Source organism: Watersipora subatra, chromosome 2, assembly GCF_963576615.1.
Source record: "Watersipora subatra chromosome 2, tzWatSuba1.1, whole genome shotgun sequence".
Lineage (NCBI taxonomy): Eukaryota > Metazoa > Bryozoa > Gymnolaemata > Cheilostomatida > Watersiporidae > Watersipora > Watersipora subatra.
Window position 1 is genome coordinate 76,674,991 of NC_088709.1, and position 225,277 is coordinate 76,900,267.

The following is a 225,277-nucleotide window of genomic DNA, read 5'->3' on the forward strand; positions in this document are numbered from 1 at the left end:
AGAACAACGCCCTATAAGTGCAGCTGATGCATCAGGTGCAGTACGTCTTGCGACAAGCTGTTGTGTTGCTCGCTCGCCGGGGAACAACTCCGCAAAAACAACAGTTTGTCAAGACAGGCTAGGTACAAGGTGATCTACCGTAAGACCTCTATTTGAACGCCCACTTTATTTGAACGTCACCTCTAATAGAGCGCCATTATAGCAGAAAGGTTGAAACATACATTACAACACCCTTTAATTAGCGCCACCCTTTAACTGAACACTGCCTTTATTTGACTGCCACTTTCAAATTCTTTGATCTTTACGAACCTACGGTAAAAAGTATTCAGTAAAAAATTGTCCACAAAATAGTGCTAACAATGGCTCTGTTACAGCAATAATAACTAATTCTTTCATTGTTGCTGTAGTGGTTGCCATTGTTTGGTGATGGTGTACCTGAGACGATTGTCACAATCATCAGAACTACACTCTGATTCAAAGTCACTAAGATCTAAATCCGATCTAATGTATTCAGATCAATCCATAATGTGGTTTACAATTTGACCTGGAAATGTTAAAGCATTTTGATGAACGATAATAATATTCTGCACGAACACCGTATGATGTAATACCAGGTATTGTTATGGTGTATCAAAATCCGTTTTTCAACTCCAAAGCTTTACAGTTTTTTATTTAAAATGAAATAATAACTAATAAATAAATCGAAATAATTAATAATTGTATCCGGTAATAGTAATTCTTTGTATAACTCGATCATATACTTCAATGTATATGAAAAACAGTTTAGCAAAAATAATGAGGCCAACGGCATTAATGTTGCTCCAGCCGAAGAAGAGTGCAAAACATAGGCGACATTAGCATTACTTTGCTTTGGAATTCATCTTCCCATCTTGGAAATATTTATCTTCCCAAAAATCTGAAGAACTAGTCGAAAAATACAGCACTGCAATCTATTTAAATGTCATCTCTAATAAAATACCGTTATAAAAAAGTTGAAAAATACAGCGCCATGGTATTTGAAAAGTGTTTTTCTGGTAAGTGCTTTGAGTGGTCGAGTACAAGGTTTTCTAAAATACATAGAAGAATCATCCTTTTGGTGGCCAGTGTAGAAACAAGCTCCAAACATATGTCATGTCAGTCAAAAACATTTGCTGAATATTCTATATTAAAAATAACTATAATAATATCTGCATGCTTTCAAATTATACTGATACTTTTACAAGGCCTCCGCTACCTCTTGTGTTCATACTAATAATTGTTAGTAATTGCCAATAATGCTAGACCCGTTTCACTGTAAATGGCCTTCTTCCTGTCCTGGTTTTTAAGCATATATTGTAGATTTCATTCTGGTCTTAAAAAGTATGTTTAACTAGAGTACTAGACCATGTTTGCATTTAAACAGCTAAAAAACTAAACAGCCATCGCACATGTTCCTCTCTCATATAGCAAAAGAAATTATCTCATGATATCAGCATCTAACATCTAAGGTAAAATTGGTTGGATGCTTTTGAATCACACTAAAAGAATTCTTTGCAATACTCGATGACAAAGTAGATTACTTGATCAGTGTGGCTAGCAAGGAGAAACGATGTGCGGTCAAACCTCTACTTGTCATCATTTTTAACTACAAAGTTTTTAAGATGAGATGTCGAATTTAAGCAAACAGTTGTCTTAATATACAGTTATTTCCAAAAACAACCGAAATTGGTTGAAAATAGTTTCGTAAAGATGTAAAAAAGCTAATAAAAATTATAAGCAGAACAAAAATAATGAAACATATCAATTAAATCAAACTTTATCAGGTGCAAGCAAGGGAATGTTCCGCAGCGGATTTTTATCGCCAACACTACCACTGAATACACCAAGGCTACACCTCCATTTATCCATCGCTAAGGTGAAGTAACCATAAAAACCTTTTTTTACTGAATATTACTTGATAAAATTAATTTTATATATACTTTGGGTTTTTACGAAAGGCCATTCATATACTTTTATACCATGGATTCGTTTTAAAGGTATACATAGTTAATAGAAATATTTGTCATTGCTCTTTGGGCTCAAAATGTTTTTAATAAATTACAGAAACAAAAATGTATTCAGTATATGCTGGTTTTAACGTAGAAAGCAAATATGAAAGCAGATTAACTTTCTGACCTAAGTTTAACCTTTGTTTGACTGTGCTGCTGCTATGATGTATGAGAGGGCCTGCATACCATTTAATTTAGATGATCAATTCAACCAAGACATACTTTAAAAGTATGCCTAACCTAATTATCTACATTCTTAGAATAATGAAGGGACTCATTATTAATCTATAAGAAGCTTACAGTGTAGGCCGCAATCTCAACAAAGGTATGTTCAGAATTACTTGTTTATGTAATTTACTGTTCAAACTACAACTAGCTGGAAGTTGAACACTTGCGGGAAATTACAAAACATTATTATAGTGTTACTGACTGAATTATTTTAGCATTACTGACTATATTATTAAAACTGCATTGCTGACAGAAATATTGTACCTTTTCTAACTGAATTATTGTAACATTGCTGAATACATTATTAGTGTTGCTGGCAAGGATATCAAACCTTTTTAACAGAATTATTATAATATTGCTGATTATTAAATACTGATATTACTTATATTATCAGTTTTAATGTAAGTACCATTGGACACGAAAACCTTGCAACATTTTGCAAAAATAAATTTGTATGGCACAGCTTTTGTGTTCTAAATATCACAAAGCCTTTTCGCTCGCAGTTTAATGATCGATGATAACAGTTACGAGACTTGCATTTAGTAGTTTTGTTGTGGTTTGCCAAGCAGTTTGAGCATCGGCTAAATATATTTTGAACAAATATCTACACTTTGTCGTCTGATGCTGGTCTGTTAGGTACGATTTGGTACTGGATCTTGGATATGGTATTTACGATCATATACATAAAAGTTATTGAAGTTTGAAACTAACCCTATTATAATTAATGCTATTTGTTGCATGTTGCATGCCTTTCATCTGCTATGTAAGTTATGCTTTGGTACTCAATTGTTGATACGAGCAAATTTGTGTTAAATTCTATTTGCAATAAGCTTAATGATATTTACGTACATTATTTGCAAGCTAAAATGTGAACTGATTCATGTGTTGCTGTGTTTATCAATATAGCATGAGCTGAAATAATCGCATTGCAAATACCCACTGGGAAGTATCACACAATCTATGTATCACACAATCTATGTACCGCAAACGGTGACAATAAGCATATCTAGCGATTACTGCTGAATATTCATATTTAGTCGATGGAAGATAATATGTCTATGAGCAACTTTAAATTAAACTTGCAAATCGCTAATTATAGCGGTTTATGGGTCCATCAGAATCTTATCTGGACACATATTAATTATCGCTTTCATTTTTATCTAATAGAGCCGTATTAAAGCATGCTATCTATTAGCGCATGTTACAAATATTCCCTATCTACTGTACATGCACTACTTGTTATTGTACATTATTTATTAAAATAGAAGCGAATCGATGCTGTTTTGTGTCATTGATATGTTGACTTTAGCTAGGCCGAGAACTCTACCAGAATATTTTGTGTTGGTCTATGTAGTATCCATGGCTCTCGCAGGCTCTTGTTCACAGATTTCTTCTTGTAAGATAGTGATGAGTCAATGGCCAACTATGTTGTTTACATCTAGTAGTATCAATACTTAGTTCAAGGACCAAATAGTCTTAAAATTTTTCCTGAATCTCACAAGTAGTTGCAAACAATTTGTCTCCAATGCGCTACATTATTGCATTATGGGCTTTTAATATTTAGTAGCTATTTTGTAATGAGTCTATTGTCAATTTTCCACGATACTAAAAGAGCTTATAAGATATTGATCATTTTTACTGCTGCTAGACTTTACTTCTATTGGTCTCAACGGAACATCTTGAATATGCTTCAAGTCAAACAACTTCAAACAGAAACTCATGCTTATTATATCATTTAGGTGTAACACTAAATCACGAGGTTTTACCAGCGTGTGTCCGGATCCATTGAGATTTAAAAACTTGATTACCAAGTATTTGAAACATTTCAATTGTATTGATTTTAACCAACTTCCATTTGATTTATTTGAATACCCGAGACAAATTTAGGACTCAACTTGAAGAAATAGTTATTTAGGATTTGATGAACAAAAACAATTTCGAAGAGAAAATAGTTTAATATATTTGTGCAAATGGATAACCTATCAGTTATAACAAGGAAATAAAAATGGTGGCAGTTCAATACAGGTGGCGTTCAAATAGAGGCTAGCATTGTATTTTTCAAATGGCTTGTCAGACCGTTGGGAAAATAAACATAGCTCTTTTACGGGCAAAGCGAATGTCGCCTATATTTTGCCTTCTTTTTCTGGTAGAGTGATATTAACCCTTTTGGATACAGTAAATCTACAAACTTACCTCAAACTTGTCAAATATTTCTAAATAAATATGCATTGAGAAGCCAAGTAATATCTTTACCCGGCTATATCTATTGCTTGCAATTAACCTGAAGTGATATTATAGCCTGTGTCCTGCTTTGCAATTTGTTGAAGCTTTCAACTTTTATTTCATTCTAAATCCGAAGACAATTTCATTTTGTATTTAACAATCTATATACATAAATCTCAATGGACACCCATCCGTCGTCATCTGTTTGGATATGTCTGTCCGGTTATAGCTATTAAAATTTCGGAATTAAAAATTCACATTCTGCTGGATTTGAACTCCATTTGCAATCCAATGGTCTGTACCACCAGACCAGGAAGGCTCTTACAGTTCAAAGTCCTTAATATATACTTTATAAACCTTTTTCCCGATTTTACACGCTAAATGACGTAATATTTGAAATTCTATTACCTCTATGAAACACGATATTTTCATAATTATTTCGATCTCGCCGTAGTAAGGCTAATTTGTTTATTGCAAAACGATTTCAACAACAACTCCTCTCGAAATTAAAATTTGGCAATTGTATCTCAGTTCAGCGTCATCCGTTATAGTAAAAAAGGTTCGCAAACAGAAAAGTTATAAAATTCTTGTTGAAAGTTTACTATAATACGGAAAAGCTTCATTCAAGTATGTTTTTAGTAAGCTATATTCATTTAAGTTAGATTCAGCATTTATGTTACACGTCTGTCTCAAAGGTAAGAGCTGCACATAGTACATTGTTACATGTTACATTTGTTTGCAGATCATAACCACAAAATGTACCAAAGTTATTGTAGGTAACTATACTTAGTAAGGTTAACATACTGTTTTATTACTATTTTTTAATGATGATGATTTTTACCAGGTAGATTCAATAAGATAATTGGAGTTTTCATACTACTCTATACGTCTATACGATATTTTCGCCTTATGATGCCAACGGTGAAACGAACTAAAATCACATAATCACTTACCAAATGATTTTTCAATGTAAACATAGCAAAACAGACTACGCATATTTAGCCATTACTTGCTAATGATTTCATATTTACGTTTAAACACTTTTACAGTTTCATTTTCCTCCTAATTTATTTCACCAAAACACTTATTTCATAATATGAAATTTAAAAGTTAGTTGTTTGAGAAACTTTGCAGTTATTTTATTTTTTTGAATTCATTAGAAATGCACCAAAAAAACTTTTCTCATGATGTGAAGTTTAAAAGCTAGAGTGATGGATGTTGTATAATTATGTTAAATAAAAATAAATTTTTTGTCCAAAGACTTTTTTATTACCCAGGCAATGCCGGGCATTCACCTAGTTTTGCATAAAAACTCATTGCATTTATTATTATGTTTGCTAGTTTGCAACCAAAAAGCTAGCTTTTTATGTGCAATAGAAGAGGAGTTACGAGCGTCGATCCATTGTAATATCAGATTACCGCAATGATGCTATCAAATAATATACTATAAATCTGCAAATTTATAAGTTATTTCATGATAACCTATCGAATGCTACATATATGTATTCAAGAACAAGTGACATAATCAAACTATACATACATGTATAACACATGCAAAAAAAAAAAATAACGTGCTTAAAACAAAAAAGATTTGCATCATCTGCTTGGCCAGCTCCGTTCTGATTGCTGCTTTCGAAGGAACGAACATTTTCTGGTCGTTCAATACATTCTACAATGTCTTCTGGTTTCAACTCTTCTTCTGCACTGCAGAACTAGTCGATACTAGCGTCAAAACAATTTTTTTGGCTGAATGAAACTTTTGCGCGCCTCATTTGACACAAAAGCAAGGCGTAAAAGTTTTGCTCGTTAAATGTAACCTTTGGTCCAAAACTGTAAACCGCTTTTCATATGCATGTTCTAAACAAGCGTTAAACAAGGAACTACTATTAGCCTGAGACAGTTACTAATTATTTCTAAGGCGATGCTTTAAATTAAAAAACAATCAAGAAACTTTAGAGTTGGACCACAAGAAAATTAATTGTTGTTGGTGTAAACTATTTACTATTAATACTATTTTGGGGACACTCTTCTACTGATCACTTGCTGCTTTGGGTTCGTAAAGATTAAAGAGTGTCAGAGTGTCAGTCCAATGGAGGTGGTGCCGAGTTCAATTAGAGAGTAGCGCTCTATTTTTCGACCCTTCTTCCACAGTGGCGGTCAATTACAGGTTTTACAGTAACTATCAAGCGCAGTTTGAGTGAGAGTTTTGTTATTAAACAGTAAGTTGTCGGGCTTATATATTTTTTCAGCTTTTTTCCTGTTGCAAGACACATGTCTGAAAAACCTAACTAATAAAATGGTAGTAAGCAACTACAAAAAAGTTAAATATCTGAATTTACCTGGTTGTGGTCCTTAATTTTGACAGTTTGGTAATGATTATATGTTAACTCTAATATATAGCGCAATAATTGAATTATATAATATATATATAATATATAATAAATATATATAATATATAATAAATATATATATAATATAAATATACCAGTAAATAATCTAATAATATACAAACTATTCTTTACATTATATAGACGGTAGTATAAACAATAGTTGAACTAGGTATTCTTTATACTATATATGCATTATAAAAATAGTTTGTACCTAGCTGTTAGCTACAGTCAGTTCTTCTCATTAGGCTGATAAGAGGCAAAGAGGAAAGATAACATCATTGAAACTGGCATCAGCTGAAAACTAAGTACAGACGACTCTTTTAACAATAAATATTTATATATATAAATCTCAATGTTTTTCCGTCTGTCCATCTGTGCATCCGTCTGTCCAGCTATAGCAATAGTTTTAAAAGTGAAAAACCTGTGGCGAACTGGATTTGTAGTCACAACCTTCAGTTTTGCGGAAAACCATTTATCCAATATTCTACACTATCCAACTGGCTATACCATGTAATAAATTGGGTGCATACTTTGAACACATGCCAATCTTTCATGATTTCACGTTAAACGCTGCAGCTAGCGTTATGCATACACGAGAAGGAAAATGCTATACGAGAAGAAAAATATTCATGAAGCCATACTAGAAGAAAAATCCATGCGCATATGTGAAGAAAAATGCTTCAATAAATGTGGCATTCAAATAAAGGTGGTGTTCAATTAGAGGTTTTACGGTAACTAACAATCAGCTTATATACAGTAATACTTCAACTTACGAGTGCTCCAACGTATGAGAAACTTGAGATACGAGCTAGCTTTTAAGCAAGTTTTAGCACTAACATACGAGCCATGTTTGAGATAAGAGCACGTGAATCAGTTGCCAAGTATGCCGGAGGTGTTTTATGAGAACAGCATCACTCTGTATTTTTCAACTGCTCAGATTATACTTTAGTACCGTGTTTTTTGTGCGCGATTTTCTGTGCAGAATGATGTGAATTAAAAGTACTGTGCGTAGACCAAAAGTTTGCCAGTAAAATGAAAGATAATACAAAGAAAAAGCAAATGATAACAATTGATATTAAACGGAAAAATATGGAAAAATATGCGAAATGTGTATGCGTGATTGAGCTAGCTCGGCAATATGACAGAAATCCATTCATAATTATCAAACAGAAGGATTATATTCAGGGCATTTAGTTCGCAAAAGGACTAACCATAGTTTTAAAACGGTGCAGCGATCTTCACGACCGCTGATGGCATTGGACAAACAATTGGCCGGTGACAGCGTAACTGAAACGATGCTATGTGAAAAGGCCGGTGCTATCTATCCAAACTGTTTAATAGACATTCAGACAAGCTGGCTAGTGGTCGTGCATTAACCATTTGTGACGACACTTGTGTTCGTCCTAATCGCAACATGTTGCAAGGGCGACAAAGGCAAACGTCCTTAGATAGGTTTATCTTAAAACGGCCGGCTAGTCGTGAAAGCAAAAAAAAGGAAGAATTTCTCGCTAACCAGCGAGAAACTTCCAGCTTGAACGCCGAAGAAATTTTAATTACGTTTAGTTGAAAATGAAAGTTTGCTTTTAGGTTTGCTTCTAAGTTTGTCTTTTAACACTTTGATAAGATCCAAATTTATCAAAGTCAAATGTTGTAACGAAGGATAACTTATATCTCCCTCCCTGGCAAATGCGAGTGTTAACTGCTATTGTATGTATTTAATTTTACATTTTAATTAATCACATTTCCTTGCATTATTTTTTATTTGTTGCTTTTTGAAAGCATGTAGTACGTAAGGACAATAACCAACATGTTTTTTTCTGTTACAATATCTTATTTTGAGTGTTTAATTTGCTTTTTTAGAGTATGGAAACCAATCAATATATATTTAATTGTTCTATATATAAATAAATTGCACCAACATGCGAGTAAATTGACATACGAGCTCAGTCTCCGAACGCATTAAGCTCGTAAGTTGAAGTATGACTGTATATGCAAACAAGACTATTGTAAACGATTGTAAACAGTAAAGATGTGCAGAAAGTACTGCAGCCGGTACAAGATGAATTACACAGAAATAAACAAACCCTTTCATTTAAAAGTTAGAATGGTAAATGTTGTATATCAAAAGTAAATTTGTTGATCAAAAGTAAATTTTCTGTACAAAAACTTTTTTATTACCAGTACAACGCCGGGCATTAACCTAGTGAGGCCAGCTTTCAATCGGTGATGCAACATCGTTATGCATATTTTATTCGATGTAATAGGTATCTTCAGTATCATCTTATTCAAAGTATCCGTGGATAGCTTCTGGTGGAACAGTTACCTTTTTTATACACACACGCTTCTATGCAAGAATTGTTATTATTAATTCCGCATATTCAGAATTTTTATTTTGTTTTCTCAGTCCGTACTAATTGTATTATTACCAAATCATCTTTTATTGTAATTGTAGCAAAACGGACTTAATTTAGCTATTACTTACTGATTATTTCACATTTAAACTCTTTTATAGTTGTATTTGTTTTATTTCATTTTGTATTTATTTGACCTGCACAGAACATTTTCCTTATGATATGAAGTTTGAAAGTTACAGTTGTTCGACAAAGCTTGAAAACTTTACAGTTGTTTTTATTTCCTCTCTTAATTTATTTCAACTACACAAAACACTTTTCTCATGATATGTGGTTTGAAAGTTAGAATGACAAATGTTAAGTACAAATCGATTTTCTGTTCAAGGATTTTTTTATTACCCGAGCAACGCCGGGTAGTACAGCTAGTATATATATTAGTGCTGGATACGAGTAGTTCTTGGTCAACGGGTTTAGACCGCCCCCTTCCGTTTGGGTTTTTTGAGTATCGGGTAGCTACTAGTGCTAGGCTTGGGTATTTCTTTGCCTACGGGCTTTTCGGGTATCGGGTTTGTTGATATGGATTTTATGTTTAAATTTTCTAAACAGATATATCTTCAAATTTACAAAGCAATTATATTTCTTTTCAATTTATTTATCATTTTTCAGTTTTTATCGACTGACATTCGTACTCGCAGCGTTAATAGGCGGATTGTTAAACAGTCAAGATAGTCTGGGGCCACAGGGTATTTTCGTGTCAACAGGTGGCAGAAGATAAGGTCTATGGTAGCTTAATACTTAAACATGTTCTATGTACCTCTCTGACTTTTTGTAGATGGTGCTCCAAATCTCATAAAAAACTTTACATTATCGGCTTTTTCCGTTAGAAAGGCTTGTTGGCTTAGTAAAACTTGGTTATCATGAATTATGTAATCCATAATAGCTAGCTGTGGTAATCAACTTAAACATAGTTATTAAATTTTCACTGCTACTACCAACGCTGATGGCAGTTTCTAACAAGGCGATAGCGGAAACAGATTAAGGACCTATGTGTTATCGGTGAAAGAAAACACGCGCCGTATTAAAAAAGGCATAGATTTGTTTACGAAGCCGATTTGGCTAATTGCGCAAATAAAATTTGATTCAAGTATTTCTACTCACCTTTTAATGACAAGTAATCATTGCTTGACTACAATTTCTTCGGTAGGTATGGTAAATAAGGTATGAGATGCTTTATTCTATCTATTAAATTAAAGACTCGTTATACCCCATTGTCGTGCCTCCTTAGCAAAAATGACACAGAAATGCCCTGTGGCCCCAGACTAAGAGCGCAGGGTGCAATAGACCGAGTTTTTGTTCACACTACCTGACGAATCCGTGTACCAAAACCCGAACTCAAAAGTCAAAACCCGAACCCGAAGTTCCCGCGAGTTCAACGAGTATTACTACCGGTACCCAGCACTAATATATATATCTATGTATACAAATGTATCTGCCAAATTTTATATATTGTTATTTGAATCTTTGTGTATATATATATATCTTTTTTTATTTTTTGTATATATTTTTCTCGAGTTTGTCAAATGTAGGTTTGTAGGATTGATTGCCCGGACATTGATAATAGATCTTAAAATCTTGGAATAAATATTCTGTACCGAAGAAGATTTGATCTCGGACCCCGTCGTTCACCAGTCTGACGCTTTACCCACTAAACTACAGAAATCGAATTGCTAGTTTGCCAATATAAGTCATTATATGAGAGCAAATACCTAACTGCTTTGCGTATGAGGCGGGTCATAGCATAACGTCACGAGAAACTGTTCGCTCATATTATTAAACTGGCTAATAGCGAGCAACTCTCACTTCTTCTCATTGTTTATAAGACAAAACACTTTTCTCATGATATGTAGTTTGAAAGTTAGAATGGCAAATGTTGTTATAGGTACAGACGGTTCCCTACTTACGAACATTCGAGTTACGAACAACCCGTACATACGAACAGGTCTGCGCGTATGTCCGCCGCTAATACCGACGGTATTACCGACGTATTAGCGGCGGAAATAGGCACTACTCAGAAGCCCAACCCAGCATCCACCTTTCGTTGCAGCGCATAAGTGTGTGAACGTATCTCCAGTGCGCAAAGAACTTTTTTATTTTTACTGTACATATTGTAAAGGAATTTGCCGGCCTTTACTTGGCACGATCTAGAATAATAAATAAAGAGAAGAGGGTGCGTGCAGTTTCATTCAACTTTTTATTAGCGAAGGAAATTTCGCTAGGCGAGGAGGCGAAACTAGGCGAGGAGCATACGGCTACTGCTCTGATCAACTAAGTGAGCGTGATCCTTTATATACAATAATATCAACTGTTCCGGCTGACGGCAAACGGTAAGAACACCGGCTAACAAGGTGAATAAATAGGACCGCTAGTGCGTTGGTATGACAACAATATAAGTGACGATAAGTGATGGCCAGTGATAGTGTTATGACGGGATATCAGATATAACAATAGCATAACGAGTGAAACAACGATATAATAAAAGGACAACACATATAAAAAAAATAAGACAACAACGATAAGTGATAGCATAATGATTAAAACGACAATATAACAAAAAAGGACAAGACATACAATAAATAAGAAATGCAGTGTCATGGCCCGGAGTCCACCAAAGTATTATCTCCATATTATTAAATATTTTTTTCAGTACAAACCAATGCAGGTTACTTATACAAGCCTTAAATATACTTATATAAACCTTCAATATACTTATATAGGCCTTAAACATAAATTATAATACAAAATATAGCACTGAAGCAACTTACGAACAAATTCACCTTACGAACAATCGTTCGGAACTTAACTCGTTCGTAGGTTGGGAACCGTCTGTATATGTTAAATACAAATCAATTTTCCGTCCAAAAACTTTTCTATTACCCGAGCAACGCCGGGTGGCACAGCTAGTATATATATATATCAACATACACATATAAATAATGATGTATATGTAATGATGTATATATTTATACATCATTAGGTATATACATCATTCAACTGAATAATGAAAAAAAGAGAAATTGATGACCCAATGTGTAAGGCCTCTAGTAGAAGCTATTTTTGCTATTTGATTGAAGGCATAAAAAAGTAGCTCCTGTTGACAGACAAAATATGATTATTAGAAGTACTTATCCAAAAAAGAATTAAAGTAAAATCTGTTTGCATGCTTAAATAATACTACATTTCTTCGGATTTGATTAGTATTAGTAATTGGTTGATTAGTATTAGTAAATACATGAGACAAAATATTCAGAATACATGTGTTAGTTAGTACTCATATTGATTAGCATCATGCAAAAAATATAGTACGTGAATAATGCATGAGTCATAGTGTGCTTCGTTCTAGTTTACTAAAGTCTATTAGTGAATTGACAATGCTTTTGCAGAATCTCCAGACTGAAAAAGTTCTATGTTTAATCCAGAGCCTTTATAAGATTGGCCTCTTTGGGGACATGGTAAGACACTTTGCTTTTTAGATGCTTCTATAGTCAGTAATTTTTAGTGTTATTTAGCAATTTAATTTGTAAAATCTTATTTAGTACACATAGGTTACTTCATTGTAGTCATAAGTTAATAACTAACTAGATTTCGAATGATCAAAAAGGGATTTTGGTACAGCCCTGAGATTCACTCCACACACTGTAGGTTCTGTAGTATTAAAGCTTAGTGTTGGATTTAAAGCAGTAGACGTTCTGTATGGTCTTAGTTTCAAATATTTTGCATAACAGTTACAAATTCAGGTATATGTCGGAGGAAAAAATGGAAATCGCGAACGCACTTCCGGTTATTACGCGCATGCGCAATTATAAACATCTGTTTTTGTTTATTGTTCTTTTAATATAATAAAACAGTAAACATGCAGTGAAAAAGCTGCAAACGACAAGCTTCTTCATGATAAATCAGATAAATAATATTGCTGCCACTTAATGATCCCTCTTCAAAACAACTATCGATTATACTGAAATATATGATTGGTCTTGATTCTACTCAACTAGATGAGACACACCGCAAGCTTTATCGTGATACCAATATTGACATATTTTCAAACAGCAACAATATATCATTGACAACGATTAGAAAAGCTATTCAATATGGAATTTATCTTATATGAAGCACTAAACTTGGACGCCTAAGTATAGGTAGTGTGTAATCAACGGGTGTCGCGATGTGCCGCTATCACAACGTACGCGGTACCCGCGCGTATTGTCTATCTATGTCTATTGTCTATTATCCTCGGCTTTAATTACGGTATATAAATACACTCCTATTTATTGTCTTCAATTTGTAATTCGCAGTCACAGTTTTACGCTTTTGGCGCTAAAGTTTAGACCAATAAGTTTGTTTACTTGTCACGTGATAAACTTTGCCTGCCTGAGTTCCTTCGATTTTTCTAGATAAGTCTAGCATTGTCGGCACGTCAATTATGCAAGGTTATGTTTATTGTTGATTGGATGTGGAAAGTTCTAGTAAAAGCTAGCCCCTTCTAGAGCGGAGCATAAGTATAAATACGGTGACAATTCGAAACTCGCCAACAGTTGACGAACTTGCAAAAACGCTTTATCTGTTTACAAAGATTAAAACTGCCATATATAAAATTCGACGGTTAGTAGACTACATCTTACACGACAACAAAAACTAGGTAAGTGCGCTGGCGACATAACTTTAAATGAAACCTGTTGCTCCACATTGGGATTGGATCATGTTCAGCGGTTAATAGGTTGTCTATTCATTTATTCTTTTAAAGCTGAAAAAGGGTCAGAAGCTTCAGTGTCTAAGGCAGCTTGAAATGTCAAAAAATTTTGGTATTTGGTTGAAGAAAAGTATACTATGTTTCTAAAAACAGCTAATGTTTTAGTAATCATTGTATTCATCATAATTGTAGAGCAAACTTCCCGATATCTAATTCCAGCAACTAAGTGAAGGTACAAAAATGGGTAAAGATTATTACAAGATATTGGGAGTTGAAAGGAATGCCACTGAAAGTGATTTAAAAAAAGCGTATCGTAGGATGGCACTCAAGTATCACCCAGACAAGAATAAGTCTCCTGGCGCAGAAGAGAAGTTCAAAGACGTAGCAGAAGCATTGGAGGTATTATCAGACAAGGACAAGCGAGCTGTGTATGACAAATTTGGAGAAGAGGGCTTAAAGGCTGGTGGAGGCAGAGGCGGTAACAGTGGTAGCACTGGTAACAGTGGAGGACCACCTTCTGGTGGCCCTGGAGTATATCACTTTAGCTCAACTGCTGGAGGTCCTGGTGTAGATCCTTTTGAAACATTTCGTCACATGTTCGATGGAGAAGATCCATTTGCATCGTTCTTCGGTGGCAGCGCAGGTCGAGGTAGTGTCGGAGGAAGCCCCAGTGGCAGAACCATGTTTTACACAAACATTAATGGTCAGGACCATATGGATGTTGATGACGCAGGGTACGGCTTGGGAGGCGGTATGTCAGGTGGAATTCCAAGAGGTCAAAAGCAACAGGATCCTCCGGTAACCCGGGATTTACCTGTCACATTAGAGGAAGTCTATACTGGAGTAGTAAAAAAAATGAAGATAAAAAAGCAAGTGCTCTCTAGCAAACGATCTGCTGAAAAAGTCTTATCTATTGATGTGAAACCAGGATGGAAGTCCGGCACAAAAATAACATTTCCAAAGGAGGGTGATGAAAAACCAAATACTATACCAGCCGATGTTATATTTGTGCTAAAGGATAAGCCACACCCAAAGTTCAAGAGAGATGGTAGTGACATAATATATACAGCCAACATTTCACTGCGCGATGCTCTCTGTGGAACCACTATTACAATACCACTATTGGAAGGAGGACAAATGTCCTATTCACTAACTGATATCGTAAATCCTAACACTACTAAAAGAATAGTTGGCAAAGGTCTGCCACTGCCTAAAGAACCGAAAGCCCGAGGAGACTTGTTAATAGACTTCAACATAAAGTTTCCCGATTCCTTACAAGACGGTGCAAAACGCAGACTAAGGGAGGTACTTACCTCGTAGCTTTTTAGAATTATGATGGTACATCAATTTTGTGTTAGTAACTTTAACTACAGCTCTCCTCATTACAGTGGCATGTTAGCATGAGGGGCATATTATAATAATTTTTTTCACATACTATCATAACTCGTAATCGCTAGTGTGAATTTTTGAATTATTCATGGAATAAATTTATTTTCATTAATTATATTTTTCTAGAAATTTGCAGACTTGAGCTGCCTTTCTGAGATCTCCAGCTGCTTGCGCATTATGCTCTATTTATTGCTTAAATGAATGCAATGCATTGGAAATGTTCTTGTGTATTATTATGCTCAGCTCTCTAGCAATTCACCTGCATGTACATGTACATTAGTAGCAAGTAGTCAGGTCTTGCATCATCCCGGTAATATAATAAGCATTTTATTCTGCTTCATTACGCTTGCGCAGCAATCACTCTTACCTGCTGACAGATGCATTTTGTAATCAAGGTCTAATAAAGACGCATGAAGAATATGATAAAGCAGACCTATTCTTTCTAGCGCTCTAGCACTTTGTTTAATGTTGTAAGTCAGGATTCTCCTATTTAGATATGGCTTAATACGGCTAGCCCTGGCACCAGGCAATCAACATAGTAGTACGTGTTACATTGAAGCATAGCTTGTGCACATTTTGCTGCACACATGTCGACTAGACTGCATTCTTATGTACTGCAGCCCATTAATAGCAATAATGCTCTATAGATGTCAGAAAGGTTGTGCCCACACAAATCCCCATCATAATATTTAGCTGAAAGATATCTACATGTTGCTCTGATACTTACGCTGGCTTTTCCAGAAACTAAGACCTACTTGTAAGGCAGTTATTTTCTCAGGCCAGCTCGTAAATACACCACTAGCAAAAATCATATCAGCGCATTCTGGCAAGTTGTATCACTCCCTTATTAAAACTTAAAACGAGTGCTGGTTACCATGACACAAAGATGTGAGAAATGACACTAACATTGTTGAACTGCCACTAGTATTTCTGAGTATGTCATCACTTAAAGAAATGACTTCTGATCATCATCTTGATCGGAAGCAATGACTCACTCGCAAGTGAAATTTAATCGATAGCGTTTGCCCATGTTATACTGATGGAGAAGGGTGTAATGGTTCTATGTTATGTTTGGTGAAGACAATGGTGAGTAATTCTCACTGTCTACAAAGGTGCGCATCAATGGATCGTGGCATCAAGGATGCCATGGTTAACTAATGCCTAACTATTATGCTCCCTGTTATCTTTATTTAAAGCTGTCACCTTTATCTCAACAAAAATTCTATCACTTTTCAAAATAAAAGTATTCATGCTGCAAGTGCTACGGATGAAGGTATAGGCATTCATCAGATGTGAGAATATCAGATACTGCAAGGAAGATACTATCTATGACTCAAAGTTACAAATCAGTCTGTGCTCTGCAGTGTCAGGCTAGGTTTCTCGCTAATTGTCTGCCATGATGTGCATCCGAAGAACAATATTGTTGGTTTCATCAATTCTAGACGAAGAGTTTATAGCTAACGGAGAAGATATCATTGATGAGCACAGAGTAGAGGCGATTTGATCTACTGCATAAACTATAAGCAAGATATTCAGAGTATAGGTTACCCTTGTATTTCAAATAAGATATTCACTGCAACAAAGCAATTAGCCATTCTATTAGCTCGTATATGCAAGAACGGTAATTATGGAAATACATGGACGAAATATGTTTGAGCAGTCATCTTAGAGCGCATAAGGACGGATAAGCTAGGAGCGCAAGCTATGGAGCACTAGTTAGTGAGAGCTCCGAAACAGTTTTAATCATAAATATCAATATGCATATCAATAAAATAAATATACAGATTAACATACTGTAAGCACAGTAGAAATCAAGTACTAAAAAACTGACAGTAAAAACATATGCGGGGAAAAACGTCCTAGCAAAGGAACCTAAACAGCATATGTATGTTCGCATGGCTGCATTAACCGAGCGTGTCAGGTAAACGCAACTAACATTGTAGAGCTATGGCTATGTTTGAATGCTTGTAGAAATGTACACCTTCCTCTCAAGTAGAAGCTGTGAATGTGAAAGTGATTCAACAGGCAGGTTCAGATGCATAATAGCATCTTGGGGAGCATCCTCCATGACATCTGAACTGAGTACTGGGCATCTGTATCTAGGAGTCAAATCTGCTTCGAGAGGTGCTTTCACTTTTGGGAGCAGATGTAGTATGGGCATTTGGTTAGAGGAAGCAACGTCATTGACTGCGATTGTTTGAACGAGCCCTGAACTAGTATCCCACAATGCGTTGTGTACTTTGAGTCCAGTGATATAACATCCAATGGCAGGAGGGGTGCTTGGCTTGAAGCCCATAGGCAGGAACTACAGAGAGAAATAAAAGCGTGACAAATAGGTTCCTTTATAGATCGATACAACGCTTTAAGTCTGAAAAAGGTTAGTCAAATCCGATTCGACTCAGTCAACACGACTCAGCGATGAATTTATTCTAGCTTTCAAATGTTATAAAAACTAAGTTTTTATTTCCTATAAAAACTGGAGTTTCTCCGCCTAGACTGGGAGTGACTAAAATATACCCATATCTGAAGCAAAGTTCGAATTAAGCAAACCTTGAGCAAAAATATTTACTCTCTGCTCACATAACTTAAGATGACTTGAAGTGTATCAAGGTTGACCTTGACCGCAAGTGTAAAAGCGTAAATATGAAATTAGCGTGTCAGCTCCTGACGGACTCTCTGACCGTAATTGTGACTGAGTGTTTCCTAAAGAAAAGGATAATATCTGACGGCTTTATAATACTTATAAAATCGTTAGATTTCATAAGTATTATAAATATTACAATATTGTCACTTGCGTCTGACTGTCAATATCGATATTGATTAGCTAGTCTGCCAGGTAATGCGATGCACAACTTTGCCAAAACAATAGTAACCTTATTATCTCAACCTCTTCCATTTAAATCAGCTAAAAAGCAAATGGAGAACATAAAGAAGAAGCTGAACCGCTCTATACGCACCTCTGTTGTGAGTTCAAGGTCGTTCACATCGAGGTACTGACTCCTGGCATGCTGAATAAGCAGGCACTCTAAGAACAAGGATGGATGAGTGAAGGCAGAAAGATTGTAGAGGACCGGACTCGAATCCTTCTCAGTGTATTTGATGAGCTGAGCACAGGCCAGCTCCATATCTAATTTCCACTGCATCAGTGTCTCCGCAGATCCGCGGATGATTTTTCTCCATTCAGATGGTACCTGTGCATAGATATCGATGTACAACCATTAAATTTCAGTTCACTGTCAAACCTTGACTGCGAAGTAAATCCATTTCAATGTTTGTTTCATATTTTAAAGTAGTCATATCTTGGAGCAAAAATTCTTATAACGGTACATTGTATCTTGGAGCAAAGATTCTTATAACGGTACATTGTATCTTGGAGCAAAAATTCTTATAACGGTACATTGTATCTTGGAGCAAAGATTCTTACATGTATAACGGTACATTGTATCTTGGAGCAAAGATTCTTATAACGGTACATTGTATCTTGGAGCAAAGATTCTTATAACGGTACATTGTATTTTGGAGCAAAGATTCTTATAACGGTACATTGTATTTAATTTAGTTCATCCTAAAGCCACAAAACAAAAGACACACATTCTAAGAAATTACTTGTGGAGCTAAAACAATTACATTATATGTAAATAAATAGAAACTAAATTTAAAAACCTACATTAATACAGTGATAACCTGTAAAAAGGTTTTCAATTATGTCAGAGACTCATGGACAGAGGCGAATGTTTGATGACGCGTAAGTTAGTTTGCTAGTAGAAAGAGTTACTAATAAGTAGCATGACCTTCCTTAACTTATGCTAAAATTGACTGAATTAATTTATATATTTTTGTCCTTTTCATGTTATAATTTTATCACATTCTTACTTCTTACCTTTATTTGCAAAACTTTAATGTTTCTACAAACTTCAGATGTCATTATGTCATAAATTACTTCCGAGACCAAAACAAATATTTGCTTAAAGTGTGTGAAATATTTGAATAGAAATGAGATCATAGTTTGAGGCAGTAACTGTCAAAGTGATTTCTTAGACATCTGAAGAAAGCTAAGAATGTAGAATGCTGTACAAGTAAGTGGCTGTCAACACGTGTAAGTAAGTGGCTGTCAACACGTGTAAGTAAGTGGCTTTTCACCCCAAACTTTGTGCAATTCGTCATTCCTACACTCTTGCCGTTCCAGAGGATTGCGAAAGAAATGAAAATGACTGAAGAATGCTATGTTTGTACTGACACATAGCATGAGAAACCCACCTTTCCTAGGTAAAGTTGATATATCATATCAAGGGTGTCAGTTGTACAAGAGAACTCAGTCCTTGTGATTCCATGTAGAAGCTCGGAATCTCTGAGAAGAGTCTGTATCATTGCCCTATGAGCCTCTACCTGCAGAAGTACAGTACAGTTGGTTATATGAACCAATCTTTGTAGATCATTCAACACAGCTTAATCATCTCAACTACATAGTGAAATTGAATGCTGTGAATATTTTTGTATTTACATCAAGGGCACATTCACAGAACTATTGCTGAGAACAAACCATGTCTATGTTGGTGTGTTGTAAATAGTTCGTTGAGAAATAATGCTTGTAATACGCTGCATAAATATGAAGAGATGTTATGCAGATAACTGTTATAAGTACTTCAGAATTGTTTGATTAACCTCAACTACAAAGCTTCAGGTTAGAACTGAGGTTTTAGCGATGTATATTATCATGCCCTTGAGCAAGCTCAGCTACTTGCTATTAGAACAAAACCAGAAAAAGTACAAACACAATTTGAATACAGACACAGAGGTAGTTTTATTAAGTTTTCTAACTATGCTAGCACCAGAGTTCAGAAACCTATTAGGATTCAGATAGTAGTAGCTGTCTAAAACTATAATACTAGCGATCTGCTAGTGATATACGTCTGCTAAAACTTGGTGTTATTATTGTACCACATGTCATTCAAATATACAGTATGTTGGTAACTCCAGATGGAAGGAGAAGGCGGAAAACAGAGCTGCATGGAAGTCAGTAAAAAAACCTAAACCATAAGACAATCACTGTCAGAACGGCTGACTGTGAGAGAGAGAGAGAGTAACTACAAAAGGAGCACTATTAAGCTCATCACAACAGAAGGACATGAATCACATGACACAATTAAAAATACCTGCTTATCGAAGAACTGCCGCACTATGTTCAGCTGACTATCAGGGCTGTTAGTAAGAGGCAAAACAGGAAGCGGAAGAGAATGTAGGACCGACTCCCAGCCACTCAGCAGCACGTCCACCTTCTCAAAGACATCTTGGTGTTGGTAGGGGTCACTGTGGACAGCCGGGTGCCCGCTCGCTTTGGCGAGTGACTTTAACAGTTTCCTATATTTAAAAGAAAAGATGGAGTATGCATGATGTCTTACTAAGTGTAGAGAGAAAACAGCCTCATGATAAAGAGAGCATATACTAACCTGCTTCTGATAGAACACAGATGTGTCTCAGCACTATCAGCGAGAGATAAAGTTGAGGATTTGTCACTTATCAATGTTTGAATTCTTTCAAAGACTTCATCTTTTGAGGCATGTGAAGAGTCCACGAGTGTGGCCAGCAAAGCCTGGCTTCCTCGTTCATTAACTTCCACCTGCCAATAGAAACAAAGAAACAATAAAACTTTTTTACTAACTTTTAAGATGACTCCAATTAACAATTGTACCAGTTAATTCGCTGCAAAAACAGCAATATGGTGTGCAAAGACTGGCAAGATCAGTAGCAGCCATGTATGCAGCAGCAAGAATTACCACAGAAAATTTTTTTTCTCTCATCCCTTAAGCCATCGCTATGTTGTTTGTTTATGGGTTGATGGGTTGGCATGTTGATCACAAGACTGAAGGACTTCTAAATTGAAAATGGTTAACTTTTTAATCAAAACTCAGAGATCCACATTTTCTCATACTCTGGTGTTCAGCCTACTGGGGTAAACATACTATATCTCACTACATCTTTTGGAAAACTCATCAGATTTTTCTATATTTTTTAAAAATTTACTTTGGAATGATGTAATAGTAGTAGCAGTGGTAGTAGTAGTCGTAGTAGTATTATTGGTAGTAGTGGTAGTAGTAGTAGAAGTGGTGATAGTGGTAGTAGTAGTGGTGATGGTAGTGGTAGTAGTAATAGTGGTGGCAGTCGTAGTGGTGATAGTAATAGGGGTAGTAGTAGTGGTGATAGTAGTAGTAGTAGTAGTGATGGTGATGATAGTAGTGGTGGTAATAATGGTGATTAGCTATATAGTGGCAGGATTAGTAACATTAGCAGCAGCAATGAAGCTGACCTCATGGGGCTTCAGCTCGGCACGAGTCTTTAAAACATTACGAATAACAGCCTCTACCACAGCAGCATCCTCTTCCCTCGTGCAACTTGGCTTGTACACGGACACAACAAACTCTGTATAATAAAGAGCACTTGTTTGGACATTTTGTTTCAACAAAGATTGTACAAATACAAGCATTTAAGGATAGAACATATAGAAGGCTATCTGACACATAATAAACATATTGCTAAATCTTTCCGAGATTAATTGATATAACAAACAACTGCTAACAGAGATGAGAATGAAGTAAACTCACCAGTGAATCTGCTGGAACCATCACATTTGCTCAAGATAGTTCTCAAGTGGGAGAGTATTAGTCTAAGATCTTTGTTGTACCAGAAGGGCGGAGCGCTGTAAGCTGCCAGAGAGTAACGCCTTCTCTGTAACAGCTGACTGTGGAGGATAGCTAGCGGCAGCTGGAGCTCAGATGCTAGGAGTCTTACCTGTTAAGTTAAATAAGGTTCGTCATCCAAAATGTAGAATGGTTACAACTAAGATAAAAGCTATGGATGTAAACAAGAGCTACCAGCCAGATCTAAGATCAACAATTGGCTGACCCAGTAATAGTAGTAGCAGTCGATAATTGATTACTAATTCCCAGCCTTTTATTGTTGCATTATGATAATGGTAAGAGTTTATCAAGCTGAAATAAAATGGATAGAAGTGATTACTAGCTGTGAGTAGCTCTCCTCTGACAACTCACCGTCAGAGCAGAATCTTCAAGGCAGGGACCTTTTTCCAAACATTGCTCATAGGTACTTTGAAGCAACTGTCGGTAAGATCGCTGCTGTTCCAAGACATACTTAGTAGAGTTCCAGATGACAGTGAGAGGAAGGAGACGGGCACCTATGAATACAAAGGGATCTAACTTGAAGTGAAAAGGTTTAGTGGTTACTAGCTGAGCTACAATCTAGTGGAGTGTTCCCGGTAAATAGATGATGTCTATAGGTAGTTTAATTGATGTTGGATTTTACTTCTCAGTCTACTAGTTTACTCCTCAGACTACTAGTTTACTCCTCAGACTACTAGTTTACTCTTCAGATTACTAGTTTACTCTTCAGACTACTAGTTTATTCCTCAGACTACTAGTTTATTCCTCAGACTACAAGTTTATTTCTCAGGCTACTAGTTTACTTCTCAGGCTACTAGTTTACTCCTCAGACTACTAGTTTAGTTCTCAGGCTACTAGTTTACTTCTCAGGCTACTATTTTACTCCTCAGATTACTAGTTTACTCCTCAGACTACTAGTTTACTTTTCAGACTACTAGTTTACTCCTCAGACTACTAGTTTACTCCTCAGACTACTAGTTTACTTCTCAGACTACTAGTTTATTCCTCAGACTACAAGTTTATTTCTCAGGCTACTAGTTTACTTCTCAGGCTACTAGTTTATTCCTCAGACTACAAGTTTATTTCTCAGGCTACTAGTTTACTTCTCAGGCTACTAGTTTACTTCTCAGACTACTAGTTTATTCCTCAGACTACAAGTTTATTTCTCAGGCTACTAGTTTACTTCTCAGGCTACTAGTTTATTTCTCAGACTACTATTTTACTCCTCAGATTACTAGTTTACTCCTCAGACTACTAGTTTACTTTTCAGACTACTAGTTTAATCTTCAGGCTACTAGTTTACTTTTCAGACTACTAGTTTACTTATCAGACTACTAGTTTACTTCTCAGACTACTAGTTTATTTCTCAGACTACTATTTTACTCCTCAGATTACTAGTTTACTCCTCAGACTGCTAGTTTACTTTTCAGACTACTAGTTTAATCTTCAGGCTACTAGTTTACTTTTCAGACTACTAGTTTACTTATCAGACTACTAGTTTACTTCTCAGACTACTAGTTTATTCCTCAGACTACAAGTTTATTTCTCAGGCTACTAGTTTACTTCTCAGGCTAATAGTTTATTCCTCAGACTACAAGTTTATTTCTCAGGCTACTAGTTTACTTTTCAGACAACTAGTTTACTTTTCAGACTACTAGTTTACTTATCAGACTACTAGTTTACTTCTCAGACTACTAGTTTATTCCTCAGACTACAAGTTTATTTCTCAGGCTACTAGTTTACTTCTCAGGCTACTAGTTTATTCCTCAGACTACAAGTTTATTTCTCAGGCTACTAGTTTACTTCTCAGACTACTAGTTTATTTCTCAGACTACTATTTTACTCCTCAGATTACTAGTTTACTCCTCAGACTACTAGTTTACTTTTCAGACTACTAGTTTAATCTTCAGGCTACTAGTTTGCTTTTCAGACTACTAGTTTACTTATCAGACTACTAGTTTACTTCTCAGACTACTAGTTTATTCCTCAGACTACAAGTTTATTTCTCAGGCTACTAGTTTACTTCTCAGGCTACTAGTTTATTCCTCAGACTACAAGTTTATTTCTCAGGCTACTAGTTTACTTCTCAGGCTACTAGTTTACTTCTCAGACTACTAGTTTATTCCTCAGACTACAAGTTTATTTCTCAGGCTACTAGTTTACTTCTCAGGCTACTAGTTTATTTCTCAGACTACTATTTTACTCCTCAGATTACTAGTTTACTCCTCAGATTACTAGTTTACTTCTCAGACTACTAGTTTATTCCTCAGACTACAAGTTTATTTCTCAGGCTACTAGTTTACTTCTCAGGCTACTAGTTTACTTCTCAGACTACTAGTTTATTCCTCAGACTACAAGTTTATTTCTCAGGCTACTAGTTTACTTCTCAGGCTACTAGTTTATTTCTCAGACTACTATTTTACTCCTCAGATTACTAGTTTACTCCTCAGATTACTAGTTTACTTCTCAGACTACTAGTTTATTCCTCAGACTACAAGTTTATTCCTCAGACTACAAGTTTATTTCTCAGGCTACTAGTTTACTTCTCAGGCTACTAGTTTACTTCTCAGACTACTAGTTTATTCCTCAGACTACAAGTTTATTTCTCAGACTACTAGTTTACTCTTCAGACTACTAGTTTAATCTTCAGACTACTAGTTTACTCTTCAGACTACTAGTTTACTTCTCAGGCTACTAGTTTACTTCTCAGACTACTAGTTTATTCCTCAGACTACAAGTTTATTTCTCAGGCTACTAGTTTACTTCTCAGGCTACTAGTTTATTCCTCAGGCTACTAGTTTATTTCTCAGGCTACTAGTTTACTTCTCAGGCTACTAGTTTACTTCTCAGGCTACTAGTTTACTTCTCAGACTACTAGTTTATTCCTCAGACTACAAGTTTATTTCTCAGACTACTAGTTTACTCTTCAGACTACTAGTTTAATCTTCAGACTACTAGTTTACTTCTCAGACTACTAGTTTACTTCTCAGACTACTAGTTTACTCCTCGAACTACTAGTTTAATCCTCAGACTACTAGTTTACTTCTCAGGCTACTAGTTTACTCTTCAGACTACTATTTTACTTCTCAGACTACTAGTTTACTTCTCAGACTACTAGTTTACTTCTCAGACTACTAGTTTATTCCTCAGACTACAAGTTTATTTCTCAGGCTACTAGTTTACTTCTCAGGCTACTAGTTTATTTCTCAGACTACTATTTTACTCCTCAGATTACTAGTTTACTCCTCAGATTACTAGTTTACTTCTCAGACTACTAGTTTATTCCTCAGACTACAAGTTTATTTCTCAGGCTACTAGTTTACTTCTCAGGCTACTAGTTTATTCCTCAGACTACAAGTTTATTTCTCAGGCTACTAGTTTACTTCTCAGGCTACTAGTTTACTTCTCAGACTACTAGTTTATTCCTCAGACTACAAGTTTATTTCTCAGACTACTAGTTTACTCTTCAGACTACTAGTTTAATTTTCAGACTACTAGTTTACTCTTCAGACTACTAGTTTACTTCTCAGGCTACTAGTTTACTTCTCAGACTACTAGTTTATTCCTCAGACTACAAGTTTATTTCTCAGGCTACTAGTTTACTTTTCAGACAACTAGTTTACTTTTCAGACTACTAGTTTACTTATCAGACTACTAGTTTACTTCTCAGACTACTAGTTTATTCCTCAGACTACAAGTTTATTTCTCAGGCTACTAGTTTACTTCTCAGGCTACTAGTTTATTCCTCAGACTACAAGTTTATTTCTCAGGCTACTAGTTTACTTCTCAGACTACTAGTTTATTTCTCAGACTACTATTTTACTCCTCAGATTACTAGTTTACTCCTCAGACTACTAGTTTACTTTTCAGACTACTAGTTTAATCTTCAGGCTACTAGTTTGCTTTTCAGACTACTAGTTTACTTATCAGACTACTAGTTTACTTCTCAGACTACAAGTTTATTCCTCAGACTACAAGTTTATTTCTCAGGCTACTAGTTTACTTCTCAGGCTACTAGTTTATTCCTCAGACTACAAGTTTATTTCTCAGGCTACTAGTTTACTTCTCAGGCTACTAGTTTACTTCTCAGACTACTAGTTTATTCCTCAGACTACAAGTTTATTTCTCAGGCTACTAGTTTACTTCTCAGGCTACTAGTTTATTTCTCAGACTACTATTTTACTCCTCAGATTACTAGTTTACTCCTCAGATTACTAGTTTACTTCTCAGACTACTAGTTTATTCCTCAGACTACAAGTTTATTTCTCAGGCTACTAGTTTACTTCTCAGGCTACTAGTTTACTTCTCAGACTACTAGTTTATTCCTCAGACTACAAGTTTATTTCTCAGGCTACTAGTTTACTTCTCAGGCTACTAGTTTATTTCTCAGACTACTATTTTACTCCTCAGATTACTAGTTTACTCCTCAGATTACTAGTTTACTTCTCAGACTACTAGTTTATTCCTCAGACTACAAGTTTATTCCTCAGACTACAAGTTTATTTCTCAGGCTACTAGTTTACTTCTCAGGCTACTAGTTTACTTCTCAGACTACTAGTTTATTCCTCAGACTACAAGTTTATTTCTCAGACTACTAGTTTACTCTTCAGACTACTAGTTTAATCTTCAGACTACTAGTTTACTCTTCAGACTACTAGTTTACTTCTCAGGCTACTAGTTTACTTCTCAGACTACTAGTTTATTCCTCAGACTACAAGTTTATTTCTCAGGCTACTAGTTTACTTCTCAGGCTACTAGTTTATTCCTCAGGCTACTAGTTTATTTCTCAGGCTACTAGTTTACTTCTCAGGCTACTAGTTTACTTCTCAGGCTACTAGTTTACTTCTCAGACTACTAGTTTATTCCTCAGACTACAAGTTTATTTCTCAGACTACTAGTTTACTCTTCAGACTACTAGTTTAATCTTCAGACTACTAGTTTACTTCTCAGACTACTAGTTTACTTCTCAGACTACTAGTTTACTCCTCGAACTACTAGTTTAATCCTCAGACTACTAGTTTACTTCTCAGGCTACTAGTTTACTCTTCAGACTACTATTTTACTTCTCAGACTACTAGTTTACTTCTCAGACTACTAGTTTACTTCTCAGACTACTAGTTTATTCCTCAGACTACAAGTTTATTTCTCAGGCTACTAGTTTACTTCTCAGGCTACTAGTTTATTTCTCAGACTACTATTTTACTCCTCAGATTACTAGTTTACTCCTCAGATTACTAGTTTACTTCTCAGACTACTAGTTTATTCCTCAGACTACAAGTTTATTTCTCAGGCTACTAGTTTACTTCTCAGGCTACTAGTTTATTCCTCAGACTACAAGTTTATTTCTCAGGCTACTAGTTTACTTCTCAGGCTACTAGTTTACTTCTCAGACTACTAGTTTATTCCTCAGACTACAAGTTTATTTCTCAGACTACTAGTTTACTCTTCAGACTACTAGTTTAATCTTCAGACTACTAGTTTACTCTTCAGACTACTAGTTTACTTCTCAGGCTACTAGTTTACTTCTCAGACTACTAGTTTATTCCTCAGACTACAAGTTTATTTCTCAGGCTACTAGTTTACTTCTCAGGCTACTAGTTTATTCCTCAGGCTACTAGTTTATTTCTCAGGCTACTAGTTTACTTCTCAGGCTACTAGTTTACTTCTCAGACTACTAGTTTATTCCTCAGACTACAAGTTTATTTCTCAGACTACTAGTTTACTCTTCAGACTACTAGTTTAATCTTCAGACTACTAGTTTACTTCTCAGACTACTAGTTTACTTCTCAGACTACTAGTTTACTCCTCGAACTACTAGTTTAATCCTCAGACTACTAGTTTACTTCTCAGACTACTAGTTTACTCTTCAAACTACTATTTTACTTCTCAGACTACTAGTTTACTTCTCAGACTACTAGTTTACTTCTCAGACTACTAGTTTACTTCTCAGGCTACTAGTTTACTTCTCAGACTACTAGTTTATTCCTCAGACTACAAGTTTATTTCTCAGGCTACTAGTTTACTTCTCAGGCTACTAGTTTATTCCTCAGGCTACTAGTTTATTTCTCAGGTTACTAGTTTACTTCTCAGGCTACTAGTTTACTTCTCAGACTACTAGTTTATTCCTCAGACTACAAGTTTATTTCTCAGACTACTAGTTTACTCTTCAGACTACTAGTTTAATCTTCAGACTACAAGTTTACTTCTCAGACTACTAGTTTACTCCTCGAACTACTAGTTTAATCTTCAGACTACTAGTTTACTTCTCAGACTACTAGTTTACTTCTCAGACTACTAGTTTACTTCTCAGACTACTAGTTTACTTTTCAGACTACTAGTTTACTTCTCAGACTACTAGTTTACTTCTCAGACTACTAGTTTACTCCTCGAACTACTAGTTTAATCCTCAGACTACTAGTTTACTTATCAGACTACTAGTTTACTTCTCAGACTACTAGTTTACTTTTCAGACTACTAGTTTACTTCTCAGACTACTAGTTTACTTCTCAGACTACTAGTTTACTCCTCAAACACTTAGTATGCAAAGTCATAAGCGATAGTTGTAATCCAGTGAACTGGCAGCAAACATTTTAAGCTGACACAAATGATGTTGGGAATGTCAGATTCACACATGAACAACAATAGTAATTACTGTTGGTTGCCACTAGTCATCCAAAAGACAGACCATAGCACAGTTTCTACTAGACAAGTACTACATAGTAGACGATGGCTGTTTAGTTTTAGGCGTAAGAAATTGTACTTTTTACATTCCTGTTTTTTCTGAATAAGACTAATAGCACAGTTCTTCATGCGCATACTTTGCAGAGTTTATCTCTAGTCATATACTTGTTCAAGCAGATGTACTAACTGTAAATATGCTGCCAACTGGCTTCCACCAATAGATCAAGTATGAACAATACTTGATGTTTAGGTTTAGGAAAAAAATGATTTGAAAGCCGTCATTATAGTTGTCTGCTGATTGATGGCTTAAACAGTGTTACAACTAGAGTGTGATTGTGCTTGCTTGTCATCGAATAAATCGTTAGCAAGTTTATACAAATGTTGACAGTCAATACTGCAGCACTTTGAGTGTAACGGCAATTGTGTCATACCTGTACTATGTTGTGTGCTAAACCAAAGCCTGAAGTTAGGGTTGATGCGAGGATTCAGGTCTTTATACAAGTTCTCTTCAGGTTTAGGTTTTTCACTTGAACCCAAAGGAAGATCTTTAATGGAGGAGATACGCTGTGAAATAACAACATGCAAAGTTAGAGCAAATACCCAACAACACACTAAGTTCAAGTAAACCAGAGCAGTATGAATACGGACAGTGAAATTATACCGTAAATAACTGAAGGACTGGATTCGACCACTCAGGGGCTAGGTGACAGTTATGGAGCAGTAACCATATTCCATTCTTCATACAGTGTCTCAATGAACTCTCAACCTCTGACATTGTAACCCCAGTGCCAAAGGATATAAGAGTAAGGCGATGGGAGAGGTCTTTAGGCAGAAGAGACTCAACCAGCTCACCCGGGTCATGAGATGAATAAACTACCAAATCATACAATAGTTGTATCAATATAGAACACTGCAATTGATCAAATTTCAGGGTGACTATAAAACTCCAGCAGCGAGCAAGCAAACAGAGTACCACACTTAACTAACAAAACAGTCACTACGGCCTCCTAAATACCGTTAGCATTGTTATGTGCATGACTTGACTAACCAGGTTCCGTCTCCTCTTTATCTTTCTCAATCGTAGGCTCTATCATCACAACGGGTCTACTCTGACTTTTTTTAGCTAAGAGCTGTCGGGCTGTAAGTGGCTGGCAGTTTAGTATAGATGGCCCGAGTTCAGTGAGCAGCAGGTTATTGCAGACCTCAGAAAACTGTATGTATTCAGATTAATTTTATGAGCAAGTCTCATGTTCAACAATAAGTACTTATAGTTTACCTATGCACTTCAAACGATTCTCTTATAGTCGACACAAAAAATGTGATTGCTTCCGAGACCAGCTCTCACCAGACTGAGATAAACAAAGTACTTCCAGTCTGCATAACCTTTATTGATTTATCATCTCCTGATCTACACAAACAAGTACGAAATACAACAAGTTCCAAATAATCGCTCTTAATAATAGGGGTAAAGAAGTCACCTACCCTCTGTGACAAAACTGTCCTCCAGAGAATACACTTCTGCAAAATGGTGAGAGAGAAGGTATTGCCAGGCATAGCACTGACTACAGACATGTTTCTGCTAAAGTACTCCTCCCACTCCGCTGACCTTTTTTGCAGACTCTCCGTCAAACCGGAGAAGCACGGCAGAGTTTCTTCTAGTTTATAACAAGACATCCAACTCTGTGAAACAATAGTATTGGTCATTTTCGGACACCCAACACTATTTTCACCGCATTCATACATACAAAGTCACTTCTGATCTACTGAACAAACAAGAATACTACTCTCATCCCCATTTTGTGAGTTTAATAACTCAGATACAAACAGGCTAACAAGAAAATGAGGATCTCCAAGAAATTATGGCAGACTTCTGATGTTGGCCAGAAATCTTGATTAAACACCGTGAAAAATAAACTAATGAGAGGCCCATCATCCAAAACATGCTAAGGAGAAACTAATATTGTCCAATAATAATCTATGGAGTTGCTCATTAACCAATCCAAAATGTCGTATGCCCACAGCTTAGTTGGCATTTTTATAGGTTTGCAGTGATAATACATATGAAGGAGGGGGGAAGAGAATTGCTAAGGAGAAACTAATATTGTCCAATAATAATCTATGGAGTTGCTCATTAACCAATCCAAAATGTCGGATGCCCACAGCTTAGTTGGCAGTTTTATAGGTTTGCAGTGATAATACATATGATGGAGAGGGAGAAGAGAATTGTTAAGGAAAAATTGCTAAGAGAATTGCAAACCAATATTACAAGAAATTTTGAAAGAATCCAAAGCTAGATTCTCTTTTCAGGTTACAAAAGCTTGGCATGAATTGCTGAAAAGGCCTTTGACAACATTTAATGGACAATTAACATCAGAGACTACACTTGTGGCGTCAGCAAACATGCCGTAAAACTCCCTTGCAGTGTCAGCAGGCATGCTGTTAGCCGTAAAATTTTACCATCCCACATTTAGTCAGGGTCAGTTTCCCACCTCGTGCTCAATCCAAGAAGGCTTTTCCTTGCTATTCACCGGTGACCTCAGTTTAATATGCTGTACATCATTCACAAAGACATGAAGCTCTTCCGCGTTTAACAGACAGTCCGAGTTCATTCGCTGAATTGTGACAAGCAAAGCTAGTAATATCCAATCATCTTCAAACATCATGCATTTGGTCAGTTTGAATACCTCCTTGGTGATGGCATCAATCAGCTCCTACAGACATTACTAAGGATGAACACGTGGTAACAATGACAGTGCAAAACAGTGAAATTTAGGCCTTTCTCTTGAATAAATTAATAATAGCCAAAGAATTGCTAGCCAAAGAAATATTTAGTTAGAAACCATTAAGGTCTAAACCCTCGCCAAAACTTTGTTTATTACAAAGCTATCTAGCTCAATTTGAAGTGGGCCCACTTGATCTTCAAGCAAAAGAATTGTGCCTATTTAAACATTGAAACACCATCACTCTAGCATGCTGTTTTATAAACTCCCAAAATAGCACTACCATCAATGATTAACTACCCCAAACCCCTAGATTTTATTGTCTCTATCAAGCTATGTGACAGTCCTGTTAACCAGGGATTTTGTGCATAATTTTACAATTTTCAATCATCCACTAGCAACAGCTTTGATCCCCTACCACTAACAACTTAAAAGAATTTTCTAGGAACACCTCCAAGTATCTACTAGTGACACTTTCAAACACCTGCTAGCAGCATCGTGGAGCACCTACTGGTAACACCTCAGAGTACCTACTAATAACACCTCAGAGCACCTGCTAGTAACACCTTTGAGCACCTGCTGGTAACACCTCCAAGTACCTACTAATAACACTTTCAAACACCTGCTAGCAGCATCTTGGAGCACCTGCTAGTAGCACCTGCTAGTAACACCTGCTAGTAGCACCTGCTCGGAGCACCTGCTAGTAGCACCTGCTCGGAGCACCTGCTGGTAGCATCCAAAAAGAAAAGGAATAAGCTGCAAGTCCCCCCACATAGCCTGTTGTTGGATCAACGAAGTGCTCTTATTCAATAGGCCAATCATTAGCAACTTCAACTGTAGCAATGTGGCATCGTGTAGCAACTTCAATTGCGTTTCAGCGGCTACACGATAACAAATTATTATTTTCAACAATTTGTTTCCTATTTAAGCTCTGTAGAAATAAAATGTAAAAGAAGATAAATATGCTGAACTAGATGTTTTGTAATAGATTCTAGCCTCAACTACAATACAAATCACCATACAAATCATGAAAGTAAATAGCTACACCGAGGACCAGCTCACATTGAATGTCTCTAAATAATGGAATGCGGGCAGAAAGATCATTTAAATCTTTTAGGGATCATTAGCCACTGCCCATTCATACTCAATATTGCTAATGAGATTTTATAGATATAAAATTTAATGCAACATTCCCATGACTACACAGCTGGTTTATTATAATCTCTAGTATTATACCTATACTTACGATATCATGAGAGCTACGATTATATATTCAATAATCCCTTACTATTGAATGTTATATATTCAATGATAACCTTGGCTATTGCACTTCGTGAGTATCAACACATATCCTACGCTTGAAGATGTGTTACACTATATGTATCTGTCATCTTCACATATCCTACACTTGAAGATGTGTTACACTATATATATCTGCCATCTTCACATATCCTACACTTGAAGATGTGTTACACTATATATATCTGCCATCTTCATATATCCTACACTTGAAAATGTGTTACACTATATGTATCTGCCATCTTCATATATCCTACACTTGAAGATGTGTTACACTATATATATCTGCCATCTTCACATATCCTACACTTGAAAATGTGTTACACTATATGTATCTGCCATCTTCACATATCCTACACTTGAAAATGTGTCACACTATACGTATCTGCCATCTTCATATATCCTACACTTAAAAACATTTTACACTATATATATCTGCCATCTTCACATATGCAATAAAATATGCCTACCCATAAGATCATGGTAGACAACAAAAAGCCTTAAATAAAATATTCAAAAATACAATGCGGTATTTAAAATTTTGAGTTTTTAACTAACTAAAATCACAAGACTGGTTTCTTACAAAACAAGTTGTGCCCTTCAATTAAATATACAGTGAGGAGAGAAGGTGTAATATGCTGTCTTATTTTATAAATTATTTAAATTGTAAGAACCAACCTGACACCTAGCCTTGGGCTCTCCAGCGACACCTTTTCCCCTGTGTCTGCTCAACACAGTGGCCTTGCACAATGCCTGGTATCTATTGAATGGAAGACAATAGTAGGGAGAGATGACCGCCATATATCTGATTACTTCATATAACATGGCGGCGTATTCACCAACAGACAGATAGCTCTCTCTTTTCTGTAATAGTGAGACATTGGTATAACGTGGTGCCTCTTGTCAATGACATCTAGCGCAATACAGGTAGCAAAACACAGCGTGTATGATATAACATGTGACATTGCCCATTGTACAGCGCTAATAGAACACGCAGAGTTACTATTACACAATATACTATGAACTAACTGCATACCTTTTGAGATAATTACTAAATAAAGATCAACTTGTTACCACTTGTTATTTAAAGAAGAAAACCTGTTGTAACTACTTACTGAGAGAGAACAACCTGAAGAATATCGAATCTGTTTCTGTTCTACCAATTAGTTGCTAAGAGAAATACCAATTGAAGCTGCTTATTGAAAAAGGGTCGCTAAGAAAGACTGCCCTATTTCAGCTGGTCAAGAAAAGAGACTTTACCAGTTATAATGGGACGTTAAGAGACTATCAGTTGTGAATGGTCATGACGGTAAACTCACCTGTTGCAACTGGTTGCTAAGGTAAAGAGTTTCTTCCAGAATCTGTGAATTTCTTGAGATATTCTGATGAGATTGTTTGAGTGTGCTGAGCATAGACGTATCCTCCAAGATGGCTTTCGCCCCTGATAATATCTTTTTCTGGATAAGCTCCTACAGAGTATTAGAGAATATGACATAAGATGAACTAGGATGCTACACGAATATTATTCATGGCAACAGCTCAATCCATAAATATGCAACATACATGGGTAGTTACTAGATCATATACGAAGTTATGGGTAGTTAATAGATCATATATGAAATCGTGAGTAGTTACTAGATCATATATGGGATCATGGGTAGTTACTAGATCATATATGGAATCGTGGGTAGTTACTAGATCATATATGACATGGGTAGTTACTAGATCATATATGGGATCGTGGGTAGTTACTAGATCATATATGACATCATGGGTAGTTACTAGATCATATATGGGATCGTGGGTAATTACTAGATCATATATGGGATTATGGGTAGTTACTAGATCATATATGAAGTCATGGTTAGTTACTAGATCATATATGACATCATGGGTAGTTAATAGATCATACATGTATATGGGATTATGGGTAGTTACTAGATCATATATGGGATTATGGGTAGTTACTAGATCATATATGGGATTATGGGTAGGTGCTAGATAATATTTGAAGTTCTATAAGCAGAATCGGCATGACTGACAGACCACATTTACAACTTTACTCAGGCGGATTTTTTGGGTTACAGATTTTTAGGCATCTGCTTTAAAAGACAAGGAAAGGCTTTAAAAGGAAAGGCAAGCAGTAATACTTATAAGAGAAGGAGAAAAGTATAGACAACAGCAGTTTTCCATTTAAAACAAAGGGTGCGCCTACACGATTTGTATGCATTTCTTATCTCACTCAGCTGAGGTATCTCACTATATGTATCTGCAAATCACTTGCGATATTCCCAAGTAACCTGTTACGATATGCAATGCCCTGTATTAACCTTTTTTCCTAGTGTGTTGAGCCGAAAAACAATCGGTTAGGATCTACATGAACTAAAGGTCCCTTTCGCATAGGGATAATTCAGCAGAGAGGATACCCTTTCTGCTCATCCCATAGAGATAGGCAGCTGGGGTACACATTAGGCATTCAAATTCCAATCAAGTATGAATCATAAATTTAGGAAAATATGATAATTTCAACTGTGACTAGGATACACAATGGTAGACCATAACCAGGCCATGTAGGATTAATTGACAACAGATAAGAACGTGTTTAATTGAGTATAAAGCAATAATGCTTGCTTAATGGTCTCACACTGTTATAACCAAATGAACCTTATGACTTTTGTTCTGTTCAGGCTAAAATTATTTTATTGAATTCAAACGTTGGTTTAAAAAAAGTATATATCGTGTTAGACATGTAGCAGAAAATGGCATTTAGAAGACAACTCCAAGTTTATGCATGTAGATGTACCAAGACTAATGAATCCTTATCACGTACCACATTCCACTATAGAGTGTATCTTGCTAGAGTGTATAAAGAATCAGTAAGAGCCCTTATACAAGCTATGCATTATGTTTATGACGAAGAGCTCAAGTGATGAATTTCAACTCCATATATAAAACAGACGAATTTGAATTGATAGCATCTGGAGCAATGATTATGCAGCCACGAGACTCAACCAATTCCATTCATTAATTATATCTACATTACAGAATGTAATATATCAATTATCTTTTATTATTGCTTATTCCAGTACACTATTGATATGTACTCTTCTTAGCTCTATTAACCATCAGCGCTGACGAAAACAAGCTGCTGGCCAATCAGCATGCTGATTACCGCTAGCGAGGGTTGAGCGATAGCTAGCTTCATAAACACGCTACGAGGAACATAAACACTGATCACTGCATACATGTTACATCTGAAAATCTAAACATTTCCAGTGCAAAGAAACCAACCTCTACCTTTGCATATTAAGGCTCTAAGAGGTCGTCAACGGGACAACCAACAATTTTATAAAGCTGTATGCTTAGACATTCTGCCATTTAAATAACGCCGGTATATTTTGTTTACTCTATAGTACTTTGCGCAAGAAATCAAATTTTTTTTCCCGATTGGAATGCAATGACCAACGTATCAAGAATGACCAACAATACCCAGCAACTGCTATGTAGAGACCTAAAGGATCATGCAATGGGCGGGGTTTAATGATCGAGCTCTGTTCGGATTGTGCTAGCCTGAGTTTTGGGGCTAATGCAGTTCTCGCGGGGCGGTCGCATTACCTTATTAGGTTTTAGAAAACACGACTCGCTGTTATCATGTCATTAGCTCATTCATTCAGTAGACTCGCGGTTCACAATAGCAAACCTTGAATTTCTACAGAGCAGGGGTAACACCTAACCAAAAAAATGAATCCATGGCAAATAAAACATTTCAAATTACTTACTTTTACTAATTTCGAAATTGGTAGAGGTCGTAGTATAGGGTATGCTTAAAGTTAAATATAATTTACAAAAAATCACCCGAACAATGGCATGTTTTCCTTAGTTTTTGATTAATATTTTGCCACCCATAATATAAAATGAAAAAGTGTTTTATTGTGGTCACATTGTTTTACCTGGCTAATAAGATGGGACAGCAGGCAAAGCTCTGCAGTGTAGTTATTGTACTCAAAATCGAAATCTTAAACCGAATTTGGAGAATTTTATGATTGCGACTATTAATATTACAAACGCTTGTGAGTGGCAACTGACTGATCATAACGATGACAATATTGGGATACTATATTTATTTGAAAACAAAATGACACCAAAAGATCAGTAAATATCCACTATTGTTCATAATATTTGTAAATTGAAAAGGGGCTTTATTCAGCATATTTGTTTGTTCGGGTGCCCTGTTCGGGTTTATCCCAACAGAGCTCGATCCTTAGGCCCCGCCCACAAGAGCCCGTGACCTATCCTGTGAGGGGTGTATATCATTGATGCAAGGCAGAACATTGTACACCTAGAACCAGCTCTGTAGGAAACTGAATGCTCATATAGTATGCACTATGTTATATCATTACCTATTCCCTAGCAACGTTAAAGGTTGACTTGCAACAAAATTCACATTACCGTTATTTGATATGAAAAAATTCACCATGTCTTACTCTGTTGTGTTGTAGGTGCAAAATATGTGGAAATGTGATTACAAGCTCTTAAAAGCTCAAAAGCGAACAGAAAATCGCAGCCACACGAGACCGCCGTAGTTTGGATTCCCTTTGCAAAACGGCTCAAATGTGATGTAGTTGTGAGAGTTGGAGTCTGTTTACACTTTCCTGCAACCTTATTCGTCGAAACATTTTCACAAATATACTTCACGCATTCAATAAAACTATGTCTATTGTTCTTACGCATCTGTTTTATCGTCATTGTAATGCTGTCACTTTTAGCACTGATATCTTATAACTTACCGTAAAAAATCGTTAAACTTTTTAACCTTAGCTCGAAGGAGTACATATCATTGTCTGATAATCATGACGAGCCTGTTGGTCACCTGTGATAATTGAAAAGTGCTGCAAAAATTATTTGCGAAGTATTGGTTCACATGATCAGATTACGACTTGACGATTGAATAATGCCGTAACAAAACTGTAAAGTATCGAGCATTTATATTTGATACGGGGTCTTCGGTAAAACCTGAAGTGTTTGTCATAAACTAATACTACTATAAGTTTTATATTGAGCTTTGTATTGGCCTTTCAATTCACGTGAGAACATACGTGACAAGACGATAACCAAATTTTGTGGTTACGTCATCGAAATAAAGATATTCCAATCTACGGCGGCTTTTCGTTTTTGAGCTTTTAAGAGCTTGTAATCACATTTCCACATATTTGGCACTTACAACACAACAGAATAAGACATGGTGAATCTTTTGATACCAAATAACTGTAATGTGAATTTTGTTGCAAGTCAACCTTTAAAGGCTTGTATAAAGCAGACTATGTCCAGAAACTTAAAAGGTCATATCTGGGTAAACCATACTAGAAATTCTCCTGTCATACAGCCCACGACCAAAGTGATAATGGAAAAAAGAAAAGGGCACTGCTGGCTGTTGAAAAAGTAGTTGTCAGCAGGAATTGACAATGTATAGTGTAAATGAGAGTTGTTCGAGATGATATAAAATAAATTTGAGGGAGCACGACTCCAAAAAAGTGCAACTAACAATTTATTTTGGAGGTAAAGTTGGGTTGAAACCAGGCATATGAGTAATTGGTTAATTTTTGATATTACAGTTGTATTTGGTAGTGTAATATAAATAGATATATAAAGGTGAAAAAGTTCTATTTTAGAAGTGTAAGTATAGAAAAATGTTAGGAATGTTGTGAATGGAAAGTAGGCCTATATGGGGAATGTAAGGTTGTATATAAAGTAATAGAAATGGAATAATGGTATATGATATAGAATAATGTTGTAAATAGATTTATATGTAGGTCCTATATAAGTATATGTAAAGTATTTTGTATACGAACTAATAACAGAGGAAATATATAATAATAGAAATATAGAAAAGGAGACATACAAAGTTTCGAATAAGTTTATATAGAAAATAATATAAATAGTTTTGTTAGATAAGTTAGTATTAGACAGAGTAAAGAGTAAACAGTACTCTTAGATACATGTGCATGCGTTTTGACTGTGGCTGTAGAAACGGATGGCTTTCACAATGTTGAATTTCTGTTTATTGTTATACTGTTCTCAGAATCTGTTTTTTAATTCTTGTTTTTTTTCAATTGTAAGTAAAAGGGATGTTGATAAGATGCATGTGAGTACATCTTAAGTCTCATTTCTTAGTTAACACTTCTGTATACTTTCTGTTTGTAATACTTTCTTTTTGTTTCTATTGTAGTTCCTATGAGCGGACCTTTAATAGAATAGAACATTAAAACGCTAACAGCTACTAAACTGTCACAATCTAATTTTCATCCAAACCAAACCTTAACCAGAAATCATATCACAAACAATATTATCATCATTACCACCAGTATAGAAGCTCACCGTTTTGCATTATTTTGTTTTATTATTTTAGGTGTGTTAGGTGTGAAACTTCATCCTCGTACAGTCTGAATAGCATCTTACTAAGTATTTCCAAATAAGGTTTTTATATATTAAAACTTATTGAAAGAATACAGTGAACATTCTGGATATAAGTGTTTTCAAACTTTCAAACTTCATCTCACATTTCATCCCCCAATCCGCCGCATCATAAAGTGGACATGATTCCTGGATAAGGCACAAACGTGAGTCTTTTTAATGGTTAACACCAGACATTGTTAGTCAAACTCTACTAATTTATGCTGTAGCAATAGTGAGGATTACGACGCTTTTGGGATTTGTAAAAAGATATAAAAACACAGCCTGGCCAATTGTCCTACTTATATTTATTGATACAGCTTGATGATAAAACTGAGCCTTTTGATGGTTTGATGCCTGCATTTGTACCAAGAACTGTCTATAATTTATAGGTCACAGCTGACTTGATTTGATCAAGCATTGTTGGTTTGATATTGTTACTATTACAACTGATGTGTTTCAAAAGTCACATGATGAAATGCGGGCGGCGTAAATGAGTTGTGGCATGTAAAATTCTGCACCAGTTGTATAGCAGCAGTGCTATTCATCATTGTAAATAAATCCTTATTAGATCAGCCAAACCAAAGGAGTTTTTATAGCTTACCACCCAAAGTGAGAGTATAAGTTCACTCCATTCAATGGTACACACACAAAAACTGAGTAAATTTTTGTTCTTGGTGTTGAGAAAAAAGAGGATCAGTTTCCAAAATTTACATAATCTGCAGCGACATTGCAATTTTCTATAAACAACTCCTCAATTCTGAACTGAAGCATGGAAGACAGAGTACTAAATATCAACAAACCTACTTCCTTGTTTTGATCAGAGCCGTATAGTTTCACAGAGTTCCGCGACCAATGGAAGCATATATGGGAGCTCGCTCGTTTTCAAACAAACAGGCCGTGTTAACTATTTTTATATACCGTAAGTTATAATGGAGAGGCTGCAACATTAACCAACAAAAATTACTCTCATTGACAGTTGCTTTAAAGTTTATTGTTGTATCATACACCATTTGAAAAAGGACAAAATTTCCTACAATTAACTACAAATTTTGTTTTTTAAATAAAGTAAATGCAAAAAAGTGAGATGTTGAGAGCGAGGTAAGAATATTCCATTAGAGATCAGTATGTCGATCGGATTTGGTTGGAATCAAGCGTTTTTGTTTCCAGTTTTTGATGCGGGACTCTGAAGCTATACGGCTCTGGTTTTGATAATGTCATATAACGCGGCACAATCGTTTTTTTGACTTCTCTCACAAGAGTTTTTGGGGTGCTGATTTCCTCTCGCGCATGGCTTTATGGGCGTTTTGTTGGCCGGTCTTAATTTTGATTAAAAAAGCTGGTCAGGTTTTAATGGCAATTTTAGGCCAAATTAATCTTTCTAATTATGTATCATCCGATCAGATGGGTAAGTTTTAGGATATTGTCGACAATTTTCAAACTTGGTAACATATTTAAATAGGTGTATAGGTGTTTTGTATCATTATTATACATAAACGACTCGAAAGAAAAATGGTTAAATTTTTTGATGGGATTTCGGTACAAAGGTTTGGGTATGGCTGTCGGTGCACTTTTGTAATCCAACTACTTGGAAGCTAGGTTTGGTGGACATCCTGTCGGTAGATACTTTTCGAGAGTTGTGTGCACATATGCGTTTATCATAAAGCTCCCAAACACGCGCGAAGCGAGTGTTTGGTCGTGGGATTATATTAGGTGCTTCCTTGGTGAGAACTTAAAAGGTCATATCTGGGTCAACTATATTATACTAGGTACTTGCTTGGTGGGAACTTACAAGGTCATATTTGGGTCAACTATATTATACTGGGTACTTGCTTGGTGGGAACTTAGAAGGTCATATGGGGTCAACCGTGTTATGTTAGGCGCTTGCTTGGTGGAAACTTAAAAGGTCCAATGAGTTTAACCATATTATATTAGGTTATATTATATACTTGGTAGAAATTTAGAGAGTCATACAGGGTCAACCAAAATATATCTGGTGCCTGGTCTGTACAAAAGTAGAGGCTGGTAGATGACAGACAATAGTACACTTAGTACCAGTTCAGCAGGACTTTGCGGACTGATATAGGCGTGATTATAGTATTCAAAGTACCTGCTCAGCATTAAGTTCCTGTTTGTGCTGCAGCATTCCACCTTCTAAAGACCTCGTCTGCGCTTCGTGGTCAGGTTTCTCCACTCTCATGATGTCATTGAGAAGCGCATCAACACGACCTTGCTGGCTGTGTGAGAGGTCAATCAAATTGCAATGTCCATAGGCAATACCGCGGCTGTCATCTCCTAACCAGAAAATGAGTAATAATTGAAACAATGCATTGGTTTGAAGATGCCGTTGTGCCATTTACTAGTGAAACAACCTCTTAACATCATCCTGTTAAACAGAGTCTTCCATGTAGAACCACCATCGTTTGAAGCTTCAGTTTTCTGATAACTGGCTAAAATGTACTTGCACATTGGACTACGGGTCAAAAAACAATGACAGTCTTGTCCAGTTATCGGTGACGTATATGAAGCATTGCATATTGGGGCAGCTGGCCAATGTATCGGCAGCACTTGCCCTTACATGTCAAACGAATGAGCAAAAACTGATAGTAGAATTTCTTAGGTATCTTATTGAATAAAGCTAAACCATTGCCAAAACTTGTACCTCCTCTGAGAATTTCTGGAAGCTCTTTCAAAAAGTTTGTAGAATTGTAAAAAGAATTTTTTTTTAGTAATATGTGGGTGAAGTTTGTTGCTCAAGGTCAAATCTCCCCACAATAGTCCCACAAACATTATAGGTGCTTAAGAAAATGTACCACTGAAATGTTTTCTCGTACTGGTAGCAAAAATCTTTACTCTGGAAATAGATTGTGATTGGTTAAAGTATTTAGGAACTTGAGCTAACATTTTATAAACAACAACCCACAATTCTTCATACATGTCATTAAATGGCTGGTTAGATTGGTAGTTGTATTTTGAGTAATGACCAAATACACATGAACATTCTAGTCTATTAGAAAAGAAACAAGTGGCTTAAAATTTGGTGATTCTACAGAAAAAGACAACAAGGTGTTAACAAATTTAAAGGACTTTTAAATATTTATAAAACCATTTTATAAAACTTTGTAAAATGGTTTTATAAACTGGTATTCTATGACTAGGAAGTTCTAAGAGGTATGCCATACAATCGTAAAGTTATTCTCTATAGTCATAGAGGTACGCTATAAGTTTGTAATGGTTTTCTCAGAAAATGTAATGGTTTAGCAGAAGATTTATAGAGAAATGTTAGGCTGTCACAAGGTTATTCTACAAATTCTTGAAGGAGGGTTACAGGTTCAACGCAGAAGGCTGTAAAACCTAGAGATATACAAATGCTTGTAGGTTTATACGGGTTCAAAGAGGTGTGCTGTAAGCTGTGCTGTAGACCGGCAGAATCTTGCTATAAGTTCATTAACAGATGTAAGTATTAATGGAACTATTTCAATCAGTGCTCAAGGTCAAAGCATGAGACTGTGATCAGACAATGACACCTTTTTAACGACTTGTCAAATGTTAGTAAAGATATGCATGAGTTCTTGCAGTGGCTCACCAATAAATGAGACAGACTTAGTCTAAATTAGTGATAGCAATATCTATAAATGTCAATTTATTTCACACATAAAAAGCGAATCAAAGACTGCACCCCGATAGCACCCGCACCTGCACAATGACGATATTAGCTTAGTCCAAGTTTATCAATGTTAGTGCATGGCAATTGCAGCTCAAGTATATTTTATTAAAACAACGGCTGAGCCTTATTTCCTTATTACTGAACTTCAGATAAACAAGTCATGCCTTGCAGATACATAGTTTGTCTAGTTTAGTTAGATGAATCACAGTCTAATTATTATATTGATTTGACTTTATTTAACTTTCCTAATTTAGGACCTCCTTTAGACACCTACTGACCTACTGACCTACTGACCTTTGACACCAGGAAATGTGCTGACACTCATATACAGCCTGAAGTCTGGATGCACAATGTACATAAAGTCTTTGACGTTCACGACATGTCTGGAGTTGCCTCCCTCCTCATTTTTAAAGTTCTTATAAACAATGTCAACAAGAAAGTCAGGGAGTGACTTTTTGTCTGTATGGGTGACGAGAAGCACAACCCCTAAAAAAATCCAGAATACATGATTTTACATGTTTCATCAACGATATAAAACCCCCCAACAGGATAGGCTACGGCTATCATATGGGCGGGGTTTAATGATCGAGCTCTGTTGGGATTGTGCTAGCCTAGGTTTTGGGGCTAACACAGTTCTCACGGAGCAGTCGAATTGCCTTGTTAGGTTTTTGGGTATAGGTTTTTATTGCAAATATGCGTCGATCGCGGATAACAAACCATGAATCAGCAGACCTTAAATTTCTAGAGTGTAGGAGTAATACCTAACCAAAAGAATAGATCCATGGAAAGTAAAACATTTTAAATTACCTATTTTTACCAATTTTGAAATTGGTAGGCGTCGTAATATATGCTTAAAGTTAAATATAATTTACCCGAAATCACCCCAACAACATCCTTTTTTCCTTAGTTTTTGATTAATATTTTGTCACCCCCAATATAAAATGACAAAGTCTTTCATTGTTGTCACATGGTTTGACCTGGCCAATAAGATGGGACATCAGGCAAAGCTGTGCAGGGTAGTTATTGTACTCAAAATCTAAATACAAAACCTAATGTGGCCCATTTCACAATGGCGACTATTAATATCACAAACGCTTGTGAATGGCAACTGACTGATCATAATAGTGACAATATTGGGTAACTAAATTTATTTGACAACAAAATGAAACCAAAAGATCAGTAAAATAACCACTATTGTTCATTATAGTTGTAAATTTACAAGGGGCTTTATTCAGCATATTTTTTGTTCTGGTGCCGTGTTCGGGTTCATCCCAACAGAGCTCGATCATTAAACCCCATCCATATGATAGCCGTCGCCTATCATGTGGAGGTTTTATATCATTGGTTTCGTAGAGTAGAGAAGAGAATATAAACACACTAAAAACACACCTACTATCCAAGGTTAAAAATAGCTTTTTAGGAAAAGAAATGGCTCACCATGTACAAGAGCATTGATAACACGTTTCACGAGCTTCGGATCCGTAGCCATGACAACCCACAAATTATCGGGTGGTCTTTGTATGCTCCTTTCTGCTCGCAGCTGGCTGTCAAGCATATCTTGGCTATGCTGTTTAACAAGTTGGACTGGTGCCAAGTCATCACCACTGGAAGTCCTTCTTATAGACCTAAAAAGTTGTAGTAATATCTACAGAGAGCGGAAAAACAGCAAAAGTCAGGCAAAGGCTAGCGACTGGCCGTGCAAGCATCAGATCTGAGTAATGAACACTTACAGAGACTGGGTCTTATTTGTCTGACTAAGGATCGATTGGCTGGCCACTGATTCATTTTCTGTCTCACTAGTAAGAGTTGTGTCACCTCCGCCAGCCACTGGCGGCAGCACGACATTTGCTGAAAGTGACAGTCCTCGTGAAGTGTCAGTTAGTTCACTGCTTTCAAGTGGAACTCGAGCTATATGGAAGAAAATAGTTGGACCTTAAACTGTCTCTAAACATGAGCCATTGGGCAAATTCATGAACATTCATGCTACTATAATGTATGTCTATGGACAAAGTTGCAAGCCTACATACTATTATAATGATAGGCATGTCTGGTAAAAGCCAACTAGATTGATAAAGAAGACTGATTTTGACCTTTTTTGCAAAACCTTTGACCATTAGTTTTTAAATCTTTGAATTTATTCAATTACTAATAGAAATGAGAAACATTATAAAGGAAGCTACTAGATGTATACTATTACAGGTTGGTGAGAGTAATCAGGGATCAGTTTATATTATTTAATCCAATGAATCTGACTCAGTCTTTACAGAGATATGTCAGTCTACTAAACAGTGTCAAGTCTGTATGTTGATTTAACATAAACTAAATATGTTGTGTTGATGGTATACTAACTTCCTTACCTTCACTACAATATGTCTTTCATCGATTAAACCAAATACTTAAAAAGATGGTTAGCTATTACAGTATGTTTTGGTGAAGAAGTGCGGTGTTCACCAGTATTTTTATAGTGTGGCCACCCAGACATCAGCAGAATCAGTACTATACTATCACTATAGACTAGCTATAAATCTAGTAAAGACAAGCGTGTGACTGAGGCGTAGAGAGTGTGGGCTGCATACAGAAGGACCAGACGCTAGCTGGTTGATTGCTACTATATGACTAATATAAGCAAATCAATAAGACAAAATACACAATACAAAATTCAAAAAATAAAAAAAACAGAAAAATGACAGAGAAAATGAGAAATAAAAGAAGTCATAAGATATAGAATGCCAATGAGACTTTACCAGTGTGTCTGTTAGTTACACGTAGCATAGCCTCAGCTCTGCCTTCCGGATCGATAAGAAGGGGCCAGTAGTTTTTGTGGTTACTGGCACATGTGGTCAGCATTAAAGCGCTGTGAAGGCTGTGCATGTCATGCCCAATTCCTTCTCGCACCCAGCCACTCACTTCTGTGAAGTCACTCAGAACCGACTCTGTAAATTATAGAGGTAGATAAGTAGACACAATAAATTGTGAGATTACTAACTCTAGGAGACGGTCAAACGTTAAAAATTAAAAGCTCTTAGGGTATCCTGAGACATCAAGAACCTGACTTCGGAAGACCGCAAGATACATGTAGGTGATGTGTAACCGATGCTGGCAACAGACGAGCAACCCAACCCTCCATCATCCTTCAACCCTCCATCATCCTTCAACCCTCCATCATCCTTCAACCCTCCATCATCCTTCAACCCTCCATCATCATTCAACCCTCCATCGTCCTTCAACCCTCCATCATCATTCAACCCTCCATCATCCTTCAACCCTCCATCATCTTTCAACCCTCCATCATCCTTCAACCCTCCATCATCCTTCAACCCTCCATCATCCTTCAACCCTCCATCGTCCTTCAACCCTCCATCGTCCTTCAACCCTCCATCATCCTTCAACCCTCCATCATCCTTCAACACTCCATCATCCTTCAACCCTCCATCATCCTTCAACCCTCCATCATCCTTCAACCCTCCATCATCCTTCAACCCTCCATCATCCTTCAACCCTCCATCCTTCAACCCTCCATCACCATTCAACCCTCCATCATCCTTCAACCCTCCATCATCCTTCAACCCTCCATCATATTTCAACCCTCCGTCATCCTTCAACCTTCCATCATCCTTCAACCCTCCATCATCGTTCAACCCTCCATCATCCTTCAACCCTCCATCATCCTTCAACCCTCCATCATCCTTCAACCCTCCATCATCCTTCAACCCTCCATCCTTCAACCCTCCATCACCATTCAACCCTCCATCATCCTTCAACCCTCCATCATCCTTCAACCCTCCATCAAATTTCAACCCTCCATCATCCTTCGACCCTCCATCATCCTTCAACCCTCCATCATCCTTCTTCACTCATCGACTATTTACTATAACTTACTTACATATTAAATGTTATAACTGTGCTTGTAGTAAATGACTGAGTACAGATAACACCAGAAGTGTCATGGTGTAAGTGTCTGGTTTATTTACATTACATCACTCTATGGATGCAGAGTTTACAATTTATAATGAAATAATTGGATGTAGCTAATATTTTCCTCATAAACTAACTAGAATAATTTATCACAGGCCATTGCTATCAATCCAACTACCTGTTAATAGTGAAACTAGAGTGAAGTCTGGAGAGACTCTAAGATATGACAAAATGAGAAAGTACTAAAGGAGCACTTGCTATATCTTGTCAATCTCTTTGGCAAGCAGGTCCAAACTGCGAATAACTGAAAAGAAAATACTCAACGAGTACCATAGAAGATAGTAGTACCATACTTACCCAGTGAGAAGTTCTCTGAGATTATTATTGGCTGCTTAGCCACTTTCTGAGCTTTCGTCGGTCCTTGAATGGTCTGAAGTGAGTTCAGGCCTACTCTCATCTTGTCATTAGCAGAAGGAGGGTCGACTATGTGTCCCGTGGTAATGATTTTAGTGAGCTCAGGCTCTACACTGTAGGTGGCCAAAAAAGTAGCAGTAAGAAAATGATGACACAAAAATAAAACCCACCGTCATGAGTGCCTACTGAGCTTTTTTCTGTGAGTGAAAAACAGTTAATATCACAGGAAAGTTTGGTGAATTGAGTCTGAACACAAAATGTCATAATAATATCTAAATACAGACAGTTTTATGTGTAGTGACTGAGAGGTTTATAGTGCTATCTGTCAAAAATTACTTACTGGCTGTTACGTAAAAATTGGTTTTGGTGACAGCGCTCTCTCCAGTCATTTGTCAGCCTCTCTCTGGTGTGTGCATCTAAAGGTCCTTGATAACAGCAGATGGCTGCAACCTATATAAAATAAACCAATTAAAGCTATCAAAAATTTTGTTCGATAAGAAATCTCAAGCTGCAGGAGTTATCCTCTCTATGCCACATATGCGTGTAGGATATTGAATCAGCAAGTCAGTATAACCAATGATATACAGCCTGGGGGGCTGTATATCATTGGTATAACCTAGAGTTACAGTAAAAAAAACTTGGCTTATACTTAGCATAAAGGTGGACACCTAAACTTACCAACATGGCATCCCCTGGAGCACAGTCTATTTGATTTTCAGCCTCCATCAGCTCCGACCTCCAAATTTTAATATGCAAGTCCATGTCGTTCATCACCTCTTTTGCTTCAGTGATTTTCCTTCTCATCGTCTGTAAGTTTAATCATAAAGATTTACTTGTGAACATTATTATGGCCACCTGACATTGTGGTTGAAAGAAAGCTGAACACAACGGATGCACATAATTTACATGCCTTTAACAAAACTAGTAGGGGTGTGTACTAATAGCCAAGTAACTAAATCAAAAGATTCATAGTTATTCTCTACAATGTATGACAGTGCTAATAATTTACTTCTGTTAACGACATTTAGGACAAATTTGAAAAGGAAAGGAGAAACTGAAAACTTTATTTAACGCCCTGTTTTGCTTATTCATAGAGCTATGAACTTTGTGGAACAATAGAGTTACATGGTGTGTTATTAATAGTAATAATGCTACGAGGGGTATACTGAGGGTGTAAAAGGACCTGCTTTCACAGAAAATAACATCAACAACATATGTAAAAAGAATATCACATCAACAGAACATAATGTCAACAAATATCATGCCAATGAAATACCGTATCAACCCAATACAAAATATAATACTACATGATATCACATCAACAGAATACAACGTCAACGGAATATCCCACCAATAGAATAACACACCAACAAAATATCACGCCAACAGAATATCACATCAATGGAATATCAAACCAACACCGTGCAGTGTAACTAATAATTATTCGATTTCAAACCTCCTGTTTCCTAGCATTGATCTAAGGAGACAGTGCAGAGATGGTTGCACACAAAGACGGTTGCACGCGAAGACGATGCCGCACAGAGATTGTAGCATAAAAACAGAGGAACACAAAAATGGTTGCGCACAAGGTTACAATATGTAGAAAACAAGCGCCCATCAAAACATACTTTGAACTAGTAAAAATTATCCTCACCTGATACTGTTGCTCTATAGCCTTGGCTCTTTGGGACGCTTCCTTGTGCTCAGCTATCAGATCCTCCAACTCCTTTTTAGTTTTTGTGGCATACAGTCTTGTTTGACCAAGCTCTGCTTGCGTCTGCAACACGTAATTGCAATGCACTTGGTCGAACGTAGGCGTAATCTTCTCAATTATAATAGAAATGAACGACTACACAGAACATGAGCTATACCAAATCTTGGTGTGGTAGCTGTTCATGACTAAATATTAACAACCTTCAAACACATGCACAACATTGCTGGCTACATGAGAGAGTACTTCTAAGTTACCTTAGTCACTTCTGCCTCTGCCTCCATCAGTTTCGCGAGTTTTGGAGCAATTTTCTTGTAGATTTCAGCGTACTTGTACACGGAGTGTATCCACTGGCAAATTGCTGCTGCAGCTCTGCTGCCCTTTTCTATTGTTTCTGCAAAACCAAAATGTGAATAGAACTAGGCCTCTCCTAGACTAAGAGTTCATGCTAACGTGAGAGGGCAGAACAAGGGCTCTCGCAGAGTTGTAGCTCATGCTATAGTAGCAAGGTAGAACTAGGCCTCTCCTAGATTAATAGCCCATACTCTAGTATGGGAGTAGAACTAGGACTCTCCACTACTAAGGACCCGTGCTAAAGTGGAAGGGTTAAGATAATTAAAGTTCAGTAGAATGTGAGATATTAAATCAGTGTTATTAACATATCGTTTCTCCTAGTAGGTAGTTTATCCAGTACTTTATATTTGTGAGATGATATACCTGGCTGAAACTGAGGACTGCTGCAGAGCTTGCCAAGGGCCTTGTAGATCTTAGGAGAAAGATGGCTCTTATCATAGAACTCCATATCCTGGAAGAAGTTCTTGCTGAACATCAACTGCTGAGCAGTCTCCCAGCTGGAAGCAAAGTAGGCTGGAGTTTACATGCAGACATTCAAGTTTAACTCAAGGATATATTTCATGAAAATTAAGTAAAAGACGATCATTGAGTTGCAGGAATATAGGGTGAAGTTTATAATCTTAGCCGTAGAAAAATTAGAAACGTTGTCGACTGCATGTAAAATAGCCAAACAGCAGAGCTAAATCTCCAGACAAGGGAATACCTAGTAAACCAAACTTATTTGACAATCCAGCAAAACTTATCGGCGTACAGATAGATGAAAGGAGGTAAGACTTGTCGAGATGATCAAACATATTAGATAATAGTCAACCAAACCTAATGACCTTTAAACCTAACATATTCACTATGTTTCCATGATGCGCAGTACTTCGGAGTTGCACCCTCTCCGAATCATGGAAACGGCGTCTTCGCACTGAAATCACTGAGCACTGATCAGTGCGAAGCCAGTGCAAATTCGCAGCAAGGAAACGGCATTGCGCAGTGGCTGTACATAGCTCTCTTGCTGTGGAGGCCGGTTCATCGAGGGCCATGAACTAGTACAAAAGTTATCCCGCTAATCTTGTTTTTTCAATTCTTCCTATCTTCTTTCACTTAAATTTAATTATGGTCTGCACCCACGAGGATGATGAGGTGATAACTTTCCTAGACTTTGTTATCGATGCCAACACTTTTCGAAAAATAGTTGGAAAATCCTAAAGTAACGTTTAAATAATATATTACTTAAAAATACTTATTAAAAATATATTACTTTGTAAAAATTGTGTTAAGGTTTGTAAAACCTTGTGAATCTGTATTGTAAGTGAAAGTATAATGACCACAGAAGCATAAAAAGACTGTTTCTGATGTTCGGTATCCATGATCGATTCTATTTCTCCATCAGGCGATTCGATTTATACAATTTTTCTTTTCTGGCTAATGTGCTGAAAACCACTGCGCAGCATGTAAACGTACAATCCCCTCGACTTCAGAGGGGGCTGCATCGAAGCACTGCGCATCATGGAAACATAGTGATTGTTAACTTCGTTATTGCGAGGAGAGGTTTCCAACAGCCACGAGTTATTTACTTTCAGGACTAAGAAAATTTCTTAACAAGCGAATTCTTTGCAATGCAAACGGATAACTTACAACACAAGTGGATAACTTACAACACGAGAGGATAACTTACAACACGAGTGGATAACTTACAACACAATTGGATAACTTACAACACGAGTGGATAACTTACAACACAAGTGGATACCTTACAACACGAGTGGATAACTTACAACACGAGTGGATAACTTACAACACAATTGGATAACTTACAACATGAGTGGATAACTTACAACACAAATGGATACATTACAACAAGAGCATTTAAAGAATTTGGCTGTAGATTGTTCAGCTATAAATTGTCTAGCTATAAATTGTCTAACTTACAACACAATTGGATAACTTACAACACGAGTGGATAACTTACAACACAAGTGGATACCTTACAACACGAGTGGATAACTTACAACACGAGTGGATAACTTACAACACAATTGGATAACTTACAACATGAGTGGATAACTTACAACACAAGTGGATACATTACAACAAGAGCATTTAAAGAATTTGGCTGTAGATTGTTCAGCTATAAATTGTCTAGCTATAAATTGTCCTGCTATAAATTGTCCTGCTATGGAATATCCTACAGTAGCAAGTCTTGCTACAGAATGCCAGCAAGACTCACTCGGTGTAAGGCTGCTCAAACATGATACAGAGAGCTTCTCCAACAATATGAATCATTTCTGGTGGTTTCCTGAATGATTTAAGCTCTTCAAGGGCTCCCTGACCGAGGGAGTTGATGGCGGCCATAGCGGCGTAGTAAGTGACGTTTACCTGCAAGACAAGAGCAATCGATCATAAATGGTAATAGATTAAAAAGTCAGCATCTCTACTAGGGGAAGACTATCAAAGCTACAAAATAATATAGGAAGGAAAAGATGAGAGGCAGAACATTAAAAAATGATGACAGCGTCCCACCAGATGTCTGCAAATTATAGAATAAAGCCAAACAGAAGAGGTCACAGCAGGCCTGTTATAGCACCTTCGTTAGTCTTCTGATCTCCTCAGCATTGAGAGTAGTGCTGAAGGCCTTCAATTGGACATATCGCTGGGTAGAGGCTAAGCTACCAGAGAAAGATCTGATACCATCATGGCTAAAAATTGAGTTATCAACTACACTGCGACTAGCCGTGTATGCGCAGTTAGTTGTACTGAGGCTGCCAGCCAGCTTAATGTTGGCTCTGCTTTCAGTAGCTGAACAACTCGCTTCTGCGTCAGTAATTGATAGAGTACGGGTGGGCTGGTGAGTTGGTAAGAGTGTATGAGGACCACCAGAGTAGTTAAGCACGCGGGTAGTTGACAAGAATAATTCTTCTTTACTGCAGACAAAAGTTGTAGAGTAGAAAGTACGATGTAAGAAAAACTATGCAAATATTCATGATTTAAATTTTGTTCAAAATTATGAAAAGATACTGCGCCAGTCATTAAAGTATAACCTATTCACTTTTGTTGCTAGTTTAGTGTTTGGAGTACCATAAATACTTATTATACACTTTAAATTAACATAATAAAATTGTTACGAATATTGAGGAATCTTCCCTATTTCAATATCTAACTCATGTCCAGAAGTGCAGAGCTTCAAGTATGGGTGATGGAAGACTGCGTAGAAATGCCATAAAAAGTTCTATAAAATGAATCTTGAGAGAACTACTCTAATCAAGAGATGAACTGACTGATAACCAGCAGCCATCTAATGAAGAATAAGTAGCAGTGTATCCCAGACTCAACCTAACATTGGTTACTGGACTGAGTGGAATATAATGCGAGAAACTGTCTGGAACAATTGCCATCTTATGCTATAGAGAGACCATGACTAGTCAAAGCAGGTGCTTTAGCTAAGAGCGGAAGCAGCGTGAGAGGGAAGATTGGCAGAGGCAAGCGACAGCAGACATGCCTGACAGGAGAGTCATCTTTTGGAGCAATTACATTGACAAGAGGCATTGGAGAAGAAGTGGACAAGGTAGGAGTGAGAACTGGAGTGAGTGTGACCTCACTTATCTGTAAAGTAAACTTGCATAATGGTAGGTGGAATGTAGTATAGTAGAGATATCTGTACTGTCACATAATATGCAAGATATATGAGCATATGTCAAGGACAAAATTAAAATTAACAAGATAATTACTTTATCAAACTCTGCCTCTGCTTCGCCACGCAGGTCTGCAAGTGGTTTCTTTTTTTCTTCTAGTTTCTCTTCGCATTTCTTGTTCATATCCAATGCCTATGAGGAGACACATTACATAGTAGAGAATGTTGATAACACATTATGGCAACAAGGTCTACTTGTTAGAATAGTAATCTAATAGCAATAGGGGCATCATGAGAAACAAATAGGCAAGTATATGAATAACGGCCAATAGTCCACTTCGTCACAAAATGGTTAGCCAATCGAAACTTGATATGCAACCTTCCTTTTTGATACCGTGTTGATCTGCCAAAACAGGTTGATCGCCAACTTGATCATGAACAAGCAAAAGCAGATCACACACCAACTTGAACGTTGACAAACAAGAGCAGGCTGAATACAAACCTCGATGTACTTTTCTCTCCAGGCTTCCACTTGGCCTTTTAGTTCTGCTACGCGAGTGCTTGAATTGTCTAGCCTTGGTTCTAAGTTATTAGCTTCAGTTTCTTGCTGACGAATAGATGTGAATGCTTCATCTAACTTACCTTGCACCTGCTTGAGAACTCTGACTCGACTCTGCCAATGACAAGAGAGCTCACAATAAGTAAGTAAACAGGTATTTTGTAATTTTGGAAGCAGAAATCGTGTAGCTGGTGCCTACCTCGGCTCTCTTCTGTATCATGGAGGCAGTATGAGTGAAGAGCGAGAAGAACTCAAGAAATGTTAGAGGACCAAAGGTTTTGTGGGCAGGGATATTCTTGTTATGGCAGTGCTGTTCTACTATGGCTTCCTCAGATGTCTTCTGTACGTAGGCCATAGCTTTAGACATGCAATTCAACTGTTCAGAATACAACTGCCTGTCCCACTTTACCTGCTGTATAAACACATACACTAATGATGAAGTTACAAGCGAGCAAATGCACAGTATTTCCAAACTAACTTAATTTTACATGTATGTTAAAAATTAAATGACATCTTGAGACAAATATCTGCTCAGGTTTATGTCTTCTGTTAAAAAACTCATATGTAGAGCTGATTATAAGCCAAGGTTTGATTGTATCTTATAAGCTAAGGTTTGACTGTATCTTATAAGCCAAGGTTTGACTGTATCTTATAAGCCAAGGTTTGACTGTATCTTATAAGCCAAGGTTTAATTGTATCTTATAAGTGAAGGTTTGACTGTATCTTATAAGCCAAGGATTGACTGTATCTTATAAGCTAAGGTTTGACTGTATCTTATAAGCCAAGGTTTGACTGTATCTTATAAGCCAAGGTTTGACTGTATCTTATAAGCTAAGGTTTTACTGTATCTTATAAACTAAGGTTTGACTGTATCTTATAAGCCAAGGTTTGACTGTATCTTATAAGCCAAGGTTTAATTGTATCTTATAAGTGAAGGTTTGACTGTATCTTATAAGCCAAGGTTTGACTGTATCTTATAAGCTAAGGTTTGACTGTATCTTATAAGCCAAGGTTTGACTGTATCTTATAAGCTAAGGTTTGACTGCATCTTATAAGCCAAGGTTTGGCTGTATCTTATAAGCCAAGGTTTGACTGCACCTTATAAGCCAAGGTTTGACTGTATCTTATAAGCCAAGGTTTGACTGTATCTTAAAAGTGAAGGTTTGACTGTATCTTATAAGATAAGGTTTTACTGTTTGACAGGTTCAATGAAGTCAGCTCACCTTCTCTGGGCCCTGCGGAGAGCTAAGCCAACACCTAGCAACATACTGGTAGGTCTCATTGCTCCAAGGTTTGTAGCAGTCGACTTGCATAGACTTTGTGATGAGCTGGGGGTACTTTTGCAGCATCTGGTATGTTTCCATGCTGCGTGATGCTGTAGACAAGAGGCACCATATAAACTTAGCTAATCATTAAGAACTACATAACACCTCTCCAATCTTACAACTATGACGCCTTTAACAACCTCGAGTAATCTAATGCTATATAGTTAGTTTGACACGAGTGACTTACATACTGTACCACATAAAAAACAAGCTGATATCTAACTGCAAATCTTAGTGATTCCACCCATTAGTGAGTCACTCCATGTGAGACAAAAAAAGTGCTGCATCAAATTTTTAAGGCAAGCGTCTGTACTATGCTGGATGAAGATTACAACCAAAGGCAAGCATGTGTAAGGCAAGCGTGTGTACTATGCTGGATGAAGATTACAACCAAAGGCAAGCATGTGTAAGGCAAGCGTGTGTACTATGCTGGATGAAGATTACAACCAAAGGCAAGCATGTGTAAGGCAAGCGTGTGTACTATGCTGGATGAAGATTACAACCAAAGGCAAGCATGTGTAAGGCAAGCGTGTGTACTATGCTGGATGAAGATTACAACCAAAAAATTAAATTTTCATTTTCTGAAAAAAATGGCATCGCAACATTATTACAACAAAAACAAGCTGTAACCGCTGACGATGCCAGATGACAGATTTGCAACCAAAACAGCTACCAAGCTTTCCACATGGCTTTTAAAATTGTATCAGTGTAGCCATAACTCTACTAAATCGTGTGTACTGAGTGTATTATGTAACAATAAGGTATACGCAAAATTGATATTACATCAAAATAGTAACAGCAAGCAATCAGTTTATGAGTCTGATCAAACGCAGTTCACCATTTCGCTTGATTAGCGCAATACAATGGCTCAAGACATAATGCTACATTTATGGATCATAAAGTTCTTTTATTTCAAAAAGCATGTACAGATAACTCTTGCATATTTATCACATTACCATATTTGTAAAATGTTCTTCATCAAATGTCAAATCAAGTCTAATTCGTCAAATGACATTCAGCTTTATGACTTGTATACAAGAGCTCTTCAGCCTCAATACATTATTCAGCATCAAGAAGCTGAAATTGGTATATACACATGCTCTATATACATTAATACCATAGCCATGACTGCCCCTGTATGCCACACAGGCAATTAAACAGATGATTCAAGCTTTCTCACCAGCCAATGTACAACCTTGACACATGATACTTCAGTAACTAAGTCCTACAAGAGCATTAGTGGTAGAGATCAAACACTTGACAAGCCAGGAATTCTCAGGCTGCATAAACATTTAAAAGTATCGGAGTTGCTAATATGGTGTTGCCCACCTGAGATATCTATGGCAGTAATGATGTGAACATTCTGTTTGACCTTCTTCAAGTATCTCTCAAACGACAACTCAATCTTGTCGAGCTTCTTAGTCTGCACCTGGCCTGGAGTCATGGCTGTCGCTACATTTTGCATATCCGTGTCCGAGTAAAGCCCTGGGTACCTACCGTCCACCATAAGACTGCACACATGGCCCAGCAACTCCTCAGGAACTCCGCTACAAAGAAACAGCGGACAGCAATATGCTAGCATACAACGGTGTCAGCAGTGGGATCAGAGATATTGAACAGAGTGAGCAGTGCAGTAGTACCTGTGAACATAAAGGATGACAGTTCTTCCATTTACTCCAGCCATTTGACAACACTGTGTCACCTTGTTTTTAAAGTCCTTGAGAGTTTTCTCCTCGGTTTCCAATGGCTTAATTTCGAATAGCTACGATGCAAAGACCAACATGTGAAACAATTACGCAGCCAGGAGAGCTACTGAACCTAGATGAAACATAAACAGTATCAAAAATTTCTATTTATAGAACTGTGCCTAATAAACTGATGTCATTTTAGCGACTCAAAAAACAATTTTAGGGAGTTGCTTTGCCCTTGTTATTTAAAAGCATACAACTTTCAACACCATACAAATTTTGTGGATTTTGGCTGTCATTGCACAATAAATAGTTGAGCGGTCTCCACCATTTAAAAGAATTTGCTTATTGATGCAATAACAACTTCATCAGGTTAGTACTTAACGGCTAGTGTTTTAGCTCAATTGCACCAACAAAGTAAACGCATTACGCAGTATTTCTTTAATCTACTGATTAAAGTCAATAGGCCAGAATAAACTGACTGAAAATTTTGTAAATCACAACTGAAAGTCATGAACTCCAGTTCTAACTAGTGAAGGTCATGAACTCCCGTTCTAACAACTAAAGGTCATAAACTCCAGTTCTAACAACTAAAGGTCATAAACTCCTGTTCTAACAACTGAAGGTCATGAACTCCAGTTTTCACAACTGAAGGTCATGAACTCCAGTTCTCACAACTGAAGGTCATGAACTCCAGTTCTCACAACTGAAGGTCATGAACTCCAGTTCTCACAACTGAAGGTCACGAACTCCAGTTCTCACAACTGAAGGTCATGAACTCCAGTTCTCACAACTGAAGGTCATGAATTCCAGTTCTCACAACTATTCCTTATACTGCTGCTCACAATATTTTACAGTGTCTTCTCTGATTATTCTTCTATTTCAATTCTTCAGCTGTTAAAAAGGGGTAAGATCAGAGAAGCAATTGTAAAACTACTAAATTTGGAGTTGCCCATCCAACCATACTGATAAAGACAAGGTTTTGGTGAAATGCCTGCAACTATTCCGTAACATTTGGTCGTTTTCTGTTGAATCACATTCAGATAAAAACACGTTTTAACAGTTTTGCAGATTTGTAAAAAATATAGAACCTCTATATTTATATACAATATATACATTTAGAATCTCTTGAAAGTCTAACCTTGCAGTGGCTGATGTAGGTGGCTAATCTCACAAGGGTAGTCCTACCAGCACTGTGAGGTAGGCCTAAGAGTAAGGCATGTGCTCCAGCGAATGACTAAAAAAGAATGAGTCATCAAAATTCAAGGTGTTTAGTGGTGCTCAGAGCCAGCTGACACGGTTCTTAGGTTTGAAACTAAGGATATAAACAGAGGATATTTTCCTAGCACGCCACAGAAAAAACAACCCTGCAGTTTGCTAGAGAACGTTTCAAGGCTGGGAAACATGAACAAGATTTAAATCGCAAAAATAAAAATAAAATCTTACAGCATTTTAGGAGTTGTATTTAAAATATAACGCAGGTAGAAATCTAAAAGTATTAGTAATTCATTAATGCATAATAAAAGTTTATAATTCACCAATTAGTCTACCAGAACATTGCTGTCTAATTCATATATTTTAGCGTGCTCAGATTTAACAAACATCTATATTTTATGTTACACGCAAATAAAAATGTTTGCTACAGTAAGCAATACTCCTACCTATGGGGGGGGGCTAGAGTCCTACCAATGGGGGGGCTAGAGTCCTACCAATGGGGGGGGGCTAGAGTCCTACCAATGGGGGGGGCTAGAGTCCTACCAATGGGGGGGGGGCTAGAGTCCTACCAATGGGGGGGTAGAGTCCTACCAATGGGGGGGGGCTAGAGTCCTACCAATGGGGGGGGCTAGAGTCCTACCAATGGGGGGGGGGGGCTAGAGTCCTACCAATGGGGGGGGGCTAGAGTCCTACCAATGGGGGGGGGGCTAGAGTCCTACCAATGGGGGGGGGGGGCTAGAGTCCTACCAATGGGGGGCTAGAGTCCTACCAATGGGGGGGGCTAGAGTCCTACCAATGGGGGGGCTAGAGTCCTACCAATGGGGGGGGCTACAATCCTACCAATGGGGGCGGGCTAGAGTCCTACCAATGGGGGGGGGCTAGAGTCCTACCAATGGGGGGGGGCTAGAGTCCTACCAATGGGGGGGGGCTAGAGTCCTACCAATGGGGGGGGGGCTAGAGTCCTACCAATGGGGGGGGCTAGAGTCCTACCAATGGGGGGGTAGAGTCCTACCAATGGGGGGGGGCTAGAGTCCTACCAATGGGGGGGGGGGCTAGAGTCCTACCAATGGGGGGGCTAGAGTCCTACCAATGGGGGGGGGCTAGAGTCCTACCAGTGGGGGGGGGGGCTAGAGTGCACAGCCACAGATGATCATATTGATTGTCATCCACTTACAAAGACTATTTAATACTACAGCATCTACCTAACAATACTGCAAAATATATATAATACTTTAAATATAAATATCAATACTGTAAAATAAATATCAGAAGTTATTCTGTGACATAAATAATAAGAAACATATATATACATCATTAATAGTGTGAAATATCCATTTGATAAGATAATTTGCTATTGCTAGACCATGAATAAGCTCTTCTATAAGCCATAACTTGTTGAACCAGGAAAGTCAACAGGAGAGACAAGGTCCTCTCTTTTAGGTTTGTGTACTCTGGGTATTTCATGTCACTAATAAGCTATGAGCATAATATTATTTTTATTGTTGCCATTAGTGTCATGGCTATTATTGCTGAGCAATTGTGGCAGTACATTTTGAAACAGTGAGCAATCATACACCAAAAAAGGACATTCCAATCAAACTGTAAACCTGTTAAAAGTGTTTTAAAGCTCTCTGGGTATTTACAGGTCACGAGTTATTATAATAATTATACTAATGAGGTTGTAGCAACTAGACACATGAAAAACTTGATTGACTATTTCAGAGCTTACATTTAAAGAAAACAAATCCATTTACTCTCTGCAATACACAATGGTAAGGCAGCACACGATGGTAAGGCAGCACACGATGGTAAAGCAGCACACAATGGTAAGGCAGCACACAATGGTAAGGCAGCACAGGACGGTAAGGCAGCACATGATGGTAAGGCAGCACACGATGGTAAGGTAGCATACTTTCAGATAATATTATTCACATTTATAACGTATCCTTAATTTCTCAATCAAGGTCGCATAGAAAGTCTGAAATTACCCCCTCCCTAGCCTAGTGCCCTGGCAAACAATAGAGATGCATGCTGTTGAGTAAGCGGCAAGCACGCAACTAGCTGAGTGACTAACCAAGATGCGAGAGAGTCTGGTGGCGTGTCTGACGGCATCTCTGAAGAAAACTAGCCTTAGGTTTTGCTCTGTGCCCTGATTGTAAATATGAAGACAAGCTTGAAGTGCCTCCGCAATCTGAGCTTCTGTGTACTGAGCGTAACCTCTTTCAGCGTTCATACCAACGAAGTCAGCATAGGCCCCGATGTAGTGCTTTGAGAAGATGATCTCACTCAGGTCATCCGAAGCAACGCTCCGTATCTAAAATTTACTTTTCATTTTTTGAAACTTATTACAACGAGCATGCACAGAGAAGTGTTCCTATAGCTCTCTAACTCATATCAACAGGGGTTTGGGACGGTAAGGCAGGTAAGGTAACTCTCTAACTCATATCAACAGGGGCTTGGGATGGTAAGGCAGGTAAGGTAGCTCTCTAACTCATATCAACAGGGGTTTGGGACGGTAAGGCAGGTAAGGTAACTCTCTAACTCATATCAACAGGGGTTTGGGACGGTAAGGCAGGTAAGGTAACTCTCTAACTCATATCAACAGGGGCTTGGGATGGTAAGGCAGGTAAGGTAGCTCTCTAACTCATATCAACAGGGGTTTGGGACGGTAAGGCAGGTAAGGTAACTCTCTAACTCATATCAACAGGGGTTTGGGATGGTAAGGCAGGTAAGGTAAGGTAGCTCTCTAACTCATATCAACAGGGGTTTGGGACGGTGAGGCAGGTAAGGTAAGGTAACTCTCTAGCTCTTATTAACAGGGGTTTGGGACGGTAAGGCAGGTAAGGTAACTCTCTAACTCTTATCAACAGGGGTTTGGGACGGTAAGGCAGGTAAGGTAACTCTCTAACTCATATCAACAGGGGCTTGGGATGGTAAGGCAGGTAAGGTAGCTCTCTAACTCATATCAACAGGGGTTTGGGACGGTAAGGCAGGTACGGTAAGGTAACTCTCTAACTCATATCAACAGGGGTTTGGGACGGTGAGGCAGGTAAGATAACTCTCTAACTCTTATTAACAGGGGTTTGGGACGGTAAGGCAGGTAAGGTAACTCTCTAACTCTTATCAACAGGGGTTTGGGACGGTAAGGCAGGTAAGGTAACTCTCTAACTCATATCAACAGGGGCTTGGGATGGTAAGGCAGGTAAGGTAGCTCTCTAACTCATATCAACAGGGGTTTGGGACGGTGAGGCAGGTAAGGTAAGGTAACTCTCTAACTCTTATTAACAGGGGTTTGGGACGGTAAGGCAGGTAAGGTAACTCTCTAACTCTTATCAACATGGGTTTGGAACGGTAAGGCAGGTAAGGTAACTCTGTAACTCTTATCAACAGGGGTTTGGGACGGTAAGGCAGGTACGGTAACTCTCTAACTCTTATCAACAGGGGTTTGGGACGGTAAGGCAGGTAAGGTAACTCTCTAACTCTTATCAACAGGGGTTTGGGATGGTAAGGCAGGTAAGGTAACTCTCTAACTCTTATCAACAGGGGTTTGGGACGGTAAGGCAGGTAAGGTAACTCTCTAACTCTTATCAACAGGGGTTTGGGACGGTAAGGCAGGTAAGGTAACTCTCTAACTCTTATCAACATGGGTTTGGGACGGTAAGGCAGGTAAGGTAACTCTGTAACTCTTATCAACAGGGGTTTGGGACGGTAAGGCAGGTACGGTAACTCTCTAACTCTTATCAACAGGGGTTTGGGATGGTAAGGCAGGTAAGGTAACTCTCTAACTCTTATCAACAGGGGTTTGGGACGGTAAGGCAGGTAAGGTAACTCTCTAACTCTTATCAACAGGGGTTTGGGACGGTAAGGCAGGTAAGGTAACTCTCTAACTCTTATCAACAGGGGTTTGGGATGGTAAGGCAAGTAAGGTAACTCTCTAACTCTTATTAACAGGGGTTTGGGACGGTGAGGCAGGTAAGGTAACTCTCTAACTCTTATTAACAGGGGTTTGGGACGGTGAGGCAGGTAAGGTAACTCTCTAACTCTTATCAACAGGGGTTTGGGACGGTAAGGCAGGTAAGGTAACTCTCGAACTCTTATTAACAGGGGTTTGGGACGGTAAGGCAGGTAAGGTAACTCTCTAACTCTTATTAACAGGGGTTTGGGACGGTGAGGCAGGTAAGGTAACTCTCTAACTCTTATCAACAGGGGTTTGGGACGGTAAGGCAGGTAAGGTAACTCTCTAACTCTTATTAACAGGGGTTTGGGACGGTGAGGCAGGTAAGGTAACTCTCTAACTCTTATCAACAGGGGTTTGGGACGGTAAGGCAGGTAAGGTAACTCTCTAACTCTTATTAACAGGGGTTTGGGACGGTAAGACAGGTAAGGTAACTCTCTAACTCTTATTAACAGGGGTTTGGGACGGTAAGGCAGGTAAGGTAATTCTCTAACTCATATTAACATGGTTATTAATGAGTGAAGAGTCTCTATTTAACAAAATTACAAAAAATGCAGAGAATCTATAAGTTATCGCAGTCATTGAAGAACCCCTGAGCTGCTATTGTAAGTTTGTTAAAAAATTTCTTTTTTAGGAAAATTAGAAAGAGCAAATGGAACCTATTCATTAAGCTTCCGTCAATATGTTTCAATTGATTGATCAGTCAATCAATTCATCAATGCAAAGGTGTGGAAACTCTTGATTTGCAAGTGGTAATTGATGTGGTTGAGGTACTTAGTTATAATAGGAACAATTTAATCCCCTTAGTGTCAGAAATAGAAGGAAACATCAAATATTAGCATAGATAGAGAGGCTGAGCTCGTGACAAGCTCCAGCTTTGACATAACTCCATTGATTAGTCAAAGCTGAAAACCAAAATCTCTCAACCCTGTAAGCCAATCAGAATGGGCTTAGAACAGAGATCCTAGACGCTGAATAGTTGAGAACATCAGACAGAAGAACTAACTAATAAGTTATGAGCGACATGTGAGCTTGGAGTTACCCCAAGCTGAGACAGTCTTTATCAATAAACAACTTAAGATATGCAGGCAGAAACAGAAAGAGGCCATCGTACCCGAAGCCAGTAATACCTATATTTTTATGCGGCCTGGGGCCATGTCGATACTAATGAACAGACAAGTCAGTATTCTGTGGCCGTGCACCGAGTCCCTGAGGCTAATAAGAGGGTATATTAAGTGAATCAGGGGCGCATATTCTAGCTTAAGGCTAATTTTGCGCACTGAATAATCTGAGAGTGATTGTTACAGGCAATAATCAAGCGGTTGTGCATGCAGCTATCCATAGAATGCCTGATTTTAATAATATAATTTAATAATTATTAATAACCACCAGCAGAATCCCACACACTCTACACTCCATTGTTTTTATAAAAACGGCTCCTTACTCAGGAGTGGATAAGAATAAAGTCCAAGGGGTGAATAAACCATCATATAATAGAACAAATGATTTGCAAATGTCTGCGCGAGTAGTAGACCTTCCCATGGCTGGCTGAAAAATTACTGATGAGAAGAGAAATCATATTGGTAATGAGCACTTTAGTGTTGGAGACCAGCGGAGGACGTAGCCATCCGCCCATCCAGCCGCATAGATAGCGGGCTAATAAACTGGCTTTATAATAGCTGACAGAATAAATTAATAGTAATAGAAATGAGAGGTGATCGAGGAATCCTGGCTCCAAAGTTTAACTGTGTGAAAGTATTCACTCAAACCGATGCTAGCAGCTCCGGCCTCTGCCCTTTAGGTCCATAGTCCCCTTTAAACCTCCAGCGTCTTCATATTTTATTCTCTTCTGTGGTTCAATTAATTGCATATCAATTCATACCATACCGAGCTGAGTGACATGTCTGTTGTCTGCTGACGTTATGAACGTGCTGCCCTGAGTCACTTCAGCAACAACAAGCGAGAACAATGCAGATTTGTACCAACAGTGACGGTAGACTTTTGCAGAGTTATTCATGTCCAGCAAGCTTATAGAAACAAACCTCCAGGAGATGAATTCTCAGGATCATTGATATTGCCAGGTGGCAGACTCGGTCATGCGGAGACATGCGCCAGACAATGGCAGCATATGAATACTAGAACTTGAGATGAGGTGTAAAACAATCTGGCCCGTCTTTTGCCCGTAGAAGTTCTCAGAGTATCCGATTATACCTATGCATAAATACTACAAAGCCTCTGCTGGTAGCAGGTGCTTGCAAAGCTTGTAGCTGTCGTGTAAAACAAGTGAGCGACATGACACAATGCGGGTTGCAGTGATGAGATGTGACAGGTGCTTAAATGGAATAGAATATACCATCTCAAAATGCTCTAAACATGGTTGCCTCCAGTTGCTTTCAAGTGGCTTTGTATAGCTGAGTATTACTAAAGACAAAATAAAATGTCAAATTCGAAGAAGATATTTATTATAAAATTGCGCAATGTAATGAAGGAGGCATAGGCGAGGGCAGATGGCTGACCACAAGAGCCAATATGGTCGAGTTGATAGCCTTTGTTAGCGTTGGATAATGTTATTTATTCAAGACTGATCAGGGGTGAGCTGGTGCAGTTTTCGTCAAGCGTGTGGTTTCCAGCCCTGGTACTGTCATCTCATCATCTCTTCCTGCGTTCGCCTCAGCCTGCACTGGACATTTTTCCAAGGAAATACGTTAAAACAAACCATTTTTGACAGAAGTGAATTTGACTGGTTATACAAAGAATATGCTAAAATTGTGGGTATTAGAGGAGTCTGAGAGTCTATTAGCCTCAGTACAAAGCTGGTTAAATCATGCCTAAGAGATGCCTAAGAGGAAAATCTATGCGCACCTCATCAAAAGTCATAAGAGCCCCTTTGTATTCCTCCAGCACCTCTTTGTCAGCGATAAGACCCATTTTGAATGTCACCCCTCTCTTGCTGTCTGTCCGCCTTTGAAGTGACTTGCGTTTCCTTATTACTCCACCGGCAGCTGTCGGCTGTAAACCCACCTGATGAGATGGGAGGCTAGAGGTAGGCATGTGACCACGCCCTAGTTTTCTGAGATCAGGGGCTGAGGTGCTTTCTGTAAAAAGCAAGATCAAGATAGAGAAAGAAAAAACTTCAAGGAAAGCCATTACCAAATTTATCAAGCTACCAAAATGTCAAATTAGGGAAATCCTTGAGCACATCGTGACTAGTAATAACAGGTATTACGCTGAAAGTAAAGGCAGAGTGAAGCTAATGTTAGGACAGCTGTTCTAGCAAGCAAGCGTATAGCAGACTAATGAATTCTGGGGAAGAACTAGACAATTACTTTAAACTGATGCATAGCATTCTTAGATGAGCTGAGTGGGGTAAGGCTTGAATACTGAAATTATCTACATAGAACATGCTTGCCTTTCCTCTATACAGGTCAACATTGACTTACGACTGCTTTGCATCTCGACCGACCAGTCCTAAGCCGGTCTTGGCATTATATAAATAATATTATTTATTCCACAATATAAAATCATGGAGAATATAACACGAAATTCGAGTTCAATTTATTTGCAAAGCAGTCTTGTTTTGGCTATTGCAGTGAGAAGACTTACTGACAATAGACTACAGCAAAAACTAAACAAGGTTTACTCTTACTGTACTTTGGATTCAGTAAAATAATTGTAAAATTACTTCATTTGATTTGTAGTAAAAACATCTCAACAAAATATGAAAATCATCTTAAAAAAGCAAACTTGAAGGTTGCAAAGTGGGTCAGACGGTAGCATAGGTAGCAAGTCGTCGATGACGACCCATACATACCATCAACAAATGTTTTTGGGTAAATTGTATGGAAGTCTCAACTCAATTTTACTCAATGAGAAGAATGATAACAGTATTTTTAAAGCAAAAAGACTAATAGAAGCGACTGTGTTAGCAGTATTAGTCAGCATAGCCAGGCCTTGTAGTGTCACTTTTCTGATCTCACAATGCTTTGCTATGACTATGCCTCTATCTGTACCTATAAGTGTATATATACACTACGCATTGCCTCTCTATGTATCTATATATACACTACATAATGCCTCTATTTGTACATATATATAAAGTACATAATGCCTTTATCTGTACCTACACTATATGTACACTGAGGATGGTTCATACTCACTACTTTTAAACAACTATTAATAAAAGTGTGTACTTGCAGACACTTGCAGACACTTGCGAGGTCTTGCCTAATTGAGCTATGTGGGTTCTGTACATAGCAGCAATATAGTTATCATGAAACAACAACTGTAAAGCTTTATCCAACATAACCCACTGCAGGCAAACCAGCTTCGCCAGTGGTATTCAGTCAAAATGAATATGAACAAAGGTTTGCCAAAACAAGAAAATGTCTTACAAGACCAAAATACCCTTTCTTAAAGGTTGACTTGCAACAAAATTAACATTACAGTTATTTGGTATCAAAAGATTCGCCATGTTTTACTCTGCTGTGTTGTAGGTGCAAAATATGTAGAAATGTGATTACAAGCTCTTAAAAGCTCAAAAACGAACAGTTAATCGCAGCCATCACAAAACCGCCATAGATTAGAATCTCTTTCCAAAACGGCTCAAATGGGACGTAGTTGTACAATATGGCTTCTGTTTACACTTTCACGCAACCTCATTCGTCGAAATATGTCTATTGTTCCTACACGTCTATTTTATCGTCATTGTAATGCTGTCACTTTCAGCACTGATATCTCAAAACCTACCGTAAAAATTCGTTTAATTTTTTAACCTTAGCTCGAAGGAGGACATATCATTATCTGATAAACATGACGAGCCTGTTGGTCACCTGCGATATTCGAAAAATGCTGCAGAAATTATTTGCCAAGCATGGGTCACATGATCAGATTACGACTAGACGATTAGACCAAGCCGAAACAAAACTGTAAAGAAGCGAGCATCTATATTTGATACGTGGTCTTCGGTAAAACCCGAAGTATTTGTCATAAACTAGTACTACGAGAAGTTTTATATCGAGCTTTGTATTGGCCTTTCAATTCACGTGAGAACATACGTGACAAAACAATAACCAAATTTCATGACTACGTCAGAGAAATAAACTGATTCCTATCTACGGCGGTTTTGTGATGGCTGCGATCAACTGTTTGTTTTTGAGCTTCTAAGAGCATGTAAGCACATTCCCACATATTTTGCACCTACAACACAACAGAGTAAGACATGGTGAATCTTTTGATAACAAATAACTTTAATGTGAAATTTGTTGCAAGTCAACCTTTAAGTTAAAATGCACAAAAAACATACGGTAACAAATGAATCGGTGAGCAAATTCGCTGGCATTGATGCGTGTGCAGACTAGTGTTGGGCCGGTATTGGGTTATCCGCTCTTACTGATACCGAGGGATTCTCGGTATCCGAGGAAACCAACCATTTTCGGTGTCAGCTAGGTATCCGCGGCCGGTTTGATATGATCGGTATTTATCCGTAAAAGCCTATCGGTATATGGTTATACGGATATCCGGAGAGATTTTTAAAACGCTTCATGACGAACATGCCAATCTCAGCATGAACTGGCGAACAAATTCAACAAAAATTTCCACGCTTACTGTATCTACTATTATATTACGTTACATTGATAATGCCACCAGCCTCAAAGGTTTGGGAGTTCTACACAGATGAGAGGACGTATAAAGACTCTAACGGGACTGGACTCTAATTGGACTGCATATAATTATGTGATTACATTACCTGATGACAATATGTGATAGTACGATTTTTTTAAACTGTTTCAGTATATTTAACAAAGAGAGCCCATTGCCATTATCTATCTGTTCTTTATTATACATAACGTTTGTATCAATAACGATATTTTTTAATAGAATAAACAATGAAAACATCTATCATGAAAATGATATTTCCATCTTTCTTTGTTGGCTTTCTAAAACAAGGAGTCTCTTTGCCGTAACAATATACTGCTGACTAAAGAATGTTTTTTTGCGCAGGCTACTTTTTGCACAATGATAAAAATTGTTCGAGACAGTTATGATTTAAAGTTTAAACCATTTAAAGACACACAATGATAACCACATACCGAACAATAGTACCGACAATACCGAACTTTCTTAGTTGGCAAAGGATACCGAAGATGGTAAATACCGAGGATACCGATACCGGGAAAACCGATAAAAAAGTGCAAGGATATCCGATCCGGCACTAAATTAGATACCGGCCCAACACTAGTGCAGACCCTATAATCGAAAGCTAGCAAATTGCCATGTATAACGAGTTCATGGCACATGATAGGTAAGTTCATGGCACATGTTAGGTAAGTTCATGGCACATGTTAGGTGAGTTCATGGCACATGTTAGGTAAGTTCATGGCACATGTTAGGTAAGTTCATGGCACATGTTAGGTGAGTTCATGGCACATGTTAGGTAAGTTCATGGCACATGTCAGGTAAGTTCATGGCACATGTTAGGTAAGTTCATGGCACATGTCAGGTAAGTTCATGGCACATGTTAGGTAAGTTCATGGCACATGTTAGGTAAGTTTATGGCACATGTTAGGTAAGTTCATGGCACATGTTAGGTAAGTTCATGGCACATGTTAGGTAAGTTTATGGCACATGTCAGGTGAGTTCATGGCACATGTCAGGTAAGTTCATGGCACATGTCAGGTAAGTTTATGGCACATGTTAGGTAAGTTCATGGCACATGTCAGGTAAGTTCATGGCACATGTTAGGTAAGTTCATGGCACATGTCAGGTAAGTTCATGGCACATGTCAGGTAAGTTCATGGCACATGTCAGGTAAGTTCATGGCACATGTTAGGTAAGTTCATGGCACATGTCAGGTAAGTTCATGGCACATGTTAGGTAAGTTCATGGCACATGTTAGGTAAGTTTATGGCACATGTTAGGTAAGTTCATGGCACATGTCAGGTAAGTTCATGGCACATGTCAGGTAAGTTCATGGCACATGTTAGGTAAGTTCATGGCACATGTTAGGTAAGTTCATGGCACATGTTAGGTAAGTAGGTAAGTGAAAAAAAGTTTTAAAATGAAACCTGGAATGAACAAAAAGGAAGTAGTTCAACTTTTAATAACATTTCAGTTACTCTAAAATAATCTAAAGCCATTTTGAATATTAGTTGTTATATAATACATATTATATACATATTATATAATATGTTATATAATAATAGTTCTTTGTCAGATAAAATTATTGAAAACACACCGCTAAAAAAATATACAAGTTAGGCTATATTAAAAGTATCATATTTAAATCGATTTCTATAAAGGTCAGGGACAAAAGATTTAAGTTCGACAAAAGATCGTTGAAAGGCTTGTACTAGTGTGTGGTAATATGTCATATTTCCCCTCCAGTGCCCTTCAACCTTTACACACCACAGCTGCACCAGACTTGCACAATGTCTCTGGCACTTTTTTATGAGTGGACTGGGTGGTATAAGGGCATGCTAATGACACGTGAAATTTAAAAGCAAATACAAATGTCATATGAATGTTAATCCAGTTAGAGATGGCATTGCGTAACAAGTGTCTTAGCAAACAAATGTCTGCTATCAGTATCTATGTTCATTCAGTTGCCAAGCCAACTCGGTAGACCTCGACTCCAGGGAATGAGAGTGGTAACTAGTACTTATGACTAATTCCTGCCTAACATATATATAAATCTGTGCAACACTTCTTTCCCTATGTGACGTACTAGGGTATCGGTTTTAAAGCCTGCAGGCTTGACACCACCAGTAATTGCGGGTCTGACCAAAGAGCACCTGTGCCAAGTGTCGCCTAAGTATTAGGATGGCCATAATTAATATGCAGCTAAATGTACCAACATTATCATATAATCCGCATAAAAATTATCTGAGTATGATGCATGTCTATGCTCTGACAAGTCACCTCAGTGAACTACTGATGGGGAGAGTGAAACCTGTATTCTGTGCAGCTCCTCAGCCATTGCATGCAAATTATGAAAACAAACACACCGCTAATTGTGACTCATCATGCATCCACATTTATTTTAGTAAATTAAATATCAGAGGGGGTGTGCCTGGAGGTGTGGGCGTAACCATTTTTTACTTTCAATCAAGAAGCGTTAATCTGAGTTACACATACAGCTTGGGTGGCCAACGATTATTATTGAAAAGATAACACACAAAATAATGAACAGGTGCTGAAGAGGACATGGGGTAGGGCAGGTGTAGGGGGAGATGTGGAAAGAGCTGGTAGTGGAAGAAAAGAGCCAATGTGAGGGGGGCTGTTGTAGGGAGATAAGTGCACATGGTAGGGGCTGGTACAGGGAGATAAGTGCACATGGTAGGTTCTGGTACAAGGAGAGATGAAGACAGGGGGGTACAGGAAGAATTGAAGACAGGGGAGGGGACAGTTATAGGGAGATAAGATCATATGGAAAGGGCTGGTACAAAGAGATAAGTGCACATGGTAGGGGCTGGTACAAGGAGAGATGAAGACAGGGGGTACAAAGAGAAATGAAGACAGGGGAGGGGACAGTTATAGGGAGATAAGATCATATGGAAAGGGCTGGTACAGGGAGATAAGTGCACATGGTAGGGGCTAGTACAAGGAGAGATGAAGACAGGGGGTACAGAGAGAAATGAAGACAGGGGAGGGGACAGTTATAGGGAGATAAGAGCATATGGGAGACAAGTACCAAGAAGTGGATCAGTCAGTTATCGTGACATAAGTCACTCTAAACCAGCCAGTTGTCACAATAAGCCTGCTAATTACACAACAGAGATAAATCATATCATACACGAATGGCTGGAATATTAAACTTCATTAGACGGGCTCGTTTCTCACATACCGGCATTAAGCCAATGAGAAAAGAGAAATGGGACACGCAGCCAATGAGAAAAACTGCAGTGGTATGAGAACTGATACGACTACTCCGAATAACATTATAGACAAAGCTGTAAGACGAGGAGAGAGTGTATTGTTCTGCTCTCTTTTATAAGATTTCCACTGTCATTCTTCATATCTCATTATCTCTCCCCGACAGACGGCTCAAACGAGGACGACAAGCGCCTCTGCAAATCGCAACAGGTGAGTGGAGAGGGAACGTGAGTTATGACTAGGAGCTCACATTTTTATTCGTATATTAAACATCGACTTCTCTATTATTCTGGATGTGGCTCAGACAACGCATGGTCAAGATTCTACTGCCTATATAACTGCGAGCCTCGGCGGCTACCTCATACATCGCGTTTTCACTCAGCTAAACATCAAGGATTGTATTTTACTTTCATTGGCGGCATGCATGACTGTAACCCTCCTTGGGTAGACCAACCTACCCTCTCTTCCGCTAAGCATGTTTGTTCACCAGAACCATAAGCCGCGACTTTTCTGGCACAATAGTATTTAAATCAACAGGTTTTCTAAGTGTATCAGCCAGCGCTAGAAGGACTGAATTATTTACCTGTTTTGGAAAGACCAACCACTAGAATAAACAGAGTTTAAAGTCTCTATTACTACTACAGGCCAAGGTCAAATATTTAATAACTTTATCATATTTCTATTATTAGCTTGAGAGCTTCACATAAAACGCTATAAAATTGTTCAAGTCAAATAAAATTTGAAAGTTTAAGCTGATTACTATATTGAACTTGTGTTTGTGCTGATATGAGTTTCCTACACAAATGCTGGCCAATTAGAATACTGCAGGGAAGAGCAAATGAAGCTGCAATATTTTACCAAAACTGACAGCCAAAGTAAGAGTTGATTGCTAAAAACTAGTAAATACCAATGTCATGTTAGGGTTGCCAGTCATGGCAACTCCAGAGAATGTCATCTCGGTTGAATTGCGACCCTAGATAGACAGACGTATTTATAAGTAAAGACGCTGGCATATAATAGAAGACAACTTCCAAGAGGCAGAACCAAAGATACCCATGCATCACGGCAGCATCAGCAATAATAATGAAATAATTTGCCTATAAGCAGTTGTTACAAGAGTTATCCATAAGGCAGCGAGTCTCTCACAAACTACTGCCGAGCCAGACAGGGTCTGTAGACAGCGTAATAACTTGTAGCAGACTTGCTCTAACCCCATTATTTGTAACTCTCCTCCTTCATCTGTTTGGAGGCCTGATAGGTCATACCGAATAACACAACATTAATCTTATGTAGCTTAGGCTAGGGTAAGCAGAACAGCTGCAAAATAGTACATGCAAACATTAGTTTTATAAATGCTATTGAGTAATATTAATAGGGGCTGGCTCCAGACTCATCCAGCCCGGCCTGTTCATCAGCCATGCCCCGGCAGCACTCACTTAAGGCATCATCTGCATATCGCTACATCACTAGGATTGTGGTTGCCAGCAGGGACTCGGCATGCCCTAGCTTTGGCCAGCATGAACCAAGGCAATCATTGCCTGAACATTACATCCTAATTAATATTAAAAGTATTATTAATATCTTTAAGCAATTTTACTAATTATGCTTTGTTATAAGGGCTACATTTCTGTAGTCTTTGTTGTACATAGCCATACCTCTGCACAGTCTTTGTTGTACATAGCCATACCTCTGCACAGTCTTTGTTGTACATAGCTATACCTCTGCACAGTCTTTGTTGTACATAGCCATACCTCTGCACAGTCTTTGTTGTACATAGCTATACCTCTGCACAGTCTTTGTTGTACATAGCTATACCTCTGCACAGTCTTTGTTGTACATAGCTATACCTCTGCACAGTCTTTGTTGTACATAGCTATACCTCTGCACAGTCTTTGTTGTACATAGCTATACCTCTGCACAGTCTTTGTTGTACATAGCTATACCTCTGCACAGTCTTTGTTGTACATAGCTATACCTCTGCACAGTCTTTGTTGTACATAGCTATACCTCTGCACAGTCTTTGTTGTACATAGCTATACCTCTGCACAGTCTTTGTTGTACATAGTTATACCTCTGCACAGTCTTTGTTGTACATAGCTATACCTCTGCACAGTCTTTGTTGTACATAGCTATACCTCTGCAGTCGTTGTTGTACATAGCTATACCTCTGCACAGTCTTTGTTGTACATAGCTATACCTCTGCACAGTCTTTGTTGTACATAGCTATACCTCTGCACAGTCTTTGTTGTACATAGCTATACCTCTGCACAGTCTTTGTTGTACATAGCTATACCTCTGCACAGTCTTTGTTGTACATAGCTATACCTCTGCACAGTCTTTGTTGTACATAGCTATACCTCTGCAGTCGTTGTTGTACATAGCTATACCTCTGCACAGTCTTTGTTGTACATAGCTATACCTCTGCACAGTCTTTGTTGTACATAGCTATACCTCTGCACAGTCGTTGTTGTACATCTTTGACCATGACTACAACCATCAAGGTCATGGCCCAGTTTATACCTAATTTATATACCCAACCTACTGTCACCACCCGCTACTGTTTGTATTCTTGGGCTAACAGTTGTGACTAGTCGATGTTGATTCCCTGTACCAGCGCAAGTTGCTGTCTTCAACTTTCACCCCTATGCCTACCTAAACTGCTGTCAACACCCTATTGGTCAGTGGACCGTTTTTTTATTGGGACTAGAGCAGAAAATAGCTTTGTATCAATTGGCAGGCACTTGTTGCTTGGCTCAAAAACTATGAAAGTATTTAAATCGAAGCTGGGGGTAGCAACTATTAACCTACTGAGAGTACGACGGTAGGAGGGGTGGCCACCAAGCTTCTCTAAACTGACCACAGCCGTGCAAGTGCTCACTATAATTGCTACTTCCTCTTGATAGTTGATTTCGAAAGTCATCGGAGGTCACATCTTTCATTTCACTTAATTTTTAAAAGATGAAAAGGAGAGAGATGTGATGAGGTGGAAACCATAGTAGCAATTATCAGAGTTGTAATCTGGAAAAAATTAATGAGTGAAGCCGGAGGGGTCATGGTGACTGGGCAGAGGGTTGCAGCAAGAAGCCTTTAGGCCTACTCCTTGGTTGGCTCGAGGTTGGCCTGCTGCCAGTTAGACATGGGCTACTCCTTGGTTGGCTCGAGGTTGGCCTGCTGCCAGTTAGACATGGGCTACACCCATAAACATAATTTATTTGGCAATGTGAAAGAAAAGTATCAAACACTCTTGCCTATTTACTTTTTCAGTTTGAGAGCAGATGATCTAGAATGAGCTATCCACAGAGGGTTCCAGTCCACCACCCCCAACAGCATGGGGTAAGCAGAATCAGTCATTAGGCTTTTACTCAACTGTGTTATAACAGCAGTGGTTTGTATGAATAAGACACCCACTAACGTATTTTCTAAAACTAGAATGGCTATCTTGCTGTCAGAACTAGCAGATAGGTGTCACCAGTCTATGGCATGTTGTAAAAAGTGCTTGCACAGAAGATAAATGTTACTTGTCAAGGCACGTTATAAAAAGTTCTAGCAAAGTTCTAGCGCAACAAATAGGTGCCATCAGTCATGACATGTTGTAGAAAGTGCTTGCACATCAGAGAGGTGTCACAAGACAAAGCATTTTGCAGAAAGTGATTGAACAGCAGATAGGTGTTACCGGTCATGGCATGTTGTGGAATGGAAAGTGCTTGCATAGCGGGATCGGTTTGCGCCAGTCAAGGCGTTTTGTAGCAAGTGATTACGAAGCCCATAGGTGCCACCGGTCATGGTATTTTGTAGGAAATATTAGCACTTTAAATATCTCTCACAAATTGTTTACTTACAAAAGCATCCAATTAAATACAAGGTTTTTTTTTACAGATGACAGACTCACCCGCCTCGACACATACTAATCCACGTTTTCAGCACCAATACAGCGAGCTGCTGCAGTTAGGTGCGACAGACAGTGATGGTAGTGCTACCTACACCATGCCTGCGTACGGAGGTAGCGACGGTAGTCATACGACCTATTCGACCACGGCTCCTCTTTATCACAATCCTAACTGTCAGTGCCATCTCCAACCGAGCCAGCCTGCGCAATGTCTCTCTCCAGCTAACCAAAGCGCTCGATCTGCGGAGAGCACCGACAGCAACATAACGACAGCTAGCGATGCAAAGAATGATTGGAACACTCGAGGAAAGGAAAAATTGACAGTGAATAGGCTTAAGCAGCCGGTAGCGTGGATATGGATGAGTCTTTCCCTATTCTTATTCGCTCTCAGCACACTGACCTTGACCCAGACGGGTTGGCTGGTCAATTCAAGAACGAGCGAGTCGCTTGGCCTCATCAAGCAGTGCAAAAGGAATGAAATAACGAATGATCTTAACTGCCAGCAATACGCGAGACTAGCCTCGATCTCTTGGAGGTTGACTCTCATCTTCTCCTGCCTCGCCGACACCTTGCTTGGACTCAGTTGGATATTAGCCTTAAGCACTATAACTTTAATCCAGAAAAAAACGAGGCGGCGCATCTCCTTCTTAGCAGGATACATGCAGCTATTTGCAGGTGAGTGTCACAGAACTGCCTGTGAGTCAGTTGTTTAGCGATCGTCTGCTGGCAGATACGAGTGATTGATTGAAGATTAATATCATAACCAGCCTGGCCGCAGTCAGGCCACTAAGTACAAGCAATTGATAGCGCAGAGCAGCGGAGATGAAACTGGTTCACAACTCTGTCCTTTTCAATACAACAATGACAAGTAGAGAGCGTAGAGAGCTGAGTAGAGGCTTAGGGAGACGTGAACTCCTTTACCATGAGAAATCAGTATGAATTAGTGAAGCAGTGAGGAAAAAGAAAGCTGTTATGTGTAATAGATTAACTTGGCTGATCAAAGTCAGCATCATATCAACACCTGAATACCATAAAGTTTTATCACATTGCCAATGCGCTGCCGATAATGTGAGACGAATAATCCTTTATTTGCACCGCCAGCAGGAAGGCAACATAAAGCAAACACTCGCAGGCTTTCTCTTAAGTGCCAATAAACACAGATATGCTCAGGAATCGATAGGCTTTCTTGAGTGCTCCGCACAAACTATGGCAGAAACTAAAAACAAAACCCTGTGCTGACTTTCTGGCGACCTTTGCCGACACCAACCAATCAGTATATTCCTTTACCTTCTTACCAATATTTCTTGGTAGATCAAATACTGTAAACTCAAAAAACATTCAGATACATAACATGGTTTCATTCGGTCTCCGCTACTCTGCTCCCTCGGTAACCTCAGGTCAAGTTCCTGAAGGCTTTTCAAATAAATTTATACAATAACCTCAGAAGTAATACAAACATTAGAGCTGTAGATAGCATTCTATGCCGCAAGAAAAAGTTTTAACGTTTTAAAAATATTGTGATGTAACTACGTATTTGTCAGTCTTTAAGTTTATTACATTTCATAGAGATGTTAGCATTAGTTAATACATCTATGGGGCAAATGAAACACAAGCTAAACGACATCTTAAAGCTATATAAACTATTAAAGCTTTTCATAATTTGACATATATTGGGCTGACATATATTGGGCTGACATATATTGGGCTGACATATATTGGGCTGACATATATTGGGCTGACATATATTGGGCTGACATATATTGGGCTGACATATATTGGGCTGACATATATTGGGCTGACATATATTGGGCTGACATATATTGGGCTGACATATATTGGGCTGACATATATTGGGCTGACATATATTGGGCTGACATAAGCTGGTTACAGATTTAATTGCCAAATGTTCAAGATAATATTATTTTCATTCTCATAATTTAATATAGATATACCTTTTAGGATTTACAGGCTATTCAGTGACATGAGGCTTATAAGAAGCATACAACCAGTAAATGTATCAAAAATTTACCAAGTAACCCTCGCCCCTCCATCCGTTCACAAAAGTTTTAAAAATTGACGGTCAGGTGGATGTGAAAGTATAGGGTTGCGGCGGACAGCCCTCAACGGCTACACATGTAAAATTGACAGCACCCTCTATTCATAATCAATTAGCCTCTCCTTGCAACACATCAGCTACCAACCCCTCCCTCTTTCGTAGCAGATACATAAAAATTGGAACTTGTATCCCTGACAGCTCGCTGCCCATCAGTTTTCATTACCAGTCGCAGAAGATAAAGCGATGATAATAATAATGAAATAAATATTTCTGAGTATTGATGCTGATGATAAGCATGTGGGCTTATTGTCAGAGAGTGATGCTTACATGACAACATTACAAACATAGTCATGAGCAGTGTTGAGTCCACATGAGTTCAAATTGCTTTGATGTGCCTACGCATAGCTATCCCGACTAAGCTGTACCCTTATCACATCCAATCCTAGCGTAGTACCAAAAATATTAATAGCAATGAATTCTAATCAGTGCATGTAGAGCTACGACAAAGTCTCTCGGATACAAATAGCAAATGTACAGCTATGAATGTACACCTGTGTGTTATCAAATGATTTTGTTAACTCAAAGCCAGCTAGCTACATATATTCAGTGGGTGACCAAAACAGTCTCTTTTATGGCTGCCGCTATCCCTTTGCAATGCTTCCGACTGACTCTGGGGAGAAAAAGCTTTCTTTGAGAAAGGAAGAACTGATTGTAGCAGTGACTTCCTAGGCTGGGTTAAACTAACTAATATTACAAAAATATTTAGCTTTAACTAAAACAAAGAGAGTTTGACTTTGCGAGGCTGCTATTTATTCCTGGTAAACATTAAAGTAAATCAATCTAAGTCAAACATGTTTGTCTTTCAAACGAGGACACATGAGTTACAGTATCCTCAAGCCAAGCTTTCACACCACAAAAATCGCAGTAAGACTAACAGATACTTCCTTCACAGATGTATTTGCTTTCTGAAAACTGTTTCTGATATCCTTCAAAGACATCAAACTAATAAAACATCTTGTTTTCAATAATAGTACAGAGACCGAAAACCATTTTTGATAGTTGAGATCTTCAGCCAAACTATAAGGCATATCCTTGCAGCCTCTTCATGCTGACCAACAGCCATCTTTGTTTGTTAAAAGAAAGACTTATCACTCAATCTCTTGGTTCATTGTTGAAAAAAGTTTATTAATTTATTTTAATTTGAGTAGCTTAAATTAAAATTTAGATAACATAACTTGAATTTAAATAATGAATTTTTTTAAGTAGACTCAAGTTGTAAGTAGGCTGTATTATTTTACTAATTTAGTAACTTTATAGGAGCTAAACTTTCTGAATTGACGTCATTTCTCTAGTTTTATCAGGTCCATTAGCAACCTTTTTCTAGTTTTATCAGGTCTATTAGCAACCTTTCTCTAGTTGTATCAGGTCTATTAGCAACATTTCTCTAGTTGTATCAGGTCTATTAGCAACATTTCTCTAGTTTTATCAGGTCTATTAGCAACCTTTCTCTAGTTTTATCAGGTCCATTAGCAACATTTCTCTAGTTTTATCAGGTCTATTAGCAACATTTCTCTAGTTTTATCAGGTCTATTAGCAACCTTTCTCTAGTTTTATCAGGTCTATTAGCAACATTTCTCTAGTTTTATCAGGTCTATTAGCAACCTTTCTCTAGTTTTATCAGGTCTATTAGCAACCTTTCTCTAGTTTTATCAGGTCTATTAGCAACATTTCTCTAGTTTTATCAGGTATATTAGCAACCTTTCTCTAGTTTTATCAGGTCTATTAGCAACCTTTCTCCAGTTTTATCAGGTCTATTAGCAACATTTGTCAAAGCATAGCAGGTTGAATACTATTTGAAGTAGGTTTATCAGGAGATGCAATATAACACCGAGTATGATTGCGATTGTTCATAGACATCTCAGTGTGGAATTAAGTAACATGTAACTCGTACTAGAGTTAACTCGTATATTCAAAGTTGTTTTTCTTCTATACTTATAGCTTAAACTATATCTGCTATTTGCAGCCGTCCTATTCACAACAGCCATCATGTTCTACATGGTTGGATTAGATTCAAAGGTGGTCAGGGAGATTTGCGGGACCAACAGCTCTATATTTCGGACAGGCGATTGTGATGTGGGATGGAGTTATCTGCTTTTAACAATCACTTCCTCCCTCTGCTTTCTGCTACCAGTCTTGTCACACTATATAGACTATACTTTGTGCAACAAACCAGAGAGAAGGCGTGATTCGGAATACATAACTACATAACTTAAAGACTTGATGCTATGCACAGCCCATCCCTCGCGATCATAAGGACTGGAGCACAGTCTACTTAGCTCAAGATTATATTTTGTACTAGTTTCCTCGGTGCATTCTGTATTTTTATAGAACTTCAATGTAAATACAAGAGAGTATTCTATGACAGCAACATTTTCTTCTTTCACGTTATCCCCCTTACATTGAACAGTCCTATCTCATATCTTAGTTTTAAAATAGAGCACAGCATGCCCTCTTCACTAGAGATAGTTTCTCCTTCCGCAATCCATTCAAGGAACTCGCTTGCTGAAGGTCAGATCTTTGACCACTTCACAAGAAAAAGGAAGCAACATCTCACCCAGATGCAAATTTATTTTGACAAGCTCGACCAGGATGCTCATTGGCTGAAGAATGCGAGTGTTGTTGAAGCCGAATGCAGCATTGCATTAAATAAACAAAGGAAAGGTTCAGCAATGACGAAGAAAAATGATGCTTGAATTATGGATGAGTTAGTTATGTAATATGGACTGCGGGGTAGCTGTTTAGCTGGCATGTCTAGCACCTGCACTGCTGCCGTTTGCTTAACACCTGCGAAGTGCTGCCATAGCGTGGCTAGCTCCTCTATAATGGACTAGAACAAACTAGTAGAGGGGTACTAGGTAAAGGGATGGATAGTTATACAAGCCATTTTGAGATATTAAACAAAGATATATATATTCAGTCTCACGGAGAAAAAAAACTTCCCATGAAGGCGCAAATGAGAGCGGTTCAAGCTATCTCCACCAAATACATTGTAGTGATGGTATCTACCAAATACATTGTAGTGATGGTATCTACCAAATACATTGTAGTGATGGTAGCTACCAAATACATTGTAGTGATGGTATCTACCAAATACATTGTAGTGATGGTACCTACCAAATACATTGTAGTGATGGTACCTACCAAATACATTGTAGTGATGGTATCTACCAAATACATTGTAGTGATGGTACCTACCAAATACATTGTAGTGATGGTACCTACCAAATACATTGTAGTGATGGTATCTACCAAATACATTGTAGTGATGGTATCTACCAAATACATTGTAGTGATGGTATCTACCAAATACATTGTAGTGATGGTACCTACCAAATACATTGTAGTGATGGTACCTACCAAATACATTGTAGTGATGGTATCTACCAAATACATTGTAGTGATGGTATCTACCAAATACATTGTAGTGATGGTACCTACCAAATACATTGTAGTGATGGTACCTACCAAATACATTGTAGTGATGGTACCTACCAAATACATTGTAGTGATGGTATCTACCAAATATATTGTAGTGATGGTATCTACCAAATACATTGTAGTGATGGTATCTACCAAATACATTGTAGTGATGGTACCTACCAAATACATTGTAGTGATGGTATCTACCAAATACATTGTAGTGATGGTACCTACCAAATACATTGTAGTGATGGTACCTACCAAATACATTGTAGTGATGGTATCTACCAAATATATTGTAGTGATGGTATCTACCAAATACATTGTAGTGATGGTACCTACCAAATACATTGTAGTGATGGTACCTACCAAATACATTGTAGTGATGGTACCTACCAAATACATTGTAGTGATGGTATCTACCAAATATATTGTAGTGATGGTATCTACCAAATACATTGTAGTGATGGTATCTACCAAATACATTGTAGTGATGGTACCTACCAAATACATTGTAGTGATGGTATCTACCAAATACATTGTAGTGATGGTATCTACCAAATACATTGTAGTGATGGTATCTACCAAATACATTGCAGTGATGGTAGCTACCAAATACATTGGTAGCTACCATCACTGCATATAGTTTTATCTTCTAATGCCAAATTCATATGGCCTGAGCTCAATTATAAAACTATAACTTAGTTTAAATTGAGCAGCCTCAAAATCTAACAAAAAACGTTTCATAGAAACAACAACCCCTTCAGCTCGGCGCTCCCTGGCAATTGAATCGAAGCTTATTTAGCCCTCATTATACACCTGGTTATACATATATAATGGTATTCTATGGTATCCTCAAGTCAGTTTTCTTTTTAACAGAACACATTTTCAGTTAGAAAACGTAATAAAAAACCGATAACAATTGAAACAACTTGCCTTGCATACTAGAGGAATTGAAAATAAGGCAAGAAAGCGCCTAGTAAGAGAGGATTACTCCAGAACAGAAATAAGGGTTTGCGAAGAGTTTAGGAACAGGGCCTACTTGATGAAAAACATAGCTGAAAGAAGGCCTATAAAGACAGCTAAAATGTTTGCCTACCGGATGGAACATCACTAACAGCTCTAGAAGTTGAGGTTCGTCTGCTCTCGGTAGTAAATACACTCCTTGTCTCCCAGGTGACGGGTGTTAGAGATGTAAAGTTAGTCATGTCGTCTAAACATCAAGCGAGTGTGACAACAAAAAGCAGGTGCAAAGCAACATAATCTACCAGAAACACAAAGTGAAGCTGTGCGTACACCATGCAGGGATGATAAAAGACTGACATTCTGTGCAGGTAGTTCCAGACAGAACAAAACATTAGATGCCTAAATATGAATATGGGTGATCCATGTTGTCACAAAATAAACGAAAAGCATAATCCTAGATTTAGCAAGCGTATGCACAGTTTCCTGGTGTTAAAAACAAAAGCGTGTTGTAGCTGCATGCTCTTTTCATGTAGAGGAGACAACTTCAGCACAAGCTACATACTATACTACAATTAAACCAACTAGAGCCAATGGATGCTGGGTGAGTAACTCGCATGATTAACCAACATGATTGGATGACACCAATTACCTACTTCTAGATTCTATCACCTTGTTTACATATTTCACTTATTTTTAGCATTATGCTGTAACATCAGTGAATGTTATAACACCAACAGAAAAGAATAAATTTTGTGAGTTGTACAATGAGGAATTGCCTGCTCATAATTGCCGATGCCTTATCTAGTTGCTCACCCATAGAGTGCTAATATGTTTGCCTAAAACACAAATATTTGCATTTCATATCTGGTTAGATTTCATAGTTTGCCTGCTTTTTGATGTAAATTAAGTAAAAAATGAATTAGCCAACAGCGTGAGTATAGCAAGCCTTAAAACAGTTAATGTGACTATTGCTGACAACACTAATTGATACACACTGCAGCATGAAGCACAAGCTATGATTTATGAGCGATTCCCAGAGCTTCACTAACCAGATACAGACACGCCTATAGTGCTAGCTTCTTCTCCCGCCTGAAGAGGATGTGGAGCTGGCATTGACTCAGATACACGGATAGCCTGAGATCCAATTTCTGCATGATCTGATTCATCGCTGCTGGAGTTGTCTCTGCCTTGCAGTTCAGATTTCTCATAGAGACTGCGGTACTGGCTGCAGAAGATAGCAATGGGCTAATAAAGCAAAGCTAAAAAGACCACATTTACACAGTTTTTGTATTAATATAAAGTACATTACCATGTTTTAAGAAATAAGATAAAGATTTCTAGTAGAATGCAAGTCTTCTGACAGACTTTGAAAATTCCAAATGACAGTACAAATAACTGCTCAACTTAGAGATATTCTGAACTTTAAATTGTTATTAAAAATGGCAAAACAGCAGTTTCAGGCAACCACACATCTTCTACTGTTGCTGTTTGGAAATACACAATAGATTTATACGCAATAGAGTGGTTATACGCAATAGAGTGGTTATACACAATAGAGTGGTTATATGAAATAGAGTGGTTATATGCAATAGAGTGGTTATACGCAATAGAGTGGTTATACGCAATAGAGTGGTTATACGCAATAGAGTGGTTATATGAAATAGAGTGGTTATATGCAATAGAGTGGTTATACGCAATAAAGTGGTTATACGCAATAGAGTGGTTATACGCAATAGAGTGGTTATACACAATAGAGTGGTTATATGAAATAGAGTGGTTATATGCAATAGAGTGGTTATACGCAATAGAGTGGTTATACGCAATAGAGTGGTTATACGCAATAGAGTGGTTATATGAAATAGAGTGGTTATATGCAATAGAGTGGTTATATGCAATAGAGTGGTTATACGCAATAGAGTGGTTATATGAAATAGAGTGGTTATACACAATAGAGTGGTTATACGCAATAGAGTGGTTATACACAATAGAGTGGTTATATGAAATAGAGTGGTTATATGCAATAGAGTGGTTATATGCAATAGAGTGGTTATACGCAATAGAGTGGTTATACGCAATAGAGTGGTTATACACAAATACCTCTACAAGCACCACCAAAAATTGATGAAAAGTGAATCATTACCGCTCTGCTCGATAATCATCAAATGTTGGTTTCACATCGTCTTGTTCTGGGCTCATCAGACCATCGGCAAGGTTTATAGTTGTTTCTGTGAATGGAGTTATCGCACCTTGGTACGCATCCTCACTATCATTGTCTTCCAATGCCCGGCTTGATTTATCACCTGCAATGATTTCAAAAAAACCTATATGCAAGGGTAATATAGAGCAGTATGATTCAAGAGAGAGAATATAAATGTATAGACCTTTGTAAACATACAGCCTTACCTCCATGAGTATGCAGAAAGCTATCTGGGTCCATGTCCCTTTCACTGAAAGGAGTCACAACATCTGTAGTCACCTCTGTCATACTACCATCACTCAGGTCACTGTCATCAGAGTCAGTATCATCGCCGAGGGTATGACCGAATGGTAATGGAGTACCCTTCATGGCATCTTTGTTGCTTTTCTACAGAGAGTAGATAACTCTAGTAGCGGTAATTATTCACCTAACTTGTAAATATTAATCTAAGTCACTAATACTACAGTCAGACATGTAAATATTAATCCAAGTCACTAATACTACAGTCAGACATGTAAGTATTAATCCAAGTCACTAATACTACAGTCAGACATGTAAATATTAATCCAAGTCACTAATACTACAGTCAGACATGTAAATATTAATCCAAGTCACTAATACTACAGTCAGACACGTAAATATTAATCCAAGTCACTAATACTACGGTCAGACATGTAAATATTAATCCAAGTCACTAATACTACAGTCAGACATGTAAATATTAATCCAAGTCACTAATACTACAGTCAGACATGTAAATATTAATCCAAGTCACTAATACTACGGTCAGACATGTAAATATTAATCCAAGTCACTAATACTACAGTCAGACATGTAAATATTAATCCAAGTCACTAATACTACAGTCAGACATGTAAATATTAATCCAAGTCACTAATACTACAGTCAGACATGTAAATATTAATCCAAGTCACTAATACTACAGTCAGACATGTAAATATTAATCCAAGTCACTAATACTACAGTCAGACACGTAAATATTAATCCAAGTCACTAATACTACAGTCAGACATGTAAATATTAATCCAAGTCACTAATACTACAGTCAGACATGTAAATATTAATCCAAGTCACTAATGCTACGGTCAGACATGTAGCAGCGAATAAACTTCCTACCTCATACAGCTTTTTGTCTTCCATCACCGCCCGCATGTGCCGAGAAGCAGCATGGGAATCTATCCAATCAGGACTTGCGGTACAAAAATGTTTTTCTACTAGATCTCTTAGTGTCCGCCTAAACCAAAGATCATCTACAAGAAAATTCCAAAGTTGACAAAGTGATCTGTTGTATCCGCAACAGTCTTGGTTTTAAATGGTTGAAACTAAGATAGCAGTTGCTTTCTCATGAATAATTAAAGTATTGTAGCTTTCCAGGGACAATTGCTCTATGTCCCTAAATCAGAATTGCTCCGTTTGAACTCCTTTTAAAATCTGTTAATTTGCTTCAATAAACCAAACATTCAGACTACGGTGATTTTAGTGAGCTTACACAAAGGGAGAAGTGGGTGTTAAACAAAGGGGGGGGGGAAGAGTTACACAAGGGGGGGGTGAAGAGTCAGCTGGAGACTTGGCCTAGCTAATCATGTCCTTTGATAAAATTGCCATGAAGTTTAAATGATATTCTTCTGTTTAGTTAAGTGATTCGTAATTTCAGATTAGTTTACTTTTATCTTAGATAACAGAATTCAACGAAGAAGGGCCAATGACAACACCCAAAATAAGCAAAAGTTCATTAAAATTGAACTACAAGAAACAGTCATAAAATGAAAGCTAAAATAATCGGAAGTACAGTCCTGCCTCGATTTACGATCATCTCAATTTGCAACTAATTTTACGTATGATGTAAAACTTGAGCAAATATCTGTTCAATAATCGGACATAAATGTAAATTCAGACATATGTCTGAACTTTCTAGAGGTACTGCAGTTGTAGATAAGTGCGTAATGCTTTTCCTTGAATTGAAACAAAAAATAACTAAAAAACGCGAGCAAACATCTTTTAACATATTTTGTAAAACTATCGATAGGGAGACAATGAAAGCCATGCAAAAAATAAGCAAAAGTGAACAGACTATAAAATGGCCATTAAAAGGTAGAAAATATCAGATGTAAAAACTAAAACTATAAATAGGTTATATTAATTTTATGTTTATGTAACCTAACTTAGACTAGTTCCACATGACTAGTTCCTAGACTAGTTCCATCAACTGCTCTACTCATGTCCATATTCCCTGTTCACAGGTCTCTAATGTCTCAATACAAAAGTACAATAGCAAAGTGACAATACAAATATTTTTGTTTATAATTATTTTACTTACCTAGTGTATAACTTAATGTTTTACCCGTAGTTTCATACAAAACTCTATTTACCATATTTGTTCTGAGGCCAACATACCAACCACCATATTTGTTCTGAGGCCAACATACCAACCACCATATTTGTTCTGAGGCCAACATACCAATTGTTAAGGTATTGATATTTTAACTTAATTAAACAAAATACATTGTGTGTTTTTGAGAACTAAACATGAAAACAGAATAAGTTTGTATGTCAAGGTTTGACTGTAAATGTTTAGTTTGTATGTCAAGGTATGACAGTAAATGTTTAGTTTGTATGTCAAGGTTTGACTGTAAATGTTTAATTTGTATGTCAAGGTATGACTGTAAATGTTTAGTTTGTATGTCAAGGTATGACAGTAAATGTTTAGTTTGTATGTCAAGGTTTGACTGTAAATGTTTAATTTGTATGTCAAGGTATGACTGTAAATGTTTAGTTTGTATGTCAAGGTATGACTGTAAATGTTTAGTTTGTATGTCAAGTTATGACTGTAAATGTTTTAGAACAATTAATGTTTGAGAGTTTGGAATCCTGCGTTATTTGTTGCTAGAAATTTGACTGAAGCTAATTCTTACGACCTCGCACAGATGAAATGATGATTTTATCTCAAGATTTGTGGTTCACCCATTGAAGCAGATATTATCCATGCACTTACCTATTGTAAAACTCACTTAAATATTTGCTTAGTTGATGAATATGATTAGTGCGGTCAGATTTCTATGATTATGTTAGCACGAAAATGGAAGACGAAAATGTATAATGCGAGTATTATAAATCGTATGTATATAAGTCGCAACACGAGATATGACTACAAATATACAAAGTAGCAATAACACCTTGATTATTTCACCTGGTTTAATCATCACCACCAAGAGGACTTTGCGATTGGCTTGCTGAAACCTTTGAATTTTCCAAGCTCTCTAAACACTTAAAGTTAAGTTTCCACCTGTAGCAGGTGTCACACGCCTGCACCTGTAACAGGTGTCACATGCCTGCACCAATAGTAGGTGTCACATGCCTGCACCAATAGTAGGTGTCACACGCCTGCACCAGTAGTAGGTGTCACGTGCCTGCACCTGTAGCAGGTGTCACACGCCTGCACCAGTAGCAGATGTCACATGCCTGCACCTGTAGCAAGTGTCACAGGCCTACACTAATAGTAGGTGTCACATGCCTGCACCAGTAGTAGGTGACACACGCCTACACCAGTAGTAGGCGTCACATGCCTGCACCTGTAGCAGGTGTCACATGCCTGCACCAGTAGTAGGTGTCACATGCCTGCACTTGTAGCAGGTGTCACATGCCTGCAACTGTAGTAGGTGTCAAATGCCTGCACCAGTAGCAGATGTCATGCCTCAAATGGAGCAAGAAAACAAACAGCTAACTCACCATCATCGCTGAGCAGACGATCGGCAAATGTCCTTGAGACCTCATGACACCACAGTCTCACAAGCACAGGCATCATTGGCAATGCAGCGTCCGCTGACTGATTCCTTGTGTCCTTACTGTCCTTGACACTTAGTGATTTGAACTTCTCCTTGCTGACTTTGCCACCAGGTAGCATTCCTCCAAAGAGCGATTGTACATTGCTCACTGCGCCTGCTGACAAACCATGCACAAATGTTATGTATGCAGCAAATTCTCAGTGTAACAGAAGGCAGTATCATAGGCTAATCTAAATCAGCCAATCAATGCTCATGTAACAAAGGTTCAGCCAACCAATGCTCATGTAACAGTGCCAAGATAGCAGAGACTCAGCCTATCAGTACTAATGTTTATATAGTTGCTACACTCACCATTTTCCTTTTTGGCACGAGCTCTACGGGGTTTTGACTTTGTTTTTCTAGGTGACAGAAGCAGCATGCCTTCAACGATGCGTCCGATATCATGTAGGGTGAACACATAGTGGCTCTGAGCCGGAGTGGCTCTAAACTTTGATCTCATGAGCTTGTAGAGGTCAAGCATACCTTGCATCATTGCCTGATCAACAAGAAAAGGATGTATTGCACGACAGAAATGTTATTTTAAGGAAACCAATTAAAGTTTTGATAATTCATAGAACTATACATAGCAATCTAAACTAATCCATTTAATCTAATCCAAATTTAAAAGTACAAAGTTTACTTATCCATAGTTACGCATAACGCATAGAGCTGAGTTAATCTATAGAGCTATGTATAAGCGTACACTAAGTTAATCATAGAACTATGTATAAGGTAGAGCTGAGTTAATCGATAGAGCTATGCAGAAAAGCGTTGAGTTGCAGCACCTTGGCTAGTTCATAGTGATGCTCAACAGCGTAACTTGGGAACTCCTCTAGCCATGTCTGCAGAGACTTCCCATACAGAGTGTGCATTCCATCATCGGTTGGTGAAAAGAAGTTGATAACTGCCATCTGCCTAATGAGCCTATCAGACAGACTGTGGGCATTCACTCCGAACCCGCTCCCTGGCAACAAATATTAGTACGAGGCATCACGAGATGATACGTAAGAAAGTTGTTTATAGTTATCACTGCATTACATCCTGTCTTTTACAGTACTAGATCTATCTAGGAACTTCATTGAATGAGCATGTCTGCCTGATCCAGCCTGATCCATTCCAGATAGAGCTATCTCTATTCACTTGATAATCACAGAATGAGAGTGATAGTTCTAGACAACTCAAACCTGTGCAGACAACTCAAACGTTGCTCAAGATAAGTTTTAGTACCTGCATGCCCAGGAGAAGCACATGCCATAATGAATGTGGCTGGTTTTGTATCCTCGAACACAAATCTCTTCCTGTCGTAAGTTATCTTGTGGGCAGTCACCTCTCTGAGCGCCTCGAGACATGGCTGCATGGCTGGTGGAAAGAGCATAGATAAGAGCATTATGTTACTTCTATGCTTTCACATTTGTACTCTCACCCACCATGTATATACTTATCGAATTTACTTATTAGTTATTACGTACATACACCCCTTACATAAAGGATCTGCAGGCTCTTCTGCATACATTCTCCACATAAAATCCTTCCCGCTTAAGGCTGGTTCACACTACGTCGCCGTATCTCAGCGTTCATGCCACAATACTTCGGTGATTGTCGATGATGGCAATGTTCACACTAGCACAAAGCCATCCGCGTTTGTATCAGGGAACAGTCGTCGACATTACGTTCTCATATATAACGCGGTCACTGGAGCGTCAGCGATAGGCGTGGCCTAATTAATAACAGACCATTGAGACGCACGTAACCATTCGCGTTTCGGTTTAGTAGCAAAAGCTAGTACCGCGCGCATCGAGTGATCGCTTTTGTTGAAGATGGATAGAAAATTAAAACTAAGAAAAGTACTTGTCTTAGCATTGCTCAGACGAAGAAACCGACTTGACAACAGCAGCAAGCAGCAGAGCTTTACACCTGAAAGAAGATGGTGGGTGCCGGATGCGTCCAGCCTGGAAGAGAAGAAATCAAGGACAATTTAACGCACTCTATTATACATCGCGCAATGAAGACTGTGAAATGTTTTTTTCGGTAAATAGAAAATATTAAAGTAAAGAGTAAATATGCATAGGCCTTACAAAAATATTTTCATAAACTTATCATAAACAAAACGAGTCAGTATAAAAAATGTTGTCGCGTATTTCTGATTCATGCTAGTCCAACGAGTGGAATATAGTCCTGCAGCAACTATCATAAACAGAAACCACGCTATCCGCGATCACGAATTGTCTTCACCGAAATAGTTCACATTACACGTGCTGTCGTCGATGCTCCGCGAACTATCGGGAAAGTTTGACAGCTGCAAACTTTCCCGACGTGTCCGCGATGCTTCGTCGATGCCATCAATTCACGGTTCACATAATCGACGATGAACGCCGAAAGGGAAACGCCGAGATACGGCGATATAGTGTGAACCGGCCTTTGGTCACATCTATCTCTTTACATTCTCACACACCTTCAAACCTCTCCCTACTTACATTCTAACACGCCTCCAAACTCCTCCCCTCCTTACATTTTAACATGCCTCCAAACTCCTCCCCTCCTTACATTTTAACATGCCTCCAAACTCCTCCCTCATCTATTTTTACACACCTCCAAACTCCTCCCTCTTACATTCTAACACGCCTCCAAATTCCTCCCTCATCTATTCTTACACACCTTCAAACTCCTCCCTTTTACATTCTAACACACTGCCAAACTCCTCCCCTTCTAAACTCCTCCCCTCTTTATATTCTTACGCACCTCTAAGTGCCTTATAATTTACACACTTTAAAACTGCTCTTCCCTTTGGAACCAGGTACCACTTTTTATAGATGATACTAAATGCCGCAACATAAATATTTGTTATTAAATCAGAAACAAGGTATCTCTTCAGACCAGGACATTTGGCTGTTAACAGTCACAACGGTGCCTACTTATAACATAACTTGGATATTCATTAATCACCCCTTCCCCCCTCACTATACATTAATTTCACTCACCACTGTCAGCGGGCCCTCGAGCAGCAGTGGACAAATCGTCTATAAAAAACATGTGCCTTTGTGGTGGCCTTACACCACCTCCTTGCGGTCCCAAGGCAAACACCGTTTTCTGCCGCAGGTCTTGGAGGCGAGTAATTATGATATGTTGAAACTGTGCCGAGGTCAGCCCTGCATGAAAAAACAGAGCAGTCAATGTCAGATAATAGTACTGAAAATGATAATGATACAGTTTTGCAGTTTGTAGAAAGACTAACTGAACGCCCAGCATTGCACAGGTAATAAAGATTTTTTGCACAATAAGTTTATTTTTAATCAACATGTACAACATTTTCCATTCTATTTCTATATTGCAATGTAGTTGCCTGCCCCTGCAGTTGCCTGCCACTGCAGTTGCCTGCCACTGCAGTTGCCTGCCACTGCAGTTGTCTGCCACTGCAGTTGCCTGCCTCTGCAGTTGTCTGCCACTGCAGTTGTCTGCCACTGCAGTTACCTGCAGTGGCAGACAACTACATTACCTGCCAATGTTTGTAAGTTGTGTTTTAATGCCTGTGCAATGCCGGACTTTCAGCTATTATACATATATTTATAGCACTTTAGGAAGTCTGGGCACGCATTTTTCTTCTAGTGCTTCAAGCATGCTACCTGAAGTGTAAAGCGTGCATATTGTAACCAATTGCCATTACAGATTGGCAGATGTAGTATGACAACAATTATACCATAGTATGGCAAGGCATAGCGGTTAGCCCCTGCCTGCAAAACCGTATGTCTGAGGTAAATTCTATTGCAAAGCGGAAGCTATAACAGAATATATGACAAACAAACCAATCTTCCACTCATACCTGGACACATAGCTATTTTGGTGTAATGCTGCCTCGTCATGAGCATATTGGTGACAAGTGCTGTTTTCCCTACTCCAGGCACACCAGTTATGAGAACATGGTTGTGTGCAGCAATCAACATCTCTGTGACATGGAAGATTCTTTCTATCTGTAAGTATACAGGTTACACAGCTAACGAGTGTGACCCTGTAAATTTACTATAAATGGGGCTACTATTAAATGGCATACAGATATTTTACAGACATGTTTAAAGCTTACATAATCTACAGTCAAATCTCATGCGATAATGATATGAAAAAATCTAATATATATAATATAATATATATAGTATAATCAAATCTAATGGAATTTAGCATTTATGCTGAATTCCATTAGATATGTTTTTATCTAAATTTTTATAAAGAATAGCTTTACTTGAGGTTTATATGAACCTATGGCTACCTACATGTCTGACTTGGCAATATATCAACGTGTTGACATGTGCCTTGCATGGCATATCAACTTTGTAATAGCTATACAAATTTTGGCATAATTTTGTCATAAAGTACATAAATGTATGGGCTACCAAACCTATCTTTGGTTTTTTCGTGACGTCATTCCATGAGTGCGGGACTGTGAATTTTAGTGGTCCGCAATCTTTGTAGACAACTTTTACCATTGAAAACACTTACCATTGAAGCTTGTGAAATTTATTTTTGTGAACGACGCTGTTGTTCGCAATTTTGTTGAACACTTTTTCGAAGGAATCCTGATATGAACTCAAAATAACACCAAAAATACTATTCAATAACGCAGAAAGAATGACGTTTGTTTGTCAACAAATATGGCGACGTTTCTGCAAACGAGTGCATGTGCAGCCAAATTGATGCATAAATAAAAATGAAGGATATGTTACCTACAAACAAATAAAACATATCAATAACCTTGACCCAAAAATGTATTTAGGTACTAATAAAACATATTAGTCAATGTGAAACACTTTCATGAGAATACCACCACACTTCAGCTTTTTCATGTGCGCAGCATGTGGGACTAGACAATGTATACTTTACTATGAGCTAAACCCTGCTAGAAGAGCACATTGCTGTGTGTCACCATAGCATTGTGTAGCCATAACTCACGTCTGATGTAATCACATAGTTGGCGGGAATGTTTCTCAGTCTCTCAGCAGGCTTGTCTTGCCATTTAGCAAGAACCTTCTCTTTGACATCCACAAATAAATCATAGACTGAGCCAGTCCTCGGCAGAGTCATAGAGACGGAACAGCGGTATAGAGCCTCCTTAGTATACTGGTCAAACTTGACCCTTGAGCTAGATTTATAATTAAAATAACATAATACACCTAACTAAAATACATGTGTGTTTCTATATATGTCAGCATCAACGAAACAAGATCAAAGAGTGTGAAAGAGACATAACACTTGGCTAGAAAAACTAGGTGTTTGAGCATCAGTCAACCACATGTGATGCATAGATTCGCATTGAGCACCTGTCAGAGAGATGGCCACCGAACCCCCAAACAAAACTGTAGACGAAGATGCATTTGACAAGGCTCTCGTGTGCAATGTAGTCTTCATCTTGGAGAGATTTAGATGCCGAAGAAGACTGGCTTCTTTGGTCTCCAGAGGTAGATGTGAGAGACTCAGAAATGCCACTTTCACCAAATGACATCCCTGGAGGGAGAGAAAACATGCGAGTTGAAACTGAAGAATTGAATAAGAACAATGTCTTCAAGTAAAAATCACGTTTTGTAAGGTGAGCTAGAAAGGAATTAAACATCTAGAAACATATAAAAAAACTATTCACATACAAATGGGTTACTGGTTACAAGTAATTGCATGGAACGCGTGTTATAGTGTGACAATCAATTTTTTATATATAAAAGATTGGTTAACAAATAAAATGGAAAAAGAGCATGTGTGCAAATGAACAAGGATAAAAAAGACATGACAAGATAAATTGATAGGTGACAGAGCGATAGTAGCGAGATATATGATAGAATAAGAGGAGACAGAGTAATGATAGAGAGATATATGATAGAATAAGAGGAGACAGAGTAATGATAGAGAGATATATGATAGAATAAGAGGAGACAGAGTAATGGTAGAGAGATATATGATAGAATAAGAGGAGACAGAGTAGTAGTAGAGAGATATATGATAGAATAAGAGGAGACAGAGTAGTGATAGAGAGATATATGATAGAATAAGAGGAGACAGAGTAATGGTAGAGAGATATATGATAGAATAAGAAGAGACAGAGTAACGATAGAGAGATATATGATAGAATAAGAGGAGACAGAGTAGTAGTAGAGAGATATATGATAGAATAAGAGGAGACAGAGTAACGATAGAGAGATATATGATAGAATAAGAAGAGACAGAGTAATGATAGAGAGATATATGATAGAATAAAAAGAGACAGAGTAACGATAGAGAGATATATGATAGAATAAGAAGAGACAGAGTAATGATAGAGAGATATATGATAGAATAAGAAGAGACAGAGTAATGATAGAGAGATATATGATAGAATAAGAAGAGATAGAGTAATGATAGAGAGATATATGATAGAATAAGAGGAGACAGAGTAGTGATAGAGAGATATATGATAGAATAAGAAGAGACAGAGTAATGATAGAGAGATATATGATAGAATAAGAAGAGACAGAGTAATGATAGAGAGATATATGATAGAATAAGAAGAGACAGAGTAACGATAGAGAGATATATGATAGAATAAGAGGAGACAGAGTAGTAGTAGAGAGATATATGATAGAATAAGAAGAGACAGAGTAATGATAGAGAAATATATGATAGAATAAGAGGAGACAGAGTAGTGGTAGAGAGATATATAATAGAATAAGAGGAGACAGAGTAATGGTAGAGAGATATATGATAGAATAAGAAGAGACAGAGTAATGATAGAGAGATATATGATAGAATAAGAAGAGACAGAGTAACGATAGAGAGATATATGATAGAATAAGAGGAGACAGAGTAGTAGTAGAGAGATATATGATAGAATAAGAAGAGACAGAGTAATGATAGAGAGATATATGATAGAATAAGAAGAGACAGAGTAACGATAGAGAGATATATGATAGAATAAGAGGAGACAGAGTAGTGATAGAGAGATATATGATAGAATAAGAAGAGATAGAGTAATGATAGAGAGATATATGATAGAATAAGAGGAGACAGAGTAGTGATAGAGAGATATATGATAGAATAAGAAGAGACAGAGTAATGGTAGAGAGATATATGACAGAATAAGAGGAGACAGAGTAATGATAAAGAGATATATGATAGAATAAGAAGAGACAGAGTAGTGGTAGAGAGATATATGATAGAATAAGAGGAGACAGAGTAATGATAGAGAGATATATGATAGAATAAGAAGAGACAGAGTAATGATAGAGAGATATATGATAGAATAAGAGGAGACAGAGTAGTGGTAGAGAGATATATGATAGAATAAGAAGAGACAGAGTAGTGATAGAGAGATATATGATAGAATAAAAAGAGACAGAGTAGTGATAGAGAGATATATGATAGAATAAGAGGAGACAGAGTAATGATAGAGAGATATATGATAGAATAAGAGGAGAGAGAGTAATGAGAAAGAGATATATGATAGAATAAGAGGAGACAGAGTAATGAGAAAGAGATATATGATAGAATAAAAGGAGACAGAGTAATGGTAGAGAGATATATGATAGAATAAGAAGAAACAGAGTAATGATAGAGAGATATATGATAGAATAAGTAGAGATAGAGTAATGATAGAGAGATATATGATAGAATAAGAGGAGACAGAGTAACGATAGAGAGATATACGATAGAATAAGAAGAAACAGAGTAATGATAGAGAGATATATGATAGAATAAGTAGAGATAGAGCAATAGTAGAGAGTGGATAGGGGATATCCTAAGCAGAGTAAAATGAGAGAAAAACAAAAAAACATTATAAAGAAACAAGTCAAAACGGATACATGTAAAAGTTATAATGGAATACAACAAGGAAGCTACTAGACATAATTATAAGTAACAAGAATAGAGTTAACAAGGGAGCTAGTGCACTCGGTTAGTATATCAACTGATATCTATAAACTTACTTGAGAACCTAAGGCCTGGTGCAAGAGAAAATACAGTACATGAGCTATGTTCATGCACTGATCAGCTAAAGGCTAAACATAATTGCATGAATCAATTAAAAAAAGGTGAATCATTCTTCAAAATGCTTGATGTAGGTAGTCAGACATTCGAAATCCAAAGTAAATTTCCATAGCTAACGTTAAGCACAACAATTGCATTAATCCTTTTGGATGGAGTTGTCAAACCATGAAACATAACTATTTAGTTTCTCCAGATCTTTGAACGGCTGCGTTGACTTGCAACCTTTTGCAAGCACAGACCTTGTATGTCTCTTTAGCAGCTGGTGCACACCACTTATATGCACCTGAGCATCTGCCATGATCTACCACTTTGTTGTAACATGATCTGCTAAGAAAGCTGAAGTAAAATAGTCTCTATACAACCAGTACTAGAGGTTTGGTAGAAGGCTTGTAAATATATGCAAGGCCTCTCAGCCTCCCTCAAAAAATACAATGCCACTTGCCAGGCTGAACTAGATCACTGACCTGCATTCAGTGAAGCCTCTGATGTATTGCTGGCATCCCTCAACATGTACTTGTTTAGAAGTGCTGTAATAATCTTGAGAAATGTTTGTACCTGAAGCACACAGAAAGTGAGAATATAATAAAGATCATTTTTACCCTGAGTCTGTATGCTTTACATAAAATTCATATGCTTACTTCATGCATGCCACGGACTGAGTTCCTGTAGCTGCCATGCCTGTTGGTAAGGTTTGCGTCTAGAGCTTTCTCCAAATCACTTTCAATGAACTTGAGAGTAGGCTCAAACATTTCTGTGATCATTGTGTTCAAGACCTTCAGACTACAAAGAGTAACAACATGAATCTGAGAGCTGAGGTTAAGTTAGATAATCTAGAAACTTGACTTGAATAAATTGGACTAAACTTGATTCGAAAACTTTTTGCGAATAAACTATTATTTGTAAAAATGTAGAGATTGATTCAATTATGCAATACAATTTTAATGAATACACATGACAAAATATTTTAAAAGTACCTTTTTATGAAAACTAATAACCATTAGAACACGCGCCTATGCTCTACTTGTTGACCCTTCAGTCTGTTTAACCAAGAGGACTGTCTTCATCTCTTTCACAGCAATAATATTTTATATAATAACAATAACTAAATAATAATATCTAGTCAGAAGTAAAGTGATGTTGATTTTAAGACCTTTTTTAAATAATCAAAACTCAAATAAAATTGTTTCCAATAAAATATGACTTTTTAAGATTATGCTACGGGTAATAAAGAGCTGTTGTTGTAAAGCTACGACACAAAGAATGTACATGGCAGTCAGCTATTATATGGACAGGTTGAAAGTGCTGCTGATCTATTTATCAATTCAATTGGACAGATATTCTTGTTAGAGATTTAACAAGTAATTATACTTGTAATACCAAACAAATCAAAATAAATTTGAAGGCTTGAGAGTCTCAAGCCTTTCTCAAGCCAAGTCTCAAGTTGAGACTTGACTGATGCTGATTTAACACTTGGTGAGTTGACTTATATTCTAAGTACTTGATTCTAGTGAGTGACTAACAGAACTCGCTATCAGTCGCTAGTCTGACGAGGTAGGAGAAGATTTACCACTCATCATTCTTCACCAGCACAAGAAAGACTAACAGAACATGAGAAAACAAAGAAGAGCCATAACATTCATGTGTGTACCAAGTTTACCAGGTAAAACATGAGATGAGAAGGACTCGAGTAACATGAGTGAAAAATCTGACTGAAATGGTTCAAGAGGATGACAAGTTTGAAATGGTTAAGATGTTAGCTTGACAACAGCGGTTTCGGTTCTAAGTGGAGACAATTCCAGTCAACTATTTCATCTGAGTTGGTTTGTATTTGTACCTGTTTCTTTATCAACATCTCTCATTTTTAACAAAACAGAAAATACTTATCAAAGAAAACTTACAGCTTCAACCAGCAAGCAACAGAAACTCCTCTGAAATTGAAGAGCAATTACATGATGTTACAAGACATTGATACACTAATTGCTACAAAGAGTTGTCACCTCTTTAAACTACATCAACCTGAATACATACACTCCAGGGCTATGGTGTATGAATCAGCGCTTAAGATCTTTCACTGACTATACGTAATAAAACAGCTAAACTGGTTATAGGTTAAACACGATGTAATACAGTTTTACATGTTGATGTAACTCTCCCGCATACATCTATTGTTCATATCGGTTTACATGTAATTCTCCATGCATACATCTATCCTTCATATAGATATAACTCTCTACATAGAAATTCATCAATTATATAGACAAAACTATCTACATAGACCTCTATAACTTATGTAAACATAAATTTCAACATATGCATTTACTAGTCCTAAAGCACATTTGATTCTTGCAATTGTGCAAAAAGCAAGATTGGTGTCTAGCCATTTTCTTTTCATCACAAGAATATGCATATTTATACTAACATACAAACAAATGCCTCTATAGATTGTCTATCAATTATACGCAGCATAAAGTACCCCTAGAAACTTCACCTTGCTGTGTTGAACACCCACTTGTGCCTCGCTTGAAGCATCCAATTAGACACAAGGTACTTCCAGTGATTGAGGGTGTTTGGACAATGCACAACCGAGCTTCGAGCTACACTTGATGGAGATGCGTTACACAGTGTTCCCGTCTCAAATATCAGTGAAGTGAAACCTGGTTAGAATCAAAACAGAAGCTAATAGAGAAGGAAGAGTGCTTGTCAAAAGACCAGAATATCTTAGAAATCACAGTTTGTCACCAGTTAAATACAATCATAGGCCACACTCACTTGTGCTCTCAATGGACTCACTATTAGCGAGAGTCAACTTTCTGTTGGAGTCCATCATGGAGCTGAGACCATCAACCCAATGAGTTGACATCTCGCCGTCGAGCACCAGCCAATTATCTATCACTGACGGCTCCTCCACCCCAGTCTTCGCTTTCTTTTCACTAGAAATTCATTAAAATAATGCTCATATGTAAGTCAATATTGATAAAGGGCAGACAACTGCTCGACGCTTGCCTTTTATGTGCATGAGAATTGTGCAGGCAGTAATCAAGGGTTGATAAAGCAGTTATGTTATGAGTGTCGTGTCATCTTACATGAAGTTATCTACCCTCTGCTACAGTTCATGTCACCTTGAATGTATGACAGAGAATCAAGACCACCACATACATGTAGGTATCAATTGTTTCATTTGCATTGATACGCAATGGTACAATTCCAAACTACTTGATGATTGTCTTCTCTCTCATTCTTAATGCTTATTGAACATCTAGAAACCACACGCATCTCGGCCAGGATTAGATAAGTCACAACACCGATACAATACTCACAGACATGCTCAGAAATGCACAGACTGTATAGATTCACTCAAGTTGATGTTGCAATGAGAAAAGCAAACAAAAGAATTGAAAGATGTTACCGTGGTAACAAAAGAAAGCACAGAGAAAAGAACAAGTTAACAAGACAGACATACGTACTGCGAGAGCAGCATAGACTCTGCTTTGCCCGTCCTATCAAATGTGTCATGATACAATGTAATGAAAGGGTTAAAATATAAAAACTTTGTAAACTGTTAAACCTTGGCCTTGACCCTCAGATTGAGTAGAACTATTAACTGAAGATCGAGGGAAAGTAAATAGTTTAACTGTGGGCTAGCATAATGATATTATACTAATATTCAAATGTTGACGCTAATCTAGTTTGAGTTAGGAACTGCGAGCAGACAGTAGGTACTCATCAAGGGATGACTGCAGAGGACTAATTCAGGAGACAAAACTGTGCTTTATTAAGTGTTGTTCATTAATTAGATGTCAGATAACTAACATGATCTCTTATATTATCTACATTTATCACCTTTGGGTGATGTCATTCAGCATGGCTCACAACTAGTAAAGAATGATGGAAGAATGTTCTGAAATGTATCACCATCAAAGTATCCAAATATATAATATATATACCGTATATACACTACATAAATAATATAACATAATATATAGTGCATGTATAATTGACACGCTTCATTAAGTGTTCTCTTTAAAAAAAGAACAGGTCACCAGATTCTAATTCCAGTGAGAAATTTTAAACTTAAAGGTTGACTTGCAACAAAATTCACATTACAGTTATTTGGTATCAAAATATTCACCATGTCTTACTCTGCTGTGTTGTAGATGCAAAATATGTGATAATGTGATTACAAGCTTTGAAAAGCTCAAAAACGAAAAGCCGCCGTAGATTAAAATCAGTTTATTTCTCTGATGTAGTCATTACATTTGGTTATTGTTTTGTCACGTGATGTTCTCACGTGAATTGAAAGGCGAATAAAAGGGTGGATATAAAACCTCTCGTAGCACTAGTTTATGACCAACACTTCGGGTTTTACCGAAAACCCCGTATCGAATATAGATGCTCGCTACTTTACAGTTTTGTTTCGGCTTGGTCTAATCATCTAGTCGTAATCTGATCATGTGACCCATACTTCACGAATAATTTCTGCAGCATTTTCCGATTATCACAGGTGACCAACAGGCTCGTCAAGTTTATCAGACAATAATATGTACTCCTTCGAGCTAAGGTTAAAAATTTAAACGAATTTTTACGGTAGGTTATAGGATATCAGTGCTGAAAGTGACAGCATTACAATGACGATAAAATAGACACGTAAAAACAATAGACATGGTTTTATTGGATGCGTGAAGTATATTTGCACAAATATTTTGACGAATGAGGTTGCGTAAAAATGTAAAAAGAAACCATCTTGTACAACTGCGTCCCATTTGAACCATTTTGGAAAGAGATTCCAAACTACGGCGGTCTCGTGTGGCTGCGATTAACTGCTCGTTTTTTAGATTTTAAAAGCTTAAAATCACATATCCACATAATTTGCACCTACAACACAGCAAAGCAAGACATAGTGAATCTTTTGATACCAAATAACTGTAATGTGAAATCTTTTGCGAGTCAACCGTTAAACACGGCAGTCTTAAGCAGAACGTTAAAGTCATCTACCTGTAGAGTTGTGTAAATGTCTGAGCAGAGGTCACGTGTCTGTGGATGCTCCTGAGAAGATGAGTGAGTGCACCATCTCTCCACACTCCTTCCTCGGAATGTCCAAACAACTGCAAGAAATGATATAAATTTGTATTGAACGTGTCTGTAAGACTCATCACAACCCAGAATGACTTATGCTGCTGCAAATAGAAGAAATTTTATTATTTTACTCAGCTTCAAAGGTCAGAAAACCGAAAAAAGTGGCAAACCTTTTGTGCAGCTGATTAGGCATACGCGTATTGCATACAATTATATGTACGTATGACATATTATGTACTTACTTCTTCTTCGCTCATGGCTGATGGACAGAGTGTCATTATATGCACCTTCGGGTAGACTACCTCAGCTTCTGGATCTTTCACCAGCGCATGCAAGCTACCGAGTCTGGCAAATGACCTTGACACATTGCCCCATTTTTTGATAAGCTGAGATTTTTCCCGGGCTTCGAGTGATTTGAGAAACTAAAAAATGGGCCAGCATTGGTGATGACGGTGAAGAGGAAAATACAATGAATAAGCAAATGATCGAACTACATACGTGTATCTCTCTGCTCAATCCTAAATTTGTTTTACCATCTCACATGAATAAGAGTGATTTTTTGTATACCGGGTGCTTATAATAAGAAAATACATTGCTGGTTTTATAAAATAACATATAATACAAACTCCCCTAGGTTTACAGCTTAAAAGGTCTGTTAACGGATGGCTGAGGTGAGGAGCAGCGTGTGAGAGCTGAGAAAAGGTTGGCAGCAATGAATCTAACCTTAATTATATCAGCTGTTCTTGGAAAAACCTCGGCATGAACCTCTGAGGCAGAAGTGCTGAGAAGTGTGGAGGAATTAGAGCTTCTAGCCGACACCGGCCATAATGAGTGCATGTTAGAGGCAAGAGGGGTTATGGGATGAGAGGTTGGATAACTCCGAAATGGAGAATGATGATCGATAGGAAGAGTTGGTGAGGTAAAATTGTATGCCTAAGCAAAGCAGCGAAGAAAGTTACTTATTAGCTGACACTGCATATGCATCTTAAACAGCAGTGTTACTAGTTGCAACAGATTCATGCAGAATAATAGAGTATTCATGCCATAATCATAGGGTAGTCATAAGCCAACCATATGTCGCACACGCTTAGTGTAAACATGTAAATCATGGAGCAATCACGTAGCACAGTAGTAGTGGCTTTGTAAAACTAAAATAGCATATATCTAACATTAGTCAAACAAATATTTCTACTACAAGCACAGCATGAGTAAATAGCAGTTATATAGCAGTTACATGGGAATTATATGGTAGTTATATGGCAGTTATATTGCAGTTATATAGCAGTTACATGGTAGTTATATGGCAGTTATATTGCAATTATATTGCAGTTATATAGCAGTTACATGGTAGTGATATGGTAGTTATATGGCAGTTATATTGCAGGTCATATATCAGTTATATGAAAGTTATATGGCAGTAATATGGCAGCCACATAGCAGTCATACAGCAGTTGTATAGCAACTTTAAAGCTCATATATGATAATTGTGCAAATTAATTGCCGCAATTTATAGCAAGGAGTTGTTCTCCATAATTAGTATACAGATCTCATCAAACAAGATAAGCAAGCAAGCTGTCGGATTACAATGGACGACCTCCAGTGGCACAAGCGAAGCAGATGCGCTGCGAACATATATAAATATTTTACCTCAACCGAGTAAGGGTCACTTTCCTGTTGAAATTTCAATGAGACAAAATATATGCAATCCAAGAGAGAGTACAACTCTTAAAGGTTGACTTGCAACAAAATTCACATTACCGTTATTTGATATGAAAAAATTCACCATGTCTTACTCTGTTGTGTTGTAGGTGCAAAATATGTGGAAAGGTGATTACAAGCTCTTAAAAGCTCAAAAACGAACAGAAAATCGCAGCCACACAAGACCGCCGTAGTTTGGATTCCCTTTCCAAAACGGCTCAAATGTGATGTAGTTGTGAGAGATGGTTTCTGTTTACACTTTCTTGCAACCTTATTCGTCGAAATATTTTCACAAATATACTTCACGCATTCGATAAAACTATGTCTATTGTTCTTACGCGTCTGTTTTATCGTCAATGTATTGCTGTCACCTTTAGCACTGATATCTTACAACTTACCATAAAAAATCGTTAAACTTTTTAACCTTAGCTCGAAAGAGTACATATCATTGTCTGATAATCATGACGAGCCTGTTGGTTACCTGTGATAATCGAAAAGTGCTGGAAAAATTATTTGCGAAGTAGTGGGTCACATGATCAGAGAACGACTTGACAATTGAATAATGCCAAAATAAAACTGTAGCGAGCATCTATATTCGATACGGGGTCTTCGGTAAAACCCAAAGTGTTTGTCATAAACTAGTACTACGATAAGTTTTATATTGAGCTTTTTATTGGCCTTTCAATTCATGTGAGAACATACGTGACAAGACGATGACCAAATTTCGTGGTTACGCCACCGAAATAAAGAGATTCTAATCTATGGCGGCTTTTGGTTTTTGAGCTTTTAAGAGCTTGTAATCACATTTCCACATATTTGGCACTTACAACACAACAGAGTAAGACATGGTGAATCGTTTGATACCAAATAACTGTAATGTGAATTTTGCTGCAAGTCAACCTTTAAGTAAATCTACATGCTGCCATTCTGTATAGAAAGTTTCAAATGTTTCAAAGTTCCTAAATCCAAGAACAAAAGTTGTACTAAAACTGAGAGTCATACAAGTTTGCTTCCGAGTGAAACAATGCGTAATGAAACACAACTAACCTTGGGCAGATTCTGTCGAAAGGTTGTCAGAGGCTTGCTTGGCTGTATCTCCTCGGATAGCTGAGACACGCGTGCCTCATTCTTCCTAGCATGAATTCTGTTAAGCGCTAAACAGAGTGTTTTGTAGATCACAGTCTTGCCACTTCCTGCTGGACCACAGACTATGACATTCAGGTTCTGTTGCAGCGCGCTGTACAGCTGTAAAATCTTCTCCATTATCTCGTGAGACTCGTGCAGCCCTGATAAAATTTTGAAATCTTCATAATCTTGCACATCTACGCAAGAATTTCTACGAGTCCGCTGTTACGCATAGACAGCTGCCAAAAACGTTCCAGACTTTTTAGTCTAACCACCGCAGGTCAGGTGACTCTGTACTCAGAGTTGAACAGGAATGTATTGAATACTACTGAAAGTTGAAACATGATTGACAGAGTCGTGATTGGTGTTACATTTTCTTTAATTGTATCAATAAAATTACCTTAACAAAAAGATGAGTGACAATTTGATTTCAGCGCTCCAACCATGTACTAAGAATTTTTGGGACCAAAAACTAAGACACCAAGAAAGACTTTTTGAACATTTCATTGTAATGTTTTACATTTTTAGTTTTTTGTCAATAATTCAACAAGGGTGATTAGGGGTAATTTTAGCCGCAATAAGAATATGAGCTTGTATTATAGTAAACAAACAATGACAGCCTTTGTCATAGAAAACTGCAATGACATCATCATTTTGGTTTTTTAATTGCACTGACTTCTGGTTGGAAATAGAACAAGAAAAACTAACATCTTAGGAGTTATCGCCTCTTAGACACTGATTAGCCAACTTCTCAACCTGAACTATTTAGTGCTAAATTATTTCTGATTAAATGTTTAGTAAAGTTTTAGCCTCTGGTACTACAAGTGAGAAGTATTCATACTAGGATTCCTACTAGGACAAAATATCTAACTCACCAATAAATGATTCTATTTTATGGTGCCACAGTATTTAGGTCAGGAAGGTCAGGTAGGTCAGGAAGAGTGTCGCAGGAGAAATAAACAAATCTGCCATACTTACCGTCAGTTCTAAGCTGGTCTTTGATTGCTTGCACCAACTCGGAGTGGTGCACAGAGGGGAGAATTTCAGCTGAGAGAGGAAAAATGTCTCGCAAAATATTCCTAAATGTGATTAAGTCCGACTCTTTTTCAAAGAGAGGAAGCAATATGGCGGAGAAACCATATACCAATGACACTTCATATTTGTCTGGTTTGGGGAGAAGAAATTCATCTGAATAATGAGAGAAAACATACCAAGCTGCGTCTAATATGTAATCTTACGCTGGAGTACAGAATCAGAAGGGTTGATATGCTACACAAACCTTCTGATGAGTCGATATGTAATATGTAATCTTATGCTGGAGTACAGAATCAGAAGGGTTGATATGCTACACAAACCTTCTGATGAGTCGATATGTAATATGTAAACTTATGCCGGAGTACAGAATCAGAAGGGTTGATATGCTACACAAACCTTCTGATGAGTCGATATGTAATATGTAATCTTATGCTGGAGTACAGAATCAGAAGGGTTGATATGCTACACAAACCTTCTGATGAGTCGATATGTAATATGTAATCTTATGCTGGAGTACAGAATCAGAAGGCTTGATATGCTACACAAACCTTCTGATGAGTCGATATGTAATATGTAATCTTACGCTGGAGTACAAAATCAGAAGGGTTGATATGCTACACAAGCCTTCTGATGAGTTGATATGTAATATGTAATCTTACGCTGGAGTACAAAATCAGAAGGGTTGATATGCTACACAAACCTTCTGATGAGTCGATGAACTGACGACGATCAAAAGCTGGACTGTAGAGCCTCTCAACAGAAAGCTGGAGAGCTTGAAGGAGAGACTTGAGGGAAAGTCTGCAAAAGACAATGTGAATGAATAGAGGAGAAGATAAGGCAGAAATGAGAGTACTGTAAAATATGAGTAATAGTATGGACAGAAATGAAGATGAGAGAAAATGGGAAGAGAAGTCATGAGTAAAAGAGAGACACTCAAGATAGAATGTGATCAACTAAAAGGTCAACAAGGATGTGAAATGAAAGGAGAGACTCTGAGAGAGGAAAAAAAAAATACAGACTGTTGAGAAAGATGAGAAAATGGCTGCTCACCTGAATGAACCGATTTGGTTCTGACAGAACTCGCTGAAAAGCAGAAGTTTGTCGGTGAGTGCCCGAGGGTTCTCATAGCCCCAACTGTAGAGGAGCGTTTCTATTAGAACTCGTCGGTCTGGTGCAACCATGGCACACGGCCTCATCAACAGCTGCAGTTTAAAAATAAAACTCATAACTAATCTGGCATTACGCTAACAGCACTAATCTCTCCAACAGCCTGGGAGCCTGTGATCACAGAGCCATAAAAAAAGATTGTCGACCCATACCTCTACTACAAACTAGGAATGCCACAAGCAAACTTTAATTGAAATAAGAATGTGACCCGATGTGTCATGAGGATCCACTGATTATTTCTAAAGCTAACTTATTCTAACTGTAAATATTTTTCCAGATAGTAATTCAAAGTCATGGCAAACTTAGCACTAAAAAGTGGAGATCAAGGTTGACATATACATGTTCAAATCCTAAAGAGCTTTTGTTTTAAAACTATGCCTAGGTGTCCCTAGGTAGCCTTCTCATTGAGTGCTAGTACTATGATAAGTAGAAGTGTCAGCCGATAGAATTGAGCGGGTCCATTTAAACTCACCAGCGGTTTACGACATTGACTGAAGCGCTATAGACTGCGCTGGTCAACATACGCCTATAATTTATATTTTTTACTGACGATAAGCACAGTATATTAGATCGGAAGAGAAATATAAAAATAATTTGAACAGATTATAAAACTATGTTAACCCTCGTTTTTCATATATGTAGGACAATAGGCAATCTATAACGCATCCTTAAAATACCAATGTTAAATTCTGATCATAAGAGGATATGAGATTTACACTTCGGTACAGTATAAGCCATCATGCTATTACTTACTGAAAACACATTCATAGATGTTCTTATCCCTAAACTTACCAAAAAATTTTTCATAAACAAATACAGAGATGGTACAACACAAACACAGAAATAGATATATCTATTTCTAGACCTCCCTGATTTACTTACCCGGAGTGATTCTGGAACTTCCTGGTATCTCGAGGCATCGCTATTGAAGACCATAAAGAAGGCGCTATTGTCACGGGCTGGTATGAGACGGCCTCCATACATAATGTCACCAAGATATCGAGGTTGGTAGGGTATGGGCTGACTAACTAGATGTCTGTTGTCACCTTCTTTCTGTGCTTCAAAGGAAGCCTTCTGACTCGGGACATTATCTACAGGTAGGGAGAACAGGCGAGGTATTAACCCCCTTTAATTTTACATTATACATCTTTTACTCGCTCTTTTATAGCATAACTTGGAAGCATGAAACGCTTGTGTGGTAATGTTTAAAGACTAACATAAAAAGCAAGAACAAGCAAAAGAAAGAAGTCAAGAACAGCTCAAAGGATAACATCTATAAAAGCGTGTATGTAAAACACATTCCAAGTCCTGAGAGTCCTTAGCAATGTGCTATATCAAAGCATCCTAACTCAAAGCTTAGAATCTACCATAGAAAAGGCTGGGAAGTGGACTTTCTTTGTAAATCTCAGACTCTTTCAAAGAGCTCCCTTCTCCAATTGAGTGTCTCCGTTTTCTTTCTGATCCAGATACACTGTCAGTTGTCTTCTCCTGAAACAGAACAGAAGTCTAGTGCCTTTTTGAATAGCCATATTAGGTGACTATAAAAGAGCAAAAGCTTGCTTTTTCAAAAATAATATCAGACAAAATTTTCTGTTTGAACCCATCAAAAGCTCACAATTGAAAGATTGGCAAAATCTAATTAACCAGAAGAACAACATTAAAAGGTAAATGAGCAATAAGGAGGCTGATGGACAATGATGAAAGTGTTTATAAGAATAAGTAATGAATTCATAAATTCTCTCACTATGTTAAGGCTAATGAGTCAAGCATCCAATGCCTATCTCCAATAAAAGCTTACACAAATATCTATTTTATTATTGGTTGAATAAAACTAGCACGCTAGGAAACAGGCAAATATGGGGTAGCTCTATAGGAAGCAGGTGCATATGGGTAGCTCTATTGAAAACAGTTTAATCAGCCAATGCTTTATTTGGAATAGTTGTGTTCAGTGATTCTGCCAATTTAATTGCAAGCAGTTTGTGTTACCTGCAATTTTTAGTGTTCAAACTTTAGCACAAGGTTGGCAATACCTTGTGCTAAAAAAGGCAGTGCCTACCTGTTCTGGAATGAATGTGTTAACTTGAGAGAGGAGACGAGGAGTTTTGGTTGGTCTAATGGTTCCTTCATCCTGAGGGAGAGTGTGCAAAGTAGTCAGCGAGTTCCTCCGAGGAAGTTTCAGAGGCTGCAATAATAGAAGGATAGTTCAATACAAACCAATAAGACAAAAACAAAGATCTTGTGTCAAGTGAAGGTCAAGGTTTGATGTGATTATTGGCTAATAATGTTGGTGGGGGGAAGATAAGGAATGAATAATTATAAAGGATGCAGGGAGAGACAAGCATAAAGAGTTTAGCACATAATGTAAGGAGTGGAGAGTTAGCTACCTGTTCTGTTACTGGCATCCCTCTAGTAGTGTACTCAAATGCCTGAGAATAGCGGAGGGAGCGAAGTGCCATTGATATGCTGCGCAGCTGTTGTGCTGCGACTGACATGAGCTCTACAGTCAATCGATCAGAGTTATCGAAGAGAGCCCAGCAGCCAGACTGCACGACTCCTGAGAGGATGCGCTGCAGATTGAAGAGGTCAAACTGACTGCTACAGGTCAAAGGAAAGATGGCGGTGCCCAGGATCTATAGAAGAGAAACGATACGATGCATAGCTGATACACCAACTGCATTGTGTATCATACATGTATAATATAATAGATCATATCACTTTCCTCTCATTAGAAACATCGAGATATATGGATACATTTACCACCAGACAGAATGAGCTTGCAGTGTAGCGATAAGAGGTGAACACAAACGCTACAGTTTTCATGTTACAAGTCAGAAATGGTATGAGAATTGTGCCCCTCGATTCTCTATGAAAGACCTGGCTGTCAAGTAGCTGTTTTGCCTTCTCGTCTCATCAAAAACAAAAAGCTTTTTGTCATTCCATCAAAGAAAATGATTGGTGGTTTTAAACTCGTTCTGCTAGTCGTGACCGTGTGACCATTTCTATTAGCATTTGATAAACTCTCTCAATGAACTGACATAAAAATTGAAAGAAATTCTAAACACAGAAGAAAAACTGAATATTATAATAGAGATAACTCGCTCATCGCACATTAGAATACTCAAACTACGAAGACTCAAACTACGGAGACTCAAACTACGGAGACTCAAACTACGGAGACTCAAACTACGGAGACTCAAACTACGGAGACTCAAACTACGGAGACTCAAACTACGGAGACTCAAACTACGGAGACTCAAACTACGGAGACTCAAACTACGAAGACTCAAACTACGGAGACTCAAACTACGGAGACTCAAACTACGGAGTGTTTATGTGTAGAAAGTAAAGTTTACTTGTTGCATTGTTAAAAAGAGCTTAGGATGTCCTCAGTTTTATATTATTGGTGAAAAAATTAACACCGAGTTCTGCTTGTACAGATAGTAACTTTTACAGATGTAATGAAGCACAATGATTAAAAAAAAAGTTACTTAAGTACCAATTACTTGTTGATCAACACGCCCATGTAGATGTGCAATAGCCTGTGGCCCTTACAAGAGTTTTATCACAGCTAATCGCAGGGTGATGCTCGTTAATGGCTGCTTACCTACAATATCTGAGATGTAATGTTGCAACATTGGTAGGCTATAAAGTTTGGATCAGATGTACTCACAAAATAGAGGTTATTCACAAAACAAGCTTTTGTGTCGGCGGTAAGATCACTATAGAGACAAACAACAAGCTCCAGTCGAAACTGGAGTCAACACAACGAGTCGCTTACCTTTGATAAAGAGAGAACTGTTTCTGTTTTACCGACACCACTTGGACCCATTACTGTACCAAGCCTGTAATCCTTCATAGCCATGAGAAGAGAATATTGGACTCTTTCAGTGAGCCCGGTGGTTATGAATGATGTCTTAGGTCCTTGGTACTCATAGCCATATTCATAACTAGAACCAGACAAGAGTGAATCAAGCGGTTTCATTTGAGACCTGTTGAGCGTTAAAGTAGGTCGCGCAAGCAGAGACCTGGAACATGAGGCGCTAACAGAAGCCGTTAAAAGGTAACAAAAGAGAACACTTGAAGAAGAAAAGATATGACAAAGACAAATATGTTAAGAAGCGAGATCATGACAAAAAAGAAGACATGACAGAAAGAGAAGACATGACAGGAAGAGAGGACATGACAGGAAGAGAAGACATGACAGGAAAAGAGGACATGACAGGAAGAGAAGACATGACAGTAAGAAAAGACATGACAGGAAGAGAAGACATGACAGGAAGAGAAGACATGACAGGAAGAGAGGACATGACAGGTAGAGAAGACATGACAGTAAAAGAAGACATGACAGAAAGAGAGGACATGACAGGTAGAGAAGACATGACAGGAAAAGAAGACATGACAGGAAGAGAAGACATGACAGGAAGAGAAGACATGACAGGAAGAGAAGACATGACAGGAAGAGAGGACATGACAGGAAGAGAAGACATGACAGGAAAAGAGGACATGACAGTAAAAAGAGAATGTGAATAATAAAATATGGAAAGAGAAGAGAATTGAAAGAGAGATGAGAGAAAGTACCAAATTAAAAAGAAATATTAAAAGAATATTTTATATTCTGAATTACCTCGCATCAAGTTGTTGAACTTGCAGGGGTCCAAAAGCATATGTAGAAACCATTTCTATAGAAGTTGTCTGCTTTTCTAACAGTTCTTCTACAAAATTAGTACAGCAATACCGTGTGCGTAATGCCAAATCTTTTCCGTATTTCTCTATCATGCATGACGCCTCAGAATAGACAAGCGCAACACTGTAAGTTTAAGCTCTTGCTGCATTCTGCAAAGATTTCTTATCTGAAGCCGATCACAGCCAATACGAATTTGCACAGCAAAAAATATAACAGAAGCTAACACTGGGTAAAGAGCTGTATCACATCTGTGATGCGCAAACTAGCAACTCCGTTTGGAAAAGGATTCGTGTGAGTCAATACAGTCTGAGCAATGAGAAAATACTGATGAGTGATAGCAACATGGGAAGACAACTGTCATATATGGTTTCCAGGAGAGTAAAATTCAAAGTTGCTCATTATTAAGGTCCACTCTGAAAGGTTAGCATGCCGGTTAAGGTGAAATACATGAGTGTAAGGGAAGACAACCTAAAATAATTATAAAAAAACATCAGCTGAAGATTGTCTGACTAAGGTCTACCACAAGTCTCTATGACTTTGTTATTACCAGCTACAGCGACTATGAGACGTACTAACTAGTAACTAGTAACTAACAACTAGACTATAACTGCGGCTAGCTATTGGACAATCTTTCAGATTAACTGACCAATCATTTAATTACTTAGGATGTTTATTGGCAAATAAAATCACAGCTCAACCATTTAAATATGGATAATGAAGCGGAAGCAGCCAACACATCGTTCCTTACCTCCGAGTGCATTGATGACTACTCGGAACTTGCTTCCTGATAAACAATGCAGGTGGCACATGAAGACGGTTTGTTCATCAAACGCACAGACAGTCAAAAGTAATAATGTCATTGCTGCGGTTTTAGTAGCATCAAAATAATGAGATTGATCTAAGTTGGTTGAAAAATTGCTACTGATGGTGTAGTCCTGCTTGAGTAAGATCACGGTATGAATGTCCAATACCACTGATGTGCTCAATCGTATAGGAAAACTTTGTTAGCATCATAACATGAATAAGGAATGCTGATGATGTAATAAAGAAGAGAGCATAAAACTGCATACCTCCACTCAAATAGCTCGTCTGACGCCTAGAAGCTGGTGTGGCAGAAGCTCTGGGAGACAAAGCACCGACGTTGCTTGAGGTGACCCTGAGTGAGCGTTCTCGAGAAAATGCTGGATCGAGCTTCTCCTCAGTCACCTGCACAAAGGTCTTCGCTCTGAGAAGTGATGAAATCTCCATAGAATATTTTAGGCTGCTTGACCAATCATAGCAGTTGCTGCATGAGACATCGGCAGACAGCAACCCTAAAAAAAGGGCCCAGATTTTTACAAGATATTCTAACAATGAAATGACCAGGCTTCCACTAGCTGACAATGTACTCAAACGAAGAGATACACCGGCTTTTTTAAGATGACATTCAGTACTCCATAAAACCGTAAAAAACCTAGGTTCAAGCCAGAACGCTGGCTAAAAGCTTTTAATAGAGGATTTCCCACCGACAATCTAACTCAGGCTAATAGTTCGTTACTACTCTTATGTGCTAGGCTAGTAAAGATATATGACCAAAATAAGATATAACCGATATGGCTAGAAAAAGAATGAAGAGAGACTAACTGTCAGTCAAGCTGATGAGTTGGGTATAGCAATTTACTAGTCCTCTCAGCACAAGACTCAGCCTCATTCTGGAATATTCCACTCTTGTGTGTAAGAGACTGGAATTCTCTCGAATCACTAAAACTACTCTTTCCATTTTTTGCTGCAATGAGTTCCTGCAACAGACACTTAGGATGAGCATACAACAAGAAATAAGATCTTCAGATAACCAGTGCATATTATTTGCTTTTAAAAGGTAACACTTTCCTTAAAAATCGTCGCATAAATATTTTGAATGGCTTTGAAATGTTTTCAAAATTACACAAACCAAAAAAACTAATTCTCGAAAGTATTTGTGTTTGACAAGTAGAGACAAGTGCCAGGCAACAGGTGCTGAGCATAATAAAGATGAGCATACCTAAGAGCAGCAATCTCTCGTCGAACATCAGTGGAAGACTTCAAGGCCTGAGTCATCTTGTGTGACCAGAGGATCTGTTGCGTTGTTATGAGACACTGCGATGGGTACTTCAAGAGTCTGAAATATTACAGGCACATGAATGCACTAATAAAAACAACAGTGCACTTGAATACACTACAATATCAACTCTCTCCTACAATGAACAGCATACAATATCAACTCTCTCCTACAATGAATAACATACAATATCAACTCTCTCCTACAATGAACAGCATACAATATCAATTCTTTCCTACAATGAACAACATACAATATCAACTCTCTCCTACAATGAACAGCATACAATATCAATTCTTTCCTACAATGAACAACATACAATATCAACTCTTTTATAGAATGAATAACATACAATATCAACTCTCTCCTACAATGAACAACATACAATATCAACTATTTCCTACAATGAAAAGCATACAATATCAACTCTCTCCTACAATGAACAGCATACAATATCAACTCTCTCCTACAATGAACAGCATACAATACCAATTCTTTTTTAGAATGAACAGCATACAATATCAACTTTCTCCTACAATGAATAACATACAATATCAACTCTCTCCTACAATGAATAACATACAATATCAACTCTCTCCTACAATGAACAGCATACAATATCAATTCTTTCCTACAATGAACAACATACAATATCAACTCTCTCCTACAATGAACAGCATACAATATCAATTCTTTCCTACAATGAACAACATACAATATCAACTCTTTTATAGAATGAATAACATACAATATCAACTCTCTCCTACAATGAACAACATACAATATCAACTATTTCCTACAATGAAAAGCATACAATATCAACTCTCTCCTACAATGAACAGCATACAATATCAACTCTCTCCTACAATGAACAGCATACAATACCAATTCTTTTCTAGAATGAACAGCATACAATATCAACTTTCTCCTACAATGAATAACATACAATATCAACTCTCTCCTACAATGAACAGCATACAATACCAATTCTTTTCTAGAATGAACAGCATACAATATCAACTTTCTCCTACAATGAATAACATACAATATCAACTCTCTCCTACAATGAACAACATACAATATCAACTCTTTTATACAATGAATAACACACAATATCAACTTTCTCCTACAATGAACAGCATACAATATCAACTCTCTCCTTCAACAAACAGCATACAATATCAACTCTCTCCTACAATGAACAGCATACAACATTTCCAAATTTCAAGTTGTTGTAACTACTGCAGTCATGCAACATATAAGTTTACATAGCACAGCTTTAGTTTGACCTTGACATGGTTTCTGATGGTTCAAGCTGTAAAGTTTTAAAACTTCACCAAGTCTTACCTGTGAGTCCAAAGCTTCATCTCTCTGGTCAAGTGAATAGGAAGTCTCACAGAATGCCTAGTGTTATCTTCCACTTCCTTAGCTTTTCTCTCTTCTTCCATGCTTGCTACCTCAGCCAGTACAGACACAAGATCTGGATTGTCTACAAAAATATACAACAATCATGATAATATAAACATATGAACAAAAACAGGAAAAGCTATTCACATATTTGACAGGCAATGAGCAAAATGATAAAATTAAAGGTACCTATACCAAAAATGAGCACAACAGTTCTATCTGTAAACTCCTCTATGCTGATTGCAACTATTAGCACATGATCACATTACTTACACACTTGTAATCTTTTTTCTACATTTTACACACAGAGCATGAACTGTATGTACATAAGACACTCAAACAGCGAGCAACTTTTCTGATAGGTACATTCCGCAGTGAAGCCTGTACAGAGAGTTAGTCTTACTTGTCCCGCTTTCCTTACAAGTAGGTACTTACTTACCTAGTGGGTACATGCAGAAATAGCGCATTGTTTGTAACACAGTAAGACAATCGCCAACTAGCCTGAGAAAATAATATGGAAGGAAGCTTCACTCAAACAATAGTAAATATTCTTATGTACATAGCTCAACTTGGCATAGATTAATCACTTAAAGCTAGCAGTGAAGTAGTAACTACGTAATTGAACTACGTCTACTAGTCCATAGACATCTACTAGTCCATAGTCATCTACTAGTCCATAGAACTGACCAATAAATACTTCTGATAATGTCGCATAGACCACTTTTAAAATACCCTCATCTGCTGTAACCTTTTAATATAACTTTACATGTACACACTTTGTACCAATCTGGGTGCTCACCATTATATAGGTGCTCTAACAGGCAGTTCTGTAGCTGGCTTTGTAGGGTTTGCCTAAGTTGTTTGTCAAGTTGTGAGAGCCAAGAAGGGCCATGGTGGAGAGCTCCTACTCTCTCTAGCAATGGCACACACTCGTCATGCTCTCCGAATATGCAAACTGCCTCTAGTTTGTCTCCTGAAAGTATTATAACAAGTCGAGTTATTCAGTCGGAAGATGAAAAGAAAGATCTAAGATTTTGTATATACTTACGATTGACTGAAAAATAAAATAGCGGTCGACTTACAATACAAAAACAGCATTCGACCTAATGTACTAGTTTTGGTATAACTCATAAGACAGAATCAGCTGATACCCTTAAAATTTACCATTAAGTTGGTAGTCTAAGGCTACATTAGCTGAGTTCTGGAAGTCATCAGGAAGCTTGAATCGTAGTGAGTCCAGTGCTGGAAAGCATTTCCTGGCAATAGGAATAAACTGCTGTGGAGATCTGATTACTGACATCATATGTATGACATCATCGTCTGTGACAAAGTAAAGTCGGGGAAAGGACTGACGCAATTGTTCTATCTGTGAGCTGAAGTCCTTCAAGATGGCTTCCTACAAGTGACAGTGTAGAGTTTGTGCAAGTTCTTTATGACGTCAGACAATGTATAACACACTTTACATATATTTATGTATGGACTATTCTTAAGACAGTATGCATACCTCAGCGATTACCATCTGAGTGAACATTCTACGTAAGTTCTCTCCTTGAATGGTCTTGTATCCTTTCTCTCCTCTAACACGTGAAGTGATGGACATAACTCCTGTGAAGAGAATATACTATCGCCTTAATTGTGTCACAAAAACAAGCTTTAGTAAGACACTACTTGATACATGACAGTTTGCTAAACATCTAGGAGTGATTGCGGGAAGCAATACCTGGATCAGCGAGGATTGACCTCTGAATGTCCTTCATTTGTGAGTGAACCTCTTCAAAAGAGAAAGCTTGAGTAGACATTCCGGTGTACAACTTGGGGTCTTCAAACAGCTTCATTAGATAGAGCCACTAAAATACAAAAGAAACACATTTACCTGAATTCTGTCAGTATAAAAAAAATCAGGTAATCACAATCTGCATAATATCCCCTGTTGTAAGCTTCAGCACTTACCTTGATCTACTAGAAAAAATAAACATTAGAAACCTGCTGTTTAGCAACTTTAAATGTTATAGTAGCCATTTGATTCTGACAGGAGTAATTATGGATTGCCAGGTTTGTCATTGTATCACCATAGATTGACAGATCTGAAATGACTTGTCATACATTGACAGGTCTGACATGACTCACCTTAAACTGGCAAGTCTGACATGACCCACCTTGGACTGGCAGGTCTGACATGACTCACCTTAGACTGGCAAGTCTGACATGACCCACCTTGGACTGGCAGGTCTGACATGACTCACCGTAGACTGGCAGGTCTGACATGACTCACTTTAGACTGGCAGGTCTGACATGACTCACCTTAGACCGGCAGGTCTGACATGACTCACCTTAGACTGGCAGGTCTGACATGACTCACCTTAGACCGGCGGGTCTGACACGACTCACCTTAGACCGGCAGGTCTGACATGACTCACCTTAGACCGGCAGGTCTGACATGACTCACCGTAGACTGGCAGGTCTGACATGACTCACCTTAGACCGGCGGGTCTGACACGACTCACCTTAGACCGGCAGGTCTGACATGACTCACCTTAGACTAGCAGGTCTGACATGACTCACCGTAGACTGGCAGGTCTGACATGACTCACCTTAGACTGGCAGTTGAGCCAGAGAAGGAGCAGCTCCTCAATCTCCCTGAGTTTGTAGTGGAGAGACTCAGTACTTGCTCGGAAACCTGCTATATAGGGAGAGGAAAGCATTTGCCGCAGACTCACTTGGCTATCCTGAAAGAAAAAAGAAACAAGGAATTAGTCTATAGGAATTTATTTTTCAACTTCCTTTTTTATGAAAAGAGGCTTGCTACCAACCTCTAGCAAATACTGAAGCTCCTCGGTCTCTATGAGTATGTAAAGGTCATCTGTAGTTGTATCGAGTCCCTTGGGGGCAGGTGCTAGTGGTGTCTGTCTGCTGGATGATCTCTTATCAGCTCCCAGTCTCCTCTGCTCTGTACGAGACTTGTCTGTCAACAGTGAGACTCAACAAGTAGTTGACTACTAGTTGAGTACTTCATCCAGCGACTAAATCTACTTTCAATTACTTACAATTTTATAACTTATAAATTAGAGTTTTAAAAAACTGATACCATATGTTGGATTGATTCACTATGAAAAGTGTTTAAAAATAGACACTATAGTATATTTTTAATTATATATTAATAACTCTACTAAAGTAATAAGAATGTTTGGTAAGTTGTTATCAGCAAAACCAGAGAAAAAGTTTTTCAAGAGCGCCAAACAAATCAACAAAGCCTGCTGCAAGGCGAAGCGTATAGAAAGCAAAAATGCATCATTTGCTGTTTTTAAACTAATAAATATCTTTCCCATGAAATATAACCAGAGCAATATGAAAGAAAGTAGCAAGCACAGAACTTGAACCTGGAAGATTTTGTCACAACCCCTATGGGATTGACTAAAGAGAAGTGAGATTTCATAGAGAAGTTACATCAACAGAGCAAAAGCAGCAGCGATTAATGCCCAAAAACATCACAGGCACGCTAGTTTAATACTTTCAAATAAAGAAAAAGGACAGAAGACATGTTGCCATGAAAGAAAACTCGTGCCTTACCCCAAGATCTCTCCAACCCTCCAATAACACCTGATATTATTAAAATAAGTATTAATCCTTGGTGAATTCTGATGCCCAGACTGAAAAAGGCATCTAGGAGCTATCACGAAAGCAATGTGAAACAGTTCTTACTAATAGATGTCTTTAATGGACACTTTTATGACAGACAGAAAATGAATTGTAGGTGATTGCAACTCAAATAAGTGAACGGCAACTGAAGAAACATATGGTTGAGCCCTTGATTCTTCCATTCACTCGGTCAACAGAAATAAGACAAACATAATGGCCAACAAATAACATCTAACAGATTACAACCATGTGCAGTAACTAGTAACTAGTGGTGACCATATGTGTGGTCTTTCAATAACGATGTGTGTGGTCTCTAAAATAACTCACCAGCAATAGTGATTACCATCAACTAGCAGCTAATTATAGCAGGCAGCTTCCAATAATGCCCTACTGGCTCATAATGATTGACCTAAGCTACTGGCTATACACCAATAATTGAACTAACATCAACTAGCAGTCACCTATCATAGCTACATAGCTAGCGGGTAGCTAGCCCATGTAGAGCAGCACTTACTTGTAGGATTGGCTGAAACAATCAATGCAAATTAATATCATGCATTATTCAGAAACTTATTTTTCATTTATATATGTTGCAGATTAAGTATTTCATAAAATAAGGCGTTTCATAGATGCAAACACGTTTAATGCTGGTGATAAATATATGAAATGTGTAATTATCTTACAGATGTACAGCTTGATGTACTGCGTTTTAAAGTTCAAGTCAAACAAGCCAAAAGAGAAGTCTTTTCAAGGCAGTCTCACCGGTGTGTAATCTAAATACGAATATTTCACTCTACTTTAGTACTCTGTAGTCCACTATTATTCACTAGTGTATAATATAAACATGAATATTTTAATCCACTTTAGTACTCTGTAGTCAACTATTATTCACTAGTGTATAATATAAACATGAATATTTTAATCTACTTTAGTACTCTGTAGTCCACTATTATTCACTAATGTATAATATAAACATGAATATTTTAATCTACTTTAGTACTCTGTAGTCAACTATTATTCACTAGTGTATAATATAAACATGAATATTTTAATCTACTCTAGTACTCTGTAGTCAACTATTATTCACTAATGTATGATATAAACATGAATATTTTAATCCACTTTAGTACTCTGTAGTCAACTATTATTTACTAGTGTACGATATAAACATGAATATTTTAATCTACTTTAGTACTCTGTAGTCAACTATTATTCACTAGTGTATGATATAAACATGAATATTTTAATCCACTTTAGTACTCTGTAGTCAACTATTATTCACTAGTGTATAATATAAACATGAATATTTTAATCTACTTTAGTACTCTGTAGTCAACTATTATTCACTAGTGTATGATATAAACATGAATATTTTAATCTACTTTAGTACTCTGTAGTCAACTATTATTCACTAGTGTATAATATAAACATGAATATTTTAATCTACTTTAGTACTCTGTAGTCAACTATTATTCACTAGTGTATAATATAAACATGAATATTTTAATCTACTTTAGTACTCTGTAGTCAACTATTATTCACTAGTGTATAATATAAACATGAATATTTTAATCTACTTTAGTACTCAGTAGTCAACTATTATTCACTAGTGTATTATATAAACATGAATATTTTAATCTACTTTAGTACTCTGTAGTCCACTATTATTCACTAGTGTATAATATAAACATGAATATTTTAATCTACTTTAGTACTCTGTAGTCCACTATTATTCACTAGTGTATAATATAAACATGAATATTTTAATCTACTTTAGTACTCTGTAGTCAACTATTATTCACTAGTGTATGATATAAACATGAATATTTTAATCTACTTTAGTACTCTGTAGTCCACTATTATTCACTAGTGTATAATATAATCATGAATATTTTAATCCACTTTAGTACTCTGTAGTCCACTATTATTCACTAGTGTATAATATAAACATGAATATTTTAATCTACTTTAGTACTCTGTAGTCCACTATTATTCACTAGTGTATAATATAAACATGAATATTTTAATCTACTTTAGTACTCTGTAGTCAACTATTATTCACTAGTGTATGATATAAACATGAATATTTTAATCTACTTTAGTACTCTGTAGTCCACTATTATTCACTAGTGTATAATATAATCATGAATATTTTAATCCACTTTAGTACTCTGTAGTCCACTATTATTCACTAGTGTATGATATAATCATGAATATTTTAATCTACTTTAGTACTCTGTAGTCAACTATTATTCACTAGTGTATAATATAAACATGAATATTTTAATCTACTTTAGTACTCTGTAGTCAACTATTATTCACTAATGTATGATATAATCATGAATATTTTAATCTACTTTAGTACTCTGTAGTCAACTATTATTCACTAGTGTATAATATAAACATGAATATTTTAATCTACTCTAGTACTCTGTAATCCACTATTATTCACTAATGTATGATATAATCATGAATATTTTAATCTACTCTAGTACTCTGTAGTCCACTATTATTCACCAGTGTATAATATAAACATGAATATTTTAATCTACTTTAGTACTCTGTAGTCAACTATTATTCACTAATGTATGATATAATCATGAATATTTTAATCTACTCTAGTACTCTGTAGTCAACTATTATTCACTAGTGTATGATATAAACATGAATATTTTAATCCACTTTAGTACTCTGTAGTCAACTATTATTCACTAGTGTATAATATAAACATGAATATTTTAATCTACTTTAGTACTCTGTAGTCAACTATTATTCACTAGTGTATAATATAAACATGAATATTTTAATCTACTTTAGTACTCTGTAGTCAACTATTATTCACTAGTGTATGATATAAACATGAATATTTTAATCTACTTTAGTACTCAGTAGTCAACTATTATTCACTAGTGTATTATATAAACATGAATATTTTAATCTACTTTAGTACTCTGTAGTCCACTATTATTCACTAGTGTATAATATAAACATGAATATTTTAATCTACTTTAGTACTCTGTAGTCCACTATTATTCACTAGTGTATAATATAAACATGAATATTTTAATCTACTTTAGTACTCTGTAGTCAACTATTATTCACTAGTGTATGATATAAACATGAATATTTTAATCTACTTTAGTACTCTGTAGTCCACTATTATTCACTAGTGTATAATATAATCATGAATATTTTAATCCACTTTAGTACTCTGTAGTCCACTATTATTCACTAGTGTATAATATAAACATGAATATTTTAATCTACTTTAGTACTCTGTAGTCCACTATTATTCACTAGTGTATAATATAAACATGAATATTTTAATCTACTTTAGTACTCTGTAGTCAACTATTATTCACTAGTGTATGATATAAACATGAATATTTTAATCTACTTTAGTACTCTGTAGTCCACTATTATTCACTAGTGTATAATATAATCATGAATATTTTAATCCACTTTAGTACTCTGTAGTCCACTATTATTCACTAGTGTATGATATAATCATGAATATTTTAATCTACTTTAGTACTCTGTAGTCAACTATTATTCACTAGTGTATAATATAAACATGAATATTTTAATCTACTTTAGTACTCTGTAGTCAACTATTATTCACTAATGTATGATATAATCATGAATATTTTAATCTACTTTAGTACTCTGTAGTCAACTATTATTCACTAGTGTATAATATAAACATGAATATTTTAATCTACTCTAGTACTCTGTAATCCACTATTATTCACTAATGTATGATATAATCATGAATATTTTAATCTACTCTAGTACTCTGTAGTCCACTATTATTCACCAGTGTATAATATAAACATGAATATTTTAATCTACTTTAGTACTCTGTAGTCAACTATTATTCACTAATGTATGATATAATCATGAATATTTTAATCTACTCTAGTACTCTGTAGTCAACTATTATTCACTAGTGTATGATATAAACATGAATATTTTAATCCACTTTAGTACTCTGTAGTCAACTATTATTCACTAGTGTATAATATAAACATGAATATTTTAATCTACTTTAGTACTCTGTAGTCAACTATTATTCACTAGTGTATAATATAAACATGAATATTTTAATCTACTTTAGTACTCTGTAGTCAACTATTATTCACTAGTGTATAATATAAACATGAATATTTTAATCTACTTTAGTACTCTGTAGTCAACTATTATTCACTAGTGTATGATATAAACATGAATATTTTAATCTACTTTAGTACTCTGTAGTCAACTATTATTCACTAGTGTATAATATAAACATGAATATTTTAATCTACTTTAGTACTCTGTAGTCAACTATTATTCACTAGTGTATAATATAAACATGAATATTTTAATCTATTCTAGTACTCTGTAGTCCACTATTATTCACTAGTGTATAATATAAACATGAATATTTTAATCTACTCTAGTACTCTGTAGTCCACTATTATTCACTAGTGTATAATATAAACATGAATATTTTAATCTACTTTAGTACTCTGTAGTCCACTATTATTCACTAGTGTACGATATAAACATGAATATTTTAATCTACTTTAGTACTCTGTAGTCAACTATTATTCACTAGTGTATGATATAAACATGAATATTTTAATCTACTTTAGTACTCTGTAGTTAACTATCTCTTACCAGTGTATAATCTAAAGACTAAACTCTGAATAAGACACACATGTGACACATGTACAGTCCCATCAACTTTAATTGGCATGTGGTTACCTGCTGTATAGATTGTGTCAGGGATATGTTACCTGCTATATAGATTATGTCAGGGATATGCTATCCTGCTGTATAGATTATGTCAGGGATATGTTATCTGCTATATAGACTATGTCAGGGATATGTTACCTGCTATATAGACTATGTCAGAAATATGTTACCTGCTATATAGACTATGTCAAAGATATGTTACCTGCTATATAGACGCTGTCAGGTATATGTTTGGCCAATTTAAAGTAGATATCATTAGAAGTCCACAACTTTTCTATCTTGTTAAGTTTTTGCTCAAGTCTGTACTCGGCTCTAGCTCGGGAGAAAATGGCATCTATTAGCCCCTGATGAGAGGCGAGATTGTAGGCGAGCAACTCCTCAACAGTAAACTCCCAGTCATCCTCATATGTCTCACCCATTCCAACAAATATGGCATGCCAGTGTGCTGACTACAATAAACAGAGGCTTCCAATGAGCTTTATAAATCTAGTAGAGGCATAAGTAGCCAACATGTATGAGAACTTAGAAAAATGACGGCTTGTTCATCATAGAACAGTTGGTAAAAACTTTATATTAGGATTTTGTTTTTAAGATGGCAGATCTACACTCCGGTCTTGTGTTCTTAAAGAACAGAACTGGCAGAGTACCAGACATTTGCTAACACGCAGGAAAGTCAATTTGGTGCATCTTCATAATACGGACGTAGTATGAGTACCTTGAGAGCATCACTAGCCATCCTGTGAAGAAGAGGAAGGTCCTTTTTGAAGTCGTCCAAAGTCTTGAACCAGTGAGCAAGGACACTGTCCCCTGCAGGAAGGTAGCTCTGCATTTGTGTTGCTATAGAGAGCCACTCCGTGATCTTATCCAGTGCCTTTTGCGTGCTCATCTGCCCATAGAAAAAGATCTATCACTTGACACTCAACTACAGTCAGTAATAGAGTTTAGTAAAGATTGTAAGCCATGGTAACAAGTGGGCGTGTGGAAACCTCTTTTACCAAAGAGATAGAGAGAGAGTGAGAGAGAGCAACACTTTGCAAATATGTTTATAAATCATCAACTGGAATATGATAAAAAAGGTCTAGAGGCTTAAAAGGAGAACAAGCATTATTAAGCATTCTTAGCTTGCTAGCTCCCTTCACTCGCTTTTCAACTGTTCCAATATTTAAAAAAAAATTTCAACTTCCATCTTCAAAAGTCTGGCAGCAATGAAATTATGTAAAACTATTTATAGCCAAACCTTCTTGAATAGCTGAGCCTTCCAGTCTTTAATGGCGTGACTAGAGACCTCAACATATTTCCAGAGCTCCTGTCTGACTTGCATAGCATCAGCAATCTCCTGCAAAAAGCCAAGCTGATAGCCCTCACCAGCTATGGCCTCCCTCCACTTGGATGCCTGCTCCAACTTCTTTCTCACCCTGTAGAACCTGTCCCTCAACTGTAAGAGATCTTGACTGGTTATGCAGGTGTGTGGAACTGTCAAGCAGGCTATTACCAGCTGTTATGGCAAATAATTTTTTCTAGCTGTTGAAAGGGTGTGACAATTTCAAGTCCTTAATCTGAACACCTTATATTTAGGCTTGAAATAATATCCTCTGCAACAAACTTTATCTGTTCTCTTCTTCTTTTTTCACAACTCATCACATTATTCTGCTATTCACCTCTCCAATCCTAAGGCTTTTTTTAGATTGTATTTTGTTTAGTTACAGAATATAAGTCGACTAATCTCGCATAGAAAATCAATTAACCGCATGTCGTAGATATTTAACCAACCAAATGGCATGACTTACATTGTTAACAAATAAAACGACATGTCTCAGATTGTTAACCAATAAACTCACGTGTCTCATGTCGATTAACATTTTGGTAGGATTCTCATTTGGATTCAGAAATTTTCCAGAAGTTGCGGTTTCTCCAAGTTTTTCAGCTTCAGCCATGAGAGCCTGCATAAATCCATACAAAACCATTGAGCTGTGATATATTCTCACTAAGTAAAATACAAAACAACTTACCGTTGTCTGATTGCGGTAAAATACAGTTGAGGTTGAATAGGTTTGATACCTGTGACTGTGGTAAGAAGTTAAGTCAACACTGCAGCACCTTGGCTAATTTAGACAAGTATAGACCTCATGGTACCAGATTAGACATGTACAGACCTCATGGTATTAGATTAAAAAAGTACAGACCTCATGGTATTAGATTAAAAAAGTACAGACCTCATGGTATTAGATTAAAAAAAGTACAGACCTCATGGTATCAGATTAAAAAAGTACAGACCTCATGGTCCTCTTCCAAGCTCTTCATAGTGATCGGAGTCTGCGTATTGATAAACTCAGAAGCATCCTGAATGCGCGTGAGGAACAACTCCCACTGCTGCATCACCTGCCCTTCTAGCCTCTCTTCATCAGCAGTAAGCTGTCGGTAACTCATTCGCACAACCTCAAACAGCGACTTGATGTACTCGACTTTCTGCTGATAGGCGCCTGTGTCTTTTTTGTACTCATACACTTGCTTTGCATAGACAGCGAAGGCTGCTACATCTGTTTCTTTCATCTTCATGTTCTGCGCAAAAATAAAACTTACACACGTTTATGCAAAGTTTGTGGTGAAACCTATACTCTTACATATATATCCTCTCAGTAACGTATTGTCATGATATTCTATTGTCAAGTTTTCGATGTTCAAAGTCCTATAACAAAAGACCAAATTTCTTCTCTCATGTATTGAATCAAACATTATATGAGAATAACGTTCATCCAATTAATTATTATCAGATTGACAAAGATTCAGAAGCATGCAATACCTGGACGATGTTTGTCATGTCAGCAATGAACTCTCTAGCAAGCTTGAATGACTCATCAGCCACAAACTCAATGATGTCTCGGTAGATATCATTGAGCTTTGGTATAAGAGAGTTGTGAATGTGAGAACAGTCAATGAGCAGCACCTGCAAAAACAGTAGAATGTCTCAGGCTTCTCACACTAGTAGTTCAGTATGACAGGACACAAGCAGTGACCTAGTGGGCTTCTCACACTAGTAGTACAGTGCAACAGGTTAACAGTAAATTGACATGACACAGGCAGTGATATAGGGGGCTTCTCACACTAGTAGTACAGTACAACAGGTTAACAGTAAATTGACAGGACACAGGCAGTGACCTAGTGGCATACCAATAATAACCTAGACGCATACATTACGTTTTATTAAATATCTCACTTGGTTTGTTGAAAGAAACGACTTCTCAAAGTTCTTGATCCTTTCAATCCAAGTTCTGATAACTCCAAGTTGTTGCTAAAACAATTAATGATGAGCATGTTTGCATGAGGCGTAGTAGAAACTAAGAAAATGGTGATGAAATAATAGCAAATATTTGTATTTTGCAATAGAAAAATATATTTATAAATGCAGGAGTTGAACAGTTTATGAAAAGGTCAATGAACAAAAGAGTCTGTGAATACTTAACACTAGATTTCAACAACTAAGCCTGCTATAAGCGATTGGAAAACGTTATACAGCCAAAGTATAAACTAGGAAAAAGGATAAAGTGCTAGAGCACACAACTCCACACAAGCTAAGTTTCCCGCCTTAAAATCTCCAACAACGGTTCTGGAGCATGACAAGCTTGCTAGTCATCATGGTTAGGCAATAACAAGCTGTTAGTCTTCGTCATAGTTGTGGGCAGCTGATAGTTGTGGGCAGCTGATAGTTGTGGGCAGCTGATAGTTGTGGGCAGCTGATATATGTGATAAGCTGAGAGTTGAATAATACTTAATAACAAGTTACAAGCCCTAGTATGAAAAATTGCTGAATGAGTCATAGCAAGGAGTAGTGGCTACGCAGCACTCTAGTGTATAAGCAGAAATATACCTCTACAGCAGACGCTTGCTCCCTTGGATTGTAGTCCTAAACACAACATATACGTACATCCACAATCAAGCTTGCAATACAAGATCCATTCAAGAGTTCAATGAAATATACAGTAGCTGCTCCTATAATGTATACCTCCTATAATGTTAAGTCCATATAACGTAAAATGTGAAACAACACCTCATGTAGGTGCATGTTCTGAAATTTTATTTGAATAACGAGAGTCCCATAGTTAGCCTTAAAAATATAGCTTACTCTTTTGCCATACTTGGGAGAAAAACTCTGCATTAGGTTATCTCTATTATATATACAAATTTCATGACAGTCTAGTTTACTGTAAGAGATCGTCAGGTGTGTCGACAAAGCACAGAGAATAAGTAGCTGGGCGATTGTTCAGAAATACTTAAAGGCAATCGATTAGTGTAGGTGTTACAGCATCAGTCTACCACTTCGAACGTCTCGAATCGAAGTATCGTCAAAAGCTACATTTTATTCTAAATTTGATCTTTGGAGATGGATAGACAACGGACAGATAGACATCGATGTTATTATAGTAAAGGTAGATTTTTCTATTTTAATTTTGCACACATAGAAAGCATTTATTGTTTTTTTTTTGCTGAATAGACCTTGCTGTCTAGAAAAAATAAACAATTTGCTGTAAATTGACGTTGAAGGAGCGCGTTCCCTCAACTTATTGTAACATTACCGTATTCATGGAAAATGAACTGAGTAAAAATGGAAAGAAAAAGGAGAACAGTTGTTGATGCAAACCAACAATAATTTATTGGCCGCACCGTGGTTACACTTGGTTACCGTGGTTACACTTGGTTACCATGGTTACACTTGGTTACCATGGTTACAGCGCAGCCAATAAATTAAAGAATTAGGTCTAGTTTTTCCCGTTTTGTAGAGCCAAAGGGGTGAGTTTGGAAAGATTTTAGAACAAATCAGACAACTTACATGTATATTACTGTTGTTATTACATAAAATCCCTATAATAAAAATGTTTCTGGAATGGCTTATTTACGTTGTAAGAGCATCTACTGTAGATACGAAAGTACAACGCTACCAAGAACATAAGAGCTGACAGGGTGTTCCAGAAGATATGTGATGTTGCATCATACCTCAATATGAAAAGCTTGCTCTCCTTTCCAAGCAAGTCTTGCTGAGACTGTGCACCTTTGGCAATATTGTCTTATCTCATTGAGCCAAGAGCTCTCCTCAATAAAGGACTCAATCTCGTTAAATGCGCTGTGCAGCACTGCGACTCCTTGATCAACGACAGCCTGATGATCGAAACTAGAACAGATTGCTTTATAAAGAAACATGACGTTATGTAATGCAATAGATTAGTTAAACTTTACAAGCAAAAATCATATCAGCAAAGATCAGGGATTTAGAAATTAATGACTTAATATTGCTGTTTTTTAGATCGTTGATAAAAAATCTCTTTAAATCATTCCAGATAGATCAAACCATTTCTAATAGATCAAATCATTCCTACTTGACCAAGCCATCTCTAATGGTCTGATTGTTCTCACTTGGTCGAATTATTTACATGATGTAACATAACTTTCATTAGGTCAAGATATTTCCACACTGTCAAATTTTAACTGCTAGGTCGAATAAACTATTGCTACAAAATTCCGAATTAGAACAAATTTTGTGGAACCAAAAAAACCATAGAAATAATAAATTATGCATGAAAATGAAATGGTTGTTTGTGAAATACTAACTCTTGTTTTAGAAGTTGTGACACATTGGCACTGGTGAGAGGAGCATATCGGCCTGTATACCCTGTACCCACCAACTGTAGCTCATTCTCCATCGGCACAGTGAGCTCTGGTGTGAGAATCAGCAAGTCATTTTCCGATTTGCCAGGGTACTCTAAAATATTTTCATTCTTCTAATAGGTTGCAACAACACTTACTAGTCTGGTGTTTATATAACCTACTAGTCTGATGTTCATACTACTTACTTGTCTGATGTTCATAATACTTACTAGTCTGATGTTCACACTACTTACTAGTCTGATGTTCACACTACTTACTTGTCTGATGTTCATACTACTTACTAGTCTGATGTTCAAACTACTTACTAGTCTGATGTTTATACTACTTACTAGTCTGATGTTCACACTACTTACTAGTCTGATGTTCACACTACTTACTAGTCTGATGTTCACACTACTTACTAGTCTGATGTTCATACTACTTACTAGTCTGATGTTCACACTACTTACTAGTCTGATGTTCATACTACTTACTAGTCTGATGTTTATATTACTTACTAGTCTGATGTTCATACTACTTACTAGTCTGATGTTCATACTACTTACTAGTCTGATGTTCATACTACTTACTAGTCTGATGTTCATATTACTTACTAGTCTGATGTTCATACTACTTACTAGTCTGATGTTCATACTACTTACTAGTCTGATGTTTATATTACTTACTAGTCTGATGTTCATACTACTTACTAGTCTGATGTTCATACTACTTACTAGTCTGATGTTCATACTACTTACTAGTCTGATGTTCATATTACTTACTAGTCTGATGTTCATACTACTTACTAGTCTGATGTTCATACTACTTACTAGTCTGATGTTCATACTACTTACTAGTCTGATGTTCATACTACTTACTAGTCTGATGTTCATATTACTTACTAGTCTGATGTTCATACTACTTACTAGTCTGATGTTCATACTACTTACTAGTCTGATGTTTATATTACTTACTAGTCTGATGTTCATACTACTTACTAGTCTGATGTTCATACTACTTACTAGTCTGATGTTCATACTACTTACTAGTCTGATGTTCATACTACTTACTAGTCTGATGTTCATACTACTTACTAGTCTGATGTTCATACTACTTACTAGTCTGATGTTCATACTACTTACTAGTCTGATGTTCATACTACTTACTAGTCTGATGTTCATACTACTTACTAGTCTGATGTTTATACTACTTACTAGTCTGATGTTCATACTACTTACTAGTCTGATGTTCATACTACTTACTAGTCTGATGTTCATACTACTTACTAGTCTGATGTTCATATTACTTACTAGTCTGATGTTCATACTACTTACTAGTCTGATGTTCATACTACTTACTAGTCTGATGTTTATATTACTTACTAGTCTGATGTTCATACTACTTACTAGTCTGATGTTCATACTACTTACTAGTCTGATGTTCATACTACTTACTAGTCTGATGTTCATATTACTTACTAGTCTGATGTTCATACTACTTACTAGTCTGATGTTCATACTACTTACTAGTCTGATGTTCATACTACTTACTAGTCTGATGTTCATACTACTTACTAGTCTGATGTTCATACTACTTACTAGTCTGATGTTCATACTACTTATTAGTCTGATGTTCATACTACTTATTAGTCTGATGTTCATACTACTTACTAGTCTGATGTTTATATTACTTACTAGTCTGATGTTCATATTACTTACTAGTCTGATGTTCATACTACTTACTAGTCTGATGTTCATACTACTTACTAGTCTGATGTTCATACTACTTACTAGTCTGATGTTCATACTACTTACTAGTCTGATGTTCATACTACTTACTAGTCTGATGTTCATATTACTTACTAGTCTGATGTTCATACTACTTACTAGTCTGATGTTTATACTACTTACTAGTCTGATGTTTATACTACTTACTAGTCTGATGTTCATACTACTTACTAGTCTGATGTTCATATTACTTACTAGTCTGATGTTTATATTACTTACTAGTCTGATGTTTATACTACTTACTAGTCTGATGTTCATACTACTTACTAGTCTGATGTTCATACTACTTACTAGTCTGATGTCCATATTACTTACTAGTCTGATGTTCATACTACTTACTAGTCTGATGTTCACACTACTTACTAGTCTGATGTTCATACTACTTACTAGTCTGATGTTCATACTACTTACTAGTCTGATGTTCATACTACTTACTAGTCTGATGTTCATATTACTTACTAGTCTGATGTTTATATTACTTACTAGTCTGATGTTTATACTACTTACTAGTCTGATGTTCATACTACTTACTAGTCTGATGTTCATACTACTTACTAGTCTGATGTTCATACTACTTACTAGTCTGATGTTCATACTACTTACTAGTCTGATATACATACTACTTACTAGTCTGATGTTCATACTACTTACTAGTCTGATGTTCATACTACTTACTAGTCTGATGTTCATACTACTTACTAGTTTGATGTTTATACTACTTACTAGTCTGATGTTCATACTACTTACTAGTCTGATGTTCATACTACTTACTAGTCTGATGTTCATACTACTTACTAGTCTGATGTTCATACTACTTATTAGTCTGATGTTCATACTACTTATTAGTCTGATGTTCATACTACTTACTAGTCTGATGTTTATATTACTTACTAGTCTGATGTTCATATTACTTACTAGTCTGATGTTCATACTACTTACTAGTCTGATGTTCATACTACTTACTAGTCTGATGCTTTTCAGGAGTATCAAGTGAAACATCTTCATTCCTTGCTGTGTGTGATTTGAGCTCTGCAACAGTGAGTCTCACATGTTTTTGTGCAGCAGCAGGTTTTTGAGCTGAGCCACCTACTCCACTTGGCAGCGATGTCTTACATTTACCGGTGGCTCCTATCACTGTGTATCTATAAATAAATAGTAACCAACACCCACTTAGTTAACTGGTTTTGTTTCTCATGATCTACTGCCACATCAATCAGGATGAAGACAATTTTATCCCTTTATAAAGACAGCTGATCATTTTATTGAACTTCAGCACGTGAGACTCCAAATACATATTTGAATAGAAGTGTAACGGCCAATAATGACAGCTCAAATCACCAAAGTACAAAGCTGAATGAAAGGCGTGCTTCATATTAATTATTAAATTACATGAGTAATCTGATGAAACTAATCATCATAAGAAGCCCAGCCAAACTAACAAAACTATGGCCACATCTTACCTGGTCTCAGCTTTCATAGACTCCATTCTGTTATTGACAAGATACTCGGCGTCGATACCAAAGGAGACATCACAAAGAAGCTGTGGCAAACCTTCGATAGATGCTATTATGACTTCTGTGAAATCTTCTCGAGAAGGAGAAATGCAAAGCTTCCCTACAGTAACATATGGAGTAGTGAAAAGTGAATAGTGAAAAGAGTAGAAGAATTGTGGTGAAAACGTTGAAAAAGAGTAGACCACACAGAACGGTAGACCACACACACAGAATGGGTATGATCTCTTTAGGACACAGATTCCTCATAATGTGATGTGAAATTTGAGCAAATATTTCACATTAAACCTGAAGTAATTTCCAAGACACAGTTAATGAAAAGCACAAGTAAAGAAGCTGATATATACATTAATAATAAGCCATATATATGTCAAGTTAGTTTAAGTTTCACCTAGTTTAAGAGTAAGTTACACTGCATATCACCAGCTCTATTTCCAAACCTAGACATTGACAAACCTACACTTAAATTTTCTTATCTCTACAGAAAAGTAACAAGAACAAGTTATCTACTTCAGTTTTATATAATGCATTTGTCATAAGGCTATGTGTATCTCCAGGATTTGTAAAAAAATTATTTCGATTTTGCTGTAGAAAGAGTTACACTGTATCCTTGTATTTGATGCAACATATGACAGTTTTAACATAAGATCTCAGAATGAATTGATCTTAAACATTACTGATCTATCAATAAAATAGCAATAATTCATTAATGAACTATAGAAATACCAATACATCAAAACACAGTGTACCTATCAGTTAGCACGAAAAGCCTGACAGATCAGTTAGTGCTGCTCCTACGCTAATAACAGCATATATGTTACGTCAGCTAAACACACTCTCAGACTACCTTAAACCTTCTGCTACTTACTCGATGTCCTCTGACCAGCCTCTCTAAGTAATATTTAACGACTTATCACTGACCTTCATCATCAAACTGCAGAGCACACTTTAAAAGAGACTCTCTGCTGCTCTCTGGAGCATTCTGTAGGACAGCATAGACAAAGCTATGAGCTGAAGTCTTGATAATATCTATTAGCTGGGCGAGGATCAGCTGATCGATAAGCTTCACAAAGTTACCCAAGCGACTACAAATAAACAGCTTATGACTGATGGCTGTGATTATGTTTGTTGTGGCCAGTGAGCTGTCAGTCAGCCACAAGATCTTTCAGTAACTGACAGCAAACAAAATATGGGTTTAACTTTAGCAAATCATAGCCCAGGTATACGGGCAACTACATGTATATATATAAGGTAACAACCATACCATGGAAGCACACACCTATAATGCAACATTTAGGTGTAAATTACACTCTGAGGTCAACCAGAAGAAACAAATTCTTACTTAGTTTCAGCCCGACACTGTTTGAGGTTGTCCTCTCTTAGCTTTTGCTTTTTGTTGCTGATGTGGAGAGACTCCTTGGTACTACAACACAGAATTTATTGACAACATATTTTATTGCTGTGCTATCTAGCCAAAACATAGGATCTAGCAAATCAGAAAATCCTTTTATTTATAGGTACCGCCCACAATCGCAGGAACTTGACAGCTATGGACATGTGGCTCGTCAGACAACGCACTGAGATGCAGTTACTCTGTAAGCTAACCCAAATAGTAAAACCACCCTATTGGAGGCCTCATAGAGCATTACTAGCCAACTAAGAATCAGAAGACTTGAGAAGTTACACAACTACTAGCTCGGATGTTATTACCTTGCATAATGTTTCCTAAAAAGTAATAGTTGTGATGGTTAGACAATATGTAGCCTCAGAAAAACATTGACCAATGCAAAGTTGAGGCTTCATCTAGTGAGCCTCAGGTACTTACAATATAGCTTTGTTACTGACTTGCTTCTCCCAGAATCCAAGTTTTTCAAACTGCTCCTTTCTGGCGTGTTCGACGAGGTTCCTGCAGTGCCTGTCATAAGTGAGAAGCATTGAGAGTAGCTAGCATAGTATCTGGCACAATCAGCATTTCAGTTTAGTTTTAGGTAGATGATGAGCATATCAATGAAATCTGTAAAAACCTCAGACAAATTCTCAATATAAAATTACATAATCGAGGCAAATGTACAATAAAAAAGTTAATTAAAAGTAAGAAAAGTACGATAAAAAGGTAATAAACACGCAATAACGTACAATTCACTATAAAAGATGAACACATAAAGGAATAGATATGCGGAAGGAACAAACAGGAAACACCAATAGATGTGTCACACCACTAGATCTGCAAAAAGATACATACATGTAAAATCGCTCCAGCAGTTTTTCCGATTGTTTATTCTGGTAATTGACGAGGTTCCTCCAAGCTCCGATTGTGTAGGAGACACTGTAAAAGTGATAATAGCATAAAACCCGACATACTGCCTGTTCGTTGACAAGACAAAATTAAGGCAGTTCCTCTTAAGGCATGTAAACCAAGCTGCTAATAATCCATAAAACTACCAAACTTATAAACTAGAAAGTTGAAAAACCTCAAGTTAAAACTAAGAACAAGTCATTGATTTTAAAATTTCTATCAATAGCACGCATGCACTGGCAGAATCATGAATTGTAATTGTATAAAGTTATTGTACCTTTCCCTTTTCCCTTTAAGTTTGTACATTCACAAGTAGCTTGTTTAGTAAGAGATATTGGTAATCGAATCTTGAGCAAACATTACATACAAGTGTGGCTACAGACTCGTTAGATGCAGAGACGTATACAACCTTAATGTGCTTGCAACTTGACATAATCAAGATTCAACTCAAACATTCTCAAAAAGCTAGCTAAAGGTTAAAGGCTAAAGGTGCCCTTTCAAATTGAAAAGGGAAAGATTATAGAAAAACAAGACAATACTGTACAAGAAAAGGAGAAAGCAGATCAAGATTAATAATGGTGTAAAAAGGGAAGAAACAGACAGACATACTTGGTATCGAGGGGTAGAAAGCTAACAGTTGCCAGTTCATGAAGCAATTTGCAGATGGAAAGACAAGCAGAGTTATAGTTGGGAACAGCTCTGAGGATTCGTAGTTGAATCTCTTTATGCCTTTTTTCATATTCAGCTCTCCTCCTCACCTCCATCCAGCTGCAATATTATAGCTAAATATGTAGATGACTGCGTCAGCTGCTCCACAGAGCTGCCATCACAGTCCTAGCACAAGTAAGCAAGCAAGCTGACTCTATGCTGTCAGAAAGTTGCAGTTCATTAACAACATGACAGTACCATTACGAGCCAGCAGCTACAGACCTGTCAAAAAGCTGTTACAGACCTGCCATGAAGATGCTACAGACCTATTATACACTTTCTGTTAAAAATATGTTACAGATCTGCCACAAATATGTTACAGACCTGCTAAACACCTTCTGTGAAAGAGTCATTACAGACCTGTCATAAAGATACTACAGAACTGCTACAGAGCTTCTACATGTTCGCTATAAATCTGTTAAGAAGTTGCTACAGACATGCTATAATGTACCTCCAGACTTATAAAGCTCCGAACTATCAGCTACATATCTGTAAACAAACTACCTAATACAGCCCTGCTACAACAGACCTGCCATAGAGCTTCTCCATATCCGCCACAAACCTGTCAAAGGTTCGTTATAAGCATGTAATAATACTACCGCAGACCTGCTAAACAGTTCTTACATACTCGTAATAAGCACGATCATGAAATTGTAACTATTCTGGTGCTTGAGATTATAATAGTTAGACTGTCACTACTTCCTTATTAGAGTTTAAAAACTTATATAGGTTTTAACGAGTTGGCTAAAACCCACCCTTTAAAATATCTTCGAATCAGGTAGTTTTTGAAGAAAGGTATTGTAGAAATGGCTTTGTGTATGACCGCCTGCCTGAACCACTCTCCAAGGCTTAGCACTTCGCATGGCTGATGTTTGGATACACAAAGCACACCAAAAGTAGAAAAGACATAGTGCTCTGGGTTAACCTGAAATATGCAAAACAAACTTGACTCTCTCATGACAGACAGTACATATTACCTTCTGCTTAGGTACTGCTATGAGGTCAGATTCAGGTAGACTCTCTTATGACAGACAATACATATTACCTTCTGTCTAGGTACTGCTATGAGGTCATATGGAGACCAGTGCATCTGATCCACTATATTGAAGAACATATGCTTTATTTTTCCCAAGTGGTAGAGCTGAGCAAAGTAGGCCACAGCTTCCCTCGCTGTCATGGGTCCTTCCGGCAATGCCTGAATATATAAGAGTACAGTTTGGGGTGGTGCTATATGTTCTTAATATAATATGAAACTAAGAGAATAGCCTGAATATATAAGAGTACAGTTTGGGGTAGTGCCATATGTTCTTAACATAATATGAAACTAAGAGAATAGCCTGAATATATAAGAGTACAGTTTGGGGTAGTGCCATATGTTCTTAACATAATATGAAACTAAGAGAATAGCCTGAATATATAAGAGTACAGTTTGGGGTGGTGCCATATGTTCTTAACATAATATGAAACTAAGAGAATAATTTTACAATTGTTTAAAAACTAATTCGTTTAGTAAACTCACCGTGGCTGCTGCCTGGCTTGATGCTCTCGTCGCTTCATCCATAATAGCCTTAGCTTTGCTTTGTTCATCTATGGTAGAGAGGGAAGGCTGCCGGTTGCGTGGTAACAGACTAGGATCATCTGGAAGATCAGCCTCAAAGGCATTGAGCAGGAATCCAGCCGAGCTGTTCCAGACACTCTCCCCTATTAACCAATGAAAGATGGCATAACAACATAACCACCATGTGTGTGATAAAGAGAGAGTGCATAGAGTATGCAGTAATCACCACTTTGGGTGCCACAGAGAAACATAAAGCATAAACATTTGGTATAATTCTTACTTTGTGCGGCTTCTTTCCCGACGGCAGCGATAGACTTGCGAAGATCTCCAAAAGTGAGAGATTGGTTCGAAGCCACAAACTTGTTCTCTTCACCCTGTTGATTAATATAGTAGAACTAGAAATTGTTGCATACAGAAGGAAATGTATTTGAAGCAGAAGCAGAAGTGGAAGTGTGAGGCTGTTGATTACACCTGTATAGAGTTTTAAATTTAAAAGTAGAAATTTCTGAGTAATAGAAGTAGGGAGCCATACAATAATGATGAGACTGCATGGAATTTTAAAAACGCATTTCATAAATTTTTTAAAGCAAAAAGTTAGTTAATATTTTTAACAGTTTATATATTGCTGACATATAATGCTGACATATATTGCTGACATATAATGCTGACATATATTGCTGACATATATTGCTGACATATATTGCTGACATATAATGCTGACATATAATGCTGACATATATTGCTGACATATAATGTTGACATATATTGCTGACATATAATGCTGACATATATTGCTGACATATATTGCTGACATATATTGCTGACATATAATGCTGACATATAATGCTGACATATATTGCTGACATATAATGCTGACATATAATGTTGCACATGTACTTTTGCTAACTGGTAAAACTTCATTAAAATTTATAGAAAAATGTCTGGTCATAATTTTAGGCGATAACTTTTAACTTTTAATAAGTTATCAAGGCCTCTTGGCGTATAAATATAACATCAATCAATTATTCTCTGACGCCATACACATTACAGGATGCACTGGCAAATGAAAGCAGCAAGAACATCTTTCCACTTACTGGTCTGTCAAGCAGAAAAGGGTTTGTACCATCAGGAAGCAGCATGCTGCGATGGGGAGGTCGAGATTTGTATCTGAGAGACTTGCCAGGTTCTACATGTGAGTAAATTCGCTCAGGTGTAGCACCAGTTGCTGGTGGTGTTGGCGTGTGGTAAACATGTTTAGGCTTAGAGCCACTCTCTTGTATTCTATCTAAATGCTGCAACAGGTTAACAGCAAACACGTTAGTTCTAGTGATAGGGTCAGATTCCAACTACCAAATAAGCGTCACATTCTAAATTCGTGCAAGTGATTGAGATGGCAAAATTAAATGCTTCATATAATACAACATCACTATTATTTGGAGTGAAATGTTGTATGTTATTATTAGGGTTTATCAGGAATGAGATTCATCTCATGATATGCTCATTGAGCCCGCATCATTTAATGAGAAATACAATCAAGCCTCCTAATGCCATTAGTTGTTCCAGCAATGCGCCAACCAAAATATTTGAAAAGACGGAACAGAATTTATGTTGCGCAAACACCTCATGCGCTAACTGGTAAGAAATGCGTTAGTACAATTGCTGCCAACAAATTATAACATGTAACTCTTTGACGTTATAGCTTAAAAGAATCTCGAAGGCTAAGTGTTAGAATTACGAAATATGAAAGGAATGAGCTAGTGCCAAACACGAGCACTTCTTGGTCAATGAGTTTAGACTCGCCCCTTTCCGTTCGAGTTTTTAGTGTATCGGGTAGCAAGTAGTGCTTGGCACGAGTACTTCTTGGCCAACGGATTTTTCGAGTATCAGGTTTGTTGATATGGATTTCACGTCCAATATTTTTAAACATCAAACATATTTAAAAATTGACAATGCAATTATAATTCCATTCACTTATTATTTTTTACTATTTTCCATTGACTGATATTCGTGCTTGTAATATTAACACACGGGTTGTTAAACAGTGCTTAGAGCGCAGGGCGCAATAGACCGAGTTTTTTCCTTTCTACTCGATGGATTCGTGTACTAAAAATCGAACTCGCGAGTCAAAACCCAAACCCGCAAGATCGAAATACTTAAAATTTCTATTACTCAAGATTCGAGAGAAGATAAACTCATAGTTTATAGAGTTTTCTTACTGCTGCCCACTAGACTGAGCACCATAACTGAATTGTACGGTTAACACAATTACCATAAAGCACACTTGCACTTCATGAACAGGAGTGGTATGTTAGATCAAAACGTTATAAAAATCACTTTCTATATACTGTAGTATTAAATTAGCATACCTCTGGGAATATAAGGGATAAAGCTGATAGAACGTCTTGTTCAGTGACAGCGGCATTCTTATTACAGCATTCAATGATTCTTTCCATGTAATGCACACACTAAAATACACAAAAATCATATCAACATGTCTGCAATGACATACATGTACAACATGTACAACATGTGTAGCTGTGAATACAGAAAAGTGTTCTGTACCTCTGGGAAATCTTGCAGATATAACTTAACTGGCTCCAGAGTTTTCAAGACTTTTGCAAAGTAAGACCAGAGTTCAGGCCTGCCAAATACAAAGACAAGTTGTACTCGCTTCATTGCTTTCATCATAGAGTTGCATATAGAGTCAACTATATTATATGGTAATACTGAGTACAGAGTCAACTATATTATATGGTAATACTGAGTACAGAGTCGACTATATTATATGGTAATACTGAGTACAGAGTCGACTATATTATATGGTAATACTGTGTATAGAGTCAACTATATTATATGGTAATACTGTGTACAGAGTCAACTATATTATATGGTAATACTGTGTACAGAGTCAACTATATTATATAGTAATACTGAGTACAGAGTCAACTATATTATATAGTAATACTGAGTACAGAGTCAACTATATTATATGGTAATACTGAGTACAGAGTCAACTATATTATATGGTAATACTGAGTACAGAGTCAACTATATTATATGGTAATACTGTGTACAGAGTCAACTATATTATATGGTAATACTGAGTACAGAGTCAACTATATTATATGGTAATACTGAGTACAGAGTCAACTATATTATATGGTAATACTGAGTACAGAGTCAACTATATTATATGGTAATACTGAGTACAGAGTCGACTATATTATATGGTAATACTGTGTACAGAGTCAACTATATTATATGGTAATACTGTGCACAGAGTCAACTATATTATATGGTAATACTGTGTACAGAGTCAACTATATTATATGGTAATACTGTGTACAGAGTCAACTATATTATATGGTAATACTGAGTACAGAGTCAACTATATTATATGGTAATACTGAGTACAGAGTCAACTATATTATATGGTAATACTGAGTACAGAGTCGACTATATTATATGGTAATACTGTGTACAGAGTCAACTATATTATATGGTAATACTGTGTACAGAGTCAACTATATTATATGGTAATACTGTGCACAGAGTCAACTATATTATATGGTAATACTGAGTACAGAGTCAACTATATTATATGGTAATACTGAGTACAGAGTCGACTATATTATATGGTAATACTGTGTACAGAGTCAACTATATTATATGGTAATACTGAGTCGACTATATTATATGGTAATACTGTGTACAGAGTCAACTATATTATATGGTAATACTGTGTACAGAGTCAACTATATTATATGGTAATACTGTGTACAGAGTCAACTATATTATATGGTAATACTGTGTACAGAGTCAACTATATTATATGGTAATACTGTGTACAGAGTCAACTATATTATATGGTAATACTGAGTACAGAGTCAACTATATTATATGGTAATACTGTGTACAGAGTCAACTATATTATATGGTAATACTGAGTACAGAGTCAACTATATTATATGGTAATACTGTGCACAGAGTCAACTATATTATATGGTAATACTGTGTACAGAGTCAACTATATTATATGGTAATACTGTGTACAGAGTCAACTATATTATATGGTAATACTGTGTACAGAGTCAACTATATTATATGGTAATACTGTGTACAGAGTCAACTATATTATATGGTAATACTGAGTACAGAGTCAACTATATTATATGGTAATACTGTGCACAGAGTCAACTATATTATATGGTAATACTGTGTACAGAGTCAACTATATTATATGGTAATACTGTGCACAGAGTCAACTATATTATATGGTAATACTGTGTATAGAGTCAACTATATTATATGGTAATACTGTGCACAGAGTCAACTATATTATATGGTAATACTGTGTACAGAGTCAACTATATTATATGGTAATACTGTGCACAGAGTCAACTATATTATATGGTAATACTGTGTACAGAGCCAACTATATTATATGGTAATACTGTGTACAGAGCCAACTATATTATATGGTAATACTGTGTACAGAGTCAACTATATTATATGGTAATACTGTGTACAGAGTCAACTATATTATATAGTAATACTGTGTACAGAGTCAACTATATTATATGGTAATACTGTGTACATAGTCAACTATATTATATGGTAATACTGAGTACAGAGTCAACTATATTATATGGTAATACTGAGTACAGAGTCGACTATATTATATGGTAATACTGAGTACAGAGTCAACTATATTATATGGTAATACTGTGTACAGAGTCGACTATATTATATAGTAATACTGTGTACAGAGTCAACTATATTATATGGTAATACTGTGTACAGAGTCGTCTATATTATATGGTAATACTGAGTCGACTATATTATATGGTAATACTGTGTACAGAGTCGACTATATTATATGGTAATACTGAGTCAACTATATTATATGGTAATACTGAGTACAGAGTCGACTATATTATATGGTAATACTCTATACAGAGTCAGTTTATTCTTATGCTTACATATCATATTGCAGAACAGCTATGCAGAGGGACTGAATTTCTTTGTGAAGATGTTCGATACAGCGCGATACCTCCCCTTCATCGCCTTCATCTATAGAGCTGAGGTGGACAAGCCTGTCGAAACAATATTATTCGGCATAAGCAAAGTTCTCTTGCTTGTCACTGGCATCTATGAGCAGGTGACTTCAATAAGTCACCTGCTCATAGATGCCATTGAAGAGGTTTATAGAATAATCACATGTATTAGTTACTAGCTATAAACTGACCTTTGTCTCTCCATTTTGCACCAATCCTCTGCGTTTACCAAAACTATTTGGTTAATGCCTGCACGCTTAGGTCCCTGCAGTGATGTTGCAAGAGAAGCACCGACATCTAGTCGTGGTTTGCAGGTGGCACTACTCAGCTCAGAGAGATTCGCTGCCATTTTTGGTAGCCTTAGTCTATAGATAGAATAGCCTTAGTCTATAGATAGCATAGCCATAGTCTATAGATAGAATAGCCATAGTCTATAGATAAAATAGCCATAGTCTATAGATAGAATAGCCTTAGTCTATAGATAGAACAGCCTTAGTCTATAGATAAAATGCCATAGTAATTAAAAACTGTGGACAGATTAGAGTTTTTATTTACACATGAGACTTTTCAATGCTAATGTTCACAAGTCCTTTACACGGTTTAACATTAGTTAAAAGACTGTTTTTTTAAAACCTCAAAATGGCGAAGTTTAGTGAGTACCACAAATCTTCCAGTGTATCAGCATGATAGCAGAATACTTTGCACCAAGATATTCTGTCACATTAATTTTACTCATGCTTTTGCTTGCCAAGCGTTGAAAGCTTCTCCAACTTGTTTCTCAGACATCAATAGGTAAAACTGCGTGCACAGAATACTACAGAGTAGTTTAAATTTCTGTCGTCAAAAAGCAACTCTGAACAGTTGATCTGCGTGCATCAACAAATTTGAAATGCTGGGCATGGCTGTATTCAGAGAGCAAAGCATAACACTTGGTGAAACCGTACCCAGAAAGTAATATAGAATACTTTATGAAACTTTATCTAACGAGTAATACAGAACACTTGGTGACACTATATCCAAAGAGTAATACAGGATAATTGATAAAACTATATGAATAGAAAACTTCATGGGAGTCAGAGAGATTGTATCCAAAGAATAAGTGAAAGCATACAAAACCTACCAAGTCAGGGCTGTCGATAATACAGGAAGCCTGAGTTCATACTAGTGACTACTTGACCATTTCTGTAGATAATCTGCAAATCATAGACAGATGTACCAAACTCCATAAAGCGTGATTTATTAACCATACAATGCGATACGAGTTAAAACAAGCTATAGCAATACTTTCATGTCGTCGTGACATCTAAAATGATTAATACCGCATTCACCATACACCAAAAATTCACCATACACAACACAAAATGCTAACTACATACGCTTTGATACAAATCCAATTGACTTAAGCAGAGCATTTAAGAGAAGCAATGATAACACCAATCACATTGTGCTCAAGTATTGGTCAGGCCAGGAACTGACCGAACCCTATTCTTGCGAGAGAAATCAAGAAATTCATCAAGGTTAATGTTCTTCCACAAGGAAGTGATTCTACGATCTCTTAATAATTAGTAGGTTTGACCAAGAACTAGTCAGAACTTAATGCATTTCAATCTAGAATATCAACTTTTGTCAAGTTATATGATTATTGTAATTTCTTATAATTATAATAAATATACTGCAATAATTATTGCTCATTGCAAATCATTAAAAACCAAGTCAGAAATATATTATTATGCAAATCTACACAAGATTTGAATTGGGCACAAATGAATTTAAAATCTAACAACTCAACTTCTTTGAAGAGACATTTGAAAAGAGCAGGAGTGCAGCTGTATGCAACTGACTGCCATACCTGAGGCTCACCTAGCATTGCATCCTGCCCTCTAACCTAACTCTAACTGCTCACATAGCATTGCATCATGCCCTCTAACCTAACTCTAACTGCTCACCTAGCATTGCATCATGCCCTCTAACCTAACTCTAACTGCTCACATAGCATTGCATCATGCCCTCTAACCTAACTTTAACTGCTCACCTAGCATTGCATCATGCCCTCTAACCTAACTCTAACTGCTCACCCTGCATTGCATCATGCCCTCTAACCTAACTCTAACTGCTCACCTAGCATTGCATCATGCCCTCTAACCTAACTCTAACTGCTCACCTAGCATTGCATCATGCCCTCTAACCTAACTCTAACTTTTTAAAATTTTTATTTCAGTTCAGGCAATAAGAGATGTAATATTGTAAAGCTAAGTGGATACCCTTGTTACATCCCAATAACCTAAAACAGAGCGTTATTTTAATAGATTTGAAGGACCCTTTTTCCACTATATGGTTCTATAAATAGAAATGAAACGAGTTTCAACACTCAACTATGTTTGATTGTGTTAGGCTATTTTAATGTACATTTCACAGCAATACATACCAGCATTCCACAGCAATACATACCAGCATTTCACAGCAATACATACCAGCCCAAGTTGATATATCATATACCAATATTTTTAAAGTTGATGAAAACCCATAACTAACTTTATAATGAGTTGAATAATTTACTCAGTGAAATAACAAATTGTGTTTCTTTTTTAGATCTTTGACTTAATCACTTACAATATTTCATTTATTTAGAATAAAACCTCGTGACGTACAATATTTATTTAAAAAGACATCATCAATATGTGCGTAGACTGGTGTAAAGTGTGATTTTACTGGTCATACCGCTAAACTAGGCAAAAATTAAAAAATCAATATTTTTACTGTTCAGATTTACTTTCTAATTTAATAAATAAAGTGTGAGTTCAAACTAATAGGTTAGCTTTAGCATAAAATTTAATCAATAGGTTAACACACTGCAATTAGGTCATGGAAAGGTTAGCCTTTGGAGGCTGTCCTGCAAAGCATGCAATATACTAGAACTTGGAGTTATTTATGAAAATTTAGTTAACTATATACGATAAGCGTAGTAAAATTTAAATAGCTTCGGTACTTAAACCCACCTCATGACAAATTAAATAAATTTTTAAAAACCAGACATTTCTGCAATAGCCCAGTACAATTAAATTAGCGCATGATTCAATTCACCAGGCTACTATTCAACAATCAACAATAAAAAACTTGTGCATGAACACACATTGCATTGGCATTATTGTTAACAAAATCGTCTATGATAAAGTAAAAAAACTCGCGCTAAAAGCCCCAAAGCAAACTCTGAGAAATTGGTAAAGCTAATCTTTACAGGGTATTTGACTAAAACTGCATATTTCCGTTATTTTCAAAATCTTCAGTTTTTATGAAATTTTTTTAATTTGGCTCCTGTGGAAATGTAAATTGCTATAGTAAATGTCAACATGTTAACACATCATTGTTTAACTCGTACAACAGTAGATTAAGAATGAGTAAACATTAGGTGTTCTAGTCATGAATACAGTTAAAATCTTTCTAGTTATATTTTAATATTATTTAATAGATTTATGAACTTCGTCACTTATAACTCGTGAAAGGTCTTGGCACACCAACGACGACATTCCGTTTCGGTAGGAAATATTGTCTGGCGCAGTTGCTTAGAGGCCATTTTGTTGTCAGGAGCAATAGTCCCGTAACGGGTAATGCATGTTAAACAACTATACTGCTCCGACATTTTTCATTAACCCTAGTAATCACTTAAGTAGTAACCAACATTCATACGTATTACCTACAGTGCCTAGTTTAAACTAATTCTAGCAAACAAGTTGATTCGCTAAAGAAGTCTACAAGCGTAAATTTTAGCTGCTGAAATTCTTTTACTTCTAAAATCTTGTTCTGAACAATTGTTACCAAAACATGAAATGTCGCTAATGATCATTAGTGAAATATGGCAGGATCCGGGAAAATTAAATCTGCTGATTTACACCAGCTTGTTCACCATATGTCAAAGCGTGCGTTTAGAGCAAAAGAGTCGCATCGTTTGGTAAGTGTAGCTTTGATAATTTGGTTTTAATATAACGGATATGAATATCTGGTACAATTTAATGGTTCCGCGGTCACCGTATAATCTATCTCAACTTTTCGATGTTTTAAGAAGTTACGGTTGTAGATTTGAAAGAAAGATTTTGATATCTGTGGCTTTTGTTTTATTTTTGTTGGTTATATCATCATGCATTACAAATTGTAACTTAGGGAACAACATATCTACATAGTGAACAACTTTGTCATAATGTATTTGCAGGACGAACAAATAACGTCTCATTGTTTAACACTTTGTGGAAAAGACTACAAATACTCTGTAAGTATATGCTGTTTCCCTGTTATAAAGTTTTCTTTTCAAATCCAAGTATATTTGCAAAATCTGTTTGGGTTGCTGCTTGCTTGCATATTGTTTCCGTTTTAAAACACAATTTTCCAATTCACTGCTTTAACATTTCATTGTATTTTAAATATTTTTAGCTGTTCAAAATCTATAACAATGCATAAATTATCTTATTATTTAATTTATGGTATTTATTTTTAACTTATGCATTTCCAACCACTGAACGAGAAACGTTTGTGAAATTGAAAGTAATCCAAGTACATAGATAGTGAGGTAGTGTTATGGATTAGGTAAAAGATGAAATTTATGTCAATATAAACTGGTGTTATGTTTTTGTAGGTGCTAGACAACCGAAAAGGAGAGTTGTGCAATCATTACCCAACTAAATTGATCCTTCTTGAATATGAGTGTCGGGACAACTTGGCTCGTCATGAGTCCATCTACAACATGCAATCTATGACAGAGACCTTTGCTAAAGCTAGGTTAGCACGTTGTCGGACTAGATTTGTAATGCCGGTCATGCTCATTGAAGGAAAGCACATCTGTAGATCTGCTACAATTTCAAGTGGAGGAGAAATGTATGGCAGACTCGGCCTTGACCTAATGTTCAGCAGTAAGTGCCTTTGTACTTTCCTTGTCATTTTTTATTGCAGTAATGTGTAACTACATGCAGTAGTTATCTCACTTAGTAGGTAAGTGGATAATTTTTGTCTACATTTAAAGTATTTCTGTGTATGTGACGTATATTCCTTCTATTTCAATATCTTACTGCATCTTCTGCTAGCCAATTGTATTCATCTTCTGCTAGCCAATTGTATTCATCTTCTGCTAGCCAATTGTATTCATCTGTGCTAGCCAATTGTATTCATCTTCTGCTAGCCAATTGTATTCATCTTCTGCTAGCCAATTGTATTCATCTGTGCTAGCCAATTGTATTCATCTTCTGCTAGCCAATTGTATTCATCTGTGCATTATCTACAAACTTTCTTAGCAAATGCTTATTGTACCTATCTAATATCATATCATACCTATCTAATATCATATCATACCTATCTAATATCATATCATACCTATCTAGTATCATATCATACCTATCTAATATCATATCATACCTATCTAATATCATATCATACCTATCTAATATCATATCATACCTATCTAATATCATATCATACCTATCTAGTATCATATCATACCTATCTAATATCATATCATACCTATCTAATATTATATCATACCTATCTAATATCATATCATACCTATCTAATATCATATCATACCTATCTAATATCATATCATACCTATCTAATATCATATCATACCTATCTAATATCATATCATACCTATCTAATATCATATCATACCTATCTAATATCATATCATACCTATCTAGTATCATATCATACCTATCTAATATCATATCATACCTATCTAATATCATATCATACCTATCTAATATCATATCATACCTATCTAATATCATATCATACCTATCTAGTATCATATCATACCTATCTAGTATCATATCATACCTATCTAGTATCATATCATACCTATCTAATATCATATCATACCTATCTAATATCATATCATACCTATCTAATATCATATCATACCTATCTAATATCATATCATACCTATCTAATATCATATCATACCTATCTAATATCATATCATACCTATCTAATATCATATCATACCTATCTAATATCATATCATACCTATCTAGTATCATATCATACCTATCTAATATCATATCATACCTATCTAATATCATATCATACCTATCTAATATCATATCATACCTATCTAATATCATATCATACCTATCTAATATCATATCATACCTATCTAATATCATATCATACCTATCTAATATCATATCATACCTATCTAATATCATATCATACCTATCTAATATCATATCATACCTATCTAATATCATATCATACCTATCTAATATCATATCATACCTATCTAATATCATATCATACCTATCTAATATCATATCATACCTATCTAATATCATATCATACCTATCTAATATCATATCATACCTATCTAATATCATATCATACCTATCTAATATCATATCATACCTATCTAATATCATACCTATCTAATATCATACCTATCTAATATCATACCTATCTAATATCATATCATATCTAACGGATCGTATTCTACCACCATAATCCACTGAAATCTGGTAAAGAATTAGCCATGTCCCCTATTAAAACCTACTCTATACTGATAGTCGAATACTGTGTAAAATTTATACTGGTAAGTCATCACAAAACCCTGTATATACCAGTAGTAAAATACCATACTCTTTATCTATAGGCAGTTAACTACCTATCGATATATATAGACCCTATATATATGTATAGGCAGTTAACTACCTATCGATAGAGATTTTGTATCTACTGGCAGGTTATTATACATATATTCTATCTACTAATAGATAGAATATATGTGTAATCATATATTCATGTCTTTTATTTAATGGTCTGGTAGATGACTACCTGTGTTTTAAATTTAGTGGTAGTTGACTACCCATGCTCTCTATTTTCTGGTAGTGAGTTGGAGTACCGATTTGTTTAATGATTATTGCAGCCTACTCTGATGTCATGATTGTATTTCTTTTGCAGATGGGGACAGTGCAACTAACACATCAACTGCTGATGATGGGTAAGTGTCCAATACTCACCTCTAAGTCATAAGTAGACTATATTATACTCTGTTTACAGTGTAGTTTATAAGTAGACTATATTATATTCTGTTTACAGTGTAGTTTATAAGTAGTCTCTATTATACTCTGTTTACAGTGTAGTTCATAAGTCGACTCTATTATACTCTGATTGTAGTGTAGTTTATAAGTAGACTCTATTATACTCTGTTTACAGTGTAGTTTATAAGTAGACTATATTATATTCTGTTTACAGTGTGGTTTATAAGTCGACTCTATTATACTCTGTTTACAGTGTAGTTCATAAGTAGACTATATTATACTCTGTTTACAGCGTAGTTCATAAGTAGACTCTATTATACTCTGTTTACAGTGTAGTTTATAAGTAGACTCTATTATACTCTGATTGTAGTGTAGTTTATAAGTAGACTCTATTATACTCTGTTTACAGTGTAGTTTATAAGTAGACTATATTATACTCTGATTGTAGTGTAGTTTATAAGTAGACTCTATTATACTCTGTTTACAGTGTAGTTTATAAGTAGTCTCTATTATACTGTTTACAGTGCAGTTTATAAGTAGACTCTATTATACTCTGTTTACAGTGTAGTTTATAAGTAGACTATATTATACTCTGTGTACAGTGTAGTTTATAAGTAGTCTGTATTATACTCTGTTTACAGTGTAGTTTATAAGTAGTCTCTATTATACTCTGTTTATAGTGTAGTTTACAAGTAGACTCTATTACACTCTGTTTACAGTGTAGTTTATAAGTAGACTCTATTATACTCTGTTTACAGTGTAGTTTATAAGTAGTCTCTATTATACTCTGTTTACAGTGTAGTTTATAAGTAGACTCTATTATACTCTGTTTACAGTGTAGTTCATAAGTAGACTCTATTATACTCTGTTTACAGTGTAGTTTATAAGTAGACTCTATTATACTCTGATTGTAGTGTAGTTTATAAGTAGACTCTATTATACTCTGTTTACAGTGTAGTTTATAAGTAGACTATATTATACTCTGTGTACAGTGTAGTTTATAAGTAGTCTGTATTATACTCTGTTTACAGTGTAGTTTATAAGTAGTCTCTATTATACTCTGTTTATAGTGTAGTTTACAAGTAGACTCTATTACACTCTGTTTACAGTGTAGTTTATAAGTAGACTCTATTATACTCTGTTTACAGTGTATAATTTTGCAAATGCTACTTCTCTCCCATGTACTTTTGCCTGCAGCGACTCGCAAGTGTTTGATAGAGTCAGAGGCCATGACATCAGACTGTTGAAGGAACTTGGTGTCAATCATATCTGTGACTTGATGCTTGAGAATAAGAAGGTCAAGTACTTTGTCAAGTAAGCTTTTATCAGTTCTGTCAATATCATCATTTTGTCTTGCTTACTCTGCAAGTCCTAAATATTTTTGTCATATCTGATGTAGCAATTGATGTAACCTTGCAGTGTGACATCATCAGAAAAGATTGATAAAAGGAACAGATATTCTGAGTTTTCAGTCTGGAGCCTGCCTTATCCGGGTTGTGAATTTTTCAAGGTATGTACACCCTTCATCTTGGAGTTATCCTATAAAGCAATGCTTGTCGGGTGTCATGTAACGCTCATCTGAATACATAACCTACTACAGATCTACCTTCCTTTTGTATGCTAGCGGATGACCGGCTTTATGAGAAATTTTTGGGTGTTATCTTTTCCTTCCAAAAGTCAGCACACACAAACACTGTTTACTGTTGTAGCACTCACAACCTGAAAAGTCCAGAAATGGAAAATTGACCGGCCATCAGTTGTGTCTCTATATCTGGCCTTTTAGGGTGCTTTGCGATTTTCTATGTTAGTGGTTACCTAATATGGGTGCACACGGTGTATATGCACCATAACTGGGTGAGGCAGGGTAGGGGCTGTTGATAATGGAGACGCACATACATAGTGATGCATCAGTTGAGATGCATAAGAGATCTTAAAGTTGTTAAATGTTCTTAGGCTATGATAACCGAAGACGTACTTCATAACAAATGCATTTGGTGAAGACAAAAAATGTTTAATTGGATTCGCTCATCAGTAATGGACAGACTAGGTACTGTCAATCACGTGTCCCTGAAAGCGGTGGGTAAATAACTACAAATTTATTGATATGCTGTAAACTAAACTAATACATATCATGCACCCCATATTATGGAAAGAAAATATATTACTTTGATATTTACTCATGCCCGCTTGTCCTTTTTGGCTATGCATAGGGGTTCTGAACGCACCCTTAATCTAGCAGTTTATAGCCTCATGTTGCTATAATTCTGTGTAGCCTCTGGTTTTTCATTGACGCACCATAAATACCTTAGGTGTAGGCAACTTTCACTTACAAAACAGAGGCTTTGCTATCAGATGTTAACACTCAAATGGAATTATAGACTGGGGTCAGCTTTCAGACTTGCTTAGTAAAAAGTTAAAAATATATACATACTAAGTTACTCTTGCCTCACGACATCCTCTTTTTCCTGTCTCATCTTTTAATCGTAGTCTATTCTTGGAAATACATCTTCACTAGTGTTTCAAGTTCAAGGTCTCCTTTATTCTTCACTAGTGCTTCAAGTTCAAGGTCTCCTTCATTCTTCACTAGTGTTTCAAGTTCAAGGTCTCCTTTATTCTTCACTAGTGCTTCAAGTTCAAGGTCTCCTTCATTCTTCACTAGTGTTTCAAGTTCAAGGTCTCCTTTGTTCTTCACTAGTGTTTCAAGTTCAAGGTCTCCTTTGTTCTTCACTAGTGCTTCAAGTTCAAGGTCTCCTTCATTCTTCACTAGTGTTTCAAGTTCAAGGTCTCCTTCATTCTTCACTAGTGTTTCAAGTTCAAGGTCTCCTTTGTTCTTCACTAGTGCTTCAAGTTCAAGGTCTCCTTTGTTCTTCACTAGTGTTTCAAGTTCAAGGTCTCCTTCATTCTTCACTAGTGCTTCAAGTTCAAGGTCTCCTTTGTTCTTCACTAGTGTTTCAAGTTCAAGGTCTCCTTTGTTCTTCACTAGTGCTTCAAGTTCAAGGTCTCCTTTATTCTTCACTAGTGTTTCAAGTTCAAGGTCTCCTTTATTCTTCACTAGTGTTTCAAGTTCAAGGTCTCCTTTGTTCTTCACTAGTGTTTCAAGTTCAAGGTCTCCTTTATTCTTCACTAGTGTTTCAATTTCAAGGTCTCCTTTGTTCTTCACTAGTGCTTCAAGTTCAAGGTCTCCTTTATTCTTCACTAGTGTTTCAAGTTCAAGGTCTCCTTTATTCTTCACTAGTGTTTCAAGTTCAAGGTCTCCTTTGTTCTTCACTAGTGCTTCAATTTCAAGGTCTCCTTCATTCTTCACTAGTGCTTCAAGTTCAAGGTCTCCTTCATTCTTCACTAGTGTTTCAAGTTCAAGGTCTCCTTCATTCTTCACTAGTGTTTCAAGTTCAAGGTCTCCTTTATTCTTCACTAGTGTTTCAAGTTCAAGGTCTCCTTTATTCTTCACTAGTGTTTCAAGTTCAAGGTCTCCTTTATTCTTCACTAGTGTTTCAAGTTCAAGGTCTCCTTTATTCTTCACTAGTGTTTCAAGTTCAAGGTCTCCTTTATTCTTCACTAGTGTTTCAAGTTCAAGGTCTCCTTCATTCTTCACTAGTGTTTCAAGTTCAAGGTCTCCTTTATTCTTCACTAGTGTTTTAAGTTCAAGGTCTCCTTTATTCTTCACTAGTGCTTCAATTTCAAGGTCTCCTTCATTCTTCACTAGTGTTTCAATTTCAAGGTCTCCTTCATTCTTCACTAGTGTTTCAATTTCAAGGTCTCCTTTGTTCTTCACTAGTGTTTCAAGTTCAAGGTCTCCTTTATTCTTCACTAGTGTTTCAAGTTCAAGGTCTCCTTTATTCTTCACTAGTGTTTCAAGTTCAAGGTCTCCTTTATTCTTCACTAGTGCTTCAATTTCAAGGTCTCCTTTATTCTTCACTAGTGTTTCAAGTTCAAGGTCTCCTCTATTCTTCACTAGTGCTTCAAGTTCAAGGTCTCCTTTGTTCTTCACTAGTGCTTCAAGTTCAAGGTCTCCTTTGTTCTTCACTAGTGCTTCAAGTTCAAGGTCTCCTTTATTCTTCACTAGTGCTTCAATTTCAAGGTCTCCTTTATTCTTCACTAGTGTTTCAAGTTCAAGGTCTCCTCTATTCTTCACTAGTGCTTCAAGTTCAAGGTCTCCTCTATTCTTCACTAGTGCTTCAAGTTCAAGGTCTCCTTTGTTCTTCACTAGTGTTTCAAGTTCAAGGGCTCCTTCATTCTTCACTAGTGTTTCAAGTTCAAGGTCTCCTTTGTTCTTCACTAGTGTTTCAATTTCAAGGTCTCCTTTGTTCTTCACTAGTGTTTCAAGTTCAAGGTCTCCTTTATTCTTCACTAGTGCTTCAATTTCAAGGTCTCCTTTATTCTTCACTAGTGTTTCAAGTTCAAGGTCTCCTTTATTCTTCACTAGTGTTTCAAGTTCAAGGTCTCCTTTGTTCTTCACTAGTGTTTCAATTTCAAGGTCTCCTTTGTTCTTCACTAGTGTTTCAAGTTCAAGGTCTCCTTTATTCTTCACTAGTGTTTCAAGTTCAAGGGCTCCTTCATTCTTCACTAGTGTTTCAAGTTCAAGGGCTCCTTCATTCTTCACTAGTGTTTCAAGTTCAAGGTCTCCTTTGTTCTTCACTAGTGTTTCAATTTCAAGGTCTCCTTTGTTCTTCACTAGTGTTTCAAGTTCAAGGTCTCCTTTATTCTTCACTAGTGTTTCAAGTTCAAGGTCTCCTTTATTCTTCACTAGTGTTTCAAGTTCAAGGTCTCCTTTATTCTTCACTAGTGCTTCAAGTTCAAGGTCTCCTTTGTTCTTCACTAGTGCTTCAATTTCAAGGTCTCCTTTATTCTTCACTAGTGTTTCAAGTTCAAGGTCTCCTTTATTCTTCACTAGTGCTTCAAGTTCAAGGTCTCCTTTATTCTTCACTAGTGTTTCAAGTTCAAGGTCTCCTTTATTCTTCACTAGTGCTTCAATTTCAAGGTCTCCTTTATTCTTCACTAGTGTTTCAAGTTCAAGGTCTCCTTTATTCTTCACTAGTGTTTCAAGTTCAAGGTCTCCTTTGTTCTTCACTAGTGCTTCAATTTCAAGGTCTCCTTTATTCTTCACTAGTGTTTCAAGTTCAAGGTCTCATTTATTCTTCACTAGTGCTTCAAATTCAAGGTCTCCTTCATTCTTCACTAGTGCTTCAAGTTCAAGGTCTCCTTTATTCTTCACTAGTGTTTCAAGTTCAAGGTCTCCTTTATTCTTCACTAGTGTTTCAAGTTCAAGGTCTCCTTTATTCTTCACTAGTGTTTTAAGTTCAAGGTCTCCTTCATTCTTCACTAGTGTTTCAAGTTCAAGGTCTCCTTTATTCTTCACTAGTGTTTCAAGTTCAAGGTCTCCTTTGTTCTTCACTAGTGTTTCAATTTCAAGGTCTCCTTTATTCTTCACTAGTATTTCAAGTTCAAGGTCTCCTTTATTCTTCACTAGTGCTTCAAGTTCAAGGTCTCCTTTATTCTTCACTAGTGCTTCAATTTCAAGGTCTCCTTTATTCTTCACTAGTGCTTCAATTTCAAGGTCTCCTTTATTCTTCACTAGTGCTTCAATTTCAAGGTCTCCTTTATTCTTCACTAGTGCTTCAAGTTCAAGGTTTCCTTCATTCTTCACTAGTGTTTCAAGTTCAAGGTCTCCTTCATTCTTCACTAGTGTTTCAAGTTCACGGTCTCCTTTATTCTTCACTAGTGCTTCAAGGTCAAGGTCTCCTTTGTTCTTCACTAGTGTTTCAAGTTCAAGGTCTCCTTCATTCTTCACTAGTGTTTCAAGTTCTAGGTCTCCTTTGTTCTTCACTAGTGTTTCAAGTTCAAGGTCTCCTTTGTTCTTCACTAGTGCTTCAAGTTCAAGGTCTCCTTTGTTCTTCACTAGTGCTTCAAGTTCAAGGTCTCCTTCATTCTTCACTGGTGTTTCAAGTTCAAGGTCTCCTTTATTCTTCACTAGTGCTTCAAGTTCAAGGTCTCCTTTATTCTTCACTAGTGCTTCAAGTTCAAGGTCTCCTTTATTCTTCACTAGTGCTTCAAGTTCAAGGTCTCCTTCATTCTTCACTAGTGTTTCAAGTTCAAGGTCTCCTTCATTCTTCACTAGTGTTTCAAGTTCTAGGTCTCCTTCATTCTTCACTGGTGTTTCAAGTTCAAGGTCTCCTTTATTCTTCACTAGTGCTTCAAGTTCAAGGTCTCCTTTATTCTTCACTAGTGCTTCAAGTTCAAGGTCTCCTTTATTCTTCACTAGTGTTTCAAGTTCAAGGTCTCCTTTATTCTTCACTAGTGTTTCAAGTTCAAGGTCTCCTTTGTTCTTCACTAGTGCTTCAAGTTCAAGGTCTCCTTTATTCTTCACTAGTGCTTCAAGTTCAAGGTCTCCTTTATTCTTCACTAGTGCTTCAAGTTCAAGGTCTCCTTCATTCTTCACTAGTGTTTCAAGTTCAAGGTCTCCTTCATTCTTCACTAGTGTTTCAAGTTCTAGGTCTCCTTCATTCTTCACTGGTGTTTCAAGTTCAAGGTCTCCTTTATTCTTCACTAGTGCTTCAAGTTCAAGGTCTCCTTTATTCTTCACTAGTGCTTCAAGTTCAAGGTCTCCTTTATTCTTCACTAGTGTTTCAAGTTCAAGGTCTCCTTTATTCTTCACTAGTGTTTCAAGTTCAAGGTCTCCTTTATTCTTCACTAGTGTTTCAAGTTCAAGGTCTCCTTTGTTCTTCACTAGTGCTTCAAGGTCAAGGTCTCCTTTATTCTTCACTAGTGCTTCAAGTTCAAGGTCTCCTTTATTCTTCACTAGTGTTTCAAGTTCAAGGTCTCCTTTATTCTTCACTAGTGTTTCAAGTTCAAGGTCTCCTTTATTCTTCACTAGTGTTTCAAGTTCAAGGTCTCCTTTGTTCTTCACTAGTGCTTCAAGGTCAAGGTCTCCTTTATTCTTCACTAGTGCTTCAAGTTCAAGGTCTCCTTTATTCTTCACTAGTGCTTCAAGTTCAAGGTCTCCTTTGTTCTTCACTAGTGTTTCAAGTTCAAGGTCTCCTTTATTCTTCACTAGTGTTTCAAGTTCAAGGTCTCCTTCATTCTTCACTAGTGTTTCAAGTTCAAGGTCTCCTTTATTCTTCACTAGTGCTTCAAGTTCAAGGTCTCCTTTATTCTTCACTAGTGCTTCAAGTTCAAGGTCTCCTTTATTCTTCACTAGTGTTTCAAGTTCAAGGTCTCCTTTATTCTTCACTAGTGTTTCAAGTTCAAGGTCTCCTTTATTCTTCACTAGTGTTTCAAGTTCAAGGTCTCCTTTATTCTTCACTAGTGCTTCAAGTTCAAGGTCTCCTTCATTCTTCACTAGTGCTTCAAGTTCAAGGTCTCCTTTGTTCTTCACTAGTGTTTCAATTTCAAGGTCTCCTTCATTCTTCACTAGTGCTTCAAGTTCAAGGTCTCCTTTGTTCTTCACTAGTGCTTCAAGTTCAAGGTCTCCTTCATTCTTCACTAGTGCTTCAAGTTCAAGGTCTCATTTATTCTTCACTAGTGCTTCAAGTTCAAGGTTTCCTTCATTCTTCACTAGTGCTTCAAGTTCAAGGTCTCCTTTGTTCTTCACTAGTGTTTCAATTTCAAGGTCTCCTTCATTCTTCACTAGTGCTTCAAGTTCAAGGTCTCCTTTATTCTTCACTAGTGTTTCAAGTTCAAGGTCTCCTTTATTCTTCACTAGTGTTTCAAGTTCAAGGTCTCCTTTGTTCTTCACTAGTGCTTCAAGTTCAAGGTCTCCTTTATTCTTCACTAGTGTTTCAAGTTCAAGGTCTCCTTCATTCTTCACTAGTGTTTCAAGTTCAAGGTCTCCTTCATTCTTCACTAGTGTTTCAAGGTCAAGGTCTCCTTTATTCTTCACTAGTGCTTCAAGTTCAAGGTCTCCTTCATTCTTCACTAGTGCTTCAAGGTCAAGGTCTCCTTTGATCTTCACTAGTGTTTCAAGTTCAAGGTCTCCTTTGTTCTTCACTAGTGTTTCAAGTTCAAGGTCTCCTTCATTCTTCACTAGTGTTTCAAGGTCAAGGTCTCCTTTATTCTTCACTAGTGCTTCAAGTTCAAGGTCTCCTTCATTCTTCACTAGTGCTTCAAGTTCAAGGTCTCCTTTGTTCTTCACTAGTGTTTCAATTTCAAGGTCTCCTTCATTCTTCACTAGTGCTTCAAGTTCAAGGTCTCCTTTATTCTTCACTAGTGCTTCAAGTTCAAGGTCTCCTTCATTCTTCACTAGTGCTTCAAGTTCAAGGTCTCATTTATTCTTCACTAGTGCTTCAAGTTCAAGGTCTCCTTCATTCTTCACTAGTGCTTCAAGTTCAAGGTCTCCTTTGTTCTTCACTAGTGTTTCAATTTCAAGGTCTCCTTCATTCTTCACTAGTGCTTCAAGTTCAAGGTCTCCTTTATTCTTCACTAGTGTTTCAAGTTCAAGGTCTCCTTTATTCTTCACTAGTGTTTCAAGTTCAAGGTCTCCTTTGTTCTTCACTAGTGCTTCAAGTTCAAGGTCTCCTTCATTCTTCACTAGTGCTTCAAGGTCAAGGTCTCCTTTGATCTTCACTAGTGTTTCAAGTTCAAGGTCTCCTTTGTTCTTCACTAGTGTTTCAAGTTCAAGGTCTCCTTTATTCTTCACTAGTGTTTCAAGTTCAAGGTCTCTTTTGTTCTTCACTAGTGCTTCAAGTTCAAGGTCTCCTTTATTCTTCACTAGTGTTTCAAGTTCAAGGTCTCCTTTATTCTTCACTAGTGTTTCAAGTTCAAGGTCTCCTTTATTCTTCATTAGTGTTTCAAGTTCAAGGTCTCCTTTATTCTTCACTAGTGTTTCAATTTCAAGGTCTCCTTTATTCTTCACTAGTGCTTCAAGTTCAAGGTCTCCTTTATTCTTCACTAGTGCTTCAAGTTCAAGGTCTCCTTCATTCTTCACTAGTGTTTCAAGTTCAAGGTCTCCTTCATTCTTCACTAGTGCTTCAAGTTCAAGGTCTCCTTTATTCTTCACTAGTGCTTCAAGTTCAAGGTCTCCTTTGTTCTTCACTAGTGCTTCAATTTCAAGGTCTCCTTTATTCTTCACTAGTGCTTCAAGTTCAAGGTCTCCTTCATTCTTCACTAGTGCTTCAAATTCAAGGTCTCCTTCATTCTTCACTAGTGCTTCAATTTCAAGGTCTCCTTCATTCTTCACTAGTGTTTCAAGTTCAAGGTCTCTTTCATTCTTCACTAGTGCTTCAAGTTCAAGGTCTCCTTTATTCTTCACTAGTGCTTCAAGTTCAAGGTCTCCTTCATTCTTCACTAGTGCTTCAAATTCAAGGTCTCCTTCATTCTTCACTAGTGCTTCAATTTCAAGGTCTCCTTCATTCTTCACTAGTGTTTCAAGTTCAAGGTCTCCTTTATTCTTCACTAGTGTTTCAAGTTCAAGGTCTCCTTTGTTCTTCACTAGTGCTTCAATTTCAAGGTCTCCTTTATTCTTCACTAGTGCTTCAAGTTCAAGGTCTCCTTCATTCTTCACTAGTGCTTCAAATTCAAGGTCTCCTTCATTCTTCACTAGTGCTTCAATTTCAAGGTCTCCTTCATTCTTCACTAGTGTTTCAAGTTCAAGGTCTCCTTTATTCTTCACTAGTGTTTCAAGTTCAAGGTCTCCTCTATTCTTCACTAGTGCTTCAAGTTCAAGGTCTCCTTTATTCTTCACTAGTGCTTCAAATTCAAGGTCTCCTTCATTGTTTGGGTAGTTGGCTGAATTCTTTCCCTAAGTTAGTGCGACTTCAAGCATTGATAATAGAGAGTTAATGAATGAAAGTTGACTTTGTCTGTTACATTACTTTAACGACTGCTGACTTGAAGTGTACATGTAGCAGTTACATTACTTTAAAGACTGCTGACTTGAAGTGTATATGTAGCTGTTACATTACTTTAAAGACTGCTGACTTGAAGTGTATATGTAGCAGTTACATTACTTTAAAGACTGCTGACTTGAAGTGTACATGTAGCTGTTACATTACTTTAAAGACTGCTGACTTGAAGTGTACGTGTAGACCTACCAACACAGGATATGAGATAACATGGTGATAGCAACAGGCAGTGTAACTTTCTTTAATTTAGACTGGGTGAAATTTCATTTTACTTAGCGTAATTGCTTAGTATTATTTTCACATTGTTTTATTGTATAAACTACATTTTGTGGTATCTACATTTAACCTATTCGCATTGTAATTTGAAAATGTGATGCTTTAAGAAGCTTCGACAGCCATGTGTTGGAGATTTCTTTTGTTTTAGGTTCATATATTAGACCGAGTTTTACTTCATATGTTGAAACAAGGCAATCATAAAGATGTTCTATTGTATGTCTGTATTCAACATAAAGCGTGTGTGTGTACTGATGCAGCGTGAAGTGCGTGAACTGCTAAGTGGGTAATTGCGGACATTATAACCAATCACATTGGAGAGTGCTGCTACTTTCAATGGTGCACTACTGGATGTTCAGGGCTGATGCCTCGAAGATGTGTGGTAACTTCTATTGGCCATCAAGGAGAATGCCATTTTATGGGAAAATCCTGTCAATGAAAGCTCACTGGGCTTTGACATTAAGTTTTCAAGATTTGCTCTATTGTTAGAAATGGAGGGACAAAGGCTATGATGGAGATAAGTCACGCTTTGACTGGAATCAAGACTTTGTTGATGCAAGATTAGAACTGCCCAATGAAAAGCATCTGCGAATCCCAACTGTCCAATGGCATGAGTACAAGAGTTGGAACCTAATACAAATCACACAAAACTACCTGCATGTTATTCTTCAGCATATTCAGTCAGGTGTCTAGATATCATCTTTTTCCATGCTTGCAGATACCCTTTGTTAAAACAATACGAGATTACCACATATCTTCTATATATATCAGGAGACTCCAGATTGTTGATATACTATATATCTTCTATATCATTAAGGGGACTCTGGACTGTTAATACACTGCATCTCTGGATGGGACAGAACCCCTCTTTTTATCTCTCTCACTCGGCTCTCACTCTGGGCTGATGGATTGATTCACAAATCTCTCTCTCCTCTTGAAATCCTCTATTTTACGGTAGCCTATGATTGGTACTTGTTTGGGTGAGTTGAAAACGATAATCGCAACTGATAATTACTAGATAGTCATGCCATCTATGAGTATATTCTTGAATAGGTGCAATAACAAAGTTTTTCGGCTGACTGTAATTGTCTGCTCATTACAAGCAATGCCATTAACCCTCAGCATTAATTGCCGTGAGCAAGCAACTCCTTTTGAGGCTTGTATACATGTATGTTCAAATATGCTGAATTTGTTGTCAAGTATTCACAGATGCGTATTATTTGGTAACAACGAACTGTTACTGCTTGCCAAGTTAAGCAGGAGTAATCACCCACAGACACTTGTCCCACGACCAAACGAGCGGAGCGAATGTTTGAGAGTTTTTATGATAAATGCATGTGCACACAACTCACGAAAATTATTCATCAACAATGTCGCAAACCCTTGTACCGAAATCTCATCAACAAATTTAACCATTTTTCCGTGGAGTCGTTTAAGTATAATAGCGATACAAAACACATATAAACCTATTTAAATATATTAGCAAGTCTTTGAAAAGTGTCGACAGTATCTTAAAACTTACCCATCTGTACGGATTATACACAAATAGACAGATTAATTTGGCCGAAAATCGTTATTAAAACTTGCCAAACCTTTTATCAAAATTAAGACCGGCAATTGAAACGCCGAGCGACAAAGAATAGAACCATTAAGTCGTGCGTATTTCACGAAAAAATAACGGGCGCATTTCACCAGTCTATAGCATTGTCGAATTGCCGAAGGTTTCTGTAATTAACGTAGAAGTACAGAAATATAATCGTTTCTTTTTTGCCGATTTCAAAGTAACTGACATTTTGGACACTTTTGAGTACTTTGGTATTCTAACTGATGTCCAACGCAGTGACAGTAAAGGAAATGACGATGATATTTTTTTCTAACGATTCTTATGAGAATATTACAATATTTAATTATAAGTTTGGATGACTATTGAAGTGTTATAGTCACACTAACAACATCGATGATGGGCAATATGTTACTGTTATTATTTTTTCTAAATAGTCTTGCTAAATAGATTTTCTAAAAATCTATATAAATATCACAACTTCTTAATATTGTTAGCTATGACGTTTTGAAATGTAAACAAAATTGTGCATTGGTTTTCTATTATTACTGTATTACTATATTAATAATATTGGTTATTCTAATAATATCAGTGCATTTTACTTCTAATATTGCATTTCTCCTATTGCAGGGGAGAGATATAAACATATAATCCTTTCCTTTCATTATTGCTATTTGTTGTGTATAATAACACCCACACCCAGTTAGAGGTGGAACGAGACACGAGACGTCTCGAGTATCGACCTGTCTCGTATCGGTCTCGTCTCGACTTAACTATTGCCAAACTCGAGACAGGAAATAGAACTAAAGCGCCTGCGCACGGTTGTTAAAACATGGCTTCTTACGGTAGCGACAACTCCATATATTGTAATGGATTGCGGGCAACTGCCTTTAAAGTTATACCCGGTCCGTTACTACCTGTTGCTATTGATTATGTTGGCCACTGAGTCTAATCATGTAGTCCGGACAACGGCCCTGTTATATTTTAGTTCGGTTCTGTGTCCTTAAAACAGATACCGGGTCGTATCTAATTACTCTTCGGATAATCCAATTTAATAAATAAGACTTTTGCGGGTAAAATGTCTGTATTTTATCGTATCGTGTCTAAACACCAACTGCCCTTCATAAAATTCGGGCCTCTTTTACGTATATACTACCAATCGCGGGTAAAACGTTCCCGGACACGGAGAAACGAACGAAAGGCCGTGTCGACCATAGTCCGTGTTCGGTTAACAATGACGTTTTGTTAACTCAATATAAGAATATACATGTGCATGTATACAGTAATTAATATAATTTCATGAGTACAATTTAAATATAATTCACATACTACAGTTAATACACAAACAACACTTAACATTATGAAACGATAAGAATGAAAGTGTTATCGTGTGTTCTTTTAGTTGCGGTATTTCTTTGTAGAGCGACGGCTATCGGTTTCATTACAATAAAAAGTAAGAACTATTCAATAGATGATAAAAATATACATGTACAAAGCAATATGTTTATAATAATTATGATCAATCAAGCTCAAAATTCTTAGAATATATAACTTCGGTATTTTAGAGCTGTTTGTGTCACTTTAGTTTACAAAAACTACATGCATATCACTATTAAAATGTTGTATTTAAATCGTTTACACCAGGTGAAAATTCAATTTAAAAATAGTTTTATTAATTTTATATATACCAAGTAGCTAGTACTTGTGTAGTGAAATCATCACCAAATGCTCATTATTTTACTGTTTCGTGTCTCGAGTCTCGAATTTTTACAAGAGAGTGTCTCGAGTCGAGTCTCGAACTTAAAAAACCTGTCTCGTTCCACCTCTACACCCAGTACATAACAGCTACCATTGCAGTTATCCTATTGCACTGCAGTGCCATTTGACTGCTAGTATTGCATTTCTCAACCATCAGTACCCTTTCTTTTTTCCAATATCATTTTGGTCGTGGGCTGTATGACAGGGAAATTTCTAGTAGTAATAACTTGCCCACATTAGACAATGTCATGACATAAGAATACTTGCCGGCATCTGTCAGCAGTTTGCTTGCATGTTGTAGACACAATCTGCCTGACAGGCTAGAGAAAGGCGAAGAAGTTTTGTTTTTCTGCTTCTACTTTCTCAAGTTCATCCAGCACGAAGATTTTGTTGTTAGCTTTCGGCAAAGGTTACTTTCTTTTTTATTATATGTTATTTATTATTGTTCTTACTATTGTTCTTTCCTGCAGATTGTCTTGCTTTCTGGACTGCCGACTGTCTTTCAAAACTGCCTGGTGCAGGTACATTTCAGTTGTTTTGTTTTGAATATTTTCTGCATTGCTTGATTGGATTAATTTTGTCTGAACAGACCTGCCAGGGCACGCAACATGTCAAGCACGGACCTGGAGATGCAGTGTCCTCTCGGAGTGCTCCTTGACTCAGACTTTCCTCCTTTTGGTAGCAGCACGAGCCTGTGTAGCGAGAACAGTGCAGCTAGTCGTACAGACGCGGCACCGCTGCTCTTCATGGTCGACTCTCCTGATAAGGATGGCAGTCAGACGAGTAGCTACGTGCCGACGGATCCCAAGACTACTCCGGTAAGTGTACCAGGTGCACGAGGCAAGCCAGCAACTCCAACCAGCGTATCCTCAGACAAAAATTCTTCGGGGACGAAAAGTGATGGTTCCGAGGCTGGCAGCTGGCAGGTTGTGACTGGTACTGGTAGCTTCGCTGACTCTACTTCACCCTACCTCCTTTCTGATCCGAACCACAAATCCTCCTTTGCCAGTAATGATCTTGCCCGCCACTCTGCCTCCAGTCTGTAAGTAGTTTATTTTGCTATAAGCGAGACATTGCGCTTATAAACAATGTCTAGCCTACCGTGTTTTGTTGCTATAAGCTAGCTCCACACAGTAATCTCACATTCATACATTTATCAAAACGGTTAGTAACGTACATGTTATAGCTTATTAAATAAATGATTATAATCAAAATAATGCAGGGAGATAATAAGTGTAAAATGAAATTCTTTGAAATTTGAGCCCAAATTCGGGCTGAACTTTTGCCTGAAATCAGAGCCAAATTTTGTAGCATGAGTGTGACTAAGTGTCCCACTACATGTGTGACACTTAGTGTGATTACAGAAGTTATTGCTTGAGAACTTTTCTGCTTGGTTGTATAAACAGATATTTTTTTGATAAGTTCGCGTGTGTGAGCAGCAATTGATTATTGTGTCGTAATAAATCCCATACTCGATGATATTTCAAGTGTTCCCCCTCTAAGAAGTCTGTAGAGGAGACTCGGTGACATTTCTACCATCAATATTAACGACTATCTTATGATACTTGCCTGTTGCATTTCTATATCCTAAAGAGCAGACAAATATAGACCTTGCTAATGTATTCATGCGTATTAAAGATTAAAATAGAGCATTTATTTTTATTGCAATACTAATTTCTTTGTTATATTTTATACTGTTAGTTATAAATAAGAGTGTTTCACATTCAAATACACTGTATATGTACAGTATATATAATAGTTACAGGAGTTATGGGATGGGTTATTCAAATACACTGTATATGTACAGTATATATAATAGTTACAGGAGTTATGGGATGGGTTATTCAAATACACTGTATATGTACAGTATATATAATAGTTACAGGAGTTATGGGATGGGTTATTCAAATACACTGTATATGTACAGTATATATAATAGTTACAGGAGTTATGGGATGGGTTATTCAAATACACTGTATATGTACAGTATATATAATAGTTACAGGAGTTATGGGATGGGTTATTCAAATACACTGTATATGTACAGTATATATAATAGGTAGTTACAGGAGTTATGGGATGGGTTATTCAAATACACTGTATATGTACAGTATATATAATAGGTAGTTACAGGAGTTATGGGATGGGTTATAAAGGGTTTGAACAAATTAAATCTATCTTTTCATTTTCAATGGGAAATTATTGGTCGCAATAAAACGTTTTTTTGGAATACGAGCTCGAGTTTGGAACATAAACTCTTGTATCAAGGTACTGCTGTGTATATACAGGTATACAAGGTACTGCTGTGTATATACAGGTATACAAGGTACTGCTGTTTATATACAGGTATACAAGGTACTGCTGTGTATATACAGGTATACAAGGTACTGCTGTGTATATACTGGTACACAAGGTACTGCTGTCTATATACAGGTATACAAGGTACTGCTGTGTATATACAGGTATACAAGGTACTGCTGTCTATATACAGGTATACAAGGTACTGCTGTCTATATACAGGTATACAAGGTACTGCTGTCTATATACAGGTATACAAGGTACTGCTGTCTATATACAGGTATACAAGGTACTGCTGTCTATATACAGGTATACAAGGTACTGCTGTCTATATACAGGTATATAAGGTACTGCTGTGTATATACAGGTATACAAGGTACTGCTGTCTATATACAGGTATACAAGGTACTGCTGTCTATATACAGGTATATAAGGTTCTGCTGTGTATATACAGGTATACAAGGCACTGCTGTCTATATACAGGTATACAAGGTTCTGCTGTCTATATACAGGTTATTGTATCTAACTCTAGTAGGTTTGATACAGCCAAGGTGCATAGTAGCCTGTTATAGGTAAGCCTGCGTACACATTCCATATTCACTCACTCTGGTGCCCAGTATGTCGCAGGTCTCCTGATTCGTTCTTCATATCTGTGTATGTCACATAATCAGCTATAGTCTCTTGATTAAGTAGGGATTTATGTAAAACATTACGTAGAACATGTAGCTGTGTGGTTTGGTTTAGTCTAAACATGACTAATGCTTGCATCGGTTATCTTAGAGTTAACCTGGCCCAAGTCAGAATAAATCATCATCTCTCTACCTCAAACCTATGTATGCATGAGGCTATGCTCTGTGTGTCTCTAGGGCTGAGTAACAATATTTATTGTACTTCATGAATTATCATTATTTTACATTTAAGTTATTTTTATATAGATATCTTTAAACACAGGCCTAATTAATGGGTTAGTTTTGATGCTGTATGTAATTATTTAAAGTATTTATTATTAGGTTATTTGGTCTGGGTACACATTAAATGAAATACTATGTATTCTGATAAGGTTCTTTGCTCTAACGTAAGATTGTTTTAACATATGGAGTTAACTTGGGTTGCCACTGTATGCAGAGGGTTTTCTGTACATATACCCAATTTTATCAAATTTAAACACAATTTGGGGCCCTTAGAATGATAATTTAATCAATATCATAATCAATATTCTGATAACTGAGTAACTTAGTCATATTATACTGGGATTTTATGACAAGGCATTATACAGTCCATATTTGCCAAGTCTCCCGGTTTGGCTGGGACCCTCCAGCTTTTTAAGTCAGTCTCCCTTTTGCACAAAATATCCCGTTTTCCTCCAGCTTTTTCAATAAAAGTAGTGGTTTAATTTTTTTCTTGTTGTTTTCCCTTTGTTTACTAGTTGCGAGCCCTCATCATCATACAAAGTTAGCAACAATGAAACAAACCGCTATTAAACCGTATGTTTGCCATAAAACCTGGGCTATTTAGATTTAGCAACATTGATGTCTAACGATTTGCTCTACAGCTTTTCATCAATAAACAAAGATTATACATGGAGCTGTGACATATCGTTGGTAAACGACCCTGACCTCACATTGATAGTAGAGTACCTGAACATTGAATAAAATCGTGGAAGGGCCTCCTATGTACGTACCAATGAAGAAAAAGAAACTTCATAAGTAAATCTAAGCTTCAGATTCAACTACTACATTTACCATCAATCTCATGCTTTTTTTTCTCAACTACTTGGCAAGTATGATACACTCATTTTTCAAAATAACCACATCTGATACAGTCAATCTGTGTTTTGTCATTAAATGACAAACACTTGTATTTTCATAGAGTGCCCTTCTGAACAGTTATTCAAACAGTTAAGCTTCTAAGTTCACAGGAGGATTATAGATTTATTCACGTCGCCCAGCTACAGCTATCTTTAATCTATATAAATCTCTGTGTTTATCTGTTTATTGGTCTGCCCAGTTATAGCGATTTACTTCTAGGAATGAAAAATATGCTTTGCGCTGGAATTGAACTTATAATCTTAAGGTACGCAGGCCGACATTCTATCCACTAAGCCACATGGTCTAATCGCAATACAATGGATTAATTGTGCACATAATCATTACACCGGTTAAAATACGCACGCTCAAAATGTTTGTGAAAATACTATTGGTTATTACTAGCATTTTTGAAGATCATGATTTCAGTCCAGATTCATTTCAATTCAGATTTTGTGACCAAAGTTGATATTCTGTTGAATCTGACGCTAATGGTTTTTAGCTAGGAGTAAATCTAACCATAAATATCTAGGTTAGAGGCCATGGGCTAAGGAAGTAGATCGCAGTGAACAATTCGCAGTAGGAGCGCAGTTGTAGCAGCAGTGAATGTCTACTGGGCATCGGAAATTTTAATGCGCTACAAAATCATTGCGTACTGTACTGTAATGACGCAGTGCTGTTCTCATATGTCGTAAGGCTTCTACAGACACTTTTCATTTTGTGTGTTGACAGGCCAGATCTATGCGAGCCTTCTCAGCGCTGTAGGAGGTTGGAAGAAGTACGAACATTATTTTATGGCGCCTATGCTCATACCGTTGGTTTCAAGCACAGCCCAGAATCTGGAGGCCTTTCCTCCCTTCTCGATATGGTCGCAGACAAGATGGTGGCACTCGGAAGTAAACTTGCCTAATTAAAATTACTCAATCGGAGAACCAACAATACAGTACCATAGAGCTACGCGAATGTCTCCAATGGTGCTGCATACATGTTGCCATGGCAACAGTCTCGCTGACTAGTATCAATCATGTTTTATGCACGGACCTGCCGCTGTTGCTGTTTTAGCTCCACTATTTATTTCTTACACAATCAGACATCATGCATCAAATCTTATTCCTTTTCTTTAAATGATTGAATGTAGGACTGCTTCATTAAAGATATGCTATTTACTGTATTAATCTTAGCTGCCTGCAGTTTTGGCTGTTTCTCCTTATGCCCATAGTCATATGGGATTCTGGAAGAGTCACAACTGTCTGTTTCTATAGTATGTAAAAAGTACAACTTGTATATGATGCCTCTGGTTTGCTCAATTCTATATGCACTTAATGACTTGTCAGTCTATTGCATCTTTTATCATCTTTCTCAATTTATTTTATCATGTCTAATTTTAATACACCGCATAGATGAGCTGTTCTAGTTTTGTTCATTTTAGTCTCTCATGAGTTCTATTGCATGGATATATTTGTATTTTATTTCTTACAATCTTTTATAATACACGTGTCTATGTCTAGTATTCCGGAATTAAAGGGATAGCAGACAACGTTATGAGAGAAAGAGGAAAGTCCCTGAGATAAATAGTGAGAAACTGTAGCTAGTGATCATATACATAAGATGAATCGGAAGGCGGATTGCTGAAACTTTTAGATGAACGCAGACCTTATTACAACACAGCGCTGTTCTCAAACAACTGTCTGGCTGTCACCACAAAAAGCATATCATTTCCTATTCTCCTGGCATTAATGAAACCAAGTGTAGCGCAACCTTCCTGCTGGTAGACCCAAATGGTCAACTTTCCTTATTGGGTTTTGTTTCAGTAAGTCTACAGACTTGTAGAGTTATTGAGTGAGGATGGTTGGATTTGATTGTAAGATTCTAAGCTTCATAAACGCAGCATTAAAACTTGCTAATGAATCGTTTCACTGGTTAGCTGTTCTAACCGGTGAGACGACTCATTATAGCCCATTAATCCTAGACATTTATGGTTGGATTTACTTCCTAACTAAAAACCATTGGCGTCAGGTTCAACAGCATACCTAATTCTGGTCACGTATACCATTCACCTAAAGGACAAGAGAGCTACGTAATGGCATAAGCTAGATCTAAGCCTGACTTCTGAAATGGTTGTCAACACTATTTGGACTAGCAGTGTCACTTTGTCATCCATCACCTAATTTGGCAGTTGTTGAGGTGGTCGTGTGGCGACCTTACTATTCGCCTTTTCCAACTTGTCTTGTCTGCACCATACTTTACTGCTACCTCTCACATGTATTCTGTATGACAATCTTTTGTTATGATTATTAATGATCTAATCTATGATACTATAACATGCTTTAATTGCTGTGTGCAAAAGACAAACTTATTTTTGTTTCTTGTTTCAAACCTGTTGTTTCTTCTAGTAGGTTACCAAGCTTGGCATTGCCTAACGCATATTAAAAGTGGTTGTAATTTTAAACGCATTGCATCGTAGGACAGGCGCCGTGGGACAGTTTCTCTCCCCTCTCAACTTTTACTAAGCGATCAGAGCTGAAGCTGGCCAACAACTGATCACTTCATCCTCTGTGCATCAAGATGACTCCTTGCTTACATCTCGCTCTCCTCTCACTGGTAAGGTTCTGTATTTCCTAGTTGAGTGCATGACAACTGCAGAGTGTGCAAAGGTTTCTTTACTAGCTCCAATCCTACCGCAAGGAACGTTTTTCACATAGTGAAAAGCTATAGAAGTTAGACAGAACCAGTTTGCTAAGATGTGGGGCTTCTTACATTGAGCCGTCTTAATCGTAACTTTGTCATTAGGGTCCTGAGGCTCAGACTGTTAGCTCGTAATACTGATTGAATAGTTGAATGAGATATGTTCTAGTTAGCAAAGTTTTAAATGTATAAACTTTGTTTAAATTGTCTCAAGATATTCTTATATAAAAAACAATAGTAATGTATATATATATATGTATATATATCATTTTTAGTGTAACTAAATATTTAGTTTAAAAGCTAAATCTGTTGCACCTTTTCTTAGATCGCCCAGTCATTTTAAAGAGGTCAAGCTGTCGACATGTCATTAGACACGATGACAACAGTTTTTAGGTATTTTGTGTCAACTTACTCCTCTAGTTTATTTGAAGTCGCAGAATGCTCTGAAAATCATACTATTGTTAAAGGGCCTGCTCTGTAGGCGAGCAAGACTTCTGTTTACCAATGCTGCTGGAATGACACTCCGCAAGCTCCTTGCCTTCCCAATTACTAATGTTCCAGCGTCTGTGAAATAAACTAGATTCAAACTGAGCCTACTTAGAAACAATACAATTATCTCTCGTGGGATTGCCATATTTAGCTTTGCATTTGGTTGCTATGGATATAAGTTTTTCACCTGGTGTCTTCGCGGATCTGTTTCTTAGCTTTTCCTGTCACCAGAAGACTATCTAATCTGTCACAGCTAAATGATACTAGCTTATAAATCCATAATAATTACAATTAAGATCAGATAAACTCGTAACGAGGCCGTTGCCGATGATATTCAGAGACATCTCTAAGTTTGGTTCGTGTAATATCTTGATAAAGCAGAGTTTAGTTTATTAACAGAGTATGCTCTGCCTTGCCTATCAAAGAAGCTTTGTGCTTGAGCTATGAGAAGGAAAGACTTGTGAGTTGCATTATGCATATATATTGGAGTTGTGTTCTAAATCCTCAATATTATAGGCCTCCATCATCTAAAGAGTTTACATTGTTTTTCATTGTTTTGTTGTCAAGGAAATTTTGTTATTATGCTTTTTAGCAGCACTGCATTTAGGTATCTGGTAAAAGAACAGATATATATATATTTAACAGATATATATTACTGCCTCCCTACCTTTATCCACATAGTTGTGCTATGTAGGTAATAGGTGGGGCGGTCTCATGGTGTCCCCCACTGTTCTCTGTGCCATCTGTACCAAGCAGCACTATATCTAGACCAAGAGCTCTCAATGAACTTTGTTGCCAAACTGGAGGCTCTTGTAGATGTGGTACAGGACTCCAATGCTGCACCAACATGAACTTTCGTTTTCTCTGTGTCGGTGAGTGACAATATCCTGTCATTGCAGTTGATTTCCGTCTGTCAAATTATCTTATGAGAACTATTCATCGCTCTTCTACATTTCTAATCGGTATTCATTCTTTCATGTCCATCTTTTTATTATTATTATTATTATTATTGATTTTAGTTTTCTTGTATTTATAACTTTGTATAGACATTGTCAGTCATGATCATAATGATGTTGATGAGAGGGTGTCTGTGACTTGTTTGAGAGTGTCAATAGTAGCGAGAAGTGCAAGTCATGTGACAGTTGCTGCCAAGCATTTCAACCTGCTGACATCAGTTACTTTACCATTAGACGTTTGCATGTAACTCAACAGCATTGAGACTCAGTTGACAATAGTAAATCATCGACTGTAAATAACAATAGTAAATCATCGACAAAATCAGGCTGTTGTTACATGCTAAGGCAAAAATGAAAATAGAAAAATCAGGAATAATTGAATGGGTTCAACAAAAGACTCTTAAAGTTGTTAATCTAATTGTGGACGAGTGGAGATAGTGAATTATAGGTTGTAATAATAGAAAGTCCATAAACTGAAACATATTATGGTAATGTAGTAAGCTGGTGTCATGGAAAAAAATGATGTTTGTCATATGTGTGGAAGGATAAATATAAATGATTATGGTATTTCTCTGACGATAATAGTTTTTCTGGAAGTCTGATGGCCAGCACGAGGGCCAGTGTGACTTGTAAATTAATTAGCCAAGTAGAACAAGGACCGGCACCTTGAGAAATGCCGGTACTTGTTCAACTACACTGGTGGCTAGACAAGGTGTGCCCTTCCCGAAATTTGCTATGCGCAATTTCCAATATCATTTTCAAAGAAATTGCAACACGTGTTTACGGGACTGTGTGGCTTGACTGCCAGAGTCTCATTTAAAGAGAGAAGCCATCTCAGGCGTCTAATTCTTTCATCCTCGCTCATACACCATTGCTAATCGCCTGAGAAGTCTTAGCAAATATTAACTATCATAAAACTATCAAGGGCAACTGCAGTTATGAAAATGAATTAATTTGCCATTCATTGAATCTTATGATACGCGATCTATCTCCTTTTGACTCAGGTTTAGGCGGGTGAAAATATACCTTAGATGGTCGTAGGTAAACGAATGCATCGTCTATGCAATTGACTATTGTTTGGCTTAGACAAGGTGACCTTCTGAGCTGATAGTTTATACTTTCAAATTTTAGTTAAAAGAATACCATAAGCAAACGACCATAATAATAATGACAATAAGCATGACGATTACTCGTTGATCCTACAAACTGGGTCAGCAGTAAACCTCAGCAGTAAATCTCAGCAGTAAACCTTAGCAGTAAACCTCAGCAGTAAACCTCAGCAGTAAACCTCAGCAGTAAACCTCAGCAGGTCATTTGTGTTGGTTTGTAGTGGTTTGTCATAGTCAAATGGCCAATAGCAGCTGGTTGTTACTGATCATGCTTTTTCTTGTTTACTGCTAGTATTTTAAGCACCTTACAACTTGCAAAAGATTTTAAAACTAAAATAGATATTCTTAGCTCTAATTAACTATTCCTATTGGCTGTGAAATACTGATTTATATTTTCTATTGGTCGATTCATGTTGAAATATCTTTTTCTGTTGGCTGCAATTAGAAAGAAAATTGTAAATGCACATAAAAAATATCTCGTTAGAAGCCAGTTTTCATTGCATTTCTTTTAAAAGTTTTGACCTCAAATACGACACCTCCAACTCACCGAGAATACGCCGGTCTTCAAAATGGTAACTTATAAATCTGTGAATCATATTATCTTAACCATAGTTAAAAATATTTGGCTCGACCTGATGCAGAAATATTTAGTGGCTAAAGCCGTTCCTTATCTATGTTGCCTCTTTTTATGTTTTTTGTTATTAAAAAGCCTATGATCCATCGGACAAAGATGCTGATTACAATGACGTTGAACAAGTCGCTAGAGCTAAGCTATTTTCAAAATATTGGCTTATGGGTAAATAATAGGATAAACCTGTCAGTAATTGGGACAACACCCTCCCTATTGCAATACTAAAGGAATGTGACAACAGAAAACTGTTTTAGAAGTTTCGGTTGTTGCAAGCTATTCGAGGCAATAAATAACGCTGTCCACGCGTTATCATTTAATTGCTGTCATTTTGTGGAAGGGGAAAATATATCATCTCTTGATGAGTTTGATAAATTGGTTTGTGAGCTGGAACTGATATCAACACATAAATCTATCTATCGCTGCATTCTCCTGTCATCGGGCTATGCAGGCTCGCTTCCATATTTCAAGCAGTTGCGCTCTTTTACTCACACACTTCTAAGTACAGAGATTACACCGATATGTATTTCTATGTAAAACATTACAACTGTAAAGCAATCTTTAGCCAGAATAAGTCTACTGGCGAAAAATTTTGTACAGCTTCCATTTTATATAAGTCTATGTGTCTATTTTGTTTTGTGGTTTAGCTATATTTAGTATTATCATCCATTTTTACAAGCGCACTATATGCGTACACAAGATTTATTTTAGGGTAACACCCTCCGATACATGTACACACGAATTATATTAACTTAACACCCTCCAATATATGTATACACAGAGGTTATAATAACTTAACACCCTCCAATATATGTATACACAGAGGTTATAATAACTTAACACCCTCCAATATATGTATACACAGAGGTTATATTAACTTAACACCCTCCAATATATGTATACACAGAGGTTATATTAACTTAACACCCTCCAATATATGTATACACAGAGGTTATATTAACTTAACACCCTCCAATATATGTATACACAGAGGTTATACTAACTTAACACCCTCCAACCCATATATAGAAATCTCAGTATTTGTTTGTGATTCTGTGAATCGATGTGTCAAGCTATAGCTATTAAATTCTTGGAATTAAAAGCTCACATCGTGTTGTTCTAACCACGCATTTAACCCCTGAGCTACACAGCCTTAGAACTCAGTATTCAATTCCTTAGAACTCTATCGCTCTAATATATACCGTATACCCTTTCCTCGATTGCACATGCTAAATGACATATTGATTGATACATTGCACCCACGCATTATGATGCCCCTGTTATAAAATACTTTTTGCCTAACTCTATGAAACACTATGTTTTTTTGCTCTCACCATACTATGTCAAATTTGTTTTTCGCCATACGATATCAACAATAAGTTCTCTCACAAACAAACTTTGGCAATTATTGTTACGCGTTATTTGTTTGCGAATCTTTAATGGTAAAAACGAATTAGAAAATAGATGGGTGATAAAATTTTAGTTAGGTTTACTACAATACGTACTGAAACTTCCTTCAAGTATGTTTTTAGTAAACTAAATTCATTTAGGTTAATGTAGATGCAGCATTTATGTTACACGTCTGTCTCGAAGGTAAAAACTTTGCACGTATAAGTACAATGTAATGTTACATTTTTTTGCAGATCATAACCACAAAATTCACTAAAGTTATAGTAGGTAACTATAGTTACTAAGGTTAACATATTGTTTTGATACTATTTTTTAATGATGATGACTTTGATGATTTTTATCAATAGATGCTTGCATTAGATAATTACTATGGGTTTCTATACCACTCTATTCGTCTATACGATATTTTCACCTTATGATGCCAACACTGAAACAAACTAAAATCATATAATTGTATACCAAATAATTTCTCATTGTAATCATAGCAAAACAGATTATATTTAGCCATTACTTACCAATGATTTCACATTTACATTTAAACACCTTTACAGTTTTATTTTTCCTGCTAATTTATTTCAACAAAACACTTCCTTTATGATATAAAATTTAAAAGTTATAGTTGTTTGAAAAAGTTTGAAAACCTTTACAGTTGTTTTTTTTTAAATCATTTACTGTACAAAAAACACTTTTTTCATGATATGAAGTTCAAAAGTTGGAATTGTAAATGTTGTATCTGTTGAGAAAAAATTTTTTGTTTAAAGACTTTTTTATTAACCGGGCAACGCCGGGCATTCATCTAGTACATGTATACACAGAGATTATATGAAGGTGACACCCTCCAATACTTAAGCACACAGTCTAACCTTACCCTTCAAAGGCTACACTGCAAGTTCGCAAAGCTGCAAATATCTGAGTAATCACATCAAAGGAGATGTTGATATGCCTCGGAATCTTTTTGTATTGTAGGAAATGTTGTCTGTATTGTAAGAAATATTGTCTGTATTGAAGGGAGTGTTGTTTGGATTGCAAGGATGTTGTTGGTATTATTGGGTATGCTATATTAAATGGGATGTTGTCTGTATCGCAAGAAATACTGTTTGTACGACAAGAATGCTCTCTGTTGCAAGGAATGTTATCTGTCTTGCAGAAGGAGTGATTTGCATTGTAAAAATACTATTTCTATCGCACTTAGAAACACTTTGTAACTCAAACACAATAATGTTAACCGCGAATGTGTTTTTAGCCTTTTAATGTTCTCTTTACTCAACTGGTCATATTTCACTTCTATAAGAATTTTCTATATCATTGGAATCTATATTAAAATTGTTCTTAGCTACATAACTCATTTTAACTATGCCATAACTTATCGCTAACTTTTATTGTGTTTACACCCCTGGCTCGGTCATAAAGTAACGCAATTGCATCCGACATTCCTCTATGATTTATTTTAGAAAAAGGTGATATATCATGAATTGCGTCTATTTATGAAGCTAAAAAGTACCACAATTGACAATACTTCGGTTAACAGGCTATCTTAAGGAATTTATAAAGCTTTAAAAGATAACAGAGCAACACTTTGGTAATGCAATCTTTTGGAAACAGAGCTTTGTGAAAACAGCATTTGTATCAGTAGATACGAGGATAGTTTATGGATTTCATAAACTGGTTACAGTAGACCATCACAAACCGGTTACAGTAGACCATCACAAACTGGTTACAGTAGACTATCATAAACTGGTTACAGTAGACCATCACAAACTGGTTACAGTAGACCATCACAAACTGGTTACAGTAGACCATCATAAACTGGTTACAGTAGACCATCACAAACTGGTTACAGTAGACTATCATAAACTGGTTACAGTAGACCATCACAAACTGGTTACAGTAGACCATCACAAACTGGTTACAGTAGACCATCATAAACTGGTTACAGTAGACCTTCACAAACTGGTTACAGTAGACCATCACAAACTGGTTACAGTAGACCATCACAAACTGGTTACAGTAGACCATCATAAACTGGTTACAGTAGACCATCACAAACTGGTTACAGTAGACCATCACAAACTGGTTACAGTAGACCATCATAAACTGGTTACAGTAGACCATCATAAACTGGTTACAGTAGACCTTCACAAACTGGTTACAGTAGACCATCACAAACTGGTTACAGTAGACCATCACAAACTGGTTACAGTAGACCATCATAAACTGGTTACAGTAGACCATCACAAACTGGTTACAGTAGACCATCACAAACTGGTTACAGTAGACCATCATAAACTGGTTACAGTAGACCATCACAAACTGGTTACAGTAGACCATCACAAACTGGTTACAGTAGACCATCATAAACTGGTTACAGTAGACCATCACAAACTGGTTACAGTAGACCATCATAAACTGCTTACAGTAGATCATCACAAACTGGTTACAGTAGACCATCACAAACTGATTACAGTAGACCATCATAAACTGGTTACAGTAGACCATCATAAACTGGTTACAGTAGACCATCATAAATCACTTTAAAGTAAGCAATTTATCGCGAGTAAAGCGAGCAATTTATTATCTGTGAACTAAACAATCATACTTGGAGAGCACAATTTTAAAAATAACTAAATCTCTACATAAAAATAATGCTCTAAATCAGTTTCCAACTTGGCTCATGGTATCAACCTTTATCTTACATAGTCAACCTCCCTCCATAGGCCCTCATGCTCTAACTTGTATGTCAATTCATTGCTTGGCAACGATTTTCTAATGAATACAGTTTCCACTCTTTGCTTCTACCATCAATTCAGAAAAAACAATTTTGCATAACCGTTACATTGCAGTAACTTTTAAGTAACTAGTGAAATACAGAACCATTCTTGGTCAATAAAAGCCAACTAGCCCTGTGAATCCAAGGTGTCCTAAGTGTTTGTGAGTTCAGGGTGCTGTGAGTGTCTATGAGTTCAGTGTGATGTAAGTGTCTGTGAGTCAAGTGTGCTATAAGTGTCTATGAGTTCAGTGTGCTGTTAGTGTCTGTGAGTTCAGTGTGCTGTAAGTGTCTGTGAGTTCAGTGTGCTGTAAGTGTCTGTGAGTTCAGTGTGCTGTAAGTGTCTGTGAGTTCAGTGTGCTGTAAGTGTCTGTGAGTTCAGGGCGCTGGAAGTGTCTGTGAGTTCAGTGTGCTGTAATTGTCTGTGAGTTCAGTTGCTGTAAGTGTCTGTGAGTTCAGTGTGCTGTAAGTGTCTGTGAGTTCAGTGTGCTGTAAGTGTCTGTGAGTTCAGTGTGCTGTAAGTGTCTGTGAGTTCAGTGTGCTGTAAGTGTCTGTGAGTTCAGTGTGCTGTAAGTGTCTGTGAGTTCAGGGCGCTGGAAGTGTCTGTGAGTTCAGTGTGCTGTAAGTGTCTGTGAGTTCAGTGTGCTGTAAGTGTCTGTGAGTTCAGTGAGCTTTAAGTGTCTGTGAGTTCAGTGTGCTGTAAGTGTTTGTGAGTTCAGGGCGCTGGAAGTGTCTGTGAGTTCAGGGCGCTGGAAGTGTCTGTGAGTTCAGTGTGCTGTAAGTGTCTGTGAGTTCAGTGTGCTGTAAGTGTCTGTGAGTTCAGTGAGCTTTAAGTGTCTGTGAGTTCAGTGTGCTGTAAGTGTTTGTGAGTTCAGGGCGCTGGAAGTGTCTGTGAGTTCAGGGCGCTGGAAGTGTCTGTGAGTTCAGTGTGCTGTAAGTGTCTGTGAGTTCAGTGTGCTGTAAGTGTCTGTGCGTTCGGTGTGCTGTAAGTGTTTGTGAGTTCAGTGTGCTGTAAGTGACTGTGAGTTCAGTGTGCTGTAAGTGTCTATGAGTTCAGTGTGCTGTAAGTGTCTGTGAGTTGAAGGTGCAGCTGGGATCATAACTCTTTGCAATCTCTGCTCATAGGTCAACTTCTGGGAGAGCGGTCATAACCAATAAATTGTTTGGCACGCCCTGGTATGATACGTTGTGGTCAGACCAAATGGTTAACAGCTATATATATACATCATGAGAATGCTCCAAATTTTACATTTTCTTTTATCTACCATCTTGCGTTTTTTTAAATGGACATTTTGTCCACCTGCTTAACCCTGCCTTCATCAGACCATGCATTGTATATCTAATCCATTTAAAAGCTTCTAATCTATGCACTTGACCAGCTGTCCATCTCATTTGAATGTTACATCTAGTCAATGTTACCAATATTTTGTCTTTTTTAGTGGACCCCTGTGACCCAAACCCTTGCGGCAATGGGGTATGTGCCACCAACTCAGATGGCAGCAGACGCTGCTTCTGCTCTATCGGTACAGTACAGAACCGACAGGGACTATGTATTGGTAAATATATACACCCAAACATACTTTTATCTGTCACTACATTGATTAGAGCCAAACGCAACCTTTATATTTTTGGTACAGCATTTTGTGGTTATTGTTGGAGCATGAATCCCAATCCTTATAGTGAAGTATCCGTTCAGAGAACTTATTGTAACTCTTTAATAAGTTGTTCTGAAGGCTGTCAGAATGTGCCTATAGACAACAGACAACCACAAAAAACTGAAATGTATTGCATATGTCTGACAGAGGACCCATGTTTGCGCAACCCTTGTGGTAGAGGGGGAAGGTGCTTTCTAAGCGCCTCAGGCTCTGGAAATCCTTATGAATGCCGATGTAGCGGTGATCAGACATTCGATGGAAAGACTTGTGTCGGTGAGTCCTGGACATACACTTTGGGAACAACACTCTTATCTAGTCTGACAAGAGTGTCCCAACTATTCTATAAATAACTGCAGGAAATTAATGCCACATTCTAAAAATTGAGTGATAAATATCATCAATTATTTAGTCCCATTTGCAGATATAAAAATAATGTAATCTGACACATTAGAAATATTTCTACTTGTGCAATAAAAAAAAATTATTGCATGCCCAGCTGTGTTCAAGTCATGTTTTGCTTCGTAACGTTGTGTGACTAAAGTGTAAGTAGCCCTCAACCTTGAATATACATAGGGATGTGTTGTTCAACTATTTAGGAACACAGTCTTTGTACCATGAAAATTTTTTTCACTGTCTGACAAAGTTTATTTAAAATTGATCTTTTATGGGAGTGAGTAACCAAGTAGCGGGTGAATATAAAATCTTATTCTGCAGCCGGGACATGCGGGAGATTGAGGTGCGGCAGCGGGAGGTGTAGACTCAACAGCAGGAACCGTGCATTCTGTGACTGCGAGCAAGGATTCAGATTTGATGGTCAGACTTGCATCAGAGGTTTGTTGTCCGCATGATACAATGTGCTGTACTAATTGTCTAAATTGTCTTTCTACAACTACTAGTGCTACTACTAGTGCTACTACTAATGCTACAACTACTAGTGCTGTACTCGCTTGAAATGCATTTGGAGTCATCTGGTAGTCATTAAAACTGGAGTAAGGTTGAAAAGGTTTTTTACCCATGTCTATCACATTCGTAATGTCAACCCCTTTTGCAGACAACGCTTGCAGAAACCAGAATTGTGGAGCAGGAGGTCGCTGCAGAGAAGTGAACGGACGAGCAGTGTGCAGCTGTGATAACGGGTTTAGGCTAGACCGCTTCACTAGAGTTTGCGTTTCCGGTAAGGGTTTCACATTGCTTTGAATGAGCTCTCCGAACGTTTTTATTGCATACTTCATCAAGAAATACAAACCAGTAATACCGTATGCATTTTTGTGTGCTGCAGATGATCCTTGTTCGTCTGTAAACTGCGGAAGAGGAAGTTGTACAAGGAGTGGGGTGAACAGGGCTGTTTGTAACTGTGACAACGGCTTCAGTTTTGACTCCCGACGTGTGACATGCATTCAAAATGGTGAGTGTGACCCTTCTATATGAACCTCAATTTAAAGTTTGAGAGCGCTGAATGAGTCTGCCACAAATGATCGCAACATCTGATCAAGCTGAGTAATGCAGTTCTTCCATTTATGTTACTTTCTGTATTGAAAAGACCAGCTTTATGTCAGCTCTGAAACTTGCAATCTTTAGACAATCAGAAGCTTACAGCAGGTAAACTGAAGCAGGTAAACTGAGGCAGGTAAACTGAGGCAGGTAAACTGAAGCAGGTAAACTGAGGCAGGTAAACTGAAGCAGGTAAACTGAGGCAGGTAAACTGAGGCAGGTAAACTGAGGCAGGTAAACTGAGGCAGGTAAACTGAGGCAGGTAAACCGAAGCAGGTAAACTGAAGCCATACTCAGGATTCCGTGACCTTCTGAGACTTTCTGTATTTTAGACAATTGATTGTGTCTTCCTGTTCAGCCGTAAATTATGAAACAAAAAGGTCCACTACTTTTGATTTAAACAGACATAAATTAAATCTGATACTAAAATAAGTGAAAATGCCAGTGAATGCCCATGTGTGAGAGGATACAATGGAGCCTTCTGCACACAACAATAAAAGGCTTGTGTCTTCATGCTATTGCAGAGTGAAGGCTGCAGAAGTTGTTAAGACAGATCCATATTTTTACGTTTTACTAATTGGCCCTTGCTGGACTGCAACCATTAGGACCATAATATAATCAGTTTAAAACAGCATACATGTAAATGAGAGCAAACCAAAACATTTCTATAACATTAAATTATTTAACTAAGAGTTTTTAATGAAACTGTCAGTGAAAGCCAACCTGCAACATTCTAAGATTACATCTATGCTAGAATAGACATCTCTCTACTATTCACGTATATTACAGTCAGAAACGGCAAGTAGAATAAGATTATACAAACAAGAAAAAGTGCTTTCAATTTTATGCCTTTATTCATTATTATTTTATTCTATCTAACCTGATCACACTGTTAAGGAAGATTCATATTCACTTGCAGTCTAGACTATGTTATATCTCCAAATATTTTTCACTCATTACTCTCACTCACTTTGAAGGTTGATAAATAGTGTGCAACAGAGTGCTTCTCTTTTCACGACTCTGTTGCATTTTTGCAACAGAGTCGTAAAAAAGAAGCACTTGGACGCAGAAGATCAAAAGGTCTGCCCTTTTCTCCGTGAGCTGTTCACATGAATCCTGGGACATATTTTAGTCTATGCTCTATGACGGTAGTATTTACATTCATTGTCAATGATGCAGATCATAAACATTTTCAGCAATATTAACATCTCACTGAATTTAGATTTGTTTTTTATTTTTATGTATTTCTATCTCCTATTATGGGCTATGAAAAATTGGTGTAGTTAACTTGCTCATTTGCACAGCTCCTTCCAATGGCAAAGGTTTTATGTGTATTGGCAGCCTCTCTTTCTCATCTCATGGTATAGCTACCTTGTCCAATACAATGGCTTCCTTGTCTTTTGGCATCTCCCTCACGTCCAATGGTATGGCTCTCTCATCCAATGGCAAAGGTTTTATGTGTATTGGCAGCTTCTCTTTCTCATCTCATGGTATAGCTACCTTGTCCAATACAATGGCTTCCTTGTCTTTTGGCATCTCCCTCACGTCCAATGGTATGGCTCTCTCATCCAATGGCATCGCTCCTTGCCATAAAAACTAATTTTCTTTTTATTCCATCGTTTTGATAGCAAACAGCCCGCCACCACCAGCTCCTCCTGTACCTGTGTCTCAAACTAGTACAGTTACAGATCCAATCAATACAAGACATGGAGGCACATGTACTGGACTATCATGCACCTGTGATGCTGGTTTTGTTCAACAACGAAATACGAATACCTGTCAAGGTATGGCTAGTTTATCTGTTCGACAAAAGTTGTCTGTCTAATTTGGTGGGAATAAGAATAGTAAGAATGGTAAAGAATAATAAGAATGAATGTACACATCTGTATATCAGGATTATTGATGGTGGTGGAGAAAGCAATGGCTGTTTGTTTTCAATTCTCTTTTTGTATGCCTGTATTAGTGGATAATAACGCTCTTCAAAGCTTGTAGGTACATAAGTATAGTAGGTACATAAGTATAGTAGGTATATAAGTATAGTAGGTACATAAGTATAGTAGGTATATAAGTATAGTAGGTATATAAGTATAGTAGGTACATAAGTATAGTAGGTACATAAGTATAGTAGGTACATAAGTATAGTAGGTACATAAGTATAGTAGGTACATAAGTATAGTAGGTATATAAGTATAGTAGGTATATAAGTATAGTAGGTACATAAGTATAGTAGGTACATAAGTATAGTAGGTATATAAGTATAGTAGGTACATAAGTATAGTAGGTACATAAGTATAGTAGGTACATAAGTATAGTAGGTACATAAGTATAGTAGGTACATAAGTATAGTAGGTACATAAGTATAGTAGGTACATAAGTATAGTAGGTACATAAGTATAGTAGGTGCATAAGTATAGTAGGTACATAAGTATAGTAGGTACATAAGTATAGTAGGTACATAAGTATAGTAGGTATATAAGTATAGTAGGTACATAAGTATAGTAGGTATATAAGTATAGTAGGTACATAAGTATAGTAGGTACATAAGTATAGTAGGTACATAAGTATAGTAGGTATATAAGTATAGTAGGTACATAAGTATAGTAGGTATATAAGTATAGTAGGTACATAAGTATAGTAGGTACATAAGTATAGTAGGTACATAAGTATAGTAGGTACATAAGTATAGTAGGTATATAAGTATAGCAGGTATATAAGTATAGTAGGTACATAAGTATAATAGGTACATAAGTATAGTAGGTACATAAGTATAGTAGGTACATAAGTATAGTAGGTACATAAGTATAGTAGGTACATAAGTATAGTAGGTACATAAGTATAGTAGGTATATAAGTATAGTAGGTATATAAGTATAGTAGGTACATAAGTATAGTAGGTACATAAGTATAGTAGGTACATAAGTATAGTAGGTACATAAGTATAGTAGGTATATAAGTATAGTAGGTATATAAGTATAGTAGGTATATAAGTATAGTAGGTATATAAGTATAGTAGGTATATAAGTATAGTAGGTACATAAGTATAGTAGGTATATAAGTATAGTAGGTATATAAGTATAGTAGGTACATAAGTATAGTAGGTACATAAGTATAGTAGGTATATAAGTATAGTAGGTACATAAGTATAGTAGGTACATAAGTATAGTAGGTATATAAGTATAGTAGGTATATAAGTATAGTAGGTACATAAGTATAGTAGGTATATAAGTATAGTAGGTATATAAGTATAGTAGGTATATAAGTATAGTAGGTACATAAGTATAGTAGGTATATAAGTATAGTAGGTACATAAGTATAGTAGGTACATAAGTATAGTAGGTACATAAGTATAGTAGGTACATAAGTATAGTAGGTACATAAGTATAGTAGGTATATAAGTATAGTAGGTATATAAGTATAGTAGGTATATAAGTATAGTAGGTACATAAGTATAGTAGGTACATAAGTATAGTAGGTACATAAGTATAGTAGGTACATAAGTATAGTAGGTATATAAGTATAGTAGGTACATAAGTATAGTAGGTACATAAGTATAGTAGGTATATAAGTATAGTAGGTATATAAGTATAGTAGGTATATAAGTATAGTAGGTATATAAGTATAGTAGGTACATAAGTATAGTAGGTACATAAGTATAGTAGGTACATAAGTATAGTAGGTACATAAGTATAGTAGGTACATAAGTATAGTAGGTATATAAGTATAGTAGGTACATAAGTATAGTAGGTACATAAGTATAGTAGGTACATAAGTATAGTAGGTATATAAGTATAGTAGGTACATAAGTATAGTAGGTACATAAGTATAGTAGGTACATAAGTATAGTAGGTACATAAGTATAGTAGGTATATAAGTATAGTAGGTACATAAGTATAGTAGGTACATAAGTATAGTAGGTACATAAGTATAGTAGGTACATAAGTATAGTAGGTACATAAGTATAGTAGGTATATAAGTATAGTAGGTATATAAGTATGGTATAAATTTTTTTCCGGCATAGTCAAAGATTCACAAACATATCCATTGACTTGTCTCAATTCTTTTTTCGGGAGGCTATTACACACACTGATCCGAACACAGCTAATAATGGGAAACTTCATCCTCAAAAATTTCTGAATATTCTTAGTGCAAAGCCCGTGCCAAGCAGCAAGCTCGCAAGATACTAGCATAACAAGATTTGGCAATGGCGTCAACTCCGGGTGCCTCATGTCAAGAAATTTCCCACAACCGTATCCAGATAACTTGTTTGATGAAGTTGTTATCTCCACAACCGGCTTCCGTCTTCTCACTGTTGTTATACAGGACATGGAGGTAAAAGTAATGTTCAACCTTGTTGAACCTTCGAATGGTTATAGTAACTTTAAACAAATGTGTGCTCAAAAATGTATCTACTTTTATAAGAAAGCAACAACACACTCTTGTATAGCAATCGTCTTACCTTGTCCAAACTTGTTGCAGATTCAAATTTCTGGATCAAACATGGAAGGCTTTGTGCAGAATGACTGTTTTAACGACTATCTTTTCGTCAGTGGTCAACTCTTTTGTGGTTCTCTCACAAGGCCAGGTGCTCACCGAGTATTCACTGTTAATGTCCAAGGTCGTTCAGAGGTCATTGTAGGCATGGTGTCGGATAGCAACACATCATTTAAAGGGTTTCTGCTTAAATGGCAACTTTCTTAAGGTTGCCAAACCTTGTTACCATGGTGATGTATAAATACGCTCAAACACTGCAGCCATTTAGCCTGGTTAATCAAAATGTGTATCGGGTGGTTACACAGGTTTATGTATTGTTTTTTGTTTATATCGGCTATTCTCAAGTATAGCTTTTATCTGGCATCAGAAGTTCAATCATTATGTTCATACTCAAGGTTACGGAAGCAGCGGGTGTTCAGGGTCTATTAATACATACGACTATCCTTGCATTGCTGTACTCATGTATAGCTTTACGATGTGTTGTAGCTCATTTGTATGTTATATTTGTTGTTAATGAACTACTGTTTACTATATAAAATAGTAGTATGCTTTGTTAAAGAGATTCACGAGTTAAAAGCTAACTATAGGCTAAGACAGTGAATGACATACTTACTGAGACTTTCTCATAAACTGTCGTGTCATAAATTCTACATTGTTCATCAGTTGCACTCAAATGTAGATTAAGGAACCTTTTCCAATCTTTGACAAACGTATATCAAACAAAAGTTGAAGATATAAAAAATATTATATTATATCTAACAAGAGCTAGAAAGTTATCTACGTATGTGGAACATGGTAAAATGACCCAATATCATTCTCTTTAGATCTTTATGAAATATACGATGACCATGATAATCCAAAAGTTATACGCTATAGTTATCCAGATATGCCAAAAGTAGGCATAATTTCTAGTCAGACAAACACAACATGCGTTAAGAAAATACAAACTTGGACTAAAGTCAGTTGGGGAATGAAAACCAAACTTACCAAATATGCTAATAAAATATAATAATCATAACAGTTTGTTACATTAAATAACATAACAATAATAACTACGTGATTCACAACATCTCATTATGTTTAGTAAAAAAAGAATTAAGAATGAAAAGGCCATACTTGAGGTTAAATATGCAATATGTGCGATCAACAAGAATAGTGGTAGGCCTTATATAATACTGAAACCTTTCTGACCCAAACAAGAGCCATTATGTCATGCGTAGCAGGTGCTTGAAAGCTAGCAAAGGCTAGCCGGTTAGCGAGCATAGCTAAATTAAGCCATATAATAAGCAATTGTGCCTAGCACCCTTAGTATACTGTCAGCTATCGCGCTGGCATTTGTCTGTGAGTATTCATTTCCTGACCACTTACCAAGTATGCATATTCATAAATTCTATATTTAAGAGATTTTGCACCAAGTCAATATACCATCACAAAGTCTGAGAGTTAGTTGAGCGATATGCATCCCATTGTAGTGGGTAACTATAGTCATCGTTGTCGGTAGATATCGGGGAGTGTTACCTCTACACAGAGCACTGCGAGCTCACTGTCACACGTATGCAGAGAAGTGTCAAGCACCTGCCCATTCATGTAAGAGCTAGTGACACCTAGCTCGGTATCACTGTCGGATGTCCAAGCATGGCAATAGTTTTTAACATCAGCAACCCCTGTTGATTTAGCTCCGTGCCAAAAATATTTCTTTGACCTAAAAACACATGATATGATCTCGGACCTCGGTACACTGCTGACACTCGAAAGGAATAAGAAAGTTAGCTGGATACAGTTTGAAAATTTTTACTGCAGACTAGCTCCAATATCTGGCTTTGCTGATATCTAATCATGCTTCAAATCAAAAAACTTGTTCTGAACATCCTTACCAGCGACCATCTGCTCTGATGTCTACTCCATCAAATGTGTATATAGGAACACCCTCTGCTAAATAGCCTTTGTTCTTTGTCACACCCGACCATGAGTCAAGCAGCCGTTCACCCTAAAAGAGAAGGTGAATGTAGGTAGATGAATGTTCCATATGCACAAAGTCTAAACATTTGAGATGTTTGTGACATTAAAACTCTAATAAATAGAATAAATAAATAAAACTGGTTCAACTCAACAGGACTGACACAGGAAACTAGCAATAACTATTCATAAGCACCAAGAAGGCAACTAAAAACATCAACTGCTTAGAAAAATAATGGAAATCAATTCGCTTGTAAAAGTAATTACTTGAACTCTAAAAAATGATTATGAGTAGAAAATTTGAGCAGACAACTGCCAATAGTAAAAATCCATGTTAGATTTGACAACCAGGAGGGCGCAACTCTAACCACAATATTTATATGAAGCAAATGGAAAGTCTTCACCTACCTTTGCATTTACCACAGACAGGTCCTGGTCTTTAAAAAATACTAATGAGTCTATTGACTGCTGGCGTGATGCTAAAACAGCCCGGAAGGTTCCAGTAAGTTTTGCTTGTTTGGCTTGTTTGTAGCATTTATAGTCAGCTCCTGAGACACCGATGATGTCTCCAGCTCCCATTGGCTCATTCAGGGCAAACAATCTTAGCTGTCAAACCATCACAATTTTAGTCACAGAATGGCAGCAGAAAGTACATTCAGCTCACTCATGCTCACATGGGGACACACTCAAACGCACGAAGTGCCAAAAGAAATAAGCTCGAATTTCACTAATTCTTCAAAAAATAATATCCAAAATACTCTTTTTAATGCTTTTTCTGTACAATTTTGACCCTCCAATATGTGACACACTAAGTTTGATGCACCAAACACTGATCGGTATTGTTGGTTAGTTTATATGATGCTACTAAAAGTCTAGGGCTATATTACACACAATCAAAAATGGTCAAACTTTTTTATAAAAGCTGTCAAAAAATCCTTTACGTTGCCAATCAGTGTGATTAGCTATTGCAAACTGGTGCGATTGCCAGTTGACAACCATCATTTTATTAGCAGCCTCCAATAAGCATGTGACAAGGATGTGACAAGCGATTGCTAATCAACAAAGACTGTTAAATACTAATCAAGATGTGATTATGATGTCTTATGTCAGACAGAAGTGATGTACCGCTGCTGTTAACTGCAACAGATGGCTCAACTCAGTGACTGAGCAGAGAGCTCATACATACACAAAAACAGCATTTCAAGAGGAGAAGGAGCAACTATCCAACCGATGGAGAGTCGAGAGTTATGGTTAGCCTGAGAACATCTAGTTTTACAAGCAGGGTAGCATAGAGCACAGACCTCTAAATGTCACTCAAGTCTCTTGAGAAAAGCTTATAAATGTCAATGCCTAGATAAAGCTATGCGATACAACATCAGTACAACACCAAACTATACCAACCGTTAGCTTAGTCCGGTTTCCTCTCTGCGGTTGAAAATGAAAGGTATTGATGATAAACACAAAATTTAGCTGTTTTCAGCAGAAGCAGTAAGTGTACATAGAAAAGTTAGATGAAGAGGTGTGCTGTCAGAAGGTCACTGCTGCGTTAGGAAGACCATGAAGATACACTGGTCAGAATATCGTACCAACAAAAGTGTTCACACACAGTCTGGGATTCCTAGCATACAGGCGCTCATAGTCAAAAACAAGCTCAGATGTACAGGAAATGTTACACAAATGAAAGACCAAAGACTTCCAAAGTAACCTTCGTATATGGAGGACTATGATAAAGCAAATGGAGGCAAGGAATCTAAGAAAGCGTTTCAAGTCTAATCTCGAAATTGATATGAAGTGTTGTTTTTGGCATCAACACCTGGGACTACTGTGAAAAGGATAGAGTAAATGGAGTACACATCCGACTGCGGAGACATTTGAAGATGGAAGGATGGAATGTCATGAAAAGCTTAAAAATGCTCATAAATGGTGGCTGAGGGTGACTTCCAGTCTTCCCATGGTCCAGAAAGACACGAGTCATAACTCGGACTACGCAGCCACTCTCGAAATCGCAAATAGCAATCAGACATCCTACTCAGTAAAGAGGAATTGTGGAGTGAGGGAGAGATACATTTAAGTACATATGTTACTGACAGTGTTGTCCTCTAGTATTATAGCAATGCACTTGACTGAATACACTGTATTTACAATATGGCGATGCAATAGTACCATCAGTAAAATATCATTCACGGGACGCAAAGACAATGCAGATTTCAAAAACTTCATAAAGACTGAGGAGCCTCTGTGACTGAATATCTAAAGGAAATGTACCAAAGTAACTCTTATGAGAAACTGCTATGAGAAACAGTAAAAAATGGACTCGGTGTAACAATATTTAAAGAGAACAAAAACATTTTGCCTGAAAATTGTCTTCTTTGCACGTGTCTGGATGGCAAGAAACGCACCCGCAAACCTCGCACTCTGGTGTATTGAGAAAAAAAAGCTCTAAGCCAAATGCTGAATGAAAAATATATGGGAATAAATTGGATAGTCAGAGAGGTAGCAATAAAACAGTGAAGGTAGATCCTTGAGGGCTTCATCTGGTGGTACACTAGCTTACACAATCTACCAAAACTCTTACAGTGATTGTCAGTATATTGATAATAATCACCTAAAATTAGAAGATCATTTGTGAAGTAAGTCAGCAGGTTCTTTGTGCTGCCTATTACAACACCTACTGTGATCCCGTGTCCCCAGCAATACTTATTCTAACAACTCGTAACCATGTGTCCTCAGCAATACTTATTCTAACAACTCATAACCATGTGTCCTCAGCAATACTTATTCTAACAATGAACACCCTGTATGCTGTAAAATAGAACATAGAGTAGGACATGTTAGACACTTACCACTCCAGATGCCAGAAGCTGTCCTGCACCAGAAGCTGCAGCAGCATCTCCAAAGAGAGGTGCTGGTTCATTTTGAAAACGTGGCAGTTCATTGACAAATTCCGCATCATCTATGGGTATGACTGGGCCAACCTGCAATACAACAAATGATACAAGCTCTCTTTACAGCAGAATGACTAGATGTAAAAGGTTTCATGGCATTTGCTAGTGAGTACTTGAATTGACAATGACTAACAAATGCTTGCCAAGTAAGCAGGCACTCACCGAGATCGCTTGCCAGCCCATGCTAACTCTGATGTAGAGCCTCTGCTGGTCCATGACAAACCCGAGTGTACCAGAAGGCATTGCCAAAGATGAGCCTGTCAGTGCTTCCTGTGTTGGGTACATGACAATCTACAACGCAACGGATAACACTGACCTACAGAAGCACATGTTAGGTCTATGTTAGGTCTATAGCCTGTGTGATATCGGCAGATTATGACCAAAAACACAGTAGTTGTCCAGCTGAACAGAGATGCACAGGCCACGCGAGGCTTGGCTGCAAACTCTGCAATACTTCCGGCATTACTTTCCGGCGGGAATTACCAAAACGGTAAAACAAATATGCTAGCAGTTTGCACGCCATTGGTTTTAAACAATTCAAGCAAATCTCTTTGTCTGGTAGCGTTATTAAAAAGCGAGGGAAAGATTGAGCAAATGCCTACTTCATGCGTTAAGATCTCGAGCTAAAGCTATGCACTCAGGAGGCTACAGCGCATGCACATGAACCAATACACCAATCAACACCCACACTTACTCCTGCATCATTTACGTTCAACTAAAATTAAAATAATAGCAAAACTCCATAAACAAATACATGTAAAAAGAAAAAATAAATTTTCAAACTGTTTAAAAGCCACACAAACCTTTCAAATGATCACTCTATGCGATGCCCTATAAAGAAAGGTTCCTACTCACATTTCCAAGGCTAGTACCAATACTGCCAGCTGCAACTCTACCTGGTAAACCTCTTGGTCCTTGTGGTCCCATTAACCCTTCCCCAGGAGGCCCCTACAACATCAACAGAGCATCTTCTACCATTTATGCTTACAAGTTAAATTATTAATACTTAAATAAGATAACTTTATCCTGTGTGCGACTAGCAACACTTACGGGAGGTCCTGGTGGGCCCTCGATAACTCTGTATTTTGCCTCATCATTTTGGTTCACTTCTCCTGGTTCTCCCTTTTCACCCTTCAGCCCTGAAATTATACTCGTATGCATCATGACATATTTAGCAGCTGGCCGAGTCAACTACACATAACCTCTATTTTACTTCTACTTGCCATGCATTCCCTCATACACGATATAATTGATAGACACACTAGCCAGAAATCAGTTATTTGGCCAAATCCTTGAATTAGTTACCCGCTTCATCACATGTACAGCTTCCGCTTTCACCCTTCTCCCCCTTGATGGGGTCATCCGGTGTTCCTGGTGCCCCTGGTATACCATCTCTACCCTGTAAGATATACAGGCCGATTAAGCGAGTTAGTCTGATAGAGAACGCAGCAATGTAACTCAATGACAAAAACAATATGTTATGCGATTCACAGACAATGGTATGCGATATGAGGCGTGTTGAGTTATATCATCAATTGCCTGCGAAACAGAGCAACATGATATGAGCAGGAGTTGTTTTCTACCTGGTCACACTCTGTAATACAATGATCAACTCTGCAAAACAACAGCGGTATTGCATAAGTCGGTCAGTGTCTAGCATTATGCCTTACTTACAGGAAACCCAGGAGCTCCTACAGCGCCCTTTTGTCCGGGTGAACCTTCATCTCCTTTAGTGCCTCGCTGACCTCTACGACCTCTCACTCCTTTAAATCCTACACACATTTTACATCCTCCATCTTTTCCTTGTTCACCTTGATCTCCCTTGGCACCCTAGAAACCAGGTTCCAGACAAGCGAGTGAATGAGGATAGGTTTGTATAATTGCATATGTTGTTTGTTTGGTAGCAGCATCATATGTTTAAATGCATTACAAGCACCTGCACACATTTGACATATATGCATATGCTCATGCTAATAGCACCTGTCCACTTACATATACTGACAAGTGCACTAACATGCTACTCATTAAGCAAAAGGTTATGTTTAGATGCTACTGTCTATCACGTGTGTAATGCTCCTAAAGTACATTATCTAGCAAACAGGAAATGCCTTGCATATTAATGATTCCAATAATGTAATGCAAAGAGTGAGCGACTCCTAATATTTATATGACTCTAATTCCATCCTATTAGAATAAGTTATACTACCAAAGAATAAGGGATTTCTCACCTTTTCTTTAAAAAGAGGTATTATGTCTGTAAGTTTATCCAAGTCAAGAGTGCCTGGAGCACCATCATCACCTTTATCTCCTTTTACACCACGCGGCTGTAATATTAACCAGAACGGTGACAGAAAACAATTTTTATCATCAGCATTATAATATTAAGTTTGATCACTTCCTGGGTGCCATATTTTTGGTTCTCACCAAATTTTCAGCGGTAATCTCTCCTCCAAATAATGGCCTGCCAGCAGCTGCACCAGCTGCACCTGGAAGACCAGGCGGCCCTGGCAATCCTACTCCTGGTTCTCCCTTCGGTCCTGGTGTACCATCAAGACCATCTGCACCTTGTAAGCCTGGTGCTCCAGGAGCCCCATCTTGTCCATTTGCACCAGGAATTCCAGCAAACCCTGGTTCTCCATCTAAACCTGCAAAAAATATGAAGAAATAGTTAATATTTTTAGTAAGGCAGTAAGAGGAAGAGTGGTACTACTTAGCTGGCCTTTTTATATAATATGTACCACTTTTATACAGTTTTGTACACCACACATGTATACAGTATCAGCAACAAATTTTTTCTATACCATACATCCTCTGTTCATACTGTTACATGACATAATATATAAACATAATATAGCCTACTACACAATATATAAATCTAATATACTACATAATATATAAACATAATATACTACATAATATATAAACAGTTTTTGTGCAGAATAGATGAGCTTTCTTACCTCTTTCACCTTGATCTCCTTTCTCCCCTTTCTCTCCTGCTGCTCCCTTTTCTCCAATCTCTCCAGGTATACCGTCTGAGCCCGACACACCAGGCTCACCTCGAACAGCTTCCAGATGACCTTCCAGCTAAAACATGGAACTACTCCATTAGAACTGATTTGTCTTGATACCAGTGATCTGGCTTGAAGTAGATAGCAGTAGGGGATACATAACTCCCTAATATGTACTAGAATGTGTCACTAATTATAGCTACAGTACATACGTCTATAATAGCGGGTGGTCCAGGAGGTCCCTGCAGACCCTGAATTCCCTTGTCCCCGTGTTGCCCCTTTTCTCCTTTTGGTCCAACAAGTCCAGGATTGCCATCTATTCCATCTTTTCCCTGAAAAACCAGGAGATTGTCCACAGAAAGAGACAGTTATTACAAGATAGGTGCATGCAAAAAGAAAGGTCATCAGATAACTTGTACAGGAGTGAGAAACATTTGTGAGAAACACAGTGTCACTCTAAAGTCTTTCTGCTGCGTTCAATTTCTAGTGTGATACAATATATCGGTAACAGTGCTTCTTGCCTCACACAATCTCATGACTCATCGAGTGATCCAAGCCATCTGCTTGGAGAAAGTTTAAAATCGAGGAATGATCAGCTCCGTTATAACTAAAGCTGATGTTATTGTTATTCAGATGAAACATCGAAATGAAGGAGTCAAAAGGATACTGCTAGTTTAAACATTCAGCAACTGGCTAGATTAAAGAGATTAGATTAAAGAGATTAAAGAGCAAAACATTATGATTCGCAGCTTCAGCGCAGCAAAGGTAGCATATTCCTAAGCTAGTTCACATATTTAACAAAACATGCAATAACTTTTATAAACGTTTGTTAACTTTACCTTTGGACCCACGCTACCGACTGCACCCATTTCTCCTTGTTGTCCCCTTGCTCCAGGTAATCCCTAAACACAAAAACAAACATCCCTGAGTAACATATTACACTTCGCTGGACAAACAGCTGACTCCACAAGCTATTTATACATCCAGGCATGGGCATTATAGCTGCATCCCTGCTGACTGACACTATCAGCACCTGCCTCCCTTGTCAAATTGTTGTAGGCCTTTCATCAATATGTTATATTAATACTACAAAGGGTACACCCCTCTAATGTAGCACTCCACCTCATCTTCTCCTCACCTCTCAACCTTATTCCTATTCAACATATTAACTGAAATTTGAAGAACATACTTACAGGAAGGCCAGGTTGTCCATCTCTGCCGCGAGCACCCTCTCTGCCTTGTTCCCCTTTTGTCGCCGTGCAGTTTCCAGTTTCACCTGGAAAACAATCAGCTTTCCTTTGAAATTTACAATGATCGTGAAAGACTTAACTACTACGGTTTGACCGAAGCAGTTCATACAAACACGAGGTAAAGGATTTCATAAACCAGAGAGATAGTGCTAGTTCCTCAGAGTCCTCCTCCTGCTAGGCATTACTATAGTAGAGGGTCCTCAGGGTCCTCCTCCTGCTAAGCATTACTATAGTAGAGGGTCCTCAGGGTCCCCCTCCTGCTAGGCATTACTATAGTAGAGGGTCCTCAGAGTCCTCCTCCTGCTGCTAGGCATTACTATAGTAGAGAGTCCTCAGGGTCCTCCTGCTAGGCATTACTATAGTAGAGGGTCCTCAGAGTCCTCCTCCTGCTAGGCATTACTATAGTAGAGGGTCCTCAGGGTCCCCCTCCTGCTAGGCATTACTATAGTAGAGGGTCCTCAGGGTCCCCCTCCTGCTAGGCATTACTATAGTAGAGGGTTCTCAGGGTCCCCCTCCTCCTGCTAGGCATTACTATAGTAGAGGGTCCTCCTCCTGCTAGGCATTACTATAGTAGAGGGTCCTCAGGGTCCTCCTCCTGCTAGGCATTACTATAGTAGAGGGTCCTCAGGGTCCCTCTCCTGCTAGGCATTACTATAGTAGAGGGTCCTCAGGGTCCTCCTCCTGCTAGGCATTACTATAGTAGAGGGTTCTCAGGGTCCCCTCCTCCTGCTAGGCATTACTATATGCTTACTTGTAGCAACAGACACCCGATGGCTAAACAAAACCAACCTTTAGGTCCTCTCAACAGCTCTAGGGCTGGGATTCCAGTGAAGAGGTCTTCTATTCCCTCCCCAGAACCTTCCATCAGCATCAAGGCTTCTAACTCAGCGAGGAAGGAACTTCCTGGTTCCCCCTTAGGACCAACTAGCCCCTGGCCCTAAAGCCAACAATCAAACACTGACGGGATGTGTGGTTAAACAAATTTACTTTCAGGAAACCTTAGTGTCATAGAGTATACCAAAGAGCATACCATACAAAATTAAGTACTCCATAGCCTCATAGAGTAAACTATACAAAATTAGGTACTCCATAGTCTCAGGCCTTAGAAGTCAATTAGCCTCACTACTACATTACTCACAGAAACAGGACACCTTGTATAAGGCTTTACAAATGAGAAAAAAGTTCATCTAGAAAGAAGGCATTCCATTTCCTTACTGCTATCCTATACCTGGCAACTGGAATTCTGTAACTAAGGTTTCTAGAGTCACTTAAATATGCAGCATTAGCTAGCTTCGGGCCATAACAATCCTTTAGCCTCATCGCTCTACTAAAAAGTATCATCTAACATAGTTTTTGATCTGGTGATGAGACATACTAACTTTTACCAAAGCCGTGTAGAGGACATTAGCAAACAATTCTCGAGTATTGACCTGTGACTTGACTGCTCACAGTTTATATTGCAATTGCATTCAGATAATTCATGACTAGAAATTCTCATGTTAAAAGGAATTCAATTGCAGATGAATGCGTTATCAAGTGCAAAGATAAAAACGAGAGACACTCATTGGCACAAACAGAGTGCAGAGTTTAACACATAACTAAATAGGTTACTAGCTAACATACCACATCTCCTTTTTCTCCTTTAGGTCCTGCAACACCAGGCTCTCCCACTGCACCCACAATTGAGGTACCAGGAACTCCAGAAGCGCCGGGTAAACCAATACCAGTTTCGCCCCTGTCTCCCTGAAAGCAAAGTTTGTATAAATAAGTAAGCATAGAGCTTCTTGGCGCAAAGCCATAGACACCATAGACACGCAATAACATAGTTTTGTTATAGATAAGCAACTACATAGTCTTGCCATGGACAGGTAAATAGAAACTTCTGTCATTTACATGTGCATGCAGTCATTGAGTCCTTGTATATACATGAAACTATAGAGTACTGCCTTATACATGCAACCATAGAATACTGCCATATACATGCAACCATAGAATACCGCCATAGAGACTTGCGGGTTTACCTGCTACTAGATTTACCTTAGGTCCAGAAGGTCCTGCAGGCCCAATAGCCCCTTGTAGACCAGGTATACCATTTATTCCGTATTTTCCAGGAAGACCCTGCTCACCTTGGTCACCCTTTTCTCCCTTAGTACCTACAATCAGTTCATTCAGTTTACTAGAATTCAGTTCAATGTGTTTAAAAATATCAGATAACTGCTAGGAATACTTAAAAAATGACAACAGTAAGTGGGCAATAAAAGAGAGTAAGGCAAGGTGAAGGACAAGCTCTGCTCAACTTATAAACTAAAGTATAGCTCGTGCACCAGGGTATTACCGTACCTTCAAATGCCTCACCGACCAAAGGCCTCACTGCAAAGTTCACGAACAGGCTCTAACGCAACACGAAAAAGTTAAATCTCTTTAAAGCGAGTGGTGAAGCGCATATCTACTAGTTACTACTGACTGCTGTTTCTCACCTACGCCCGCCGGCCCAATTGGTCCTTGATCTCCCTTCTCCCCTCTCATTCCCTTTTCTCCGGGAGCTCCTACGGAATCAGTAGAAAGTTTTGGTTCACCGACAACTGCTGGAGCTGGAATTCCATCTTCTCGTTCAGTGGGTGGAGGTAAAGGGATGATGTATTCAGGATTTCCTGCAGATTCTGATATGCCGGAGTCAACAACTGCCTCAGGGTTGTTGGCAGATACTTCATTATCTGGACTGACACCTAAATCTCCAGAATCTGGTAATTCAGAACCAAAGTCCTTATCATCCAGATTCCCAAGAAGAAGGTCTCCTTCGATTGGCTTATTCGGGTTGAATCCTTCATCATCACCTGCGGAGGTTGGTCTAAGAAAATTAGGGTCAAAGCCTTCCTCCACAAGCTCATCATCAAATCCGCTGCCATAATCAGGCAAACTATAGTCAGGCTACAACAAAAAACATGATGTGAAGCTCTCGAAGATGGCGCTGGGTTGAAATGATGGCAGCAGTGAAACGCAAAAAAAGCAGTTAGTTGCAGCGTTTAGTGTAAGCCGTGCAAATGAAAATAATGGGATCGCTAAAAGAACAGCAGCAGCCTCATGGTAAGCAAGTAAATGTCTAGCCACCTACAGGAGTATGCTAATAGGAAGTAAATCAGCTAGGGATAATTTTAATCAAATATGACATTGATTTGTTTTCAACTATATTTTAAATCTCCGACTGATTACCTTCCTCATTTGATCTGAATTTTTTACAGACTCAGACACAATGCTAACGAGATGCTTGACTTCCAACAAAACTTCTGTGGAAGTTTGCTCAGTGTCGCCTTCTGACGCAGCTCTTGGTGAGGCAGCTGATGAAGCTGTAAACCAACCACTTGCTTGCTCCAGTTCTGCCGACTTTAATGTTCTGTACGATGACATTCTTGTTGCTGTAGGAATTTCCTCACGTGGTTTCGATGACATGTTGGATGAAGCTGATGCAGCAATGAACGTACTATTTTGAGTGGCAGGTTCATCTTCTGATGACACCTTCGAGCTGTCAGACTGGTCTAGCGGAAAAAAGCTCAAGTGCGAAGTCTTCAGTGACGTGTTTAGTTTAGTTAAAGCATGAGACAGGACATGGCCTTCCCCTACAGCGGTATCCAAAGTGTTTGTTGTTGTGGATGGCTGGTGCGGGCTCACAGTTACCCTAAACAGAGAGCTCTCGGTTGTCGGTGTGACAGTTAAAAAAGACTTGGTAAACCAAGCATTTAAGTCGGCGTTCTCAGCTGCATTTGAATCAAGACTTTTAAGATCGACCAATTGTTTTTTAGAAACTTTTAATTGCCTGCTTCTAGAACTTCTAGAACTTCTAGAAACTTCTAGAAGTGAAAATTTTTGTGAAGGGTATCTTGGGGCAGGAAACACTTCCTTCACAGCGGGCTGATTGGGACTTACATAATCATATGTGCTTTGACTTGTCGTTGTTAGTAAGGGCGTGTGAGACTGTCAAGCATAAAATTATAGTTATAAGTGACAGCCACAGCCAGGTGAGAAAAGCAGTAGGCATCAGTAGGTACGAGGTGCAAGTTACTCAAGAAATTAAGGTGCAAGCGAGTAGCAGTTAGCCAATACTAGCAGCATGCAGAGTACACAGTCCTTAGCTCTCTAAGCAAGCCTCTTTCCTTTTTTGTAGCCCCCTCTACATACCTCGTCATCTGTACCGATCACTCCATCAATAGGAAATGGAAAGCTTTCTTCAGCCCCAGATCCAAACTCCTTTGTGAGGGGTCCAAGTTGTTTCTGTAATTGTACCAAGTCTACGCTTGACACGAAACTTAGAGTATGAGAAGACAACTAGCCGTATAGATAGTTTAGCTCTCAATGTATTGAATACCAATGAACAGGAAGTCTATTATAGTATCTAATGCCTTAGAAAGAATGCTCGCAGATCTTTCCAGACCTGTCTATCGATATTCAAAGGTTTTCAGTGCTGTTCTTAGAGGCAGCAGGGTCAACTTTGAAGGTTCAGCATTTGTATGGAAACAGGGCCAGTGTTCTGAACTGCAGTTACATCAGAGTTTTAACAAGAAATGCGCAATGCCGATTGCTTCAATAGAAGCCATTACATAATTGAAGCGCTCATTGAAATACAATAAAAGAATCAAAAGAGAATGATCAGTGAGCAGTGCGCTAATAGCTTCCTTTCACACCTGAATGTCGCCCAGCAGAACCATAGAGATGTAATGAAAATCAATATTTGATTATTTAATATGATCGATCAATAAATATTGATCAATTGGTGAAAGGAAAGAGTACTTGCTGAACTGAAAATAGGGTTGGTTTGCTCACAGCCTTCGAGTTTTTTCTTCTTCCATATAATGACCAGCAAGAAAATGACATACAAGCTTACCTGTTTCTCCTCTTTACGTTCAAGACACTGTTCAGCGGCATCTGCTGGGTTGTGAGTGAGGGTCAACTCTTGTATTTCTCCCTGAAATACGGAGAAGTCTCGCATAGAAGTTGTAGATGTTACAGTAAACGCGTGATTTAACAAGAGGCTGGAGGCTGATTATGATTATCGGCAGACTTAAGCTTGATATCCCTTGGGTACCTCAGTAAAGATTTCAAGTAGATTCACTTATTTATGTTGTATTCCAATATTTATCAACATTATAGTCATTAGTCAATGACAATAATATATTTGTGACACATAATAATGCTGTTCGCCACTGAATACCTGCAACTTGTCTTAAGTACTTTGTAGGTATGACAAACTTTGTTGTACACAGAGAAATCCTCTGATCATACTCGAGAGACACAACCATCACCAACAATAGCAAAACAACTCTCACATATGGTCTAACTCTAAACTGTCAAAGTTGATTAACTATGAAACATCAACGTGATCAATGTAACAAGGTAATTACATAATCTTCCTCTTGACTGGCTAACATAACTCTGTCTTGTTACTGAGCATACAATGATCTTTTTAAAACTACTGTTGTGCATCTTAGCACTAGATAAGTGATGAGGAAGAAACTCATCATTTAATGTTAGTCGTGAACAATAACTGAGCGAAAAAAATTTCTTTCATTTTTCACAGATTTAAGAAAATCTGAGCGGTTGACCACTGAGAATCTAAACTAACTTAGAAATCTGTTAGCACCCAAAATTGTAGACTTACATGAATCTGTTTCAAAACAACCTTACTTAAAAATACTTATCTCACTTGAGAATACTTACCTCACTTGGGAATACTTACCTCACTTAAAGGTTTACTTGCAACAAAATTCACATTACAGTTATTTGGTATCAAAAGGTTCAACATGTCTTACTCTGCTGTGTTGTAGGTGCAAAATATGTAGAACTGTGATTACAAGCTCTTAAAAGCTAAAAAACAAACAGTTGATCGCAGCCATCACAAAAATGCCGTAGTTTGGAATCTCTTTATTTAGATGACGTACTCCGTGATATTACACGTGATATTATTAATTGAAATTAAAGGCTCGATATAAAACGTTTCGTAGCACTAGTTTATGACAAATACTTTGGGTTCTACGGAAAAGCTAGTATCAAATATAAATGCTCGCTACTTCACAGTATCATTTTAGCCTGGCCTAGTCATCTAGTCGTAATCTGATCACGTGATCCATACTTTCTGCCAAATCGCGCGAACAGTTTCTGCAGCATTTGTCGACTATCGCAGGTGACCAACAGGCTTCATGTCCTCATGTCCATCAGAGGATGAAATGCACTTCTTCAAGCAAGAGTTAAAAAATTAAACGAATCTTCACGGTAGGTTTTGAGATATCAGTGCTCAAATGACGGTTTTACAATTATGATGAAATAGACGCGTAAGGACAATAGACAAGGTTTTATTGAATGCATGAAGTATATTTGTGAAAATATTTAGACGAATGACGTTGCATGAAAGTGTAAACAGAAGCCATCTTGTTCAGCTACGTTCTATTTGAGCCGTTTTGGAAATGGATTCCAGTCTACAGCGTTTTCATGATGGCTGCGATTAACTTGTTCATTTTTGAGCTTTTAAGAGCTTGTAATCCCATTTCCACATATTTTGCACCTAAAACACAGCAGAGTAAGACAGTGAATCTTTTGATACCAAATAATTGTAATGTGAATTTTGTTGCAAGTTAACCTTTAAGAATACTTACCTCACTTAAAAATACTTTTATTACTTAGAAATACTTACCTCACTTGAGAATACTTACCTCACTTAAGAATACTTTTATACTTAGGAATACTTACCTCACTTGAGAATACTTACCTCACTTAAGAATACTTACCTGATTTAGGAAAACTTACCTCACTTGAGAATACTTACCTCACTTAAGAATACTTACCTCACTTAAGAATACTTACCTTACTTAGAAATACTTACCTGACTTAGGAATACTTACCTCACTTAGGAATACTTACCTTACTTAGAAATAGTTACCTCACTTGGGAATACTTACCTCAATTAGCAATACTTACCTTACTTAGGAATATTTACCTGACTTAGGAATACTTAATTACTTAGGAATACTTAATTACTTAGGAATACTTACTAAAATGAATTGTGTGTATAATGCTAGTCATTGCCCTTCTTATACCGTAGACATAAAAAATTTGCTATTATTTCACCTGGTTTTGAAGTTTGTTGCACTAAAAACTATAACAATATTTTATCAGTTCTACCAATACTTATTTTAGCAACAGATACAGCCGCTTTCAGATACATAAATGAAAATCTTACTAATGCAGTGAATCTGGATTCTCAACAGACTCACCACAAAATTCTACTATCAGTTGGATAGTCAATGAGCTTATCTTATGGATCATTTTATTAACCATAATTATATTGCAGTTGGCCAGAATTCTACTGTAGTTAGCCAGAATTCTACTGCAGTTAGCCAGAATTCTACTGCAGTTAGCCAGAATTCTACTGTAGTTAGCCAGAATTCTACTGTAGTTAGCCAGAATTCTACTGCAGTTAGCCAGAATTCTAATGCAGTTAGCCAGAATTCTACTGTAGTTAGCCAAAATTCTACTGTAGTTAGCCAGAATTCTACTGTAGTTAGCCAGAATTCTACTGTAGTTAGCCAGAATTCTACTGCAGTTAGCCAGAATTCTACTGTAGTTAGCCAAAATTCTACTGTAGTTAGCCAGAATTCTACTGTAGTTAGCCAAAATTCTACTGTAGTTAGCCAGAATTCTACTGTAGTTAGCCAAAATTCTACTGCAGTTGTCCAGAATTCTACTGCAGTTAGCCAGAATTCTATTGTATTCTATCTTGAACCAAATATAGCAGACACTCAAGGATCTTAGCCCGTCTTTACATAAAAAAGCATGTGAACCCGAGTAACAGCATTAAAGAATACACAAGTAGAAAACGAGTGGTCTATTATTTCCTGGGACCTGATATTTATTAAAGTTGACCAGTTGTTATCCGCTCATGTAAGTACATAGAAGTAGTGAGAGATATGTAGTTAAATGAATGGTTCTATGTAAGCCTACATGTAGCTTACTCACAGCTAGTCATATTTGTTCATTTAGTCTTCTACATTATTTTTCAGCTGAACAATCTTTTCAGCTAAAAATTAACAAGTTTATTAAAATTCAACCAGACTGCATCAAAACTCCCATTTTCCATCATGTATTTAACATCATGTATTTTCCATCATGTATTTTCCATCATGATTTAACATATCTTGAGGGGAGACAAACACAGAAACGCTAGCTAGTGTCCTATAATACTAGACTACCAGACTCCCTTGTTAATGGATTGAAGAGCTCCTATCTGATAACGCTGTCGACAGCTGACGGCTACCTCCTTCGATTGAAATGCGCTCAGGTGTGAGCAGCGGATTACCAAACAAGAAAGTTTTAACAATACAAAGGGTTTTGTTCAAATTTGCCTAGTCGCTGTTTGGACAACTATAATGAATTATTAATGAGGTTGAAGAAAGATTGTCCGCAAATACCTCTGCCTGCATTTTAGAAATGTCTTTCAAGTTGACGGAGTAACCCGTGCATCTTTTTGTTTAGCGAGAAGACTTGGGAAAAATATTAGCTAAAGAAATGCAAGGGAGGAATGGCTGTTATACACAATTTGAAATGCAGTTCCGGTCGCAAGGCTGGTGAGCAGCTCAGACTTGTTATTGAGCAGAAAAACGAACATCTGATTTCCTTAAAATTTTTCGTCATGTTGATTTAGAAATATGAGAATGTGTTTATCATACGAACCGAGTGTCCTATGATATAATCACCTTAAAGGGTTCCCCGAACACTTCTCCTCCGTGACCAACCAGAAGAAATGAAGCATCCATGAACTTGAGGTTTGTGTGAGTCCTCTTATACTCCATGACCGCATAATTCTGTTGGCAGTAAACATGCAGGTGGATACTTGTTCCATTGACACCGATAGCAAACCTGGACCACCTACCAACCATTGTCGGTACAGTGAACCGAGCTATCTTGGTGGCTCCCTGCGGAAAACATGAAATTCTACATTTAATACTGCAGGGATAAGAGAGTCAAATAAGAACTATAAATAATTTAATCAGATTCCTTCCTTTAATTAAAACATTTGTCTATATGTAATAAAATGGCTGGCAATATGAACTCGTAAAATGCTCCAACAGATGCACAATGTTTGCACTGTTTGTTTATTACAACATAAAAAGAGCCTTGAAACCCACCATTTCGAGAGGATACTCAGAATACCAGAGGTCGATGTGCTGTGTATACTCATTCTCACTCTTGGAGAGGCTCACTCCGAGCTGGATAACGGCCTCGAGGCGGTCAGTAACAGCAAATAGAAAGCCTCCTTCAAGAGATGTGGGCCGTATTGTGGCAAGGATAGAGAAGTCTGGCCAGAAGTTTGGGGGAAGATAATCGTTTGCCTGCAAAAGCACACTTGTGAAAAATGCAACACGTTTGACCACCATGGGAGATCATTAAACGACATTCTGCAGAGCGCGGTAACCAGGCTAACAAGCGCTAGAATCTTGGCTAAGAGCCTTGAATACTACATATCGTATCACTTTTGATGTATCATTTAACAGGATTAACAGGATTAACAGGATTAACAGGATTAACAGGCTAGTTAGCAAAAAAGTATTCATTAAACCAGCCTATTCACAGTTTCATTTAAACTCCAGATTAGATTGCGACGAAATGGCTGGTTGTTCCTAAGTTGAAGCCACCAGTGATTCCTTGATTGTTTTGTCATAAACTCAATGAACAACACGACTTACAAAAGCGTAGATGGAGCTGGAAGATCGGAAATCATATGAGCTTTTATTATCGAAGCTGTACGGTGTGAAAATGATATCTTCTCCTTTGTAGACATTAACAACTTTCATCAGGTCCACCGAGGTAGCTCCAAGCGCTGGGTCTATAATATATATGCAAACGTTGCAGAATTGCACTCACAGAAGCGAGCGACGGCGTGTCTCCAACGGATATGACTCAAGCTAACCCACAGCATTTTTTCTGCCATCAATGAAAAAGTAGATGGTGTTAACCAATGTACCCGCTACAAAACTAGGTTTACAGCAACCGTGGATATAGACTTTTTTTCATGATGGTATGCCTAGATCATGCTTGCATGGGTGTAAGCGCAGTGGAGGTAAGCGACTTCGCTAGGCTAGAGACATAGACCATAGGATGATAGAGTTGAACTTGCACTACAGGAACTAGATGACAGGACCGGCGCAGCTGGCTTTCTAGCTGTATTGTCAGGTCTCTCGCATTCTTTATTTACTTCGACACGCAGGCTGACTGAGACATTGCTCTGAGGCTAAATTAAAGAGGAGGCTCTATCTAAAAAGCGCACGAGTTGCCTAGGGAAAGCGAGAGAGTGAGAGAATACAGAGGCTAAGCATGGCTAATCTAGCACCAACATTCAATGATACCTCGCAAAACATGGTGGCCACCAAGCGCTGAAAGTATAACAAAGCAGGTGAAGACAACATATAACCTTTTTTTCACATTCTGCAAATTTGTGTAAAATTCATGGAATTGTGCACTCGTGTTAGTTTCTTGCGAGTGCTCTACCAACTACAGGCATTGCTTATTAACATGCGACTCTGTTTGTTCTAAGGCATTACAACAGTGTTGAAAACTCTCTAGGTGTTGACAGCTCTATGCCACATCAACAAGCTCTTTCCTTGATGGTTCTCAAGCTGTAACTATTGAGTGACATCAGAAGTGTTTGCAGGCTGTTTGGTGCTGGTAGCGCTAGTATGTGTCGTTCTACTACTGCTGCAATGCATTATGGGAAGAAGAGCACTCATGCACCTCACATAGTTCTACTTACTCATATCTGGTAAGGAAAAAGGAACGGAAGAGTTGATAGCATTCAGAAAGGTGAAAGACAAAAGATGCAGCACACAGCACCATTCTATTTGAGCCAAGACTATCTATCTGAGCGCAAGCGGCAGAAAGGCTACTGATGACTTCTGATAATGTTTTGGAGAGGGCTGCTATCATAGATTCGCCTAGAAGCCATAAACATATTGTAGAGAATTAGGCATCCTCTCCATTCATCAGCTATCCTCATTCTTTCAATAACCTTGTTGATGAATTTGACAGAGCAGTAATTAAGCGCTGATGGGTTGTTGTTTAACAACAATGTCTTCTGTCTTTTACTGAATAGACACTAATCTTGCTAATGACCCTCCTCTACTCTCTATCCCCTCACCATTGTCTCTCATTTGTTCACATAACAACTCAGCCTATTGAATACTCTCTGCCCATAGACACGAGTCTGTAACAAACCAAATTGTCACACTATTCGCTTAGGATGAGCCTGCACGAGGCTTCTTCAGACTGGTATATATATCGTATATATCGGTATATATATATACACTATATATATATATAGTGTATATATATACACTATATATATATGGTATATGTCGTTTGCCTTAAATTCTCGGTCACGGTCAGATAATATAGACACAAGTATAATTACTGTCAATCTTGGCTATTCAGCAGGGCTATATGGTACATGAGTATATCAACACATCCGAATAAAACAAACATGACACAGTAGCAGCTTATCGCCACATATCTTCACGCTAGTAGTATGTGCTCAAACTTCAACTTATAACAGAAGTTCTGAAAAATCAGTTTAAAACAATAATGATGGTGAGAAGTAGATACTTTTAGTATCATTACGTCACGCATAGGACAGATGCTTGAAAAAAAAATCAAGTTGAAACAGACTCTTACTTACAGTCACAGTTGGGTATGGAAGGGGAAGCAACTCTTGTGTTAGAAATTTCTTCTCCGTCATCGGTGACACACCAGCACTCCGTCTCGAAACACTGCACTGGTTCATAAAGCCCATTTGGACTGCACCTTGGTATAAAGCCTCCATTGAATATGGCCATATAGCGCTGGCTATTGCAAGAGTTGCCTGCACATACAAATGACTTGAGTTATGCGCTTTCAGGTTCGGTCAATCAGTTTATCAAAACGAAACGCAATAAGTAGAAACTTTACATCATCATGTTGTACGCTAATGACGCTAGCTGAAAGATTCTCTATATTGGCTGCCCATGAGATTCACTGTTGTCTGCACAAAAATCAAATGTGTAATCTAGACCTGTGTAAGAGATGCCAACGTGTGACATGGAGTGCACTGTATGATGTCTATGATGTACGTGCTATGAGCCTCTATCACCATTTGCTTAAGATCATCTCTAATGTAATTTCTAGAGATCATATTATTTTGGCTGTCCGTTCTTTGTCCTTCATAAATAGATTCACGCTGTGATCTATGTGCTGGCCTCAGCCAGGCAAATCTATTATTGCATACAACAGGCCCTGAGCTGGTCTATCAGTATGCCATCTTTAATAACAATCAATTTCCTTAACAACTGTTGTGTCTTAAATTTACTAATTTTTAACTATTAGAAATTTGAACGAGCCAACAAGGCTCTTGACACAGCTGCATGCCATAAGTACATCTGTTCCGTGATAGCCAATGGCCTTCAGACACAGACCCTCACTCCACATTTCGCTCTCGCCATAGATTAATAATAATTATTTCCATAGAAAATCAACCACATTTTGTACATATAAGATCTCCATCATGAAAAATACAATGGTTGTCTGTCCTTGAACAATGTTCTACTTGCATATAATCTCACGAGGGAATCAACCCACCCTATCTACTCATATTACTCCGCTATGTTGAGAGTAATTTGCAATCATGGAAATTCACACAATGATATTCTAACTCGACCGTCTGGCAGTATGCTAGTCATGAGTGGAAAGCTCTGACAAAGCTCAATTAGCTAATTGATTTGACAACTATAAAAGGTGAGAATTTACCAAAGATTAGACTAAACAGGTTCAAAGTTAACTTGAAACACTTGTCTTATCGCTAAAGCTTTTGTAAGAGCTCTTGAGAATGAGCAGGCATGTGTGTAACAATTGGGAGTAATGAGTCCACGCTTGGAGAGGCTTAGAGAATAGAGTGGTAAGCGTAGACTCACACCTGTAAAAGCAACTACGTAGGTGGGAATTTACAGCTAGTACCAGCCAACACAGGGCTACCCACTACCCAAACATCTTACCAGTATTATTTCTTGCTGAGACATCACCTTATGACAATCATAAAAAATATACCAGTACTCATAGAATATCATGCCGTAGCTTAAATAATACGCATGCCAACAGCATAAAGAATGATATTATAAAGTAGATGATATACATACCAGTAGTCATAAAGCATCACGTTATGGACTAGATGATATACATACCAGTAGTCATAAAGCATCACATTATGGACTAGATGATATACATACCAGTAGTCATAAAGCATCACATTATGGACTAGATGATATACATACCAGTAGTCATAAAGCATCACGTTATGGACTAGATGATATACATACCAGTAGTCATAAAACATCACGTTATGGACTAGATGATATACATACCAGTAGTCATAAAGCATCACGTTATGGACTAGATGATATACATACGAGTAGTCATAAAGCATCACGTTATGGACTAGATGATATACATACGAGTAGTCATTAAGCATCACGTTATGGACTAGATGATATACATACCAGTAGTCATAAAGCATCACGTTATGGACTAGATGATATACATACGAGTAGTCATAAAGCATCACATTGTGGACTAGATGATATACATACCAGTAGTCATAAAGCATCACGTTATGGACTAGATGATATACATACCAGTAGTCATAAAGCATCACGTTATGGACTAGTTGATATACATACCAGTAGTCATAAAGCATCACGTTATGGACTAGATGATACACATGTCCATACTATTAGTAACATAGCAATCATCTCCCTTACAGTTCTTCTCCATTTTCAATCTACTTGGGAGCCTCAAAACCAAACCACTGAGGTTACGTAACAAGACTAACAATAGCCTATGTTTATTGTAGTTGATGAATAACGCTCAGTATCTGGCATGTATTCATGACAGAAAGCACCTTTGACCACATATTAACAGCAGCAAATAATCTTGCAAAGCATTCCTCAAAATTATTTGTTACCATTTGTAATACTGCTAGCAGCAAACTTCCAATACCAGCATTTGGCTGTCATTAGTGACTAATTACAAATGTTATCCTTTATTGAATTACTAGATTCGAGAAATTCTACCTGTATATAACCATTTCTACATCTTTTCAATAGAACTAATGTTTCCACCTCTATACTAGCCTTCCCATTTTTTACCTCTTTACAAGACTTCCTATTTCCCCACCCCTTTATTAGACCTATTTTTCTACCCCTTGATCAGATCTATTTCTACACCCCCTTGCTAGACTTATTTTTACACTCCTTTACTAAACCAATTTCTACACCCCTTTACTAAACCTTTTCTCTACCCTTTCACTAAACCTATTTTCCACCCCTTCTCCAGACCTCCTGCTCATTACAGTCCTTGAGAGACTATTTGGGGTCAGAGCGAGTGAAGAGCAAAGCCCTAAGCAGACATTAGATAGCTTGGTCCTGCAGACATGTGTCTATATACTGTACATGTTTAGATCCTAAGAGCAAATATCAGTGCATAAAAGAGTCAGTATTTAGCAGTCGATCAGCGAGCATAACACTGCCAAATCATTCACGCTGCCTAATCTCCTGGTGCAAAGTAAATATTATACAATTGTATCCATGAGAGTAATAATAACATACAGCTTTTCCACTGCACTCGCTTTACCTCCTATAGTACTATAAATGATATAGACAGACAAAGATAAAGACAACTTCCGTTGTTGTAGATAATGTAGGCCACTTGACATATATCACCAGTAGACATGGTAGTGATAGAAGACCAGTCTTCAAGAGTTATCTACTCACTGAATTGTGCAAAACTCAGCTGGGATAGAGCGAAGCAGATCGTCAGTGTTAACCATCGAACAGTCATATTTCTTTTCTTTCAGCTATTCTATCTGTAAATAAATATGCATTTGTATTTATATAGAGAATATTGACATAATGCATTTGGGATATTTAAAGGAATTTTGTTGATGTTACTCAGTTACAATTCTATTATAGCGGAAAAGAATCTATATGATATGTAAATAACGGATGAGATACTTGGAGTTTTCATATACTACAACCTGCTGCATGCAATCTGATGGCATGGAGCTAATAACTTTTGCTCTGAAGATAATTTGATGTATCCAAGGCGAGACAATACGCTTAACTATTGCAAGGAGCATAGGTCTGCTACCAGCTGAAAAGTATCTGGTGCTGCATTGGCTGAGGCATGTCATGCTGTGGAAGTGCTCAAGTTTCCTAAATTCTATAGATAGTCCATTTGATGCAGGCAAGTGTGTTGACAGTCAAAATGTTCTGCCTTGTTACAAAACCATAATAGAAGGTGTCAAAGTTCACACAAGGTGCAGTGTTCCATGTAACAAGTCATATTTGCAGCCGTTCTCCAGTTGAACAGCAAGATTTTCTTTAGATTTCATCTATAGCCCGGCCCAGTTTTATTTACATTGTTAAATATCATGCCGTCTAATTGAGACAAGGGCGGGAGGTATCTCTGAGAGCTCTTCGATGTCGTTGCGAGAGAACCACTGAGTAGAGAAAACGGTTGGTTGCAGAAGGATGTATGTCTGGGAACTCTGTGATGCCGTTGTGAAAGGACCTCTGAGTAGAGAAAAGGGATGCTCGCAGAAGGATGTATGTCTGGGAACTCTGTGATGCCGTTGTGAAAGGACCTCTGAGTAGAGAAAAGGGATGCTCGCAGAAGGATGTATGTCTGGGAACTCTGTGATGCCGTTGTGAAAGGACCTCTGAGTAGAGAAAAGGGATGCTCACAGAAGGAAGCTGTTGATTACAAAGGCATGTTTGTGCAGCATTATGATTATCAAACTTTGCACCGGGTGATGCCCAAGCACGGAGACGGGTGATGCCCAAGTACGGAGAGGGGAGAGCACACAGTTGCTGACTATTTTGAGTGTTTTATAAATCACTGTTAACAACTCCAGCAATTTAAATTTTATCATAACCATTCATCTCTCTAGCTGCATAGTTGCACATTTTTCTTGTAAATATGGAAAGAGTCACCGAGCATGTGTCGATGAAATCATTGACAATGACATCACAAAAGGTTAAAAGAAAGAATGCAAGTTGCTTACATCTGCTATAAACCCGATATAATAAAATGACTGGGTGGAGGCTGATACCTGCCACAAGAAGTCAAGAGGAAATTAAATAAAGAGGTAGAGAAAGGTGCTGACATTTGCTGCTGGTCTTAACAAGCGTATGTTTGTTATAACGAGTAATTACAAGTGATGAAATGTCGCTGACCCAAACAGGCATCCTATCTTTACATTTAATTACGGATTGGATCTCTGCCTTTAATTCTCAAGCTTGTCTTGCCAGCTTCAGCTAAAAGTTGCGTTCCCAAAGAATAGCCTTAAATTCTTGGCACAAGTCTGAAGACAATAACCCACTGCCCATCGCGTGGGCAGGCTACTAGACTACGGTCTCAACATAATTTAATAATAAACTTCACAAACATTGCCTGCAGGCAATCGGGCAGCCCGTAGCTCGTGCAGGATCTTATTAATGACATAAAAGAGAAATAAAATAATCAAAAGCACCGTTTTGGGGGTTTCTGAAGACGCTGAGACGTACCGAACGCTGTGCCGGCATAATCACCCGAGTGTTACTGCAAACAAACATTGATAACAGCTTGCTGTGTCTGACCACAATCTTGCTGTGATCCCTGATGTAGCGCAGTGGTTAGGTAACCTGCCCTCTGGTTTACTGTCCTACCTCATATCATTACCAGCCGCCTCTGCAGCAGGCTTCCAGCTTGCTGGCAGCAAGCAAATGCGATTGCTGGCAGCAAAATCAGCTTCCTTTAATATTAATTATGTTTATAATAGCTAATGGTTGAAGCTGAGAAAATAAACGAAAATATCTGTAGCTTTCATTGATAGACAAACGTCAAAAACTGAAAACCCTACTGCTGCATTCCCAGCATTGTAGGCTCCAGGCAATAGCAAAGAGAGCCGCCGCAGTCACTCCTCTACAACTTTGTGATTCTCCGCAATCAAACCATTATCTATCATTTATTAACCATTATCTATCATTGACAGAGAAGTGCCATATGAAGATACATAAAGTCTCATAATTGCTAGTATTATGTAACATTATGCAATATTATGCAACAGCCAGGACACTAACAGAAATTTTTTTGAAATTTTGAACTGAGAAATTTCGAAGATATGCTAGAGAGTGGGAGCATTGTTAGGGGATAGCTAGGGGGTATTTATTGTTAGCGAGCCCAAACGCTCCTGTGTCTCTACCATTGTTATTATTTCTTAACTCGCTCGTTGTGTGAGCCAACTGAATTGCTTTTGCACAATACGATTAGCTAGGCAGGGACAGGCCAGACGGGTTGGCTAGAGAGGTCGGCAGAGGCTTTTTTGGCTGCACTCTATCCTTACGCTCTTGTGGCTACAGAGTCAGCTGTATATTGTCCTATTTGCTGTCAACAAAAGACAGCGACGCTGCGAAAAAATGAGATCACTCGTGCCTAGGTTGAGTGACGCCGCTGGTTTGTAAACACCCAACAACTGTTTTGAAAGAAAAGTTTCTTGTTCTGCACCCATGTTACTCTAATATATTTTACCAAATACAACACGAAACAAGTTCTACTGGATTTAACTTCCATCCCATTACCTTGCTAATACTCCACGCTATGAACATACCTCCAGAGCGATTACAGTCGTGCTAACACCCACAATTCTATAGGCAAACAGTAGAGATAAAATTAAAATAACAGAATAACATAGTAAGTGATAGAAATCAGTTTTGAACGATATAAAAATTTTTAAAATTACAGCAGTGAAACTTAAAGAGCTGCAAATTACTAGACTTTGTTGTCGCTATAGACATTAGCTGTAAGCAAATACTGTTAACCTTAATTTTAAGAATTACAATGTTTACTATAAAAAATTATATTCGATCCGACAAATTTTATGCAACGCTAAATTATTTAGCAGCTATAAATTCTTGGTGTATAGTTTTACAATCTCATCCAATTAGATGCATTCATTGGGTGTTTCTGTGAGATCAACGTTGAGATTAACAGCATAATATCTAGTCTTGAACATACAGATGTCTGGCATTGACCTTAGTTCTTGCAGTAAAACTATGCCAACACTTTATAGCCATTTAATTGTGTTATAGATGACCAGATTCGCTGGCATATGAGAAATGCAGGTCAAATTGATACTCATACTTTGAAATGAAATACTATAATTTGTATTAAGCAGTAGTCAATAAAAAATGATGAAAAAAATCAGACTCACGGTTGTTGTGTGCGTGTTTGATCGGTTAGTGACAGAAGATGATATGAACGATGCCGCAGGGATGATGCTTCCACTTGAAAGGCTGTCCCACCTGTATTTAACCCTCAAAATTCTTTCACATTGAAAAAATTTGATGCAATAATGAATAATTGTTGTTTGCAAAGACAAGTCAACAAAACCTACTCCTCTTACAGGGCCGACCGTATCCCTTGGCACGCACTCGTCTCTAATGATCTTACGCTCTAATTATTCTCTGGGCCCAAAAAGGTTACAATACAAGTGGGCGGAGCCTAACCAGTGTTCTTTGTAATACTCTAGTCAAAGATCTAGTCACTCAGGTCGACTCAATGGGGAGGGAGTGGACCTCTCCAAATTATTACGCGATCAAAGGAGAAATGTGGCGGTGAATGCAAAGACCAAAGCTGATGACATAAATGTTCACCATGTAGCAGAAATTCCTGTATTACTTTATAAGAATAACTTCTTGGAGGTTTTGTATGAAATTAGAAACATCAAAATTCCATGAATTAGAATTTTTCCTTTCTCAATATTACGTGCAAGGTTTTCAAATATGGCCTGCAACAAGATAGGTGCATCAAGGTGCCTTTGAGTGCAGAACAATTTTTTCTTGAATTACAACTATTCATGAGGCTTTTTTGATTGCACCCAATGGCAGCATTGCTGTTTGATAGTGTCAAAAAAGTCTACCTTTACACTGAAATATGAAATGTTGAAAAAAAGAGGCAAACTATGTGGTGAGGTCAAAAGTGCACTCAGTAGCCTTGAACAGCGACCCAAATCATGTAAGAATTCTGTTTTTCTAAATGAGTTTAGTGTTTCGCTGAACCAAGTTTGCGAAGCAGCTGCATTCAATATGTATGCACTGTTCATTTTGAATGAACTCATAGAGACGTTAGGCATCAAGTTATCACTTTTCGCTGGCCATAATGCTGCCCCTATGAAGTGATGCCCCTATGTTGTCAGTACCTACTTGTCGGTAGCATACTATGTCATAAAGCTCTTTGTGTGCAGCACCTAGTAGTGCATGTCACAACATTGAAAGACTCTTGAGAATTAATTTTGCTTGGTTGTCGCGATGAGAGCTGCATGTGACCCACAACCATCATTACTTTAGCAGACTCTATTCATTTACCAGCAAACAATCAAACATTATTGTCGTTACATGAAAACAGTTAATTGGCAAAGCGGCCTAATAAAGATAAGTGGCGATAGAATCTCATAACCAAGAGGGAGGGACGAGTGCTGCGTTTGTTGTGCCTTCAATATCATAATGAAATGTTTTCTTAGATTTAGCGATTGTTGTTGCTAAAGCGTCCCATGAATGAGTTGATCATATCTACCATCCAATCGAATAATGCAAGGCTCAGGCAATCCTTTGTCCCCTCGGCTACATTGTCATGTTTGCAAAACAAGTTGAGATTGCGGCATATTTGTAAATGAACTCTTGGTGGATTCGGACAGAGGAGAATACCTGGATGTCTAGCGATGCAACAAAAATGAAAGAATAATTGTTGGGACTTAAATTAATAAATTAGACTTCATTTCCATTCTTAAATTTTAATTATTCTTCCTATTTACACACTGGCGGACTCGGTTTTCTTATTTTTGAGCCTTGTTTGTTTTTAATACAAGCCATTTGTTGAGTTGCCAGCAACCATAAATAAACCCTACTAGCTGTGTCTATGAAAGATCATCATATTTACAAGAATATTTTTCAACATTATCAATAAGATAGTTTCAGTTTTTGTCATCTTATAGCATACAATAAGGATAGAGAAGATAACTTCTAGATTAACAAATGAATAAAAAATATTTACTTACAGGTCAATAGAAATGTCTTGAACAAGCGTTTAGTTGATCGGAAGTTTAATTTCAACTACTATTTATTCGGCAGCTTTAGCGTGTAACATATAATAGCTAATTTATCATGTGTAGCTAATAACCTGCTGGGTGGGTGTGTAGCCTGTCTTGACAAACTTGTTTTTTTGCGGAGTTGTCCCCCGCCGAGCGGGCGAGCAACACAACAGCTTGTCACAAGCCGTACTGCACCTGATGCGTCAGCTGCACTTATAGGGAATTGTTCTCTTCCGTCTATGTGACTTGGTTGCGATGTTATGTCGGTCGCTCCATTAGTAATCATAACGAATTTCGCGCAAAAATGTATGTAGAAAAAAAAAGATTACGACGTTTAACCAGCGACCAGTCTCTGTTGTAAACTTTAGTAGAACTTAAGAATAAAATAAATTGAAAATCAAATCCATAAGAACAAGTAAAACTGACTGATACAAAAAAAGAAATAAAACTGAGCGCACAAATAACGACATGTTTAGTTGCTGTTGTTGCCTAAGTTCTCAAGTTCTACTAAAGTTTACAACAGAGACTGGTCGCTGGTTAAACGTTGGAATCGTATTTTTTTTCTACATACATTTTTGCGCGAAATTCGTTATGATTACCAATGGAGCGACCGACATAACATCGCAACCAAGCTGCATAGACGGAAGAGAACAACTCCCTTTCAGTGCAGCTGATGCATCAGGTGCAGTACGTCTTGTGACAAGCTGTTGTGTTGCTCGCCCGCTCGACGGGGGACAACTCCGCAAAAACAACAGTTTGTCAAGACAGGCTAGCGGGTGTGGTGTGTGTGGTATATATGAATCACAGTTAAAGACCTGTAGTACGTATGTGTAACGGTGTGTATGAATGTGTGCGTACGTCTTACTTACTCATTTTCAGATAACTAAATGTGACACATTGTAGAGTTTAGACATTATGCCAATTAGATTTATAAGTATTGTTCTGTAAGATAAAGCAGCTAGTTTCAACTATATTACCCTACTTCAACTCCACGTCTCTCTCTTTTAAACCAGCAATTTCTATGAAGACTTCAACTGTATTTCTATGAAGACTTCAACTGTATTTCTCTGAAGACTTCAACTGTATTTCTCTGAAGACTTCAACTGTATTTCTCTGAAGACTTCAACTGTATTTCTCTGAAGACTTCAACTGTATTTCTCTGAAGACTTCAACTGTATTTCTATGAAGACTTCAACTGTATTTCTCTGAAGACTTCAACTGTATTTCTATGGAGACTTGAACTGTATTTCTCTGAAGACTTCAACTGTATTTCTATGAAGACTTCAACTGTATTTCTATGAAGACTTCAACTGTATTTCTCTGAAGACTTCAACTGTATTTCTCTGAAGACTTCAACTGTATTTCTCTGAAGACTTCAACTGTATTTCTCTGAAGACTTCAACTGTATTTCTCTGAAGACTTCAACTGTATTTCTCTGAAGACTTCAACTGTATTTCTATGAAGACTTCAACTGTATTTCTCTGAAGACTTCAACTGTATTTCTATGGAGACTTGAACTGTATTTCTCTGAAGACTTCAACTGTATTTCTATGAAGACTTCAACTGTATTTCTCTGAAGACTTCAACTGTATTTCTATGAAGACTTCAACTGTATTTCTATGAAGACTTCAACTGTATTTCTCTGAAGACTTCAACTGTATTTCTCTGAAGACCAACTGTATTTCTCTGAAGACTTCAACTGTATTTCTATGAAGACTTCAACTGTATTTCTATGAAGACTTCAACTGTATTTCACTGAAGACTTCAACTGTATTTCTCTGAAGACTTCAACTGTATTTCTCTGAAGACTTCAACTGTATTTCTATGAAGACTTCAACTGTATTTCTATGAAGACTTCAACTGTATTCTTTGACAAAATATTTGTTTCTTTCTTGTTACTTTATCATGATTATCTCTGATACATTTTTGCAAACTCTTCCATTTATTTCTATACTAATCTTTCCGCCAGAAGACATTGATGATCTTATCAAAAAGATACTCATACAATATAACATTGCTGATGTTACCAACTGATACTCATACAATATAACATTGCTGATGTTACCAACTGATACTCATACAATATAACATTGCTGATGTTACCAACTGATACTCATACAATATAACATTGCTGATGTTACCAACTGATACTCATACAATATAACATTGCTGATGTTACCAACTGATACTCATACAATATAACATTGCTGATGTTACCAACTGATACTCATACAATATAACATTGCTGATGTTACCAACTGATACTCATACAATATAACATTGCTGATGTTACCAACTGATACTCATACAATATAACATTGCTGATGTTACCAACTGATACTCATACAATATAACATTGCTGATGTTACCAACTGATACTCATACAATATAACATTGCTGATGTTACCAACTGATACTCATACAATATAACATTGCTGATGTTACCAACTGATACTCATACAATATAACATTGCTGATGTTACCAACTGATACTCATACAATATAACATTGCTCATTTGGCCAACATTGCCAACAGCAATGTTCATGCCACAGAACATTGCTGATTAATTTACAAAACCTTTACAAAATATGAAAAATATTTCACCCAACTTTCCAAAGTAAACTTAACTAATCTCTGTAGGCCAAATTATTTAGGAAATAAGGCAAGAAATTGAAGTTTCTGATTTTGGCCCGAACTTTATGATTTTAGACAACTTATGTAGAACAAAAAGCCTAAGCTGATGCTGTAGAAAATGGGATTTGAAACAAAAAACTGCACTATAATATGAATAAGTGTATAGTAGAGAATCTAACTGCTGACTGAAACTGCTAACTTAGAAGAGAGTTCAATCTATGCCTTTGATTCTACTTAATAATTGTGAAATTGCCCTCAAAAAAATTTCTGGGTGCTAGCGATACCGAAGGGTATTCAGTTGAAGCCAAATGGTGAAAGAAAGGTCGTCAGCTTCCATCACTCTACTCGTATTTATCGGCCAGAAGCCCCTACTAGCTTAAAGTTTGGAAAACACCCTGCCATTTGCTCATCTGCTTAAATTCTTTTCGACTGTAGCCATAGGGTGGACTTCCCACTTCACGGTGTTGTTTAGCCCGGTGAGGTCAACATTAATTCTAACATCTGAAAGTTTGACTACAGTGACTAGTTTATTTCTAGTCAGTGACTAGTTTCTTTCGATTCTATTATAGGTGATATAATGCTTTCTCTTACCATCTCATCTGGTTTCTGTTTCGCTTTATCTTGCAATGGTTGTGGTATGCTACCAGTGCGTCAATACAGGTGGGACTCATGTCAAATTTTAGAGAAATTTAATAGGTGTACTTCTTGAGTAATGATATGCCACGGAACAAGTTAGAATAATCGGCGGCCGAACATCATTCGGCCTCAACATCATCTTACCTCACCTACGTTTTTCACATTGCAGGTAATCAGCCGCAACTCTGAGCATGCTCTATGACCGAGAAGTGAGATGTGATGATATTTTATGACAGGCCATCTCTAAGTGCCTGTTTCCATTATAGCTGAGATCAGCCTGAAATATGCCAGCAATCACCAGAGCTTTTCTTCCTGGTTTAAAGAGCTTCTCAGAACATCTGGAGAGCGGTGTGTGCTTTATTCATGGCTCGGTATCACTGATTATAGATCCATCCGCTCCTGTATTCAGTTTAAACATACAGTTTTTCAGATTCACTGTGACTTCAAATTTTTATCCATTAAGCTCAGCAATCCCAAACTCTCCAGTGAAAAGAAGTTCATCCTCAGAATATGAGTTTTGTTCTCTGGGTTCTAGGCCTAATTTCATCAGTCTCCGGCAGCAGATTTCAAAGTGCCCTTTTCTGCAGTTTCGACACTCAGTGTCTTTGGCAGAGCATTAATCTGAACATGTGGGACTCTGCCGCATGCAATTGTGATCTTGCCTTTACCCTGAGCACTTCCCTTGAAACACTAGGAGTGGTGCCTTCACCGCTGTAGTTCACAGAAGTATGCTGTCTAGCTGATCCCCCGCATACATCGCCTGATGAGTAGCTCCCATCAATTTAATTGCTAAAAAGGTTATGTCCTCACTCCTGTGATGGAGACGCTACTTCAAGCGTTAGACTGTTGCATAGGTAAATCAGTTTCTTTTTCTGTTATGTTTCTGCACAGAAGCAATTAAATAGAGTATTAAATTAGAGGAATGGTTTATTGCACACTCCAGAGACAACTGATTTGATAACAGAAAACCCAAGTATTTATATGTTTGGTCATAGAAAAGCTTTGTAAAAAGCTACAAGCATTATTAATAGCTATAATGAGACAGTACTATAATATATTAGCTTGTATAAAGCTTTAGCTAAAAAGCATAATGTTTGTTGGCAAAGTACCAGTAATACTTGGCACTTGCATGACACCTCCTCACTAAGCTAAAGGTTCTTTCTGGTTCTCTTAGACCTTCGGGGTTTGTCTCTGCTATACTCATCTCCATCAGGTAGACGAGGGTTGCGTGGTCTTCTTCTAGACGGAGGTTGCTCTGTTACAGTTGTAGGGGCTGGTAGTTGCAGTTTTGTTTCCTCTGTTATATCAGGTTTATCTCCAGGGTCTTGATCTTCTTCTGTTGAGTATCTGGGTCTGAGTTGTTCAACATGTCTTCTCCAAGTAGGTTCCTTTGGTACCACTTTGACATTGAGACTACGAGTTCCATATATTTTAGTAACAATGGCTGGAACCCATCTAGGTTGTCTGTTGCGTCTAGGTCCATGATACAAGGCATAGCATGGTGCTCCAAGATTGTAGCTGTGTATCTTGCTAACTGTCTTTTCTGCCGATCGGTTGACTTCTCTGGATTGATGAAACTGTGCTATGTGTGCGGGTGATGGCAATAGGGTGTCAATCTTGCATCTCATCTGTCTTCCATTCAGCAGCTGACTGGGAGAGTATCCTGTAGGAAGTGGTGTCCTTCTATAGTGCATCAGGAACTGTTGCAGTGCAGATTTAGGTGAGAGTGACGATTTCTTCATGGCTTGTTTGAAGGATTGTACTAGTCTTTCAGCTGCGCCATTTGTAGCTGGATGGTAGGGTGCTCCAGTGAGGTGAACAATGCTTCTCTCTTGACACCACTGCTGAAACTCTCCTGAGGTGAAGCTGGTAGCATTGTCAGTGACTATGGTGTGAGGGTATCCAAAGTATGCGAATATCTCCTCTAAGATGTCTGTGGTAGCTCTGGTAGAAGTAGATGACATCCTGTGTATGCATGGATACTTTGAGTAGGCATCTATCATCACTAGCCATTGGCTGCCCATGAAGTTCACTGCATGATCTAAGTGAAGACGACTCCATGGCTTCTCAGGTAGCATCCAGGGATGTATAGGATACTTCTGTGGAAGCTTCTGGTGTTCAGCACAGGCAGTGCACTGTCGGCTTGTCTCCTCTATATCAGAGTCAATGCGAGGCCAATAGACAGCCGTTCGAGCTAGCTTCTTCATTCTTTCCCTTCCAAAGTGTCCAAGGTGAAGGATCTTTAATACTTCCTGTTGTAACTTGACAGGAATGACTACTCTGTTGCCATATAGAAGACAACCTTCAGTGATAGAAAGTGAATCTGAGATCTTGTGGAAGAGTGACAGCTGAGTCTCCTTCATCTTTTTGTTACCAGGCCATCCTTCTGCTGTGTAGCGCATTACTGTGGCTAGTGTTGGGTCTTTCTTTGTCTCCTTTGCTAGAACATTGTAGTCTGTAGAGTTGAGCTGTTGTCCAATAGTGTGAATAGTGCATACTGTATCAACATCATCCTCATCTTCTCTTGCATCAAACTCTTTATCAGGTCCAACTGGCAGTCTTGAGAGGACATCTGCATTTTGATGATGCTGGGTAGATCTGTATTCTATGGTGTAGTCATACTGATTTAGTACTAGTGCCCATCTTGCTAGTCTGTTGGCTGGTAGAGCTGGAACTCCTTTGGTAGGTCCTAGAAGTGTGAGAAGAGGTCTGTGGTCAGTTACCAAGATAAACCGTCGACCATACAGGTACTGGTGATACTTCTTTAGAGCAAATATGATTGAGAGAGCTTCTTTTTGTATTTGTCCATATTTCCTCTGTGTGCTGGTCAGTGTTTTTGAAACATTGGCTATTGGTCTCTCACTTCCATCAGGATAACGATGAAATAGTACAGCTCCCAGTCCAGTTTCTGAAGCATCACATGAGATTCCAATGTCAAGATCTGGGTTGAAGTGTGCTAAGACACTATCAGTTGATAGCATATCTTTCAGTTTGTTGAAGCTCTTTTCTTGTTCAGTGCCCCACTTCCAGGTCTCTCCTTTGCGTGTCAGTTTGTGCAATGGTCCTGTGAGTTGTGACAGATTGGGTATGAACTTGCTGTAGAATTGTGTAGCTCCTAAGAAAGATCTTAGCTGAGTTAAGTCTGTTGGGACTGGCATCTGTTGTACTGCATCTGCCTTCTTTCCTTTAGTGATTCCCTTTGAAGTGAGTTTGTGTCCCAGATACTCTACTGTAGGTTGAGCAAAACAGCACTTGTCTTTTCTACATCTGAGCCCTCTTTCTTCTAATCTTTGAAGAAGTCGACGTAAGTTTTGTAGATGGCTCTCTGCATTGGCTCCACTCACTAGTATATCATCTAGGTATACTGCTACTCCTGGGAGGTCTTGTGTCAGTTGCTCCATGATTTCTTGAAAATACCCTGGTGCTGAGCTTATGCCAAAGGGCAACCTCTTCTGTAGTAGTACTCCTCGGTGTGTTGATAGTGCTAGTCGTCGTTGACTTTCTGGTGCCAACAATATTTGATTGTAGGCATCTGCTAAATCAATCTTTGTGTACCAATAGCCTCCACCTAGTTTTCTGATTAGATCTTCTGGTAGTGGGATAGGTTTCCTATGTGTTTCTAGCTGATTATTGATAGTCTTGGAGTAGTCTCCACATACTCTGATCTTCCCTGCAGCTTGACCTGTTGTAGATTTGCGTGCAGGTACAACTGGTGTTCCATACTGGTTGAATTGAGTTGGTTCCCATATGCCTTTAGCTACACCTGCTTCGTATGCTTGGTTGAGCTCTTCTGTCAAGGCAATAGGAACTGGTCTGGGTCGGCAGAAGACTGGCTTTGTTGAAGGTTTGAAGTTTATCTCTAGTTCAAAGTTCTTGAGACATCCTAGCTCGTCTTTGAATATTTCTGGAAATTCTTTGCACATCTCCTTACACTTGATTTGTAACCTCCCATCTGGCTGGTTCTCTGTGATTGTTGATACAAGGTTCTGTTGTAGCTTGTCATCAATAGAGATGCCTAGTTGCTGTATAGCAGTTCTTCCTAGTAGGTTGAGATCTTGTACAGCACTAATCACAAATGGTAGTCTGACTTCTTTCTGTGCATCCAATTGGGCAGTTAGCTCACATCTGCCAAGCGTCTCTATGAGATGTCCTGAGGCTGATTTGTAGTTAACTGTAGTAGGTTTTAGGTTTGGCTTTCCTAGCTTCTCCCATATTGATTTACAGATGAAGTTGTCACATGCTCCAGTGTCCAGTTCAAGTGTGAAGTTGTCTCCCTCCAGTTTGATGTTTTCAGCAAGTTTCACCATCTTGGTTGATGTGCATTCTATCATCTTTACTGGTTTTTCTGCTGCAGATGATTTCTTTTTCTTGCATGCTCTTTCTATGTGACCTTGTTTAGAACAAAAGTTGCAGGTGGCTGCTTTGAATCTGCAGTCATCCGCTGTATGGTTAGTTCGGTCACATCTGTAGCATAGCTTTCCTTCCTTCTGCTTGTCAGGTGTAGAGCTGTTTTTCTGGATTGGTTTGTATCTTGATTTCTGTTGAGCAACCTTGTTGACTTTAGACGAGTTTCCATAAACTGTCTCTTTGGCAACTTTAGCTGCTTCTTCTGTTTCCTGTGCTACCTGTATAGCTTTGTTGAAGTTGAGTTCATTGTCCTTGACCTTGAAGAGAGATTTGAGAACTGCTTCATTGTTTACAGAGCAGATAAATCTTGTTCTGAGAGCCTCATCTAATGGATCTGTAATGTCTATGAAGGCACATGTAGTTGCATCTTGACGAATTCTGGCAGCTAACTCTTGAATAGTTTCTCCAGGTTTCCTCTGCATGTCACTCCAATACTTGTAACGCTCTCTAACAATGAAGCGCTTAGGGTCATACTGGTCTTTGAGAAATTCCAGTATTTCATCCATGTTGAGGTCGTTGATCTGCTTGGGTGTTGAAAGCTGAGCTGCCATATTACTAAGCTGCTTGTAGAGTGTAGGCTGTTGGTTGGTGAGAAAAGTGCCAGCAATCTTGTCTTGATGAATAGAATTTGCTGCAATGAATGTGTTGAATCTGTCTATGTAATCTGTTAGTAGCTCTGCTGTTGGGTCAAAACCTGGGAAGGCTGGAACAGCGGTTGCAGCTGTTTCTTGTTTCCGTTGTAGGTTTTGTAGTAGTAGCTCCATCAGTTTCTTATTCTCCTCCATTCTTTCATCTTGCTGACGTCTGTATTCCTCTTGTTGCTGCTTGAACTCCTCATGCTGCTGTTGTCTATGCTCTTCTTGCTGCTTTCTCTGCTCCTATTGCTGCTGTCTCTGGTCCTCCTGCTGCTTCTGCATTAGCTTGATCAGGTCTGCTACTTCTGCCATTGTAGTGGTGCAATTTTGAACAGTTACTCTTGTAATAAACTAGAACTCTTTGTATCGATTTTATCAATGATAAAATCTGAACAAAACTCTTTGTAACTGTTCAAAAGAGAAATCCTTGTCGCCAATTAGCTTCTGTTATGTTTCTGCACAGAAGCAATTAAATAGAGTATTAAATTAGAGGAATGGTTTATTGCACACTCCAGAGACAACTGATTTGATAACAGAAAACCCAAGAATTTATATGTTTGGTCATAGAAAAGCTTTGTAAAAAGCTACAAGCATTATTAATAGCTATAATGAGACAGTACTATAATATATTAGCTTGTATAAAGCTTTAGCTAAAAAGCATAATGTTTGTTGGCAAAGTACCAGTAATACTTGGCACTTGCATGACATTTTCAAAATATAATCTCCGATGCCTAGTGCTATCCTATCTTTCGCCATTTCATTGAATGGAGACCTGGCACCACTACTGTCTGGTTTGTACATAAATGGGCACTAGTTGGCTAGGCTGGGCAACTAGGTGTGGGAGCAATAAAAACTCGCCAGGTAGCTTTGATATGCTATTGAACCTACATACGACTTGAAAATTGCTAGATAATTTTTAAACTTTGACCATGAATTGGTATCCACATATTGAGCAGATGACTCCAAAATTTTATTGGCCTTTGCACCAGCTGTGTATTTTAGCCGAACTACAGTTGTACTTGATACTTTTCTTTCTTATCTGAGAATCTAGATAATAAGCCTGCCAATGACTCATACAATTTCTAAAATGGGACTTTCTATCTTCATCTAGCATTGACTACAAAGGTTAAATTTGAGAATTCGGTATTGTGATCTCTACCACTGTCAGTTGCTGGGAATTAGTTAAAATATGTGCTTCAGATTTTGCTTTTTCAGAATCAAAAGCTGTGTATATCAAAACACAGCTTAACCACTGCAGCCATGCATTTTTTTACTAATTAAAAGTGTATACAACTTGTATTTTACAATTGTAAAAACACGCTAAGACAAACTGACAGACAACATGGGCAAAAACAGAAAAGGATATTAATACTACAACTGCAAGTCAAATAAAAATACATGTGGTTTACACAAAAATATTGATACTGTAAAGGATTCACAGAGACCCTTTACATCTCCACTAGGAACCAGCCACTTGTTTGAGTAATAAGATGATATATTTTAACAAATATATTCATACGGCATGCAATAAAAACACAACTGTTTGCTTTGAGACTTTCCAGCGCTTTGCTTTTTCCTGATCCTGACTGTTACTTTTTATAGCGGTGACTATGCCCACTTCTTCCCAAAAGCCGACCAGTCTCTGCAGTACCAGTCGGTGTTCGGCCAGCCACTCTTTCGGCCTAGCCCACCTTCCCTTCTCTCAGCCTGATGGAACCGAGCTGTCTCTTTTGTGCCTTACCGTCTTCTTGACGGCGTAGTAGGGCTGAAACTGGCCGGGCTGTGAAGTGTGTGGCCAATATCTCGGCCGGCGACCCTCACATTATCTAACAGGTTTCGTTACACTCTTTAGATGGCTCTCTTTCCAACTCACACTTCTTGATTTTCTAACTCTGGCTCTAACCTATCCGGTTTGATTGGCTCGTTTTTTTTAAACATGCAACCTGTTCGCTTTTCTGTCTGTACACGCTCAAGCTGTTTCGCTTTTATTACCTCATTTTTTCATGCATTCAAGCAACATTCTCAATGTTTGAGTATGTCGTCGAAATAAAGAGATTCCAAACTACGGCGTTTTTGTGATGGCAGTGATTAACTGTTCGTTTTTGAGATTTTAAGAGCTTGTAATCACATTTTCACATATTTTGCACCTACAACACAGCCGAGTAAGACATGGGGAATTTTTTGATACCAAATAACTGTAATGTGAATTTGTTGCAAGTCAACCTCTAAGCTATTGTAGACAACACTAATTTTTACCAGCAAAAGTTACTTTTTCATTCCATAAGTCAAATTGAAATACATGAATAACAAAATTCTAAAAATAATATTAATAATAAAAGGTTAAAATACCCAATAAAAGTTACACCCTTACTCGAACGGTCATCCATGTTTGTTGCTTGGTCTTGTATGGCTGTGAGTTTCGACAGTAAAATGAGAGTCATGACAGTCCTTAGATATAGAGACTTGGCAGTCAATAGTGCAATAGAAGAGCTCAGCCGATAATGGAGAAGAAGGCTCCATTGGCAGGAGCAGTAGAGAGTGACTTCACAGACAGTGGAAAGAGAGATTTCCCAAACAGGGGAGAGCGACTTTGCAGGCAGAAAAAGAGAGGCTGCACAGACCGAGGAAAGAGCCTCAGCAGGCAGAGGGTAAAAGAGCTGGCCCCAGGGCTAATACTAACCTCTAATAGACCCATTAGGTTTGGCCCAAAATCACGTTTTAGGGGGGGTTTTCAGACCATGGGGCACTGTCAGTGGATTTGCTACTTTAGGGGGGGGGGGGGTTTCCACAGCCAAGTCAGTAAAAGGGCCCATGCTCATTAAAGGTTGACTTGCAACAAAATTTACATTACAGTTATTTTGTATCAAAAAATTCACCATGTCTTACTCTGTTGTGTTGTAGGTGTCAAATACGTGGAAATGTGATTACCAGCTCTTAAAAGCTCAAAAACAAAAAACCGCTGTAGATTGGAATCTGTTTATTTATCTGACGTAGTCATTCCAGTTTGGTTATCGTCTTGTCACGTATGTTCTCACGCGAATTGAAAGGCCAATAAAAAGCTTCATGTAAAACTTATCGTAGCACTAGTTTATGACAAACACTTCGGGTTTTACCGAAGACCCCTTATCAAATATAGATGCTCGCTACTTTACAGTTTTCTTTCGGCATTATTCAATCGTCAAGTCGTAATCCGATCACTTGACCCAATACTTCGCAAATAGTTTTTGCAGCTCTTTTCGATTATCACAGGTAACCAACAGGCTCGTCATGATTATCAGACAATGATATATACTCCTTCGATGTAAGGTTAAAAAGTTTAACGATTTTTTACGGTAAGTTATAAGATATCAGTGCTAAAAGTGACAGCATTACAATGGCAATAAAACAGACGCGTAAAAACAATAGACATGGTTTTATTGAATGCCTGAAGTATATTTGTGAAAATATTTTGACTGAGGTTGCATGAAAGTGTAAACAGAAACCATCCTGTAACAACTACGTCCCATTTGAGCCGTTTTGGAAAGCGAATCCAAACTACGACAGTCTCGTGTGGCTGCGATTAACTGTTCGTTTTTGAGCTTTTAAGAGCTTGTAATCACATTTCCATATATTTTGCACCTACAACACAACAGAGTAAGATATGGTGAATCTTTTGATACCAAAAAACTGTAATGTGAATTTCGTTGCAAGTCAACCTTTAAGGTTTTATTCAGCCAAAGTACTACCAAGAAATTGTACCGAAATTACCATCATTATTTTAATGCAGATTGCATTAAAATCTGCATTAAAATTTGCATGCTTGCTGACAGGAAAGGAAGAAAAAAGAGACAGTTGACACTGCACCATCTTAGCAACCCTTTAGCAATATACTCAGAACGAATGATATATTTTTTTCATTGATATTCATTATGTTTTCCTTTGTAAATGAAAATGATGATGCCATGGTTGATGCTTGGAACCAGCTTTATTAACCCTTTTGCACGCTTAGCGACATTTTGTCGTTTTGCGATACTGACGCTAGTGGGCAGAGCGACTATTATGTCGCCACATGAACGTTTTTATTAATTGATTTATGGTTAGCTAATTGCCTTTCTGTGTTTAATTTTTTTACAAGTAGTAAGCTACAAGATACTGGTCTCTATTAGCAACAATCAAAAAACTATTTGCAGAAGAAAAAACGATCGTTTTTGCAATACTAAACAAATGAAAAAACGTATTTAAATAGAATTGGGAATTTTGTTTGTAGGTTTTTTCTGCTTTATTAATGCATGAATCATATTGGATGTTTAGCAGGGTGTGGAACCTGGACGCCCTTTAGGGAACTCCCAGTGTTTAGGGGGTGTATTTCAAATTGACCAACCAGGTGATTGGAGTACAATATCCGAATTGACCAACCAGGTGATTGGGAGTACAATATCCAAGTCTGGGCCTATCCAGGTGGGTGTTTCTTTCAGAGTATCAGCCCTGGGAAGCGGGCTCCACAGGTTGAGGGAAGAGAAGGAGACTCTACAGGCAGAGCACAGCCCCTCAGCAGGCAGAGGGGAAGGAGAGCGACTCCACAAGGAGATGGAAGTGAGGGAGACACCGCAGACAGGGCGAAGCGCCTCAGTAGGCAGAGGGGAAAGAGGCTGAGTCATTGAACCTGTTCTCTTTTATAGATGTCTCTGTTAGCCTTTGAGAAGGTGCTTTGTCGCTCAGGTTCTGTTACAGAGGGTTAGCAATGCCAGCAATTGAGTAGAATTGTTTTAAGTACGTCATGGCAGTGTAATGATTGGAAATAATGACTAACTCCAATTGTTTCGGTCGTGTCTGGCAGAGATCTAATTTCATTTGATGGCTTTTGACAGGCCAATTGCTGTCTTTTCCGCATGAGTTATTTGCAAGGGAAGTTTCTAATCCGCTAGTAGATGAGTATAGAATGACTGTTTTTCTGATGGTACTCTGGTGTATTAGGTGTCATGTTCATTGTGATATTGTGTATATCTTCGGTTTATTTTTCTGCTTTTGCTAATACTTACGTACAACACTCTAAAAATACACCACATGTTGGAACAATATAGTATACTAGCAAGATCAATTCACATGTTTCGTACAAAAATTAAATCAATGTATTTGAAAAAATGACAGCACTGGCGTGAAACTGCGGCGACCGGCTGAATATATAATATTCACGTTGACTTGATGACTCGTCGACCAGTCACCGTTCGCTCAAATAGAAAATACATGGAAAAGCATCGATAGCGGGAATATACATGGCTGCTACATACTTTACTTGTAGATTTATCTCGCAATAGGCGGATGTCAAA

General features: G+C 37.4%; 9 protein-coding genes and 1 pseudogene across 11 annotated transcripts; 5 read left to right on the top strand and 5 right to left on the bottom strand.

The window, feature by feature from the left end:
* Positions 1-12,664: 12,664 nt before the first annotated feature.
* Positions 12,665-15,766, top strand: LOC137388786 (dnaJ homolog subfamily B member 4 pseudogene; annotated as a pseudogene).
* A 1,182-nt stretch (positions 15,767-16,948) lies between these two features.
* LOC137388583 (uncharacterized) lies at positions 16,949-73,389 on the bottom strand. Its single transcript, XM_068075064.1, has 38 exons — positions 73,278-73,389; positions 64,461-64,693; positions 59,718-59,957; positions 56,381-56,502; positions 56,070-56,287; positions 54,639-54,790; positions 53,615-53,824; positions 53,359-53,529; positions 52,954-53,049; positions 52,725-52,828; positions 51,813-52,149; positions 51,456-51,604; positions 49,601-49,734; positions 49,141-49,277; positions 48,827-48,949; positions 47,851-47,979; positions 47,513-47,622; positions 47,116-47,285; positions 45,588-45,776; positions 44,574-44,751; positions 44,281-44,468; positions 43,138-43,329; positions 41,287-41,471; positions 34,046-34,195; positions 33,405-33,590; positions 31,197-31,418; positions 30,190-30,387; positions 29,756-29,918; positions 29,369-29,580; positions 29,139-29,271; positions 22,399-22,541; positions 21,952-22,138; positions 21,657-21,769; positions 20,800-20,969; positions 20,506-20,710; positions 19,610-19,738; positions 18,310-18,543; positions 16,949-17,657 (listed from the first exon to the last, which is right to left on the bottom strand). Exons 1-38 carry the CDS (start codon positions 73,387-73,389, stop codon positions 17,304-17,306), a joined length of 6,678 nt encoding a protein of 2,225 aa, XP_067931165.1. The 3' UTR covers positions 16,949-17,303.
* LOC137387726 (LHFPL tetraspan subfamily member 7 protein-like) lies at positions 70,553-78,828 on the top strand. The gene is made up of 4 exons (XM_068074226.1): positions 70,553-70,679; positions 73,734-73,802; positions 74,346-75,030; positions 78,435-78,828. Exons 2-4 carry the CDS (start codon positions 73,755-73,757, stop codon positions 78,677-78,679), a joined length of 978 nt encoding a protein of 325 aa, XP_067930327.1. The 5' UTR covers positions 70,553-70,679; positions 73,734-73,754; the 3' UTR covers positions 78,680-78,828.
* A 3,073-nt stretch (positions 78,829-81,901) lies between these two features.
* Positions 81,902-97,515, bottom strand: LOC137388584 (dynein axonemal heavy chain 6-like). The gene is made up of 15 exons (XM_068075065.1): positions 97,380-97,515; positions 95,530-95,671; positions 95,356-95,446; positions 92,203-92,386; positions 91,835-92,024; positions 90,714-90,861; positions 89,875-90,042; positions 88,124-88,255; positions 87,709-87,860; positions 87,209-87,392; positions 86,802-87,014; positions 84,192-84,325; positions 83,249-83,441; positions 82,998-83,157; positions 81,902-82,082 (listed from the first exon to the last, which is right to left on the bottom strand). The coding sequence occupies exons 1-15, from the start codon at positions 97,418-97,420 to the stop codon at positions 81,902-81,904; spliced, it is 2,313 nt and encodes a 770-aa protein (XP_067931166.1). The 5' UTR covers positions 97,421-97,515.
* Positions 97,516-97,643: 128 nt separating this feature from the next.
* On the bottom strand, positions 97,644-108,971 carry LOC137388585 (cytoplasmic dynein 1 heavy chain 1-like). The gene is made up of 13 exons (XM_068075066.1): positions 108,768-108,971; positions 107,374-107,619; positions 107,046-107,171; positions 106,357-106,477; positions 105,872-106,080; positions 104,873-105,024; positions 104,523-104,620; positions 103,766-103,975; positions 102,710-102,948; positions 100,688-100,897; positions 100,207-100,386; positions 99,884-99,993; positions 97,644-97,821 (listed from the first exon to the last, which is right to left on the bottom strand). The coding sequence occupies exons 1-13, from the start codon at positions 108,969-108,971 to the stop codon at positions 97,644-97,646; spliced, it is 2,283 nt and encodes a 760-aa protein (XP_067931167.1).
* A 161-nt stretch (positions 108,972-109,132) lies between these two features.
* LOC137388586 (seminal vesicle major clotting proteins-like) lies at positions 109,133-109,519 on the top strand. The gene has a single exon (XM_068075067.1). It carries the CDS (start codon positions 109,133-109,135, stop codon positions 109,517-109,519), a length of 387 nt encoding a protein of 128 aa, XP_067931168.1.
* Positions 109,520-109,609: 90 nt separating this feature from the next.
* Positions 109,610-140,436, bottom strand: LOC137388587 (dynein heavy chain domain-containing protein 1-like). Its single transcript, XM_068075068.1, has 30 exons — positions 140,279-140,436; positions 140,013-140,126; positions 137,593-137,671; positions 137,397-137,495; positions 134,533-134,667; positions 133,374-133,522; positions 132,711-132,794; positions 132,294-132,383; positions 131,811-131,891; positions 131,390-131,553; positions 130,418-130,571; positions 129,955-130,099; positions 127,135-127,283; positions 126,523-126,697; positions 124,748-124,822; positions 124,334-124,477; positions 123,808-124,092; positions 123,372-123,473; positions 122,771-122,968; positions 122,249-122,419; positions 121,736-121,982; positions 115,968-116,119; positions 115,749-115,883; positions 114,322-114,553; positions 113,957-114,130; positions 113,098-113,239; positions 111,694-111,810; positions 111,297-111,451; positions 110,744-110,986; positions 109,610-109,701 (listed from the first exon to the last, which is right to left on the bottom strand). Exons 1-30 carry the CDS (start codon positions 140,434-140,436, stop codon positions 109,610-109,612), a joined length of 4,440 nt encoding a protein of 1,479 aa, XP_067931169.1.
* Positions 140,437-143,892: 3,456 nt separating this feature from the next.
* LOC137388926 (myotubularin-related protein 14-like) lies at positions 143,893-166,144 on the top strand. Its single transcript, XM_068075425.1, has 11 exons — positions 143,893-144,033; positions 144,292-144,348; positions 144,712-144,985; positions 147,024-147,063; positions 148,301-148,417; positions 148,523-148,613; positions 157,702-157,897; positions 158,030-158,192; positions 160,833-160,940; positions 161,121-161,573; positions 165,367-166,144. The coding sequence occupies exons 1-11, from the start codon at positions 143,938-143,940 to the stop codon at positions 165,542-165,544; spliced, it is 1,773 nt and encodes a 590-aa protein (XP_067931526.1). The 5' UTR covers positions 143,893-143,937; the 3' UTR covers positions 165,545-166,144.
* A 952-nt stretch (positions 166,145-167,096) lies between these two features.
* On the top strand, positions 167,097-182,869 carry LOC137387250 (delta-like protein B). Its single transcript, XM_068073593.1, has 10 exons — positions 167,097-167,235; positions 168,503-168,680; positions 176,115-176,231; positions 176,478-176,603; positions 177,045-177,161; positions 177,382-177,504; positions 177,610-177,735; positions 179,450-179,605; positions 181,965-182,149; positions 182,297-182,869. The coding sequence occupies exons 1-10, from the start codon at positions 167,200-167,202 to the stop codon at positions 182,516-182,518; spliced, it is 1,386 nt and encodes a 461-aa protein (XP_067929694.1). The 5' UTR covers positions 167,097-167,199; the 3' UTR covers positions 182,519-182,869.
* A 168-nt stretch (positions 182,870-183,037) lies between these two features.
* Positions 183,038-209,990, bottom strand: LOC137387249 (collagen alpha-1(XVIII) chain-like). Of its 3 annotated transcripts, XM_068073590.1 has the most exons (29): positions 209,784-209,990; positions 206,305-206,396; positions 203,184-203,366; positions 201,199-201,338; positions 200,641-200,844; positions 200,209-200,427; positions 196,347-196,427; positions 195,644-195,736; positions 193,948-194,398; positions 193,508-193,623; positions 193,094-193,213; positions 192,260-192,407; positions 191,414-191,496; positions 191,060-191,122; positions 190,433-190,552; positions 190,170-190,296; positions 189,637-189,857; positions 189,441-189,536; positions 188,887-189,042; positions 188,518-188,611; positions 188,263-188,351; positions 188,068-188,160; positions 187,907-187,927; positions 187,375-187,503; positions 187,111-187,242; positions 185,669-185,692; positions 184,676-184,873; positions 184,186-184,298; positions 183,038-184,013 (listed from the first exon to the last, which is right to left on the bottom strand). In XM_068073590.1, the coding sequence occupies exons 2-29, from the start codon at positions 206,369-206,371 to the stop codon at positions 183,797-183,799; spliced, it is 3,798 nt and encodes a 1,265-aa protein (XP_067929691.1). In that variant the 5' UTR covers positions 206,372-206,396; positions 209,784-209,990; the 3' UTR covers positions 183,038-183,796. The 3 variants fall into 3 exon arrangements, with proteins under 3 accessions (XP_067929691.1, XP_067929692.1, XP_067929693.1); XM_068073591.1 differs by lacking the exon at positions 187,907-187,927; XM_068073592.1 differs by lacking the exon at positions 185,669-185,692.
* Between the last annotated feature and the right edge of the window lie 15,287 nt (positions 209,991-225,277).

Coding starts and splice junctions, on each gene's coding strand:
- LOC137388583 (XM_068075064.1), bottom strand. CDS start 73,389: ATGACTTTCGAAATCAACTATCAAGAGGAAGTAGCAATTATAGTGAGC. Junction 48,950..49,140: donor CAGAGGCAGAAGTGACTAAG/GTAACTTAGAAG, acceptor TACGTGTTGCAG/ACGCAAGCAGAGCTTGGTCA. Junction 44,469..44,573: donor ACAAATAAGACCCAGTCTCT/GTAAGTGTTCAT, acceptor ACAACTTTTTAG/GTCTATAAGAAGGACTTCCA.
- LOC137387726 (XM_068074226.1), top strand. CDS start 73,755: ATGAGCTATCCACAGAGGGTTCCAGTCCACCACCCCCAACAGCATGGG. Junction 73,803..74,345: donor ACCACCCCCAACAGCATGGG/GTAAGCAGAATC, acceptor TTTTTTTTACAG/ATGACAGACTCACCCGCCTC. Junction 75,031..78,434: donor ATACATGCAGCTATTTGCAG/GTGAGTGTCACA, acceptor TGCTATTTGCAG/CCGTCCTATTCACAACAGCC.
- LOC137388584 (XM_068075065.1), bottom strand. CDS start 97,420: ATGCTTCAAGCGAGGCACAAGTGGGTGTTCAACACAGCAAG. Junction 92,387..95,355: donor AGAGGCTTCACTGAATGCAG/GTCAGTGATCTA, acceptor CTCTCCCTCCAG/GGATGTCATTTGGTGAAAGT. Junction 92,025..92,202: donor GGTGGCCATCTCTCTGACAG/GTGCTCAATGCG, acceptor TTATAAATCTAG/CTCAAGGGTCAAGTTTGACC.
- LOC137388585 (XM_068075066.1), bottom strand. CDS start 108,971: ATGAAACCGCTTGATTCACTCTTGTCTGGTTCTAGTTATGAATATGGC. Junction 107,172..107,373: donor GGATGCCAGTAACAGAACAG/GTAGCTAACTCT, acceptor CTATTATTGCAG/CCTCTGAAACTTCCTCGGAG. Junction 100,387..100,687: donor GAACAGCTGATATAATTAAG/GTTAGATTCATT, acceptor CCCATTTTTTAG/TTTCTCAAATCACTCGAAGC.
- LOC137388586 (XM_068075067.1), top strand. CDS start 109,133: ATGACAGAAAGAGAAGACATGACAGGAAGAGAGGACATGACAGGAAGA.
- LOC137388587 (XM_068075068.1), bottom strand. CDS start 140,436: ATGGCAGCGAATCTCTCTGAGCTGAGTAGTGCCACCTGCAAACCACGA. Junction 126,698..127,134: donor TCACAACTTCTAAAACAAGA/GTTAGTATTTCA, acceptor AATCTGTTCTAG/TTTCGATCATCAGGCTGTCG. Junction 115,884..115,967: donor AGCTTCAGTATTTGCTAGAG/GTTGGTAGCAAG, acceptor TTTTTCTTTCAG/GATAGCCAAGTGAGTCTGCG.
- LOC137388926 (XM_068075425.1), top strand. CDS start 143,938: ATGGCAGGATCCGGGAAAATTAAATCTGCTGATTTACACCAGCTTGTT. Junction 144,986..147,023: donor CCTTGACCTAATGTTCAGCA/GTAAGTGCCTTT, acceptor TTTCTTTTGCAG/ATGGGGACAGTGCAACTAAC. Junction 148,418..148,522: donor AAGGTCAAGTACTTTGTCAA/GTAAGCTTTTAT, acceptor GTAACCTTGCAG/TGTGACATCATCAGAAAAGA.
- LOC137387250 (XM_068073593.1), top strand. CDS start 167,200: ATGACTCCTTGCTTACATCTCGCTCTCCTCTCACTG. Junction 176,232..176,477: donor CCGACAGGGACTATGTATTG/GTAAATATATAC, acceptor TATGTCTGACAG/AGGACCCATGTTTGCGCAAC. Junction 176,604..177,044: donor CGATGGAAAGACTTGTGTCG/GTGAGTCCTGGA, acceptor CTTATTCTGCAG/CCGGGACATGCGGGAGATTG.
- LOC137387249 (XM_068073590.1), bottom strand. CDS start 206,371: ATGACTGTTCGATGGTTAACACTGACGATCTGCTTCGCTCTATCCCAG. Junction 191,497..192,259: donor GCTGTTGAGAGGACCTAAAG/GTTGGTTTTGTT, acceptor ATTGTTTTCCAG/GTGAAACTGGAAACTGCACG. Junction 189,537..189,636: donor AGATTACCGCTGAAAATTTG/GTGAGAACCAAA, acceptor TTAATATTACAG/CCGCGTGGTGTAAAAGGAGA.